This window comes from Cydia splendana, chromosome 12 (genome assembly GCF_910591565.1).
Source record: "Cydia splendana chromosome 12, ilCydSple1.2, whole genome shotgun sequence".
NCBI classification, from domain to species: Eukaryota; Metazoa; Arthropoda; class Insecta; order Lepidoptera; family Tortricidae; genus Cydia; species Cydia splendana.
Window position 1 is genome coordinate 13,570,317 of NC_085971.1, and position 218,375 is coordinate 13,788,691.

Sequence of the window (218,375 nt, forward strand, 5' to 3'; positions counted from 1 at the left end):
GGCCCCCTGTCAACTTTCAATCGAGATTTAATCGATAATTTATTCGATTAATATTCAGATTAATTCAATTTCAATCTATGTTAGGTCGACTAAACTAATCGCGATTAAAATTTGAGAATTAACTTTTTTTATTCCATTAATTAGTCGAATAAACAGTTAATCGATTAATGCCCATCTCTGACCACGGCATTTTTACACTTTGAGAATATCTGAAAACAAATCAACACAAGGAGCCATTTTGCAAATCCAGTAACATACCAGTAACTTTGTTATTACTTTTGACAGCGCGTGTCATGTGTCAACACAGAGTCGACACAAAGTCGAAACATTGCAACTACTTTGTGACTGCAATATTTCTCAACCATATTTATACATCATAATTAACAAGTTTCGTAGTATGTAAAGCGTTATTTCTGTTATTTAAGTATAGTATACGCATCGAAGTACTAAAAATGCTTCAAATAATATAGTTATGAACACAGGCACTGAGAAGTAAACAATTTCATTTCCGGCTAAACTAAAACAATGTGGTGGCGCGTTGATTATATTACACTTAGTTTATCAAATCACTCGAGCAGTTTAATTCCCCATAATAATTTAAGTCATATTGTAATATAAATGCAAACAATATATAATTACGTCTTGTAATCCGTTTTAGAGATGGCGTATTAATGTCACTTATTTTTATTTAAGTATTTTTCCATCTGACAGTTTCCATTTGACAGGAACAAAATGAACGAATGAACGAATGATTTTGGCATAAAGTAGTCGCAAACCCGAAACAATGTGTGCACACGGCGACCACACTTTATGTCACTTTGTGTCATGTGTCGACCCTTCCCCATTTCTGGTAACTGTGTCGACACGGCGACGACTCTGCGACTGGAATTGTGACCGAAACAGACGGTGTCGACACAAGATGTGTCAACACCGCGTCGTAACGGCGACTGGAAATGGTTGTATGGGCAATAAACAAGGGTTTTTAAGGGCCGTGGCATTGTCTAAAGAATGACTCACGCTAGACCGGGCCGGGCCCGGGCCGAGGCGTCCGACATGTCATTTTCTATGACGCTGACCGGCACGTGGTGCTTTCCATAGAAGTCTCGGTCTAGCGCGAGTCATCATTTAAGGGCATAAAATAAAGGTAGTCGCACTGCAAAAAAAGTTTGGAAACACTTGGCTTAGGGCATCACGTGTAGGAGGGCATAATAATCTCAAGAATCGGTGGAATCTGGTGGATGATCGCATTGAGAAAGGGGTTAAAATTTAAATAAATAAATAAAATAAAATTTGTTTATTTCAGACCATGAGATCCATATTTAGCGAACTGTGCTTACGTTAGCAGGTGGTTTGGTGCAACCCGCCCTTAGTATCCCGGACCGGATGGTGTTGTAAACTGGAATAGATAAGAAGATATCATCATAGGGTGACTGCTATAGTTATTGGCCAGTCTATAGCAGTCACCCTATGAGCCTATGACTCTATCATAAGGTTTCAATTGGCTTGTTTCTTTTAGATTTAGGTCACATATCTATTCTGAAGAATTATGCTACTTATAGTTATAACCCACCTCATAATTTAAAATATTTAATGTACCTAATTATCTAATTGTATTTGGCGTACAAACTAAGTTAGGTACAAAAACTAGGCATAAATTATTTCATATTTCGGTCGATGACTAAACGCAAAAACAACCTTGAAAGTACATACTTGGTAAGTACATACCAAATAAGTGGCTTCCTACACCTATTAATAAAGATTTGTGACTGATTAGTATGCATTGCGTGACAGGATATTGATGGTAGAAACAGTAGAAAGTATTCTTTATTTCCTTATTTATTCGAATAACGATAAGGAACGTCAAAAAAGTGTTCCGTAAGTCGTATACTTATATAAATATAAACCACGGTCTACAGTCACCTGCTATATAATATGTTACTCTTCGAAGGTAGCAAAAATTACAAAAATATACGTGTCACATATGTGACACGCTCTTATGGCTCTACAATTTCTACAAATAAGATCGTGTCAGATATTTTTGCGGACTTCGTTATGTAACATTCTTATTGCAGGCATAAAAACGAATAATAGGTACCGTCACTTGCTAATCAAAATTGACCCTTATCACAGAGCAAGACAGTTGCAATAGGAGACTAGAGAAAATGGTCCGAAAGAGTGGGTCAAAACTACTAGAAGAGGCTTTGGGCCCTCAGCTAGTGTTTGTCCTTGTCACAGTCTCGCAGTTTTTTTATCCCCCACCGTTAATTTAGTATGGTTAATGGTGGGCAACAAATAAACTCGACCAATCATAGTGTCGCATTGCGTATGTTTTGTCCCTCACGGACGCACGCGTATAGGTATAGCGCATCTATAGGATCCTACCATCTATGTTTGGTCTCCGTACGCAAGTACGCAATGACAGGTGGGAACGGGACGTTGCTCTACACATGCTATCTCGCCTGCACATGTCATTCCGTACGGAAAATTCCTTCGTGCACCGCTTAGTTAAAATAAAACTGAAAAATTATCTCACTTATATAATAAAACCCAAATAATATTTACACTTACTTAACGTATTGTAAACCACTTGTAAAGACGTTAAATATTTATAAAAGGTGGTTTTTATTATGACAGACCGCAATCAATACCTGCGTGGAACGGATTGTAGTTGACATAATAATGTTGCCAGCCTAAAACAAATATTTTCTACCATAGTCCATATTTTCAGGCAAGATACTTAGAAAAGAATTGGATAAAATCATAGACCTACCATCCGCTCGCGCTTGACAGACAGCTGAAGTGTGCGAAAGGGAAGCCATCACGTATATGAACATCCCATGAGTGCGAAAGAGTCAGACTACCAATGAGAAAACGTAACCACTTTTGAGTTTGACGACGGCCGCGGACGGCCAAGAGCGTATCACGGTAATTTTCAAATTGAAAAATATAGACGGATTAGGACGAAAAGTATTCAATAAAGTAATTCAGTGAAGATGGTGTCTTATAGTGTGCCGGATTGCAGTGTCACAGGGCCAAATAATCCAAGCAATTACTAATTTCAGAGGATTTATGATATTCCGAGCGAAATTTTCATAACGATATTTTGTCAAATTAACAGCGTAAAAAGTGTAAGAAGCCGGTTTATACACTTCATTATAAGTTTTTCTTTCGTTCCGTGCTAATATTTTATCATATTAGTCAATAATTTAGGATATTTTGTGTAAAAACATAAACTGTTAGTTTACGCTAGGCATTGACAAAATGTTCATATGACAGTATCGATAACTTGTCGGTATATTAATAGCTATGTAATTATTTCTTCACAAGACATCATTAAGATTATAGCTTTTATAACCGACTTCAAATAATAACGATTGTTATACTTTTTGAAGGTGTTCATGTTTAGCGTGTTATGATAACTTCATTTTGCAACACAGTGAGAGTTACATTAAGATAAGTCTGCAACGATTTTGATGGCAAACGCAGTCCAAGTGTTATTTATACGCCATAATGTCGTAGAATTTTAATGTTTAAAATAACACATTTGAAAAAGTAGTCGATAAAGCAATCAAACATCGACAGATTATTAATATGTTGTAACATGACATCACTATTTTTGATCTCACATAGACAATTTACGCACACACTTGCATTTCATTTTTGGTCACACTTTTGAAGATTGACAGTTGTTCTTTGTCATCTAATTCTATGGATAAAATATAGTGTCAAGCCGTTCCCGTCAGTAGGAAAATGCGGCAAATTTAAAAAATGTAGGCGCATAAGGTTATCGTCCGATAGAAAATATGAATTTCATGCCTTTTTCTACTGACAAAGTTGTTTGACCGGCTATAAATAAATTAGATATCAAATGTAAAACAAAATTTATAGGTTTTAGTACATGTTTATCATATGATTGATTTACACAAAATTAGAACATCATTGCATAGTTTTCTTTTTTCAAACACAACCAACTTGTCAATAGAATAAGGCGCGAATTTCTTATTTTCAATGGTAGATCAACTAGTCGCACCTAATTTTTTTTAAATTTGCCGCCTTTTTCCGACTTCCTATTGAAAATTTGAATTTCGCACCTTTTTCTACTGACAAGTTGGGTGGGTTTCAGTCAAGGCCCCAACGTTTTCTGTTCACTTTGACGGCGCAGCAACTAGTATCACTTGTCTCTCCTCGCTCTTTTAAAAATGCCATTTGTCAACAAAGGACAACCATACTGTTGACAAGATGAACTTGAAATCAAAGTGTTGCCTTTTTTGGTGCATCCAGGCTGTGTATGTGTGCGTAAAGACGTGTATGTTTGCTCTTTTAGGGATGTGAAAAGACGATTTTAATCATGTTATATATCGATAAACGCTACACAGCGGAACGAAATAGCTATTAATTGAAGCTTCAATATCTTCGTTAAACATAAACATAATTGAAATGCTAATGAATAATAAATATAAATATATTAGAATATAATAAAATAATTCAATTATTGCGGAACACATATTTTAGTAGGTATTTATGTATTTTAATTAAATATCTGAACTTTCCCTTGGTTCCCTGCTGGGGCGTGACGATAAAATTGTGATCTGATAACCACAATAAAGAATAAAAGCGTTTTTGTTCATTTTAGGTATCGTTAAACCTTTGAAGTAAAATTAAAATTGCAAGAAATGTCAATAGTTTATCGATATGACTTTATCGACATGGCTACAGCAAGGTGGTGTTACATTGTTAATCGTACACTAAACAAAAGTGGTAACAGTGACAGCTCGCTGAGACGGAATCTCTATATATTATAAATCTATGGTTTCAGTATAGTAGTTTTGCCTGCCAGTTCATCAGTAAAAACTACTAAAGCTTCAGGTTACTTGTTAAATGGCAACATTTAGGTTTCAGGGGTCTCATAACTCGTGCGTGACTTTCCACCACAATTTTTTTTTGTTTTGTTTAACTTGAACTAAAATTTTAAAATGTATACTGTCTCAAAAGGACCCAGCAAAATTGTAGCTAAAACAAGAAGAGGTAATAATTATCCTATACCATATCCCCGTATTCCCTTTGCGGCATTGCGGTATTCTCGTGACATACGGCGATATCATTTTGAATATTTTGATTTGCAGGTCTATCACAGAACTTGGAAAGACTAGATAGCCGCAAAGACAATAATAGGAAGTCTTCAGAATCTGATAATGGAGAGATTATGAGGTGCGTGAAAGTGTTTTTTTGACAGTGTATTTTAATGTTACCAAATATTTCATCAGTGTTTTTACATAACCTAATTGGAATCGCCGTGTTTATTTCCGTTTTTATAAGGAAACCTGTGTTATAATCACTGAAAACTTGTGGGAAACTCTCTTATAGCATTCTAATAAGACGATTTGGTCTTATAATTGTTTCACAATGTTTGTTTGCATTGATTTCAGTATGCCCAAACCAGTATTTCATTCCAATGGTAAAAAGACGATACACCAAAGAATACAACACCACGTGATAACTCCGCAGCACGAGGAGCTCATCAGATTTATTAGTGAAAGTAAGTTTTATTGAAAGTTGGTAGACAAATAGAAGTAGACTATAAATGAATATCTTGGGCAATATTTTTGAAAAGGAAGCTCATGGCTCATGGTGATTTCGAAATTACCTAATATCCTCTTTGCAATTTTATTAGTTTCTCAATGCTGATAATGAAATCATGCATAACAATTATGGATTATTCATTCAGCATTGAGACGGACGAAATTAATATTCTTATGATAATGAATTACACACTTTTATTTAGCTTCACTCCATATATTTGTATATGCGATTCAAATCTTGTAACTTAAATTTGAACCACATAGCATTCAAATAGTAGAAATTAGGCCTCCTACTGTAACCATCCATGCATGCATCAAACTGTAAAAACAGAAATGATTTTAACATTTCTGACCACATTTGAAGCTTACTACCTATTTTTAATAGGCTAATTGAGTCAGTTCACCATCTAATTTCGCTACTTAGTTTGGTAATTATTTTACAATTAACAATAAATACACAAGATCATTCCCGCACCCGTATTCCCAAAATATGTGTGCTGATGACAATTGTTAAATCAAGTTCATTTAATTCTACCAAGATTCTCCTCCATTCATATATTTTCTTTTTTTTTTAACATATCTTGTCCATTTCAGCTTGGACACAGTCAGCATATGGAGATAGTGAGCCATCAACACCTACAACCTCAATTGGTAATTAATTTTTATTGATATAATAGCAAAAAGAAGACAGTATAAATCGTTCGGCACTTCAATTTAGTATCAACTATAAGAAGAGTGTCACTACTAACACCAAATGTTTTAATTCAAATTTATGGAAAGTCATTAGAGTTTAGTTTAATTTGTTTAGTAAACTTTCCAGCTTATCCCTTCAACCCCATTTATAATTAATGTTAAAATAAGCTTGAAATTTAAAATAGAGTAACTCAAAAAAATTAAACCCACCTTAAATAAATATATCAACATTTTCAGCATCCGGCAGCTCATCTCCGGTGCCCCCCTCCAACCTGTACTACCAGGACGACCCCAGCCCCGTGCTGCAGGACTTCAAGCCCTTCGACCTGGAGACGTGGTGGGGCAAGCGGCTGTTCCAGAACATCACAAACTCCCTCTGAGCTGCGTGCGGATGGAACATCTTAGTATGTTAGCGTAAGTCACAATCATGTACAGTTTACTAAATTTTTCTACAATAATATTACAAGCTCATGCGGTGCTTGATGTATGTTGAGAAAGTCTATTTATAGATCTGCGGGCTCAGCACGGTTCCATTTTTATCGACTATCACTATGCGTGTCCCTTTCGCACTTACATACTTGTTAGAACGTGACAGGCATGGTGACAAGGGATAAAAACGCGACCGTGCTAAGCCGCCTGAAGTCATATCTTCTTGGCTAGGATGAAAACTTGTGACCATATCTAAACAAATGCTGCATCTCCTTTTCCCCAATATTTTTTTAGGATTTTTGTTCTAAATATTGGATATCATATTAAAGTTTGCCAAAACAATAATTTGGGTCTACTAAAGTGAATACATATAGATGTTCAATATATATTTTCACTACTATGGTGAAATATCTAAAGAGAATGATGTATTGTGACATAGACATGTTTAAAATAGACTTCCTCCATGTACATATTTCTGCATAGGGATATGTAGCATGTGCTACTTTGCTACAAGTAGCTTCATAAATACATTAAACTTGGTGTATGGCTGAGGCTTGTCTTAGTGTAAATAAAGTACAAATTTAACCACAAAATATCAAAAGGAAGATCGAATAATCATTATGACATTGTATGTATCATTAAATCATCACAAATATTAGTAAATCCGTAAGTTGTCATTGGAATTGTGCCATTTGGTTATGTGTGTATTTTCCCCAATATTTTTGTTTGCCAAGACTTCACAAGAAGCGGTAACATAAAGAATAAAAAGGAATTCTATCAATAGTGTGCTGTTTATTCAATACCAGTGTTAAATTTAGTAACCTATACTTGATTGTGGATCTCATTTCATTATCGTAAGTGAAAATTTCCACAAGCTCAAATCGTTTGCGACTAGCATTGTTTTACGAACCAATATTTTGTAAGATTGTTGTATTGTGTATTACGTTCTTAATGTCTATGCTAAGTCTGCAAGCCAAAAGCAATGTCATTCCGAGTCCACATATTGGGCCAACTTAGGCCAATCTGAGAGATGCACCTAATCATCCATGTTGGAATGAGGTTATAGGTTATAGGTTTTTGCGGGCTTGGTTTCCGCAAGTCGACGTCATATTATTGCGCCTAGTTTGCGTGGTGGGTTGGCGGCACATGCTGGAATGAGTTAGCAATATCACTTGCTCCCTCTAACGCATAAATGCGTCCCTTAGTAGACTCGGCATCAAGTATGGCACGGTCATACATTGTCATTGTCAGTCTTACCATAGACAGACTTTGTTGACTTGGAAAACTGTTATTGTTTTTACAAAAGGCTAGTTTTCACTAGCCAAATTAAAACTTAATAAAAAAATGGAAAAATAATATAATTTTATTTGTATAATATTAAATGAATCTGAAATTGGCATGAGATTTAACCAGGCTTGGAAACAGAGTGGGTGGGAAATTAGCGATTTTATGTTCAGTAAAACATTTATACTCTTTATGAAGAAATTTTTCTGTTTCTAACCCATTTGGAAACTAGTCTATTGCAAAATAAACAAAGACATATTTTATTTCCAAAATAGATGTTTTATGCCAAAGTTTTAATTGCAGTTTTAGCTGCTAGCCTCATTCTGTGGCGATTTAAATATAAAATATAAAGCAAAACTTAGTAAACTACATATACCTATACATTGTTTATTTACGAAAAGTGTTTAATCAAATTGTTTTTAAAAATAACAAAATCCAACTTACAAACATCTCATTCTTACAAATTAATTATACGCAAATTTTGGGGGGTACCAAAATCGATATTGGAAGGAAATCTAATGTGCATCATTTTCGCTCTTGAAATACTCAAGTGACATAGACGCAGATCAATAATTTTAGAATTTCGAAATAGCTCCTCATTATCGAATAAAAACAGTAAAATAATTTCAAATACAAGTTTTGTAGAGTAAAAATTGGTTATTTAGAGAGTTTTTGCTGTTGCCAATCAACTTGAAGTTGCATATGTGTCCATTATAATAATCAGTGATATATTTTTAAAAAGACAAATTTTCTTACATAATTATTAATAATGATATATTAAGTGCCTCCACACAGCAATAGATCGAATAGATTGATCTTGGTTCTGAGCGGATCAATATTTTCTTGTCAACTTGTCACCCTTTGTCATGGTTATGTATCCTGGGTCACTTTAATACAAATGTTTTTATGATTAAATTCACCAAAAGTTGTCTACTAAGCATGTTCGTAGGATGTTTTAATTTTCAGGGTTCCATACTGAAAAGGAATTTTATAAGCAAACTGTTACTGTTGTCCCCTGGCTAACGGCACAGAATAACAACAAGAAAAAGTTGATCCACTTTTTATTTACTCTTCAGATTTTTTTGTTAAGATTTGTCATTAGTAGGCATAATTTTTATTTATATATATATGTATTCTCCATGTCCTATAATTCCTATATAGATGTTTCTATTCTTTATTATCTCCTAGATACGTTAAAATTATTTTTGTTCAAAATAGATAATGGTTATGAGAAGGATTTTAATTTACATATAGTTATTGTTATAGATCAGTATTCATGTTATGGTGATCATGTTAGCTGTTATACAATACACCAAAGATTGAACATAATTCATATTGTTACTGTTGTCAAAGATGAGTTAGTGAATAAAGATTGCTTACCTCCGTACAAAGATGCGATCCTTCGGAACAAAAAACGTTTATTTGTAAAACATTATTACATTACACTATCTATGTTAAATAAAAAAACATAGATAGTGTAATAGTTGCTTGAATTAAATATCATGATTAGGTACATTAAAAAAGTACTCTTAGTTATTGAAGTTCGCTAATTAATGTTTGTGTATATCTAAAGATACCTTAGTTACAACGTCATTCAAATAACTTGGGCTATATGAATAAACCCTCGCTAAATTCACACCATTTATTTTGTTTCGGAGCTACGTAACTTAGATAGGTTAGTCTACAATGTTAACTCGTCTCTGCTGTTTGAACCTACATGGCGCCAGGGCAAGAAATATTTTTATTTTATGTTTCTTATACTTAAGTATGGATAAAAATGTCTTCCAGAATGTCAAAAGGTCTATACTGTGGCTGGCTTTCACATTGGGGCCTGTTTACACGGTGATTAGAGTTTATTGCGAGTTAGTACATTTACTTCTTGCTAGCTTGCTACTTGCGTTTAGTGACAAATATATGCACTTCCAATAAACACTAATCCAGGAGTTCCCAAACTGCGCCGCGGCACCCTGGGGCGCCGTAGACAGTAGAGAGGGGCGCCGTGAGGCAATCCTTCTCACCATGTTACCTACCTATTTCGAATAGCCTAGCTAGGTTAGAGTCCCGCCGCCGAAATTTTAAACTTGCAAGTGGCCGCGGACTAACAAAGATTGGGAACCCCTGCACTAATCAATGTGTAAACAGGCCCCAATGTGTAGGGCAGCCACACTTAGCCGTATTGGCCTTATTTGCTTTAGGATGTGTGCTGTGTCTTAAACATACAGTTTTACTAAGCTATTTTGTGATCAGAACACATACTTTTTATGGAGCATCGATTGCACAGTCGCCATCGGAGCGGCCAAAGTGATCACAAATATCTGAACACGCATCTATTGTCAAGGCGTTAGAGTGCGTGTTCAGATATTTTTGAGCACCTTGGCCGCTCCGATATATCTGATGGCGACTGTAATAGCGTAATGCAAGAGACATTCACACTCAGAGCCTTTTTTACAAGATTTTATTTAACTTTCAATGATTATCCAGGTTAAAATTTGCAACTTTTAAAAATATATTTTATTCGTGTTTTTATTCCTGTCAAATTTGAAAATTTATAAGTTATATTTTGACATGAAATTATGTGTATTGACTATATTTGAAGTTTTGCATGATTCCTAAGCCAATGAGTTAATCCTATAGTACTTGTTTGTTGTTTCTTATGAGAACAGGAAATTAATGTGATTTGTATACCTATATGTATTTAAAATATGTGATCTGATCGTTTTGATTTGCACGGCTGGCATCAAAGATACAGGTTGTCCAGACACAGATTTCCGTTTTCTAAATATTATTTCAAACAAACATCTTAACATTCTTAATCAAAACTATTTTCTATGAAAAGAAGATACATGCAGATTTCATATTTTGGATTTCTCCCTCGCACTTCGCGTTCGAAAATTATATGAATTTGAAATCGAAAATCTGCCGCTGGCCACCCTGTATTATGTTTACATTTTGCACCTTATGTCATTGTGATAAGGAGGTTATGAATGCTTTTGGTTTTATATGTGACGTTCCACGGAAAAAGGTACCTTATGGCGGCTGGCGCTTACGTCGCATAGCGCCGCAATAATATTGGATCAACGTTAATAATAGCGTAAACGCCAACCGCCATAAGGTACCTACCTTTACCCGTGGGACGTCACATATATTCAAGTAGACTATGTTCTGCTTAATGGTTAATTGATACTATTTTACAATACCTACATATATTGTTAACACAGGCAGGCCTTAAATAATTTTTATTGTTTATATATTTTATATCCTATTGGTTATGACAATCGAATGTGAATACTTGTTAAATATGCTAGAGTTAGACCAAGACAATACTGCAACGATTTTGACAGCACACGTAGTACAAGTGTTATTTTAAACGTCAAACTTCTATGAAATTTTGACGTATAAAATTTATATAGCTAGTGTTATTTAATAACACTTGCACTGCGTGTGCTATCAAAATCGTTGCAGACTTATCTTGGTCCACTCTAGGCGGCTCGCAATCATCCTCATTTGTAAATAAATCTGAATCATGTTTTATAAATTATATGTACAAAAATGTAAATATGCGAATCATATTCTGTAGTGTTATTATTGGGTTATGGAATTTTCAGAAAGAAATGTATGCTTTGTATCTAAGTAAACCAATAAAAAATGTAGTATTACCACTACGACAGACATAAAAAAATAAATACTATAAAAGATCCAGAGGGGCTACCGCAAAAACCGAAATTCACAAATTGCGGGGATTTTTCTCTTTTACTCTAATGAAGGCGTAATAAGACTGACAGAAAAATGCCCGCAATTTGCGAACTTCGATTTTCGCGGTTATAGCTCTGATACAATGTTGATTATCTTAAAATCGAGGCCCAAATGTGGAGAGCATTAACTGTCCATTACCTCTCGCGTCGTATGATGGTCCCTAAACAGTTCAATTTTATATGGAGTAACTAACACGTAAAATGTATGTAGACATTTTATGGAAGTTTAGCACATTAATTAATTTAGAAATGTTACATTTAAGTAATAAATAGTCAGTAAAAAATATACAATATTTTTTTTAACTAAGCCCAACCAAAAGAGATTGAAATAGAGAGAGAAAGAGAGAGAGAGAGAGGGACGGAATTGTCATAGGGACCATCATTCGACGCGAGAGGTTTAATCTACGTGCAGCTAAAAGCCACTAGCGTCTTGAGCATCGGTGTCTAGTCAGCGCTATGGAAAATGGCGTCGCTGCGCAGTTGCGCCAACGTAGCGTCGAGCAGCAGTCATAGAGTTGACTAGACGCCGACGCTCCTAAATACGGCAAGGATACAGTTTGAAAGACATCGCTGACTATTAATGATCAATAGATAAAGTGCCATAATGTAATATGAAGATATCAAATTCTAGTTAGATGAGATGACTGAAGTGTGGGTTATTCTATTCATTAATTGTATGGAGAGATACCTGACCCCCTTACATACTGACATACTTACATGCTGACTGTACTGTATGCGGTTATTTATGATTCAAGTTGCAGCTGTTGAAATGTATGACATTTATTTATATACTTTACTCAAATATGTTAATATTCTGTAGCTACATATGTATAGTAAGAATTTTCTCAAATGATTTTGACGCCTAAGACAAGAACCTTAATACTACCACGATACAGCCGCTTTTTAAACGACATTGTTACTTTGGCACGCGCTATACACAGGAGCTGACCGCTCGCACAAAATAAACAACGGCTTTTGTTTATCAGATTAGGGTCTTAGGTGTATAAAACATTATAGAAAATTCATACTATGTAAGTATACATATGTATACACGACGTATATATGACGGTAACAATTTTTAACATTCTTGTACCTATTCCTTTCCTCGCAGTAAACTTGTCTTATTGAAAAACCCTGCCCTGAATGAAAAACTTGGAATGTGACATTAAAAACTATGAGCAAATTTTGGAAAACTTAACCGTTACTTTACTTTCTGTAGATCTAAAGAAAATAACGTCTTAACTTCGTCAACTACAAGGTAAATGTCCTACTATTGGCCATGCTAATTTCAATAATAAGTAACTCTTTGGCTTGAATTAAATGTGTCCATTACTGGGGTAACATAAATGTACCTACAAAATAACGAAGTTAAGTCGAGCAAAGATTGAAAATTACCCTGTTGTGTTTGGTTTAGTAAATAGTTTCATCATTATTATAAGACAAGTTTTATGCGTTTTTCGGCCTAATACAAGTACTTTCGTAATATTGTGTTTCGTATAGAAATTGCTGTCCAAAGATTATTTGAGCCAATGATACAGTTATCGATATGGTAACACACTGTAGGTTGTAGCTGAATTTTTGTTTCTACGTGATATTTTTGAACCGTAGTTGCAGAAGATAGAATATTTTTAGACTGATTTAGTTATAAAAAGTTATGCTTTTTGTTGTAGTTGAATAAATTGTTTTAAATTGAGTTTTGTTTTCATTTGACGAAAATCTGGATAAATTACCTATATAAATATTATAAATAGTAGATATATTTTCTGCTTTTTAAACAAGGAACGGAAAGTGTAGAGCTGATCTGAGCGGTGAGAGAAAACTGTTTACATGGGTGCCATGCCGACGTGTCGGAAGCCGGTGTTGCTCGAAGGTGCCAAGTCCTTTGATGTTAATGTTATGGGGCGCAAAAATCCGATACTCATCGCATCGCTTTGATATCCAATGTTGGTCAAAACTAGCTCGCTACTTATTGGCCCTTCAATGCTCACCTGATGACCTAGGATGACTTGACCATAGCATTTGCCCGACACATTTGGTTCAATGTGCACAGAAGGTATATGCCCTTTTTGCTGTATCTGCTCTCGACCAAAATCTCCACCTTCAGAGCTCTTGACACCAACTTGACACATTTCGTGACAACTTGACACGTGCCCTTGTCACGTTTGTAAATAACCCAAAGAATTATATGACAAAGAACAACTGTCAATCTTCGAAAGTGTAACCAAAAATGAAATGCAAGTGTGTGCGTAAATTGTCTATGTGGGATCAAAAATAGTGATGTCATGTTACAACATATTAATAATCTGTCGATGTTTGATTGCTTTATCGACTACTTTTTCAAATGTGTTATTTTAAACGTTAAAATTCTACGACATTATGACGTATAAATAACACTTGCACTGCGTTTGCCATCAAAATCGTTGCAGACTTATCTTAATGTAACTCTTACTGTGTTGGAAAGTGAAGTTTAAGTTTACCGCTATACATGAACACCTTCAAAAAGGTATAACAATCGTTATTATTTGAAGTCGGTTATAAAAGCTAATATCTTAATGATGTCTTGTGAAGAAATAATTACATAGCTATTAATATACCGACAAGTTATCGATACTGTCATGTGAACATTTTGTCAAGCCCTAGCGTAAAGTAACAGATTATGTTTTTACACAAAATATTTTAAATTATAGACTAATATGATAAAATATTAGCACACAAAGGAAGAAAAACTTATAATGAACTGTATAAACCGGCTTCTTACACTTTTTACGCTGTTAATTTGACAAAATATCGTTATGAAAATTTCGCTCGGAATATCATAAATCCTCTGAAATGAGTATTTGCTTGGACTATTTGGCCCTGTGACACTGCAATCCGGCACACTACAAGACACCATCTTCACTGAATTACTTTATTTAATACTTTTCGTCCTAACCCGTGTATATTTTTCAATTTGAAAATTACCGTGATAAGCTCTTGGCCGTCCGCGGCCGTCGTCAAACTCAAAAGTGGTTACGTTTTGTCTTTGGTAGTCTGACTCTTTCGCACTCGTGGGATGTTCATATACGTGATGGCTTCCCTTTCGCACACTTCAGCTGTCTGTCAAGCGCAAGCGAATCCTAGGTCTATGAAATAACCTTATGAATTTGCTACGAAAAGTATACTTGGTTTCTAAAAATGCAAGACTATCAAATAAAGAATAATCTAATCACTGCAGATAGCATAAAAAACATGACAGTCAATAACTACCCTGTAAGTTTTAGAGTTTTAATGAGGGCTTGGTCTAGAACAGGGGCGTTCAAACTACAGCTTACAAGCCAAATACAAACCTAAGGAGGTCAATGTGGGGATTTAATTGATGAGAAGCCCGGCATAGGGCAAGACCTCTCGTATTTGTTTACGTACGTCGCTCAGAAACAGTCAGCCGGCCCAGCCAAGGTGAAAATCGCTTCGACAACGAAGCACTTTGTGTCTCTCAATCACTCTTCCATATTAGTGCGAAAGTTACAGTTGCGTTTTGATCGCTACGGAGCGTAAGCGATTCGCATGTTGGCTTCGCGGCCAGCTCCTTTAGCTTCACTCCTGCTCTACACACCTACTCTTCTAGGTATAGGAACCTAGGAAGGTACGCAAGAGTTAAAAGCGATTAAAGAGCTTGTAGACGGTCTTAACCACATCCAATCTTACAACGAAGCGAGAGAGCTAAATGCCTGGCTGTGTCTTAAAAAGTTTGGAGACCCCCTGGTCTAAATAAAATTAACTATTCACGTTTGCAGCAAGATGTATTCCGCCAAAAGAACTTCATGAACGGCCTTAAGAATGCTCGGAACCTCTTGAAAGACCTACAAGAAAGCCTGGAAGAGACGAGGAAATGCGAGAATGAACTGATGCGATGTAGGAGCACGCATGTCCACGAACACAAAAACCACATAATAAATGAGTGGTTGAGCGATCATGAACATGAAGAAACCCATAAGACATGGCAATCATCAGGTTCTAATTTAATTATAAGTTTTGATAGTCATTTTAGCTGTAGCCAATAAGCAAACAGGGTGTTCCGGGGAGACCGCGTCGATTTATCTGGATATATCGACGCGCATTCGGCAAAAGCCCATAAGAAAAAGCTTTATGTCCGCGCAATAAGAGTTAAGAAGCCGTCGATGCGTCGGCAGGCGCCGGCCGATCGGGCCGATGCGAGCCGAGCCGAACGACGACTTTTTGGCTCTTATTGCGCAGACGAAGCTTTTTCCTATCGGATTTTGCCGATTCCGCGTCGACATATGTGGGGGAACCCATAGTCGTATGTCTACTACCTACTATAACACCGTTTTAGTATTTTTGTTAAGGATCTTCTCTAAATTGAAATACCAATCTTCTATTAAGTAATTAATTATATTTTGCACGGTTAACAAACACATATTACAACATCTTATAAATGGACGCCACCAATCTATCAAATCAAACGTAGACAATAGACCTCTTCTTACTTTTTTTTTTTCAATGAGTACAGTAGTGTTGCCAACTCAACACAGTTTTCATAACAATTTTACTGTTTTACGATTTTCACGTCTTCCATTCAAGGTTCTGAAACGCAAGACCATGGAGCCATAGAATCTTGGTCGACCATGAGCATTGTCTGTCTACAATATCAGTAAGTCCACCATTTACCAGTAAGTAACATTGTGTAGAGTACCTACCAATCTCAGAAATATGTTATAAGTTTTTCAGAAATTTGTAGTGTTTCATTATAATGCTGGCGCCGTAGGGCTTGCAAATATTCGAAACTTTCAGGTATTCGAATATTCGACTTTTTCTGACGAGATATTCGAATATTCGAATAATTATTCGAATATTTTAAAAAAATAAGAAAAGGAACGAAAAATCGGTTTATTATCGTTTTATTCAAAAGCTTTTTCCACATATTGCTAAAATTAATGATATTTTGCAGAAATCCACTTATTGACTAGATTTTATCATCCTACTCTGAAATACCCACGTTTATAAAAGCAAGTAAGTACCTAAAACGCAAAAATTAGTCATTTTCAATATTTCTTGATAAAACTTTTTATTATAAATGCGTCGTTGCGTGAATTAATATAACTTTAACCATCCAAACACGTATGTAAGAGAGAAAACATTTTAGTAGGTAATCAACTAATCACTAATCATTTTCTGATTTAAATTAACTTCTTGTCGTTAAGAAGCCTGTAAAATGGCCTTTAATTCCATTGTATTTTGAATCTTTATTGACTTTATTAGTCTTGGCAAGTTTAGTTTTGATTCCTAATGGTCGGCTGTTATATAATAAGTTATATAATTGGTATTGGAATATTTAAGGGAAAAAGTTGGCTGACTACGGGGTGGATTATTCGTTAGCTAAAGGTGCATGGTTAGAACTAGTTCGGTAGGTTTGGTATGATCAAATTTGTGAATTGCGATAAAGGACAAGGTTTAGACTTCGAATATTCGCTTAAGGTACGATTTTACTCAATAAACAAAATGACCCTTTATCTTAAAACTTACGTAAAGTTACTTGTACCTAGAAAAAGCATTAGCCGCACCGTAATAAAACATACTTTTTGATTTCGTTTCCTTTGAAATTGAGTTAGGTTTAACTGTATTCACGAAGCCTATTGAGAGGAATACAGTAAAAACATTATTTCCTTCGCATTTGGGTACCTACGGTTCCTCATTCACTGTTAATACCCGGCAAAATACACAGAAACTGTAACTATAACGGATGAAAATAGATTTTACCTAGTAATAAAAAATATTCGAATATTCGAAACCTGAGCGGCCGAATATTCGAATATCAAAACAGGTCGAATATTCGACATATTCGAATATTCGAATTGCAAGCCCTAGCTGGCGGTAAGTACACACTCGTTGAGAGACCCCGAGACAGGCCGAGAACGACATGCTGCTCCTTTCTCGTCTCGCTCTTCCTTGTCTCATCTCCTTCTCCGATTGGATCGGAGCGGTGCCGAGACTCTCTGCGAGTGTGTGTGTGTGTGTGGCTACAGCCGACATTATAGGTAGGTACTAAACCTATCACTAGACTTATAGCGTACCAACTTAAGCTGTATTTTTTCCCGGGCCCCGACGTCAGCTAGTCATTCCCCAGGGCCAAGAACACGCAGTCATGAAACGTCAGCGCTATTTTCAACCTTATACTAGTTATACTATGCGCAATTAAGTCGACTTGTTAATAATATTCCCACCAGATACGAAGAACTAGCAAAGCGCTACAAATCCCTGCTCTGCCAATATTCGTCTTGCTGCGAGGCCGACAATGCTAAGAATACGGAGGTAGCACGACTACAGGCGCTTGCCAACTCCACTCATGCGCAACTCATGGACGCTCATACGATGCTTTTAGCTGTTGGGGAGAAATACATGTCGCTGAGGGAAAGGAAGCTTGCTATGGTGACGTACATTCTTAACTTTTGTTGTATAAAAGCTCGCTAGCTTCAGCAGATGCGAAGAATACAAGCGCTACAAATCCGACCGCCAACGCTAAGAACACTGAACGGAAGTAAGTAGCACATACGATGCTGTTAGAGCGAAGTAGATAGGTACATGTTACTGAGGCCGAGGAAGCTTGCCATGGTGACGTACGATGGAACGACTGAAGTGAAGTATGGAGGTTAGGTACAGTCAGCCAAGAAAGTGGTCTACCACTTTTCGACTCTATCAATCAGATGATAGAGTCGAAAAGTGGTAGACCACTTTCTTGGCTGACCGTACCTACTCTACCTAGAACTATCGAAATTACAAAAGTCGGGACCATCATAAATCATTGGACAATCATAAAGTTAGATGGAACTTAACATTTGAAAGGCGCGCACGCTAGCACTGGAGGGGCGCGACAGTATCTCGCCCGCGAGATAGACTACCCGTCTTTTTCTCTGTATTAATTAAAAAGGGACGGGTAGTCTATCTCGCAAGCGAGATACTGTCGCGCCAATCATGTGCTAGCCCGGCTGCAGAGAAGTAACTCCGGATCGTGTTTACAGCGAGGATTAGGATCAGGTAGACATGTAGTAGACCTCAGCACTTCTATTATGCGGATGAAGTCACGGGCAAAGGCAAGTATTGATTACAATCGAATGTTATGTCAGTCTTACACGCGGAGTAAGAACACATGCTAAATCGCCTCTACCTTGATAAGGGTTAACTTAAGTACTTAGATTCAGAAAACTGTTCAATAATTCCGATTGTTTTTAGCAGAAACACGCATACTCCATAAAAGTACACCAACTGAAGAGAACAGTGAAGGGGTTGATAGCAGCAGCGGACCGAGCGAGACGCGAACTCGACTCAAGTCTGAAGAAAGCGATGAAGACTGAACGGCATGGGGCAGCTGCCATGTTGCTTGTTGAGGTGACTCTAATCCAATCCCTAATTAGATACTAATTAGCCGGGTCCACACAGAGCGAGCATAGGCAATTTCCTTGCGCACAAAACGGCCAGTGTGTGTAGACTAGGGCTTCCAAATACCGGACTTCTTTCAATACCGGTATTAATACCGAAACTGTCTTCATCAATACCGGGATCCTGGGATCCCGGTATTGACTATGAATCGCTTAATTTTTTTGAGTTTTATTAAAAAAAGGCTCACTGTAACACCAGATATAGCTTCCTTAGCTTAGGATATTAAACAATAATCGCCATCTGCAATAATAGGGAATATTACGCCAAACGCTGCATAGAGGGCGTCACTAACTCAATCACATGGCTTACCGTGAAACACGACAGTCGAAAGTTCGGTTTCTACCTCTCAATCACTCTTGCTTATTCGATCGATAGAGAAACAGATAACGAAATTTCGATTTTCGCGTTTCGCGGTAAGCCACCTGTAAACAAACCGCCTTGAAGCATCAATGTCATTGTAAAACTTGTCAAAAAACTGGTTAAGGTGTAGTATGTAAAGTTACTCTATGGTTTACTAAACAAATTAGTGCTGCACTCTGGCGGCAGAACAGTGCAGCAATACTCCCTATTATAATTTCACCCTCCAGGTTGGCAATCATTTTATCCGCCTTGTTGACTTTACCACTTTCACTAGTCACATTTTTAGTTCAACCTAATAAACCAGCCGACTATATTCAAATTTGCCACCAAAAGTTCGTTTGCTATAATACAATTCCTTGCTCATTTCTTTCCACTCTTTGATATACAGTGAAACCTGGTTAAGTGAGACTTCAAGGGACGAGCAGATTTGTCTCACTTAAAGAGGTATTCCACTTACCCAGGCTCTCAGTTAGCCAGGTACAAACAAAATTTCCGTCTCATTTACAGAGGATCCCATTAATAGAGGTGATAATAGAGGATTTCAGTTATAGAGGTGGTTAATAAGGTATTTTGTAATTATCTTTAAAAATAAATAAGGTAAATTCTTGTCCCTAAAAATCAGTATTATGAAAGCAAAAGAATGAAAATAATCATAAGTAGGTATATGATTTGGCAACGTAAATAGGTACAGAAATTTACAAACTTATGACTAGGTAAAAATAAAAATTAAGGGTATTTTATGCTATTCGGCCATAGGTACCCGGCTAAATGTACCTAGCACGCTAAATATTTTTTAAGTCAGTATATAATTTATTTTGAATGATTGTATCTTCAAATGATAGTTATTTCAAATGATTTATTTCAAATGATACGGATTTCATTGCCTCTTAGAAAATTATTAAATGAAAATGTGTTTATTCGTGTTACTTATCAAGATTTCAGCTTTCGTTTCGATAGTTTCAACTACATAAAGTAACTAAATGAAACCTGAAGTCGTTTAGATACAATTAAGCAAATGCGGAATTTGTGGATAGACTAAGAGTTAGTAAGAATACGGAAATTGATCAATAAAGTCCAAGTTAGAGAGGTCATAGACTGACTTTATCTCAGATACAGAGGCCAAGTCCTATAAAATTCTAAAAAAACAATTAGGAAAATGTAATCTTATAAATATAGTCTCAGTAAAAGAGGTAAAATACACTCTCTGTCTCAATTATAGAGGTAAATCTGACTATAAAATCACAACAACTAATCCCAGTTATAGAGGTTCGTTTTATCTCACTAACAGAGGTAATTCAGTGCTAAAGTGTCGGGACCGCACCATGAGTCCCAGCTATAGAGGTTTCTCACTTATCCAGGTCCCACTTAACCAGGTTTCACTGTAATTTTAAGAACTAACTATATTAATAAACACCAAATATTTATGTATGCATATGCACCGATCTTGTTTCAATTAAATGATCTTCTTTAATTATTATGACGACCGGTCTGGCCTAGTGGATAGCGACCCTGCCTGCGAAGCCGATGGTCCTGGATTCGAATCCCGGTAAGAGCATTTATTTGTGTGATAACACAGATATTTGTTTCTGAGTCATGGTTGTAATCTATGTACATATGTATGTATTTATCTCTATAAGTATGTATATCGCCTAGCACCCATAGTACAAGCTTTGCTTAGTTTGGGGCTAGGTTGATCTGTGTAAGATGTCCCCTAATATTTATTATACTTTTAACGGGCAAGTAATATTCTTGATACAGCCGAATTTAATCATTTTAATGGAATTTAAACGGTATAATCGGCATATTTTCCTTGTTTTTTCAATACCGGGATCCCGGTATTGCATTAAAAAATACCGGTATTGAAAAATGCGTTTTCACAGACGGGATTCCGGTATTTCGGGATCCCGGGATCCCGGTATTGGAAGCCCTAGTGTAGACGTGCCTCGCGCACGCCGCCTCGGCCGAGGCACGTCAACACTGGCCGTTTTGTGCGCGAGTAAATTGCCTCGCTCGTATGCTCGCTCTGTGTGTACCCGGCTATTAAAAATTGTCTTAATTTTACATGACCCACTGCTGGGCACGATCCTGAGTTTCACACAAATTTTCACGAGAATCGGTTGAGAAATGCGACTTGTAGATGTAGAGGAGAATAGTTATTTGTTTTACAAGGGAGCAAAGTTGTTGTTTAACCGCTCGTGCTAATATTGATACCCGAGCAAGCGAAAGATTCCAAAATTGGTTCGAAAAATGGAATCTTGAGCCTTGGTTTCAAAGCACGAGGGTTAAACAAAATTTGCCCTACGAGTGAAACACAAATTTTTCCAACCCGATGCAAATATTAAATGTAAAATATCAAACAAAATCAAACCAAATCGAATCCAAATGAATGTTATTAAATATTTATCATCCAAAATCATCATTTAAAAGTCAATTCTACCAGCAAACATAAGAAAACAACTCAAAATTTGCATTTGATTACTTTGCCTCACATGTGAATAAAATGCAACTTTGCTATCAGTTTTTGAAGTGCAAAGTAAGCCTTTCCGAGCTGGTGTGGTGAAAAGCATTTTTCCCAAGCTGATACGGAGGCCTTCACTCTCGTTCGTTCAATAAACATGTCCCTTGACATAGAACTTAAATTCGACTTATTAACTGATTATTAACGTAGTTATACCAATTAACATATTTCAGATTCAAAAATGCAACAATCTAAGCTTAGAAAATCTTCGCTTAAAGGCTCAAGCTCAAGATCTAATACCACGAAAGGATACTTTTTATTAGAATTTTATTTAGTAGCCACCTATTATTTATAATACGAATATACCTAATTTTTAAGAATTAAACAAGGTTTGTTATCGTTGATTAAAATATATCTTTTTACAAATTTCACAAATAAAACTAGAAAGTTTTTAAATATATTATTGGATGTTTCATTGGACATAGAAAAATGTTTTGTCTGGTTCCAAAAAAAAGAATCAACTCTTCGTATGCCCTTTTGTCAAAATATGCCACTGAATTAATAACCTCGAATCTGTAAATTTCAGTCCTAATTGTCTGGGACAACTCGTACGAAAGATTAATTCCTAATTATGAAAATTTACGTTTACGTTAAATTTTTCAATTTAAAACCATCATTAATGCTACACTAAACTCGAGGTAGATCCACAACGGCCAGTTGACTGTCTCCACCCTGCAACAAAGTGCAGTATCACTACCAGCAATGCAGTTTACATTCGACACGCACGGCCCACTGACCTAAAAGCTAATGGTTTCTGGTTACTAGATAGTTTCGTAATATATTCGTTTCAGATCTAATGTGTACGTTTCTGGCCAATCGAAATCCCACCACTCCCTAACTTTTGACATGTACCTAATTAGTTAATACCAGAAAAAAACATACCTTGTACTGAGTAGCCACAAAGGCGTTAAACCCGCTCTCCCGCCTCTAACGCACCGTTCGGTGCATCATCTGTATCTCCTCCACCATGCCGTCCAGGATGACGGCCAGCTGGTCGGGGTTGGAGACCAGCGCCGTATCACTCTTAGACCTGTGAAATGTGCTCGTACCAAAGAACAACATACCTTGTACTGAGAAGCCACAGCAAGCCGTTAAACCCCCTCTCCCCCCTTTACCGCACCGTCCGGTGCATCCTCTGTATCTTCTCCACTATGTCGTCCAGGATGATGGCCAACTGGTCGGGGCTGGAGACCAGCGCCGTATCACTCGTAGACCTGTGAAATGGTCTCGTACCAAAGAACAACATACCTTTTACTGAGAAGCCACAGCAAGCCGTTAAACCCCCCTGCCCCTCTCCTCCTCTACCGCACCGTCTGGTGCATCCTCTGTATCTCCTCCACCATGCCATCCAGTATGATGGCCAGCTGGTCGGGGCTGGAGACGAGCGCCCTGTCAGCCACGGCGCCGAATCGGAGAACGCCGCCGTAGCAAAGCGCAGTCACTCCTAAACCTGTAAAATGTGAAAAAAAACAGTCAATCAATCTAATCTCCTAGTCTAGTCGGTAGTGGCCCTGCCTACGAAGTAGGAGGTCACGGGTTCGAGTCCTGGTAAGGGCATTTATTTGTGTGTTTATCGCAGGTATTTGTACCTGAGTTATGGATGTTTTAACTATTATATCGTCGTCTAGTAGCCATAAGCATTATTGAGCTTACTGTGGGAGTAGGTAGATTTGTGTAATATGGTCCCATAGTATTTTTTTATTTTATTTTATCTAACTTTATTAGATAGAACAGCTAAGATTTGCAAATCAAGCGTGGCAAGTTCTCCTAACCGACGATCGGGCAAAGTTACATTTAACTATCCTGCCCCGTTGATAATCGGCCGCAGTGGCGTAGCTAGGCGTGGGCGAAGTGGGCCGTCGCCCACGGCCTCGCGCCCCAAGGGAGGCCTCGCGCGAGGCCCCATCGGGCACAGTGAAAGAAAAGGGCCTTGCAGATGCGACTTCGCCCACAGCTAGATTACTTCACGCTACGCCACTGTCCGGCCGGAACCTTACCAGTATTCCCTTTTAATGGTACAAAGAACACCAGTTTCTTGAGGGTATTGCCTCCGCAAATGTTTAGGCGTCGCGGCCCAGGCAGGTTGCTGAACACCATGGTTGCTTGGCTGCTGTTGAAAACGGGCAGCAGGACTTGTTTGGGCAGGACGCTGTTGAAGACTTTGAGGAGGTAATAGTTAGTCTGAAAGAAAAAGAAATGTACTTCAATAAGTTATTTTTGCTACCTACTTATACTGCATTTGTCTAGTCTGAAAAGGTTATTTTCTGGTCTGAACATTTTTTCAATGAGAACAACGATGAATTGCAAAAAAACTGGCTATAGAAAAAACCAAGGAGCTCACACTAGAACAAGGTATTTGGTTTCTCGATGCTCTTATTCATCCAATGAAAAAAGTTGTCCTGTTTGATCAACATTTGCCACACCCACTACACCCAGTCACCCAGTACCAGTACTATTACCTGGGTACTCACTTGTTTTACCATCTTCATTAACGTCGTTTTCAACTATTAATAAAAACTTTTTACTAAAAAAATTAAACCGACTTCAAAAAGGATGAAATAAAATATTATCCTTTTTTATGTCTATGCGTTACCAACTGATATGTTTGAAGTCGGTGCCAAGCCAAATTTTGAAGCATACCATGACTTTGGTGCGATTCGATAAGGATTTACCTACGTTGGATTGCCTTACACGACGACAATGAACGTACTTTCTGTAGGTACAGTCGACGTTAAAAATATGTTTACACTTTTCGCCTTATTACAAAGGAGTAAGGTGCAATAGTGTAAACATATCATTGACGTCGACTGGACCTAAGAACACACCTCAGAACACACGATCAAACCTTCTTGGCGCAGTCCGTACCATGTTAGTCGGCACATTAGTGTAAATATAAATGCATTTTTTTGCCGTCGTATTTTTTAAAGAGTATTTCTTACTAATGCTCGAACAGTCTATAGCACGCAAGTGTGGGATTGGGACTGAGTTATTTCCCGTCCCTTATCCAGAGGACTACATTTAAAAATATAAAACAATTCAAGGAATTTACCATCTTGCCAAATTTCACCTAAAGGGGTTCAGTTGTTTAGCCATGAAAAGGCGACAAAGAGGCAGACAGAATTCTTTACACATTTATAATAGTTATTAGTACAGTTCTAATGGGATTTATAGCCATAAAGCTGATTATTTTTGTCTGGTATTGTTACTACTTGGATTGGCACCGACTTCAAACATATCAGTTGGTAACGCATAGACATAAAAAAGGATAATATTTTATTTCATCCTTTTTGAAGTCGGTTTAATTTTTTTAGTAAAAAGTTTTTATTTTACCATTTTTAGTTTTAACGCATTGTTAAGAGCGCGACGCATGAATGAAAAACAAGATCATGTTTAACACTAAATTCGTGTACCTATTACTTTAGTAAATATGTAATCAGGAATTTTCTCGAGTCCGTCTGGGAAATTATAATTCCTGTCAACTAAATCCATCCGCCCGCCCCGCCACTGACGCAATCCCTCAGCCCCCCGATCACTCAACCTCACAGCACATCAACCCCTGATCCAGGAACCCCTCGATCCCGAACCAGCAACCCTTCAACCGCCATTCCCCGACCCCTTAATCCCTGACCCCTTAACTCCTAACCCCAACCCCCGATCAGTAGCCTTACCAGCTTACCACGAGTTTGACATCGATATATTCGCTAGCATGTGTGTAACTTACTTCCTATGCATCTCGCTCGTACTAACCTTAGTGTGAGCGAGATGCATAAAAAGTTACATTTAGATGCATACGACGTTAGCGAATATGTCAATGTCAAACTTGTGGTAAGGCTACAGTTGCGGTACATCTAATTGGTGGTTTTCGGAAGCAAATGCTCGAGTTACTTTAGAAAACCCCGAAATCACTTAACACGTGCCTTTAAAAATTGAGGAGTTCCCTCAATTCCTCATGGATTCCATCATCAGACCAGAACCAAAAATAATACGGAAACACCTTGGAGGTAACTTCTTCCAAATAAAAAAAGAATTACTCAAATCGGATCACAGGTGCCGGAGTAATCGCTGAACATACTTACATTTAAATAAATCATCATCATTATCATCAAAATAATCATCATCATCAGGTCTACTTCATCATATTGGTGGTTTTCGGAAGAAAATGCTCGAGTTGCTTAAGAAAACGCCCAAAACACCATGCATGTGCCTTTAAAAATTGAGGAGTTCCCTCAATTCCTCATGGATCCCATCATCAGAACAGAACCAAATTAAAATGGGACCAACTCGGAGGTAGCTCCTTTCAAACAAAAAAAGAATTACTGAAATCGGACTACGGATGTCGGAGTAATCGGTGAACGTACATAGAAAAAAAAAAAAAAAAAATAGCCACAACCGAATACAGAACCTCCTCCTTCTATGAAATTGAAATCGGTTAAAAAACAGCATGCCAGCTAGAGTTGACGTGCAAACTTACTCCTGGGTTTGCCAGTTTAGCATCGCTTCTCTTTGGAATAACACTTACCAAAGGGTCAGCACTTCTGCGCAGCTCATCCCAACGTTCTTGAACTTCTTCCCTTTTGCACGCTTTCACCGGTAAATCCAGTACAGTCACGCTAAAATCGTTTTCCAATACCAGACTATTGTCAACTATCGTAGCTGGAGGAAATCTAACTGGCAACACAACTGCTACGTCCCTTGGAATGTGGGCCATCGTCTGTTAGAAGTATAAAAAATATTATGAATCGAGGTTCAAGAAATTACAAGGAAAATTTACTTTAAGTAACTTACCTACGAGCACAATTTACCTTTGAAAAGTATTTGTGCAAGCCACTTGATAAAGCTGATGCTAAAACATCAGTAAATTTCATGTTATCTACACTGTCCTTAATTTCTTTTACCATTGTCAACAAATTTTCATCAGATTCAGTCCACTTAAATATTTTTTCACCGAACAATACTGGCCCGTGTAGGGAATTATCATCTGGTTTCCGAATAATCCCATCTACAAAGCAAATTGGCATTTCTAATAATTTCTCCATCATATCTATTAAATTATTTGGAGACTCTTGGATTCTAGTGTTATACATTTCAGCATTCGAAAACATGCTAACCGCGCAATCTTTTTTATCATCAGCTAAAGTTTTGCATAGAAACTCAATCAAAGCAACTCCGTCACCAACTGAATGATGGATTCTGAACACAATACCGTATTCACCTCTTTCTTGACCGTAATTACTGACTTTCTGCTTTGTAACCAATATTTTAAATAACGCCTCATCATTGTATGGCAGCGATTGATTTGATATTTCAGTCATTAAGGTTTCTAAGTCTTCGGTACTGAGCGTGTCAGATTTTTTTGGAAAATCAATCATTTCAACATACTGATTTATATCAATACTGCTGTATCGTCTCCAATAGTAGAATCCATATCCTTCACTTCTTCTGAAGAATAGTTTATCAGTGGCTTGATTGGGGAAAATATTCAGTAGCTTGTGTTTGATATTTAGAACGAGAGCTGTAGGTGAATCAGACTCTATGACTCCCAGAACAGTTATGACACTCTTCGTGGTATCGTCTTCCAAACTCCAGAAGACATCGAAGCTGTCGAGGAAACTAACGAAATATTTGTCCTTGTTCTTGATAATCACAGCACACGCAAGTTTGTACACTAATGCTAAGAGCAGAAACGCTATTATTAATGGCAGCATTGTCGCTAAGACAATTAGTGTTATAGCTCTGGGTAGAGTTTTTGCGTTTAAGTTTCCGAAATTTTTATCATTCTTCCACGAGGGTGCAGAAAAAATGGCACGAAACTGAAAAATATAAGTGTTTAGTCAGCATCAGAACTCTCTCACTCATAATAACCGGAATTATGGAACCGATAATACTATAATAGTGTTATTGTACCAACTAGATACCTTTTGATTAAATATGAAATTAGCCACTGTAACCAACACCAAACCGACAATGGCACCAAGTCCAACTGTTTTGGAAACTTGCAGGGGTACACTAGGAATACTTAAAGATAGATTAGTCAACAACTGTGTCCTGTTTAAATGCGATTGTTCATTCACTGAGCACTTTAACAAATAACTTATTTCCTCCATTTTTAAAAAGATATGTGCTTACACTTTGGAAATATGAATGGATATATATATAATGTGATACTCTTATCAATGTAGATTGCGATTCTTCAAGACACCGCAGACAACTGAAAGAGGGCTGTTGATTCGCAAACATGTAAACTATGTGAAGCCATACTTGCTTAAGAAATTATTACTCACCCTGTTGATTTAATTATGCGAATTATGTTCGAGTAATACCTATAGTGCAAAATGATATACTGTTGTGTAATCGTTCTAAGGTAGAAACCTCGGGTAGAAACTATATCTCTGTTAAATTGAGTCTTTTGCACCGGAAGCGTCTAGGAGCGGCAGCAATGTTTAGTTAGTAACTTGTGTGTGTTTAGTTTGTAAGTATGACTAACTGTATGTATGTTGTAAAATATATAATAAATTGAAAGAGAAGAAATTGTCATGCTATAAAAAAAAGCGAACGGCAAACAAACACTTTTGTAATTTACTTACGTCTAATTTTATATTATCTAAAATATACAATTTAAATACAAATTAACATGTGCATTTATTAACGAGTATTTATTCATTACGCACTGTATATAGGATTACGTACTTACAATACTTTCAGTATACAAATAGGACCTGCTATTTAAACTAATTAATAGAAACGTACTTAACCAGGTACCTACCTAATATGAATACTATATATAACATCAAAAATACAAATGCCCGTCAATCGAATGTTCTTGAAAGTCCACGTGGGTGGCTAATTCCTTTGTAGGTATACTTTACTAATTAATAATTCATTAGACATGCAATACAGCAAACAGGCGAGAAACATTTTCCATATTAAACTAATTATACCTAAAGACTTTTATCCCATCAAATTATCCCGCTAAATTCTTTCTCATAGATCCTTTTCACTGCCGGTGGTCATCTTCTGTCTCTTGATGAAGCAAAGCACGTTTATCCAAATGAAAGAAACGGATGAGATGTAGACGACCCGCAGCTGGGGAGGCATGAAGTAGAAGTTGATGGTCTGACCAGGGATCCAGAAGCACTGGTTGGCGATGAAAGTCTTCCAGTACTTTTCTTTTAGCTCTTCGAAGATGTTGGCTCTGCCTTCTAGGTATCCGAGTACTGAAATAAAGAACGGATGCAATTAATTACATTCTTGTATAGAAAAGGTTAACTTCTGCTGATGTTTGAGGTTTGCACATAGGTATTTTTTTACACTTAAATCGGATACAAGTTCGACTTTTTTCGCCGTGGTTACTTTTCAGAAGTTTCACAACAATCTTAGAACACCTTTTGATAAAACAGAAGGACCATTTTCATTCACGGTTACATGCAAATACCTACTCTCTATTTAATACCTATTTACCTACTTCAAACAATTAATTGATGTGCAGAATCTTTCTATGCTTTGTTAAGTCCAAATGTTAAGACCCAAGAGTCATGAAAGCCGGTCACTGAGATAAACAATTAATTCCTATACATATTTCCCCATTATTTCACAGTGAGTGCAACTCATAAGTCATAACACTTACTGACATAAAAGCTGGCTAGCAGGACCGGGGTCATTGTGAACTGGTCGATCACCACCTTCGTGGCCACCGTCTTCATCGCTTTACCTACGAACTTCGAGTCTAGGAACTTATACCTGTGAAACATATAGAATAAAAGGGTAAAAAAATAGGACTACCTATACACGGTGGCCAGAAAATAAGTGCATTCCCGTTGCTAGGGAGGTTTTGGGATTATACTGAGCAACTTTTACTATGGTACCAACCACGAAATCGTGACAAAGTTTTTGCTGTTTCATACATTTTGGCTGGTCCATTTTCTATGGGAGGGTAATTTTTTTTTCGTGATTACGTGTTTGTTCCCATAGTACAAGTTGCTCAGTATAATCCCAAAACCTCTCTGGCAACGGAAATGCACTTATTTTTTGACCATCCTGTATAAATAGATACGCTTAGCGAGTGCTTCGGTTCCCTTCAGAATCTAGGGGAACCGAAGCAGGGGGAAACCAAGCTGACAATCGTTCGCAGAGAAACGAAGCGCTATCTGTCTCTGTCGCACTATCTGGAAGAGTGATAGAGAGACAATCGCGTTTTGTTTCGTTTTCTGCAAACGATTGTTATCTTGGCTATGCCCCCTTGTTGACCTTAAATAAGTAACAACAATCGTTTCCAAATTAAAATTAAAATTAAAAATTTACACATTATATTTGGAATTAAGACGAATGACTTGTAATAAAAAAAACGGAGGTAGTCAACTCATTATGAATTGGAAAATACTTGCCAATAATACAAGGTAGGAGCGTAGACGCAGCTGCCGACTGCCACGATGCGCGCCGCCGCTGCTAAGTCTATCTCCGGCTTTTCAGGCTGAAAATACATGAAAAGTATAAAGGTTTTAGAAACGAAAGTAGAAGTACGAGTATATATAATCCATACTATCCATACTAATGCATACATATAAATTATGAGAAAGTGTGTCTTGTCTGTACCTCTTCACGCTTAAAGCGCTGTACCGATTTAGATAAAATTTGGTATGGAGATAGTTTGAGGCCCAAGGAAGGACGTAGGATAGTTTTTATCCTATGTCCTTCCTCATCATCCATCATCATCATCATCAACACACGCAGACCAAGCCGCAGGCAGAAACTAGTATTATATAACACGTAAGCAATAAATAGGAATATATACTGATAAAGTAATATTTAAATTGATCACTTCATGTCGCTAATATATCGTTCATACACAGATAATTAGCTATATTTATCTTCCCTCATACGTTACGCATTATCATGAATATGATGACGTAACCGGCGACAGTAAGTTTTGTCAACATTCGCCAGCCACGTCAACGGTAGCGTGGCCGAGCGGTCTAAGGCGCTGGTTTAAGGCACCAGTCTCTTCGGAGGCGTGGGTTCGAATCCCACCGCTGCCATGATGTTTTTGTTTAGTTATTTTTAATTATAATTTCATTTTTGTGTAAATTTGAAATGGGTTACTATACATATGAAAGATTTTTTTAGTCGCTCTACATAAATAGTTCATCACACTCCTATGATAACCAACCCTAAAAGCTTTTAATAACCATAACGTAATACGAGTAAGTATGTAAATCTAACCAACGGTAACGATAAAAGTCCGAGAAATTATTAAAATTAGTTTAGATATGTGTAATAATACATGTATATATACCTAGATAGAGTAAAAAATCTATTTTTATTAGAGATTTGCACACACACATTGATTTGCTTATATAAATTAACTCTACCACGCAGGGACTCTGGTGCTGCCCCCCTACCAGTTCATGCTGTATGAGATCATTACCGTATTATATTTGTTGAAGGTCTGTTGCGACAGTTCCGCCGCCGTGTAGAAGGTGGCGTACACAGCCGTGTTGGTCAGCAGGGGGTATTTGCGTAGCGCCGTTTTGCCCAGCCCTATGACTCTTGACATGGTGCTTGCTTCCTGAAAATATTTACATCATAAAATAAAAACATACATAATAAAAGCCTATTATTATAGGACAATCTTTTACACAAATCGACCTAGCCCCACAGTAGGTCAAGCTGCAAAAGTACATGACCACTTTTTGAGTAAATTTCTCATAATGCAGGTGCATGTCAATATCCAATAAGATTTTTTTAGATATTATTATTCTTAATCGAATGTTACATTGGTGAATAGCCGAGTAAAATTACTAGACAGGCCACTTTCAAACCAGCGATCGTGAGTTCAAACCCTGATTCATACACAATAAGTTACCAAGTACTTTTATGTAGATACAGTCAGCAGCAGAAGTTGCTAAGCGGGCGAGGTGTTCAAAATTACCTCGACGCGCTCTTATTCTCGTAACAGTAAAGTCGCGTCAAGATCATTTTGAACACCTCGCCCGCTTAGCAACTTCTGCTGCTGACTGTATGTGGAATCTATAACTGGTTGTTAGATGAAGACACTTAGAATCGGTAAATATAAGTGTAAGTATATAACTCAAAAATAATTCGCTGACATAAGAGCTATGCGACACATATTGAGTATGAAGTTGATGTGTGCACCCATACTCTTACACTTGATTGTGCAGCTAACTAGGTATATATGCAGTACCGTCTTTACAATAAGCTCCTCAGGGGGCCCCGAAGTACAGACAGTAACAGTAGGTACTTATATTTGATTGCCCATATTAAATAGAAGATCATAGTAGAAAAATGTTTGTTTAATTAACTTTCTTTACTTTCCAAAAGCGCCCCAAATTTTTATGTGCCCGAGGGCCCCAACATAGTTTAAGACGGCCATGTAGGTATATACCTATGCATGTAAATATCTGACTACTACAATTGTAAAACAGACCCTTTTTCGTCGCTTTACAACTGCAAGCATCATGGTTAGCCAGTTCCTCATAGCCCGTGAAATTTCATACGTAACTATTTTCCAATTTTATGTATATAAAGCTCTGAAATGAAAGGTTTTAGGGGTTCTTTCAAGCCGGTTCCTGTTTTCGCAGACATCTTGTAATTGACATTAATTTGTCTTGTTTGACAACTTAGAAGTCAAGTAAAAAAGAAAGCTATTTGTAAGTAGTTTAGTTTTATTGACAAATCTTTTGTCTCTATGATTATAATACCTTACATTTACCTATCCGTCAAAGAGTTCTGTCATGTTTGGCGTGTATTTCAATAATAGATCCAATGACCTCAATTTACTTACATCTATGAATAGATCTATGATTTTAATATTTTAGTACGCATTTATTAGTAAACATAGTGAATATACTGATTATTTATGCTCTTTGTATGAGATTATACTTTCTTAAAATCCAATCACGCACGACTCGCACGAGTCTGCGATGCGTAACATATGGGTTTCGTTTATTATACAAAAAAAGAGTCAAGTTATTCTCAAAGTGCCAAGATAACACTGCAGAATAATTCGTATGTTCAAACAAGATAACCGTGGCTTTGGGTAGGAAGCGAAAAATGGAGACAAGGCAAGCAGGAGTTAATTTTTTTATGGAGATTCATGGTAAGCCAGCCACTACTATGATTATGTAGATATTGTAGATACCTATGTTTGGTTTTGAAAAATGAATTGTGCAAGGCAACGTTACAGGAATATTTCTCCAAATTAAGATTTGGTACTTATCTAAGCATTCGAAATAAACAATCTACTTGATCTGAAGGCCGAAAAAATATTTTTTCCGAAATCAGCCCCGCTTTGTTACACCATCAACCAAATACATTTGAGCGGCTTTCCATATTCCACTTCTTTTTAATTTCTTCCTTCTAACCTTCTAACCTTAGACCTGATATTTGTCTAAATAGTTAGTAGGTACAGTCGAGGACATAAATATGTATACATTTCTTCACCTTAACCCATTGAAATAAGGTGAAAAAATGTATACCTACATATTTATGTCATGTATTATGCGATGCGCCATTACCTACTACATTTCATTGCTTATTGTTACACAGCAATTTCCGCACTTTACATAGTTTATGCTAAATAATTCAGTTTGCACATACGTTGGTATAACTTACAAATTAATATAGAATAGAAAGAAGTTAGCAGTTAAAAATATGTATAGTAGCGTCTTTTTAGGGTTCCGTACCCAAAGGGTAAAACGGGACCCTATTACTAAGACTCCGTTGTCCGTCCGTCCGTCCGTCCGTCCGTCCGTCTGTCACCAAGCTGTATCTCACGAACCGTCATAGCTAGACAGTTGAAATTTTCACAGATGATGTATTTCTGTTGCCGCTATAACAATAAATACTAAAAACAGAATAAAATAAAGATTTAAGTGGGGCTCCCATACAACTAACGTGATTTTTTACCGAAGTTAAGCAACGTCGGGCGGGGTCATTACTTGGATGCGTTTTTTTTTTGCCGTTTTTTGCATTATGGTACGGAACCCTTCGTGCGCGAGTCCGACTCGCACTTGCCCGGTTTTTTTCTCATTTTAAGGACAATCGTAAGTCGTAACATGAGCTTTACAATTAGATATCTGACTACATGACTCCAACTCAGAAACCAATAACTATAAGTATAAGTAAGTACCTACCTAAATAAATATGTAGGTATACGTACCTATTACCTATAGGCATTTTTTCAGCAACATATTTTTTATCTGTGTAACAACTATAACAAGTTTGAAATGCGTTAGCAACATCATATTCCCTTTGTGACAGAAAACCTATTATACACCTCTCTCGACTTCTAAAGTCAGTCATTAATTATTGGCTCTGAATCTGAATAAACCGATTGGATCTGAATAAAAAATACGTTTCAAAAACCAAACGGATGCTCGTAACTCGTAAATACACCCGCCATCGCCATGATTGCCATCAGTGTTGGCCGAACGTTAATGCAATTGACCATTAAAAATTAACCATTGAAAAGGTTAATTGCCATTAACCATTAACCATTGAAGGGAAATTAATTATCAATTGCATTGATCATCAATTTGCATTAATATTAATTTATTTCGAACCACTAACAATTAAAAAGAATTAATGGTTATTGCTTTACAAACCATTGAAAATTAAATCAATTTTGAATAAAAATTAAAAATGTGATTGATAATTAACAATTAACAAGAATAAACATCGTAATTTTTGTCTCTGTATTTTTATGCAGGGTTTTCCCATATGTTCCCCGCGAAGACAAATGGGAATTCACCCATTATTGGTAATTATTGGTAATAATGGGTGCTTATTGGTGTATTCCCATTTGTCCCCGATTCGCGTGACCTACGCCATGCATGAAGCTGGGACAAATGGGAATGTTTTATGTGAATGAATATGAACGGCGGGGAACAAAAGGGATACACCCGATATTAGTGTTCCCATTTGTCTCCGCTCCAATGAGATGGGGAAAAATGGAAATATTTCTGTGCAGCTTCTTTTCCCATATGTTTCTATACACTCATTATAGGTGTATTCCTATTTGTCCCTGCCATATGTGAGTTGGAGACAAATGGGAAACGGGGACAAATGGGATTTATATGCAGAGCCTATTCCATCTGTTCCAGGTGGGAACAAATGAGAAAACATCGGAAAATGAAGTGTTCCCATTTGTCCCCACCTTATTGGTGTGGAGACAAATGGGAAACGGGGACAAATGGGATTTATATACAGAGCCTATTCCATCTGTTCCAGGTGGGAACAAATGGGAAAACATCAGAAAATGATGTGTTCCTATTTGTTCCCACCTTATTGGTGTGGAGACAAATGGGAAACGGGGTAAATGGGATTTATTTGCAGCGTCTATTCCATCTGTTCCAGGTGGGAAAAAATGGGAAAACATGGGAAAATGATGTGTTCACATTTGTCTCCACACCAATAAGGTGGGGATAAATGGGAATGTTTTATGTGAATGAATATGAACGGCGGGGAACAAAAGGGATACACCCGATATTAGTGTTCCCATTTGTCTCCGCTCCAATGAGATGGGGAAAAATGGAAATATTTCTGTGCAGCTTCTTTTCCCATATGTTTCTATACACTCATTATAGGTGTATTCCTATTTGTCCCTGCCATATGTGAGTTGGAGACAAATGGGAAACGGGGACAAATGGGATTTATATGCAGAGCCTATTCCATCTGTTCCAGGTAGATATGAGCGCCGATAGGCATTTAGCCGGCGGCGGCGCGCCGGTCAAAATCGGTCGGCGGCGGCGGCGAATCGGCGGCGTGGCCTTGATTAATGAAAAAATAATTAAAACCAAAATTTTACCGAATTTACACGTTTTTACTGTAAGAAAGTTATAAAATAAGTGCATTTTTGAATTGCAAGCAAAATTTATTGAATAAAGGTACGAAAAAAGTTTTATATAGTATAAACGGTATCGAGCGGCATCAGAGGCGGTCTTAATCTTGGCGAGGCCCTGGCCGGAAGATCTTTGCGAGGCCCTTATCTATTGTGCTAAGGGGTCATCCATTAATTACGTCACACGAATTTCTAGGTTTTTTTACCCCTCCCCCCTCCTTGTCACACTTGGTCACATTTGGCAAGCCCCTCCCCCCTGGTGTGACGTCACATTTCTTCAACGAAATCGGCAAATATTTATTTAATATTTTATCAAAATATTTTTGACAAAAGAAATATTAGTAATTTTATAACCCAAACTGATTAAGAAATAAAATTAAACGAATAAAAACGATTCTCGTTTCAAAAACTTGTTATTTAAATGTATATTAGCGTATAAAATAATTTAAATATATTTTCGATTACTGATGAAGTTAAAGTGACGTCACAAAGTTTGTGACTCCTCCTCCCCCTTGTCACACATGTCACATTTTCTTGACCCCCTCCCTCCCCCTAAACGTGTGATGTAATAAATGGATGACCCCTAAGTAAAAAGTAGCGGATTGACTGTATCAGGAAACATCTGGTCGACTGTCCAAAGAGCCGAAGTGAGGAAAATCAAGCTCCGTTATTAACCAATATCGACCCAACAAACCGGTTTATGTCAAAAAGTGAGGCCCAAGGCCGAGCTCCACCTAACACCGAAGACCAGATTCGGACGCCTTCCCATCCGAGGCCAGAGGCTGAGCTGCAGGTAAGCATACAGCTTAGAATCGAACGCCAAGTGTGAGCTTGGCTGACGGCCGAATGCGCGGAGTGCCGATTACGGCGCGCTTCTGTGCGAGGACGAAGGCCAAGCTGCAAGAGGGCAGAGCTTGGAATTGGCCCAGTGTAAGCAAGACCGAAGGCCGATAAAGACCGTGGCCACAGTGTTAAAGACCTCTGGGGCTCTCCTGTAGCTGCATTCGTGGGAGGCCAAAGGCCGTGCTGCAGTGGAGCTAAGATTGGAGAAGAACCAAGCATTTTAAAGGCGAGGCCAAAAGTTACGCTCCAAACAGGGCCGAAAACTTAGAGGTTCAGATAGCGGCTTACTTCTATGCGAGCGATGCGAGGCCAAAGATTGGTCTGCGAGAGAGAAAAGCTTGAAATTTGAACAATGGCCAAGCTTAAAATGAGACCTGATTCCGTTTCCGATGCCTTCCGTGCAAAGCCAACGGCCGGACCTTTGGGCGTGAAAACGCTTAATATCTGAAATTAACCCCCTTTTACACCTTTTTAAGACATTTAAACCATGCTTGCAATAATTGAATTCGCGGTAAATGACGGATGAGCTAGCCAGCGGGCAAAATTAGTCATTTCGTTGCTCTAACACTAGTAGCGCGGTTACCAAACAGAAAAGTTTGAATTTACCATCGATATTTTAGAATTATATGGTCCTAAAATACCTTTTGAATGTCTATAAGCTATTCAGACTGGCGCCGTTAAAGATCTAAACTAGATAAAATATATATTATATGATTCTGAAAGTAGTAGTATCTAACAAGGTCACGCCGATGCCACGCCGATAGCGCAGCGTCGGCGGCGGCGGCGCGTAAATTTTGTCGGCGGCGGCGGCGCGCCGGCGCGGCGCTCATATCTAGTTCCAGGTGGGAACAAATGAGAAAACATCGGAAAATGAAATGTTCCCATTTGTCCCCAACGTATTGGTGTGGAGACAAATGGGAAACGGGGACAAATGGGATTTATATGCAGAGCCTATTCCATCTGTTCCAGGTGGGAACAAATGGGAAAACATCAGAAAATGATGTGTTCCTATTTGTTCCCACCTTATTGGTGTGGAGACAAATGGGAAACGGAGTAAATGGGATTTATATGCAGCGTCTATTCCATCTGTTCCAGGTGGGAAAAAATGGGAAAACATGGGAAAATGATGTGTTCACATTTGTCTCCACACCAATAAGGTGGGGATAAATGGGAATGTTTTATATGAATGAATATGAACGGCGGGGAACAAAAGGGATACACCCGATATTAGTGTTCCCATTTGGCTCCGCTCCAATGAGATGGGGAAAAATGAAAATATTTCTATGCAGCGTCTTTTCCCATATGTTTATATACACTCATTTTAGGTGTATTCCTATTTGACCCTGCCATATGTGAGTTGGAGACAAATGGGAAACGGGGACAAATGGGATTTCTTATGCAGAGCCTATTCCATCTGTTCCAGTTGGGAACAAATGGGAAAACATCAGAAAATGATGTGTTCCCATTTGTCCCCACCTTATTGGTGTAGAGACAAATGGGAAACGGGGACAAATGGGATTTATATGCAGCGTCTATTCCATCTGTTCCAGGTGGGAACAAATGGGAAAACATCGGAAAATGATGTGTTCCCATTTGTCTCCACACCAATAAGGTGGGAACACACGGGAAATATTTATATGCAGTCTTTTCCTATATGTTCCCCGAGGGGACAAATGGGAATACACTCATTATTGGTTATAATGGGTGCATTGTTGGTGTATTCCCACTTATCCCCTATCCACGTGTCCTACGCGATACATGAGAGAAAGGACAAATGGGAACACATCATTTTCCCATTTTTTCCCACCTGGAACAGATGGAATAGACGCTGCATATAAATCCCATTTGTCCCCGTTTCCCATTTGTCTCCACACTAATAAGGTGGGGACAAATGGGAACACTTCGTTTTGCGATGTTTTCTCATTTGTTCCCACCTGGAACAGATGGAATAGGCTCTGCATATAAATCCCATTTGTCCCCGTTTCCCATTTATCTCCAACTCACATATAGCAGGGACAAATAGGAATACACCTATAATGAGTGTATAGAAACATATGGGAAAAGAAGCTGCACATAAATATTTCCATTTTTCCCCATCTCATTGGAGCGGAGACAAATGGGAACACTAATATCGGGTGTATCCCTTTTTTTCCCCGCCGTTCATATTCATTCATATAAAACATTCCCATTTGTCCCAGCTTCATGCATGGCGTAGGTCACGCGAATCGGGAACAAATGGGAAAACATCGGAAAATGATGTATTCCCATTTGTCCCTTCTCATGTATGGCGTAGGACACATGCATAGGGGACAAGTGGGAATACACCAATAATGCACCCATTATAACCAATAATGGGTGTATTCCCATTTGTCCCCGCGGGGAACATGTAAGAAAAGACTGCATATAAATATTTCCCATTTGTCCCCACCTTATTGGTGTGGAGACAAATGGGAACACATCATTTTCCGATGTTTTCCCATTTGTTCCCACCTAGAACAGATGGAATAGACGCCTCATATTAATCCCATTTGTTCCCGTTTAGGATTTGTCTCCACACCAATAAGGGGGGGACAAATGGGAACACATAATTTTCTGACGTATGTCCATTTGTTCCCACCTGGAACAGATGGAATAGGCTCTGCATATAAATCCCATTTGTCCCCGTTTCCCATTTGTCTCCAACTCACATATGGCAGGGACAAATAGGAATACACCTATAATGAGTGTATAGAAACATGGGAAAAGACGCTGCATAGAAATATTTTCATTTTTCCCCATCTCATTGGAGCGGAGACAAATGGGAACACTAATATCGGGCGTATCCCTTTTGTTTCCCGCCGTTCATATTCATTCGTATAAAACATTCCCATTTGTCCCCACCTTATTGGTGTGGAGACAAATGTGAACACATCATTTTCCCATGTTTTCCCATTTTTTCCCACCTGGAACAGATGGAATAGACGCTGCATATAAATCCCATTTGTCCCCGTTTCCCATTTGTCTCCACACCAATAAGGTGGGGACAAATGGGAACACATCATTTTCTGATGTTTTCCCGTTTGTTCCCACCTGGAACAGATGGAATAGGTTCTGCATATAAATCCCATTTGTCCCCGTTTCCCATTTGTCTCCAACTCACATATGGCAGCGACAAATAGGAATACACCTATAATGAGTGTATAGAAACATATAGTGTAGAGTCTCATGTTAAAATATGTATCACGATCTGATAATTCACTGAAGCTTGTATTAATGGTTATTTTTATTTATAATTTTAATAGTTCCAACAGTTCCAAGCAAAAGTAACATTAATTATTAGTTTATGAAATAAATTATTTAATTCCATTAAACGTTAATGCAGATTGACAATCAATGTAATTAAACGTCTCAAACTTCAATTCTAACTAATTTTAATTATATTGATGCGTAATGCAATTGATTAATTGCGGAATTAATGGTTAATGCAATTGATTAATTGTTAATTAGAATTAACCATTACGGCCAACACTGATTGCCATGAATGAATATTGAACCATTTATTATAATAGACACCACAATATTACTCACGTGAATTTAAATATACAGCTAGCCGCGTCCGGTCTATCCAATCCAATGTTTCTATAACTAGTTCTTATTCAAATAATAAGTAACTAGTATTTATTCAAATGATAACACTTGAAACACAGCCTCTTTTAACAAGCTCCAATTGTTATGTGCTTGAGATATTTTTATCTAAAGATATCGCGTTTAATCGTGATAACACTTTTAATAACTGTCAAGATTGTTCAGTAATAGATTCTCTGTTTTTATCAACATTAGCACAAACTAATGGTTTTATTCGACGTGCACATGCTAGTAGCCGAGGGTGTCACTGCGCACTGTCCGTTTGCTAGTTATTCAATTGACTTCAATACAATAGGTAATTTAGAGTAACCTATTTTTATATGGTTTGTTTTACTTTTCAATTGTGACACTGTTTTAAGGTCGAACGTGTATTTATTTACCATTCTTGTTACATGTAATTAATCAATAGTAGGCACCTATTTATAAACCGGTTAAGGAAATATGAACATGCAAAATAGATTTATATACCTACATATGTAATATTGTATAGGTATTAAAAGACTGACCTGGTAAAGTAGCGAATGGGCTAGTGATCCAGTGTCGTGAGTTCAAGTATCACCCAAGACAGTATTCCGCTTTTAAATTTATTCTAAGCTGGTAAAATTTGCTTAATGAAATGGATGTTTACTTAATCCAAATTAAATAAACTATCTTTCAGTTTGCTAAGTTTTTGTTTTACCTATACTCGTAACTAGGTATATTTGTGTCGTTTTCAAGTAAAAGGTACCATAAGGACCAAATTTACTTGTATCTTTATATTATACGAATAACTTGTCAAAGCGTCCTTTTGCTTGAAAATGACACATCTTATAAAATACCTATTTGCTCCATAATTGAAGTTACGTGAAAATTATTTAAATTAAATTAATTTTAATATTATTTTAGCAAAACTAAACTCTAACAAATTAAATTAATTATTCAAATATTTGGTCGGCTACAACAAAATGGGTATATTTTAGAAGGAACTTATTGTACAACAGATGCATAGAGTTAGACCAAGAAAAGTCTGCAGAGATCTTGACAGCACACGCAGTGCCAGTGTTATTTACTTATACGTCATAATTTCATAGAAGTTTGACGTTTAAAATAACACCTGCACTGCGTGTGCTGTCAAAACCTCTGCAGACTTTTCTTGGTCTAACTCTACGTCCGTCCACAATATTATATTACATTACTTCTATGTGATATTATACAATAGGTTAGAGATAAGATAAGTATTACTTCCTTGCATGACAAATCTATTGTGTAGGCGATTGTAAACTGCATAGAAACACCTGATAAGAGATAAAGAAAGCATGTTGATAAATTGATAATCTGTTGACCCACTCTACTAAGTTACGTTACGACCCTTGCGCGTTGGAGGGTCTGCCATTTTGTGGCCTGAATCGGAAATATATGTGCACATCCCAAGTAGCATTGCAAGCTGTATATAAGCTGTATATTAAAGTTTATTTGTATACTATAAGCTGTACAGTTAGGCTGTACAAAGGCTGTATAAGCGCTTATACAGCCCTTATAAGTAAAAAAAGGGCCCAAATTATACAGCCTTTGGCGTTATTAGAGCTGTAGAGTAGCTGTATAAGCAATACATAAGCTGCATGTGCATAATAGTTGCATTACAGCTATATTTCGGTGTAACAGGAAACCTTAACACTACAGATAATCTCTTATAAGTACGATATAAGAATATAAGTTTTAAATGAGTTATAAGAAAGAATTACAAGAGAATAATAATCATTTAAGAAACTAAAATGTCTTAATCTTGTTCATTCGTAATATAGTAATGGCGACAATAAAGTATTACAGTGGATGGTAAAAGTAAAAGTAAATATTATACAGGACTTGAATGGAATATTACATTATTCGTAAGTGCGGATTATTATTTATTGTGAACCTGTGTATCTTTTCTGGCAAAATATTTACGTGCCTGCAAAATAACAAAGAGAAACCATAAGGAAAATATCAAAAATCGGTAAAGTTACTGTTTGTTTTTAAGGTTAGAGTATCAAAAATATTTATAAATATTAATTCTAAGGCTAAACAATTTATTTTAGCTGGTAATCATAACACGGCGTTAGTCTGCTAAATATTTGCAAGTATTTCTTTAATTATATTTACAAATACGTTTTTTTTTATTGTTAAATGGCGACAATTTTTAAACAGCCTACAGGATAGTTGGAGAGCATTATAATCTTAGTAGCTGTGCTGTGTAATAAATGGAGTGTCTTTTACAGCTTTTGTAATTAAAACAGCTTTATAATAGAATATTTGTATTCGTTTGGCTGTATTTCGGTTCTCCGTACATAAGTTATAATTCTCTTTAGAAATCCGTATAACAAATAAAAAACCTGTACCTACGTAACTGTCATATATTCCTTTAGTTTTATAATACACTTATTTTCAGAAATCATTACACTACTATACTTATACGAGTGTAACATTACGCCAAAAGATTGTTATAAGCAACTCTATCAGTAATACAGAAAAAAGCTGTACTATAGCTGCCATTTATTAATTTGGTTTTATAATACCCTTACAGACAGAAGTTATACAACTACTATTCTTATAGGAGAGTAAGATTACGCCATAAGAAATAGCTTTAAAACGGGGTTGACAGATACTTTTGTACAGCTACAAGTGCCAAGTGATACTACAATACAGCCTGTATACAGCTTTTACGATAAAATTTGCTTGTAGTGTTTCACAACACTTAATGTTTTAAAACGGAGTTGACAGATACTTTTGTACAGCTAAAAGTGCCAAGTGTTACTACAATACAGCCTGTATACAGCTTTTACGATAGAATTAGCTTGTAGTCTCTCACAACACTTTTAGTTTTATAGTAGATTTTTTATATTCTGATAAAGCACCAGAATCCTTTATAATGATGTTATACAGCTTGAGCTGTATAATGTCTGTAAAGTACCTTTTATACAGCTTAAATCTTTTCTGACACTCTTATACGTCCCTTAAATCACTCTAAGTTCTTAATTGGCTGCTATATTGATGTTGCCGACACTTCCATGCTACTTGGGATGTATAGGTACATTGCCAAAGCAATAATAGTGCTACCATCTACCGTTCTCGTCGGTACGTTTCCTTGTGCATAGTAGGTTCTGTCATCTTGTGGGCTACATCGGAAGCATAAACGACATTTACGCCTCGCGCCAAAAATATGACGGCTCCTATGCTGCCCCCTATAGTTCATGCTAGAGATGCAACGGATAGTTGTTTGGCCGGATACCGGATACCGGATATTCGGCCTGACCATCGGCCGAATATCCGGTATCCATTCCATTCCATTCGGCCAGCGGAATTATACCTACATTTCGGTTTTTCAGGTGCGCATTCTGCAGGTTTGACCTGTTTCGTAATGCAGGTTCACGCGGACTCATTTCTAGGTTCGAAATAAGTGCGCGTGCAAGTCAGTGGAATGTTTAAATTGTTTTTCACCTCAGCAGCTCGAACAAGGGTACTTTGCTTCTTAAAAACAGTGAGCAAAATGCGATTTTGCTCACAGAGTGAGACAAAATGACATTCAAGTTACCTTTGTAATCAAATGTCATTTCAACATGCGGGGTCTAATACAAGTTCGATATACTTGGGTTCTATTATCTTTGTCCCTCTAGGTATGTTCTCACTGCTTAGGGTGAAAAATTTTGTGTACTACACGAGATCAAAGTTATTTACATCTCGTGCGCTTTTGAATCCCTTACTACGCTCAAGATTCTAAATTAGATTTACTCGCTACGCTCGTGAATCTATTATAGAATCTTTCGCTTGCACGGGACTCAAAATAAGCACTCGAAGAAATATCAAACTTTGATCTCTTGTTGTACAAATAACTATTAAAATAATAAACAAGTACGATTATGACCGTGTCTGTTTCTTAAATCCAATTTGTTTACTCCAAAATCAAGCATTGTTACTATCCGGTATCCGGCCGGATATTATGTCACTATTCTGTATCCGGCCGGATACTAAAATATTGGCCGAATATCCGGTGCATCTCTAGTTCATGCACGGGGCCTATTGATCAACACCTATCGATATCGCTTAGGCATTCGCTCCTTTTGCCCTTACATCTTATAAACAAAGATTGGATTATTAATAAAACATAAATAAAATGAAATATTAATCTCGAATCTTCATTATTTTAGGTACTATTTTAGTATTTTAGCGCAGATATTTGGTCATGAGCGGCGAAACGTGAGCGGTCACATGTTTAATTCTCAATAAATAATGAATTAATCAAAACCACACGTGCTGAACTTCGTCGTATTTTATTTATCGATAGGTTTGAATCGTTTTTCAATAGGCGAGCTTATTGTAGGCAAATTCTTTGTTTAACAGCCGTCATAAAATCTGTTTATTCCATATTCCATGTAAATAACCGCAGTTTCGGTTTCGGCAAAAAAAATGTGTTTGGGGCGAAGGTTCGTTTTCAGCTGAAAAGCGAACGTTCAGTTTCGGTCCGACACTAATGAAAATATGATTTATTGAAATAACATACCTATGCGAACTAAAATCACTTGGAGCATTAGCATTTCTATACAAATATCTGGGAGACCGAGCTTGGCTCGGAAAACACAAAAACACAAAAATGCGCGTTTTCCCAGAGATAAGACCTAGCTAGATCGATTTTTCGCCCCCGAAAACCTCCATATAGCAAATTTTAACGAAATCGTTAGAGCCGTTTCCGAGATCCCCGAAATATAATACAATTACATAGGTATATAAATAAACAAGAATTGCTCGTTTAAAGGTATTAGATAGATATTTATATATGTATATTTTATATAAGCCTATACGGTGTCCCACTGCTGGGCAAAGGCCTCCCCCCTCGATTTCCATTCGTCTCGGTTTTGAGCAATCTCCGGCCATTATGTATATTATTACTTATAAATTTTAAGTGGTGATTTATATAAACGATTTTCATTTGGCTAGGGCCCTATTTGCATTGAAACTGTCTGAGTGGTGACAGCCCCCTTAAATTGCCTTGCAACCTGTTGCTTCTAACCCTGACCTGAGCTAACATTAACTTTGCTTATTATCACTATACTATAGATTGTTATGTTCAAAGCTTATAAATAACGGGCTAGAGTCCGTCCAAGCTGACTAGGCACCCACTTGGACAGAGCAAAGTGAGGAAGTGTCATTATGAAAGTCATACTTTAATAGAAATATATCTAATACCTTTAAACGAGCAATTCTTGTTTATTTATATTGGAGATCTCGGAAACGGCTCTAATGATTTCGATGAAATTTGCTATATGGGGGTTTTCGGGGGCGATAAATCGATCTAGCTAGGTTTTATCTCTGGGAAAACGCGCATTGTTGAGTTTTTATATGTTTTCCGAGCAAAGCTCGGTCCCCCAGATATTTTGACACTAATGTTAACATTGCTGCATTTTGTCATTGCACATGCAATGCAGAGTTAGCTTGGTCCGACTTTAATTATTTTAGATTTTGACGAAAACAAAGGCTCAAGTTACTTGATCCACCTTAATTCTAGAAAAAATCAAAACCAAATGTTTGGGCATGTCAATAAATCTCGCAAGCACGCTAATAAGCTTACCAACAAAAAAAATTATAATAACCCTACCTATAAGTGGTCCAGCGCAGATAAGATAAGATAACTTCTTAGGATTTCTCATAAGTTGTGCATTCTGTAAAGTTGTAAAATGGAGACGCGCGGGGCCGTGAGCGCCGGTGCCAGGTAACAGGAGGTACGGTCGCACGGTGGTTCCAACGTCCGACCCGTGCTGGGCAAAAAATCAAAGTTAGTTGTTGTGTTAGTTTAGTTTAAAAAGGTAAACCCAATAAAATAGAATAACCTTAGTCGAAGTATACGTTTGAAATACCTATTAGAATATAACAAAGAGAGGGATTACATTTAATAGCAAAAATTTTGTAATTTAGGTATTTCATTACAGCACGACAATATAAGTAGGTAATGTATACAGAGATTTTTTAAATATTATATTTCAAAAATTGGATATATTTATAAGTATGTAATTGTTAAGATAAACCTACAAATTGGAATATATTTTTTCTTAAACATTTGCCTATCGATTAAATACTCTTAATGCAAAAAAAGTAGACAAGATTTTCTTTGCATTTTCATCTACGTTTAATAATACGGTATAAAAATACACAAAAACGAGTCTGATGGTAAAACTGATTGATTAAATGCTAACAGTAATCATACATCAGTCAATACATCAGTGATTCACGTTCTCCGAGTAATCACACTCGGGTCTAACCATTAACAAATTCTTTGCGATAATTGCGCCCATTATTCAATATTTAATTAGATTTCTAATAAACGATACTTACAGCCGCTACTTTAGTTATTGCTTGTCTCATTATTGCATTTTCGCATTAAAGTCAATCGTTAGCACAAATGTCTCGCATATCATGAATCTAAACAATTCTGGTATTTTGATGAAAGCAGCCCAGTGGGCGCTCTTGATCCGTCCCTCCCACGTCACCGTGTATCTCTCTCTCGCATCATCGCGCTGTCCCTGTCCCGCAGCAGTCAGTCACCGCGGAGCGCTATAGTGTAAACAACGTTATTTACGGTATTTGACGTCTGTCACTCACTACAGCAACACTACGTAAAATGTCTTGCACATTGAAATCACAAAGGAAAACAACTGCACTGCGAACGTTTACGTTCTACGTCTTTTTTTTTTTAATTTTAGTGTTGTCCGGACACCACCGTTATGAATCGGTAGTCGTCTAAGTAAATCGATATGAATATTTCATTTTAGGTCGCAACAAAGCATTATTAAATTTATTATATTTACTTTCGAATAGATAGTGTATCGATTTCTGAACGATCCGGTATTGACGTTTGAAAGTAAAGTTTTTGTATTGGTGCAGTTCGTCGTAGTTATATTATAGAAAGCTATAAATGTTTTGTTCTGTTTGTTTGTTTTGTTCGAAATAAAAATATTTCATTTCATTTCATTTCATATGTGTCTGTCCCACTACTGGGCAAAAGCCTCCTCTCTCCCTTATCCGAATTATCTATTAATAAATTTAAGAATTATGTAAAGCGCAAACTTATTTCAGGGGCCCACTGATTAACAATCCGCAGGACGGTATCGGCCTGTCAGTTGTTAGGAACTGTCAAAATTTTGTTCTAACTGACAGGCCCGACTAAAGCTTATTATACCACACAAGATTACATAATACTACAACGTGGGATTAATTGTTATTCGAAATGATTATTTATTTATTAGGTATATTTGATTATTGATGAGGAAATGGATATTCCGATAGTTTCAATTTTGACGATAGGTGCGACCTACTAGGTCGATGTATTAAATGCATTTACCTTGCGGGAAAAACATATAATTTTAGCTTTATTTAAATCTCAAATAAAAAATCATTATACGTCACAATTCGATACCTCAGTCTATGTGCCATCCAATCGTAATCGCTTGCTGTGACAATCGATTTGCGTTAGTTACATCTCTATATACGTCAGTCATAATGTGTCAAATACCGTAAATAAAGTTGTTTACACTATAGCGATATACAGGTGTACCGCTCCGCGATATGATAAATATTCACGTAAACGAAAACCGGTTTTTTCAGCAAGTTTAACTGAAACTTATTTGATAACTGCAAGGAAGAATTGTGATTTGTAAAAGTGGTTCCTGGTTTGTTGTTGCGAGTGTTTTAAGTGGTGTTTCGAAACAGTGACAACAAGTTTTCTTGTGTTGTGTGTACGGTCCTTGAATCGGAGGCTTCGTCGGTGCCGTTTCTTTTACGTTTTGGAGACGATTAGTGCCGAAGGTATGCGCTTTGTCTTTTTTCTATGCCATTTCTCTTAAATGCCCATAGAGTGTCCATGGATTAGGCACTTAAATATTTCTTTTATTGTTATGACCCATAAAGTTACCAAATGGAAGTGACATCAATAAATATAACGCATTAAATTTTATAGTGGTCCTTCGAACCGGATATTTACCAATTGGTGACCAAAATAAACACATAAAACATGTTGTTTATTATTATGTTATTATTAAACAAATTTGTTTTTCATCAGAGATGAAAAAACAACAGCTTATTTAATCAAATGCCAACTTTAATAACGGCAAGGCAATTTATTCGTGCACGAAACATCTTATTTTCATCTGTATTCCATAGAGTCGATAACGCTATAATAAGGTTATACAAAATGTATTGAGCAACCAAAACATTGCCAAACTACGGGCCCTAAATTATGGTTTCAACCGTAACTTGTATGAAATAAGATTCAATTTTGTAGAAAATGTAAAAAAAAAGTATCAGGTGCGTCAATTGTGGGAACGCAGTCAAGTGCAACGGGAATGCCTACCTAAAAATAGGGTGCATCGTTTTTTTAACTAAATAGAATTAAGTACACGTTTGGGTACATTCTAAATACAATCATAATTTAACGCTCCTAAAGCTGATGATAGATCGTTGTTTAATTAGGTTTGATGACTTTTTAAATATCTGAAAATATTGACTCTACCTGTTATACTACATATACTCGTTTCTACTTTACGACGGTTTTTCTTGTAGTTTTATGTTGTTACCATGTGTTATTATTTACATTGAAAATCTACTTACCAAAGATTCTATGTCGGCTATTGTCAGCGACGTGGTTAACTTTAGCTGTTAAGGGTTACCATGATTGCTAGTGCAATTTATACTTTATTACACAACTAAACTGATTTTTTTATTGTTTTTTATTGTAGGTACTTGCAATTCGTTGTTTTTTTTTGTTGGTAATTAAATATCTTTTTTTTCAACGGGTGTCTCTATATTCTCTATAACTTTACATACACAAGTACAATTGTAGAAATGTTTCATTTATATGTATGGTAATGTAGTGGTAGATTTAATAAAGTGCTGTTACTTAATTGGTTTGAATGCTATTACTTATAAACGAGTTTTAGAAACCATCTAATATCCTTACAAATGGAAATCCATATGTAGTAAAAAATATGTTTCATTTTGGTAAAAAAACGTAAGTACGGTATAGTTAGGTATTATCGGCGTCACTAATCCATGTTTACCTCTTTTTTGTAGAAGCCAGGTGATATAACGGTCCTTTCACTGTCTTTCCTTAAATAATATAAAAGGCTGTGTTATGTGTACACGTATGTAAATGCTGGTTATGTTATTTCCTTTCAGTATCCGTTTTAATTAAAATTTGAAAGTATGGTTCTCTGACAATTAGTGCATGTCCACCCGAAAAGCCAGTGGCTGATTTTGTAAGTCATTGTGACTGTTACAAGCAGAGTTGTAGCACGACAATTTAATTTACTTTAAAGGTACATGTCTAGACTTAAAGTTGATTTTCTTATTTTACAGAGTTACCTAATAAAGGCGAATATTTTCCACTGTATTACAAATAAACAGCTGGAAATTGTAAAAATCCTGTGTTACCTGTAGCGTGACATCACGTACAAATAACCGGCCATTTCCGATATCTGTGTGCGGTAAAACAGATCTCTGACTCACCGGGTGATACAGTAAAAAAAGTACTCAATGATTGGTACTGTAAACGTCAACAATCGTTAAATTGTATATAATTATAAACTGTGATTGTCAAGTATTTTTTCATCGAAGGTGCAGGTAACTAGAGTGCCATAATTATATGTTCAGATAGCGAAAAGGATGTGTTGTGTGTGACTCTAGTTAATAATGTAAAACATGGAAGATATTTCGATTACCTAGTTGACATTTCCCCGCAGTCGAAATTGTCCCACTGCACCTATTAACTTATTTTTTAAATGAAGCAGAATGGGATAAATTAGATCAATTTAAAAAAATTGTGAGTCGTGCCTATGAGCTATGCTTAATTGTATCACAATAGAAGAAAATTAAAATTATCAAATACTGTTTTGAAATAAATACTATTACAAATTTGCTTAATTAATAATGATTGATGAGATTCTAACATTTGGAGGTTTAAAAATATCCTGAAATAATTAAAGTGAAACTTACCGGATCTGAACTGATCATAAACCTAATTGAACAATACAATACAATACTCTTCATTGCACACCTCACTCACTCGTAGTATACAATAAATGTACAGTAACATAAACAAAGACAATAGAGGTAGCAACAGGCGGTCTTATCGCTTAAGAACGATCTCTTCCAGACAACCTTTGGGTATCGGAGACGATAAAATTTAATATACGGTAGGTGGCGCCCGTGGGTGGCGCAAAGAAAAAATATGAAAATTAGATTAATTTTTGATTTATTTATATTAAAGTGTCATTCTATGGAACTTGCTAACTATGTAAACAAACCGCCGTTGAAATCATCTTTCAGTGACAATTTCAATATGGCGGTTTGTTTACATAGTTAGCAAGTTCCATAGAATGACACTTTATAATATATAATTGTGAATAGGTACCTAATGTACCTATGCATTGTTTTCAGTTATAACAACCAATTTAGAATTCCAATTTGCAGGTTATACGACCAAGATCGTTCGTAACCGGCCGTTCGTTTTGTTTTTGTTGCTAAACGAACCAATTGTTAGTTGCGATTACGTAAAGAATGACGATTTCTTCGACAGAAAAAACGGCATTTAGGAACAATTGTGCTAACTCGATTCTGTGAAATACGTGGAAAAAACAAAGATGTGGTTCAATAAATCTATTTACTAATAGACATTTAAGACATTACAATGAGTTGTCTCTGCCAGCGTTGTTTTTATTACCTAGTGGAAAAAGTTGGCCTATGTGCATATCTGGTTCTTTTTAAAGGGACCCACTGATTACCAGTCCGCCGGACGATAACGGCCTGTCAGTTAAAAGCATAATTTGACAGCTCCGAATAACTGACAGGCTGATGTTGTCCGGCGAACTGGTAATCTGTGGGCCCCTTTAAAGTTAGTTCGGTAAGTAATAGTTTTGCCTATATGTCAAGCAGGCTTTAAAAACAAATCGATTGACACCACGACCTCTTTAAATATTGGTACCAAATCCAAAAGAACATAAACCACCATAGAAACATAAACAACGGTTCCATTTGAAACTATTAAATTATCTGTGGGATTTTTTGAAACCTCTATGTGTATAGTTTCGACCTTAAGTTGGAATACTTGACACACACATAAGCAGAATGCTAAACTTACTAATGTGGCGTCGGAAATTTTCCAAAATGGAATAATTTGGACTTAGAAATTATTCGGACACTTCTCATATTTTTGTATAGGTATCAAAATTTATTTTTTCTGAAATTTCCGTTTTTTTTTTTTAACAATTTGGAAACTTGCACATTCTGTAGCTAAAATCATAACCGACTACGTAATTTTTTTCTAAAAAATCCAAGATTTTTTTTACATTTTGGAAACTTGTACTTTCTGTAGCTAAAATCATAAGCGTATATGGGAAGGGTTACCCGAGTAAATATAGATTAATATAAATTGTAAATGTCATTTGCTGTCCTCAAACATTCCTAAATCACTTTCTTAATCCACATCACGAGGCAAGCGGCGTGTGCGCTCGACGTAGATTTACCTCCCATAGACGGTGCATACGGGCATTTCTATTTAAAATTGTACTCCCAACTTGAATTTTTTTTATTTTGGAATTTTTATATTTTTTCCACTCCGAATCACGAGCTCTTTCGATCCTAATACGAGAAAAAAGTGTCCCCAAAATTTCATACAATTTTTTTTTTCCCTTTTTGTTACGATCATAGAAGGTATTGTATTGAAAATCGTAATCAAACGGACCAAAAATTGTGGGGACACTTTTTTCTCAGTAAAAATGGAAAGAGCTCGAGATTCTGAATAGAAATAATATAAAAACTTTAAATAGAAATGCCCATACGTAACAAACCTTTTATGAAAGACGAACTCACCACACATTGGTGCTTTTCAAATTACATCTTATACCGGTCCATGTTCACTCCTTGATCTGTTTGTTAATTTTATTTATAATTTTACATGAGGATAGGTCGTAATCATAACTATCGTAAGGTACCTATTGGGAACAGGATATGCCAATCGAAATGTTAAATAAATGAACACAAAATCTGACAAAAACATACATTTTATTGATATTTTTTTTGTTTACATTTTTTACCTTAAATTCCATACAATCGACCTTTAATCTTTGCAATAAGTATTACGAATCGTTAGCTAACAGTGTGGATGATGCTCTATCTCAGCGTTCGGCAACCTTTTTGCAGCCAAGGGCCACATAGTACCTAGTTAACGAAGTTGACGCAGGCCGCACTTTGTTAATATGTATGACTTTATCATGGCTCCTCTACACGATGGGCCAGCGCCGGCCACTCCAAGGGACGCAGCCATGCGGTAGAATAAGATAGCAATATCACTTGCTCCCTCTAACGCATAAATGCGTCCCTTGGAGTGGCCGGCGCTGGCCCATCGTGTAGAGGAGCCATCAGACATTGTCGTTTGACAATATTGGCTTACGGCCCGCCTGTTGCCGACCGCTGCTCTATCTAGTATGGGAGTGATCTCTATCGCTCAGCCGGTGGTTTGTAAAACAGCCACCATGTTAGTAAACACACAGCTATTCTGGCCCGAGATGGGCCCGTGTTTTTCAACATCCATTCAACTATTGTTGAAGAGGTGTATTCATTGGAATCTCGCGGTTATCGTACTGATGTGGACCTGCCGCCGCTCCGGTGTGTGAGAGAGACAGCGCTAATATACTGACCCCATCATATATAACAACTGAAATTACTGACTTAAATTATAAATTTAATAAAATGAATAAATATATATCGGACCAGCCGAGGTGCTCAAAAACGCGCACTCAAACGCCTGGACAATAGAGGTGTGTTCAGATATTTGTGAGTACCTTGGCAGCTCCAATATATCTGATGGTGACTGTACGATATAGCGATGCGATTTGCATGCAATTTGAAGACCGCCTAATTAAACTGCCAAGTTGATTTATTTTTGTTAATTGAACTGCCAAGTTTTTAGAAGAGTAGACGGTCCGTGACGTTTTAATACTTGTACAATGTTGACGACTCTATTTCGAGGAAGACGTTCATCCGAAGAATTGACGCGAAGGCTTTGTGGTGATAGTTTTTAGTATGTTTACGGTTTGCCACAGTCAAACCACGTGGAAAACATCTATGTAAATAATTAGAGATTTCAACATAAAAATACATAAAGATAAGATTAAAAATTAAAAAACCGGGCAAGTGCGAGTCGGACTCGCGCACGAAGGGTTCCGTACCATAATGCAAAAAACGGCAAAAAAAAACGGTCACCCATCCAAGTACTGACCTCGCCCGATGTTGCTTAACTTCGGTCAAAAATCACGTTTGTTGTATGGGAGCCCAACTTAAATCTTTATTTTATTCTGTTTTTAGTATTTGTTGTTATAGCGGCAACAGAAATACATCATCTGTCAAAATTTCAACTGTCTAGCTATCACGGTTCGTGAGATACAGCCTGGTGACAGACAGACGGACGGACGGACAGCGGAGTCTTAGTAATAGAGTCCCGTTTTGCCCTTTGGGTACGGAATCCTAAAAAACCAGACAGTATAGATATTAGGTACTTTTTACTTCAACCCCGCTTTAGTTATAACACAATAAATGACATGACTAATTAATTAATTAACTTGGACTCGAAATAAAAGGCTACCCTATTTTTATTTTATTTATTTTATAAATGACATGACTTAAATCAAGTTCTAAACTATAAGTTCGCAAATAAATGACAATAATGTGAATTGTTATCATCAAAGATCCTAAAATGTGCGTGCCAACACCGATAACGATGGAAACCTAAATAGCTCTACTTTCCCACAATGTATCTAGTACTCGTGTTTTTAGGTCAAAGCGGTTTGTTTGCAGAATACCCGCGAACAGTCGATTACGATACTGATAAGGAAAACGAAAGCTAAACGTCGCAAATGGAAATGTAATAAAATACCTAACATATTTTTATTATCTTCGTCGGGCTAACTAATAGTAGGTGGAATAGTACTTAGATAAAGTGTACAAGTAAAATGTAACTTTCCAGATTAAATGTAGCAGTTACAAATTTTGCTAAAACCTTTTAGGTCTAAAATCTGCTTACAGTGCTATTTCCGGACTAGTCAAATCAGCTAACTATTCTCTACGAAACGTCAAAACGATTTATTTTTATTAAACCCCACCTATGGAGGTCATAATAAATTACTTTTTGTAGATTTTAAAATCATTATTAGCGCTATAAGTAGGTTTGAACATGTTTTTCAGTTTATTTTCATACATTTTATTCAATGACTGCTGTTAAACGATTACGTTTTTTTATAAAAACCTATCCTAATATGGAGGAATGGCTAAATACGATTTCTCCAGAGCCATAGACACCGGTTTGCGACCCTAGATGCTCATCACAGAGCTCAGCCCGTCCTATGAATAATAAATACCTTGTGTACAGTAAATACTCAAGACAATGGAACAAACAATAGACATTCCTCCAATCCAAACTAAATATACTAATATTTTTTCTTGATAATAACAATTCAAATAACGAATTTCTTTTAATAATTACCTACTTCTAAAAAAACACATTTAATTCAGTTTACAACATCATTTATTTTGTTTTGCCATAACGATTTAGAACTACACTACTTCCCTGAGATTTTCATTCCGTTAAAAAATATTCTTTAATTTTGTCACTCCCCAGGGTAAAATGTACCACTGTGGTTCTGTCCATAACTTCACTTTAGAGTCCCTACACGTAGCGCGCGCTCATTGCGATCCCTCGCCTCTTTTGCCGTCCCGCTGTCCTCGAGCCACGCTGGCGCTCGCGCACCTTTGCACCGTATTTGTGATGAGTACAATAAATTGTGGGTTTCAGTCGACATCTTTAATAATAGTAAACTGCAATTTAAGAAAAAGATACTGAAATTGGCAATGGATAGTTAATAAGAGATCTACCTTCTTACTTTAATGCATGAGTGAACATACGCATACTACATACTTATAGTACCTAGTTATTGTACAATAGTCGTGTTAGTCGTTACTGTTTTTTTTTTTTACTGTGTCTCTTCCTCTCTTAGTAACCATCATTCTGTTTGATAAGCTTAGCGTCTATGTAGTGTTAGTAAATTAACAATTGTATTTAGTACCTTAAGAGTAGTTAAGTGTAGTATATTTCTGTTATATATGTTTTAGTGAGAGCTGTTAAGGAAATAAGTGAATGTCCTTAGTGTGTCTCTGTAAACTTATCTCCTGCTCACTTATTTCTGTTTGCTTTCCAAATAAATAAATAAAATAAAATAAAATAAGACATTATAGTGGAATGAAACTGTCACTTTATATTGTGCCAATTGTTAACCGTCAATGGAATACCTGCAAAACGTCACATTTAAGCTAATTAAAGGAAACAAAGAGTTATACGAAGACTTTTTACTGCAGTAATCCTTATCCTATAATCCCATTTCGGCACGTGGTGTTCTAACGTTGTAATTCGGTAGACTGCGCGCTTAAGGTGGTCCATGTAAGGCTTCGTATTCTTCATGGCTTATGCTTATGCCATCAAAATGCTGACGTGCATACTTAGTTTCTTTTAATATTAAATACTTACGTTGTATCACTTGGCATTGTTTAATGTGTATTCGTACGACATTTTACCTACTTAAGCAAAGTTTCCTAAACTTGATATGCTAGGTTCCCAGACACGTTTTCTTGCTATAAAATTACTACGCAGTTTGTTACCGACGTGATTTTATTTTAGCTTCTTTTCAATACGGACCCGATCAAACCACCCCGAACCATTGAGCGGAGATTTCCAATATCAACCTATTGGACGTCATCAGTCTATTAGTTCGTTTTACAGATTTTATTGTCTGCAAAATGCATCATAATATCCAAATATCTATTTTTATAGACGCCTTTACTTTATCCGTTAGCTACTTTATAATTCTTTATTCAAACAGACACAAGTATAAGTTTACAGTTATGCCAAGCCACTTATACTGTTAATAGGTAGGTATTGTATACACTTTTTGACCTGTATCTTAGCAATATAGATGTTTCTGACGCTGCTCTGACATTAAATTAAATATATTGCTACGTTACATAGGTAGAGTTTAAAAAATGCCATCTTTCCATTCACACCTAACGGTTAGTTTGAAACTAATAGACCCATGTTCTAACATGAGAAGGTTATTTCTTGTGCGAGATTCCCATAGACAACAGGGGGATACAATGTGACATTGTGAGTAAATTGATTGGTTCTTAAAGCATCCGGGATGTAAGACAATACAAGTTTCGATGAGAAAAAAGTGTTTGATGCCTGTAAACCGTTTTACTATTGAGATGACATTTACATGTTATGTTTTTACAAGATAAATACAGTATCTAGTTGAGAGAGCTCTAACGAGCGACCATTCTAGTGGACAAAAAAATCGAGCAAATGTAAACAGGGGCCATATAAATATAACTTAAGCACACTTAAGTAAAAATCTTAAAACATGGGTCAACTGTTAAGATTTACTTAGGAGGTGGGATAGTATACAACCTTACCTGTTGTGTTCTTTTGCATAAATTCCGAATATTGTCTATAAAAGCTAATTAAGCATTAAGCATTAAGCATAATATATAAGCATAATATATTTTAGCATTAAGTATTAGGTAAATAAGTAGGTGGATAGATAATATATATATACCTAATCAAAGTGCTTTTGTATGAATAAACTAAGAACTATTAAAATAATATCTGCTTAGACCTATTTACATGCATTGTCCATTTATGTCCACTACAATAATATGGGAATTATGCCAACTTTAAAACAAAAACACCAAAATCACGTTGCCACAGACGGCCCGATTCGAACTTTAAGATACGTCAATGAATAGATCTAGAAACGATATGGATTACATATGTCAGTGTGAAAAGTGACGTTTTTGTTTGAAGAAATGTCACATTTGACACTGACATATTTAAGCCATATCGTTTCTAGATCTATTAATTGACGTATCTGGACTTCCGGTTCGAGCGCCATCTTGATGGTCACGCGTCGTGATCAATTGCTTTGTTTTGCTCATTAATATTGTTTAAAGTGTAATATCGATAGCCTATTATACAGTAAACTAATGTGGTAGTGTGCAGTGAATGGAGAATTAATCTTGAAGCACGTTTAACCATCATTTTGGAGTCAACGGCCGGTTGTCCACGTGTTTCTTGTAAAGTCCGCTATCGCTTTACAAGAGCTAAATCACCGTACACTGTCTTGTACTAACCGTACAATTTCAATCGTATTACCCTGCTACTACGACCTTGATACTGGCGAAATATCCCCACTGGGCTGAAGCCGTAATTTTAAAAGAATGATTGAATGAATGAATTGACGTATCTTAAAGTTCGAATCGGGCCGAAAATATCATTCATAAGATCACTCATCACAACCAATATCCATCGTAAAGTTAGTTCGTGAAGTTTGCCGTGACCAACGATAAAACCCAGGTGGGAGGTGGTTGGCCTCGCCTCGGGAACTACACACGAAGGTTTTTTTGGTAAATAAAAACTAATGAACCTGTTAAAGCTATGAATAGCTTGTAGTTTATTTTAATACCTAGTGCTGGCTAATTATAGGTGTTATTAACCTAACCCGAAAAGGAAGTCTCACAATTAACTTCAAATTACTATGAAAATAAGACGTTAATAATGCCATTTTAACACTTTGTCTGGTCAAAGTTGGTGCAAAGGCCTTTACACCTTGCTTTAACAATAACAAAACCACTTCTTCAAAATGTTAACATCATTAACTTAATACACCAAATTTAAATAGTCTAAATAGTTTCCCTCGGGAAGCCCTCTAGTCCCCTCTTTATTCCCACGCCTAAGTTGGAAGCCTCAGAACAAAAACTTGCGTTCCTTCCTACCCGTTCACACCGGACGTCGCGCGCCGATGCTCATCGTCGGGAGGGTGCAACAATCAAATGATATTGAAATGCTAATTTAACGGTATTGTAGTGCTTTCGCGTGCACCTATATGTGTTATCCTAAATTAGGTTCAAATGTTTGTGTAGACGTCTGAAGTTCATGTCATTGAAAATACAGGACTTTGGACATCTTATTAGGTATATTGGTTCCTTATGTTTAGTTAAACGTTATTAATCAATAGATACATCATTAAGTTCTCTAACTGTTGAATATGAATGGACCACAGGGCGGATTTCTCTCTCTCTCTATCTCTCTCTTTCTCTCGCTCTCTCTCTCTCTCTCTCTCTCTATCTCTCTCTCGCTCTCTCTCTCTCTCTCGCTCTCTCTCTCTCTCTCTCTCGCTCTCTCTCTCGCATAGTGTGGGAAGTGTCGAGAAAGTACAACTTAATTTAATTTTCGCAGTGAGAAAAGTAATCCCCAGGTAGATTGTGCATATCTTAGATAATAATGGCTACATTCTAACAATATCATATATCTTAACAAGTAACTAGAGATAATAAAGAGATGGAAAGCTTTTTCTTCACATTGTTATGTATTAAACCCGACAAAACATAAAGATGTGATGGGAGATAACATACAAACTGAATTACGTAATGTAGAATAATGCACATAAGTACGTACTTTTGTTTCTCTTTAAAACATAACGTAACGAGTTATGTTTGTTTTGAAATAGAAAATTTTGACACTGTCGGCCATCAAAAGTACTTTCTCGAGCTTTGTAAAATGATTCATTATGTGTTACTAACATAAGATTAAAGCGGTCAGTTCTTTAAAGAGAGAAAGCCGTTTAAGAAAACAAATGCAATTAACTTGCATTTTCTCCTATTTAAGTATACTGGCCATTCGATACACGGCTTACACAAACGTTTAAGATATTTAATTTGTTATTGTTGTAAAAAGTCGGAACTTTCATGCTACGTTCGCGATGTCAAATGATGGCATGCAAATTTTAGACACCTACGTAAAAGCAAATGAATTAAGTTATATTAAGAAGTAGCAGTAGCTTTACGTACCTATATGTATACGTACGTAAAGTCAAAAAGTATTAAGTTTAAGGACACATGGCATAAACATTATTTATCTTCTACATATATCTCAAACTTAACCGATGACACCGATGTCGTGCGTGACTGACGTAGCCAATATCTCACTGATCGCTGTCCTCATCACTTCATTGTATCAAAATTAGCTTAGAGATATATCTTGTGCTTGTGTTTAAAGAACGTTTGATCTCTAAATTAATCCTCTTTTAATTACGTCGCATTTTTCTTAGTATTGCAAATGATAAAAACGTTTCACACGATTCATCGCAGCACGCATAAGTTGATACGTGAGCGGTATGTGAGACATCAGATACTACGCTTTCTATGACTGATACTTGAACTTGAGACCGAAGTGACATTTGTATGGATGTAAGCCTTTCAATGGGGGCTTTCTTTGCGACAAAAGAATTGTTCCAGTGGTGAGGCACGAGGCATGACGCGAACAGCTTTCACGACTTTATCAAATATCACCTATTGTTTTACTGTTAGTTGATCTCACAGTTGTAAGAACAATTATTACTTTTATTTACTGGGTAATTATGCATATTATGTTGTAAATGAATTAACATGGTGATTTTGTCGTGAAATGCTGCAATGCTACATAAATTTTCATCTTCATATCGTGGGAAAAGGGTGATATAAAACTTCCTTGTAGAAGGTACGCTTTCTTCTATATTTTACCCAGACGACGGACAACTATACCTGTACATGGATATCAGAATGTCTACTTGTTTTCCACATTCAACATTCCGCAGCCTAAACGGCGTATCTAAATGGCATATATCATTGACGCCATGATGTAATTTATGATATCAATGATATATGATTCCAGCTAGGACAATCAAATCAATGGCGGGAGGTGACAGGAGTCATCTGCGAACGCAGAATACCGCTTAGACTCAAAGGGCTAGTGTATAAGTGCATTATCCATCCAGTCCTACTTTATGGCACCTAGACGTGGCCAGTTCTTGAAAGGCGCGTTCAACAGCTTCGCATTACAGAGATGAAGATGCTGCGGTGGATGTGCGGCGTCACGCGCGCATCCGTAACGAGTATAGGCACATCGCAGTCCGTGACGTAGCGGAGAAGCTCCAAGAATGTCGCCTGCGGTGGTTCGGCCACGTTTGTCGCAGGCCAGCTGACTATGTAGGAAACATATGCCTTATCCTAGCCCTTGACGGCCCCCGACCCCACGGCAGACCAGAAAAGCGATGACTCGATGTCGTGAAAGTAGATATGAGCGTAAACGGGCTCACACGAAAGGACGTCCAGGATCGCGTAAAGTGGAGAAAAGCAAGTAGGAAAGCGGACCCTGGCAAAGGTCGAAATAACGCAAGGTAGAAGAAGAGATGCCAGGATAATCAACAAGCTTTTACGATTACAAGCTTGTAGGTGTAGGTCCATATTTAAATATTGCAAAACTCTTGCTCAAGTATTTTGCTGGTAACCGATTACTTAAATTAGTTTTTAGTTAGTTAGCACCAAATCAGTCTGATAATGAAACATTTAAAATAAAATTATCCTGTTAGGAGAATTGACGTCTGCACAAAGTAAGGTAGAGGCAGTAATAGAATAGTTTGTCAGAAACCTATTATCATTTAAACACACAATACCCAGCACGTGGGCGCCTGCATTAATCATTGAATCATGAGAACGTTTGTATCGAGCCGCACATAAGACTAGTCAGCTCAACTTGACCTGGATCGTTCACCTTGTACCTAAACACTATGTTGGCTATTTAGCACGTAATACGGCCTCTGAATGCAGATAAACGTTTATTTATATAAACACTTATTTAAATCAATCAGTGTAGAAAGCAAAGCTAGAAAACGTAACGAAAACTAAAAGGTACGTTCGAGAGGAAACCCTGGACGCTAAGATTAACGTTAATAATGTATGGAAATGATAGTGTTTCGTTTTCTGCAATCGATTGTCATCTTGGCTAGGCCCCCATATAGTCATGCAATTAACCAACTCTATTCGCCAAGATAAGATCTCTTGGTCGAGAGACTTTGTTATGCCAGTTATTATGTTATGTATTATGTAAGTAATCCTTCTATACAGGGTGATTCATGAGACGTGAGCAGGACTAATCCTGCACACTCAGTAACTGATAATTGATCGATCACCGTCGTATTTATGTGAGATACGAGTTTTCAAAAGTAACCAGACCGTGATGACAGTGTTGACATTCAATTTGACACAGAATATCGGTAGTTTAGTATTTTAATTTTAGGGTGACCATGCATGTCGTAAATAAATCAATAACTTTTTTTTTAACACTAGAAAATTAACGTTAACCTCACTAATACTGATACGAAACAGTTGCTTATAGTTTACGAAACACGCAGTGTTAGTCCTGCTCACGTCTCCTGAATCATCCTGTATAAATTAAGGGATCCTAACTATATTCGGAAGGCCAAGGAAATTTGTAAATTCGTATTTTGAAATAAATATTTAATGAAATATGATCGTAAAGGGGCGTAGTGTGTCTGGTCTTTATCGATATAGAATTTCATTGATAATATAATTACCACTAGTTATCGATGATCGATGACTAACCAAATTAGCAGCATTTAGGTACACTTGTACTTAACTAGTGTCATTTTAGATCGCGCGTACAATTTTAGCACACATTATTCACATTAAGTATAACATTTTAACTAGGTTAGAAGTTAGAACTTAGGAACATTCCATTTAGCAATTGTTTATGAGTTTTATGTTATTTATAAAATCCTAAGAAAATATATTTACAAATTTCACTCCGATAGCTCATCGTGCTACAGCGCGTGTACAGTCGCCATCAGATATATCGGAGCGGCCAAGGTGCTCACAAATATCGGAACACGCCTCTATTGTCAGGGCGTTAGAGCGCGTGTTCAGATATTGTGAACACCTTGGCCGCTCCTATATATCTGATGGCGTCTGTACAGCGCAGATGTCGAACACATTAGTTGCACCCACAATAGGAAAGTTTACCTATTTATTTCCTTGCGAGGTATTCTCGAGGAATGTATGGGGTTCTTCAAAAAAGGACTGTACAGGTTTTTAAAGGGTCCATAGGCTACGGTGACCGCTTAACATCAGGAGGGCCGTAGGTTATCTCTTGTCGTTGTTTCGTGCGAGTTTTATCTTCTGCTGTTCTTGCTAACCTATCGTAACCAATAGCGGTATGTATTTATTATAAGTCTGTTAGGTATGTGATGTCTGGTATTACTCGCAGTGCATCTCGATCGACAAAATAAGATTAAATTGACGTCAATTTTATTAACGTTCGAATCAGCCACCAGATATATACCAGCCACTGAACATGAACTAGCCAGTATTGAAAAACCCCCTGATTTCCAACAAGCCTTCTTCGGGTGATTAAGCACAGGGCCGCTCTAACCGCCCACATCCGCAAACTCTCTAGGGACACCGTTCCGTATGGTAGATCACAGTCCCGTACCAATTGTAAGTAGGTATTGTACCTACGAGCGAAAGAATGTGAGATCAAATGACATTGACATCAACTTTTAATAAAATTTCGGTAACCAGATCCCAATGAACAACTGAACTTGAACTGGCCAGTTTTGAAGAATACCTAAAAGACAGAAAAGAAAAAAAAAATACTAATATAATATAAATAATATAATATATGTATTATTGGGCCCCATACATTACACGACTCATCTCTTTCCGCACAGATTCTACTTCAAAAATTTTCTCTAGATACGATATGGATCGGACACGTCAGTGTCAAAAATGACGTTTTTTTTGAAGAAATTTTTGACGTGTATATAAGTTCGAATGGCCGTAAGAGTGTTCATCAGTGTGATGGTCGTCAGGTAATTTTGAACACACCTCACCCACTTAGAGTTATAGACTGAGGTAAGTCTGCAACAATTTTGATAGCACACGCAGTGCAAGTGTTATTCTTTATTTTATTGTAGTCATGTTCATAATACAGTAAGGTGTTACCAGTATAAAACGCTACGTACATCACACCGTGTAAGGGCACACAATATTATTGTCTTTAAACTAAAAAAAAAATTTGTACGTTGGGTTAACTTATTTTATTTTTATTTTACATAGGTAGGTATATTGTTAGGTATTTATACGTCAAGTTTGAAAATAACACTTGCACTGCGTGTGCTATCAAAATCGTTGCAGATTTATCTTGGTCTAAATCTAGCTACTTTTCCTGCTGACTGTAACACGGTAGATCACGGTACGGTGCCGTCCTTCCGCAAGCTTGTTGAAATGGTCGTTAACCTTTTGCCTAATAGTTAAGTAAGTATCATCTTAAAGTTAAGTGATTTTATGTTGCAACCTAGGAATTTCATTAACTGTTACATTTGCTGATTGCGATTAGCTAGATTTTTTTACACTGACTGTAATGTAGGTTCTCAAACTGTAGTTAATTATTTAGCTACGTAGTTCATCAACAGGAAGATGTACCTATAGGTAAATAGTGTAATATTTTATGCTTACCTAATTGTGTACGGAGAGTTTCATCAGTGGTTATTCATAGAGTACGTCTGAATGTCTGTCAAGTTAAACCATTTGATAGCACTGGCTTCCCTCGAATGCGACTGACCCAAATAGTATTAGGTATATCTATACATAATAAATATAATAATTAAAATGTGTGTTCGACCTTTTGTAGGTTTTTTGAGACACACGGTACTGTATACCAAACTCGTGACAACAATGTGAAATAAATAAAGAAATAAAAAAATAACTCTGAAATTCCTTAAAATGTTATCCAGGATATACCTACACTTATCACAATTTTCCGAAGTTTTCCTAACTTTTTAGGAACTTTCTTGTCAATGTTATAGGTACTTTCATTTTCACATTATAACATTCGATTCAATTTCTGACTGTTCAAGGCTAACACTACAAAGCGTATTCATAACAGAATATCGTTTGGTATTATTGGTATTACAAGAATGAACACCTGAATCAACGGCGGTGTATTGTTCTCACAGGTGGCGTATTGATATGCTTCAAACAACATTTATAATGTTGAATGTGGCGGCAAAAGTGATGGTAGAGTTAGACCAAGAAAAGTTTGCAGCGATTTTGACAGCCCACGCAGTGCAAGTGTTATTTATACGTCATAATTTCATAGAAGTTTGACGTTTAAAATAACACTTGCACTGCGTGGGCTATCAAAATCGCTGTAGACTTTTCTTGGTCTAACTCTAGTGAAGTTAGAGACTTAGTTATTGGCGTAGTAACGATCAGCTGTATAATCTCTCTTCATGGCCATCTCCGAGCGCTATGGGCACCTTTGCACCGGAAGCGTCCAAAGTGATTTTTATTTTTTTGTTTTAAATGTAATGTTTCAGGATATTTTTGCGTGTTAATATGTTTTTGAAATAACTGTCATTCGTTGAGAAGTATGACGGTAAAAATGATGGCAAGAAAGCATGGATTCAGTAAGAAAAGTCTCAAAAACTAGTACCTAGACTTAGCGTCACTTGCACCACACCACTAACGCGGGATTAACCGGTTAAACCGTTAACTTAGTGTCAAATTGTACTGGCAACAATGGTAACTCCAGGTTTAACCGGTTAACCCCGGGTTAGTGTGATGGTGCAAGTGGCCCTTAGAGTACTTATTACCATGACTCATGACGATAAAGTAGGGAAACAAAGGCAACTGTTTTTGTACTTACGGTGAGTTGCGCACCATCGCTATCCTTGATTTACAAAAGGCTCAGGTAGAGCAATTTCTGTAAGTATATTACAGAGTAAAATTTCTTTAAAAAGTTGCCAGTCTGTAGAATACAGAAAAAAACTTATTTCAAGTATGAATATTCAAATTTTCGATATTAAACTTTCGTGAGACATATTTTAAATTGTTTATCTACACACATATCATAAACTGTCTATGATGCCTTCAAAATCCGTAAATAATGGCCCACATTACGATAAACTGTTTTGTTACGGCAAATTTCTTATCTGTGAAAATGTGGTAATAGCTTCATTACTATATCAAAATCGATTTGGTAATGCATTCAAATTTCGAACATCTCTGAAAAAAAAGCAATTTGATTTGACCCCTATTATTCTAATATCAGTCGAGATGACGTTTTATTCGAAATCAAATGACAATTGCATACAATATTGACAAATCTCGCATGTAAGTTGGTATCGGACGATATGGAAATCGACCCCGACTCTAGTTTGTCTCTGAATTAAAAAAAAAACATGGATGCGTGACGTGCGTGAAAAAAGTTTTCATTTGCCGCCATTTGACGTACAGTAAAGTTTATCTTTTAATTAGTTTGTAAGTAAAAAATAATTTGTTTTGTTGTTTTTAAAGTAACTATAACAAAAGTTTCGTGTAAAATGTGCGATAAAGATATTTCGGAGATGCCAACTCATATCCGCGAGTTCCGCCAGAGAGCAAAGTAGGCTATATGAGGTTAGTGAATATATCATAGAAAGTTTATAATATGTGTGTAGATAAAGCAGTGTATGTAACTGTACATAATTAGGCATTAAAACACTCGCGTGATACTATTATGAAACTCATTTCATTCGTTTCATAAACCCACACTCGTATTTTAATGCCTTTCATTATGTAGCAGTTACATAAACTACTATTATACGACAACGGTTTCACTCACTTGAATTTTTAGTCGCTATTGGCGACATGTTTTGGGCCCGTCGGGGGTCCTTCCTCAGGCTCGAGTGCGACTAAAAATTCAAGTGAGTGAAACCGTTGTCGTATAAACAATTATTCAAATTTTCTTCACAGCGTGCAAAGAAATCGGTGTTTTTTCTTGAGACATTCTACTGAAGTTTGCGTTTTCCATTATGCGTACATTTAAAATTGTATGCATACCTAACGATTGCTTAAAAAATCCATGATATGTGTTAGAATGGAACTAGAGCAGTAACGTCGGTGTGCAGCTATCGCAACGGATACGTCGAATCACATTTGAATAACGATTCACGCACTGACTTTACACGCCATTAAGCCGAGTAGTTTTTTATTGGCATATGTATTTTACATACTAACGCAACAGTGAAAGGATACGTATTCTGTAAAAAGTACATACATGTTAATATTGATGTTGTGGCTAAAAAGTAGTTGCCTGTGTACAAGTTTTTATGTGACATTTTTGTACATAGAGTACGTAAACATACGCTTAAGAGCTGTGAAATCGGTCACGTTGTATAGAAACACCGTGCTGTGTCTTGATTTTAAACTACCCACTTATACTGATTTGTAAACACAAACTACTACAAATAGATCCATAGCCAAAATACCCAATCCCATTCAGCATTTTATTAATGACAAAAAGTAATAAGTCTCAAACAAGTTCTATTAAGTTTCTTGGTTATTCTTTTAGCCTATAACATTAATATCTATCGCCACAGCTATTTCGGTCAAATTAATTAACTTACAGATCTTTCATCTTTCAGAGTAAGCATTCACCAACATTAGACTTTACCTTCATAGTAATAAGAGCTAGATTGCTCGCATTCTCAAAATGCAGCAAGATAAATGAAACACAAAGTAAATGGTGCTGAAAAACGCTGGGTGACGCGTGGTATCCCAAACATCTTGTGATTTATCTCCACTATACGTCTTTTCTGTACGTAAAATTGTCTAATATATCACACTGATAGTTTTTAAACTTATCTCATATCTGTAGCCGTATATCTAAGGCTACAAATATTCAAACGTAAACTATGTAATATTGACGTTTATAAGTATAAATAAAAGACAAATGTCTGCTACGAGATCCTGTTGATATAAGAAGCCTTTGTTACTACGTTAACAATGCCATTAGCTTGGTAATGAAGTTAAATACCTACGTAAATAGGTATTTAAGTTTTTAATCCATATTTGGATGCTGTTAAGCAATAATATGTCAACCCACATTAATTTTTCAATAAGATGTCAACTCTAAAAATGGACGCTTAAAGTTGACATTTTATTGCAAAATGGATGCGCGATGACTCATTTTTGCTAAACACCATCCATTTACACATTACGAGCCGTTGAAGATAACTCTGGCAAATGGCAGAAAACGTGTTAATATTTGACTAAAATGGCTCCTAATTTGTATTTATTTTAAACGTATAATAAACCATGTAGTTTATTAGTACTACCTACGCAAGTGGATATGTTTGCCACTGTTTATACACTTGTTAGTATATTCTCGCTAACTGAGTGGAAATGCTAACATCAAGGCACGGTAAAAGTTAAAGACTCAGTATCATGATTAAACTCGATTCATCTACTCCAGCCATTCTCTAAGTGTGTTCCGCGGAACCCTAAGGTTCCGCGACACCCCCGCAGGGGTTCCGCAAGAATTTAGAACACTATGCTTTAGTCGCCTCGAAAAGTTTTACTATGCAATTTACAATAAATAGGAACTTATTGGCTTAAAATACATATAAGTACCATTTAAGTATTGATCTGCTGGGTAGATTCGTTATTACTTACTATAGATTTATAAAGAAAAAACACAAAAGTGATATCCTCCTCCTTGCGTCGTAATCCTCAGTATTGAGGGTCGTGACCTCCCTTTTGAATCACTTTCTCTCTCACGATCTTTCTCCATCTGGTTCTGTCCTTGGCGGTGGCAATATTATAAAAAGTTATATACCTTACATAGTTATATATCTTGGGCGGGATTGTACGATGTCCTGTTTTACATTTGTATCACTACACCACACCTTATAAAACAAAGTCCCCCGCCGCGTCTGTCTCTTTGTATGTTTGTTCACTGTAAACTCAAAAACTACTGAACGGATTTTCATGCGGTTTTCACCTATCAATAGAGTGGTTCTTGAGGAAGGTTTAGGTGTATAATTTGTTAACCCGTGCGAAGCCGGGGCGGGTCGCTAGTATATAAATATGTACAAAATAATATTATGCTACTGCGTCAGATATTTTCACTGTATCCGTCGACCTTCGTCTCCGCTAAAACGTATGCTTTTGCAATGCTAATGTGCAACAGTTATTACGATTATTTTTTAGTCGCACGCAAAATGTCTGCTGCGAGCGGAAAGATTTTCCTTATCGTAGTGTTGCGAATTGAAATCCTTGGAACTAATGTGTATGACACATACATGCCCAAAACCGTAGTAAAAATACCGAAGTGTTGTTTTTTTAATGTTTAAAAGTAAATATATAGGTGTCATAATAATTAAATCTAGAAATAAAACTAAACAAAAACAACATTATAACTAAAATAAATTTAATAAAATCTGACAGCCTTCATAAAAATTTCGGTCTTCATAAAATCCACGGAGAGACCCAGAGCGTCAGAGGAACCCATGGCGTAAAGATTTTCAACGCCACGTGGAATAAAACTCGTGTAAAGTAAAAAGAGTAGAATCTGCGTATGCTGAATGAATACTGCAAAATGTAGAAACCACTATCTATAAGCAAAATACAACTACATAAATTATTTTGTTGACAAAACAGCGTGTACCTACATTCTAGCGGAGCATAAGTTTTTTACCTATAGGCATACAATGTTTAACGACCATAGGAACCTTGATCTTCAAGACGTGTCAGAATGACGTGTTCGTACGAACGTGCCAAATCTCCGTGCAACGTAACGCACATTCTATTATTATTTATTCTAAACAAAAGACGGTGCCATGACGTAGTCTGAACACAAATGTTGCCGACATTTTCCTAAACAGTGATCATCACCATCAGAGTAGAGGAGGCCGCGTAGCCAAGATGCCAATCGCTGACGCTCCGTAGCGATCGAAAGGCATCTGTCACTGTCACAATAATATGGAAGAGTCATAGAGAGACACAAAGCTATTCGATGGCGAAGTGCAAGCGATCGTCACCTTGGCTAGGCCGCTTGGTTTGGCATGCAAGTAGGTAGGTACATACCTATTTGATGTTCGACATACAAATTTAGTTTCTTACGTCAACCACTTGTTTTGCGTATGACGTGATGTCTTTAAAATTAGTGAAAGTGACCCTAGCTTGCGAAAGCCAAATGCATATGTTACTAAAAGTGATATGGTACGGTCGCTTATGTAGAAATATGTAGAGACATTAAGGAACCGCCCCATAATAGAGTATTTGCAGAGGTAAAAACTCTTTATTTCGAGGAAATAAATCATCTCTAACCATGTTCAAGCTAATTTCAATGTGGCTCATAGCGGTAGGTACTGTAGGTCGGTATTACCTATCTTGAACGGAGCTAAGTATGGGAGAGTCATTATAAAGGACATATTTTCATAGAAATTCGACATTCATGATGACATTGCCACATTTTGTCATTTCAAATGTCATGCAGAGTTATCATAGTCTGACTATAGTTTTAAGTCAAAACATACCACACCTTTCACATTCAAACGCATACCAAGTAAGCACTTAAAGTAACATGACTCATCTAACTATGCATCGGAATTCGGAACCGATGAACTTTAGAAACTTGACTCCGAATGACGTGATGCAAGCTACTCTGACGGGTTAAAACGAAATGGTGATCTCACTTTTCTTTATGCAAAACATTTTACTTTTTGAATATTACCATATTTATATACCTGCTTGGTAGGACTATTTAAAACCAGAAACTGACTTAGGTAGTTCCATAAAACCGACCTGTTAAATAACGGACATTTTCAGAAAGAGCTTTTTACTTTTTCGAAAAACCCACAAGATTTGTATTATTTCTACTCAGCATCACGAAGACTATTTACATATTAATAAATCTCTTTCGCTGTTACAATTAAAATTGCCTACAGTAATTGGGTGAAAATCTGAAAAAGTAAGAGAGATAGGCCAAGATAAGTCTGCAACGATCCGCAAGTGTTTAAATTACGGTAGGGTACGGAACCCTAAAAATGGTTGAATATTCCTGCACTAAGACAGTTGAAGATGGGTGTGACCTCGTACACATCGAGTTATGAATCGAGCCCAACCTTTGCTTGCCCTAGAATGGAGCAAAACAGCCGCAATTCGTTTCCGTCTGCCCTAGAAAACTAGCGCGCTAATCGATACTCGGTTCAACGGCCCTAAACAATCTTAAAAGCAAACTATGTTTGACTTATAATAACCCTCATCTGTATTCAGTAATAATTGAATTGGTAATAATTTAGCTTAGTCTACAGACTACGCAAAGGATATGCTCAAAATAAAATGATCTTCACCCGGTATTTTTTTAATTCTAAGGATTTTTTTATTCACGATCCTACTTAGGCTGTCTGTCCACTGAGGTGGAGCGGAGTGGAGAAGTGGAAAATCAACAAATAGCATTGGTTGTGATAAGATAAAATAATATTTTATATTCAAAATTGTATAAAAAGTATAACATGTTATAAATATAAAGGTATCAACAATTGTGCCCATTTCGACTCGGAGTAATTAACAATGGAGCCGCCATTAACAGGCGTTCCCCTCTGTCGAAAATAGGCGGCCAATGGTCAACAACTTGTCAACCATATGTATGGACTGACGTTTATCTGACATGACGTACCTATACATTTGATGTGCCCCTCCCCCGCAAAAAACGGCAGACTATTTTGTACCGAAAATTTTAGACATGGCGTCTCCGTTGGTTATATCCTCTAAGCATTTCGAGCGTACAAAATATATTTTATTACTAAATTCAATGTCTAAGAAATACTTAAACAAAGCTGCGGGCTCAGCACGGTTCCATTTTTATCGACTATCACTATGCGCGTCCCTTTCGCACTTACATACTTGTTAGAACGTGACAGGCATGGTGACAAGGGATAAAAACGCGACCGTGCTAAGCCGCCTGGTCTAAATTACAAAACATACTCAGTGGCCCTACGCCGGCCTCAGTGGTCAGTCAGCGTGATAGTCCTGCCCTGCAATAGCAGTAGATAGCTAATATACTCGTAGCTATCTACTCAATTCTACTCTACCTACTAGAACGAGGTGGTAATACTTTACTTCCGAGTACTTTTTCACTGATTTTGAGTGTGTCACTGCGTAGTAAATTGCACCTGGACGTTGCAAAGGTCACATTGTTTTAGGAAAATTACCAGCAAATTGGCACTGTGACGCCGTCATTCTCCTAATAGAGCATAGGTACCTACTTACCTATAGTTCGTGTCATTCACGATGACGCCCAGATTAGTCAAATCTAACTTTTAATAACATGACAATATGAGTCAAGGCACGTGTCTTCGTGAATCGATCTATTACTGTGTAACTATATATTAGTGGGTTCACAACTGTATTTTTTAATCGCTCTTACTCAATTGCACGTTTGCGATTGTCCATCAAAAATCAAATCATATAGAGAGCCAGCAAGGAAATGAAACCTAGAGTCATATTGTAAACAATTGCTTCAACAATGTCATCTAAATGGACTCATAGTAGGTATGTATGACACATAGGTACATTGAGTTGTTGTTATGTTACGATCGTGGCGATTATTTACACAGTCGGTTATGTTATGTACTTATGTAAGTTGTGGCATGGCGGCTCACGCAGCACAATATGGGTGCGGCAACGCTCGTTTTTAATCTTCCATCTACTTCCAGCAGCAGATGTAAGCAGGTCAGGGGGCCTAGCCATCATGACAATCGTACATAGACAGATGAAAAACGAAAAGAAAAAAATGTATCGGGATATCTGTCACAAAAAGTCACGGTTTAGGCCCATGTCTACAGATTCCCAACTGTACAGATTCTGAAATTTACAGATTCCCAATTTAACAGATAACCAATTATACAGGTTCCCAATTCTACAAATTCTCTAATCTACAGTTTCCCAATTTAACAGATGACCAATTATACAGGTTCCCAATTCTACAGATTCTCTAATCTACAGATTCCCAATTTAACAGATAACCAATTATACAGGTTCCCAATTCTACAGATTCTTAATTCCACAGATTCTCATCTCTACAGTATCCAAAAGAATAAGGATGAGTATAGTTTTCCTGGTTGTTACTGACTGACAAATTGGTTTGACCAACTATATCTTATCATATTTTTATCTTCCCAGAGAAAGGTGCTATTATAATAATATTTATTATACCGTTAAACGACCAATTCTTGTTTATTTATTTATTTATATGTTTATTTATATATACGGATTTCTATATTTAGGGATCTCAGAAACGGCTGTAACGATTTCGATGAGATTGATGTTTTCGGGGGCAATAAATTGATCTAGCTAGGTTTTCTGTGGGAAAACGCGCATTTATGAGTTTTAATAATCATGTTTTCCGAGCAAAGCTCGGTCTCCCATATATTAATATATATAAAAATTGAAAATTTTATACATGTTTTAAGATATGACCGTGCTAATGCTGTGTTACATTTATTATTGTAGTAGATACATTATTGTCTGAAGTGCTGACAATCTGTAAAATTGGGAATCTGTAGGACTGGAAATCTGTTTGACTGGGAATCTGTAGAATTGGGAGTTTGTGGAAATGAGAATCTGTAGAATTGAGAATATGTAGAGTTAAGATTCTGTAAAATTAAAATGACGTAGAATTGGGAATCTGTAGAATTGTGAATATGTGGAATTAAGATTCTGTAAAATTGAAATGATGTAGAATTGGGAATCTGTAGAATTGTGAATATGTAGAATTAAGATTCTGTAAAATTAAAATTATGTAGAATTGGGAATCTGTAAAATTTAAAATCTGTAGAACTGGGAATCTGTAATAGAAATCTGTAGAACTGGGCCTAAACCTTTTGAATGGCGGACAGAAGTTTTTGATAATACATATTTTGTTTACGACGGTCCCTAATATAAAGTTATTTTTCTTCCTAGTTTTCTCAGGGGGCATTCAAATACTACGTAACCACTTACATGCTTTTGGGAATTGTAGTTACCAGCTGTCACCCTTATTTTATTATAGAAATAGAGGTCACTGAAAAATATCAATCATGTGAGTGGGTAACGCAATTTTCAAAGATTATTGAATTTAAAAAACATTGTTACGTAACGCCTTGTTCCAAGACCTTTACATTATCTAAAAAGGTCTGTAATCGTTTACCCTGAAAAAGGCCACTGATGTCCACAGTTTGAATATGATATACCTACCTATGTACTGTGTAAATACTTTGTTCTGGCATTTGGATCAACTTTTTATCAAGCCTAGCTTCTTTAGTAAACCTTATTTATAATAAATAATCAATCAAACAACATGGCGTGGCTCAAATAGGCCGGCAAGCAGTACTATTTAATTTGTTTAGGCATACGTTGGCCGCTTGCATAATAAATAAATGGTACAGCTACATTAGCTACATTGTTGGATCCTGCTTGCATTACCGCATGCGTGATTCAAAAATGCATGTGTGTATCGGATCTATATCTGAATCCCTAAAGTATTTTCTCCTATCTTTGCATTCCCTAATATTGCTTGTCATAATGATCAGTTGTCCTAACACTAAAAACCCTAATTTTGGTTTCCCTAATTATTGATTACTTATCCTAATGTTATTAAGCATATTTTCTTTTTTGCGAGGGTCGCAGTTCTAACCCTAACCTAACCTACTTTTATGGCAGCAAGTTCTAAAACCTAACCGTTTTTCAGAACCTTACATTATGGAAAATAATCGTTATGACAATTGATCGTTAGGGCATGTATTGTGCCCATTAGGACAAACCAGTTAGGGCAAGTGACTTTAGGACAAACGTTGTTAGGGATTCAGAATGACACCCTGTGTATCAACCCGGTTCTGAAGTCTTGCTAGGTAAGTTGCTCTAAATATATCCGGGCTGTGTTAATTTTCACCTAAAGCCAGGTTCCTTATACGAAAATTCCTTCTTAAATGCCACAGTACAAGTTATTCCACTATCATAGCTATCTTCACTCTTTGTAGTCTTTGTGCGTCACTCCACACACCTCTAATTAGAGTTTCAGCGTAATCTTTTCGCATATCACTTAACATCGTAGTCGACGGCAAACATACGTTTACATATTGCACCTAATTCCTTGGTAATACGGCGTAAAATGAATACATATACCCGACGACGATCGCTAAAACCGTTCCTCGAACTCCAATAGGTACACAGGCGAGTAAAATTAGCTCCACTATGAGACTATGGGACGCCTCGCTCCAATTATAGCAAACATTAATAGTACACTTTATATCCTCACAACTATTTCGCTGTGAGTGAAATACGAGCGAATGACTCGGGTTCTGGAGAGCGGCCAAGTCCTTCCACGGAAATAAAGTATTAGGATTGAAGAGATAGCTAAAGGATTGACCTAGGACACGACTGGAATATTAATGGTATAGCGTTCAATTAAATCGCGAAGCGCCTATTTGTGTAAGATTTATATTAAAACCGTGACGTTTTTACTTTGTCAATTTGACCAAAATTTTGATTTTAAATTATCATCTTTTAATTACGCTCTGTCTACGTGCAATAAAATTACTAAGGAATTGCCCGCCAAAGTTGCCCAAACGTACGTATAGTAATATTCAAATTACAATTGGTAACATATAATAAATAATAATAAATAATAAATAAATAATATAATATACCTATCTCATTCTAAGGTATCAAAATATTTTTTGAAGCCTTATGTGGGAAAATGTTTCTGACTTCCAAATTACCTCGAGGTCACTTTCCTACACTAAAAAATAGCTGCGATTGTACAAACTGAATATGGACTTGTTGATTTGTTAAAAAGTAGCTGTGTTGATAGTTATCAGCCGCTAAATACTTAACCCTATAATGTAACGCCACAAACCTGTGGTTTCTTTCTAATAAACGGAAATGTCAAAATGACGGATATCGACAAATGGTTATTTATCAACGGTTTGTTAGATTTTACACACGTTTATGAATAACGCCATTAGTAATAAGTAGGTACCTCATACCTATGTCGTAGTTAGAATCGACAGTCGACACCACTAGTAGCCACCAATAGTACTAGCGGTTGACCAAAATCAGCTGCAAATGGTGTTAAAGGTATGAAAATCGGCACGATAAATCTTTAGGCCATTTGAATCAATTTGACCCGAAGCACCAAAAAAATAAAACAAACGGAAAGGAGTTATGACGTCATCTATTTTTTGTATGGATTAAAAAAAAAATTTGTTCAAAAGCCTATCGTGTGTGGTATTAAATGAAAGGGCATTTTGAGCCGGTTCTAAAAATATATCACATTATTATATTTCCGTCACTTGCATTCAATTAAAATAAAAATAATTTTCAAAACATACCAAGTTTGGGCTCCTCCAGATACGAAACCGTTGAATTATTTTTTGTAAAATATAAATCAAGTAGTTCGGGTACCGTATAGTTACTAATTACGTATAGTTAGGTAGATGTAATAGTAGTTAGTCTCTTGTCTAATTTATACCTATTGTATGGAATAAAATCTTACAAATTGACTGTCGCATAACGCATAGTTTCAGTAACCGTATTATTTTTAATTTACTAATCAAATCATTAGGTTCAATTTAACTGGTCTAGGGGCCTAGCCAAGATGCCAATCGTTTGCGCTCCGACAACGAAGCGCTTTGTCTCTATCACTCTTACATATTAGTGCGATAGAAAGACGGAGGTAGGGTTTCGTTGAAGTAGCGCAACCCATTGGCATGTTGGCTACGCACTCAAGGTGCCTAGCCAAGATGCCAATTTTTGTTTTTAATTTAATAATCAAATCATCAAGTAAATTTAACCGTTCTGGGGGCCTAGTCAACATGCCAATCGCTTGCGCTCCAACAACAAAGCGCTTTCTGTTTCTATCACTCTTACATATTAGTGCGATAGAGAGACAGAGATAGAGTTTTGTTGTCGTAGCGCAAACGATTGGCATATTGGCTACGAACCCAAGGAACCTAGCCAAGATGACAATTTTTGTTTTTAATTTAATAACCAAATCATTACGTCAATTTAGCTGTTCTGGAGACCTAGCCAACATGCCAATCGCTTGCGCTCCAACAACGAAGCGCTTTCTGTCTCTATCACTCTTACATATTAGTGCGATAGAGCGACAAAGATAGCATTTGTTGTCGTAGCGCAAACGTTTGGCATGTTGGCTACGCTCCCAATGTGCCTAGCTAAGATGCCAATTTTTTGTTTTTATTTTAATAACCATACATTAGGTATAGCTGTTCTGGGGGCCTAGCCAACATGCCAATCGCTTGCGCTCCAACAACGAAGCGCTTTCTGTCTCTATCACTCTTACATATTAGTGCGATAGAGAGACAGAGATAGCATTTCGTTGTCGTAGCGCAAACGATTGGCATGTTGGCTATGCACCCAAGATGCCTAGCCAAGATGTCAATTTTTGTTTTTAATTTAATAATCAAATCATCAGGTAAATTTAACCGTTCTGGGGGCCTAGTCAACATGCCAATCGCTTGCGCTCCAACAATGAAGCGCTTTCTGTCTATCACTCCTACATGTTAGTGCGATAGAGAGACAGAGATAGCGTTTAGTTGTCGTAGCGCAAACGATTGGCATACTGGCTACGAACCCAAAGTGCCTAGCCAAGATGACAATTTTTGTTTTTAATTTAATAACCAAATCTTTGGATACAATTTAGCTGTTCTGGGGGCCTAGCCATTATGCCAATAGTTTGCACTCCGACAACGAAGCGCTCTCTCTGTCTCTCTATCGCACTTATATATAAGAGTGACAGAGACAGAAAGCGCTTCGTTGTTGGAGCGATTGGCATGTTGGATAGGCCCCCAGAATAGCTAAATTTACCTAATTTGGTTATTAAATTAAAAACAAAAATTGGCATCTTGGCAAGGCACATGGAAGCGTAGCCAACATACCAAACGTTTGCGCCACGACAACAAAACGCTATATGTCTCTCTATCGCACTAATATGTAAGAGTGATAGAGACAGAAAGCGCTTCGTTGGCGGAGCGCAAGCGATTGGCATATTGGCTAGGCCCCCTGAACAGCTAAATTGTACCCAAAGATTTGGTTATTCAATTAAAAACAAAAATTGACATCTTGGCTAGGCACCTTGGGTGCGTAGCCAATATGCCAATCGTTTGCGCTACGAGAACGAAACGGTATCTATGTCCCTCTATCGCACTAATATGTAAGAGTGATAGAGACAGAAAGTGCTGCGTTGTCGGAGCACAAGCGATTGGTATCTTGGCTAGGCCCCCAGAAAAGCTAAATTTACTTAATGATTTGGTTATGAAATTAAAAACAAAAATTGTCATCTTTGCTTAGCACCTTGGGTGCGTAGCCAACATGCCAATCGTTTGCGCTACGACAACGAAACGCTATCTCTGTCTCTCTATTGCACTAATATGTAAGAGTGATAGAGACAGAAAGCGCTAAAAACAGCTAAATTGTACCTTATGATTTGGTTATTAAATTAAAAACAAAAATTGGCATCTTAGCTAGGCACCCAATCGTTTGCCCTACGAGTGCTACGACAACGAAACGCTATCTGTCTCTGTATCGCACTAATATGTAAGAGTGATAGAGAGAGACTATGCGCAACTCTACGGAGCGTCAACGTTTGGCATGTTGGCTAAGCACCCTGATCGGATGATAGAACTAGATAGCGTATAGCGGAACTCTTCAATGTGTACCTATACCTAAAGTAACTTAAGTAACAAATATCAAATCAATCCGACTTTTAAATAGAAGGGTGAAAATCAACTTACACAATTTAACCAATTGTACTACAAAAATTAACTTAATCCTAAATAACATTTTAATTGAATAAAACCTTAGTTAGAATAGCCTCACTTCTAGAATAATTATTCTGTTTTTTTATTCCGCATTTAAAATAAAAGTCACATGATTTCTAAAATAACTAGTGCAAGAATTATTCTAATTCAAATTGATTTGAATAAGAATAAAATTTCTGTTTTTATTCTTATTCTTATTCAAGTTAATTTTTGCCCAACTCTGCTCCTAGCCTAGTCGATAGTGAGCCTGCCTATGAAGCAGGAGTTCCCAGGTTCGAATCCTGGTAAGGGCATTTATTTGTGTGTTCATCATCATCATCACAGAAATGAATGCCCTTACCAGGGCTTGTATATATGTGTAGGCATATTATATATATCGTCGTTATATGGGAACCATGATGATGATGAACACATAAATAAATGCCCTTACCAGGATTCGAACCCGGGACCTCCTGCTTCATAGGCAAGGTCACTATCGACTAGGCTAGGAGGCCGTTTCATTGATAGATTGATAGATCACAGTTTGTAATAAGAAAAAAAAAAAATATTAAAGCTAAATATTTTCGAAATTAATTTCTTGGGGTTCGATATGAGGATATTGGGTATTACTTGAGGTATATTTTACAAAAAATAATGCAACGGTTTCGTATCTGGAGGAGCCCAAACTTGGTATGTTTTGAAAATTATTTTTATTTTAATTCAATGCAAGTGACGGAAATATAATAATGTGATATATTTTTAGAACCGGCTCAAAATTCCCTTTCATTGAACACTACACACGATAGGTTTCTGAACAAAAAATATTTTTTTTCCATACAAAAAAAAGATGACGTCATAACTCCTTTCCGTTTGTTTTTTTTTGGTGCTACGGGTGAAATTGATTCAAATGGCCTAAAGATTAATCGTGCCGATTTTCATACCTTTAACACCATTTGCAGCTGATTCCCGAATTTCAGGGTGTACCGCTATCGCTATAAGATGTTGTCACTTCTCTCTATTTCCACGTCCACGCAATCTGATTTTAACAAGATTTATGCATGAGATCTCGTTTCGTCGCTTCCAAATCGATCACGCAACTATTTAACAGCCAATCTTCTTCAAATGGCATCTTTCCCAGTAACCGTAAAAGTTTTAACAGTCTGATAGATCCAATGAAGGGACGATCAAAGTTGTGTCAGTTCAAAGCGTTTACGAGGTCGTATTTCCTTCGAAAACTAGTTTAACACCATTTTAGACGAAATCTGGGTTATCGGCTGACTTGGCTTGGACTATTGAGGACAGTTTCATGACGTGTCCGTCGTAAAATCGATGAGTTGCGGCTAAAATGTAGAAGTTAGGACTTGGAAACTATAACTCAAAAGGTTGTTAGGTTTTGTAACGATTAGCGTGAAAATAGACATATTTTAGCGGTCGTTAAAATTAATTGCCATCATAAACTGGTTTTAATGACTACAGAGACTAAATGAGCGCAATAAAAAAGTTTAACTGCAATTTTTAAACCCAATGTCAACGATACGAGTATTTTTGTTGCAATTTAAAAACAAACCCACGAAAGTATGGCCTTGACCGAAGTTGTAATGACGTGGCCTGAAAATTGTTATTTGTTTGACTCATATGCCCTTCTGATTGTATCTTTGGTCGGAATCACCTCGGCTTGTGGTAGTTGTGGTATATGCTAGCCGAATATGGTATGACGCAAAAACGTGGGCGCTGTAGAAGTATTGTAAAGGCTTTGAGAATGACTAATCGAACAACTGGTTTTGCATGGAGATGCACTCGGATATAACGCCCAAACTTGCCTAAGTTTTGCTAACAGAAAAGCATATTACCTATCTAATCTAATAAGGTGTATTCGGGTATTACCGAATGTCGGATAATTCCGAAATTCAGATGAAAATCACCCTTAATTCCATCATAATAAAAGTCTCTTTTTGGAATTATCCGACAGTTTTCGACATTCGGAATTACCCGAGTAAACCTTACCTTTAAAGAGCAATTTTTGTATATTTAATAAATAAATATATATATATATATATATATATATATATATATATATATATATATATATATATATATATATAAATATTATTTATTTATAGGTATATATATATCTGGGATCTCGGAAACGGCCCTAAAGATTTCGATGAAATTTGCTATATGGGGGTTTTCAGGGGCGATAGATCGATCTAAACTCTAAATCATAATTAGATTCCAAAAAAAGTAAAACAATTTTGCCACTTTTTACTAGCGCGTCTTGTATTTATGTAAAAATAAGTAAGTAAAAGTACTTTTTTAAATCGTAGGAGTAAAATTACCAATAAATAAATTATCTAAGCGCGTTTATTTATAAAAAGGAATTTACTATTTTACAAACAAATTATTGCAGTGGCAACATTTTTTGGAATCTAATTATGATTTAGAGTATAGCTAGGTCTTATTTCTGGGCAAATACGCATTTTTGAGTTTTTATAGTTTTTCGAGCAAAGCTCGGTCTCCATAATATAATAGTACAGTTTATGTCTTCATATACGAATGGGAGATGTGTGTATGTAATGTACAATAACCGGCAATAATATATTACACAACGAAGGTCGCATTAATATCTGACACGATCTTATTTGTAGAGCCATGGGAGCGTGTCACATCACATACTTTTGTGTGCTTTTGCGGCCTTTGAAGAGTAACATAATTATTGCAGGTGACTGTACATATTAATTTGGTAATCTTACATTGTCATACTTGCGAATAATAGCGAGTTAAAATCATAAACCAAAGATGATAAATCCCTCGTGGCGTGGAATGACTTTATTAATAAAGAAACAATGGTAAAAAGTAAAATGGCATTTCTAACAATAAGTCGGTTATCGTCACGACTGAGATATCGATTGGAGCCTACTCCTATAGTCTATATTATGCCTTTACAATCGACCGACCGCTGACCACTGTAGCTGTCGCTACGGACAGTTACTTTTAGAGGTCGCCATCGGCTTTCCCTTAAACAATCCAAATATAGAGATAATTAGTGAATTGTTTTTCTTCTTTTGTTAGCTGTAGATCTCCAATACAATAAGAACCTTTTAATGCACCCGCTGGAAAAAAAGAGCGTTAGGCGAACAGGCGGCATTATTGCTTAGTTGCGATTATTTCTAGATAAACTTTGGTGGCAGAGACATTGCGTCATTTTCGTTAAAATCATCAGCCGTCTTAAATAACGAGTTATGCGGTCAAAGAAATAAATTATGACAGATAGACAAGGGTATATCGATAAAAACTTACCCCCCTCCCCCCCCCCATAAGCTTTTAGGGGATGACTTCCAGAATAGAAAGAGTGCCTATCAAATTTCATTCAAGTCCGTTCCACAGTTGTTGAGCAATTAAATAACAAACATCCTCACAAATATATTATCAAATATAGGTACTATAGATTATCGAATTATTTATTTGTGAAAGTAATGTTGACAATGTCTTACAAATAGATAATGAAAAGAGTTGGTAATCAACTCAGCTTGTCACGTAAAATGGATTTCGATAACTTATCATTATCATTATTTGAAATAGTGAACTGTTCTTAAATTTATTGCATAAATAATTAGGCAATATGCAATTTATTTATGTCGTAATCACAAAATATACTTACCTATCTAACATTTTATGGTCCTTTAGCCTCTGATTATAGATGTCATGCAGTGTAATAAATTATAACGCGTGGCGATTACGTTGTAACGATTTACGAAAACAAAAAACTGATGAACATAACTAAGCCAAATTATTATATAGGGGCCCACTGATTAACAGTCCGCCGGACGGTATCGGCCTGTCAGTTGTTCAGAACTGTCAAAATTTTGTTCTAACTGACAGGCCGATACCGTCCGGCGGACTGTTAATCAGTGGGCCCCTTTAAGTCATCCAATACCTATAATCCAATTAGGTACGTTGTTATTCGACTCATTAGCAACCTAATATTTACGTAAAGCATACAAACAAGGGGATTGATACGTCAATAGATCATATTTCATAGTTCCATGAATGTCCTCTCTTCAAGACTGGATATAATCGGCCCGATTCGAACTTTAAGATACGTCAAATATTACGTCTAGATACGATATGGATTAGATAGGTATGTCAGTGTCAAAAATGACGTTTTGTTTGAAGAAACGTCATTATGAGCAACAACGCAAGGTATCATAAGCCCCCTTCAGACTATGTGCGTGAATCGCGGCGCGAGGTCGCGGAGCGAACATATCGCGAAGTTGACGTATGACTCCACACTCGCACACTTCACGGCGATTTCACAGTTTGGTTTGCGGCAATATGGCGGAAAAGCATCAGCTGATCGAGTTTAACTGTTAGTTATCTATGGCATCATACGTGATTTAGCTGTTTTTCCATTTTGTTTTATTGTAAAACCGTAAAATATAGCTGCTTAATATAATATAATCATAATATCATTATTATTTATCTTACCACAGAGGAGCCAAAATATTGTGTAATGTGGAGTCTTGCAAGATCGCGCTTCGCGTCTCCTTTGACGCGGACCGAAATACCGACAAAAAACGGAGAACAGTAAGGCACGAAGGCGTGAACAGTCTGCGAAATCGACGCCACACTCGCGTTCGCGGCTTCGCGCCGCGAATCGCGCATGAGTGTGGAGGGCACTTAAGGAATATTTTCCGTTTCTGAACGTACGCGATCTGAGTCAGTGAACGTAATTCCGTAGGTACCCTTATTAACGCGTTATGTACCCTAATGAATAGGCAGTGAGCATCAACCGTTTCTTCCCGAAAGGCCCGTTATGCGTACAATCGCCCACACTGTTAACTGTACATCGGTGGACCTTATGCCTTTTGTTATAAGGGTGTACAGTTAGGAGTGTAGCTGTTTGTACTAACTGCAACACGCTTAAGGTGCCGTGGGTTCAGATCAGAGAATAGAGTTTTTGAAAAATCGTATTTTATTTTAGATCACAATACGGTTGCCAAAAAACTAATTAGCAATGTTGAAGATTTTGTCTAGTGATTTCATCGATTCGAATCCTGATTTATTGGCCTTCGCTCGATAGAAAAAAAGGGACAGGAACATAATAGGTTTATAATGCACTTTAATTTGTAACATTGCTTCTAAAAATGCGCAATTTTATTTTTAGGGATCTCATTGATTTTTTTTTTGTAAAACTTACAACAAATTGAAATTCAATAACATGATATTCGCGGTCCCGAGCACGTACATCCATGTCGCTCACTCTTACGCTCAGTAGAGTGAGAGAAGAACACGAACCTACGGGGCCTTAACAGCATTGACGGTGGTACCATTGCCCGTTAATTGACTATTTCTAGTCCTTATTGCAACGAGATAGAGTCTACTTATGGTCATTGTTGCTGTTAGTGTAGCGTAGATAATGATAGCGTTGCGTGCATAGACTAGACTAGACTGGTTATACGGCAGCCCTAGGGCTGTAAATCCTGTTGGACATCCGTGCCTTTAGTAGAGGTCAGTTACCTATACTGGTTTTGTTTTAAATATCATTTTTAAACTGACCATTTAATATTTTAGAGATTTACTAGAGTTATTTTAGGCCTATGTCCAGCAGTGGACGTCTTTCGGCTGATATGGTGAGTGTTATTTTGTTCCGTAATATATCAAAAATCAGGCTAGAATTTATTTACTTACTCTTATTTACAAATAAGAACTTTTCAACTGTTCCTTATTTCCCGTTTAAAATTGTTTGCACACACACACATTATAAATACTTAAACAACGTAATTTTAATAAACATATATCTAGGGACACAGCAGCGCCCCGCCAAGTCAAGCAAAACAAATAGAAAAGGCACTTTTTTTTTAAATGTGCTTTTTTTGTTGATTTGGTGGGTAATACACCCAGTTATAAATAATTGTAGACCGCAAAGTGTTCAACTTGCCTGCCCAACTGTCATAAAAATGTTATGACGAATTTATGGAACAGTTCATGCATGTCACTAGGAAAAACCAATTGACATGCGGAACAAAAACCGGTACCGAATAGAAATCACATTAATTGAAGAAGAACAAACATGCATTGCCGCGTTTTAATCAAATTGCCGGATTTCGTAGACACTCCTACTTTGATATATGCGCACGCACCGATTTTGTTCTAAGCCTAGCCGCCGGTAGGCAGTAAGGTAAACGTACTAGTGCTCGACATGCTAATGCCCAATAGATGACACCTTGCTGTCACCTCTATTGACAATGACCTAAGTTTCAATAAGATGACATGAACTGGGACCGCGTCGAGCACCAGTAAGTTTACCTTACCTAATATGTAGCTTAAATATTGCATAACCGTCTAAAATTAAGCTTATTACGACAGGGGCAGTTAGATTTTTGTATTTACTTGAGTAAATACAAAAAATTTACTTAAGTAAAAATACTTGGTTTGGTACTTATTTGAGAAAAGTTACGAGATACAAAACAAAGGTATGATGAAATCCGTGTAATCTATTGGCTTCCATGTCACTTACATTTTCTTCGATCTTTTGGCTTAATCAAACGTGACCATAATTAGATAATTGCTGACCACAATGCGACTAAAGATTAGGGAACACGTGAAGTATGACGTCAAATACAGTGGATCTTTAGGGGAAGCCTTAAACAACAAGTATGTAGATACTTAAAAAAACTCACAGTTTAGGTGGTGAACTTGTGATACACAGTAGTGAAGCCCACAACTAAACAGAAAAGGCTTCAGTCTATAGATAACAATTGTATTTATTTTATGCTTAGTAAGTACTTACAGCAGTAGGTAGCTAAAAATAGTAAAAATACCAAAAATGTGTAAACAACACTAGCGACCTCTCTCCACTTCTCACGGGTCATTGTTTAAATTCTATTTTTAAACAATATAAGATCTACAATTTGAATAAAGCTGACCTTGCGCGGTTATTATTCAAATGGCACTGCCACAGACATTAACAAAGCTTGCCAAATATCACTATCATGGGTATCGAATCACCTTTATCCACCGCGGGTGTGTCTATGGGTAACGATGGGAATGCAGCCCAGAAGCGGTTCTTCCTGACCTTTCAACTGGCACGCTCCGCAGAAATTATATCGCTTTCTGATAGCTTTTTGCCATTCGCAAAAATGGTTTTGATTTGCTTTGTCCCACTTACACTCGTATTGATTTTTATCATGCTGAATATATTTGTTTATATTAATGAATGGATCAAAACAAAAGCGTCGTTTATTATTCGATATTTCGTATGAAAAATAATCTGGGGGCTCGGTAGTGCCCCCGCCAAGTCAAAACAAAGGGCACTTTCTACTGTTTCTCACAGTGATTTATAGTTATTTTCTAATTATCTTTATCGTTATAACTTATATTCTTTGCGAGTGTCGTGCCTTATAAATGTAATCAGTACACTTACATGATAAGTGTAATTATTGTCAAACTGAATTCTTCTTTCTCTTTTCAGATCTCGCTGTCTCCAAGGAAGGTGGATAATCGTTCGGTGAGCAAGTTTTTATAGTCATCACAATAATTGTTACGTCATTAAAGGAAATGGTGGCGGTATGCGATACACGTCCCCGCGTCCGTCCGGTTTGCTTCTTATTTCGGGGCATTGACAAACTGTTGTGACTAACATATCATTCCACCGTATCACCTACACATTATTAATCTGAATAATTTCCCATCATTTTGGTGACGGCGTATTAAAGTTAAAATGTTAATGTCAGAAATGATTCTAATAAGATCTATATAAACAGTACCTTTGCAACTCAAATTGGCTACACCGATAATAATGATGACATAATGATTATACCGATTTGTGCTAATCATAAGTTGTACCATTCATAAGTGCTTGTTGCTAGGCCTACATGAATAAAGTATATTTGAACATTGAATTGAATTCGGGAGACTACCGCTCTATGACAATAATTGTTCTGATGTTCTATATTGGCGGTTAAATTCCAAACTAAAATATTATGTAAGTACAAATAATAAAATGAGTTTTGTTATCAAATAATCATAACGATAACATGAACGCATAGGTACTCTCAACAGTCTCTTACAACTTACAACATTTTTCTTTTTAGAAAAATAATTCTATATAGCCATGCAGACTGATAGAAATGAATGTATCGGCATTTAGACGATCACAATAGATTACTCAACCAGTTAGTTTAGCGGTGAGGTTAATTTGGAGTTAAGACTGACTGTGGCGAATGGCATCACGTAAACTGCGCATCTAGCGGGAGTTTAAACTTTAAACGAACAGCCGTCACTGCTAAACTTAGTTAATGGTTTAGCTTTAGTGGAAGATCGGTGTGGCCAAATGGGGTTGGCCGGTCGAAGTTGCAGATGGCGCCAGCAAAGCTTGCCCTTCAATCCCTAGAAATGTGTCAATTTTTTGTTTTTTTCATGCCTTGGATCCCAGCCGTTTAAGCCAAATCACATAGAAAAAGGGGCAAGCTATTATGGCGCCATCCATGCAAGCCTTTGATAGTTGCACACCCCATTCATAGACGAGCGTATCTGTTAAAACACGCGGATACAATTAAAATACATTTTTTTGCCATAAAACATCCAGAAGCACCATATTTTTCAAAACCACAATTATAAATTTCTAATAAAAAACCTCTAAGTACATTATTAATTTAGATACTTATGTAATTTCTAAAACTAATATCGTATCAATAAACATAATATGTATGTTCTGATTATATTTTTACAAAAACGTTGTTATATTTCTAAAAAAATTATGTCTAAGGCCTATTGATATTTTAAGCAAAAATATAAAAGTATACCGACTAATAGAATACCCCCTATAGGTGCAACTCTTGCGCAACTCGCGCAGGTTGATGCCACCGCGACCACCGAGACTGCAGCTGCACTTTTTAACCACTATTAACCTTTACTTTTATGGTAACTGCTTTCAAACTATCTTACAAAATCAAAGCTGTAAATATATTTTTATGCAATTAAAGGCCATGCTGATTTTACGAGCGCGTGTAAGACATCAAGATTTACTGTCTTATTACGCACAGAATATACGAAGTACCTATTCTTTACATTTTTGTACCTAGACAGCTATTCTAAAATGGGCATGAATGAGCAATTAAATATTGACAATTGTCTGTGTTTATTTGTGACGTTCCACGGAAAAAGGTACCTTATGAGGGTTTCTAGTTTCGGAGATATGAAATGTTTTGTAAAGAGGTGAAAAAATGTTCAATTTTTTTTTATTGTGTGATCTGAAACCTTAATGCGTAACGTTTGTTTACCTGTTTTTATTTTTGTTATAAGTTAGTTATAAGCCTAGTAATGTCGTCTCAGAGTTTAGTAGAAAAGGTACCTTATGGAAAAAAGATTGAAAATTCCCAAAAAAACTAGTCAATACGGGAAAAGAAGTTTGGTAGAGAACTGTATTAGCATTCTGCAAAACTAATTTGATAATTTCAGTTCTGGTTGGGGCGCCTCGCAAATATTATAACCGTACATCGACCGACATTACAAATCCAAGTAGCCTGCTATTATACCAAAGTTACTCTCGTCAAGTCTTTCTTAACTAGAATAATCTTCATTTGGTTTGGTCGCATGCAGTAAATCAGCCATTGGTTTGCTGAAAAATGCCAATACCCGACGAATTACCTTATGGAATATCTGAGGTCATTGAACCTCAATGCCGCTTATCTTCAATAGCAACCGAAATATATTATTGATAAGAAATAGACGATTTATACCATCTTAACCCCAAAATATTATTAGTTTATCCTAACTGTTCCATCATCATCATGCCTCATCATGTAACTTAATCACAAGGTACCTTTTCATTACATACAAATTATTGGTCTTTTTTAAGATTATTATGACGAAGAACTAATTCAATTTGGGGCAGTTTAATGTAAATTAATATTTTCTATTCATAAAAGATAAACTGTAATATGATTGATATTTTGTAGTGATGTATTATTAGATTTATTTCCATAAGGTACCTTTTCGTAAATGTATGGAGCAAATACTGTTATTGTTATGTAAGTTTAAAGTGGCATAAGGGGTTAAATATAGTATTTAGTTGGGGTTTTCGGATTTATTTCATTTGAATGACAGAATTTCTTTCATATGTGCTCAGAAAAATTGATTGATTGACATTAAAAGTAAAAATATTCAATTTTGTGATTTTATATGAAAAAGTCAGAAAATACATTTTCACCTCTAAATCGGTATTGTTTTTTGCTTAAACTGTCTGTCAGTGTCGTTTTCTAATAGATAAAATTTAAATCTTGAGAGCTCATTGCAATCAATCGTGAAAATGAAATAAAACTTTATTTTCAAGAGATTGACTAGTATACACATAAATCAGTCGATATCAAAAGTTTCTATTTGCATTACAGAACAAGTCGCAATATTTTTTTAATCTCACATATATAAGGTATTATTATTTGTAGTCAACTATGTAACTTACTTCAGGAACATCGTTTTTTAGGCGGCTAAACTTAAAACTTCTCTATCGTAAAGTTGCTAATTTCACAACATTATTTTCAAAAAATCATATCTCTGTAACTACGCAACCTAGAAGGTTGATCTTTTGTGTTATCGATAGCTTATTTATTGTAGATTACTGGGGTATGCATAACTCCATACCCGCCATAAGGTACCTTTGACCGTGGGACGTCACATTTTATTGTCAGGGGTCACAGTAATTAGTTAGTGCTAAACTACGCGCGTTTTAGCTACCACTACTTTTTGCGTCTTAGAGAACTTGGCATATTTTTCACATTTATGTTTTGGGTGCATATAAATCTGTATATGAAATTAGTTTAGTTGTAAACCAAGAAAATTAAGTAATTATCAACTTTAGTATAGATAGATAGATTTTTATTTAGTATTAATCATACACTGTCCATTACACAATATAAATTGATTACAAAACTGTAATAATTTAAAATTCACATGTTAATAAAAATAAAATAAATATTTCAAATGGAAATCAAGTACTTAAACAATTAGATAAAATCTTTGTAACAAGAATGGCGTGTGTTCTCGCTTTGCTCTATTTGGTCAATATCGCATTTCTCAATAGTAGTACTGCTGGCCTAGCCAAGGTGACAATCGCTATCGCTACGACAGCGAAACGCTTTATATCTCTCTATCACTCTTCCATATTAGTGCGACAGTGACAGTTGCGTTTCGATCGCTACGGAGCGTAAGCGATTGGCATGTTGGCTATGCGGCCTGTTGGCTAAACGCGACTTGCCAGAGAAACTTTAACCGAACCGGCATGCTGGAGGAGGGTCATGGATTTTTTTGTACATTCTAACGACATTGCACATAACTGATTTATATGCAATACATTTTATGTGGTAAAATTTAAATATTTTGATTGGATTTGCGATATCTTTTTAGACCTGACAGAAAATATTTGTTTGCTATAATGCGATATACTTAGGTGTTGAGTAGATATATATGGTCAAGCAAATCTTGTCAGTAGAAAAAGGCGACAAATTTAAAAAATGTAGGCGCGAAGGGTTATCGTCCCATAGAATATTTGAATTTCGCGCCTTTTTCTACTGACAAGATTTGCTTGACCACCTATATATCTGAACACTAAAGGGGCCCACAGATTACCAGTCCGCCGGACGATATCGGCCTGTCAGTTAAACGCAAAATTTTACAGCTCCGAACAACTGACAGGCTGAAGGTATCGTCCCGCGAACTGATGGTAATCTGTGGGCCCCTTAACTAGGAACTTACATCTACGTCTATATTTAGTTGGATAAAGCACATAAAGTAATCAGAAAATCATGAGCAGGGAAATGACAATTTTCCTGCTTTTACCGGTTTGTTGGAATGAAGTTACACAACCAGATCGTGTGCAGCAAAATAATCATTTCCTAGCACTAATTTGCTCAATTTCTTTATTTCTTTTAATTTCCTTCCTGGCGACTTATTGTAAAATAGCTTCTGCCCGCGACTTCGTCATGATGATGATGAAAAATATCCTATGTCCTTTCTGGGGCCTCAAACTATCTCCATACCAAATTTCATCCAAATTCAGCGGTTTAAGCATGAAGAGGTATAGACAGACAGAGTTACTTAATTATATATATTAGTAGGTACCTAGTATAAAATGAAATAAGCAACTAGTTTATACAGTATCCGATACGATATCGGAGATCAAACCGATATTATAGTATCAAGTAAAAAAACCGTCGTATGTGCTTTTTGTAGTTATGTATTCGTCACATCTATCCGTCCGATCTGTCTGGCAGACTCAATTCGGCGACGTACTGAAACGTCGTACGGCGACGTACTGAATCGTCGTACGGTGACGTACCTACATTTTTCCCGCGCTAAGATAAAGGATGATGGAAAAACCTACTTAACGTATAGTAGACTATATCTAACGCTATTTTCTGTCAAAGCTTAATAAAATAACCCGTTAGAAAGAACAATCATGTCACACGGACATAACCGTCCGCACATAAGTGTTTTGACGCGTTATAAGAATGCCATTGGAAAATACATTCTTATTGGAAACGGAACACTGTCCGTTTACTTGATTGTCGTGACATTATGTTTACCGTTCTTTACGACATATTAGCCATTGTCACGTTGAAATAAGATTTAGTTTCCCGTGGCAGCTTTTTAACTTTGCCTATACTTTGATTATCATAACTTTCTCGTTTTGAGGCCGCTTGCGATAAGTTTAACAATAAATGCAGCAAGCGGTAAATGCGATCGTTAGATATAATACCTAAGTAAGTTGCATAAAGAAACTAGAACTGGTGAAGCGGTGCATGGCCAGTTTGAGCCGGCCGTCGGCTAGTCCGGTCCTTTGCCTTTAAAACGGGATTTAAAAAAATGAAGGCACCGGCTGTGTCGTTTATGTACAGCCTTTAATTAACGTCTTCGGATAGTGCGGAATAAGAAAAAGTTGAGATTCATATTTAAAATAAATGAATAAAAGTCGTAACAGTGGTGATGAAGTCATGATATTGGAATCTACTTCAAATAGTAATTTGATGAGTTTACCAGTTATACCTATCGTGAAACTACGTCTTAAGAAACATGGTGTTCTTAAACTACATATCCTTCCTAAATAACTATGTATTTAAAATACGAAAGTAATTATGAAATATTACAAGTGACAAAGAAGACGTTTCACTCAGATTTCATTGAATGATGTTTATGAGATACCTACTTATTATTTATTGTAGTGTAGATGTGTGTTCTGAAAGTTTACACAACTGATCTTGACATTCCTGGACGATGATAACAGCACTGCACGTTGACGTATATAAGAATTTCTTTTTAGAAAAACATATACCTACTTGAGACTTTTTTACTTACATATTTTTTTACATAGGTGAATGTGAATTTAGATACGAGTACTTTTCACAAAAATCGGTAGCTTTTACATGAAGTTTGATAAAATACATATTTATACCTACATACAAGATATATTCTCCTTCTAGGGGCATACCAAAACTGACAATCTTATTTGGCTTTTGTCGTTGTACGATTGTCACCTTAAGGATTTGGCATACGCAGACGAAGTCGTGGACAGAAGCAGAAAATATTACTGCATACTTGTAAAGAGATTCAACTCTTCAACTAAAATATGTACAGCGAGCTACAAAATTGCATGGACACATTAAATATGAATAAATTCGTTCAAAACGTAGCCATACAATTTTTACAGTAGGAGTCCATTATAAGGATAGAGTATAATCAAGAAAAAAGACCTTGTCAAACCTTATAATCTACTAGCCTCGATATGTTTGTCGGCATTTTCACTTGCGTGTCTTGTCTATTTACTAATAGCTATACCGAGTTCGCAACATATCAGATTGCTATCAGAACCAGTGAAGCGTGAATGTGACAAGGTACCACACCGTTCACGTATCAATGGATCTGCTCTCAGTTCTCTTTGCATGCAACTGTGTGCAATTAAATATTTCGAGATAGCTGGGTGCCTAGCCAAGGTGACAATCGTTTGCGCTATGATAACGAAACGCTTTGTGTTGCTAAATCACTCTTCCATATTAGTGCGACAGTGACACTGACAGTTGCGTTTCGTTCACTACGGAGCACTATTTTCTGTGCTACGGAGCGTACCTAAATGATTGGCATGTTGGCTACGCACCCTGGGCAGGTAGCGTGAAAGATTTTGTGTACGTGATTGATTACATAGGTGTAATATAAGCCGGGCTATGACAATTAATATCGAAGTTAATGATACCTATATGATTAACAAATTGCAGGCTGAGACGTTATTAGGTTTCGATATCATAAATACAAGTGTGATATGAAAATGTTTATTGAATAGTGAAATTCAACCGGCTATTAAAATCACCTAAGGAGAAACCACAGTTTACACTTTCATATCAAAATAAGTAGGTACTAGTTAACATTAAACGAGAAAAAGTTATAACTCACTGCAAAGCAAGAGTGTTAAAATAAGAGATTTCAGACGCGATCGCTGAGTGCGAGTCAATTTAATACAAATCTTGCTATGTTGTTATTAGAAAAATCCATCAAAAACATTATTAGTATCTTTACAAGTAGAGCCAATATTAAAAAGGACGAGAGATTATTGAGTTATTTAATCATTATTTATTACTTATCAATAGTGCCGTCGCAGATTCAAGTTATAAACAGTTTTGACTTTCCGTTTTCTGACGGATTCGACCTCTAAATAAATAACTATTCGTAAGTATGTCAATTATTTGCAAGATATATGGGAGTTAGAAGCAGTTTATATTATATTGAGCAACGGTACACGTGTACCGCTAGAACTATTAACATGTTTCTTGTCACATTTGCATAAACAGGAAACAATAATCAATGTAATATGCTAGATTACACCCACATTTGTGGAAATTATTTAAAAATTCACATTCGCATTTGAAAGTAGGTACGTAGGTACTCCGTTTTATAGTTATAATACCCGCATCCACTTGAAATGTGAAGTGAAATTTATATGAAACCGTTTTTGTGCACTTACATGCAAAATAACTGCAACTTAATAGGAATATTTTTTGGTATAAATTACCATTGTGCATTTATTATAACGTTATTTTGTGCAGAGAGTAAAGAAAGCAAAACAACAGAGAGTAAAGCAGTTTTTAACCAATCTTTCCAAAGAAGCTACAAGTGGCTGATGCATGATGTTCAGAAGTTAAGATTATCAGTATTTGTGGTGTTGTAAACCCACATAAAGAAAATTCCAAAGTTAAAGTACTTATCAATATTTAGAATGAAGCTATAAATGAATTTACTTAGAAATTAATATAGGTATATCCAGAAATTAAGAGAATTTGTGGCTACCTACTCACTACAAGTTCACTCTGCGGGAAACTAGAAATTCTAAATGAAGAAAATGCCAATATTTGATTGATATAATTTAGATTGATGCAAAAATGCCAGATATCCAGATGCTAAGATTAACAGTGTTTTATTTGCTGTCGAATACCTACAGTAAAACTCTGCGTTGCAACTAGAACTACAAAAGCCAAAATTAGACGTATATTATTAAGATATTGACGCAACAAATGCCAGATATCCAGAAGCTAAGATTATCAGTGGCTCTAGTGCTTCGGGGAGATGTGTTGGAGGCCCTCAGGCTGCTGGAGGTCTGGTGGCAAGGAGTCCTGGTCCTCGCGAGGCTGTTGATGTTATACTGTCAGCTGCTGCAATTTACTTTATATGGTGGGCTTTGTACTGTATACTTCACAAATTTATTTAATACTGACCTGCCGCCGACCCTACCTGCGTCCGCAATTATTTCCAATATAACTTGACCCCAAATATTGATAGCAAGTATACGTTATCGGAGATCAAACTTATACTGGTGCATGGTTAATTGTCATAGGTATATACATAGTTAAGGAAGCTGGAAACGTTATGAATGGCACGCCAGTAACGACCTCTGGCGAATTGTGCAGTCACGATGTCTGGTCACGATACAAGCTGTACTGGAATTCAAGCTTACAGACTAACCATCTAAATTCTAAACCATCAACGATATAATTAACTAGCCGTACGTAAACCTTACTCCAATGAGATAAAATGTTAGGTTTTTTAAATATATGAACACGTTATCTATCCTATAAAAAAAAACGAAGTCAAGTGAACAATATAAATGAGTAGTGCCAAAAGTCCTACTTTAGCAAAAAAGTACCTAATTATTTGAACCTAAGAATAATACTACATGCTTATCGGACGCTTATTTGATTGTTAAAGAAAGTATCACTATTATCACTAATCTCCGTCATTAATTAATAATAATGCCTAGGCTGACTCATGAAGTAGGTACCATTACATGACTGTTAATGGCTTAATCTCCCATTTCACGGCCTTGTTTTCAATTAATTGATTACTCGATTGTTGTCGCATAGTTACAATAAGATGACAAATCGGTAAACTAAGTATTTACTTTCGCAGCATACTTAAAATAATAAATATGAGTGGAGAAATTAACGAAAATCATATATTGTTTAAGTAGCGGACTCTGGCGCAATTAGGGCATGTTTCCCACCCTGGATTTGTACAAAATAATAGAGATATTAGCGAAACCAGACAAATCCTTACCTTGTTCTCAACAGGTGGTCCCTACTCGGCTCGGAGCACCTGAAGTAGTCTGCGAATTAAAAAAAAAACCTTTATTCAACCTAGGTGTTAACTTCTAAACAATTAAAAGTCCCTGGCAAAAAAATAAATTTGGTTGAAGAGTCCCATATTGCTGAAAGGTCAAGATTGGCTGCTAGGGTAATATAGGAAGACAAAAATAACCTAACCTAAATAACCTAAGAACTTATGTAAAAAGTAATGAAATAAACGCATTTGTATTTGTATTTGTAAAAATAAAAATACGCTATAATTGGACTTACGCTTGATTCCAGAACTGAAGGTGCCGACGGCCATGATGGCGCCAAGCGTGACGCAGCGCACCAAGTCGCCACGCTCGCCAGGAAACCTGCCCAGGAAACTACAGGTCGGTACTGATTTTTTTTAGTTTAGCTGTAAAAAATTGACCTCTTTCACTTTCATGTAGGAGGGTCACTTTTGCTACGGCCAAAGGTGCGTTCCACCAGAGTACAAATGTGCAAGTTGCGGAAAGTTTCCAAAAAGCGGTTAAATCAGGAAAATTCCACTAGAAACAAAGGAAACTTTCATTTTGGAAGTGGTCAATTTTAGAAAAAGGTTCCCATACAAAAATTTAAGAAGATTGCGCAATTTTGCGACGGCACATCAGTACACCAGAGTAGGTATGGCTTGCAAAAACAGCTGTTTGATACCAGTCTCAACTCAACATATACTAGGTGATATCCAGCGTTTCAGAATGATCCCTTTCGGTGTATTCGTAGAAGTCTCGATTATTCATCTACTAAAATTGAACCGATGGTTCCAGTTTAGCACAGGGCCTTAGTTCTTGAAATACTAAATGATAAAGTCATTCCGACGACTTATCTCTAAGTGCAGTTTGTGTGGATTGACGTGCACTATCTATTAGCTGTCGAGGTTACCGACGTTGTTAAATTCAGTTAGAGGGCCTAGCCTCGAAAAACTTGGCATTCAGTTAAACTGATAGATAACAGCTCTCTAGAAGGGCGGATAACATCTAAGGTACATTCACTCCGACAGTCGTCGAGCCTAGCTGAGTTTCTTGCTGGAACCCTCTCAGATAAGTATGCCAGGTTTAGCGAACCAGCAATAAACCCTTACTTGATCCAATAAGCTCTCTCACCCCAGATCAGCTAATCTCACTGGAGCGAAAACTCTATAGGATAGGAGTATGTAGTACATATTAAGTCTGGTCGAGGACGGATCCTGGAATTTCTCCAGGCTACCTTCCCACCACCCAGCCTAATAGGTAGCTCTAACACTGTATGAGCAAACATCCCAAGTCATGTTATAAAATGCTCTTGCCGAGAGCCTTCCATGAATTATAATCGATAACTAACCAGATTATTTGTCGTTTTCCAGAACGGGTCGGAAGCAGGCCAGTCGGAGCCGACGGCGGACTCCAGCCCAGGCAACTCCATCTCTGACGTGGAAAACTTCGAGTGCTACGGCGAGGCCGACGCCGATGTTCCCGCCAACGCGTTAGTATCGTGGTATATTATAATTATTTAAAAGCCGGGCAGGAGACAGAACTCAACGCAATGCGCGATGAGCTAAAGGGCATAATTTACAATTATGTCGGAGGGGTGCTGACCTGGAACGAGTTTGGTCACACAGAATTCGATTTAATGCAGGGTCGGGTACGAAAGTGCATATAAAAGTACTCACATATTTCTGCTACTATATAATGTACCTAACTATAATGCTAAGACACGGTATGCCCTAAGTTTATTTTTTCCGTTCCCCTAAGGTATACTATGCCCTAAAGAGTCACAAGTCATACGCAACCTAAAAAGTAAATTATAAAATCTATTAGAACGTGAACCAACCTTGTACCTATGTCAGGTATATACCAGTTTTGTAGTGTGAGATACGTCCAAGACTAGGTCATGCATGTCATGTTTGTCCTAACAATTATTTACTGACTATTCTTAGCCCTTGTTGCCTTGACATAAGGACTTTAGATAGTAAACTATAAACGTTACTGTTGGTTACTTGTATTTACGAGCAGAACCACATTTACAACATCACGAGTTGGTGTCACGTTTTTGTGTTTACGCCATGTTGCCCAAAACAAAGTGTCGTGACTGCTCCTATTTAACTTTAGTGTTTACCTTGTTTAACTTCAGACCTGGATATCTAGTATTCATAGGATTGCTAGACATCGGGTTTAAGAGTTACACGAACCTATAAAGTTACTCATTATACTGTATTATTTTTGCTGAATAAATTACCCCACATAAACCGCCGCCATACAAGTTTAGTTCTCATTATAAAACGACGTTCTAAAATGATTAGAAGGAATGTATATTTTTGAATGCGCATTTAAACCTTAATCATTCAGTATTTCAGTTGTTGGAGCATTCCATAGTACGAACACGATTTTCTGAAAATTTGCAGGTACATATTTATAAGAGTAGGTATCCTTTTCTATGACAAATGGTCAAAAAATGGACAGAAAAATAATCGCATGCTTTAAACGCCGAAAAAAAAGTCGCAACACAGGAAATAAAATGTTTTTGTACGGGACAGCCCGTGGAATGTTCCTGTTGTTGTTTTATTACATACACAACATAAATTACAACGTAAACGTTAGTAAACAACGACATACACGTACCATTCGTCAATGTAAAACAACGACATACACGTACCATTCGTCAATATAAAACAACGACATACACGTACCATTCGTCAATATAAAACAACGACATACACGTACCATTCGTCAATATAAAACAACGACATACACGTACCATTCATCAATATTATTATACAATAATGATCTTATTGATGATGCGATGACGACAGCTTTGCATAGTACTTAACGTACAGTCAGCAACAGAAGTTGCTAAGCGGGCGAGGTGTTCAGAATTACATTGACGCGCTCTTATTCTCTTAACAATAAAGTCGCGTCAAGATCATTTTGAACACCTCGCCCGCTTAGCAACTACTGCTGCTGACTGTACCATACTCGCGCACGAAGGGTTCCGTACCATTACGCAAAAAAATCACGTTTGTAGTCATGTTATATAGGAGGCAAACGAGCAGACGAATCGCCTGATGGTAAGCAATTACCGTCACCTATGGACACCTGCAACAGAGTGGTTGTAAGTGCGTTGCCGGCCTTTAAGATGGGAGTAAGATCTTTCATTGCAGGTTTAAAGTCGTATCGGCCCGGAAATACCGCGGGTGACAGTTCAATCCATATCATTCACACTGTTAATGACAATTCTAAACCTTATAGCATAGGGGAGACACTCCTGACTTCGGGCAAACTCGGCTCCGTTCGGCTCAACATTACTCCGAGCAATTATTAGGGTCGACACAACTTGTCGTCCCTTTGCGTGCACGACCACAGATAAGATAATTACTTGAATTTTGACAACCCTAAATAGCCGAAAGGGATAGTGCCATAAGTTAGAAGGGGATATCATGATTCGACCCTGAATCACTGTCAAACTTCCGTTTTGTAGGAAGTGTCCTTTCTGTACGGTAGTACAGCATGGCAAAAAAGAGTAGAAATTAAAAAGTGGCAACACTGTAGTGTCGTCCCGTTTTCTTATATAAATTTGTTTGAAAGGGACGACACTACAGTGTTGTTACTCTTACTACTACTCTTATTCTGTGCTTATAGCAAAGACTATAGTCGGTCTCTACGGTCTCCCATTGGTCAGCTAACTGTGTTAGCAGCAAAACGACATAGCTATTATCGTATACGTTTGATAGATTATGTCCACCGCGACTTATTTTTAGCGCCGGTCGATACCAACTACGATTGTTTCATCTAATACTTACGTATCAAAGGTACAATGTCAAGCTTATAGTAGAACGTAAACTAATGTAATAATACCTTTAGCCTTGTCTTGAACTCTTTCTAGGTGTGTCAATCGATTCGTTCGACATGCTATCTCTTTCAACAATTTGTTTACTTAGTGATGTGTTAATCCACATAGCTTTAGACATGAGTACAAGATTATTTAGCAAATACTGCTTTTAATGGATATTGGTAAATTTGAGTTTAAATATAATCGAGATAAAAGTGATAAAACATTTTCAAACCAATACCTACGGTAAAACCTTATATTGTCTAAGTACTAGGTACTTTATACATTCAAATTAATTTACCTTTAAGACAAAATAAATAGTAAAGTTTGTAAAGTTAAGTCGATAATTCTATTTCTGCAGAGATCAAAGCATAACACGTCTAAATACTCAATTGCGATGCGATTTAGTTTAAAATACATTTGCCTGACTTATTTACACATCAAACGCTGTTTAGATAATCCACATTTCCTCATCATAAAGCTAGCTTATAAAAGTTATAAACATACCTTTATGAATGATAGTTATGATCTTATGATGCATATTGCTAGGTCAATATACCCGCCGTAAACATTAAATCAAAATTCATGTCTTATTAGAGTTGTAATCGAAACCTCGGAAGTTGAGTAGTTTAGCGGTTAATTTCAAGTACCTATTGAGTAAGATTAGCTATATATAAACGTTAATAACTCTTTCAGTGGCTACTTATAAATAGAAGAAAAATGCTTCTCTTGTAGAGGTAGAAATAATAAAATAGAAGTCAAACGCTGACTATTTTCTTTAACAGAGGTATACAAAGAGTTAATATGTAGTAGAAGAGACTGAAGAGACATAAAATGTAGTGTAAGTATTTCCGAACCAAAGCAACCTTCAAGAAAAGAGCGTACTCCCATCTTAAAAGCCGGCATCTCACTTGCAACCTGTGTTGCAGGTGTCCCAACACCAGAGAGACACTAACCCGTAGTCTTGGTTTTAGATATATTTGTGCCTCTATAATAGTTTCCATGATTACGAAATTTCTACAAGGGAAAATTTCGGAAACGTCTCATATTTGTGTATGAAGATCTTTCCACTTCCAAAAATTGAAATGTCCATGAAATTATACATGAACATGATATTTTGACAGGTAAAACCTTTGCTAGCGCCGCACCATCTGTAATATACTTCGACCAACCAGCCCCATTCTGGACGTATAGCCGGTCAAACAAATTAGTCAGTAGAAAAAGGCGCGAAATTTAAATTTTCTATGGGACAATAACCCCTCGCGCCTACAGGTTTAAATTTGCCGCTGTTTTATACTGACGGAAATGGCTCGACAGACTATAGTTATCTATATTATGTGCTTAAGCTGAGAAAAACCTTCATACTCATTATTTTTTCGTTTCCACAGACTAGAAAACGGCAACCGCAGCCCCGGCAACCTGAACCGGCACTCTTGGACGCGGACGAGTCTCCGGCGGACGCAGCCGAGGTCAGTCAATAACTTTCTTCAGCCTTTCAGCACTAACGACATAAGTCAATCAACAATTATCGGAACTGTGAACTTCATTACAAAGATATTATAAAGTTTATAAATGGTTCAGTGTGCCGCTGCTAAATACTTGGCCTTCCTATTCACGCGAAATGCTTAGAACATGCGTCAGGTAGGATGCACTTTCATTATAATTAGCATTTGTAATTTTGACTTGCATTAAATAATAACATAAAAAAATTAAGTTCTTCTTCTACCATTAGCGTTATAAAAGAAATCGCTTAAATTAGGTACTGCTAAAACCATAGGGCAGTTTTAAACTATGCTAGGACCCTTGGGCACATAAATTTGGGGCCCTATTGAAAAGTAAAAGAAAGCGAATTAAACTAACATTTTTCTACTATGATCTATTATGAGTAATCAAATATAGTTACTGTTACTGTCTGTCCTTCGGGGCCCATTAAGCCTTGGGCCCTTATGGTAAAGACGGCACTGGCTAAAACATGCTAGTTATGTACGACTAAGTATATGTGTTGAAGTCTAGTCAAAGGTGCCATTTTGTCGCTTACCATAAGGACGAGATTTGCTTGTATATCTTTATACGAATAACCTGTCAAAGCGTCCTTATGGGAAGCGACTAATTGGGCTTTTCACATATAATTTGCTTGTTTTTATTTCTTCTGGTTTTTATGTTGCTCTTTTGTTTTAAGTACCTATTTAATTTATTATCGCCGGAGTTCACGAAAACTGCCATGAGATGTGTTTTGTGGGTGTGAATTTCATAGGTTACCTACTTTATTTCTAAAGCATGGGACACATATTAATCTAATATAGAACACAAACATTTCATTTTCACTGTCCTGGGTTCTTATACTTTTCTTTACTTTGGTTCCAAATAGCTCCATGGATTCTATTTATCCCCGGGATTAAATACTCTAAAAATCAAAGAATTGTTAACAGTAGAAGAGGTGCAAAGTCTAAAAAACTTCGTGCCTCAAATTTGACAGCTGTAGATGGCGCTGTACAACCCCGGACATCATACGTCAACTTTGGTTCTCAAAATTCAGTATTAACGACATCTATAGTTATAGTAATAGTTCAGCTGTCGAACTGGAGGCACGATTCTTTCTTAAACTACACTTCTAAAGCAGAGCCTGTTGCTATCTCTATTGCACGCGCATAATTATATTACTATCTCGCCCATGATGCCGGTTGCCAATGTCACTGTGCGAGCTTGACAGCAACATAATTATACGAGTGCAATAGAGATGATAGCAAAGCAACAGGCGGGTCTTTACAATAAATGTTTGCGGAAAACAGATTTTCCACTAATATCAAAACTTACCGACCGTCAAGGTCGTCTTAAGGGGCCCACAGATTACCAGTTCGCCTGACGATATCAGCCTGTCAGTTGTTCGGAACTGTCACCTTTTGCGTTTGACTGACAGGCGGATATCGTCCGGTGGACTGGTAATCAGTGGGCCCCTTATGCTGGGGCCCTTGTGGACGCATAAGATTTTGGGGCCCTTTTGGAAAGTAATAAAAGCGAATTAAACTAGCATTTTTCTACTATGATCTTCTATTTATTATGGGTAATCACTGTCTGCCTTTCGGGGCGCCCTGAGGATGGGGGCCCTGGGCACGGGCCCCGTGTGCCCTTGTAGTAAAGATGGTATTGCAAAACTTGGCGTGTTTTCGTGTGATTCCTTTTGGTGCACCGCTTGTTCGCTTACACTGTGTTTTGTCCGTAGCCACCAGGAGAACTTGCCGCATCGGCGATGGGGCTCCATGAGACAGTAAGCTATTTTTTTGTTGCTTTTTATGTAGTACTTATATTAATCAAGAGTATTTACTTCCATATAATGCCGCGTTCCTCGACATTGTTTTATGTACTATACAATATAGGTATAGTATGGAGCTGAAATGCCGTCGGAAAGTCTCTAAAATTGCAACTTAGAAAAAATTCGGGATCTTTCATATTTTTTATAGGAATCGAAATTTTCCATTTCCAAAATGAAAGTTTGGTTTGTTTCCTTGTGAAGTTTCGCTGAAATTTCCGAGAAATTTGAGAACTTTTTGGAACTTTTCGCAACTACGAGTAGGTGCATCTATAAGAATGGCTAACCTATTCGTCAGTAGAAATAGGTGCGAAATTCAAAACTATTATGAGATTTCAGACATTTAAGCCTTTTGCGTAAATGTAAACTTTACTGCACGTACGTGTAAGCGATCGCCTAGGCAAGTTATAAATAGCAGTCATGTGACATTTTCCATACCCACAATGCTAAAACGCAAAAAATTTAATTACTTATCGCCTACTATGATGGGGCACGCGGCGTTATATAGAAGTTGTCAATCTCCTAAATTTATTACTCCCTGCTTTTTCCATAGAACAAGAAAGCATAGAATGTTAACTTCATACATGTCTTCAAAGCCCGCTTAAAATTAACGTCGCCGTCGATTATACCTTATAGTTCCACATATTGTGACAGATGGCGTTAATTTCAACTTTCACTTAGTGACATCTATCGAGTTGGCAATCAAAATGCTGCTAGTATTTCATGAGTAGATAAATTGTCACTTTGTCACTATGAATTTACGAATGGCGAGTGGTTTTTTCCTATTACAATTTGTCAATATCGGAAATTAATTAGGTTAGAATCTGGCCAAGCTAACTTTGCACGAACTTTGCAATAACATGCTTTGCTATAGCTAGGTGTATAATATAATAATATGTAAATTTGCTATAAATATGATGTTTATAATAAAACTTTCAATCTTTGTTCTGTCAAAGTCGGTGCCGTTAGCTTAGATTAGACGGTTTCTTTGCCTAATGCTTCTTTGGACCTTTCTTATGAGGCTTTGAACATTTCTGAAACTGCAGATACCTATAAGTACTTAATTTTTTTTCCCATAAAATGTAGTATAAATATGTAGTTAGAATAAATGTTTAGTGCCTATGCGTACAGTTGACGTCAAAGATATGTTTACATTTTTCGCCGTATTATAAAAGAGTAAGGTGCAAAAGTGTTAAGATATTTTTGACGTCGACTGTACCTAAACCTTCGGTGAGTGCCAGGGTCTGTTGATCAATTTTAACATGGGTTCCTATTAAAGTAGTTTGAATTTTTGTTCTGTGTTTATATGTAAGAAAAAACATATCATTATCATGATCACTGGTCTCATACTTTTGTGAAGTATATATTATACAATCATTAGAATACATATAATACAACTTCATAAAACTCATAAAAGACACATGTTTACCACCAATTTAGTTTAAAAACAACATAACAATATGTAAGGACTGTATCGTTTATTATGGGTACAGATAAAACCTGGTCTAACTGTTGACGTGTGTATTATTTTGTATTACTATGTTCTTAAGATATAATCTGGGGGTATTTTTAAGCCATATCTGATATAAGAATGTTTTACATTTATTTTATTTTAGGGACTTTGTGATGATTTTAATACCGTCTAGCAAATATAATTTGGACAAGCCTATCGAGATTAATTTGAGACTATTTCACCGATTCCTTGGTACGATTTAAAGAAACAAAAGGTTAATATGCTGCCAAAATATGCCATCTAAGTGTCCTTTTCATGATTGCTCAATTGAACATCCACAGAATAAATGTGGTGAATTTTTATCTTTACATGAAAACGACTATTTATGCAACATTTTGGATTCCTGCCAATTTCTGACGTAAGCGAAATGAGGGAAACAGCTAAAAGAATCTACCGAAATCCAAAGCCTAACGGACATTCATGGCGTTGAACCATGGCTAGAACAGGTACGATATAAACGCTCCATGATGGTTATTTTGTATACTTACCAAAGTCGGGGTTGTCGTAAGTAACATGCCATATTCTCTAAAAGGCCACCATGCACAGATCCAAAACTTTTTTTCCAACTAAAAGAAATGATTAGACTATGCCCAGATGTTTCGCTTTACGAATCATATGTAATTGCTGTTTACAAAGTACGATTTTTTTTTGGGTAATATCTTGTCTTGTTCGCAAACCGCAAATGTTCTTGTAGTATTTGTCCAAAATCGTTGTAGTTACTCGGGAGGATTAGGTAAATATTGTCCAAACCATAATATGCTTTACGACCTTTACGTGATCTCCCAGGACGAAATGTTACTTATTATTAAAGCACTAATTAAACTATATGTGTATTTTTTTAATAAAAATATAATACCAGAAAAAAACGGCTAAGTAAAGTTGTACCCATAATAAACGATACAGTCCTTATGTATATTTAAAACCCTATTCGCTCTCATTTCAGTAGCGTATAACTCCTTGTTTATTCTGAAACGTAGGTAATTAAGTACAAATGTTTATATTTAAACACCATAGTTAACTGCCAAACTCATAACAATTCAACTCGTTAAAGTAAAAGTAAAACGGAATAGTTTATACAATAAACTTTCACGCCGTATTGAATAACGAAGGAAGCCAACACTATTGTTAGAATCAGAAGATAGATCACAAATAGACAACTGAAGTGCGTGTCAATCGGCAGACTAAAATACAGAGACTAGTTGTCGGTATGACTTCCACCACATTAAATTTGGCATTTAAAAAGCCATTGCTCTTCAATTTTATCCTCTAGAGCTCTCAAAATAAGTGCTAGCGCATATTCAGATAGATGCAAGAGCGTTTGTCGGCAGTACTATTGTGTACTGGAAACAATGCACCCACCACTATTTTGAGATTGTCAATGAGTCATCGGCACGTCGATTTAGATGTGATGTGAACGACAGACAGACAAATTGCGACAGGTTGGGCATTCATAAAACAATTAAGGGAAGAGGTTAAAACGATTATGGTTATTACTGTAATTAACATCTGCATTCTGATAAACACACATAAAAATGCCATTACCAGGATTCGAACCTGGGACCTGCTTCGTGAGCAGTTCACTACCACGGGTCACTGCCGACTAGGCTAGGAGGCCGTTAAAACGACGTATAAATATTTTTTCACTTCTCATGCTCAAAAAGTGCACCTTTATGTCGTGCGTAGACGACATAAAATCGCATTTTATGCTCTAGAGCATAAAAGTAAAATTTTCTTCTAAGACTAAGGTAATCGGCCTCAACAGCCAAACAGTTAAAACATATTGCACAATTTTACTGAGCAATAAAATTGTGTAGATGACAAAACTTGTTATATTATTTTATTTTTGCTACAATTTATTAGAAATCCATATTTTCTGTCATTAAATTTAGTAAATCACATAAAATAGGAGTCGATTATCGTTCAAAAATGATCCGAAATGTTTGACTTGGCAGAAAATCAAGCGTCTGAAACTCTGCTCACATGTTGAAATTTAAAAAAAAAAATTAAAAGTTAGTTGGCGGGAATTGGTTATCTATTATGTTCTTTCGCTTTACGACAATTTCGTGGTGTAAATTGCCGTGAAAAATATAATTTTATTTTCCTCGCAATCGAAGTGAAAAGCAGAGTGTACAACAAGGGCATAAATGTCCATTTTTACCCTCGTCTACTATTTTGCCTCGGGTAAAAATGGGTCACTTTATGCCCTTGTTGTACAATCTACTATTAAAACGTGTACGCCAGAGTCTTCCTTTAAACCCAGTTCAATATTCTAGATAACTGACAACTCTTTTTTTTTACTTAAAGGTCCAATCCTGAAATAACCATTAAGCGAACAGGCAAGGCAAGTTATTATGGGTTCCATAATAGCCATTAGTTTCATCCTGATAAAAGTGATGCCTAAGAATAAGAAAGGAACGAAGAGTGTCAGTCGGTTTCGATTTCACATTAGGTGTACCTATAGTTATTTAATTTTCTGCTTCAGTGATTACGATCACGAAGAGTAATATCTACTTTACTGCTAGACATGTGTTGACATCTTGACAGTAATAAACAGTATGTAGATTGAAGTTGAAATTGAAAATATATCTAGGTATTTTATAATGTAGGCAATGTAGTGGTTAGGTATAGGTACCTATTTACAGAATTAAAAATTAACAAAACCTGGCATAAATTAAATCACTATTTCGTTGAATTACCTTTCCATTAGGTTTGGGCTCAACTACGAGAGATTATTTAGTCCAAAAGTTTCTCCAATTTGAAATTTCAGCTCTCTGTATAAAGAAAAGCACTTCTGCAACATTGCATTTCTAGAAAAAGACACTAAATGGTTTATTTGGACTAAAAATGCGTTTACACAGATAGAAGTAAGATAATGTTTAAATACGCATAAAGATACCGATCATACTTAATTATAAGCGTAAGAAATAGAAAGTAACCCTTTTTAAATCATTAGTGTAATTACGATAAGTACTAACCAGTAACCACGATGCCAACAAAACGTCTACGACCTACGTAATAAAATTATAAGCATAATACTATAAAGAGTCAGTGCGGTTTTATGATAAGTAGTTAACATTGTAATATGGGGAACCTACACTGAGATAATTTTCTATAATAGGTAGAAGTCGGACAGGACACGTATGGTATTATATCTAAAATGTAAGATATCCGAAAAAATAATCCTAAATGCACAACTTGATTTTCAGGGTTCCGTACTTCGTCGTGGGATGATGTTTATAATTATAGTTGATAAAACCCGGGGTAGGTAATTATATACTATCCATACTATCACAATAAAACTAAATTTTAGTGGTTGATAAAATAAAACTACTTATCCTATGTCCTTCCTTGGGCCTCAAACTATCTCCATGACAAATTTGATCTAAAGCGGTCAGCGGTTTAAGCGTGGAGAGGTAACAAACTGATAGATAGACAGAGGTGCTTTCGCATTTATAAGATTAGTATGGATGGATTATTTTAATATACAGGGTGATTCAGGAGACGTGAGCAGGACTAATACTGCGCATTTCGTAAATTATAAGCAACACTTTCGTATCAGTATTAGACGCTTAACGTTAATTTTCTAGTCGAGTTGAAAAAAAAAGTAATTAATTTATTTACGACATGCGTGGTCACCCTAAAATTAGAATACTAAACTACCGATATTCTGTGTCAAATTGAATGTCACCACTGTCATCGCGGTCTCGTTACTTATGAAAACTCGTATCTCACTCAAGTTTGATAGTTTATTTTCTTCGTAATCAAAAATTAAAGAGGTTTTATGCTTATTAATTAGGTCTTGTAGGGTGACCATGATTGTAGAGGATTAAATTTGCCCTCACCAAAAAGTTAAAAAATAGGAAAAAGTGTGGTTGTTTCACCTAAATACGCCCGGTGATCGATCAATTATCAGTTACTGAGTGTGCAGGATTAGTCCTGCTCACGTCTCTTGATTCTCATGAATCACCCTTATTTAAATGAATATTTCTCAATAATTGTATATCAGTCGAAATCAGTGTAGTTTTTAACGCGTCTGTACACCGTAAAAATCCGCTGAAAATCTATCCGTGAGAAGAAAATGAGTTATCAAGACAAACTAATTTCCGAGCTGTCTTTTTATCTACTTACCTATTTAGTCTATCTATGGTACAGAATGTAGGTATTGCATAATTATTTTCCATCGTATTTTCACGGAAACGCACGAACGTGTCTTGCCAGAGGCGTATTTACAAATTTGGCGCCCCGGGCCATTTTGATTTGCCGCCCCCCTTCATCAGTGACGATAAAGTATTTTATTTAAGAAAAAAAAACCTGCAACAAGTACCTTTGGGGTGTGAAAAAAAAAAACTAAACATTTACTCACATAGGCATTTACATTGTTTTCCTATGTACAAATTGGTTGACAAAATCATCAATAACGCTGTCGTAATCTAAAACGTTTGTCAGCTCAGCTTCTATATTAAGAAGAGCTAAGCTATTCAGGCGCTCTTCGCTGATAGTGGAACGTAGATAATTTTTTATTCTTTTGAGTGCAGAAAGGTGACGTCACTAATGTCACTATTCTAGATACAGATTTATATGGGCCGTTTTTGTCACTCAATGACGATGCGACCTCGTTATATTTGCCTGATCTGATCGGTGACCGGTGGGTACTGCTGGGTTTTGGCCATTGAGAATCAAGGTGAGACATGGCAGTCAGGCTGGATATAGCTAAGGAGTTCGGTCGGGTCTGGCATCGAGTCTGCTCGAGGGACTATGTTATACAAATGGATCGCTAGCTTTTTTTCCGGTAGACGCACATGAGCCGTATAGTAGACGGAAGCTGCTCCGATAGTGTGGACATTACCGCTGGCGTTGCACTAGGTTCTGTGCTGTCATTGCTGCATATCAATGATAATCATTGCTATGCAGACGACAGTAGTAGGGATGCGTATTACACAGGCCGTACCATTATCCCTCATTCTGTGGTGCTGGAAAGTCATGAAGTATTGTATTTGTATCTGATATCGAGAGCACTCTATCTGTACTGAGTTTCGGCATGGGATCGGAACAATTTAGTGAGATTCAATGCCACGAAGACACAAGAACCGCCCGTATGTATATAGTCAGATGGGTCATAAATAATGTTAGGTACGTAAGTGAAAACGCGAGCGTAGCGAGCGCGAAATTTTTTCGAGAAAATAGTAGGTAAATTTTTAGGGTTCCGTACTTCAAAAGGAAAAAAACGGAACCCATATAAGATCACTTTGTTGTCCGTCCGGCCGTCTGTCTGTCTCAATATAAAGGGTCTTGACATGACAGAGGGCGGCAAAATCGACAAGGCTTGTTATTTAAATTTAACAAATAAATAGGGGAGCGACAAAATTCTCGTCGACCCTATCTGAACAGCTAATAAAATATTTTTATGACCCAAATTTGCCGCCCCCTAAAATCTGCCGCCATAGGCTTCAGCCTACTCAGCCTAGTGGTAAATCCGGCACTGCGCCGTACTAATACTTCTTGAACGAAAATGTTGCTTAATTTAGGTACTTGTTGGTAGATATTTTTAGCAATTGGTGGGGTTTGAAGCGTTCGTTTGTTTATTAATTTAAATGTCAATTAAAATATAATAAAAAAAATAGCTAAGTTTGATTATAAAAGGCGCCCAGAAAAAGCCGCAAGGGGGCGGCTTCGCCGCCCCCCTGCGGCCTGCCGCCCCGGGCCATGGCCCCCTTGGCCCTATGGTAAATACGCCCCTGTGTCTTGCTATTTCAGTCAGTATCGGTACAAAAAGTACTGAGGTTGACTGAAGTAGCATGACAAATACGAACGTTTCCGAGAAAATACGATGGAAAAACAATTAAGCACTATGTACTTACAACGTTATCCAATTCATCACAGTCTGCCCTACATCCCCTAATACCTTCCAATTATTTCTCGTGACACACGCTAGATTAAAACTTAAAATAATATATGTCAAACAACCGGCAAAACAATTATCACTCCATTCCATTCTAAAGCATGACCGACGAATGTTAAACGAAATGCGAAAATCATGACAACTTCATTAATGATTGCGGCACAGGCACACTAACGTATATTACCAATTGGAATACATTTGCATGTGATCGCGTTTAGCTAATTAGCTTTCTTCCTTTAAATATGCTGTGTGCATTTTATGAATGAAAAGCCAAGTTGTGTAATGTAGGAATGAGAAATTATGGTGTGTAGGTATAAAGCGTTTCAAATGATATATTCAGGAACTAGGTATACAACAAGTTCCTACAATATTATGCTTATGTAATACATACATAGTTACACACGTTTACCGATTGGAGTAATTGGATATGTAGAACTGGTAGGGTAAAGGTATCAGTTCAGCCAGTCTCTCGTCTTTTTGGCTACTTACTTACTCACTCTATTAAATGCTACATTTTTGTGTTTACCTTACGATCTCTACGTGCTATAGGTTAAATGTTATAATATCAATAAACCTTTAGGTCTTTACATAAGTATAAATTATAAGTTTGAAGTGTCTGGCGAGCTCGTGATATTCAGAACACCGCATCACTTTACATAACTGATCCACACCCCTGCTTTCGTTACGTCTTGTAAATTGAAAACTCACATTTTGCCGGTTCTACTTCTGCGTATTCAGAAACGAAAATTTAACACCGATCTAATACCAATTCAATATGAATAGAGTAATGAGTGCGCCGTCCGTGATCATGATCACAAACATAGGTATGGTAAGAGCGCAAGCGCACGCATCCAACACATTTTCAATATCATTTTGACACGTGAAATATGTACGTTTAAGAAAAATTCCTCAGATTACTCAGTTTACATTTTGAATTTAGCGTTGGTTTTGTTACGACACAACTCATGTAACTGTGGTTAGCGCTGGAAATCCGACTCTAACTGCAATAATTGCATAGAAGGTACCACGTGACGCAAAGAACTTGCAATTTCTTCTTTACTAAACGGATAATTCGCTAAAAACAAAAGACGTGCAACGATTTACAAAGAAAATACATTTAGCAACCAACTGAAATTACTTTTTTATTACTAATTAAACAACGTCTGGTCTTTGTTGCATTACCAAATCAAAAACGTAGGTAGCTCACTGTTGGAATAACCTATCCACTATTACTTTGAAGACCATAAATAAATAAATATTATAGGACATTCTTAAGTACAAAGATTGACTGTCCCTTGGTAAGCCCAAGGAGGCTTGTGTTATGGGTTCTCAGACAACGATATTATATAATATATAAATACTTAAAGACATAGAAAACACCCATGACTCAGGAACAAATATCTGTGCTCATCACACAAATAAATGCCCTTACCGGGATTCGGACCCAGGACCATCGGCTTCACAGGCAGGCTCACTAGTCACTACTCACTAGACCAGACCGATCGTCATAAATTAGTTAAGGAACATAGACGACAGGATCGTATTTTATTCCAAGTGATTCGAAGTCATTAACCCAAGTTTCGAAACCAACTGAAACATCTAACTGAAACATTTCCAAATCGCTATAAACCTCTTTACAAAAGATACGCATCACTGTTCGCAAAGGAATGCCCGATGCATACAATTGATAAGCGATTGCACTGCGCTCAAGAAAATGCATTCGGCCAATCAAGATGTAAATAGCCGTCTAAATTTTACCGATTAGTATGGATATGGAGCATTTTGCAGGCCGCGGATTCTCTTCAAGAAAGTGAATGTTCCAGCCCGCTGGCGCTGGCGCCGCGTTCCGACGTTGCCCAACACGCGTGCCTCTCGTTAAACTAAGTCTGGAGATACTGCAATTTATAAACGCATGATAACACTTACACATGATTGGTTGTTCCGGAGATGACCTATCAGGTAGAATACACTAGAAATATTTAGATGTAAGCAAATTTATCTGACCATTTCTAGATCGTATCTCGTAGTAAAGTTCAATGTCAACGATGTTCCCATCCGTCATCCGTCATCATTTAATTGAAAATTCACGACCGAACTTAGGACCAATAGGATTACAATACTTAAACCTTATAATTACCAGCTACAAAAATGGAGCCTCACTAATCCGATGGTCCCTGTAGTCCGGACGGTCTGGGCGCGGGCGCACCGACTTCGATAATCACGAAATTTTGTTTCTATATTACCTACCTTATTATAGGTTGATAAATCTAAAATACTTCGTGTGTGACAAATTATAATTACTGTTAGCAATCTCAGCATATCTTCGAGCGTTCTTTACACTGGACCCATTTATTGTAACGTAAAAAAACTTTATCATCGCATTAACTTTAAAAAACTACGACCAAAAAATGGCCAAACTCGATACATTGACTCGTAATAAAATTGAATCGTGGGAGCGCATCGAAATACTGTACCATTTTAAATTAACCCTTTTCAAAGCGTGTTTTTCTTGACATATTTGAAGTTTGGAGTAAAGTCAATGACCAGCATCGCTCGTGATGTTTTGGTCAACGTGATAAATAACAAAAATCGACTGGTAGTTTCTTTAAAAAGTTCTAGTCGTCATGGAAGAGTGACGGAAAATGACACACCGACGTCCACGCGTGCGGAGACGCATGCCCACTAATTACCTACATACTTTTTGTAGTCTTTGCTAGTGCATCAATCCGTTATGTCATATGTGACGTTCCACGGGAAAAGGTACCTTATGAGGGTTTCTAGTTTCGGAGATATGAAATGTTTTGTAAAGAGGTGAAAAAATGCTCAATTTTTTTTTATTGTGTGATCTGAAACCTTAATGCGTAACGTTTGTTTACCTGTTTTTAGTTTTGTTATAAGTTAGTTAATAGCCTAGTAATGTCGTCTCAGAGTTTAGTAGAAAAGGTACCTTATGGAAAAAAGATTGAAAATTCCCAAAAAAACTAGTCAATACGGGAAAAGAAGTTTGGTAGAGAACTGTATTAGCATTCTGCAAAACTAATTTGATAATTTCAGTTCTGGTTGGGGCGCCTCGCAAATATTATAACCGTACATAGACCGACATCACAAATCCAAGTAGCCTGCTATTATACCAAAGTTACTCTCGTCAAGTCTTTCTTAACTAGAATAATCTTCATTTGGTTTGGTCGCATGCAGTAAATCAGCCATTGGTTTGCTGAAAAATGCCAATACCCGACGCATTACCTTATGGAATATCTGAGGTCATTGAACCTCAATGCCGCTTATCTTCAATAGCAACCGAAATATATTATTGATAAGAAATAGACGATTTATACCATCTTAACCCCAAAATATTATTAGTTTATCCTAACTGTTCCATCATCATCATGCCTCATCATGTAACTTAATCACAAGGTACCTTTTCATTACATACAAATTATTGGTCTTTTTTAAGATTATTATGACGAAGAACTAATTAAATTTGGGGCAGTTTAATGTAAATTAATATTTTCTATTCATAAAAGATAAACTGTAATATGATTGATATTTTGTAGTGATGTATTATTAGATTTATTTCCATAAGGTACCTTTTCGTAAATGTATGGAGCAAATACTGTTATTGTTATGTAAGTTTAAAGTGGCATAAGGGGTTAAATATAGTATTTAGTTGGGGTTTTAGGATTTATTTCATTTGAATGACAGAATTTCTTTCATATGTGCTCAGAAAAATTGATTGTGTGTCACATTAAAAGTAAAAATATTCAATTTTGTGATTTTATATGAAAAAGTCAGAAAATACATTTTCACCTCTAAATCGGTATTGTTTTTTGCTTAAACTGTCTGTCAGTGTCGTTTTCTAATAGATAGAATTTAAATCTTGAGAGCTCATTGCAATCAATCGTGAAAATGAAATAAAACTTTATTTTCAAGATATTGGCTAGTATACACATAAATCAGTCGATATCAAAAGTTTCTATTTGCATTACAGAACAAGTCGCAATATTTTTTTAATCTCACATATATAAGGTATTATTATTTGTAGTCAACTATGTAACTTACTTCAGGAACATAGTTTTTTAGGCGGCTAAACTTAAAACTTCTCTATCGTAAAGTTGCTAATTTCACAACATTATTTTCAAAAAATCATATCTCTGTAACTACGCAACCTAGAAGGTTGATCTTTTGTGTTATCGATAGCTTATTTATTGTAGATTACTGGGGTATGCATAACTCCATACCCGCCATAAGGTACCTTTGACCGTGGGACGTCACATATAGGTATGTACTTATTTAAATTGCCTATGAAGCCTATGGTCCGTGGTTCAAATCCTGGTAAGGGCATTTATTTGTCTGATGAGCAGAGTCTGCTGCATATTTGCTCCTGAGTCATGGTTGTTTTCTATGAATTTAAGTATTTATATATTATATATGTCGTTGTCTGAGTACCGACAGCACAAGCCTTCATGAGCTTACCATGGGGCTTAGTCAATTTGTGTAAAACAATGTCCTATAATATTTATTTATACTAGTGTCACTATCTTCAGTATGAAGTATGACGAAGGGACGCGACTTTGATATGCATACCACATGAGTGTGGCCCAGTGTGGCCCATAATTGCGGAAAAGCATTTTTTCTTGGTGGCGATTTTTCCGTTCCCATATTTTTCCAGTGGAATTTCTTCGCTTTATTTTATTTTCCATTATTTTAATTTTCGAATAGCTTATATTCCTGTTCGGTTTTCTAACCATTCGCATATTTTCCCACTGTGTAAAATTTTTATACAATCACGGAATACAGAAAATAGATAGGTGCGACGACGAGCGAAGCGAGAAGGAGTGTGTTAGGTGAACTGCGAGCAAAACAGCGACCAGACCAGTTCTGGTCTTAATTTATTGTACGATATTGATTTACAAATGAAAGTTATTGGGTCTCGTTTATTATAACAAGAACAAATATCCAAATTATGTGAATGGTTCAGAAAACATATCAGGAAAATAAGCTATTGGAAAATAATGGGGAAAGGGAAAATTTAGTTTATGAAAAATGTCCACGTAAAATAAAATAAAGCGAAGAAGTTCCACTGGAAAAATATGGGAACGGAAAAATTGCCACCAAGAAAAAAATATTTTCGGAAATTATGGGCCACACTCTACCACGTTGACAATCTTTTTTACTTGTCTCTGATCAGAGAGACCAATGACGCAACGAGCAAACCTCGTGTCTCTCATTTGTCATGATTGCTGCGTGCTTAAGTACTGCTACACCTTATTATGTTGCCATTGACTTCGGCAAGCCGATGTTTATTGTTTTATCTCGTGTGTACTTGGAATTACAAATTGCGTATAAATCTGTAGTGCACTGCCTCCTGAGAATTGCGGATTAGTTTCTAATTCTGAATTTAACAGCTCTAGTAACCAAGCGATTATCCATCATGTACAGTCAGCATCAAAAGTAGCGGATCAGGCCCCGTAGACAACATGCCAATCGCTAACGCTCCGTAGCGAACAAAACGCAACTGTCACTGTCACACTAATATGGAAGAGTGATAGAGAGACACAAAGCGATTCGATGGCGTAGCGCAAGCGATTGTCACCTTGGCTAGGCCGACAGAATATTCCATTCTCTAACAGCTTAACAAAAAAGACATGTTTACATATGTAGAATAATTAGACTGTGACAGATATCGCGCCTCCTTTTATGTCAATACGGTTACGTTCTAATGGTAGCACTCGTCTACGTGATAATGAGAGTGGTTGTTTATTTACCCTTTACCAGGCTGACAGTTCAAAAATGACAATCAAATGTCAGTCTTACTCATCGAAAATAGAACACATGTTTGAAGTGCCGTATATGGGAAATATATATCCCTTAGCGCCACTTGCACCATCCCACTAACCCGGGGTTAACCGGTTAAACCTGGAGTTACCGTGGTTACCAGTACAATTTGACACTGGGTTAACGGTTTATCCGCTAACCCCGGGTTAGTGGGATGGTGCAAGTGGCGCCTGGTAAAGGGTTAAATAGTGCAGTGTTAAAAAGTGACGTTTTTTTTTATCACGTGGATCCATCCATCCATCATCTACTTGCTTCGTTAACTTAGGTATATACCTATCCTTATTAATACAGACCACACAGTTACACCATCATTGTTAATGAGAGTTTGAGCGCAAAATGACTTCAACCTTTGTACAATACTATTTATTATCTTTTCAAATCAATCAGTTTCCTGTATTATGTATTCAATCATTTACATAGGCATCCGCCATCCTTTTGTGTGTCCTTTTGTAATACCTTCCCAATGAAAATTTCAACGTCTGTTAGCTATGTGTGGAGTGCATGATGGGAAACTGCCGGCCTAGCCAAGGTTACAATCGCTCTCGCTTCGACAACGAAACGCTTTGTGTCTCTCTATCACTCTTCCATATTAGTGTGACAGTACGTAACAGTTGTATTTCGATCGCTACGGAGCGTATGCAAATGTAGGATTGGCATGTTAGCTACGCGGCCTGAAGATGATGGCTACGCACAAGGAAAATGAAAATTTTAGTGCGTCTACATTTTATAGGTACCCACGGCGAGTTCACAAATATATTTACAATATAATATTTTTAAACGTTGACTTATAAAGATGTTTGTGAACTCGACTGTACTATTTAGCAGCTTTCAAATAACTAATGCCTCGAATAGCCGAAGCAAATTAATTGATTCTATTGATAGGGTAATTCGCCAGTAACTGGCCACTTTTAGTAACTGGCCACCCCAAAACCAAAAACCGGACAAGTGCGAGTCGGACTCGCCCACCGAGGGTTCCGTACTTTTTAGTATTTGTTGTTATAGCGGCAACAGAAATACATCATCTGTGAAAATTTCAACTGTCTAGCTATCACGGTTCGTGAGATACAGCCTGGTGACAGACGGACGGACGGACGGACGGACGGACGGACGGACGGACGGACGGACGGACGGACTATACTATACTAAAATGAATTCTGTTTATAGGTGAATAGAATTTATTTTTAGTTTAGGGCGGCCAGTTACTAAAAGTGGCCAGTTACTGGCGAATTACCCTACTTGAAACACATAACTGTACGGTTACCATCAGTTTGTCACTGACATAAACGCCGTCGAGAACGTAATTTACTTTCTATACATCTCGCTCGCACTCGCATATTAGTGCAAACGGGATGTATAGAAAGTAAATTACGTTCTCGACGGCGTTTATGTCAGTGACAAACTGATGGTAACCGTACTGATATCAATACGTGGACTCGAAACGTACTCGTACGACTAATACGAGTGTCGTGATTGTTGGTGGCACGATTACTCGACCTAGATGCCATAATCGATGGCAGATACAGGATGCCAGGATAACGGGTCTGTGGCGGATGTAAAAACCACCTAAAATCGTCTTTACGAGTTACTTTATTGCGTCTAGACATAGCTTAATTTATTTTAATAACGCAAAATAATCTAATGATAGGTATTTTAATCCTGTCTTACTTCTTACTTAAAGTATGTAAGGATGGAGTTATATGGATGTTTGTTGTTCTTGCACATCAAGCAAAAACGGTTTAACAGATTCATATGAAGTTTGGCACACACATAGTTGATTTCTGTTAGTTCTGGTTGAACATAAATAAGCTTTGTCGTCTTTGTCTAAAGAGGAAGGTCTGTCCTCTGTCATTAATGAGTTCTACGCGGATAAATTCACAAAGCAAAAACTGAATTAAAATATATTGAGCCACAAAATACTATGTTCAAGACCGTTTGTATAAAAAGCGCGTAATGACGCCACATTTGTAGTATTCGTGCCTGGCCTTATGGGCATGGCAATTAACAATAGACCACAAAGTGTTTCGTAAACCCCATACAAAGTGCCCTCATTGTCACGGCGCTATCTGCGCTGATGCGCTAATTTGACAAAACCCACTACATTTTGACTTACATAATTTAATAAAGTCGGGGTTTCGCAGTTGCCCATTGTGAATAATGGTGCTTCGCGGCCACTGCCTGCTGCCCACTGGTCGTGTTTACATTGATTACCAAGCGGTTGCCAGTCGGAGGTTTAAATGAAACAGTGTAACTGTGGAGTAATGAAACTGCGTTTATAGGGAGTACATATTTTATACTGGTTCTACTATCCTACCGCTTCGTCTGTGTTCGCATGTGATTGGAACTACGCCGCTGGCCGGTGGTCTGCCGTTTGTTGATGCGTCAGTCCCACACAAACAACACTCGCGAACTGCCGTCCACGCGGTAAACAAATTCTAAATTCGAATTTCAAATTTGAAAAAGGAACATAGGTATCCGAAATAGTGATGTGCATCTGTTTTGCTTTTATGTTTCACGTTGTGGATTTTGTGTGATGACGCAAAACCAATTGTGTTCCTGTTCCATTGTGACCGGTGACGGATCACGGTGAAAAATTCATTGAGTGACATTAATTAGTAAAGCTGGAGCGAAACGGTGTTTACATGCATTACAGAAAGCGGCCTTACAGGTTAGAGAAATGTGCTCATTAAGCAATAATTGTACGAATCGTAATTAGAGCCAAGCTGATTGTAAGCAAGATACCTAATGCAATAAAATTGCAAGTTGGCTCGCTTACTTTTTACACATCGATGTAGGTAAATTCTTTTGTTCTTATTGCCAAGCAGAAGTAAACAAACTGAATTAAACTTGATAACGTCACTTGACATTGTGCAAACTGTCCGAAAGGCGCCAAACTCGACCAATCTAATTACCAAACTATTCATAACATCCTTGTAAACTGACCTTTCTTACTTTGTGAACGTTTTTAACAATTTCCTAAGTACACAAAGCCCTAGCTATTTTAGTTATTAGAGTGTTACCTAAGAAATAAATTACCGTGATTATGTCCGATTGTTTAGCCACGGTGTTATTTCATTGTCGCAGCACTGTGTAACAAATGACATACGCAACGTTGCTGGCCGGCGCGAAGGTATTTTTATTATTATATGGCCAGTATTGTTTGTTTACATCACTATGGTTGGTATGTGTGTGTTCCGTTTGTTGGGTAAATATAAATACGGGTCACTCGTAGTAGTTAAAGGTATGTATGTATTACCTTACTTACTTACTGCTGTAGCGCCGCGACCGGAACTGGTCCCTATTTCACCAAGGTGACAGGTGTGACAATTCGACAAATGTCACTGTTGCTGACGTCCCAGTCATCCATGGGCTACGGTTACCGCTTACCATCGGGCGGGCCGTATTCCTGTTTGTATCATTGTATTTATTGTATTATTTAAAAAAACTTTATTAAGTATATATATCGGCAAAACACAGATATTTCTCTTGCGAAGTTTATGATGACGATGATGATGATTGTCACAAGATTTAAAAGAACTTTCGGTAACTCTTGACAGGAAATGAGTTCTGTGTCGGAATTTCGTGACAATTGTCGTGTTTCTTGTGACAATTGTCTGTAGCTTCGCAAAATAAATACTTAATTTATTGACGATATAATGGAGTTTTTTTTATTAAAATGTTGGTGGCAAACAAGCACACCGCCCGTCCGATGGTAAGCGGTTAACCGTAGTCTATCGACAATTGTCGCACCTGTCACCGTGGTGAAATAGGGGCCTGGATCTTGGCCTCCGACACCAAAGACCGCCATGCTTCTCTGTCCAAAGCCGTTTCTGTCCAGTCGACGGCGCCACGTTCGGTATAAGGTATTTTTGCACTTCGTCTCTCCAGCGCTGATATTTGGCATGATAACGTTTGATAAGTTACCTTTAAATTCAGCGGTATGTATTTATATAATACAGACTTCTGTAGGTTATTAAAGTACCTGCCATCAAGTCACGCCCCCGACAAAGCCTTTTTTGTGGAATGCCCCTATTGTAAATTCTTCCGTATCAGACAGACAGAACCGATAGATTTCTGTCTGCGGTAAACGTGTAGGATTTTATGCATATATATCATATATGCATGCATAAAAGACTATAGAGAGGCTATAGAGGTAAATGACTGTATGTTTATAGGACTAAGAGCACTTTGCCTTTCTGTAGTACACATTTTGCTTACCTACTAAAATACATGCTCTTAAAACGCTAGAGATAAAGAAATAAACAACGTTTAAACTAATACGAACTCGTTGTTTAATAAATCGGACGGAGGTTTTAAAGATACGTACCCATAAATAAACATTTTTATTTATTTATTACTTTATTTAGAAATTTAAATCGGGCAACAAGTCCACCTTACAGACTAACAAACATATGTATTTTATATACCTACTAAAACTAAACACTATTTAGACGACAATACGGCGTGGCTCCGTTGCATCTTGTGTCGGATTAGGCAGTTTGCCCCGGAAACTCCGAAACACAACAACTTTCGAAACATTTTTGCTTTATATTGTCAGCTTACAATATAAAAGAATGAAACATACCTAGACTTTAATGGTGTGATTTATTTAAGTTTTAATTAGTGTATTCCTTAGTTTTGGTGATGCCCATGTTTGAAAATGAAAAGCACGTATGACGCACGCCTTTATGTTGTTGCTAAGTATCATACTTTAATTTAATTGGGTTTACATCGTATGTTATGTATTGAGCAAATGCTGAACTAACGAGTTCATCGAATTCTCGTCGCATGAAGCAATGCAACCAAATCGATTCGCAACCTGATCTAATGAGTGAAATAATCGTAGCCAGAAACTGTCATTAACCCAGATGTTACACGAAACTTACCAAAAACTACGCCTAACAAAACCAGTATCGTGCGATCCCCGAAGACATATGATTGTTACGGATCTGGAGACCAAGTTATATTAGGGATGAGCTCGCTTTTCGTAAAAGTAAGTAGCTTAGGTCTTTTATGTTCTTCGTTCATAGCAAATCAGCGACTTTTCGTCGGAAGTTGTGCAACGGTTACAACTGTTTCGCAGTAACTAACTGTGCTTGCTACTAATGAGCCATACATTCGTAAGTAACTCTTTTTTTGCGTCGTTCTTCCCCTGACGTGAAAAAATCTACGTATCGTAAATTAAAACAAGAAAATCCACCAATTTTCTTTATTTAGTTAACAGTTCGGCATTTCTGTTGCCTTTTGGGTTATCCTCTTTAGTTACAGCTATAGTTGGTAACTTGCTCTTTTGTTACTCAATTTTTTTTCTTAAATTTTGATTCATAGAACTCTGTAAATTAACTGAAAATATAAAGGATTATTCCATATCGATTATTTAGCCGCGTAAAAATTTTAAACGCACTCAAAAGGTCTAAAAAACGTTAACACTGTAAACAAATCGCTACCGCTCAAAAAGCTAAAAGCTATTTGTAAAATAAGGGTCGATAACATTCCCTACAATATTTCACAACTTCTACAATTAGAAGCAACAATATAAAAGAGTCTGCGGAAAGAGATGAGTCGTAGAATGTATTGGATCGCATACACCACACGACTCTTCTCTTTCCACACAGACTCTAAAGGAGCCCACAGATTACCAGTTCGCCGGACGATATCAGCCTGTCAGTTGTTCGGAACTGTCAAATTTTGCGTTTAACTGACAGGCCGATATCGTGCGGCGGACTGGTAATCAGTGGGCCCCTTAAGTATAATTGCCTTGCCTCTAGACATCAAGGTCTAAGACCTGAAAATTGCTCAGAATGACTGCACTGGCAGACTCAGACTTATTATAGTTAATGTGATGGATTAACAGCACACACGCCATTTTAATTGCTTTTAGGCGGGATCTCATGATATGTATCAATTCGTACGAAAATTATAGCTTACTATGTTTATTTTTCTAACTTTAATAATGTAGTGTAGTTTTTATTAATAATTATTGTTGAAAAAATGAATGATAAGAATGAAATTGAACTTTTCGTTGAACATTGAATAATTTTACGGTTTAGACTCACTTGTTTTTACAGTTTAAATCGATTATTGCAAACCTTTACGGTGAACTTTTCGTATAAGTAATTCAGATTTTTTTTAAACAATAAGCTCGTAGCTTAAACATGGTTTATCTCTTTATCTCTAGCTTTGTAAGAGCACGTATTTTAGTACTTACTCTAGCCGCCCAGAGGCCTATAAGAAGTCTGTGCGTTCCATTGTATGTTGAATCTTTATATTGACATATTAGACTTGCATTTGTTTGGACAAGTTTTGATATGTGGGCGGCTACAGGTGATGGTTAAAAACTTTTTAAACTATCTTTAGTCGATTTACCAAAAACACTAAATTTCAATTTAATTCGATCTGCACATCCCAGTGTATTAAATACAATATTTACCGTTACAGATACTAAAGTTCGCTTTCTTCCTACACCCATAACAAGGGGTCTGGCGCTTCAACAGTAACGCCCACCCGTCATCGCAAGCGCAACCCATCGACGACAGTAATAACTAGATTTCAATTAGAAACCGTTGCGTCGATCGTTGATACACCTAGTGTTTTGTAACGGTTGTGAGCAGTTCATTGTGGGCCTGTAATTTGTGACAGGACGTCCGTGGGGGCCAAATCATCATTTCAGCCTTTTTACAAGCTTTTTCTTTTTTTTTAATGAAGATCATTTATTTACATACAATATATATACAGTGGTACTACTAAACGAAGTTAATAACTAGCTTAAATCTAAAATAGGCCCCTGAGGCATTGTACCAAGGATGCTGGCGGCATTTCCTCCTTGTATCGCAATGCTGATACGTTGTGCGAGGTAGCCGCCAGCTCTTCGGTCACCAGTTACGTCAACCAGACGCTTCGCGATTTCTGCGAACAACTTATGCGCGCTGGGACCCCATGGACCTAGAGTTTCAACTCCAAAGCTTGAAAAAATCAACGATGATCAACTCTGACCAACGTGGGGTGCTTCTTCAAACAAAAACGTCACTTTTGTCACTGACACATCTAATCCATATCGTTTCTAGATCTATTAATTGACGTATCTTAAAGTTCGCATCGGGCAGTTAAAATCCATCGCCCACTGCTAGCACAGTCTTTCTTCGAGTAAATGCTTCACTTGTCCCGGTCCTGAGCCAGATAACTGGACTTTTACACCGTATAGGTTACAGTATAGATTTTTTTTTTTCTAGAAAATAATAACAATGTAACCGCAATAGCCTTGTGATCTGAGAAAGCGGCCACGACTGCGGTTTTATGTTACATTACAAGCCAATTTATGAAACTAGTAACCAAGACGATAAATTTCTACTAATGAGTTTAGCACCTTGAGCGATAAAATCCTCTCACCTTCAGTTTAGTTGATGTGGAAAACTTACGAGAAAAGTTGTTCTTATTTTGTCTTCTTTTCTAATTAGAATAATTCTAAACATAATTAGAGCTAGGCCAAGTCTAACTCTACCTACATACATTACTAGGCCAATGTGAAAACTTTATCTCATTCTCTTTTCCGAATAATCCATGGAATGTAGGCCTGTTTAACATTTCCGTGACATTCAGATATATTATATTATTGTACTCGCAACAAAGAAATAATATATCTATTTCCGTCTTTCTACAACAAAATGCTTAATTGATTGAAAATAACGAATTTATGCGGAGCAATAAAAATAATGAATCATGTTTTCGGAAGTAATTATGAGGATAGGTAATAAATGTAAGTTGCATTTTCACTGCGTCGATTGTATTTTAATAAATTAGGTAGACTTTATCTTTATAATAATAAGACCTAGAATTATTTTCGTAGCACTACGCTCGTGCCGATCCCAGCGTTATCCTGCTTTGTAGAGGAAAGCGACTACGAGGGTGGTTTGCACGGAAGAAAGAATGAGCGCGCCGCGCTGTGGTTTGAGAAGTAACTTGATTCGATACAAATAGATGGCGTTACAGTTAGCTACAGATTTAATCATGGAGTACAATTCCTTAGAAATAATTGGCATATGTGCAATTGTGCATGTGATCTTTATTCGAGGATACGAAGTAGAAAAATAAAGTACACAACATTCCTCAACACATTTGATTTCATGTCGAACCAAGTAACCAAATCAAACCGCCCTAGTACGAACAGAGAACCCGCCGTGCGGGTTCTCGGCCCTCAATGTGTTAACTATACGCACAATGAGATCCCAAACTGCTCAAAGTCGAATTGTTATAAGTGTTATAACTGTAGGTAGTCGAATTTTAGTAAGTGATGCGACGTACGCTATTTTAATTTAAGAACAGTAGTAACGGTCGGTCACGCGTTACTAATGTACATAATTGCAGAGTTATACGACTGTTCGAGTATTCCATTTATTAGGCTATGTACTTTCCTCGCACTAATCCAGATCATTAGAATTATTACCTTATCTAGATCTGATAAGAGCTATATTTGCCTAACACCTAGCTAGAATTAACAAGGTATCGTTCTGATTACCATGCGGTGATCGTATTGTCTATAAACATGCTAAAACGGTACAATGTACTTAATACAATTTCAGTAAAGTCAGAAATAAATAAAATATACGGTCTGCTTCTTTTATACAGAGAGATAGAGAGAGAAGGAAAATGTTTCGATAAGTTAAATTTCTAGTAACGTCGCTAAGGTGACGTTGTGTTGTGTTGTATTTTAAGAGTTTGGTCATACACAACTTGTGTATGACCCAACTCTTAAAATATATTTTTTATTAAGAGAGATTTATATCTATTTTATTATATTTATACCTATCTATCGTAATAAAATAGTCTGTTCCACACTGAAACGTTTTAGGCCAACACACTTTAAAAGCATGATCAACATACTGTATGAAACTGACATCACTGATATTGTAATTTGCACGTTAATTCATATTGCATGATACAACTGTGTAAGTTTATGGAAACTTATTCCGTTTTTGTTTGTTTCAGCTCTGGGAAGCGGCAAATCGGATCCAATGTCTTAGCTAGGTAAATATTCACACGATTAACATAATAAGTACTTTTTTTATCTAATCTTTAGGTACGGTGTGTCCTACGGTGAAGTTTGTGTGGAGGATAAACTATTTCAAATAATCATAGTGACAGCGCCATCTATCGTATTATGCGTATTCTACTATGAGCGCCCGCGGCTTGCTCAACTTTGTAACTTTAATGTCTATTGCATCGCTTAGTAGTTACATATATTGTCACTAGATGGCGCTAGCAATTAGATTTCTTGTCTACGATAATTTTATTATTGCTCTGTACAAAGCTTTGTTCACGGAGAAGTAATGCTAACATTGCTAACACTTCGGTCTTATTATTTTTATAATTATAATTTGCTTTGTTTTAGCCAATTATATCGTTCGTCGTCGTTCAACTCTTCGGGCTGCGGCTCAGGAGGAGAGCCGGCGGATGATATGTACTCGGATGTATCGCTGGAAGAAGATGTCCAAGGACTTAATTATAAGGTCAGTCACTAATTGTAAGGTCACTAATTATTCGGTTAACAGCCAGTGCTTCTTTGAGTTCTGTAGGCACCCAACGGATTGGCACCAACTAACCCTCATTCATAAGATATTAGTATCCTGGTAAGTACCTATTTAATAGACTGCTGAAATTATCACAATATGTTTTAAGGACCAATTGCACCAACCACAATCGACGGACAATAAAATTAACGTCACTCATTGTGAAACTTCCCATACAATAAAATTTTGCGAATGTTTAACGGTGATAATAAACTGACAGACGATTTTGTGCAACTGACTCTGAATCAATTTTAGGTCATAGGCAGCAGTAATAAAAGTTTTTGGAAACTAGAAGAGTTGTACAATTTCATTCTCCAGCTCTTTTAAATTAGACTTAAGTTAGAACCAACAGTAATATTTAGCCTCCTAGGGCCCAAGGTCCTACTTATAGTACTTATTCAGTTCAATGAAATTAAATCATATTCGATTGGAACAGAGTTGCTTTTGTATTTCCTTGTAGATTCAAATTTCTGTGGCAAAATTTGCATTTTTCATTTGTATGGCTGGGCCTTATGATGATAGTGGTCCATCATTCCGTCTACAACGTAGCTTCAGAAGGTTTTGCGAGTGACCTCTTTCATCCAATTGATATCATGATCAGACTGATTATTAACAATAATAATATACGTACCTACCTACTGATTCATGCAAGAGACGAATGTTATGATTATGACATTCCTTAGTCATTACTTAACGTCAAAGCGATAAACATAATTCCGAGAAAATGAAACAAACTTTTAAGAAAAACTTCTTACGTTCGTTTTTCACACCCAGTACTCGTAAGTGTATCACTCATTGTTTGTCTTTATTATTAATTTGTCATCATCCACTTCGTACTGAAGTATTTCATCGATTCTCGCCCTGCCGGGCTAGGACATATTGGCGCGGCGCGACAGTATCTCGCGTCGAGATAGACTACCCGTCCCTTTTTAATTAACATAGAAAAAATTGATAGAAAAAATTGATACAGGTAAGTAGTCTATCTCGCCGCGAGATACTGCCGCGCCAATCATATGCTAGGCTAGGCCTACGGCCGGAGCGCGAATTTACAAAAGCTATACTATTTCAGTCACGACTCAGATTTTAATAGGTGAGCTTTTGTTTATGCATATTACTTGACAATATCTATACCGTTTCGGTAAAAAGTAGTCACTGAAATGGATTAGCTTTTTGCATACATATTTTCAAATATTATTCACGCCAAAACCTAGTCGAGTTTAGTAAGTTCAGGGCTTCAGGCACGTTTGAATGTGATATCTAAATTTTAATAATACTTATTTACTCAAATGGTTTAGATTTTGTTGCGATATATTTAAACATTAATGCTCTCACAATACCTAGTCGAGCGGAGTCTCGCCGTCATTATTCAATATTATTCATCGAGTATTATTTGTACGACACTTAAGTTCACTGAATATTGATTTCAACAATTATATTTTTACTAAATTACTTTTCACCTAGTATTCATGTAAATTGCCAAAAAAGTAGTTTAGGTTAGTTTGATCTGCAACCTCCAAGAAAACGAAATGTTGCTGGAAAAGTGGGTTAGGTTAGGTTAGAACTGCGATCCCCAAGAAAACGAACTGTTACCAAAAATGTGGGTTAGGTTAAGTTAGAACTGCGACCCTCAAGAAAATGAACTGTTGCCAGAAAAGTGGCTTAGGTTAGGTTAGAACTGCAACCCCCAGGAAAATGAACTGTTGCCAGAAAAGTCGTTCTATGTAAAAAAAAGTCGGTTCGCTGTTTGGTCGCAGTTCACCTAACACGTTCTTCCTCGCTTCGTTCGTCGTCGCACCTATATTGACTCAGTGAACTCTGTCAAATGACTAGACGATATCGTATTAATAAATATCTAGCAAGTTGAATGATTTGACCAAAGAAATGTACTCCAAACGTTGTACACATAGTAATAATCTACATAACAATAATTCTATAAAGTAAAACGTTGTCATGATGAAAATTTGGTGAATGTTGGTTGCCAAAGTAAATCATCTGCGAAAAGTTGTCTGGCAAGTGAAATTCGGACAATAAAACTTCGGAGAAAAGGCAGAACACCGTAGTAAATCTTGGTCCTTAAATAAATCATCTACTTCGTTATGTACCAATGTATTATAAAATACAGTCGACTTATAATTGTATTACGATTTCACATTAAACATGTCCTAATAAGAAATCTCAACTGATATAGTTCTTAAATGAAAAAAAAAAATAGGCATTTTTAAGTAATTAGCACGAACGGTAATTAATACAATACAATCGGAGTCATTACTAAAATATTATTCAAGTTTAGATCGCAACAAGATAGCATTTGTAGCAACAATATCCATATTAATTTAGCCAACAAAGTCTATACGATTTCAGTAAATTTCTGTACTGTAATGGATTAGGGTTTGGTTAAGTTTTGTCCAAACAAAAGCTAATCCAGTTCAGTTCGCATCTGGACCTTATCAGTATAGGCTTTGTAAATTCGCGGCCGGAGCCCCACTGCTGCGCACGCTATGTACACGACCCACGTTCCTATACAAAATTTCGTGGGCTTGCCCACGGTTTGTATTAAAACGTAGGCCGTGGATGTAGCGTGCGCAGCAGTGGGGCTCCGGCCTTAATACAAACCGTGGGCAAGCCCACGAAATTTTGTATAGGAACGTGGGTCGTGTACATAGCGTGCGCAGCAGTGGGGCGCCGGCATACTGCTGTCCGAAATTTTTATTTCAACGGCAATTAACTTATTTTATACTTATTAATTTATTTTACCTACTTATTAATTTATTTTATACCTTCAGCAGTAGGTAATATAGGCTACACGGCCTAGATGTGAACTGTGAACAATCTCTCAAAAATTATAAGATACCCGTGATCAGAGAGAGTCTGTGCGGAAAGAGAAGAGTCGTAGAATGTATATATGGGCTCCCTTACATTCCACGACTCTACTGTTTGCGCACAGACTCTAGTAGAGATTAATGGCCAATAGCAGTGGAGAGACACTCCTCACTTCGGTCGTACTCGGCTCCGTTCGGCTCAGCATTGCTCCGAGCAATTATTAGGGTTGGCACCGCTTCTTGACTTCCTTTTGCGTGCGCGACCACTGATATACTGTACCCGTTCTTGTGGTACGTGGGCCATACTGAAAGTTTCTGGATTCTGATATAACTACTTCGTGTATTTTACAGCGGCCAGTTCCAGGAATTTTCAGTATGCCCTAAGTATTAACAGTGGGGAGACACTCCTGACTTCGGGCAAACTCGGCTGCTTTCGGCTCAGCATTGCTCCGAGCAATTATTAGGGTTGACACAACTTGACGTCCCTTTGCGTGCACGACCACAAATAAGATAATTACTTGAATTTTGACAACCCTAAATAGCCGAAAGGGATAGTGTCATATATTAGAAAGGGATAGCATGATTCGACACTGAACCGCTGTCTAACTTCGGGTTTGTAGGAAGTGTCCTTTCTGTACGGAGTACCTTATTATTATTTATTCTGTGACAATAGGTAGGTACCTACTTTTATGCATGCCCACTATATGCTATGCCGGGATCTAGTGAAGATGAAAAGGGTAGCCAACATTTAGGTAGGTACCATTGGTTTTATGTAGGTACACGTAATAAATCTCCAGTTTTCGTAACACAAGACACGCAACATTTGCTTGTTTCGCTCAATCACGGGCTTTGCTTTGTGGCTAAATAACTAATCAATCGTTAATCGATTGACTTACCTATTTTCGTATCCCACTTAATCTACGAAGTGTCCTGATCAGTACTTTCTCATCAAACGAAGGCCAATATAGAGAGGACCCTGTGTACCAATACCAATTTGACCCCATGTACGTTTAGCGAGTAATAGGTAGTTCTAGCGAGAAATATGTGGGGTCTGGGCGTGTCGAATCGAATCGGTAGCTCCTGCTTCTTCATAATTATTCTTGTATATGCGTTTTCCGCGAAGCATTATTCTATAAATACTTTAAAGTCACCATGACTTCACCCGGCAAGTGGCCAATATTGCTTTTATCTTATTCAAACAAGATCAGTTCAGTACTACGCGAAATATTGCTCATGCGTTCCGAAATAAGTATGAGTGTATACGCTGAAGCAAAACAATCGGGGCCTTGCTGAAATTGATCATATTTGCTTAGTGTATCGAAATAGATCTTAAGCCAATATCTGATGTCGAAATGTTGTATGTGCGGTTTGGATTATTTATGCCGTAAGTCTAAGCGCTCTTCTCGTCGAAGCCAAGAAGTAAGTAGCAAATTTGAATAAACAATTGTACAGATGTAGTGCATAATTGTTTTCCATCGTATTTTCTCGGAAACGTTCGTATTTGTCATGCTACTTCAGTCAACCTCAGTGCTTCTTGTACCGAAGCTGACTGAAATGGATATACGATGGAAAATAATTAAGCACTACATCTGTATATAAATGTATAAATAACTTTATGTTCAAATTACTACGATGGTGGTGATATTTTATAATGGCAAAACAATTCTTTGTAAGCGTAGGTACTTATAAGTGTAATCTCGCGTACCTATCGGAACGAAATTGGTGATATTTTGTTTTCAAGCTACTCATAGGCAGATTGATGTCGTTAATGTTTATATTTCTATACCTAATATGTCCACAGTACTTAGAGTATTTTGATCCTAAATCCTTTTCGTAGGTATCAGTTACCTCAATGTCAAGCTGTAACTAAACCTTGCGAGAAGCTAAGAATGTAACCTGATAATTTTCATGTGTTTCTTATCATTGTTAGCAAGGTCGTGTTGGCACTCAACCAAGTGCACATAAAAACGGCTATTTATAAACATCGGAACATAAGTTTATCACAATTTAGTCAATGCATAGCTGCATAGCCGCCATCATAATATTCATGATCATGGAGTTCTGCAAACAATTGAATTCCCAGTCAAATGGGAAACTAAGTATGGTTCACACTCGCACAAATTATCTACTTCTACTTTGTTTTAATTAAGTCTTTGGATTGTGCACTATGGTATGAATTACCAGAAAATTTTACCCGTAATTAGTAGGTACAGGTACAGTCATCACTAAACAGATAGTGATGGCCAAAGTGGCCAAATATATCGGAACACATCCTTATTTCTATGGTAACAGAAGTGTATTGCGATATTTGTGGCCACTTTAGCTGTTTATATATATTTGATGCTGACTGTACGAGTGATCAGTCTACGTATCGATAATATACATCTATCCATCAAAACCTTATCTTTCCTCCTTCTTGCATAGCGATTTCTTGCTTGCATCCTCGAAAATCTAACCAGAACAATGCATTTTTATGCGGAATATTCTGTGATCTGACCAATCTTGAGGACAAAGCCAGCCTATTCTCTAGAATAACTGTTAGATACATACCTATTACAAATTTATTCCTGTCCAATGACCCTGGGAAGGGTACGAACAATAGAATCGTGCCGCGTCATTTATTGCTCGTCCTCAGCGGAAACGCCTTGCGTCCGGTACTGGCCCTCCACCTATTCCAATCCCTTACCAGACACTAGCTTGGAATAAGCCAGTATAATGTATGATCTCTGGTTATATTTATACAGATGTTAGTGGTCTCGAGACTGGAGTTTAACTGGTTCCCTTGAAGCTATTTGCTTTGTAAGTTTATAAATGAAGGGACAGCCCATATGATAACTGGGTAAGTCAGTTTGAAAACGACACAAGTGCAATAATTTCTACATGCAAGTTGTACTTTTTTAATCAGAGACATGTTTCTAGTCTGACTATGCGATATGCGGCGTTTTTGAAATGACCGTTTAAAGTGCATCTGTATTCAATTAGGCAATTACGTATAGTGGGACGTGACTGTGTTATGATTGAGTGAATCTGTATATCGGCCATTGTGTTTTTCCTAAGTTATTAATACGTACGTAGTATAGTGGTAGTATACGAGAACAATCAACAAAGTACTTACTTGACTAATATTAGTATGAGTAGATCAATTCAACCGGTAATTTTGTTAACCTACCTATTCTATTGTGATGTATGGAACGTCTTATGGTTGTACCATTAAGTTCCACTATGAGTATTTAACTATGTAAGTATCTTGCACGCAAAACATACCATCCATATGTACCATCCTACCATCTTGATTCGAAGAAGCACTAATGACAAGGGTTTTATTGATCGGTAAACAAACGTCCATGTTAACTGTCCTTTAAGCCGACCACTGACTAATAGGCCGCCGGACGATATAGGCCTGTCAGTTAGAACAAAAACTTTGACAGTTCCGAACAACTGACCGGCCGATATCGTCCGGCGGACTGTTAGTCAGTGGTCGGCTTTAGATACACGTACTTACTTTAAATAGGCAATCTTTGGAACTACAAATATACTTATCAAAGTTATCAATAACTTCGTATACAATATCCAACGCGGTCACTCCCGATTAGCCTCGACTTCCGTCCCAATTTGAATTCATTCACGCCAACCAGCTAGTTTAACACATGGACACCAGCGTAGGCGGACACACCCAGCTATTGTAATCACACAAATTTGCACGTGCAGCTGATGCAACAAACATCTAATACCGCAAATGGAAGAATGCACCTCTTGGAAATGCACAGTTTAATTTGTAACTGGGGCTGTTATTCCGATTGGGTCTTGCCATAATTTTGTTATCTATTACATAGGTAGGATTATTCCAAATCTAGTGCCTTTAGTGACTTTCATACGTATAATGTATACTTTGGCATTGTGGCATAATGATAATGATTTTGAGGTCTGGAGTAAGACGCGACTTCCAAACCGTGGTGGGTTCGAATTCGAAGTGTCATTTGCAAAACACTTGTTTATCAATGAAGGAAAATATCACAATACAATACAATTGAAATCACAATACAATTGAGATTGGGAAGTCAGAATGGCAACCGCATTCGTAAAAGCACTAATTCTTGGGTTTAAGTTGCCAAGCGAAGGTCCCACACCCCTGAGGGATGCAACCGTAAAAACGCTAAGACAAGGAGTGAAATCTGGAGTAGGGCAGGACATGTTGCCAGGCACAGCTAGTGATGGCAGCTTAGGTGGACCAAAATGTTAACGGAATGGTGGCCGCTTTCAGGTGAAAGAGCGTCTGTTAGCTCGTTGGGTGGACGTCATTCAGAAGGTTGGGACTCACTTTCTGGATGAGATTAGCTCAGGGCCGGGGCAAGTGGCGTACTCGAAGAGAGCCATTATATGAAAATGATTGCCAGCAGGTTTGACTGCGCATATGTGAACCATTGTTGCATGGCCCAGCATAATAATAAGGTTGTACATGACATTTATTGATTAAAGTATCTGGACAAATTGTGTGGTAGTAATGGGAATGGGGCAAATAGTGTAAATAATAGTTAGTAGGTAATAATTTGTATTTTATTTTTAATTGAATTTCTATTTTATTTTAGGTAATTTTAATTCTAATTTTAATGGTATGTTGCAATGGACTTAGTCTGAAATCAAAGTTATTAACTATGATGATGAACAATAAATTTGGAGGCTACAACTAAAGCGGTTCTTCTGATTTGACTACTCTGTAAACCAAGATAACAGTGCAGATAATGCACAATGCACCGGAGAAACCGAGTGCCAATCGCATTGACAGCAGGAAGGGAATACACTTCTATACAGAATCGGTGATTCTAGGGACAATAGAGAAAGTTAATTAGAAACCACTGTTAAGTGCTACGGTTATATAAGCATCTCTTGTAGTATAGGACGTACATATGTTCCGTGTACCATATAGGTGTGGACAGAGAAAGTATTAGCATTACTCCAGAGTCCAGTGCTGTATTTTTTCCCTACACAGATTAGAAATATTGTCCTTTTATTCCTTAACGTTAAGGACCTATGCAATTAAACAGGAAGAACCAAGAGACCATTTCTATTTTCTCATTTTACTTGAAGACATATTACATGCAGCTAAACCAAGATGAAGTGTAGGTAAATACTCTGTAAATACTCCTTAATTTCAATGTAGGTAGAGATTTCCATTTACTTCTTAATTAGAAAGAAGAATCACGAGATACTAATGAAAATTTCAGAATTTCCTTGATGACGCAAGTTTTTACTCCGGTATTCGGAATAAAGTTGAGGCCGTACCCTTGTAACTAATCACTTCATTAACAAACACTAAACACCCTTCCCTCATTCCGTCAATGAATAAATAATGCATGTTACTAATTTGATAGTCCGCCTGTCGAACAATGGTATCTCGCGTGTTGGTGGCATCGCGTGGGCCAAGTGTGCCAAGGATCGTCGGGAGCTGGCATCTCCTCTATTAGTGAATAACTTTATTATCACTTGTTGACTCTGTTTCCTTTGCGTCAATGTGGTAATGATGATGTTTTGTTGGATGAGTGTGCCTATACCGCGTAAGTACGTCATGAATACTTCAATTAAATATTAATAAATTAATACCTAATATTTGTCACGTTGATGTTGATAAAATTATACAGTAGAATTACTTTTTTTTACGGGGAGGAACTCATTTTTATCACTCGTTTTATCGATTAAGATTCTAAGTTTGATAAAAAAATTTACCCCCTTATTCATAAATGCGCTACAAACCTCAATTAGCTAATAATCGGTTGTCCTTATCTGTCGTTTTGACTTATGTAAGGGATAAAACATAATTTAACTAAATCAGGCCCGTAAAGTTTTATGAATCCTTATTCATAGGGTAGGGTTAGTAGGTAAATAAGTATCTTATTAGCCGTAAAATACCTTTAAGATAGAGCAATTTAAGACTGAAAACCCCAAAACTATTCTTGTTTTTTGTATGTTACATATTACGTAAACCTCATGGTAAAGTTATCCAGAAGCAGATTGCCCAAATCGATCAGTGATAATGATAAGCCACTATCAAACGTCACATTACACATCATACAGCTCATACAATGATGGATGACCTAAATAAACAGTTCTATCGTTGCGTAAACCGAAGCGGGTTAGACGTCTGTCTTAATCACGGTTATCTTTTATCATCTCTATAGGTGTTATAACTTATAAGAACGTCAACATAGTTATCTAACGTGTTATTACACTATGAAAATGATGGCGTATAGGGCTACCCATTTGTAAAGTTTGGCATATTAATATTACCCATTCTTAAACATGACATTTACTTTGAAAAGACACTTGTTTTTATAAAATTTGTTATGTTCAAAAAAAGTGTCAAGTGAACTGCATGTGTTTCATTCTAATTAACTATACAGAACCTACTGACATTTCAGTCATTTGAGTAGGTAGGTATGCCATTTGCAGTTCTGAATGACAAAAATTCTTAAGATGTCATGAAAAATCTTGACTTCTGGTGACCCTAGCAGCGTGAAACGGAAAGTGCGAGCCGCGTGCGAAATTAACATTGTGTGCAGATGAATGCAACACACACAGTAGACGACAATCTTCGAGTTGATTGCATATATGTTTAAATATTCTTGTCCTTACTACATTGGAAAAGGGACTATAATGACTTGCATAAATGTGGTATCGACATTTTGCCTTACGCACTTTTAGTTTCCGCGCAACATCATTCAATGTTTTTCGCAAGGCATCATTTTCTTTTCGCATTATGTGTAAGAATAGCTAATCTAGATATCTGTTCTTCTTTCCCATGAGTTAAAACACCTGCTTAGTTATTTTTACGCTTTATTACTGACACGAAACTTTTCAGGGTTTTTTTTTTGTTTTCATTTTCTTCTCTTGTTTGTCGGTCTTAGTTTTAACGCCAAAATTTTACTATGTTTGGCCTCATTAGCGTTTTAATTTTCAGATCGTACCAAAAATAATATTGGCACAATGGTGAAAAATCACGGAAGTTAGGGCGATGGCATCAATCGGGGGCAAACATTAGGAAGGCGGTATAAGGCATTGTCCTAACTAAGACGGGGAGTGAGACAGATTATAATAAATTACAGTCATTGTCACTTGTTTGTATTTGCATTTGTCAAACTAAATGTGTCGCGGTTTTTGACGTGTGATCGCGTCACGTTGTCGCATACCGCTTTAGTTAGTTGCAAATGGCAAATGGATAAGAGAAGAAAGTTATTCTAGAAGAAATAACTTATCCTTATTTTACTTGCTATTATTTCTCTAAACTCTTTAATGTCAGCAATTTAGCTGCTTCGCTTCTACTTTAGAAGTCATCTTTCACCCATTTGCCACCAGGTAACTATTTTCCCATACACTGTACTGCCCAAAAACAATTAAATGGGACATTTTAGCAACCATTCGACTATTGTCTAACAATTTTTGAAACTCCGTTTTAACTAGAAGTGAATTGTAGGTAATGTATCAAATTGTAATTATAGGGAATGCAAATCTCCGTCTTCGTCGTGTGCCATGCTGTCATGGCTCTAAAATACTCGTTGATAAAACACTTCTAATCTTACCGTTTTTAGGGCGCGAAGATCTCCGCGTTGGGAACACGCTATATCTGGAGATCTAGACCAGATAGATTTAATTATAACCATAACGAATACTGTAATTAAGAGATGACACCGCGGGAAACCGAAGCGCCGTAAAAAGACTTAGATGGCCTAGATAAAGAGCACAACGCTCTATACTTAAGTTCAGGTTTTATATCTAATTTGTTTTTGATTTATACATCTGCCTCCTTTTGGGGGTAATAAATAGAAATGCCCAATTTGTCCCAATAAAAATGTTTGTAATTTTCCGTTGGGTTACGAAAATGCCATACGTTTTAGTAACTCAGAAGAAGAGTTTTTGGGTCATATGGTGAAATTACATTATACATATTATTATACAGAACAGAATTTTGATAAAAATTTGAATAAAAAAAGCCACAAAATAAAATATCGGGCTCTAATATTTAATCTTTCTTAGTTTTGTTGACTTCACGATGAGAATCATTTGGCTTTTATAGAAAATGCTGATAATAATCGTGATTCATCCATAACATATAGATAAGCATATATATTTGTTTTTTTTACCAGATGAAATAGATAAGTTTTTAAGAGCTCCATTAAAGAAGGATTTATTGAAATTTGGACTCTTAGAGCAGCGGTCGGCAACAAGCGGCCCGCGGGCCGCATGCGGCCCGCGAACCTATCACTTGTGGCCCGCGACCCCCCTGGCTATTTTGTATGTAATATTGTCAAACGACAATGTCTGACAAAGTCACACATATTAACAAAGTGCGGCCCGCGTCAACTTCGTTAACTACTATGTGGCCCTTGGCTGCTAAAAGGTTGCCGACCGCTGTCTTAGAGGATGAAAATATTAAGGTTGAAAGTTTTTAACGACTTTTACACAAATGAATTCGCTAGCGGAGACCATCAGCGCTGTATATATGATTGCCTTGACCCTGGATGATGTCTTCACTATGGTTGAATGCGGACTCTTATGTGGGCCGCTTATCATCATCAAGTCATCAATGTGCCCACCGTGCATGAACCCGAACGCATTTACTACATACCGACAAAAACACGGCTAATATCAATTATATACCTTATACCTATGAAATAAAGTCTACTTATGATTGTGAATATGACATCTTTAAGTACATGTCTTTCTCAAGCGAATTGATTGTGATTTAAACATGATCAATTTGAAACTGCCACCGTTGCATAAGAAGATCATCAGTTGTAATAAAATGTGTCATAAAGTCATAACGTGACTTTCAACCATTCTTAAAATAACAAAGCTCTGTTAGAGATCTACACACTCATAATCTAAATAATTTAACCGACAGAAATGACCACCGTATAGGTAACATTATCTTTTTTGTATTTTTAGGGTTCCGTACCCAAAGGGTAAAACGGGACCCTATTACTAAGACTTCGCTGTCCGTCCGTCCGTCCGTCCGTCCGTCCGTCCGTCCGTCTGTCACCAGGCTGTATCTCACGAACCGTGATAGCTAGACAGTTGAAATTTTCACAGATGATGTATTTCTGTTGCCGCTATAACAACAAATACTAAAAACAGAATAAAATAAAGATTTAAATGGGGCTCCCATACAACAAACGTGATTTTTGACCAAAGTTAAGCAACGTCGGGAGTGGTCAGTACTTGGATGGGTGACCGTTTTTTTTTTTGCTTTTTTTTTTGTTTTTTTTATATGGTACGGAACCCTTCGTGCGCGAGTCCGACTCGCACTTGCCCGATTTTTTTTTCTTGTGTAGAATTTTTAGGACTATGAAATAACAATAAGTCTTGAATTGTAGATTTTTTCAATCTAGCCCGTTAGTGAAGTTAAAGTTCCAGAGTTCAGATTCAGCAGTAGAAAAGTTGAGAATTATTTAAAGGCTTTCTTGACGGTTTTTTCTTCATGTTTATCCTTTCGATCTAGTTGCAGTTTCTGTATCAATAATGCTCTTATTTGATTTTTTCATATTAAACAAAAATCTGAAGAGGTAAATGTCTTACATGTTTCTCCAGCGCATTGTATGAGTCATTTATGTGAACACGTGTACTCGTACATCCCATATGGCTGTCACCAGTTGCTATAATTACTAATGTGGGAAGGCTAATCGAAGCTAGCTAAGGCAACTACTTGCGGTTCAAGGCGAATCTCTAGATATCTGATACACCGTGTATAGCTCTAAAGATAATCTATTAATCTATCATCCGTCGGTCATGATAAGACTGTATAGAAATAAGATTTATTGAGTCGCTATAAAATTCAATTTCCTCACTTTTCGAGCACCAGCTAAAGAGAATCTGTCATTTTTCACTTGAGTCAGTTAAGATGAGAATGTAAAGACACAAGTCCCAATATCTAAGGCACTTTTATCCTTATCTTATGAATCATAAGATCTTATCCTACGCGCCGGATTACAAGCGTTTCAAACTCAATAGACTATTTGAGACTATCAAACACGTGTAAGTAAATAAATGACGTCACAACAGTCATGACATGAACACATCCACATTGAATACGAGTCTCTGGACACACCCTCTCCGATCCTATTATCCTTCCCCTCGGATGACTAATCTCTTAATAAACGACGAGGGGAATACTAAACAGAAGCAACTGTGTATTACCATTAGTTGCGTTGCACGAGTGCGTCCGAGTCGAAGTATTCGGGCGCCACTGTAACGTGACCTCAAGATTCGACAACTTCTTTTCTTTTAAACTTCTTAGATACTTGAGGCTTCAGCAGATCGCGAGTCCTTTTTAGAGAAGATGCAATCCTATTCACGGTGTCCAAGCATGCCTTTGGCGACGCTCCTGACGGTGTCGGTTTCGCTTTCGGATGAAACGAATGCCAACAGTAGAAACTAAAAGCTACCGATTTAACCCCCATGTGTGTTCAGCAAAAAATAAAAGTTTCGAAAAAATCAGATTTTTCTAATGCCTGTTAGGTACAGCTGATCTGCGTGACTCGTGGGTAGAGCACTTGAAAAGCATTATACATAAAAATCGAGTCTTTATGAACAGAGTATTAATAAGTCTCGTAAACTACTTAACCTGATTTTCTATTAAGATTGCACCAACTTTTAATGTTTCTGTTTGGCCCTATGATTACTGGTAGAGATAAAGAATGTCTTTTGGCATTAAGTCGACCGCCACCACATTTGTACATAACTTTATATATTTGTGCAATACATTTTAAATACATATATAAAATAAATAAATAACATGAACGCTCGCACAAGTTCGGACCAAGTCTATCAAATGCGTAATAGTAATCAGAGACCGCAATTATACTGTACGGTTACCATCAGTTTGTCACTGACATAAACGCCGTCGAGAACGTAATTTACTTTCTATACATCTCGCTCGCACTCGCATATTAGTGCAAACGGGATGTATAGAAAGTAAATTACGTTCTCGACGGCGTTTATGTCAGTGAGAAACTGATGGTAACCGTACTGGTCCCTTGTGCCTTTGACTTGCCCCTGCTTGGCAGCGATTTGAACTCTCCCCACAGAGGCCGAGCATTGCGTGTCCAAGTCTGATAAACCTCTAGTAGAACGCTATCTTGAAAATTTATTTGTAGGGTGTTTCACTAGTACCTACTGCCCTATTTTCTTTGTACTTTTCGTCTTCATTTTTTAATGCGTATAATTTCTATTTTTTCTAAATCAAGTTGGAAATGGTTCTACAACCATCTACAGATTGCAGTCCAAATCTAGGAAAATCTGTTTTAATACTTTTGATTTAGCACTTACATATTAGGTACTTACCTACATAATATGTAGTCATAGTAGCTTAGCAGTTTTTCTTTTACTTATTTATTGTAAAAAAAACATGTTTGCCATGAGTAAATGGTTTCTATTCTATTTTATTATTTATTTATGAGCAGAAAGATTGTGTTGAAAAATACACTATACTTACAGCCTACTTATACCATTTTCTACATACTAGATCCATTAGTAGGTACGGTAACATATTTTATTAAATTTAGTGCCCTATTATACAAATGACCATAAGGCCGTCTGTTTCTAACTAAAACAGACTCAGCCTATAAATGTAAGATCAAAGCGCCGAAAGATTCAAAAAGATACTGTTATATTAGATTAGATTAGATGATGATTGATGTTGCATGATTAGACAACTACCATTGCAATATTTTATGTTTATTTAATACACAAATAACACAATTTGTAGGTAAGGTATACTCGGGTAATTCCGAATGTCGAAAACTGTCGGATAATTCCGAAAAGAGACTTTTATTATGATGGAATTAAGGGTGATTTTCATCTGAATTTCGGAATTATCCGACATTCGGTAATACCCGAATACACCTTACCTACATTTAAGTTACCTACAACAAATTTTACCTAAATGCGTTTAGCTTTCTCGAATTTTGAATGACTTCAAAGGCATGTAACAGACTAAGTATGTTAATGTCTTGTTTTCAAACCTGTCAAAGTCTAGACTTGCCTAAATACATAAAATTAAACATAAAGCATTTGGACACTTAATTTACCCGTTGTCGCAAAACATACTAATTATCCTTTTTATACGGATTCCGTAAATATTGAATGGCACTTGTTTGCCAGCGATTTAGCACTTTTCCACGGCTGTTGGTCTCACAAAAACAGTATTAAAATGTATGAGATCGCATTGTTTCGTTCATTCGCTATTGTTTGTCTGCGAGTTGTATAACACTGTAACACCTATTTGATTCTAACGACAATAGGTACGTTTTTCAGGAGGACGATTGAATAATGAAAAGTCGTATTTGGTATTAAATTAAAATTGTATTGATTTTCATCCCAGCGAAGCGTAATGCACTATGTTGAATTGGAATTAGATTTAGACAGTCAGAGTGTAGTCCAAGTACCACAACAAACTCTTATGGCTATCCTCTACAGTCTACAAGATGGGCCAGCGCCGGCCACTCCAAGGGACGCATTTATGCGTTACAGGGAGCAAGTGATATTGCTATTTCATTCTACCGCATGGCTGCGTCCCTTGGAGTGGCCGGCGCTGGCCCATCCCATCGTGTAGAGGAGCCATTAATAATTTTGATTTGTTTTAACTTATTTAAGTGTAAATATCATTTTTCTTTTGGCACATGTTTATTGCCATTGCATTACCAATTACACTTATTATTATTAAAATGTCTTCATAATTAACATCTAATTTGTTATTACGTAAATTTGAATAATATTAGTCTGTAATGTCGGTATCAAACGCAATTTAATCTAAATTAATAAAGGCTTACTGCAATATACTTTTTAAAAAGGCATTTCATAGGGCACGAACCCATTGGTCATTTCATTGTGAAAGCATCTATGTACAATATGTACTGTATACTTCTTGTTCTACTTCGTTTTGTGTTTCTTATGTACTTATTATATCGTTAAACTTAAAATAAAGTAAATATGCATCATCATAGATACCTAATTTCTAAAAAACTTGGTTGATTCTATTTCGGTCCTCATTCAAGATAAGGTGAACGTCTGGTTGTTTACAAGAGGCCATATGGGCAGCATCTCTTTACGTAATTAAGGTTAAGATGCAGACGTTATTTAAGAATGCAACACGGAGAAACTTGATGTTTGATGAAGATTAGCTAAACTCTCGGTTTCCTGAACTCAGTAATGTTGTAATACCTAGGTATTTTATTTTATTAAAAGTTTATTAGACTTTAACCATCCAATGGATAAAAAACCGGCCGTGCGAGTCGGACTCGCCCTCCGAGGGTTCCGTACAAATTTAACAAATTGCATATATTTTTTTTTACAAATTTACAGTTTTCAGATTTTTCCCTGTATATTTGTAGTGTTGGGCGATATTATTTGCTAAATTTCATAGTTCTAAGTCAACGGGAAGTACCCTATCAATTTTGATTCCCTTGAGAGTGTCGAAATAGGTAGGTATAATTTTTTTGCGGCATAAACGGCCGTATCTCTTTTGGATGGCTATATATTATTTGATTTGTTTTGTTTAGGAAATTTTGTACCTAAGCACAAAATTCCAATGCACCTTTTCTCCTTTCATTGTTCCTAAAAAAAGTACGTGAAAGTAATTTACCCTTGGTTGGATTTTATTTATCAGGGCGCCTTTTTACAGACATTTTAGAATGCAAATAAAATCTCCAAAGTGTTTGCAAGGTCCCCCATCTGTCGACCAACGCAATAATGATGGGCCCTCGCCCGTAAAATTACGAGATGCACCCAGCGGGTTGGGGGAGCTAGGGGTTATTGCCTCTGCATATCAGACATTGGTGCATATGCGCACAGAGCGAATAAACTTTATTTGTATTTGTATGTATGTTGTGTGGCGGCCGAACGCTGATAGTGTCGTAGTCACAGCGGGAGGGGCGCGCCGCCGGTTAGTGCCGATCGCGATTCTCCGCCCGACTCACGCGTTACGCTACATCGTCCAAACTGTTCTAATTTCGAAATTAAAATCGTAACATTCCACCTGGATATTTAGTTTTCTGACGCCCATAGACAATACGATGTCAACGCGACCGTTGAAAAATTTAAATCGGCGGCGTTTTGTCTTACGCGATATAATCTTAATTCTACTTTATGATAACAATTAGGGAGTTCAGACATTGTTTTGAAGTTAACAGATACCGGTCAAGTGACTGTGCAAGAGATTTTCTAAAGCCTCTTATGTGAGCTGTGACAGTGCGTTACGTGTATGCAGTGCAAATTTAATAATAGTCATACATTACGTGGTCATTGGTGTCCATCAATACCGCTTTAAGTCTAGTGTGCCATTAAGTTAAGCTTTAAAATTTAAACGTAACGTAAGTATCATAGACAAGTGTGTGGGTAGATGAAAAACTAATTTGCGCACACGTTTCGGAGGGTAGTGCAGTGTTGATGTTTAAATCGGGATTGTTCAACCGCTCTGGCGGCGCGATGGAGCCGGTGGAAGTGGAAGACAGCTTGGAGCTAGAATATGATATGTGGGACGGGCAGTTCGACTTCGTGGGGCCTCAGGGTCCGCCTCCGGAGACCAGGAGTCGGATATTCTCCGACTCCAGTGTGACGGAGGACCTGTTCACTGGGTCTCCGCTGACGCCGCATCTAACGAATGGATTGAATGGTGGAAAGAAGACTGCGGCACATCAGTGGTGCGACAATCTGTCTGATCAAGTGAGATTCGTCATTTTCTTATTATTATTATTAACTTTTACGAGCTGGTGACCAAAAGTGACCCTTTGACCTAATCTATTTGACTTAATGAACTCAATACCTACAAGCTACCTACTTGGAGAAGTGCACGTCTCTTCAAAAGCGTATTTAGGTGTGTGGTTACTGCCCAAGTAACATTTTAGTCCTATAATTTTGGTTTCTATCACTAAAAGCTTGTATAGACGTGGTATTAAGGTTTCAGAGGTGACCACCTGTCGTATAAAAGCGTTTGGCAACACCTTTTTGCTCTATAGGCTTATACAGCTAATATATTTTATAAGAAATTGATGTAAAGGTTTACTTCACCATTTTATAGAGCCGTTATAGGCGTGTACTATAACAGGTTCAAATATAAACACTATAGAGCAATATTACTGTATAATAGTATTTGGAATCACTTTTATGTAACAAATTTGCGCTATTAAGGCTCCCTGCAAGCCACTATAGTTTTGTGTTTTAACAGTGACAAAAACCCAACTATACAACGATTTTAGGATATAGTGGCTTTAGAGATCACTGCTATAGTACATAATACTTTAGTAGTTTGCGCTATTAAGGTTCCCTGCAAGCCGCTATAGTTTTGTGTTTTTACAGTGACAAAAACCCAACTATACAACGATTTTAGGATATAGTGGCTTTAGAGATCACTGCTATAGTACATAATACTTTAGTAGTTTGCGCTATTAAGGTTCCCTGCAAGCCGCTATAGTTTTGTGTTTTAACAGTGACAAAAATCCAACTATACAATGATTTTAGGATATAGTGGCTTTAGAGATCACTGCTATAGTACATAATATTTTAGTAGTCATATGAACACTATTATAAAACTGTTTTGCTCTATAATAGTACCTAGCGTTTTTGGGACATATTTATAGCGTTAAAAAGCGCTTTAGTAGTTTTTAAATCCCTATTATATCTCATCGCTGTAAACGTCACAATTACTCTTTTATATCACATAACTGTTGTATAGTGGTTTTGTTTTTTCTTTTAATAGACAACAGCGTTATAGCTGAGTTTTTATGTCTTTTATAAACCGAGTTAGATACATAAAGGTAGAAGACGACTACTTGTAAATGATAAATTTGATCTGTAATGGCTACTTATATCTTGCTTATATAAGTTTAAGCCTAAGCCACATAATGTGGTTCCGTACAAAATATTTTTATATTTTGAATTGATAAAAAAGACCCCAGTGATATTAGTGATTGTAGTTCAGATTTATCATCAATGATTTAATACAAGCATAAAATCGTGACGGTTTAGATATTTATCGACATCCATAATTAGCACATTTTTTTACCAATCACACTGAAAAAGAGAACAACAGTAATGACTAGGTACATCTAAATTTAAAAAAATCCTATGTCTTCCTAAAGAGTTTATAGGTGTAACTGGGTCACAGCAAAATTCTTTTGGAACCCTAATTTTAATCATGATGGCGGTGAATATTTCGTCGTAAGTTCTATAGTTAGCCTATAAAAGCGTCGGATTTACTTCTTGGCTGTATAGTAGTAACTATGGTGAATATCATAATATTTTATTGAAAACATAAATAAATCGAGGGGGCATTTAAAATTCCTCATTAACCTAATACTATTCTAACGGTAAAACTTCCGTCCCATATACTTTTTGCACTAAGGACCGAATTAATCGACATCTAAATGACGCATATTAATAGTGTTTACTTATCACCATTTTACTTAGTACCGTTTTTGTGAAGTAAACTCACAACAAAACCACTCACAACAGTTGATGGAAAACTTGATAGCAAATTGCGTAGTAAAGGAACTATGAATTCTACAATAGTATAAAAAAGCACTATAATAGAATTTCAAATACTACTATAGTATAAAACAAGCACTATAATGGAATCTCAAATGCTACTATAGTGTAAATTAACACTATAATGGCGTTACTGACAACAAATTAGCACAAAAGTGATCATCACATCACTTTTATAGACCTAAAACGTCACGACTGACACTGCTACAGGTCTACTATATCACTGAATGGCACATAAGATGCGCCATTTCGGCTTTATACAATCTTCTTTGGTCTTTTATAGGACCTTAGGTGGTATTTGGGAAACGTTCTATCGACTACTATAGAACCACAAATTGCTACTTGGGTGGTTACGGTTACGTTGGAATTTTGAATTAAATCATCGTCTCCTTGGGATATTTACTTACTATTAAGTAAATGTTAGTCTATCCCACACATTTAGTGCCTTAAACATTTATGTAATAGTTCATTGTTTAGACAACCATCGAAGGTTGCTTCGATAAAAAGACTATTGCAAGCAAGACAAGATCTAACGTTACCTACGCGCTCTAAGTATCTACCAGATAATGTTACTTAGGCTAAAGCGCGTTGACCTAGAGGTGAACCCTATTAACCTTAAGGTTCAGACATAGATATACCTACTTACCTCTCGTTTTCTATTCCCAGTTTATTACTGGTGTTACTAACCACTAACCCAGTATCAATATGAAACGTATACCTATACCTTACCTACTTACATCTAGGTAAGAAAATGTCTAGCGCCTGTATAAACTGGGCGTTACCAGACGCTCGCAAAATGCCCATTCATAGCTGATTGGAATTCGTCCACAATGCTCTACATTACGAGTATCATCGTCGACACAGTTAACCATTCGTAAACCTTACCACACCGAGACAAGGTCGATCAATGGTCAGCTATTGTTGCTGTTAGTACAGTAGCCACTATTATACCAGCCGGTGCGTAACCGGCAACGGAACTCGATCCAAATCAAGTGTTTTTTACTCGGTCGATCAGGCGCGTCCGCGGACCTGGCCGTACCGTCGCCGGCGAATTTGTATACCAACTTAACCTGGTAGCTTTCGTCACTCTTACACCATGGTTATAAAGCCTATTGTTCCCTGATACATGTACGTTTTTATTCTAGTGGTTCTATTCGCGGCTGTCACGCGATCATACTATACTTATTTGTCGGTATTTCATCGACCAAACTCCCCTCAAATCCATATTTACAAAGGCTCCCACTTGTACACTATCTATATCTTCTGTATCGTCAAAGTTTCTTATCCAATTTCAAATTGACTTAAGAGACTTGTGTAATGTAGGCAAACTTAATTTAAAAATACTAATTAGCGAGTGCCATATATAAATCTCTGTTACAACTTCATCAGATAAAGTATTAAGTACCTCTAAAACACGCTGTTTCTCACATTACGAGCGTTTGTTTCCGTGCTTGGATTGGTGCTGTAACAATAGTATAATTTAATTTATTCCTAACAATTGTTTAGAAAGATACAACGCGGTTACTTGCTCTTACGCGTGCAGTGAAAGCTTACGTGTTCCTAGAATATTCTAGGAATTTACAATCTATTTGAAGCTGATTTGTTGACTAAAGATCCCCTTGGGACTAAACGCCAGTTTCCAATTAAAATCGCTATGCCCCTCTTTGGCCACCCCTAGGAAGTAATTACATTATATGACGCTATCGTATTCGCATCCCTACTAGGTATGTAGTACTTAATGCCCTGAGGCCTAAAAAGTAAAGGCCAGTCCAGACGATAGATCAGAAAAGTAATTGGCGTCAATCTCCCATTTAATCACCAATTTTAGATTTATGGCGATATTTGAGCGCTCTAATTAAAAAAAATGCCTCCAAACGCGAATACTAGCGGCACAAATTGGTATTTTTACGTCCGCACCTCCATTTTATCTATAATATCGTTCATAATCGGCGTGATTTGAATCGGCGGCACGGCCTGATTTGATCAGACAAATTAATCAGAATGGCGAAAAATTGTTCCTGTCTGGACCGGGCTTAGATATAATGGATCTGTAGAATGGAACCAATGCTTTTTATGCCGTTTAAACCTGGTTTAAAGTTGAATTACCATCCTTCTGCTTCACTGCATCATTCAAGAAGCCCTTACGCGTCAAGAACATCCAATAGGCTTGCTGTAGGCAAAATAGGTCCTAAGATTTTTCGCCTTCCAAAAGGTAAAAGACCTCAGGGCTCCCGGCCAACTAGATGGTCTGACCAAGTTACAAAGGCCACCTTCGTCAAGCGGTGAGGGCTACGAGAAACCGAGACCGATGGAGACAAATTACAGAAGCTGCAAAACCAAGTGGTCAGGGTCCTCAGTAATGAAGGACCGACGAAGAAGAAGGCAATATGCATGATGCTCCACGTTCGATCCACTTCGTTCAAATGTGTAGTCGTTGACTGTCGTTGTGTTAGGTATAGTCTGTCGATTCGTAGCAGGCCCCGAACTGCTAATCTTTTGTGTATTGTTAAATAAAACCGCACGTGCTACTTACCTGCAAAAAAGGGTCTTAATTATTCTAATTGGCACCTGAGCGCGGGCTAGTCCAACCATGAGTATTATATTCTTTGAGTCCAACGCTCAAAAAACCAGTGTAGGTGCGCTCTCCGATAACGCGCCTTTGTTACGCATCTGGATAACACATTTTAGACTGGTTCGATTCGCCAGCACTCAGTAACCGAAGATAATTACACGACCCTTTTTTTACAGGTAGAGGCACGTGCGGTTTTACTTAACAATAGACAAAGGATTAGCGGCTCGGGGCCAGTTACAAATCGACAGACTATATCTGCAATGACTAAAGCGAAGCCAATTTCATACTTATTTAATGAAGCTATCTGTCGGCGTAACTAAACATCCGATTGATTACGATTAATTTCCATCTTACTTTTGTAATGCCTGTAAAATTTGTTTAAGCCACGTAAAATACGGGGTGGGCCCTGTAACACGAGCAAACATTATATATGTCGCAGTCGGATCGTATAATCCGCCGTATTACATTACGGCTAGCCGTTTTCAAAAACAGGGGCGTTTTGAAATGCGGCGGTTTAACGATTAGCCGGATTGAATGCGGCTGAATGAGAATCCGCCGGAATGTATTCGGCGCCATACGTTCTTCAACACGGCTAGCCGTAATGTAATACAGCGAGTCATTAGCCGCCGCTTTGACAGTTTTTAGTTCCCATTTTTAACACCCGTGGCGCTGCCTGACAAACGCTGGGGTGTCCATCAAAAATGGAGTTCGTCGGACTGTTTCTTTTCAAAAAACATTTCTTTCGCAACTTAACTAGACGGAGCCCCGCTTCGCGGGGCTCCTATTTCTGAGCGGTTTGCCCTTCGGGCATCTGAAGCTACCTAACGAACCTAACCTACCTACCTATTGATTTAGTGAGACGTCCGTGAAAACATTACACTTTGGGGAAAAAAGCGTAGGTAGGTAAGTAGGTTAGGTTCGTTAGGTAGCTTCAGATGCCCGAAGGGCAAACCGCCCAGAAATAGGAGCCCCGCTTGCGGGGCTCCGTCTATTTAAGTTGTGAAGGAAATGTTTTGGAAAAGAAACACATGTAGTGCGGTGGGACCATGGTAAAAATAAATTAAATTGCAAACATTGTCAAACTCCGGTTACGTGGGCGACCGAAAGAACTGGCCCCAATTTCACCACGGTGACAGGCGCAACAATTGTAAAATCACTGTTGCTGACGTCACAGGCATCCATGGGCTACGGTTACCACTTACCATCGGGCGGGCCGTATTCCTGTTTGCCACCATCATTGTATTATTTAAAAAAAACTTTATTATACCGGAATAAAACAGATATTTAGATATAATAAAGTTTTTTTTAAATAGTTTCTGACAATTGTCAAGATTTAGAAGAATTGTAGGTAATTCTTGACAGGTAATGAGTTATATGTCGGAAATTCGTGACAATTGTAGTGTTTCTTGTGACAATTGTCATAAACTTAGCAAGAGAAATATCTGTTTTTTTCCGATATAATAAAGTTTTTTTTAATAAAACAATGATGGTGGCAAACAGGAATACGGCCCGCCCGATGGTAAGCGGTAACCGTAGCCCATGGATGCCTGTGACGTCAGCAACAGTGATGTTTTACAATTGTCGCACCTGTCACCGTGGTGAAATTGGAGCCTGGTCACTCTACAATCTAAAATAGTAGTACGATGCGGCTAAACGTTGGCCGCCTTATTGAAGAACGTATCGCAATGACAATCCGGCTAATCGTCGAACCGCCGCATTTCAAAACGCCCCTGTTTTTGATAACGGCTAGCCGTAATGTAATACGGCGGATTATACGATCTGACTACGACATATAGATACTTACCCCTAATATACGAAACCTTACGTACGAAACCTAACCCTTATGTACGAAATATCATTTTATATTTACCGCTAGCTTTTCGGTGAAGGAAAACATCGTGAGGAAACCTGCATACATCTGCGAAGAAATTCAAAGGTGTATGTGAAGTCCCCAATCCGCATTGGACTAGCGTGGAGACTATAGCCCAAGCCCTCTCGCGCATGAGAGGAGGCCTGTGCCCAGCAGTGGGACGTATATAGGCTGAATTATTATTATTACCCCTAATAAATTTACATTCCCAATGCATTTATTTCTCGTATTTGCGAACCGTGCCAGGGCCAGCACACGCGTCACTGCAGTACTTAGGTTACCGCAACCACAGTACAAGAACAGTAGTGAATCTTCATAGAAATGTGGCGCTGCCGGCTTGAATGTGTGCGTGCGCGCCGGGCGCCGTGTACGCACGCGCTGCCACGCACACATTAGCATAATATACGGGGGAATACGGTGGCGGCAGTGTGGGCCGATTGTGATCGCGCGCATTCGAGTACGCTGCACGCCCGCTCGCATTTGACTGCTCTTACCGGCCTTAATTTTTTTGATCATGACTTCGAACAGAGGAAAAAAATATTGTAGTGTCTTTGGGTGTCACAATAACGACTCCTCAAACCCGGACTTGTCATTCTTCACAATACATTAATTACAGGAATTATGGTACAGATCGAAATTACTCATAGTCCCACCCGATGACTTCGTCGTGAATATAGGAAGGATGGAGAAGGTGTTTCGCAAAGCGTTTGAAAAGGACCACATCAACATTAAAATCGGCACGTCAATTTAGGAACAATTAAAAGACATAGAATACGATGCCCTGCCCATGCTTCCCTAAAACCTTTTTACTAATGTTATACGTAAGGATGAGAATTTACTTTCCTTTAACCGCTAACAGTAAAGCGTCCCGAACATGCAGAAACCGGAGGAACTTTTTTTCTGTATTGAATTTATAATTTTTTTAATAAATGCCATTTCCTAATGTAAATATTTAAAAAGCGTTTTATTTATACGTCATTTATGAATTGTTAGAACATTTCATTATATTATATAAATAGAAACCTAGTGTTACTCATAATACGCAAATAATATTTAACTAAAAATAAAAGTGACAACCCTAAGCACCAACGCAAGAGTAGGTAAATAACTTGCCGAGCGGCCTTAGATTCACTACTGTTCTTAGTGTACTGTGCCGCAACGTTGCACTTCCATCCTTCTCACTTCCTCCATTAGTATTTTTATATTTGTTTCCTGCTCCTTTACACGAGATCCTTGTTAATGTTTTAATGCTAGATTATTTTGTAACACCAGTAGTACAACCTATTTTTATTCCTACAAACAGATTAACTTCCTGGGTTTTGTTTTAGATGAAATTTAAATCTTAAGGCTCCTCTAACAATCATTCAATCATTCATCTTTGCCTGAAAGTATCGTCCTTTGGCAATAAGGTCGTTTGATGTCTGGTATTCACCTCGCACTGCAAGCTTTATCCTTTATCCTTTAGGTATTTGTGTTGGATTAAAATGACGTTTGCTTTGCGACTATATTTGATCGATCCCCCGTGCACCATTGTATTCAACCCGACAATTATTTAATTAGCCACCGAACGGACTCAAACTGACCGTTAGCAGTTATTATTGGAGCGAATGACAAGCAAATGTAAATCGTAAGCGTGACAAATGTCACATTATACCTTATTAATATTCGCACAGAGTTCAAAATTAAACATGGGTATGCGGTATTCCGCAAACCGACCTAATAACGTATGCTTATTGAAGTGAGACAAATGGGAATTTACAATGTTCGGTGACCCGTATGAAACACATTTGATGGAATGATAGAGAACTTTTATTTAATTTTGAAGCACGTGCAAATGGAGACTTACAATTGTAAAATAACTTGGTTGAGCGTTTACTAATTCATATCCATAATCCATAATGCATTAGTAAGAAGTTAATTGCAAAAAGATTTAACCGTAATTCATCCAAATTGATATTCTGTAACTCATTAGAATTTAATTATAACATCGGGACTGTAATTAGAGTTAACCATTTTTAATTCATAAAAGGATTTCTATTTTAAATTTTAACTTCCAAATTAGATGATCATCAAATCATCATCAACTTGCAGTTTTGTTTTCGACCACTGACACTTTGTTTTAACATCGTACAAACCTTATAAAATAAAGGCTTCATGTCCCATCTTCAACTACTACTGTTAAACTATAAAAATTGTAATAATTAAAGTTATAGTCAGTATGCAAGAATTAGGCTGTTATATAGTTTCCTACCAGTTACTTTTAATGAATCGTCACTTCAAAACTTCACACTCAAAAATCAACGTCAAGCATTTGTAAAGGGAAACAAACTAATTAAATATCATGACTTTACATAATGCAGGCATAATGCAGCGATCCAGCGAACTAGCTACCTTATTTACACGAGTTTTTTTCTAGTGTAATAATGCTAATTACCATGTATTTAATAAATAATTTAAAGTTTCGAATCTCACTGCCTACGTAGAAACACCAGGGTTGTCACAAATTTCGTAACTCCCTTGGATACTTTTGACTGTACTTGGCAAGGGCACTTAGGCATTATGTATCTAAGCAGTCGCTCACAATCCATCAGTACAGGTAAACGTACTGTTTACAAAAGCTGGAAAGTTGTAAGACAAGTCTGAGCCAAGAAAATGTTTCTCTAGGAAGTCACGCGGCCTCACTCTGCTATTCATTGATTGCTGATAGCAATCTTTTACTTACTCAACTACCGTGCAATTTTCGTCTGTCTACTTACTGTTTTGTTTTAGTCTTGATAGGTGCTTAAAGACGTAATTTCCAGTTACTGTTCTGTATCTTTTTTCTTGAATTCTTGTCGTTTCCAACTTTAGGTAACTGTAAAACTATGTTTAAGTTTTTATAGTAAGTTTTTTACACATTCAAAACACAATGGTGGATTATTTTTTTGCATAAAATCTTACGTTAACTTATTATTCTTCTGAATTAACTTAAATGCAAGTATCCAATACTTACCTACTAACTACCTACATCAACATTACTTATCTAGGAATTGCCTGACATTTTGTGACTACATTAAATTTTCATTCATTTCATAGTGAATGAATGACTTGAAGTTGTATGCTCGTTGTTTCTAAACCTTGTGTTTAGGACGAATAATTATTTCTTATGTTTGATATTTAAATCTTTTAAGTGTTGAAAGGTCACCGTGTGTTGGTTCAGTAAACACGTTGGGCGAGAATGATAATGAATGCTTCTAGTTCAAAGTTTACGTGGTGATATCGTGGTATTGAGGTGATGCCTATCATTATAATACTGTATGTATACAATGGTTGCTTTGACTATGTACACTCTCATACTTATTACTGGAGAATTACCAATTATTAAGGTTATCTTAGTTGACCTTTGAGAAAGAGCTCGTTAATTGAGCGACAATCAATTTGAAGATGGTTTTCTGCGATTTGGTTTGCCGATAGATGCTAAGACGTAGCTTGTGTAAAATGGTTTATAATTTAGAACCTCTGTATTAGTTGATTTTTAAATATAATTGTTTAAATAATAATATTTAGCTATAGTAGATAAATCTATATATGTGTACCTACCTACATAGAAACGTGTTTGGGTTCACGGCCAGCAAATCGTTTTTTTTATGAATCAACGGAAAAACGTTAAGTTAACTCATAATTCATAATCATTACTAATTAATTGCAACGTGCGTCAAAAACAGTAGAAAAAATACTGCAGTAATTCATACAAGTTCATCTATCGCATCATAGCCATATATTACTAAATTCCTCGCTTTTTCATTCACGCTCGTATTTTTACGGCTATCGATTTTTTATATTCGAGCAATATCGAATACGACTATTAAGAGAGATTCATTCAAGTTATCCATTTCACTTTCACCAGTGTTTTATTATAACTACATTGCCTCGCGCCATCAGTTATAGCATGCGTCTAAACCCGTCTTTGATACCATTTATCAAAGCTTACAATTATCAAGTTACTCAATTGCACACTGTAATCCATTACTTTGTGTATGTAATCCTTTTCTTTGTATATAATCTATTTTCCCGTGGACAATTTGTTTGGATATAAAACTGTTAGAAGCGTGTGCCAGTTGCATAATCTTGCCGTGAAAGCTGTAAGATGCTTTGATCTTGTATCAGGTGCTGTAACGTGGATGTAATAATATAATGCCTTTATCTAACCTATGTGCACGGTAGAATGGGTCTAATAGGTAGATCAGCTTGCTTAATAAACTTTGCAACTACTGAAGAATCGTTTTTCAAATCTACGAAGCATAAGAGATATGTTGGTCTGAATCTAACTAAATCCGAAATACCTACTTAAAACTTAGATAATACGATTTTGTTAAGTAGTATCCTGCCTGCTGAGTAGCCTGTGACTATCTTATTTTCATATTAGGTACTTATAAATCATACAATTTTGCTATTGAAACGTCCTGAAGTTAGGTACAGATGTCGATTACACTATTTCCAGAAAGTGATAAACTTCCTTCTTATCAAATTTGGCTTCGCCGCGTGACTATGATCAATAAACAACATTATATAAAACTATAAAACCACTCAAGTGTTTACGTCCTGTACATACAGAATTTGTGCCATTCTCAACAAAAAGGGTACTTATTGTCGGTTGTCAATAAGGCGTTATTGCCATATAGCTTCAATTTGAAATCAACCTTATCGACAACCGACAATGTGGTACCTTTTGGTTGAAAACGTCACATTTTATTTACAGCATTATAAACTGGCTTCAATAAGTAGCTTTAACACTTTAATACCTATACAATACACTGAAGCCACACTAATACTTTTATATCCATGAAAACATAATTGAGTTCAGGAGGAAGTGGTATCATGGTCGCATTTTTATCCAGGGCTCGGAATCGGTATTGAAATACCTATTAATATCGTTCCAAAACCGTTATATTATTTCGTTCATTAAAAAACCGGTTAATTGATGGAACGCGAACTAAAATTTTACGTTCTCTCTCCTAACCGGTAAGAAGAGGGAACTTTATACTTCGCAGGGAACGATATAATACCGGTTACTCTTGGCTTTCGGAGACTCTCGGTTAAACTCGTTGTCATACGTGAAAGATATAGCAATACTTACTCGTTCTAGCTCGCTTCGATAATTCCCATTTACCCGGTTAATTTCGTTCCACGAAAACGGAAGGCGAACGAATTAGGCATAAATCAGTTCTTAATAGAACAGTTCTTTAACCGGTAATCGCAAACAGAAACGAAATCCTTTTCGTTCCCGGGTGAGTGAACGAAACCGGTTTGAAAAATAAAACGGTTTCCGAGCCCTGCTTTTCATCACCTGTCATGCCATGCGTAACTTTCGCACTTACTTATTTGTTAGAACGTGACAGGCATGGTGACAAATGATAAAGAGCCGATCATCTTAGCCCTACAGGTTATTTACTGCATTAAATAGATGTAGAAAATGCAACGAGTAAATACAGCACAAGCGAAATTGATATTAAACGGACTTTGAACTTGAAGAAAATAATGGAAAGTCTTCTAAATAAGGAATTACAGCATTCCAACAAGTATACCCTTATACCTTTTCTGTTAGTTATACTCTCTCTTATAGTTAGACTCTGTTAGTTATAGGAAAGACATAAAATTATGAATGTTGTGTTTTCCGGATGTCAACAGACCGCACAGACGGGTAGGATATTTATTTAAAGATGATAATTTATGTAAGTACTTACTATATTAATCTTTAATGAGATTAACTCATAAATATTACATATATTATATACCCAGCTATTAGAAATGGTGGAGTCGAATTGAAAGGTGAAGTGATGATACCGATAGAAGATGTGAATATATCCGAGCCAAAGGCAGTGGGACAGTATCATATTAATTTCAAATAAAAAAACATGAAAATAAATAGTTAAGATATAAACTACCTAGTCATAACGAGCAGTGTCGCTGTTAAAAATGTACATAATATTTTAGTTTAAAGGTACATACGGAAGGGAAAACTTTACTCGCCAAAGTAAAATTAGGATTATTAGAATCTACGTTGGTCAGTTTTTATTGAAAAAATAACTTGTGAATTAATCAACCATACTGCTAATTATTCCTGGTTTAGAAACGGTGTCTACCAGTCATACGAGTGCATGGACACCGTTTCGCACGTAATTTTAAATGTTCGTGCTTGATTTGATTTAACAGCATGCAAATTTAATTGCTCGCAGAAATGTTTGCATGCCAGCCTACTCGAATGCATAACTTTACATGTTCACATTGCTTACCTGAAATAAGTGAGATTATTATTTTTCATCACACTCGCTCAGTAAACGTGGAATTGCACGCAGGTTTAGCGGGAGTAATAGAAAAAGCGTTCTCCCTAGGGAGTTATGAAGTTTCTAGTGCCATAATTAACAGTTTTTTGTCTTTATACTTAATTTTTGTATCGCAAGTGTGATGAAAAACATTGTGTGTAACTCGGGGCGTAATAATATTGCAAACTCGAGTCTATAAATCGCTCCGGCAAGCCGTCGCGATTTAACTTACTCTCGTTTGCAATATTCAACTTACGCCCCATGTTGCACAATGTACTATTAATTTAGTTTATTAATACCACAGAATAAGTAATAGTACAGTCAACAACAGAGCTATGAATACGGGCAAAGTGTCAAAAATATGTATACAGTACTTTATTGCCTGTACATTAAGGTCGTGTATACATATTTTTGGCACTTTGCCTGTATTCATAGCTCTGTTGTTGACTGTACTACAGAAAGGACGCTTCCTACAAAACCGAAGTTTGACAGCGATTCAGGGTCGAATCGTGATATCCTTTTCTAACTTATGGCACTATCCCTTTGGACTACCTACTTAGGGTTGTCAAAATTAAAGTAGATAATTATCTTATTTGTGGTCGTGCACGCAAAGGGACGTCAAGTTGTGTCAACCCTAATAATTGCTCGGAGCAATGCTGAGCCGAAAGCAGCCGAGTTTGCCCGAAGTCAGGAGTGTCTCCCCAATGGTGAAGACCGCCGACGTTCTCGAGTCCTCTCTTTACTGGTTTACCTGAAGCATAGATCGGTCAGCGATCACAATGACAGCTCAGGGCTAGGAGTGGGAATTGATACTATGTAGCGGCAACAACATTCCAAGAACCGAATATTATTAGGTACCTACTTACCTACTAGTCGCTTTAGTTAGTACAGTCGCCATCAGATAAGTACCTAATTGAAGCAGCCAAAGTGCACAACATACACTTTATCGTCTAGATATCTGAGTGACTCAACTGTACCAAACTTGTATACAGCCCAAATTTTACAGTTAGCATACAAAAGGTTACGGAACATAAGTACCTTCTACCTCTAAGATTTAAATTTGGATTAGGTGATATACTTATTAGGAGCATTCCACGAAATTATCTACCGTTGTCCCGTACAAACGTGAATTTTCTGAAGATTTGCAGGTATAGCAGTTCTTTTTCTGTAACAATGGATGTAAAAAAAATGCTCAGTAAAATAATCATGGACTTGAAAATTAAAAAAAAAATGTATCTAATAAGTATATGAAATGAAATGCGTTTGTCTTATTTCCGATCGATTTTATTAATATCTACCCTATCATTGAAAGCAATGTTATCTTATGATAAAACTTCAATTACTTTTAAGTGCTGCATATTATCATAAAACTAATTAAATAATATGACTCTACGGACTTTATTCCGATTTATAATACCGCAAAATCCTTCGTCTATAATTATAAAACATACCGACAATTATGTCAATTTGTTTTCTAAGTCCAATGGAAAACTTTCCCCGTTTTTTACAAACGTTATACTTAAACGTTACTTTGTAGAACATCATTTGCAAAAATTAATAAATGTAACCACTAACCAACACCCTGAACGATTTACCGACTGTTGCTATAGTTGCTGTGTCGATGATAATGATATTGATTTTAAGGTGGTTCGATTTTCATACAAAATTCAATCGCATTGCATTAAGTCACTACACACTATTAGTACATAAATATTTCCGCATTTATCTACTTTCGAATATTCGTTTGCGCGAAATTAATAGGAAAACAATGTTTCATACAGAAATCATGCAATAATCATACTTAAATTTTCATCAATTTTACCTATGTGTGTGTCACAAATGTCGTGTACAGATACATTTGCGACGTTGCCATACTATTTCCGACGTTGCCGGGCTGACCACGGCGCGAATTTGGAGTGCCGTCATGTTTAGTGCAATTTTGTTGACAGGTACTTAATCGACTGAAGCGAGAATAAGTACCCGAAATTCGTCAGCTTAGCTAAGAACTATCATGGCGTGTTTTGCAAACAGTCGCTTTTTTGCTTTCAATCGGAAAGTTCCCGGTTCGATCCCCAGCATTGTATGCTGGGATATAACTTTTTGTAATTTTTTTACACCTAAATTTCGTATTGTTTTTTTTTTATATGTTTATTTAATTTTTCTTATTTTCAAAAAGCGAATGACTACGCGTATTTGTTTATTTTTTACAAAGATAATTAGAAATTGTACTCTACCTAATCTCTTTGATTTTTACAATCAGGACATCCTCACTGCAATAAAAAAGAAATGTATAATATTTCCTGTGGTTGAAAATAATGGATTTTTTGTCCATGAATGAAGAACACAATTACAGTTACTACCAGGTAAGTAAATTATAACTCGATTATAACATTATTAGAATCCATATTGTTGCATCATCTTTCTTCCTATTACATCAGAGATTTTTTCCTATCATGATTCATGATATTATATTTCTTTCAGGTACAGGGACTACTACGGATAACAAATATGAAAAAAATGTACTTGTAATTGAATTCAAAATAAAAAAAATACTTAAATAAATGTTTTCATTTTATTTTAGGTAAAACCGGCCAAGTGCGAGTCGGACTCGCAAACGAAGGGTTCCGTACCATTATCTATAAAAAAGGGTCACCCATCCAAGTACTGACCCCGCCTGACGTTGCTTAACTTCGGTCAAAAATCACGTTTGTTGTATGGGAGCCCCACTTAAATCTTTATTTTATTCTGTTTTTAGTATTTGTTGTTATAGCGGCAACAGAAATACATCATCTGTGAAAATTTCAACTGTCTAGCTATCACGGTTCGTGAGATACAGCCTGGTGACATACAGACGGACGGACGGACGGACAGCGGAGTCTTAGTAATAGGGTCCCGTTTTACCCTTTAGGTACGGAACCCTAAAAGCTGTGAAAATCAGGTATTGAATATTTTTTTTGAAAACGTTGATAAAGTAATTTATTGATAGAGTCTGTGCGGAAAGAGAAGAGTCTTGAAATGTAGGGGAGCCCATACATTCTACGACTCTTCTCTTTCCGCACATACCCTAATACCAACTAATACTGAATATCTGGGGGAGCGGTGGTGGCCTAGCGGAAAGCGCGTGCGACTTGCAATCCGGAGGTCGCGGGTTCTAACCCCAGCTCGTACCAATGATATTTGGTACGAAATATCATTTGATACCTATTTACCAAAACCTATTTATATACCGATACCTATTTTTCGGTGAAAGAAAACAATGTGAGGAAACTGGACTAATCCCAATAAGTTAACTCTCTGGGTTGGAAGGTCAGGGCAGTCGCTTTCGTAAAAACTAGTGCCCATGCCAATTCTGGGATTAGATGCCAAGCGGACCCCACGCGAGGAAGAAGAGATTGAATATCTGGGAGACCGACCAAAGCTTATAAAACATATAAAAACTCAAAAATGCGCGTTTTCTCACAGATCAGACCTAGCTAAGAGATCCAACCCCTTATAGCAAATTTCATTGAAATCGTTAGAGCCGTTTCTGATATCATCCAAATATATAAATAATAAAAACTTTTTACAAAAAAAAGCAAACCGACTTCAAAAAGGATGAAATAAAATATTATCCTTTTTGAAGTCTATGCGTTACCAACTGATATGTTTGAAGTCGGTGCCAAGCCAATTTTTAAGCATACCATGACTTTGGTGCAATTCGATAAGGATTTACCTACGTTGGATTGCCTTACACGACGACAATGAACGTACTTTCTGTAGGTACAGTCGACGTTAAAAATATGTTTACACTTTTCGCCTTATTACAAAGGAGTAAGGTGCAAAAGTGTAAACATATCATTGACGTCGACTGGACCTAAGAACACACCTCAGAACACACGATCAAACCTTCTTGGCGCAGTCTGTACCATGTTTGTCGGCACATTAGTGTAAATATAAATGCATTTTTTTGCCGTCGTATTTTTTAAAGAGCATTTCTTACTAATGCTCGAACAGTCTATAGCACGCAAGTGTGGGATTGGGACTGAGTTATTTCCCGTCCCTTATCCAGAGGACTACATTTGAAAATATAAAAAAATTCAAGGAATTTACCTTCTTGCCAAATTTCACCTAAGGCGGTTCAGTTATTTAGCCATGAAAAGGCGACAAAGAGGCAGACAGAATTCTTTACACATTTATAATAGTTATTAGTACAGTTCTAATGGGATTTATAGCCATAAAGCTGATTATTTTTGTCTGGTATTGTTACTACTTGGCTTGGCACCGACTTCAAACATATCAGTTGGTAACGCATAGACTTCAAAAAGGATAATATTTTATTTCATCCTTTTTGAAGTCGGTTTGCTTTTTTTTGTAAAAAGTTTTTATTTTTCCATTTTTAGTTTTAACGCATTGTTAAGAGCGCGACGCATGAATGAAAAACAAGATCATGTTTAACACTAAATTCGTGTAAGTACCTATTACTTTAGTAAATAGAAATCAGGAATTTTCTCGAGTCCGTCTGGGAAATTATAATTCCTGTCAACTAAATCCATCCGCCCGCCCCGCCACTGACCCAATCCCTCAGCCCCCCGATCACTCAACCTCACAGCACATCAACCCCTGATCCAGGAATCCCTCGATCCTGAACTAGCAACCCTTCAACCGCCATTCCCCGACCCCTTAATCCCTGACCCCTTAAGAGCGCTATTACATTTCGGCGTTGAGCGAGTTTAGGTATTTTACGCGCTGCGGCAGGCCGTGCGAGCTCAGTACGCCGATCCCTTCTACCACACTCGCACTACAATGATGGATTAAACATTCTTGATCCTTCGCGAAGCATATTGAAATCAACCATAACAACACTAACTGTACTTAACTTTTAAAGTTCTAAAACTGTTATTTGGTAAGTACGAAAATACTAAATGCAGTGCAAATGTACATAGGGGCTGTTCATAAATTACGTCATCTATTTTTGACGATTTTTAAACCCCCTCCCCCCCCCCTCAAATCTACCAAAAATCAAGCTTCGGATGAATCTGTTTCCTCCTACGTCATGTTACCATCATCCGATGTCCAGACCCCTCCCCCCCCCCACTCCTCCCATTTGAAACGACGTAATTTATGAATAGCCCCATACTCGTACTTATGAAGGTATATTACTCGAAATAAATTATAGGTACCTACTCGCTTATTTACATGTTTCGTCATTGCATTTGGTACCTATAGGTTGTAAAGTTTGTATCAACGAGGGTTTAAAAACGAACTGGTACTGAGGATCTGATGATGATTGAGGTGGTCACGGATACCAATCAACCATGGAGTAACATGATTAGGCTCGTTTGATTCGTCTCAACAAGATCTTTGACACTGAAGATACACAGGGTCTGATGATGGAGCTGGAAGGTGGCCACGGGTACCAGTCTATCATGTAACTAAACAACTTCGTGTTTGGGCTCGTTTGATTCGTCTCAACAAGATCTTTGACACAAGACAGTACTCAGGGTCTGATGATGGAGCTGGAAGGTACCATTACCAATCAACCATGCAACTAAACCACATCGTGTTTAGGATCGTTTGATTTGTCTCAACAAGATCTTTGACACTAGGTGATACTCAGAGTCTGATGATGGAGCTGGAAGGTGGTCACCGGTACCAATCAACCATGCAACTAAACCTCTTCGTGTTTAGGCTCGTTTTATTCGTTTCAACAAGATCTTTGACACAAGATAGTACTCAGGGTCTGATGTTGGAGCCGGAAGGTGGTCACCGGTACCAATCAACCATGCAACTAAACCATTTCGTGTTTAGGCACGTTTTATTCATCTCAACAAGATCTTTGACACAAGGTAGTACTCAGGGTCTGATGATGGAGCGCGAAGGTGGCGACGGGTACCTGTCTATCATCATCAGCTCCATCATCAGACCCTGAGTAGTATCTTGTGTCAAACATCTTATTGCGACGAATCAAACGAGCCCAAACACGAAGTGGTTCAGTTACATGGTAGACTGGTACCCGTGGCCACAGTCCAGCTCTATCATCAGACCCTGAGTACTAACTTGTGTCAAAGATCTTGTTGCGACGAATCGAACGAAGCCAAACACGAAGTGCTTTAGTTGCATGGTTGATTGGTACCGGTGACCACCTTCCGGATCCATCATCAGACCCTCAGTACTACCTTGTGTCAAAGATCTTGTTGCGACAAATCAAACGAGCCCAAACACGAAGTGGTTCAGTTACACGGAAGACTGGTACCCGTGGCCACAGTCCAGCTCCATCATCAGACCCTGAGTAATAACTTGTGTCAAAGATCTTGTTGCGACGAATCGAACGAAGCCAAACACGAAGTGGTTTAGTTGCATGGTTGATTGGTACCGGTCACCACCTTCCGGATCCATCATCAGACCCTCAGTACTACCTTGTGTCAAAGATCTTGTTGCGACAAATCAAACGAGCCCAACCACGAAGTGGTTCAGTTACATGGTAGACTGGTACCCGTGGCCACCTTCCAGCTCCATCATCAGATCCTGAGTACTATCTTTTGTCTAAGGTCTTGTTGAGACGAATCAAACGAGCCTAAACACGAAGTGGTTTAGTTGCATGGTTGATTGGTACCGGTGACCACCTTCCGGCTCCAACATCAGACCCTGAGTACTATCTTGTGTCAAAGATCTTATAGAAACGAATAAAACGAGCCTAAACACGAAGTGGTTTAGTGGCATGGTTGATTGGTACCGGTGACCACCTGCCGGCTCCATCATCAGACCCTGAGTACTATCTTGTGTCAAAGATCTTGTTGAGACGAATCAAACGAGCCTAAACACGAAGTGGTTTAGTTGCATGGTTGATTGGTACCGGTGACCACCTTCCGGCTCCATCATCAGACCCTGAGTATTATCTTGTGCCAAAGATCTTGTTGAGACGAATCAAACGAGCCCAAACACGAAGTGGTTTAGTTGCATGGTTGATTGGTACCGGTGACCACCTTCCGGCTCCATCATCAGACCCTGAGTACTATCTTAAGTCAAAGATCTTGTTGAGACGAATAAAACGAGCCTAAACACGAAGTGGTTTAGTTGCATTGTTGATTGGTACTGGTGACCACCTTCCGGCTCCATCATCAGACCCTGAGTACTATCTTAAGTCAAAGATCTTGTTGAGCCGAATCAAACGAGCCCAAACACGAAGTGGTTTAGTTGCATGGTTGATTGGTACCGGTGACCACCTTCCGGCTCCATCATCAGACCCTGAGTACTATCTTGTGTCAAAGATCTTGTTGAGATGAATAAAACGAGCCTAAACACGAAGTGGTTTAGTTGCATGGTTGATTGGTACCGGTGACCACCTTCCGGCTCCATCATCAGACCCTGAGTACTATCTTGAGTCAAATAAATACATATAGAATGTCAGGTCGTTTCAAATATTTTTAATCCTGTCCGGTAGTTTATTAAACTGTACCATTATAAATTATAATACTATAAAAACAGTGCTAGGATCAAAGTCTCTCGTTACGGTTTACACGCACACAGTATAGCGTTTTACACGGCGCCCGCCGCACACAATGATAAAAAACCTCGTCGTCGCCGTTGAAAATGTGCGGAGCCGACCGACACACGTCCTGCCTCTACAAGCTCTGCCGCGGCACTGAGCTGGCGCAGCGCGCGTCATCGGTAATATAGAGTAGTTTTCAAAAAATTGCCAAAAAATTATAGTAGAAATTCATAAACACTAATGTATACCAACAGTATAAGCAAACGTTGCAGATTGCTTGAGTATGAAAATGACTTCGATATTAAGTAGATTTTCGTAGGAATTGACACTTGTTTCGGAGAGAAAATCGAGTTCGTTTTACTTTGATTTTCTCTTTCTCAAAGGTATGTAGGAAAAATATAGTTTGATATGCCTAAAGTACAGGGTATTAGTAATACAAAATAGCCAGGTTTAGCAGAGTAAAATTCTCAACATTTCCAAATAAGAGCTCGCCATTCAGTGCTTCACGGGGTTTTTCGGAAACGACCATCAGAAAAAAAATCATTACTAATTTAAGAAGTCCTTTTTCTAATATTCATAACGATATTTATAAAGATAAGAAGACGCTTTTACTGGAACAAGTACTCATTGTTTCTAATAATGAGCGCAAAGTCCTGAATTTCGTCGACTAGTATCATCAATTTTGCATTATTTCGACTTTTCTTGTAAGAGCGCTCTTAACTCCTAACCCCCGATCAGTAGCCTTACCAGCTTACCACGAGTTTGACATTGATATATTCGCTAGCATGTGTGTAACTTACTTCCTATGCATCTCGCTTGTACTAACCTTAATGTGAGCGAGATGCATAAAAAGTTACATTTAGATGCATAAGACGTTAGCGAATATGTCAATGTCAAACTCGTGGTAAGGCTACAGTTGCAGTACATCAAATTGGTGGTTTTCGGAAGCAAATGCTCGAGTTACTTTACAAAACCCCGAAATTACTTAACACGTGCCTTTAAAAATTGAGGAGTTCCCTCAATTCCTCATGGATTCCATCATCAGACCAGAACCAAAAATAATACGGAAACACCTTGGAGGTAACTTCTTCCAAACAAAAAAAGAATTACTCAAATCGGATCACAGGTGCCGGAGTAATCGCTTAACATACTTACATTTAAAGAAATCATCATCATTATCATCAAAATAATCATCATCATCAGGTCTACTTCATCAAATTGGTGGTTTTCGGGAGAAAATGCTCGAGTTGCTTAAGAAAACGCCCAAAACACCATGCATGTGCCTTTTAAAATTGAGGAGTTCCCTCAATTCCTCATGGATCCCATCATCAGAACAGAACCAAATTAAAATGGGACCAACTCGGAGGTAGCTCCTTTCAAACAAAAAAAGAATTACTCAAATCGGACTACGGATGTCGGAGTAATCGGTGAACGTACATAGAAAAAAAAAAAAAAAAAGATAGCCACAACCGAATACAGAACCTCCTCCTTCTATGAAATTGAAGTCGGTTAAAAATATATATATAATAATTGCTCGTTTAAAGGTAAGATAACACAAAAAGACTAAAATAAACAAAAAGAAATTACCTACTCGCACCAGTCTTGAACCCCAATCCTCTTGCACGTATTTCCACGAACATACCGTTACGCTATTGCAACATACTTACGTTGTGTGAAATTGTCTACTACAAGGATCACGGAAACACTGTTTGCATGTGTGAGTAATAGTAGGAAAAAGCGTGACAGCAACACTCCGTCGAATTAAAAAGGTGGTTTTTGCACAATGAAGTATTCAATGTTTATTTTAATAGTTCAATATTTATTTAAAGAGTGCGCGAAACATACTTTTAAGTATACAAATACCATGACCATTTCACAAAAAAATAAAACCTGAAATTTTGCAAAAGTGGTGCCATCTAGCGAGAGTTAAGTTTTGAGTAACCTAGGCGAACCACCTTAAGAGTCACGTAACGCCGCCAATTAGGTACGGTTTGTATGTAAACTTTTCTACTTGCACGAATTTAGAACAATCAAAATCAAATGAAAGGTAACCCAACAAAGTAATTGCTAATCTATCCTATAACATACCCATCTAAAGTTTTGTTAAATACCTAATAGCCTATAAACCTTGATAACCGCTAACTACCAATAGCTAAAAAACTGAGAGCAATCATCCACTTACGAGACGCGTGTACCTAACTCGGCGAGAAAGTGAATTCAAGCTTCGGAATTAAATTTTTTGCCGATCTGCAATTATTATGGGGTTAGAGCACTCGACGAACGAGTGCCCCAATAACTGGAGTAATGTTCTGACTTCTTAGTTCGCCGGTTTTTTTTCTAATATGCCGTATGAAAGTTTCCAAAATTGCGAAATTTCCAGATTGAAGAATATCGAAAACACATAAAATTCCACATTGAAAATTTCCACATTGAAGAATTTCGAAAACTTTTCTCTTTTTCGTTTAAGAAAAGAAGCCCCTCAAAAAGTTTTTCTACAGTTACAAAAGTAACCATAGTTACTTAGTTTTATTCAAGAAGGTATAACATTTTCTTGGTATTTGTGACACATTGTACCTAGTAGGAAATTCAGGCCCTGGAGAATCAATGGTTACGCACGTGCTCGGGAAAGTACAGTACTGCGATGCAGTGTAGGGCTGGCGAGAAACAAAACGAGTTGTACAGAATAAAAGAGCTATGCGTATAATAAATGCTTAAAAAATGACCTTTTCTAAAATTTTAAGACAGAGGTTGCGCTTATATTCTTATTTATTATTATAGAGTCTGTGTGGAAAGAAAAGAGTCGTGAGTCGTGGCGTTCCACGACTAATATGGGGCCCAATACATTCCACGACTCTTCTCTTTCCGAACACTCTATCCATTACCAATCCAGATCAAATTCATAACCTGTTACTACTACCAGAACAAGCCTCAAGTAGGTATGTAGAGAAGGTCAATAATCGAATGTCGGGTTTCGCGGTAGCCCCTCATTTCATAAAAAAAAACTTTTGTGAGATACTTAAGCCGACCACTGACTAACGCCGGCCGCCGGACGATATCGGCCTGTCAGTTAGAACAAAAATTTGACAGCTCCGAACAGTTAGTCAGTGGTCGGCTTTACGCAGCTTACGCTAGAAATTTTTACCACTAACCACCACCACTACCTTTTAGATATCCGTAGAAAAATTTGGTGAAGTTATATTTAATTATTTGTGCATTCATTTAGAACAGACGTTGCTCTTCTTGAACGTGAATCATTTATTGGCGTGCATTCAACTTTTGCTATATATATTTTTTCTTCTTTATTTTCAGCGGCCGTTTTACTCATTAGTTTTTATATAGTAGAGCCATTAAAATTTCTGAGCGGGTCTTGTGAATGAGGTTTTTAGAACTAGTCGTAAGTATTAGTATGTAACGAAGCTCAATGAAAACAATTGTAACTAAGACGAGTTTGACTTGTAGATTTTAAAAATATTAATTTCAGAATGAACTCGCACTCGTATTGTACGTAAGTATCGGTCCGAGGAACGAGATATATTACAAACCAATATTATAATTTAATTTATGAATACCCTAAAGTGTGAGTCTCTCACGCGTCATTGTTTTATTCGTCTTAGATTTGAATTAGCCTTTCCTGTGTGTCAGTTGACTCCTTCCTGTGGTGACGCCCGGCGAGCATTACTCACTTTAATATGCGTAACAGCTTTGCGGTGAATATGAAGCTAAGCTATCATTCTAATAGGGAATAAATACGCTGAGAATGTTTTTAAACAATTTGATAAATTATTACAGGCAGCCGTTGCAGTCCATTTATTTTTAAGTACCTACCTACAATTTTCGAATTCAGCAGACCTCCGACAGAGACGTTATCACAGACGAACCTAATTTAAAGAACTATTGCTAATCCAATCGAATGAACAAATAGCCAGGGGCAAGGCCCGCATTCAATGGTGCATAAACAATGCTACTAGTGAACTAGCATTAGAATGAACTTCCAGATAGCTATTGTAACGTTCAATTATTTCTTCGAATATTGGCTTTCTTTTTGGCGATGGACATTGAACTTGTTTGATACCTGACTATTCCAATAAAAACGGCACCTACCATGCACAATGCATGCATCAGTTGTCGAAATCGATAAGGCCAATGTCTAACATTAACGCCTTTTACTCGAAAACACAACAGTACCTAGGTATGTTCAGTCACGGTTATAATAATTGCAAGAAATATTGTTGTACCTTCGTGAGAATATGTCCACGTCCATATCCGTGATAATACCTAAAATTCCAAAATTCGTATAATTTCCTAAAATCCTCAAAGTTTTGTGGATTGCTTGGATTAGTAGATAGTAAAGTTCACATTTTAATTGTACAAGCACCATCATTCGCCACAGTAGACTTGCGAAACATCCTCAACGAAATTAGCACCGCGTCATCCATCTCAAGGTTAACCCAAAATAAACTGAATCCCACAAATCTAATCATGTAAAATGATTGCGATAATTCTACAAACAACGCCACATATGATACAGTGTTCCCTGTGTCCAGCTACGTGCACTACAGAAGACCTCATAAGAGCTACCCCCAAGGGGTTAGAGGTGGCAAGATATTAACAAAATATAATTTAGTTATGATCCGTTCACACGATAAGAAGAAGAAGATTAGGTGTTGTCAGAAACAATCACACTGTCTAGATGTTAGATTGACGATATCTATAATGAAATGGTTCGATGGTTAGGGAAAGTAAAAGTGGTCTGTCTGGAGCGCAACATGCTCTCTTCTTGGTTTATAATACTTGTAAAATTATCGAAGAAACTGAAAGGCATTGAGGCTCCACTTTTTGAGTTTAGATAGAAACACTTTATACCTAGTCACGATGCAATAAGCAAAAAAGCAGTAGGTAGGTACCAAAATAATATATGACTCCTATAGGTATAAGATATAAGCAAGACTTTGATGCAACCAAGAAATGAAGGCTGGAAGGAATGGTTGACCATAAGCCTGCATCTGAAGGTGTCGATGTTTGTAATGAGTTGACCTGTAACGTTTACGTTTCAATAAGCGTTTTAGAAAAGTGCAGCTATATCTTTCAAACAATCCTTCTTCCTCGCGTTATCCCGGCATTTTTGCCACGGCTCATGGGAGCCTGGGGTCCGCTTGACAACTAATCCCATGATTTGACATAGTCACTAGTTTTTACGAAAGCGACTGCCATCTGTCCTTTCAACCCAGAGGGTAAACTAGGCCTTATTGGGATTAGTCCGGTTTCCTCACGATGATTTCCTTCAACGAAAAGCGACTGGTAAATATCAAATGATATTTCGTACATAAGTCTATCGTTAGGATATAAGTATATCTTTCAAACAATGACTACGCGTAATGGTTCTTACATAATTAGGTACCTAAACCTAAATTGCATTTATATCAATGTTATCATATGTGCGATGGAGCTTAACGTCTTATTTAAATGACTGCCCTACTTTTTCGGTGTAATAGTTACGTTGACATTAGCGTATTGATAACAATTCAAGGATATTCACTGATAAAATTCATTCTTATAGTCCGTATCTTTAGGTACTTATTTAAATAAAAGTAAACAAACAATTTTTACATTTTCGGGTAGTTACAACATTTATTGGTTAACCATCAACCAAATACAAAACCGCCTGGATCAGTCACTGAACGACCAGGGGCCTATTGCATAACAAACTACAACTAATATTACAAGCGGAACTCCTTATTTAGTAAGTGAAATTAGAAAAGGAGTTCCGCTTGTAATATTAGTTGTAGTTTGTTATGCAATAGGCCCCAGGGGGCCGATTTTTGAATTTCCACCGCTCGATTTCGTGTATTTCGTTCAATAATATCTCCACTACTAGGCGTTTAAATTCTACTAACAGTATTGAAAACGAGTGGTCATTACCACTCGATTCCCAATTTTTATCGCTCATATTTCAAAAATTAGCATTTCTCCGTTTTCCACTGATTTTCGAGTGCCGAAATCGAGCGATCGGAATTCAAAAATCGGGCCCCAGACTTTAACCTACATTATTTGATCATGTAATGTTTTCATCTACCCTCAACTGGCTTAAGGAGCCATTTGAGGGTAGATTTTATTTAAATACCTAAAAATACAGAGTATAGGTATTGAACATGTTTTCTACACTTCTGAGATGTCTTTATCATGCCAGATGTCGGCAACTAAAGCTAAAGGAAACCGGATGCAAAGTCGAGATGCGCTCATGCGCTGGTTTGTTTTCTTTGCATTGCAGCGTTTCATTTAGGTGCGGATGCTATCATATATAAGCAGATAGCAAGAATCGAATAACGCGGAAATAACATGAACAAGCGTTATTACACTAGAAATATTCGTTAACTTCCTGGTCAACCAAAACATGTCATAGGTAATTCCCTGATATATTTTTTTCTTAAATCGAACATGGGTACCTATATGTATATAACCTATAAATACCTATTACAATTTCAAAACTTTTTGGTATGGTTGGTGGCTAAAACATTTGGAAATTATTTCAACGTAAACTCATCACAATTTTCTTTTGGTTACAGGTGCAACTGCTACAGCAACAGGTGACGTCACTGGCCGATACGCAGAGCACGGCGGACGACCGCTACGCGCGGGCGAAGGCAGACAACGCGGTGCTACAGGCGCGCGTACACATGCTCGACGAACAGATACGAGAGGTGAGTGCAACTGTTACAGCAACGTCACTAGAGCACGGAGCGCTACGGGCGAAGACAAGGCGGTGCTACAGGCGCGGATACATAAATACATATGCTCGCCGAACAGATATGAGAGGTGAGTGCAACTGTTACAGCAACGTCACTAGAGCACAGACGAGTGCTACTTATGTATTTGTAAGTATTAAATCAGTCTGTTACGGTCTTAGATCCAAAACCTGTCGAGTTTTATTTTAGGTGTTCATACTCGATTAGTCTTGATAAAGGTCAGATATTGTACTCTTGAGTCTTGATATCGGGTACCTACTTTAATAATATTTATTTTATGTGACGTCCCACGGGAAAAGGTATATACCTTATGAGGATTTCTAGTTTCGGAGACATTCAATGTTTTATAAAAAGGTGAAAAAATGCTCAATTTTTTTATTTATTGTGTAATCTCAAGCCTTAATTATAAGTAAATAAGTCTAGTAATGTCGTCTCAAAGTTTAGTAAAAAAGGTACCTTATGACGGAGTGATAGAAAATTCCCAAAAAGAACTAGTCAATACGATAAAAAAAGTCTCATGAAATTGCGTAATGACCAAATTTAACAATTTAATAGCTTGTTATTCTTCAGTTGAGTAGGTATAGGTAAAGAGCATCATTCAGAAAATACATAAGTTTTAAATGTTTTACTGTGTGTCAGTGAACATTAAGAAATTTTTCTAATGATCTGACTAATAAAACAAAATTGAATAGACAGAGCAGTTCATGCATTGTAGGTAGACTTTAATCAGAATCACAAACAGAATCACCGGCTCGGCTGTAGACTGTAGAGCTGAAAGTATTTGTTTTGTCTTTTCAAACTGTTCAAACTCTGAATGGATCGTTTATTGTTTTTAATTATGTTAAATTAGTACTATCTTTGGCAATTGAACCAATTGTAAATGGCTATTTTCAGTACGGTTGCCCAACGAGCCAATGACTGGAACTAGAATCACGACTTTATTTAAATACTTGTCCTTGCACTGTCGTTCCATTGCCTTTAACTCTAACTATCTTTTAAAGTTACTGTAGGCATCTATCTCAATTAGTTACATCAACTACCTAAAAAACTATTTATAGGTGTAGCTATATAAATCGGTACCGCAGTGGAGGTAGCTTGAACAGAATTTGTGATGCAACGGCAAGCACTACATACTTGATTCTAGACACATTAAAGTCAATTACAAGTCCTAATGTAGCTTAATTTCCTGCAAAGTAATGTGAAGCGGCAACCCATTTGTCAAACGCTGTACATACACGACGAAATACCTAAGGCTAATTTCTAGATACATTAGTGTCATAGATAACCTACTAAAACCTAAATTATTTACGTAAGGCACCGACGCAAATTACTGCAAACTAGAGTCTACCTAGAGCCTAGAGAGTATATCTACCTTATAAACCCTATTACTTCGCTTAAAAAAGTTACCGCCAACGGATCAGGCTACGCGTCTAAAGCATCTACCATTCTCTAATAGCTTAACAAAAAGATATGTCCCTGTATAAGCAAATAGACTATTATGTGAACTGTAGAGATATAGGTAGGCTCTATCTGGAAAAAATGCAGGATGGCAGATGCTTCCATCCGATACTAATTGATACTAACTGTAGGTACTAAAGTTTACAGTGTTTCTAAAGCTCTATTTTAATTGTTTCTTTTTATTTTGTTTCCAGATCGAAAGCCGATGCGAAGAGCGTATAGCGGAGGAACAGAAACGATGTCGGGAAGCGATATCACGTGTCGAGCGAGACAGGGACGCGCAGCTCGCTGCGTTCAGCGACAGGCTAGCTGCGGCTGAGACAGAAGCCTCCGATCTTAAACAAGAGGTAAGCATCTCATTATATCGAAGAATTCAGGCGATATCACGTGTCGAGCGAGACAGGAACGCGCAGCTCGCTGCGTTCAGTGACAGGCTAGCTGAGGCTGAGACAGAATCCTCCGATCTCAAGCAAGAGGTAAGCATCTCATTGTAGTGAACTAGCGATGTTGAGTGATATCACGTGTCGAGCGAGACGAGACAGGGACGCGCAGCTTGCTGCGTTCAGCGACAGGCTAGAAACAGAGGCCTCCGATCTCAAGAAAGAGGCAAGCAAGTTTGATAAGTAACCAATAATAGGATATAGTAAACTATCTTATTTATTGAGCATCAGTAAGTAGGTAGGTAGGTACTTATATCAAATTCAATTTCAAACATTTATTAAATGATTTATATTTCAGTATTAAATTAATTATAATGTCGAGGAAAACAGCCTGCCTATTTAACCCAAGGTTCCACTTATTGTTTCATTTGTTTCAGGATAAAGCCATTGTTACCTATAATAATATATTGACGTCGTTGTTGCGGTTTAAGTATCTATTATTGTCATGGTATAACTACCCGAGTTTAAGGATAATAAAATACTAACAAGCTCATTTACTTATATAGGTAATAATAAAAACCGAAGATTATGAAAATTATTTTATAGCCTACTAAAAATATATCCTCAATAGGTTGGAAGACTCCGAGGCGTAGCAGAGACGTTGCGCGCCAACGCCGACGCGGCCCAACGCGCGCACCGCGAGGCCCAAGAACAAGTTGGCGAACTTGTCGCCCAACTGAACGTAGCGAGAGAGAACGAGCGCAAAGAGAGGGAGGCCGCCGCCGCCGCGACGAATTTGTTGGCGTCGGCGAAGCTGGAGTTACAGAAGATGAAGGAAACGCCGCCGCCGCCGCCGGACCCGAGATTAGATGAGCTCAGGCAGGAACTGATGCTGCTAAGGACGCAGAATAAAAGTAAGTTACATTAACACCACAGGGATGACTTTGCACGAAGATAACGAAACAGTAGAACATTTTGGAGATGCAGAACATTAGATGACAAGGGAAGAGAATTTCCAAAAGAGTTTATAAATATCATATTTGTACCTACTGCTGTTGTGCTGCATGACAGTAAAACTTAAACCTACTTCAACATTCTTGTAAAATTTAACGCTTGTAACTCAACTCTGTTCAATGTAATCAACATCATGAGAACGCGCAACACGACAACTCGAGATACATACACTTACACTGCTGTCCATGCTGTCTTGTATATATTTTTTTGTAAATGGTGCAGTAAAATTGTATTCTCGCTTGCAGCTTTATCAGAAGCGCAAGAGGAGCTGCAGGCGCAGATCCTGACGCGCGGCGTGGAAGAGGGCCGCAGTCTGCTGGACGGCGTCAGCGGCCCCCTCGTCGCCAACTCACTAGCTCACGAACTCTCCCAGATGAGCGACGACCAGGTAATTAAATACAACATAATTATGCCCTTTTCTGTGACTATCAGGCCTCCGGCCTCACGGTGTGTCCAGATCTGGCAAACGCAGTACTAGCGCGCCATCCGTGAACCAAACGATCGCAAAGCAAATGGCGCATTGGCCAAATCTGGACGGACCTTCGGAGCTCGCTTCATGGACAAGAATGCTATGCTACAGGACTGTAGATCCCGAACAATGTGGAATGTGTTAAGATTAAGGGGCCGGTATATGACGTTTTCGATTTAGACCTCACTTTGTAACCATAATTTGTTCAATAAGTGTTTAATAATTGCATTAAATTACACGTAAATTTGTTCACGAAGAAACCGTGTACCGACTCTTTGTGCCATTATATTTTTAATTTGCTGTTATTCTCTACAAATCGACACTAAAAGTATCAAAAAATCAAAATATGGAGTTCCGTTTGAGACAGAAGCAAAACAATTTTGTCTTTGACAGTAATTGAATTATTGTATGATTCTGAAAGCTAGATAATTCAGCTACCAATTTATTATCGATTTATATTTTTACTCACAAAGACAACACAGAAATTCAATCTCAAATGTAAACTTTCGAACAATTTCCATACATTGACGACATCACTCAAAATTCTTCTTCAAGTCAGATGCCCGTTGGGGCTACACCGGAGCACACGTGTACTTCTTCAAATGAAAATGACAGCTTGATTTTCTTGCTTTTGACAATTATATTGACATTAAATCATATACGCACACGAGAAAGTATACCAGTAGATAAATTGTATTTCAAAAAATAGGGTACATAAATATCTGCCTTCGTCTCATTTAAATTTGATTTGCTGTTATAATGGTTGAAAACCGCAGTAAACTATCTTAAAACAATACGATTACAGTCGAATTTAAGTATTATGTTCCTTCAAAACTCGCTTAAAGTGAAAAAAGTTTAAAGACTCATCTTTACTGATTGGGATAAATTTTTATTATGCTGGTATCATTTTGCGTCAGTTTAAAAACGTATTTGACTTCTGTACGTCAATGAATTTTGATGACAATTGTAATCTTGTATTATATTATACAAGTTTTATCTTAAAATATTGCCTATTAACAGGAAGAGTTATGTAATTCGTATAAGTAATACCTGAAAGTCTTGTACCTAGATCTATAATACCATGGATTGCGACGAATAAATGATAATGATTATGCCGTTCGTTCCGTCTATATGTATAATGCGTGTACGTGCTGTTCTCTGAAAGTACTAGCGAGTTTTTGTGGCTTTGGAGACCGAGATGAAGCTTACAGGCCAATGGCGCTCTAGTTAATGTTATGTATACCTATGTATCGAATGTTTTATAAATTACCTATAAAAAGCAATGTTTTATTTCGATTAGGTCTACATTTTGTGCATATTGCATATCTGAAGTATTTTCGTACTAAACTTGAAACTTTCGTTGAAACTAAATAAAATAATTATTCCAAATGTACAGTCGCCTGCAATTTATGTTACACAACGAAGGCCGCAAAAATATCTGACACGATCTTATTTGTAGAACCATAAGAACATCTCACATATTTTTGCGGCGTTCGAAGAGTAGGTACCGTCATTATCACCAACTTTGCCCGCTTTTTTTTTTAAACGAATTTCTCAAAAAACATCACATATGACTTTTTTTGCTCAGCACGTCCATTGTAATCAAACGCATCAGATTATTTGAAAAAAATATATTTTTTACCCATTTTTTTGCGTTTTAGAGGGCGGGCAAAGATATCCGGGGTTTTCGCCAACATTGCACACGTCAATTTGGTATTCAAATACAGCTCGTATGATGATGATGTCTAAGGATCACTTAAAGGTTTTGGGCAATCCTACCATTCCCTGTTAATAACTTAGCGATAAGTGTAAAAACTTTAAAATAAATTTGCTGGGCAATGTTGCCTACCCGTTTTTGCCCATTTCCAAATAAGGCTCGCCTAAGCATTTTACAAAGGCTAGGGTTGTCACTTTTGAGAAAATCTGTTACAATAGTTTAATGGCCAAAAATATGATTTTTGTTGTGTTTTTCATTCGTTAACGGGATAAAACATCTAAATAAAGGATAATAAGACAAATTAAATACAGTATATATTTATAAACTTATTTTAGTGTACAAACATAACCTTCTTTTACTTGCGAAGTTGGGTAAATTAGATGAAAGTGACAACCCTAATCCGTTTTTGGTGGTGGGCAATGTTGGTATGGATGCCAAATTACCGGATTACTTTGCCCACCGCTAAAACTTTTGTGTATTTAGGCCTTTTTAGTTTAAATCTCAATAGACATAATCTATGCTTCATGTGTTATAACTCAAACCCGGAAATATTTGTCAAAGGGTTCTCAATTTTTTCTACTTGCATTTATTATTTATAAATTTTTTGCCCGCCGAAATATACCCTATATTAGACAACTCGCTCAAATCAAAATTCCCAAGTCAAGTTATGCACAAGTTTGGTATATAGTTTTGTCAGTAATATAACCTATATTCTACTAAAAATAGCAGGGTGGCCATAACTATTATATTTTTTCTACATTAACGAATTTGTTTAAAATTGTCGTTTTGGGCAAAGTTTCCCTGGAGGCAAAGTTGGCGCCAATGACGTAACATATTATTGCAGGTGACTGTACATAAATGTTTCGGTGATTTTGAGATTATTTTTCAGGTTAGTTTACTAACAATCAAGTTATGCAGATACCGATTTCGTGAACGTATAAGTAGTAAGGTACCGCTATTGTTTAGCGATACCGATTATTTTTGAAGGTAAAACTATACCGGTTGAAATATAAAGATATTAAAATTACAGCAGGGACAACCATTTTTTATAGGTGTACCTAAACCATCATTGGCCGAGCGTTAGCAAAGGTCTCCGTTTCAGCTTGGGCAAAAATGCTTTTGTATGTTCTCCTTTGCAGATCACATTTCTCAACTGATTCTCGTGAAAATTTGTAAGCAGGTTCGATAGAACTATTCTGTTTCGCTTTATCCGCCAAAATGGAATTGCCACCCTGCTGAAACTTTATTTATTTAAATTCCTATTGAATGGATTTTGCACCTTATGAAAAACCGTATAGAGTAGTAAATAACATTTTACATCTGACTTAATGACATCTTGTTTTATTCGCTTTAATTGTACAAAACGCGTATCTCGACAAAGCAATATTAGGTAGTAAAACAGTCAACAATCAAATGAATTAAATAGGTACGTCACGTGTGACATGAACAGACAAGGAAAGCAAGATTAAATGCATTGTTTCTCTTTCATCTTTCAATGGAACGCTTTTACCCTCAAAGGAGGCTAGTGGTCAATACTAAACTAAAAGTCCAATCTTAAAAAAACATGATGGGTCACTGACCTGTCCCAGTAAAGTGAGGTAGTGTGCGTGAAGTGAGCTTGTGTGTGAAATGGGGTAAATTGACAGAATCTGAAATTTTACCCACCGCTACCGTCGCCTTAAGAAGCTGGTGTTATGACAAATATGCGATGTAGTATGTATATTGATGTTTCTATAAGTTCTATAGAGCTGATATATTTATGTGACTACGTAGCGCTGATTGCATTTATGACCGATTATCTGCATATTTATTCGGATGCTTTTTTGCATGTAGGTTCATTAATGTGCAATTCATAAGATATCACATCATCTACGTAAAATAATGAATTAGGTACTCCCATGGACAAATAATAACTATTAAGAATGATAAGACCTAGTTTGGTAAAGGCAGCATCACAGCACAATCCTATCACATCATCACATGTGCCACGATTATTACGATTATGTCTTGATTGGCTATCATTATTATCATAAAGAAAGGTAGTCTGAGTACATAGTTAGAGTTATGAAAGAATATGATTGCGTGCCTATAGGTACCTACCTACTTTTGAACATACCATCATGTAATGCATCTTAAGTCATAGAAAAGTCTGCTCTTTAATATTGTTTTATGTGGTGCCTAAATCGTCTTCGTAACTATTTTGAGTACCTAAGCTACCGTTAAGCTTCTCAAAGCAAATGCTTTAATTGTAGTAGTTTGTCCATGTTTGTCCTTAGCTTTAACAACAGTCGATTTTTGTTTTTTTATGTTCGCTTTATCTTAACAGCCTCGTCCGAACGCCACCACGCTGTTTGTTTTGTGTATTCATTGCCATCTGCTATTTTGCTTCTTATTTTTAATTTGCCTTATACTTTACTAGCATAAGGACCAGATCATTGCGCAAAAAGACCAAAAGTTAGTAATTGGGCATTTCTACTTATTTAAAGTTGTACCCCCAACTTGCATTTTAGATTTTGGAATTTTATATTATTTCCACTCAGAATCACGAGCTCTTTCGATCCTAATACAAGAAAAAAAGTGTCCCCAAATTTCATACAAATGTTTGCTGTCCGTTTTGTTACCGTCATATTACATATAGAAGGTCGTATTGAAAACCGTAACCAAACGGACCAAAAATTTTGGGAGCACGTTTTTTCTCAGTAAAAATGGAAAAAGCTCGTAAGTAGAAATAATATAAAAAATCCCAATTCTAACACAAAAAAAAATTGGTACAACTTTAAATAGAAATGCTCAATAAATATTTTCACTTTTTTTTCATACGGATATTATATCATTTCATATGGTGAACATGCTAAATGTAAAAGCTCTTTTTGGTCTCTTTACGATGTGATCGTATCAGACATTGTTGGTCCTATGAGTAAACGCCTGATTTGCGATGCAATTTATTTTTATTTACATATATACGTTTTTGCAGCTCGATGGTAGCGATACACAAACTGATCACAGCATAGAGTTGGAAAAGGTACGCATTTTTACTAACTGTGTTGTCTCCTAGGCTTCACCATAGACCAAAGAGCTTTAGTATACGTATACTATTGAGGAATAATTATATCATGGACGTCGTCTATCACTCCATGATGTATAAATTATTCTTCAACTCTTTACGTCTATTTCAGTTCTATAGTCTATGCCCTACGGCTTCATGCATGCTTGATCATTAACCTTCATCTAACTGTATGCTTCTGGATTGGCATTGGTACCTTTTTCAAACTATGTTTCCATATCTAACCATATACTAATCAACACCTACTGTCATTTAAAAGCACGAATCAATATTGTACTGTTTGTGTTGCTATTTCGTCAAGGGGCTACCCCACGCCAATGGCCTTCGATCTGAATCCCTTAGTATTCTTATGTTTTTTGTAGCTTATCATATTAACAGCAACGGCTTTAAGCAATATAGTATCCCACATTTACTTCAAAGTTTATTATCTTCGAGATATTTGGCATCAAAGTTGAACAATTTTAGGCTAAAAAACTGGTTTTCTAGCCATAACTTTTGTGTTAATTAGTTTAAAATTAAAACCCTAGACGCATTTTTCGAGACGTCAAAGACGAATCCAAATATGTAGATTTCGTGCATGTAAGATGATAAGATCCTTCACAGCAAACTAGATACGAAAAAAGTGTTTTATTAAAAATATAAGTATTGATTTCTTTCGAAATCCGGTAGACAGAAACGGAGATAAAAGATTGAAGAACCGATAACCTTTTGTCTTATAATTCTATCTGTAGTGCAAAAAAAGGAGATACGATTCAAAACTTGTCAAAAATCGATGAAAACCTCGGGTAGCCCCTAATTTTTTAACTGAATAAGTGTAATTTTTATCTTACCGGCAATTTTAGCAAAAAACTGATGGTGAAAATAGTCTTGTTTAAATTAATAGAATATATTTCCTGAGAAAATATGGTCACGAAAGTAAACGGTATCTTTAAGACATTAATAAAGTCCTTTCTCTAAAAATATAATTATCTGAATTAGAACGTTATTATTTACTAACCATTGCTTTTATTACAGTTACAGAAAGCATTGAAGGAGCAGCAAGACGTCAACTGTCAGCTAAGGAATTACATCGACGGTATCCTGCTGTCGATCGTCGAAAACTACCCTCAACTACTCGAGGTTAAGCACTCGAAACCTATAGACATGAAGTCATAACGGCAAAACTCCGAACAAAGTTAAAGCCTGACCAGGTATATATGATCAGGCGCCATGTTGCGGAATTTCACTGGAACTATTTTTTTCATAGTACCTACCTATAGGCAAAGAGGATTTAAAGAAGAGAGTTACTGTCATGGTAAATTATGTAGCTACAGTTCATTTACTGCCATCTTTCGACAGAATATTAAACCTGTTTGAACGCCATTTGACTTTGATCCTTATTCTTTAACTGATATGTGTTAACTTTTTAAATATTAATATTCACGCCATCTACTCGAGCATAGGCTGAAGATTGTGGCGCCATCGCTCGAAAACATGGAACCATACCTTTGGCCTATAGTCGAGTAGATGGCGTGAATATTAATATTTAATAAGTTAACACATATCACTGAAAGAATAAGGAAAGTGAATAGAATCAGGCGTTACTTTGCGGAAATCCATACTAATTAAAACCAAAATATTACTTTGCTAATCCGCGAAAAGATAACGTGCTAGTCAATCAGTGCTAACCCGTTATACTTACTTGCGTATTTTTACATGCAATTAATATTCCCACCCTCCCACCGCAAAAATAAATACGCAAATAAATATAACAAACCACCACCAAAAGAATAAACCTCGACACGTGTTTCGCCTCTCTACGAGGCATCCTCAGGAGTTGTTGACGGTCTGACGCCCGGCAACGGAATGACCTGTCTAGAATGGTCGGCCATATTTATACCTTGACCACTCCCCCTACCGTGCAAGTGTGAGTGAGATGGAAAAATTCGTAATAACGGCGATGACGCAACATTCAATTGTTCGTTAAGAATCATGCCCCTATTGTTGTACCTAATTATTTCCAGTTGTTCCAGAACACCCAAACGCAATCCCTTTTCGCAAACATGTAAAATATCAAAAGAATGATTCTCAGATAAAGTGTGACCTGTATCTAATAAGTGCTTTGCAAAATTGGACTTCTCTGGATGGTTATGTCTATATGACGCAACATGCTCTTTATACCTAGTAGTGAAACTACGGCCCGTTTGCCCCACATACACTTTATTGCAATCGTCACAGGTAAGCTTATAAACTCCAGACTTTTTCCCATTCTCGATCTTATCTTTGCCATTGCAAAGCTTCGAGTGCAAAGTATTATTTGTCTTAAAGGCCACAGGAATGTCGTTAGACTTCAAAATTTTGTAAATTGCATCAGACAACTTGCCAACATAAGTTATGCTCGCTTTATATTTCTTAATCGGTTCAGAGGATCGTGCCGCATACAACATAGTGTTGACCATACTATTCCGCTTTTTCCTGATGATACCATCCACAACAGACTTATCGTAACCATTCGAAACTGCTAAGTGATAAATATTATTTAATTCAATCTGATAGTGTTCATCAGAAAGAGGCACAGTCAACATTCTATGCACATAACAATGAAAAGCAGCCAACTTATGCTGCCATGGATGCGTGGAAGAAACCGGGATAACTGTATCGGTATGTGTAGGCTTACGGTAAATTTTGAACTGATGCCTGTTGTTTACTTTAGTGATTGTTAAATCTAGAAAATTCAATGAGTTGTCTTGCTCTAGTTCCTTTTTAAACTTAATTTTTGGATGCTTACCATTAATTTCAGCAATAAATGCATCCAGCAGGCCCATACTACCCGTCCAACAAATAATCAAATCATCCACGTATCTAAAATAGTATAATATATTATTGTTGCCCACAATATGCTGGTTCTCAAAATGGTCCATAAAAATATCAGCCATTAAAGGACTTAGTGGTGAACCCATAGCCAAACCATCACTTTGCAAATAATACTGTCCCCCAAATCTGAAATAATTTTGTTTCATACAAATCGCTATTAGATCTATCAATTCATCTACTTCCCCTGGATGTAAACGTTGCCTTTCAAAAAGACCCTTAATAATCTCCAAAGTCTCTCCATATGGCACATTTGTAAACAAACTGTCTACATCCAATGAAAGAAGAACAGCATTATCTGGTATGTTAATGTCCTGGATCTTTTCTATTAACTGCAAGCTATTTTTCAAGCAATATTTCGGCTGGAACTGGGACTTGTCTCTTATAATGGAATTCAACCTTTTACAAGAGACAAGTCCCAGTTCCAGCCGAAATATTGCTTGAAAAATAGCTTGCAGTTAATAGAAAAGATCCAGGACATTAACATACCAGATAATGCTGTTCTTCTTTCATTGGATGTAGACAGTTTGTTTACAAATGTGCCATATGGAGAGACTTTGGAGATTATTAAGGGTCTTTTTGAAAGGCAACGTTTACATCCAGGGGAAGTAGATGAATTGATAGATCTAATAGCGATTTGTATGAAACAAAATTATTTCAGATTTGGGGGACAGTATTATTTGCAAAGTGATGGTTTGGCTATGGGTTCACCACTAAGTCCTTTAATGGCTGATATTTTTATGGACCATTTTGAGAACCAGCATATTGTGGGCAACAATAATATATTATACTATTTTAGATACGTGGATGATTTGATTATTTGTTGGACGGGTAGTATGGGCCTGCTGGATGCATTTATTGCTGAAATTAATGGTAAGCATCCAAAAATTAAGTTTAAAAAGGAACTAGAGCAAGACAACTCATTGAATTTTCTAGATTTAACAATCACTAAAGTAAACAACAGGCATCAGTTCAAAATTTACCGTAAGCCTACACATACCGATACAGTTATCCCGGTTTCTTCCACGCATCCATGGCAGCATAAGTTGGCTGCTTTTCATTGTTATGTGCATAGAATGTTGACTGTGCCTCTTTCTGATGAACACTATCAGATTGAATTAAATAATATTTATCACTTAGCAGTTTCGAATGGTTACGATAAGTCTGTTGTGGATGGTATCATCAGGAAAAAGCGGAATAGTATGGTCAACACTATGTTGTATGCGGCACGATCCTCTGAACCGATTAAGAAATATAAAGCGAGCATAACTTATGTTGGCAAGTTGTCTGATGCAATTTACAAAATTTTGAAGTCTAACGACATTCCTGTGGCCTTTAAGACAAATAATACTTTGCACTCGAAGCTTTGCAATGGCAAAGATAAGATCGAGAATGGGAAAAAGTCTGGAGTTTATAAGCTTACCTGTGACGATTGCAATAAAGTGTATGTGGGGCAAACGGGCCGTAGTTTCACTACTAGGTATAAAGAGCATGTTGCGTCATATAGACATAACCATCCAGAGAAGTCCAATTTTGCAAAGCACTTATTAGATACAGGTCACACTTTATCTGAGAATCATTCTTTTGATATTTTACATGTTTGCGAAAAGGGATTGCGTTTGGGTGTTCTGGAACAACTGGAAATAATTAGGTACAACAATAGGGGCATGATTCTTAACGAACAATTGAATGTTGCGTCATCGCCGTTATTACAAATTTTTCCATCTCACTCACACTTGCACGGTAGGGGGAGTGGTCAAGGTATAAATATGGCCGACCATTCTAGACAGGTCATTCCGTTGCCGGGCGTCAGACCGTCAACAACTCCTGAGGATGCCTCGTAGAGAGGCGAAACACGTGTCGAGGTTTATTCTTTTGGTGGTGGTTTGTTATATTTATTTGCGTATTTATTTTTGCGGTGGGAGGGTGGGAATATTAATTGCATGTAAAAATACGCAAGTAAGTATAACGGGTTAGCACTGATTGACTAGCACGTTATCTTTTCGCGGATTAGCAAAGTAATATTTTGGTTTTAATTTGAAAGAATAAGGATCAAAGTCAAATGGCGTTCTAACAGTTTTATGTTCTGTCGAAAGATGGCAGTAAATTTACAGTGGCTACATAATTTACTTTGACAATCCGTCTCTATAGACTTTATTCTCTTTGCTATAGGTATACTGAACTGTCACCCTATACATGAGAATAACAGCGCCCTCTTGACAATGGTCATATATTTAACTGGTCAGGCTCTATATTGAAGTGGTTAATTTTTTTAGAGAATTTCTACTAACAAAATAATCTTATTAGAATTTGATAATTATTCATTATTGAAATACCTACTGTGATAAACCAAAATTATATTGTCCACTTCTCCGTAAAGTTCAATGAAATTATTAAATATAAAGTACTTATTGTTTTTGAATTGAACTATGAATCCTGAAAGAGCTCTTCCAATTATCTCTTATTTGGTCATGCCATGAACGCAAGTAGAAATTATAGCGTAAAAATTGTAAATATTGTATAGAAATTACTTTAAGATAAGCATATAAAGTAGATATTTTGTCCCTTTGTCTCATCAAAATATAACTGTTTGTAATTATTAATTAACATGCAGATCTGTGTTAAATACCTTATTGTAAATGATATTTGAGCAAGGCCAGGCCGTCCATAAAGATTTTATAGATTCATATTATAAGTAGTTACGATTAAAAGCAATTTTATGAAAGACTGGAGTGTGTGAGTAAAAGTGCGATACGACTGGTTTCGTCGTCTGTAATTTTAAGAGATTGCTATATAGAACACGGATTATAACACTAATAGATGTGCAATGTAGAAAATAAGTACCTACCTAAATGAACTTACGACGCCAGAAAGTTATTTCAATATTTTCAATAAATGGCGTTTGACATGGATATGGTTAAATATCAAAACCAAAGTTAATTGTATTATTGCCTTATAGTAAATCTACTGTTATAGGCTTGAAAGGTTGAAATCCTGTTAGACGTTGCACATCTATTAGTACAATTTAAGACCTATGATATTTATACCTACTTAAAAGAATGTACCTATATTTTTACAATGATATATTTAAATTGTATGTAAATTAAGTAGTAGTAATTTAAGCATTTGTGTACATTTTGATAACATGGTTAATGTAAATCTAACAGATGTTCATGTAACAGTCATCGACTTAAATTAAATGAAAGGTATAAAATAAATTCAGTCTTTTATTTTCGCATTCATTAATTTCATAAGAAAAATTCTGCTTACATTAACTTATTCTTCTTGTTGGTCGTTTTCTGTGGGCCCAACTTGGTCAGTCTTATTTTGATCTAAATTACTTATTACTTGTTGGACATCTAAACGCAGCATCATAAATTTGGGGTCCACGTAGTCCTGAAAACAAGAATTGTAAGTGAGGCCTTACCTTACTAACGAGCGCTTTTTCAACGCGCGTTAAAAAAGCGCTTGAATCTATCTGCACTCTAAATTCGATTTAACGACCAAGGCTTAAAGTCGAAAATCCAACACCGCTTGATAAAAAGCGCCACCGCTGTCGTGTGAATAATCGAATCGAATTTGGGTAGTTTAAAAAAATAGAAATGGGTACTAAATTTAATAGTTTGGCAACAAAAACGGAGCCTTAATATATATCAATATGAGTTTTGTATTTTAATGCCGTTACAGCTTTTGATTATTTTTAGGCAGGTACCAAGTATTTATTTGGCAACTGAATTATTATATTGGAGCCCATTGAAGTTCTTTTAAAATATTTTGTTTGGTCATTACACGGTCAACCTAACACGCTCCTCCTCGCTTTGCTCGTCGTCGCACCTATCTGTTGACTCTAGCAGACGACAGTGGTAACTATTGAAATTAGAAATTAAAAATTTAAAGATCTAATGGTATAATGGCCATTAGGCGTTTCATGATCAGAAATTTCGACTATAAGTATACTGATCATTACGTATTGGTAAATTAATTTCAGGTGTTTTGTGTAAAAAGTGACCAATATTCATTAAATTTAACTGCTTTCGTGTTAAAATACTACCTAGCTGAAACGACATGCTCAGGTATGACTATAGTTGATCACTTAGGTGTGAACAACTAGATGACAACTAAATTTTATGATCGCTTTACAATATTAGTTGCCAATTTATTATTTTAGTCGCCAACCTATCACTAAGTTCCCTATAATTTTTTTGGGTGGCTTGATTTTGCTTCCAGTTTTTTTAATAATATGATGCTTATATTTGAGGCTAATATTTTTTTTGGCGCTAAAATATTAATGCACAGCCAAATTATATTATTATATGCCCAATGAAAGTTCCTGTTTAATATTTCAGTTGCCTGGTTAATAATAAGCCGTGAATAAATACGCATGTATCCATTTGTGTCATTCAAACGCTTTTTTAACGCGCGTTGTAAAAGCGCCCGTGGGAATGGGGCTAAGTCATAAACTGAATTAGATGTTATTTACAAAAGAAAAAGTGACTTGAGGCCTCCAGTGCCCAGTCGGGAATCGAATGAGGTTCTGCATCTTATCTGCATTCGCGGCAGTTGAAATCGATTGACAGATACGTAACAATTTTTACAAAAAGGAAAATAAATAGGGATACCATTTACCTTAAAAGTTCCTGGTTCAACTTCACCCGGCTGTATATTTTCATCAGCATTTCTAACATCGTTTGCATTAAGCCTCTCTTCACGATTTATATTTAAACCGGGAGTATGTCTGAGACTAAAACTTTGTCCCATTAAATGCGCCATTTCTTGTTCAATCGCTGTCATGGCCGAAGTCATCTGCGTATTTCCAAAATCTCTAGACACTGGCATTTGTAGAAACGTTTCTGGTAAATATGAAGAATCAAAATTATACTGAGGGGCACTTTGAACAGATTTACACAGAGAACACTGCTGTTTTCCCTCCATCTGCTTTCTTTCGTTGTGCAAGTTTAGTCTTTCTCTTGAGAGAGCTACTTTTTCTTTAGCTATTTGTTTTTCTCTATTATTTAAAGATACTACATGTTCTTGGATTCTACGTATCCTTTCTTCGTATTTTCTTTGAATAAATTCAGCTTCTGAATATTTTTTATCGGCTTGTGATTGTTTTTCTATCGCTGTCTTGGCTAGAAGATCTAAATCTCGACTCCTGAAATCAATAAGTTAAATTTTAACCAACTCCATTCGTATTGTCTCATTTTTCAATGATTGCTCTCTCTCTTTAATTTATTCTTATTCTGATGATTCGCAGAAATCATATGTTATTTTCAAACATTAATGTCTAATTAACCTACTTCGCCAATATCCTTTGCTCCTCCATGTGCATATGTTGTTTTTCTATATTCAACCTGGATCTTTCTTCAGTTACTTCTTCTAGTTGAGCTTGAAGATCAGTTTTCAATTTCTGAAAGATCATATCTTATACAAATTTTACCTACAATATTTACAGATTTCTGTTATTTTGAATAAAAAACGTAATTTTTATAAAATTAATCTTATTTACCTCTATTTCTTGTTTAAGACTTTGCGTCGAAGCCTTTTCCTTGGCAACAAGAGCAACATCCTTCAGAGCTTTTTGTTTATCTTCTTCAATTTTAGCTATCTTCTCTTTGTATTCCTTTTGGATATCTTCTTTTAGCATCTGAAAAAATTCAATTTCATTCATTATTTAAGTTGCAATTTCTCAGTGATCTGTGGTCTCGTTATATTGTTTTACATTTTACCTTCATTTCTTCGTCCTGCCGTTTAAGAACATTCTTAGCAAATTCTGTTTGCTTGCTAAAAGTTGCCTTTTCAAATTCGAACTCCATTTTCTTTTGTTTTAATGATGCAGTTTCATCCTCTATCATCTGTAACCACAAACACATGTTTATTAGGTTTTGTTATTAAACTACTTAGTTACCGTTTACATCACTAGTTCGATCTATATTTTACTTCTTACCGATGTCATTTGCTTTAATCTTGTTTCCAACATTTTCACAATGTCTCTACTCTCTGACTTTTCAGCATCGAAGTTTTCCCTTTCCTTTTTTAACTGCTGTATCATTTCTAGAAATAAAAAAATAAATCGATTCATTCGATAACAAACAAAAATAAATGACATCGCAAAACTTCGCAATTAAGGGGTCCATTTTCTCATAAAGCGACAAAATTGAACAATTATCTACCATTAATCTGTGTTTCTCTGATCTGTAAGCTCTTTTCATTATCATGTTTAGAGCTTTCCGCTAAAGCTTGTACTTTTTCGACAAGGGCAATACATTGGGTTTTGCTTTCCTTAACGTCTGTTACCAACTCCTGCAAATTCGACGAAAACCCAGCTGAATCCTGAATTAACAACTGTTCTTGTTTTACTGCGATTCTGAAAAAAATATGGTGATGGTAATTTTTCGCTATCCCAGAGTTTTCTCGTATAATGTACGAGATGACTAACACTAAACTCCAGCAAATGATGAGGAAAGAAATAAAGAAAATTCATGTATTTAACGCCACAACAGTACAGTCGGCATAACTAGGTATTAGCTAAAAAGTACATAAAGAATATGAAAACATACAAACAATAAAAACTGAACACTAGAATTGGATTCCCAGGGTTATTCCCACTAGTTACCACCAAGTTCTTACCAGTGGTAACTACTGGGAATTTTTTTCCCACATTTTACCACTGGTAAATTTGGTACTGGTCTGGTATATCTGGTAAAACTGGGAATTTTTTTTCCCAGTTACCAGTGGTAAAAGGTGGGAAAAAAAATCCCAGCAGTTACCACTGGTAAGAACTTGGTGGTAACTAGTGGGAATAATCCGATTCCCACCATAATGATGCGGGAATCTATAGCGCTGATTTAAGGAATGCTTATACCTATGGTCCTTCGAGCCGGACATTATTATGACCGATATAAAATATCGCAATTTAGAGAGTGACGAATACAAATAATCACAAATGGAATCACAAGACCAGGAAAAATAATAATAGCAATAATAATTTTACATTTAAATTAAAATCTAATCTAATGTTATAAAAGTGAAGGAAGCTAAAGAGGTATGCCAGGATCGTAGCAAGTGGAAATCCATGGTCTCTGCCTACCCCTTCAGGATTCAGGAAATAGGCGTGATTGTATGTTTGTATGTAAACTAAAATCAATCACACTGGCAACTTCTGCGCTACCTACTGCACAATATCAACATCTCCACTTACTTAATATTCTCCATCAACGACGCATGATGTTCTTGCAACACACGAACATTGTCCACATGTTGTTGTCTCAGTATTTCAGTCTCAGCTCTATGTCTATCAGTTAAAGAATTTAAATTCTCTTCAACAAGTTTTTTGTAAAGCGCGTGATGTTCTTCCAGCCAATTGATTTTTTCTGAATAAAATTTTATTAGCTTGTCGCTTTCGTCTTTCATGCGTTCTTCGGATTGGCTGAGAGATATCTCTAGAAAAGCTAGTTGACGTCTGAAAAAATAAGTGTATACATATACATATTATTATGAACATATATATAGACAAGAACATAAATATACAAAACATATTAGGATTAAGACACGGATTAAGGTGTAGGCTAAGTGTAAAGCTGTAGGTACTGCATGTGCCCGTGGCATCGCATCGGAAAAGTATGAATGAGAATGGGTATCCAACTGTGTGTACCTATAGTGCCTCCGTCATCACCACTAATGAGTCCCTCAACGACCATCTGTTTTACGAACAATGTACTTATATAGTTAGTTAACACCACGACAAATGACTTCAATCTATTTCAAGGTTACCTGTAAGAAGTCTCCATAAGATCAATCTCCTTATCATGGTTCTCCTGCAACGACTGCACCAGCTGCAGCAGCTGCTTCTTTTCCTTAACATGCGGGCTCTCTTGGCGCTCTGTGGGGCCTTGTGGGTCATGTTCAGGCATATCAGCACCTTCAGGGTTGGTGTCACCCGTTCCTAGCATAGCCTGAAAATATTTTACTTACCGATCAAAACAATTAATGTGTATAGTATATTTAAAGCAATTATTACATTTATTATGCCACCGCGACGAACTTTTCAGAAAGGTTGGTGCATAGAACGCGGAATGATAAATTGAATAGGTACCTCTCCTTTTTAGAGTTCCGTACCCAAAAGGTAAAACGGGACCCTATTACTAAGACTTCGCTGTCCGTCCGTCCGTCCGTCTGTCTGTCACCAGGCTGTATCTCACGAACCGTGATAGCTAGACAGTTGAAATTTTCACAGATGATGTATTTCTGTTGCTGCTATAACAACAAATACTAAAAACAGAATAAAATAAAGATTTAAATGGGGCTCCCATACAACAAACGTGATTTTTGACCAAAGTTAAGCAACGTCGGGCGTGGTCAGTACTTGGATAACCGTTTTTGTTTTCTTTTGTTTCCGTTTTTTTTTTCATTATGGTACGGAACCCTTCGTGCGCGAGTCCGACTCGCACTTGCCCGGTTTTTATTACTGTGGCCGGATTTAGCTAGATAGTGTCCGGCAATAAGTAGTTACCTGACTGACTGCCGGTGAGCTTACGATCCGGCCACGACTTTAGCAGCGGCAGCAGTCGGATAGTCGCCATGAGTTGGATCAAAAAGTCGTGTCGCTGTATCTTACTCCAACACATGGACACTTCCCGCTCGCCGCTGCCGCTTTAGCACTATGTCGTGGTCGACTGCTGTTTGATTTCTGTAGCACCTATCCACCAGCACCAATTTTCTACAGACCTGTATTCGTTGCGTGATGCGATCCTGGTGCGCAGCGATCACAGCCTGCATCTGCCGGCGATGCTCCGCTTGACGTGCTAACATGGCGTCGAATTGAGCATGGTGCGCAAGCGCCGCCTCGCGTTGTATGCGTTGCGTTTCTTGCTGACGCACTGTATAATGTTCAATAAAATGTCGTTGTCAGTTGTTGATGTTCTCAACATCATCCGGAATGAATAAGAAGTATATCCTGAATGAGTAAGAAGTGTACTGGTTTTGACAATTAGAAATTTGAAGTAATTAGAAAAAGAATAAGAATCTTACTCTGCATGGCAGCCAGTTTTTCTTCTTGCGCTTTAAGCTGCAAAGCAACCATTAACTGTGCCTCTTGTTGCTGCATATATAACGCCGCTCCTTCCGCCGTTATATCTTCATTGCTGCCCTGCATTACGCTGTTACTCGTCGCCATCTTAGACAACTGTTCCAATTTTGAATCAAATTGAGGGTACTGTTCAGTTTCTTTACCAATAACAGGTGCGTTTTCGGGTTTCTCTTCAACGGTTTGTTTCGTTTTAGGTGCAGGTTTGTCTTCTATTTTCGCAGATTTCTTTTTAGTATCCCCACCCGCCAGCCAGGATGGCATATCAGTATCATCTTCCACTTCATCTTCCTCTTTCTGAAAAATACCCAACCAGTCTTCGCTGCCTTTTGATTTCTTCTGCGGTTCTTTCTTAATTTCTTTTACAACTGGCTTTTGAATAGTAGTTTTAGTAGACGATACAGTCTGCTTAGATTCGCTCTTTCCCAGAAACGATTCAAAATCAAATTCTTGGCTTTTCGCGGCAGTGACTGGCCGGGCTGCCTGGCTAGAGCTACCCGTTTTAGTTGAGGACCCTCCGAGGATATCGTCTAACAGAGACTGTGAACTTTTACCTCTCTCTAAAGATTTGCCTGGTTCTTTTTTCGTCTCTGGGATAAGGTCACCCAGTATGTCCTGCGACCCCCCGCTAGTCCTAGGTCTAGTTTTTGCTGGCGATTTTCCAAGGGCAGTTTTATCAAAGTCAGTTTTACTTTTAGAATCGGATGGTTGCAGTTTAATTGAGTCTTTGGACGCCGTTCTGGTAAACGTAGCAGGAGACTGGGGTTTTGGCTTGTCCGCTTTAAAATCAGAAGAAGGAAATTCTGTTTTGTCTTCCGTTGTTGGCTTTGGTTTGTCGCTAGTACCCAAATCGAACAATGCGCTTTTCTTTTCAGCTAAGGGTGTCGTTTTCTTCTTGGCAGGTTTTTTCTTTCCCAGAATATCATCATCAAAGAAACTATCATCACTGCCATCACTAAGAATACCCGCTAAAGGATCGTCTAAACTAAAACTCATTGTAAGGTTACATAAATGCAGAACATAACATTTTCAACTTTAGATTACACTCTAAATTCGTAAAGTTCGTAAACCACGCTCGTTTGTTTACAAATTAGCCGCCATAGAAACAATGACAGAGGGCAACAGAAAAGAATCGAAGGCACGGTCAATCAGCCTTGTGCCAATAATTATTTACTTTAAATGGTGGAGTAATATAATTTTTATAAGCAATAAATTCAATTGAATTAAGAGTATAAGATTTGCTAATTTCTTCAATATTTAAATAGATTGTTCTTGTTCACAATTAATTTTTAGATGTTTATTTTTGTTTGCACCCAAAACAAAATAATTGATTTCTGAACGCAACGCAATGGTGACGAAAAATTTGTTGCTTCATGTCACTCGGTCGGCTCTATTTTAATTATTTTTCAAAACAACTCTAATATACTGGTGATTCTTATTCATTTACACAATCTATTATAAATTATGGATTATATCGGTAAGTCTTTAGAAGTGTCGTTCATTTAAAAACTGTTGATTTCTTTGTTACTGAACTGCATTGAGAGCTTTTGTTCTAGAAATTATGCAAACTCACGTTATGTTATTATTTACCAGCTTCCGAAAAGGGAGACTCTACAGAAAATTGTGATCCCAACTCTTTAATATCGAATGGCACAAAGACTGCGTTAGAATGTAGACCAAGCACAGAGAAACCACACACGGAAGCTCCCGCCGAGAGCAGCGCATGCACGTCGGAGTCCGTCGAGGAGGCCGAGGAATGCGAGATCCCTGAACAGATCGAATTTACCGTAGTCTTTAACAAAGTTAAACATGACATTACCTTTGCATATGATGCGCCCGTGTTAGATTTAAAAGCACACTTGGAAAGAATATGTCAAGTGCCACAACACGCACAAAAGTTAATAATAAAAGGCATGGCGCGCAACGATCAGACACTAAGGCAAGCTGGAGTTGTCAAAGGAGGAAAGGTCATGCTTGTTGGATCTAAAATGGATGATATTTTAGCTGTAAAGAGTGTGCCAAAGGTGGGTAACAACGCAATAACATTCTTATTAGAATAATCAGCTGTAGTTCAGAACTAACTATTCTATCGTTTATAGGAAATACTGGAAGAAAAAGCTAGTAGTGGCCAGTCAAGTAAGGAGCCTCTGTGTGCACAGAAAATACACAGGAAAGTGTTGGACAAAGGAATTCCACCTGATGCTATGCCAGGACTCAAGGGTGTTAAGGTGAGACTTTAAAAAAAGTGTTCTTCTGCTTCAGTCATTCCCTCAATGCTGAGCATCGTTTCATCATGTCCTTTGAAGACCATGGGCTTCTATTCCTCGCCAAGCACATGGCCTCATGCAGTTTTATTTGCATAGGTGTAGCGATTTGAACACACCATCTTATAGGGGGAGGGCCGTGAGGTCTGGTGCCTTCAACTTAGCCCATAAACAAGTATAGTTATAAATAAGTGTATTACAGAATATTAAATTATTTTTTATAGGCATATTCTTTGCTTGTTTCTGCCCAATGGGTATGGTAATTGTGGTCATAATATAATACATTTTCAGGAGCCACTGCCACCGGTGCCTTTGAGCGGAATGTTAAACAAACATGGTGGCAAAGTGCGGTTGACCTTCAAACCAGAGCAGGACCAGCTTTGGCTGGGGACAAAGGAGCGCACGGAGAAACTTGCCATGACTTCCATTAAAAGTAAGTAATCAACTAAAGTTATTTATAGATGAAAAAGTATAAAAAATACACATTTAACCTTCTGAATGCCACAGAAGGCAATTGACGTCAACCCAATTCGTGACAACGACGCCAAAGACGTCATTTGACGTCGATCGTTTGAATATCTACTGAAAAACATCCCACTTTTAGGTTGGCATTATTTATTCACAAAACTAAATTTTACCCCCATGGTGTCAGTGGCACGGCAAATGGATGCGCCGATTGGCGTTCAAAAGGTTAACTACTTAGATGGAACTTCAGCTTTTGCCTTGAATGCTGTGAGTTCATATATAATGCTACTATGTTGTTTGAACACTAATACTTAGGTCATACTGAAAATTCCTGGACTGGCCACTTAGAAAAAATAAGTCGTCTCATATGGGCATTTTCATTCTAACTTGCACTTTAAAGCGCAACTTAAGTCGTGTTTCAGTAACGTCTAACCGTTACATTCCTGACAAAATGTATGGGATTTGACATTGACCGTCAGTTTTGTAACGATTGCTAACTGGCCGTTAAAGGTGCACAGTTAAGTGAAAATGTCCATATATCAAAATCCAGAAACTTTCACGTAATATATTTATGATGATAAAAGACAAGAGAATAGTTACCTGTTTTTGTTCACGGCTGCTTTGCCTAGGTAATGTAATGTTTTACACAAAGCTTACTGTTAGGCAAAATCTATTTATAAATATTTAAAGTAAAGGTTATTTTTTATTGTTTCAGGCATCACATCTGAACCTATCAAAGATCATGAAGAATATCACATTATGGTATGTCAATTACAATATTATTTCACACTGTAAAATAAAAACATGTGTCAATTTTCTATTTTTCCTTAATTATATTCTATTCCAGGGTCTGCAACTAGGGCCCACTGAAGCTTCCAGATATTGGGTGTACTGGGTACCAGCGCAGTATATAGAGGCAATAAAGGACGCTGTGCTTGGTGTGTGGCAGTTCTTCTAATTACCTGTAAATGTCAAACTCTCTGTCCAGTCGCTGTGTCTATCTTCCCATGCCACTTGGGCAGTTGCAATATTTTAAAAATATATATGTCCAACTCGGTACTGTGGTACCATTTCTTTTGTGATATTACAATGCCAAGTCAATTAAAATTGTCCATTCAGTCTGGCATTTATCTGGTCAAATGAGATATTATTTATTGCTATTGTAAGTTTGCATTTCATGCATTTGGGTTCAGTGAGCTGTACAGTGATGCCAGTAGATAAATTCTTATGATGTGCCACTCAGTGAGCGTGCAGCGTGAGCTTAATGTGCCCTCGAGTTTCAAACATGATCTCTTTACGTGAACTTTACAATAATCAGTCACTTTAGTGAAGGATTGGACGGGATAACTGCAACCTTTCAACTACTGTTGTTTTTTATCGTATTGATGTTTAGTGTTTGTATCTAGTAATTGTTAGTGGCTCATGATATGAAATTATGCAGATTACAAGCCAATCCTTCACTGAAAATTTTTTGAAACTAGAATTTAGAAATTACAATGTTTTAAACTATTAATGTTTTTAATTTTTAACATCATACCAAGACAACCCCAATTTTTTGCCGGTTAAAACCAGATTCCAGTTTGGTATAAATTAAATAAAAAGATAAAGTTTATAAAAGTTTATTCAGAGTATAAAGACAAGTGTAAATTGCACTTCAACAAAATATTGCAAATACCTAAAGCTAATTTGGCAGATGATAGTAGTTGTACTACTTAATGGCACCTTACAATAGAGTAAACATTCGAAGAGTAATAAATAGTGTAAATAAAAAAACAATGTAAAATTTTGGCATGTTGATATGTAGAAAAGAATGCTTATTTTGTACTTAGAAGTGACTTAAATAAATTGGTCCTTATTTTACCCATACTCAGACTGTACAGTCAGTGAGAATTGGCCCTTGGGGATGCTCGTGGCATGGTACCACAATCTGGTGTCCAAAAAAACTGTAAAAGGTAAAAAAAAACTAATAATTCAGTGTCTTATATCAAATATTTCATTCTATTTCAAATTGTGATGAAACAAGGAAAATTAACTCTAATAGGATGATGACGGCACCAGTAATGGACAAGGACCAAATGATGAACATGAATGCATATTTTATACAGAAACTCAGGGTTGTGCGTCACAGCATCTACATAAATTCTTCAATGTTTCTGGTCTTACCAATGTCTCCTGGTTCAACATAATACTGAAGTTTATGGCAAACATCATCACATTCAGGCACTGGGGCAATAGACCACCACTTGACACCTTTTACTTGCCCCTGCCACATCAGTCTTGAAATATAGTCCAGCTGAAAGTTGAAATCTTTAATATTTTGTAATAACTTGCAAACAAGAGTCATTCAACCCAAAATTCCGGTTGAATTTTTTAATGCTATAAGATGCCGTGGTGCTATGCCAAAATGGTCTTTGAAGACCTTTCCTAACTTTTTAATGATTGGCATTTACGGATTTTGATAAAAAAATAGAGGTTCAACAATATTTATATTTAACTTACATGCATAACAGCTCCCATTTCATATCCAAAGAATATATTTTCAGTTGCTGGGAACTCTGCGTCTTCAGGTAGGAATTCTGGCATGTCATAATATTGTCTGACGTTGGCTAAAATATCTGGATGACAATTTCCCCTGAAAAAAAAATCCATTCATCTATTCATTCACCTAGTTGAAGTGCCTTGTCATGCAAAAATTACTCTACTTACGTTACATTATGAAAATATCTCATTATGTGTGCAAGTCACGATTTTGCGTTGACGTCAATTGGCGTCTGTGGCGTTCAAAAGGTTAATAGACAAATTTAGCGTTCCACTGCTGGGCAAGGCCTCCTCTTGTTTCCTTTGCTCAACTCTGTCATTTGTATTCTTTCTAATTAAAAAAATAGTAGTTTGTTATATACTTACCAACCAACATACCAGGGTTTCTGCCCCGGCTCATTCCTAGCCCTGGCATCAGGCATATTAAATACCTCCTTCAAAGTAAACAGATCTGTTTTAAAATTAAGAAATTGACATCCTTCGTCAACACTCTCATAGCTACCCACAGTATTCTCATATAGCCTCTTGAATTTGTAGAAGTCTAGGTCTGTAGCTCTCCAGTGGCTTATGGCATTTTTTACTATGATAGGTCTAGATAAATATGCATAGTTCTGAAACACAAAGTTGAATAATATGAGCAGAAGCTAACTAGGTGAGATAGCAGTTACTTTTGTAAAAACTAGTGCCTACACCAATTCTTGGGATTAGTTGACAAGCGGACTCCAGGCTCCCATGAGGTTTGGTTCATGATTTTTCTCCCATTTAGTTCATGAGGCATAGAAAAATACATACTAGCATTTTGAAGTGACACTGGTGGAATGCTCTGAATATGATCATTAGGGATATGAATAGTTTTCTTACAGCAAAGTCTCGCCGGGAGACGTTCCGCAGTATAATGGGTTTCGTGACGTTAGCGCAATATGCGCAATCTGCCAGTGGCCGGGTCGCTTCCCACACAAGGTAATTATTAGGTAATAAACATCTCACACTTAACACGCTATTTCCTACACTCACGCTTATCACTACCGATAGAAAAACTACAACTATCGCCACCACCAATTTCCTGTTGTAAGCTTTGTTTGCTGTTTCATTATTATAATTGCAAACGTAATTATACTGTCTCAGCAAAACCCCGTTTAATCCACCGTCGATGGCACTTTTTTGTATGTTGCGTATAGCTTTTCTTATAAGTCTAGTTCTGGGGGGCGCTTTTAGCATTATTACTAATGCAAATAAATATTTCTCTCACATTTTAAAGGATAGTTATTAAGTGTATAAAATACTAAAAATAGTTTTGAAATTGCCTTTTGCGACTTTAATTTGACAGTTTTGACATTTCTATAAAAGTACAATACAATAGACTCGGTTTCATTATACGCTTAAAAATGAAAAAAACACCTTGACATATTCACTTAAAACCAATAATTTATTACAACCAGGGCCATACGTAATTATTTATTCACGAGGCTTTTTGTGCAATTAAAAGATATAATAATTATATTTTTACATACATATATTAAACCATTTTTTTTTCAATAATCCGTATAGTCTTGATGTCTTTCGTCGATTCCAAAGAGAAAAAAGTATATGAAATTCTCTATGCTCGCACTGACGCTGCTCACCCGCGATGTCGACCACCTCCACCTGTCAAATGTCATGTTAGGCAAGTCAACGAACCGATAACCGATGAACTTGGCGGTTTAGTTGATAATTAATCAAACTAAGCAGAAATGCCCCCTAAAAAGCGCGATAAAGACAATGAAACAACAAAAAACTCTAAAATCGACCATCTCCAGGCCGATCATGAGCTGTTTTTGCAAGCATTTGAAAGTAAGTTCCAGTGTTAGATAGTAAGCTTTCAGTGATGAATAATAATTTGTGCTAGATAATGCTTTTTTGTGTTTTACAGAGCCAACACAAATATACAGATTTCTGCGAACTCGTAACATGCTATCGGTAAGTTTTATTTAATTCTAAAAACAAAACGCGCTATTAGGTTGCACGCTTTTTTCTACAACTGTACTTTCTTTGTTTGCAGCCGATTTTCCTGAATAGAACGTTGTCGTATATGAAGCGGCGGATGTCTAGGAGTAATAAAAGTCGCGTGGGGTTCAAGGTCAGCTCTTTGCTGGAGAAAATCACCTTGAAGAAGAGTACAGAACTGCAACCTAACAGTTTGGGGGGGTACATGACTCTAACTTTCCTGGGCTTTTATGACAAGAGCTTGGTGGATCCCAGAGACTACCAAGTGAAAGTAGAGACCTTGCTGCTCAAGATATGCCATAAAAAGAGGAAAGAGAGCTCATCTGATGTGATGGAAGTTTCAGTAAGTGTTCTGTTCTGAGTTAATTTAATGACACTCTCCAGTCTGGACCCTTATTTATTATCATTGCTCCATGACTATTTATGCATATTGTAAGTCTGTTTACTGAGTATGAGTTTATGAATAAGGAACTTAAGATATCATAATGTTCTAGCTAGAACTATTGATTATTTATAGTCTGTTTAATCCTCTGTATCATTTTTTCCTTTAGCCTTATGGCCTTTAAAAAAAGGAGAAGTTCTTGCTACCTACCCTACAGCTGGCCATAGGTAGTATAATACAAATAGGAGCATTTCACAAGCTTATCCCATACAAGCATATGCATTTGTTTATCTATTAATGTTTTTTCTGCATATATTGATAGATCAAGCATGTTTAGAGTACATTTGTCTCAGAAAAAGAAATTCTTACACCTAAAATCTCCACAAAATATGAAACATGTGAGACAATTCAGCGGAAATCACAATTGTTTGTATTAGAATACCATAGAAACAACTTGACTTTTACTATTTTCTAGATTGGCACCTGCTCACTGCCACTTAACCCCTCCACTTCGGAGCCTCCCACCATGGCTTCAGCTGTTAGCATCTCCAGCGTCACCTTCAGTCCCTCGCAAGGGCCTAATGTCAAGTCCTACATGCTTATGCTCAAAGTCACGGTCACAAGGAACTCGGGGAACGCTACCAATGGCAGCAGTAGCTCTACGGAAATTATGAATGGAGATAGTGAAGGTAATGTTTAACTTCTAGCATCCTAGTGTCCTAATACTAGTACAAACTAGTGGCTCTGTGAGCTGTTACAGCCCTCCTAAGCCCAATAGCGGTATCTCAAAAATAAATTATGTTGAAAATGGAAAACTGGTCTTTCATTTAAAAAAAAATTCCAAAAACTAAATAGATAAAAAAAAAATTTAATCATAGAACTTGCTCACAAAATTTCACGAGAATCGGTTGAGATTTGCGACCTGTAGAGGAGAACATCTGGACATACGAAACCATTTTTGGCCGAGCTGAAACATAGGTGTGGCGTAGTATGACAATTCGCAGATTTATGACATATTTTGGGAAGCTTTGGGAAATTATCAAACATTTATTTATATTTTAATCTTTTTTTAATGCAGAACCAGCCACAAAACGCCTGAAATCATCAGAGCATGTCAACAATTCGTCTCCCGACAGCAAATGGAGCAAGCTCTACGGCAGTGAGCTAATAGTGTACGACAAGCACAACCGCTGTCTGCTCACTAACGGAGAGTATGATCTTGTGCTGCATGATGTGACGCCGGGTGGACGGAGCACAACCCTGGCCAGGTCTCCGCATAAGGCCCTGATGGCTCAATGGGAGACTATTCCTAATGTAAGTTCTAGTCTTAACTTTGTATACTTAATAGCCGCTTTGTTAAATTAGGTATCCATTATATTTCAAAAGATACAGCAAATTCGTAGTGTATATAAATAAGCTTAGAATGCTTACTCCGTACATGGATAAATACCCATTTATAATAAGGTTTAATTGAGCTTAGCGAAAGCTATTATTATAAATAGTTATTTTGTGCGTGTTTGTGTTTGATCCAGGTACTCAGTAAAGGAGTGCGCATTTTAAAAATGGTTCATCTGTTGTACTGAACTTTGCTGTTCAAACTAAGCTCGGCCATTATTCTCCTCGCCTATTATAGAATATAATATTATATTTTTAACGTCGCGCTATTCATTTTATTATTCTGCTTTTTAATTATTCCCAAAAGAAGTACATTTTACCATTGACTTATTTGTCGCCTGACTTATAAGACGCCTTACAGGCACTAGGAAGTGGGTCAGGTCGTTGGTGCGCAAATCGCATTTGTGCACATGTCCGTTGGTGCGCATGTTCGCTCGGCATTATATAAACGGGCCTATCTTTACTTTTGAAATCTTTGCCTTTTACCACAGAATAAATAATAGTACTAGGTACAGAAGACTCACTCTCTAACAAAACGCGTCTGTTACGATCAGGACAGGTATGGCCGCTAGGTGGCGACAGCACTACGCGCGACTTATGGCTAACCACCAAAATTGGTGTGGAACGGATGTACTTTTAGCTACCTGTAGCAAAGCGACGAAATCGCGGAGTGAGCCACGCCTGCTTTTCCATAGTCTGTTTTGTCGAACAATAATTGACATTATTTTCCGATATTGGACGTATACGCACGCTCTGTGTACTTACACTGAAACAATGCTAATAAAATTCGCCTGGCTAATAATAAATACATAAGTTACTAAACCGTTCATTACTTGTACCTAATTTTTATTATGGCGACGAAACCATAAATAAAACATAAAAGTGAGACGTCATAAATTATGTTGAGAATAACAACATTTTTCCCACGTTCGCCCAATGCAGATTGGGCAATGAAGAACAATTTAGATTTCTTTATTTTATGACAAGAACAAGCGACCCGCCCTGGCTTCGCACGGGTTACACAAAACCTTACTAATAATACACCTAAACCTCCCTCAAGAATCACTCAATTGATAGGTGAAAACCGCATGATAATCTGTTCAGTAGTTTTTGAGTTTATCGCGAACTTACGTACCTACAATATCTGGGAGATCGAGCTTTGCTCGGAAAACATATGAAAACTCAAAACTGCACGTTTTCCCAGAGATAAGACCCAGCTAGATCGATTTTTCGCCCCCGAAAACCCCCATATAGCAGATTTCATCGAAATCGTTAGAACCGTTTCCGAGATCCCCGAAATATATAAATAAACATGAATTGCTCGTTTAAAGGTGAGAATTTACAGAGATATTGAGAATTTGCACACCTTGCCAATCGTCTACCAGTGCTTTTCAAAATCATCATAATTATTCTATAAAGATACTTGAACCCCCTAGAGTTTGTGAGTGTAAAGAGTGAAGGTGGGTGGGGGTGGGACACGCGTTAAAAAAATATTGCTTTAAAAAGAGGTACCGAGTCGTCCGAGCGAACTTGTGTGCACCAACGAACATGTGCAAACGCGATTTGTGCACCAACGAACATGTGCAAACGCGATTTGTGCACCAACGAGCTAGCCCACTTCGTAGTGTTCGTAAGTCTTGAGAACTACAAGCTCACCAAAATATTACTGAAAACACTTAGACAACTACTACGTAAAATAGTAGGATTAATCACAGGACAACACACTAAACAAACACCTACACAATATGGGTAAAACAGACAGCCCCATGTGCACAGCGTGCATGGAAGAAGAGGAAACAACAAAACACATACTCCTAGACTGCAAACAGGTAGAAGTATAGAGGAGCAAATACCTAGGGACTCCGAACACACTAAAAGAGGCAGTCAGCAACCTGAAAACATTGCTAGGCTTCATTGAGGAGCTGGGGTGGTTAGAGTAGCGCTACCTCGTTTCACGCAAAATAGGCACAATGGTTGTCGATTTGCGGAAAATGTCCAGAAGCACTAACTAACTAACTAACTAAGCCTTTACGAAGTAATATATAAGTCAATGCTGACAAACCAAAAAGGGATATATGCCATTTTAATTTCGATAAACCCTCAGCTACATAATTGTTACAGGAAAATGAAATGCAAACCGACATAAATCCGTTCGACATCTTCAAAGTGAGACCGCTCCTCAAACTGAAGCTCAGCTGGAGCCAAGAGCCGACCAACGGGCTGGTGAACCGACCCAAGCTGTACCAGCAGGAGGCCAATGCTAAAAAGGATACTGTCACTGCCAAGGAGAGACCTTCGGGGAGCCAGCAGAAGAATGGAAATGAGGCGAAAAATAGTAAGTTGAATGTATGAACTCCCTGCCGAGGTACTCTCAAGGGATTATGGCTTTAAGGGCTAACATGCAAGCCACTACATAATTTTGCCCCCCCCCCCCTTTATATTATACATTTTCCGTAATTATTAAAAATAAAATAATTACACTTCCAATGTGTTTGGGTTAGCGTTGTTCATAACTATTCCTAATTTCAAATCGATTGCTCCAGTAGTTCTCGAGATATTTTGCGATGTGATAGACGGACAGAGTCGCATCATAAGGGTTCCTTTTGTACCTTTTTGGTACGAAACCCTAAAAAACAAGAATTTGACACTATTCGTAGGATTGACATTGCAAAAGGCAAGCAAAAGAGCTTCTAGCTATGATGAATTTTTAACATGCATAATTACGAAATATTCACAAATTTCATAATGACGAATTCAGATCTCTAATTTTATCTATAAATCATTTTCATTGTTACAGGCAAATCCAAATCAGACACAAGCGAAGAGAACAAACGCCAACAAATCATCTACCAATTCCTATACAACAACAACTCGCGGCAACAGACGGAGGCCTGTGACGACCTGCACTGTCCTTGGTGTTCCCTCGACTGCGGCACGCTCTACTCTCTACTGAAGCATTTGAAGCTCTGCCATTCGAGATTCAATTTCACGTATTTCGTAAGTATACAACATCCAAGTACAGTCAGCAGCAGAAGTTGCCAAGCTGGCGAGGTGTTCAAAATGATCTTGACGCGACTTTATTATTAAGAGAATATAAGAGCGTGTCCAGGTAAATTTGAATACCTCGCCTGGTTAGCAACTTCTGCTGCAGACTGTACCATCGCCCACACTGTTAACCGACATTTTTTTTGGCTAATATGTATTTATTTTAACGCTATTGCACAAAATATCAACTTGATGTACAAAAGGCGAATTTAATGCCATGAGACATTATCTACCAGTCAACCTTAAGGCAAAGCAGAAGATTGTAGGCGCACATAAGTATGTTAAACAATCTCAACATTCTAAGATTTATTTCTTTTCTTGTACCTTAATACATATTCTAATACTTTTAAGTTGTCAGGACGTATTGTCCGGTCGTTTTTCACAAATATCTTCATTGTCTGATATTCGTGAATTTTTTTATATGTATACTATTTATTGACAGGTACTTACCTATTTTCTTTACTTATTTTTTTTTGATGATGATGCCAAACTATGCCATATCAGGCACAAAACCTGCGCGGTGACTAGAATATTGACTGGACACTGTAAGTTGAACAAACACATTTTTCAAATTGGCAAGAAACAAGATGCGACATGCAGGTACTGCCAGGAGTCAGAGGAGACTGCAATGCACATTCTCTGTTCCTTTGGACCACTAATGTCAAAAAGAAGTGTACCTACTTAGGGCGGCACGTATTGCAACCCTATGAGGTACAGAACATTACGGCCCAAAGAATCCGTAATTTTCTGGATGTAACGGGCATCAGTAATGAACTTTAAAGGGCCGTCACAATAGATCAATGCTCGGTCGATGCGGTATTCAAAGGCCTATAACACCCCAATAATAAATAATAATAATGCCATATCGGACTGTTTCGTGAAGTCGGTTCGTTTTTGTTAATAATGTAATTTGTCTCCAGCCAATCCCCGGCGGCGCTCGCATCGACGTGTCCATCAACGAGCTGTACGACGGGTCGTACACGGGGTCCCCGCACGACCTGATCGCGGCGCAGGGCCGCTCGGCCGCCGCCGGCCCGCGCGCCGGGCCCACGCGCCGCACCAGCCTCACCCGAGTGCTCATCTGGAGGCCGAGGGCCCGCCGACGCCCGCAGAGGCATAGTTTAGCCGAGTTTTTGGAGCTGGACGATAGCGAATTGGTCGAAGCTCAGCGGCCGTATCTCACTGGACATAATCGGTAAGTGTTTTTATATCTAAAGTTACATTGAGGGTCCCCACCTGGAATTCTCACTAGAGTACTAATATGGGGAACTAGTTTAGTTTTTAGAACTCGATGCTAGCGGATTGGTTTAATCGCAACGCCCGTATCTCGCGATACGCGAAAGTCTCACAATCATGAAGTTTTCATGTCATGACTAAAGTTATTCAATAATGGCCCCCACGCCCTATACTTACCTCGGACGTGTCTTACTAAAGTACAGTATAGCAGACGTTGTCTAGAAGAGATGGCTTTGTAGCTTTAAGGCCGCCTGTTGTCTGACTCTATCTTTAATCGATTGATTGAAGCTGTATCTTTTACTGAGGTGTTCAATAAAAAGCATTCTATCTATCTAGAGTACTCATCTGGAGGTCTAGAGCAAAGCGACGACGCCCGCGACTGCATAGCTTGACTACTTAACTACTGCCAAATAAGTGCAGACTTTGACCGACATTTATAATGCGTATTAAGCTTTGTGATTCACTTATGCTGTCAAAACTCAATTATGCTGATACAGTAATTGGAGAGTGCCTATTATCGCGTACAAAAATGCAAATACAAAGACTACAAAATGCCTGCGCCAGATTTTGCTTCCTATACCAAAGCGCGCTCATGTATCACCATTCATAAATCACAGTAGACTGCTATAGTTTGTAGGTTTCTAATAGAGCCCGAGCTAATCCTATTGTCTATTGTTAAGTAAAACCGCTCGTGCCACGTGCCACAACCACCTGCATAAAAACCTGCGTACTTCGGTTACTGAGTGCCGGCGAGTCGAACACTACAGAACCAGTCTAAAAGTGTCATCGAGATGCGTAACAAAGGCGCGTTATCGGAGAGCGCACCTACACTGATTTTTTGAGCGTTGGACTAGCCCGCGCTCAGGTGCCAAATAGAATAAGTATGACCCTTTTTTGCATTAGCCGCCGGGCTCTGTTACAAAGCTACGAACTATACCTTATTATTTGGAATAATAGATAGCAAAACACCCTCGTATCTTTTTAACAAACTTACATTTTCTCAAATGCTCGAAAGACATGCCTCCCGCCTTATCTGCCCGAGACACAGTTCGGCTAGCTTTCGTGGTAGCTTCCGGTACGCTGCCACGCGATGCTGGAATAATATTCCTCCGCCAATAAGAAACGCAGCATCACTTTATTCATTTAAAAACAAGTTAAAACATCATCTTATTACACATCAAATTTCTCACTCCTAGTCGCCTGTGTATCTTTATTTATCATTTAATTTTTTTAAGTTGCATATACTCATTCATCTCTGTTTCCATACTAAGTACCTGTTTTTGAAAGAATTCTGATTCTGTTTTTATGCCGGCCATTGTAATTTTGTAATACTACCTGCTTTGCATTGTTTTTAGGGTTCCGTACCCAAAGGGTAAAACGGGACCCTATTACTAAGACTCCGCTGTCCGTCCGTCCGTCCGTCTGTCACCAGGCTGTATCTCGTGATCTGTGATAGCTAGACAGCTGAAATTTTCACAGATGATGTATTTCTGTTGCCGCTATAACAACAAATACGGAATAAAATAAAGATTTAAGTGGGGCTCCCATACAACAAACGTGATTTTTGACCGAAGTTAAACAACGTCGGGCGGGGTCAGTACTTGGATGGGTGACCGTTTTTATAGATAATGGTACGGAACCCTTCGTGTGCGAGTCCGACTCGCACTTGGCCGGTTTTTTATATGTTTCAGTATGTTTAAGTTAGTAATGTTTTATTTCTTATTTTATAAGTTTAAGGGTCCACTGAAAATCAGCGTCGTTGCACTAAGTGCTCCGACATATGCTGAGTGGTATCATCTTTGAGACAACCAATTGCATAACTATATCACATGCTTGTCATCTATTAGATGATAGATAGATGATTTAAGATTGTGTTGTTTCAAATCAAACAAAATAAATATATAATTAGTTAAATAGGTTAAGTGTATAAAAACTGAGCGCATCTCGCCATCAAACGTAATAGTTTGGCGAGAATATAAATGTTTAGTTTGTAAGTTGTAAATTTAAATGGCTACAAATATAATGACCACCAAAAAATACTTTGGTACCCTAAATAAAAAAATCATGCTTACCAAAAAAAATTACTGAACACCAAAAAAATAAGGCCTAAAAATACAAAAGTACCACCACTTTAATTACGACTGCACTTCAAATTGTATTCAAATACCAAATATATTGAATGATCACCAAAAATCATTAATGATCACCAAATCTTGAAGACCAAATTAATGCGATATTTTCACCTAAATAAACCACTATGATTACCAAAAAATTTATACATATTACCAAATAAAGTAAACTGATGCCAAAATTACTAGCCCCTCCCGCTCAACCCCCCGTAGCCCGCACCGCATACCTACCTAACCTAATCTACTTTTCTAGTAGCATTTCGTTATGCTACTAGAAAAGTAAGTTAAACTGCTATCAGTTAAGTGGGTTAGGTTAGGTTAGCACTGCGACCCTTACAGAAACGAAATGGTACTAGAAAAGTAGGTTAGGTTAAGTTTCAACTGCTACCCATACAGATACGAAACGCTACTTGAAAAGTGGGTTAGGTTAGGTTTGAACTGCGACCCTTACAGAAAAGAAATGCTACTAGAAAAGTGGGTTAGGTTAGGTTTGAACTGCGACCCATACAGAAACGAAATGCTACTAGAAAAGTGGGTTAGGTTAGGTTTGAACTGCGACCCTTGCAGAAAAGAAATGCTACTAGAAAAGTGGGTTAGGTTAGGTTTGAACTGCGACCCTTACAGAAACAAAATGCTACTAGAAAAGTGGGTTAGGTTAGGTTAGAACTGCGACTGTTACAGAAATAAAATGCTACTAGAAAAAGGTGACGAAGTGGATTAATTAATTTAATAGGATAACGATATATTAAATGATTGCACATTTTTAATTAAAATGTGGTTACAATTTTGTGATCATTTACTATTTTTGCGTTTACAATGATTATTTTGGAGCCATTTGCTTTAATAGGATAGCAAGATTTAAAAATTTGGTTATCATTTTACATTAAAATGGAGTTCTAATTTTGGTGGTCATTTACTATTTTTGGGTTTACAATGATTATTTTGGTGTCATTTTCTTTAATAGGATAGCAAGATGTAAAAATTTGGTTATCATTTCACATTAAAATGGGGATTGAAATTTGGTAATCATTGACTATTTTTGGGTTAATAATGATTATTTTGGTGTCATTTCCTTTAAAAGGATAGTAAAATGTAATAAAATTGGTAATCATTTCACGTTAAAATGGTGTTATAATTTTGGTGATCATTCATGATTTTAGGGTGGTAAAATAGATTTTTTTGGTATTAAATTTTACTAAATCTGGTGATCAGTTAAATAGCAGCCAATTTAAATATATAAATAAATTAAAAAAAAAATAATAATATTTTCATTTCATTTCAATTATTTCATAATATCTGTCTGTCTATACCATTGTGGTATCTTATTTATTGTTTTAAGATGTACAAAACATTATTTTTTCTTTCAGCCTCTATCATCACACGATCAGCTGCCTCCCAGTATACCCTAACGAGCTGGACATAGACTCGGAAAACGAGACGGACCCGCTCTGGCTACAACAGAAAACCATGATGATGATAGACGAGTTCACCGACGTCAACGAGGGCGAGAAGGAGCTCATGAAGATGTGGAACCTCCACGTGATGAAGTACAACTACGTCGGCGACTGCCAGATACCGCTAGCTTGCCAAATGTTCCTCCAAATGAAGGGGAAAGAACTCCTCGAGAAAAACCTGTACAGAAACTTTATACTCCACATGTGTTCGCTTCATGATTTCGGACTACTAAGTCCTGTGGCCCTCTACCAAACTGTGCAAATGCTTAATCAAATGCTAGCCGACAACGCTGAAGCCAAAGAAAAAATGAGAGAATCTCTCAAAGCGCAACGCGAGCACTGGAACGCAGTGGGCAAATACCAGCAACCGGTAGTGATCGAACAAAAACCACAGAACAACACAGCTAAATTAAACAATGTCGAAGCCTCTCCATCCGTTAGAAGAAAGACTTCCAATCTTAATAATAGGATCAATACACCGAGCACCACTAGTTATAAAAACGCTCCGAGCACGTCCAACGGTGACACCAAGAGGAAAATGTCTTCGGGTAGTATTCAGAGTCGCAAGCGGTCGTCGATATCAGAGCGGAAGCGATCTGTATAGCGAATACTGACGCGCTCGGGGATGCGGTGACGCGTCGAGTCGAGGCTAAGTACATTGTGAAGGCTCTAGCGGGGCATTTCTGCGAGAAGTCACAAGTGTACATTTGTACAAACTTATTTCATTATAAAGTATAAAGCCGACCACTGACTAACAGTCCGCCGGACGATATCGGCCAGTCAGTTGTTCGGAACTGTCAAATTTTTGTTCTAACTGACAGGCCCATATCGTCCGGCGGCCTGTTAGTCAGTGGTCGGCTTTAGTTATGTTATATAGGTTTCTGATTCTGACGCTAGGTATAAACCGTTAAATGATTTATCTGTTGTTTTTCACCTGACAAGTGTCACTTGCGTTGCGTTTTTCGCTTATATTTCTTTGCCTAAACGGTGTGTTATAAATATAATACGTTATCTTCGGTATCCGTGTTTAATCGATTCCTAATAAGTTGTCTTGTCGCAAAACGTAAATAATACACTCTAGCTGTCCATAATTTTTGATTTATATGAAAAAAAAAAACATTTAATTACCTACAATGGAATGGGCGGCTATACAATTAAATTTGATATTTTTCTCATACCACTTTGTGACCTTGGTGACATCTTGCAGAAATGCCTACAAGACTTATTAAAAAGTGGATTGTCATCAAAATGTATTCTATTATACGTAGATAAATTTTCAAGACTGGATGATAGATTCACTTTGATGATTTACACTTTTTAATGACTTTTTTTTCAAGTGTTTAATGATGATTTTACAATAATGACGGAGATAGTATAGAAAAAAATTGATCTTGCATGTTCCTCTCGTCTCTTAAAATTGGCCATATCCAATTGTGAATCAAATAATGTGATGTTCCCGAGCAAAGGGTGCTACTTTACGTTTTCAATTGTGATTTATTATTTCGTCTTTTTGTCAATATCTTATTGATATTCGAAAAAAGGTACCTTTTGCTTGAAAACGACACCAATGTTGTCAAAATTATTCGCTAGTATTCTGAATAGGATAGTCTTGTTACTGCCAGGAGAATTTAAATGTTAGTCAATGTCCATATAATGGATGACATTGTAGTCTTAAGATTTTGCACGTTTTCGTTTTATGAGAGAATATTGGTATTATGAATGATTGTATAAGATGTGTAACGTATGAGAAAAAATTGTGTACCTTAGTATAGCTGGAATAGATGGCACTGTAGTACCGTCATAAATTTTATGGCCACTGGTTGGCGTGGCTCACTCGATTTCGTCGCGTCGCTACAAGTACATGCGGCCAACACCAATTTTGGTGTCTGGCAGTAGTAATTGCTCGCTTGCTCGCGCTTGCGCGACCTGGCGGTCATATCTGTGGCAATAGACGCGTTTTGTTAGAGAGTGAACCTTCTGTACCTAATACTATTATTTATTCTGTGGCACTGGATTTTAACTTCCTACGTTCCAAAGTCATTTTTGCAGTTTTGAATTTGGAACCTTATATTGTTCCATTTAAGTTCAGAATACGATTTTAATTTGTCATTTTAAAAGGACAACAGGACTTGGGAGGACAAATAGTCAAATTTTCACAACCAGCATTACCGTATTATGGTATTAGTCTGTTCGAGAAACGGAAAACGGAGAAAAATAGAGATACATTTTTCTAGACATCATTACGAATTTAATGAGGTAAGTATCACACGTATTTTTAGGAGTATTATCTCTATTTTTCACCGTTTTCCGTTTCTCGAACAGACTATATAGGTAATGTACGAAGTTGCGTAGCCACATCAGTTATCAAATCAAAGAACGAAATTTGTCTTAAAGATAAAGATGTGACGTTCCTCGGCAAAAGGCACCTTATGGCGGCTGGCGCTTACGTCGCATAGCGCCACAATAATATTGGAGCGGCGTTAATAATAGCCTAAGTGCCAACCGCCATAAGGTACCTTTACCCGTGGGACGTCACAGATAAGTAGGTAGTTTATTTTTTCAAGTAGACATATTACAATGCGCTTATGAACGTCAAAAAGCTACACCGGTTCTAACCCTACAGCTCTGCCCGAGAAGATTTAAATCCTTCCTAAATTGGAGGAGGGTATCCCAATACGGGACCGGCAAGAAACTCGGCTTAAACTTTACACATCTGATACAATCAATGAATCTTAGATATTGGTATTATAGATTCCCAATAAAATGTTCATCACAAACAAAATGAGACTTTATACCGTTTTATTTTTTATGCGGGACGATTGCGAGTTTTTTTTACTAATCATGTTGATTGTTACGATTATATGCAATAATAGCACTTGTATTTAGAGATGTAAGCAATCTTTCTTGTTCTCTTTTTACCATAGACAAAAAACTAATCTAGACAGCATTGTACTACGTTTTTTGGTAATTCATTTTTTTTTTCATTTGATATTCTACCTTAAGCACACCGCCAGACCACACCGGCTGCTGTGCGTAGACGTGCAAGTGTGCGTGCGCTAAGATGTTTGAGCCGCGCACGCACACGTCACGCAAGCGGTGTGCTATCTCATAAGGATCTGTATATTACATTACAACGCGGACGTGCGTCTCTTACGCCCGCACACGGATCTAAAGGGTCTAGCAGGCTAAGCGAACAAAAAGTGCCCCCAACGACGGATTTGGTCATTCTTTCAGGTGGTGTACTGGCAGGTCCTAAGAACTCTCTATGCTTAATATCAGTCCTCGATCTTCTTTTGTTTTCGAGTTATTCAGGATAATGTAAAATCATCAGTGTATCATTAAAAGTGTCATATTTTGTAAACCGTTCAAGTTACACGGATCTAAAGGGTCTAGCAGGCTAAGCGAACAAGAAGTGCCCCCAACGACGGATTTGGTCATTCTTTCAGGTGGTGTACTGGCAGGTCCTAAGAACTCTCTATGCTTATTAATATCAGTCCTCGATCTTCTTTTGTTTTCGAGTTATTCAGGATGATGTAAAATCATCAGTGTATCATTGAAAGTGTCATGTTTTGTAAACCGTTCAAGTTAGATTAACCAAACAAAATTATATTTGACAACAATAAAATAGACTACAAAATGAATATGTTTAACCTGCATCATGTCCTTATACTTCATTATAAAAAAAAAAAAAAAAAAACATTTTATTTTTCTTCTCATTATTTTTTATACTATTCGCGGAGGTACACCTACAAAAAAAATATGCATGAGTAGCCACTAATACCCACTATATACACATATAAAAATATTTGCATAAATCTTCGTGCGTCATGTCAAAAAAAAAACATTAGTTATCTAACGATTTCGATGAAATTTGCTATATGGGTGTTTTCGGGGGCGCTAAATTGATTTAGCTAGGTCTTATCTCTGGGAAAACGCGCATTTTTGAGTTTTTTTTATGTTTAGAGCCGTTTCCGAGATCCTTGTTCGATAATGTTTTTTTTTTTGACATGACGCACGAAGATTTATGCAAATATTTTTATATGTGTATATAGTGGGTATTAGTGGCTACTCATGCATATTTTTTTTGTAGGTGTACCTCCGCCAATAGTATAAAAAATAATGAGAAGAAAAAAAAAATGTTTTTTTTTTATAATGAAGTATAAGGACATGATGCAGGTTAAACATATTCATTTTGTAGTCTATTTTATTGTTGTCAAATATAATTTTGTTTGGTTAATCTAACTTGAACGGTTTACAAAATATGACTCTTACAATGATACACTGATGATTTTACATTATCCTGAATAACTCGAAAACAAAAGAAGATCGAGGACTGATATTAAGCATAGAGAGTTCTTAGGACCTGCCAGTACACCACCTGAAAGAATGACCAAATCCGTCGTTGGGGGCACTTCTTGTTCGCTTAGCCTGCTAGACCCTTTGTTAGCTAAAAACGCTACCGTGGGTCTCAAGGAATTAAATGCGAACTTTATTCTGTTTGTGCTAAGGTAGAAAATCAAATGCAATATAATTATATATCTCAAACAAACAACTATCAAATCATTTATTTTTCACCAGACCAGCTCGGAAAGGCTTACTTTGCACTTAAAAACTGATAGCAAAGTTGCATTTTATTCACATGTGAGGCAAAGTAATCAAATGTTTGCTGGTAGAATTGACGTTTAAATGATGATTTTGGATGATAAATATTTAATATAAATAATTTGGATTTGATTTTGTTTGATATTTTACATTTCATATTTGCTTCGGGTTGGTGTGGTGAAATTTATTTTACCCGTAAGAAAGGCTGTAAAATTCAGACTATGCACGTTTACTACATATAGGTAGTTCTTTTGAATATGCTTTGCACAGTCAGTAACAAATAGTTGGTGACAGGCAAAGTGGCTAAATATATCGAGACACCTTTGTCACCATAGAAATTAGGGATGTTGCGGATATTCGCATCCGCATCCGCGGAACATCCGCATGATTTTCAACATCCGCATCCGCATGAAATCGATTCCGAGCATCCGCATAATGCGGATGTCGACCCAAGTCGGTAACAGGAACGTATTAGCGGCGGCGCCGGCGGCGTAAGTGCTTGGTAATTTCGTCATTATATATAACGTAATAGTCTAGATCCCGAAAAGTCGGCCAAGTTACTGTTTATTAAATAAAACGCACCTATATTCTTGCTCAAATACTAAACGTTTCGTTTTTTTTAGGGTTCCGTACCTCAAAAGGAAAAAACGGAACCCTTATAGGATCACTCGTGCGTCTGTCTGTCTGTCTGTCTGTCTGTCTGTCTGTCTGTCTGTCTGTCCGTCTGTCACAGCCGATTTTCTCCGGAACTACTGGACCAATCAAGTTGAAATTTGGTACACATATGTAAGTTTGTGACCCAAATACGGACATGTAACGTAAACAAATGAATTTTAAACATGGGGGCCACTTTTGGGGGGTAAAAGAAAAAATGAAAAAAAATAATTTTTCAAACTATATCATGTTACATATCAAATGAAAGAGCTTATTATAAGGATATCAAATACTTTTTTTTTATAATTTTCGAGTAAACAGTTTAGAAGTTATTCAAGAAAATAGGCAAAAAATGACCATTCCCCCCCCCTTATCCCCGAAACTACTAAGTCTTAAATTTTTAAAAAAATACATAAAATAGGTCTATACCTATAGATGACAGGAAAACCTATTAGAAATGTACAGTCAAGCGTGAGTCGGACTTAATTACAGTTTTTGATCCGACCCCTACGGATTTTTTAAAGAGATTTCACTCACGTTTCACATAAAAAATACATTGTTAACAGTGCCGGATTACTTAGAGTAGTAGTTTTCTTAGAGTAATTGGTGATAATTTTCTGATAAGATAATCATTTTAAATATTTAACGGTCTTACCTACTTACGAGTAATTGTAAGGTCAAATTAAAAATAATGTTTAAAAAAATATGTTAAATTGAGAGCTAGCTCAAAGTTTTTTGTACTCGTCGACTTTAATGGTTGAATTAATAAAGACTTTGTAACCAATAAGCAAAACAAGCACGTGCTTACGGCACCACGTTCAGGGAGGGCACCAAAATGCCAGGTTGAAAAAGGTGAACAAATTTTAAAATTAGGGATAGACACATCGTTTTTACCACACGATTTTTTTAGCTGTCTAAAAGCTAATTTGCAAAAATAATGGCGCGTAATTCTTTGGGAAACAATCGGTAGCAGTAGAAGAGTCGTGATTACATGCATAGATTCGATTTCAACCCACTCTTTTGCGGTTCGGCGTTAGGTCTTATGCGAGGCCTTCTGCCTTACGGCAAAGTTGATCTTCTGCCTTAATTACACTTGGGCGTGGATCCAAATCCAAGCTTTCCTCTTTCGCAGCTGGGCCTACTGCCTTTCTCACACTTCGCCAATTCAATTCCAAGCTCTCTGCTTTCTTGCATATTTTATGCATCAAAACAACCTCGCTGAGACCCTTAAATATCGAGCCCTATGCGAAGCTAGGCTGATAGAAAACTGTCCCATCCCTTCTCTGTATGAAATCCTGGATTCGCGCCTGGTTGGGACTAAAACTAAAATTGCGTTTTTATATCGAAAAATTTTCGCGCTCGCTTCGCTCGCGTTTTCAATTACTTTATAAGGTATGATAAAGGTGACATTCGGGTGGCGACTGCAGCAACATTACTCTGTTGCAACGTTACTGCTGCAGTACTGTCAACTTCCGTGATAAAATGATGTGACTGATTTCCATACTAAAAGTAAAAATGTACAACTGTCTATCATATTGCGTTTTTATATCGAAAAATTTCCGCGCTCGCTTCGCTCGCGTTTCTATTACTTTCTACGCTATGATAAAGGTGACATTCGGGTGGCGACTGCAACAGCATTAGGTACTCTGTTGCAACATTACTGCTGCGGCACTGTCAATTTTCGTGATAAAATGATGTGACTGATTTCCATTCTCAGCTGTAATGCGGCAATGAACTTCTCTCAATTTACCAAAAAAACAATGTAATCTTGATGACCCTAGGGAGAGGGGGCACCTAGAAATGCTTAGGGCATCAAAATATCTTAATCCGGCACTGATTGTTAAAAATTGTGTAATATACGGAACCCTTGGAACGCGAGTCCGACTCGCACTTGGCCGGTTTTTTAATAAAAATTGCTAAAAATGTAATATTTGACGTTTTTGAAGTACCAAATCTTGACATCCGCATCCGCGGATGTGATACTTTAAATATCCGCATCCGCGGATGTCAAAAAATCTGCATCCGCAACATCCCTAATAGAAATATAGTTATTTCAAAGCTAGTTTGTTATTAGATGTAAGAGAGAATCCATTAATTTTCTACCTTGAGAAAACCGAAATAACTTCTATGTTTAAATCATGCCACCTAGACGATTAGGTATTATTATCGATTTAAGTACTTACCTACTGTTGAAATTGTGAATGTTGCGTGTCGGACTATTGACAATAATTAACATTATGTGTAGTGGGTGGTTTGAAAATGTGATGTCTAATTGTCTACCCCAAACTTTTTCATACACTTTTCGTCGGATGGTGCACAAATCTCTGTTTTGACATTTTGCTGGGACATCAGTTAGCCGCGACCATGACCGTGTAACCTGTGTCGAAACGTCGGTAAATAAAGGTAATAAAATGTAAAAGCATTGTAAAGCATGTGTTGCGATATATTTGGCCACTGGTTACTGTCACTGTTGTTGACTGTACCTACTCAGCCGATTAATGGATTGATAATGATAAATTGATAAAATAACAGACTAGAAACTTTAAGGGGCCCACTGATTAACAGTCCGCCGGACGGTATCGGCCTGTCAGTTGTTCGGAACTGTCAAAATTTTGTTCTAACTGACAGGCCGATACCGTCCGGCGGACTGGTAATCAGTGGGCCCCTTTACACGAAGTACCTAACACTAAGTATGTTGTATCATCGCTCACACTGTTAACTGTCCATCGGCGGACCTTATTACCAGAGCCCGGAATTCTGGTAGCATTTTTGAGCCGTCATAGGGACTTCTCGTTTATCGACTTCCGATTAGGTATACATATGTATATCGATAAATACAGAATACAATATGTAAAATATGATTACGAGTAGAAGTAAACGACATGCAGTCTTATCGCGAATGAGCGATCTCATCGAGATAACCTTTGACTACCAACTTTTAAGAAATTATAAATAGAAATTAAAATAATAATAAATATTAGTGATGTACCGACTATTGATTTGGCCGACTAGCCGACTAATCGGCGCTCGAATGGCCGATTAGTCGGCCGACTAGTCGGCTAGTCGGCCAGATTATTAGTTTCGTATAAGTTCAGGTGAAAAACAGTAGTTTTGCTCCTTTGGTTGCGCTATTCATCATAATTTAGCTTGGCTAAAAGGTGTTCTCTACAGGTTCAAAGACCTATCACAAGAATCCTTGTTCAATTTCTGTCTTTAGTTCTTTTATTTTGCGTTCCTGAGCAGACCGTCAGTACAGCTTGTAAGAGATATTTCCAAGGCTCTATTTCCCGTAGGTAGTCGCCACCTGTCCCCTGTACTCAGCGTCTTTACGAGCAACGTGCCCTGACTAAGTCTCTAAATTTTCAAATAACATTAATAGTTCCCGCCGACTACAAATGTGGCCGGATAGTCGGCTTTCCCGACTAGTCGGTACATCCCTAATAAATATGTATAATCGGAAGTCGATAAACGAGAAGTCCCTATGACAGCTCAAAAATGCTACAAGAATTCCGGGCTCTGCATATTACAAAAGCCATAAGATCTACCGATGGACAGAAGGGTGTTGCTGTTTGTAATAGTGAACCAGTACGCTAGGACGTGTTTTTGCTTGTTGATAGGACATTAGAAGCTCATTTTACGAATGGTTATAACTGAAATTGTAATAGGTACTAATAGGTAATAGTGTATCGATACGGACAAAGTATCCACAGATATGTATAATTGTATACACTACCTTAACATATGGGATGGGTGATAGGCTTGTGCCTGCTCGGTCACTACAGAGAGCGCTCCGCTCTCGGTCAATTGGTCAAACGAACGGTCTTTTAGTTCCTTTAGTTCAGTTCGATCTTTGAGAGCTGGGAATGTATGAATCGATTTTACCTTAGTTTTTTTTCTAAATTTTTGGCAACTGAATAACGATTCAAGTTGTACGATACTATATGACGGTTATTATTAATAAAATAAAATAAAAAATATAAAAAAATATTTGAATTTTTTTCATACTTTTCAGGTTTAGGACTGTTTGTCACTCTTTTATCTCGTTCGCACTCATGCCAACGTCATTGTGAACCATTTCGTTCAGTCTATTTTCTGTTTCACTCATGTCAAGCGCCCATCAATCCCACTGAACTAAAGGACCTAAAAACCGATTAAGAGCGTGCAAAAAGATTTAGTTCCTTTCGGTCCTTGACGGGATTTCATTATTAACAGTTCTTAGTTCATGACCGACACAAGCCTATGGGTGATATGGGCATTAAGGTAGTGTAAGTATATGTCGTAGTCAGATCGTATAATCCGCCGTATTACATTACGGCTAGCCGTTTTCAAAAACAGGGGCGTTTTGAAATGCGGCGGTTCGACGATTAGCCGGATTGTCATTGCGATAAGTTCTTCAATAAGGCGGCCTACGTTTAGCCGCATCGTACTACTATTTTAGATTGTAGAGTGACCAGTTCTTTCGGTCGCCTACGTAACCGGAGTTTGACAATGTTTGCAATTTAATTTATTTTTACCATGGTCCCACCGCACTACATGTGTTTCTTTTCCAAAACATTTCCTTCACAACTTAAATAGACGGAGCCCCGCAAGCGGAGCTCCTATTTCTGGGCGGTTTATTGCCCTTCGGGCATCTGAAGCTACCTAACGAACCTAACCTACTTACCTACCTACGTTTTTTTGCCCAAAGTGTAATGTTTTCACGGACGTCTCACTAAATCAATAGGTAGGTAGGTTAGGTTCGTTAGGTAGCTTCAGATGCCCGAAAGGGCAAACCGGTCAGAAATAGGCGGGGCTCCGTCTAGTTAAGTTACGAAGGAAATGTTTTTTGAAAAGAAACAGTCTGACGAACTCCAGATTTGTTGGACACCCCAGCGTTTGTCAGGCAGCGCCACGGGTGTTAAAATGGGAACTAAAAACTGTCAAAGCGGCGGCTAATGACTCGCTGTATTACATTGCGGCTAGCCGTGTTGAAGAACGTATGGCGCCGAATACATTCCGGCGGATTCTCATTCAGCCGCATTCAATCCGGCTAATCGTTAAACCGCCGCATTTCAAAACGCCCCTGTTTTGAAAACGGCTAGCCGTAATGTAATACGGCGGATTATACGATCCGACTGCGATATATACATATTTTTTGCAGTTTGTCCGTATCGATATTTTTAGACGTGATTGTACCTCGATCGTGGAAATCCCCGCGCGGACATAATGGCCTCGGGCGAGGCACATTTACAAAGACCGAGCTGCTTCGCGCGGCAATTTCCTCGAAGCTCATTCTGTGTGATCCTGCCTAATCGTTAAAAAACCTCCATCAATATTACTTACTAAAGCTCTTTTTCCTAGGATTGCGGTGCCGTCATATAGCGGCCGTCTCCATACAAAATAATACGGCTAAATATGGATGTCGTAGTATTTTGTATGGAGACGGCACCGCTATCCTAGGAAACCAGAGCTTCAGCTGTTTAACGCGAATCATTTGTTTTAGTCGATAAAACTTGTATTTGTAAGTAATGGGTTGACCATTGTAACGATCATTGCCAATTTAGGGTTGTATCCGTATCATAAGACAGCTTTCCTCGAGTAAAAGTTTTCAATCTCTACTGTGATGTTTCTAGAAGCACCTCATTCGTCATAAGACTAAAATTAACTTTATGTCGTCTACTTTAAGGCTTTAATGTCTTGCATGTCTGCTTAGTGTGGTCTTGTGGTCGGTAAATGTAGTAGAAGGTAGTAATAATTGAGTAAACGATGGAATAAAAAAGGGCGTCTGTATGTCTTGTCAATAAAATAGCTGTTTGTGAGAACAAAGACTTAAAACGGCCATGGACAACTGGGGTATAAACTGCGAAGTCCGATTTTCGAAGTTCGTCTATCGCGCACCATACACGAGCTGAATTTATCAGAAGTTCAGAACCGGAATCTCTATCGTCACGGAATACAGATAATATATTCTCTATGGGATCTGTTTTTGTATGAAAAAAAATTACATAAATTCAGCACCAAAATATCTGATTCCAGCGCTAAATTTCTGATAATTTAAGCTCGCATGTAATGCGCCTATGTCCATCTTTCGCGGTAGAACTACGAAGTCGAAGATTTTGTTTTTTAGCTGGACTGTTGAACTATATAGCGCTGTACTGAGGCTTAAGAGTAGCAGGTGTGGATTCTCAAACGTTAATGGTTTTAAATCTAGTCAAGGAACAAAATGTACGGCGTGCAGCGCCATCTTGTTTAACTGTCCGAGTGACATACGATAATATTATTTGATTCCGTACGTCCGTAACTCCGTTGTCTGTGGCCTGACTAAATGCATCAATGACTAGTTATTTAAATAGTTAATGTACTATGTACTAGATTCTTGCTCAGGCAGGATTGCTGGTAGGTTTCATAATATCAACGACTCATAGTTTGATTGTTAAAAATAAATGCAAACGTTCAACCAAAGTGCCTACATATACAAATACACCATAAATAAAACCATGCAATTAGAAAGGTCTTTTAGGACATTTTGTTCTCCAATTTTACCTGCCAGCTCCTACTGAACAAACAACAAAAAGTGTTACTGCAATGTGCTGGCGCCAGAGTGCAGCACTAGCACAAACCGTAAACCATGAAGTAACTTATACATATGCCGTTAACAGTTCTTTGACAAGTTTTCAGAGATTTACAAATGAATATGACTTTGGCTTTGGCTTCAAGGCGATTTGTTTACTATTTGTGCTAGTGGCGCCCCCTGCGCAGAGTTTTGTCTAATATTCCCTATTTCAAAATGATGAGATTTTTAGCATAAATTCAAGTGAAGACTGCAGGGTGTCCCGTTGCCTTATCACTCAGAGCCGCGATTAAATTAAATAATTATTCGTAATACAACTAGAACAATAGAATGTACATCTAGAAGTTATATGTACATACATAATAAATACTGTGAATAAAATTGTGCGCCAACAATGTTTGTCTATACAGTCTCACACCCTGTATATTTCCTCGTCTTTGGCTATATGAGAAGCATTATCAGTGCCGAGATCACCAAAACCATAAACAAAATATATAGTAGACATATTCAGTTGAAATAGCAGCGAAGACAGGTCGCTACTCTCAAACTAGATGGCGCTGCAGGGCTTCTACATATTTGCGTAACTAGATTGTGATGCGCTCATCATCTTCACTCGCGTTGTCCCGGCATTTTGCCACGGCTTATGGGAGCCTGGGGTCCGCTTGTCAACTAATCCCAAGAATTGACGTAGGCAATAGTTTTACGAAAGCGACTGTCATCTGACCTTCCAACCCAGAGGGGAAACTAGGCTTATTGGGATTAGTCCGGGTTTCTCACGATGTTTTCCTTTACCGAAAATGGCTAGTAAATATTAAATTAAATGAGATTGTAATGCGCTATTACCGTTTG

At 37.2% G+C, this 218,375-nt stretch overlaps 9 protein-coding genes and 1 non-coding gene across 16 annotated transcripts; 6 read left to right on the forward strand and 4 right to left on the reverse strand.

The window, feature by feature from the left end:
• The first annotated feature begins 4,884 nt into the window (after positions 1-4,884).
• Positions 4,885-6,652, forward strand: LOC134795592 (MAPK regulated corepressor interacting protein 2). The gene is made up of 5 exons (XM_063767490.1): positions 4,885-5,025; positions 5,124-5,208; positions 5,427-5,536; positions 6,174-6,230; positions 6,510-6,652. Exons 1-5 carry the CDS (start codon positions 4,974-4,976, stop codon positions 6,650-6,652), a joined length of 447 nt encoding a protein of 148 aa, XP_063623560.1. The 5' UTR covers positions 4,885-4,973.
• LOC134795591 (uncharacterized) lies at positions 6,573-22,688 on the forward strand. Of its 3 annotated transcripts, none has more exons than XM_063767489.1 (6): positions 6,573-6,686; positions 15,511-15,727; positions 16,316-16,385; positions 17,959-18,160; positions 18,962-19,117; positions 22,220-22,687. In XM_063767489.1, the coding sequence occupies exons 2-6, from the start codon at positions 15,538-15,540 to the stop codon at positions 22,307-22,309; spliced, it is 708 nt and encodes a 235-aa protein (XP_063623559.1). In that variant the 5' UTR covers positions 6,573-6,686; positions 15,511-15,537; the 3' UTR covers positions 22,310-22,687. The 3 variants fall into 3 exon arrangements, with proteins under 3 accessions (XP_063623559.1, XP_063623556.1, XP_063623558.1); XM_063767486.1 differs by lacking the exon at positions 6,573-6,686 and adding an exon at positions 14,871-14,986 and having other exon boundaries at positions 22,220-22,688; XM_063767488.1 differs by lacking the exon at positions 6,573-6,686 and adding an exon at positions 14,871-14,986 and having other exon boundaries at positions 18,965-19,117; positions 22,220-22,688.
• A 629-nt stretch (positions 22,689-23,317) lies between these two features.
• On the reverse strand, positions 23,318-28,179 carry LOC134795586 (uncharacterized). Its single transcript, XM_063767479.1, has 5 exons — positions 27,962-28,179; positions 26,849-27,856; positions 26,566-26,757; positions 24,044-24,227; positions 23,318-23,496 (listed from the first exon to the last, which is right to left on the reverse strand). Exons 1-5 carry the CDS (start codon positions 28,148-28,150, stop codon positions 23,348-23,350), a joined length of 1,722 nt encoding a protein of 573 aa, XP_063623549.1. The 5' UTR covers positions 28,151-28,179; the 3' UTR covers positions 23,318-23,347.
• A 572-nt stretch (positions 28,180-28,751) lies between these two features.
• Positions 28,752-40,404, reverse strand: LOC134795815 (mpv17-like protein). The gene is made up of 5 exons (XM_063767750.1): positions 40,312-40,404; positions 31,468-31,608; positions 30,428-30,513; positions 29,671-29,783; positions 28,752-29,260 (listed from the first exon to the last, which is right to left on the reverse strand). The coding sequence occupies exons 2-5, from the start codon at positions 31,594-31,596 to the stop codon at positions 29,028-29,030; spliced, it is 561 nt and encodes a 186-aa protein (XP_063623820.1). The 5' UTR covers positions 31,597-31,608; positions 40,312-40,404; the 3' UTR covers positions 28,752-29,027.
• Positions 30,997-31,078, forward strand: Trnal-aag (transfer RNA leucine (anticodon AAG)). Its single transcript has one exon. It is a non-coding gene; the product is annotated as a tRNA-Leu (tRNA).
• Positions 40,405-47,913: 7,509 nt separating the features above from the next.
• On the forward strand, positions 47,914-182,965 carry LOC134795587 (rab11 family-interacting protein 4). 5 transcript variants are annotated; one of them, XR_010144827.1, is made up of 15 exons: positions 47,914-48,177; positions 85,399-85,434; positions 94,832-94,923; positions 95,916-96,034; positions 99,766-99,846; positions 101,598-101,642; positions 123,911-123,949; positions 124,314-124,431; positions 168,616-168,750; positions 170,448-170,600; positions 171,265-171,547; positions 171,893-172,035; positions 176,808-176,855; positions 177,912-178,142; positions 181,920-182,965. XR_010144827.1 is itself a non-coding variant. In XM_063767480.1 (14 exons), the coding sequence occupies exons 3-14, from the start codon at positions 94,852-94,854 to the stop codon at positions 178,050-178,052; spliced, it is 1,377 nt and encodes a 458-aa protein (XP_063623550.1). In that variant the 5' UTR covers positions 47,914-48,177; positions 85,399-85,434; positions 94,832-94,851; the 3' UTR covers positions 178,053-178,199. The 5 variants fall into 5 exon arrangements, 4 of the variants coding, with proteins under 4 accessions (XP_063623550.1, XP_063623552.1, XP_063623551.1 ...); XM_063767480.1 differs by lacking the exon at positions 181,920-182,965 and having other exon boundaries at positions 177,912-178,199; XM_063767482.1 differs by lacking the exons at positions 176,808-176,855; positions 181,920-182,965 and having other exon boundaries at positions 177,912-178,222.
• On the reverse strand, positions 182,962-189,951 carry LOC134795583 (fas-binding factor 1 homolog). Its single transcript, XM_063767471.1, has 11 exons — positions 188,775-189,951; positions 188,472-188,623; positions 187,518-187,699; positions 186,946-187,206; positions 185,918-186,111; positions 185,692-185,798; positions 185,474-185,599; positions 185,254-185,391; positions 185,045-185,154; positions 184,374-184,899; positions 182,962-183,143 (listed from the first exon to the last, which is right to left on the reverse strand). Exons 1-11 carry the CDS (start codon positions 189,823-189,825, stop codon positions 183,024-183,026), a joined length of 2,967 nt encoding a protein of 988 aa, XP_063623541.1. The 5' UTR covers positions 189,826-189,951; the 3' UTR covers positions 182,962-183,023.
• A 195-nt stretch (positions 189,952-190,146) lies between these two features.
• On the forward strand, positions 190,147-193,067 carry LOC134795597 (ubiquitin domain-containing protein UBFD1-like). Its single transcript, XM_063767494.1, has 6 exons — positions 190,147-190,306; positions 190,423-190,853; positions 190,929-191,057; positions 191,385-191,526; positions 192,274-192,320; positions 192,406-193,067. Exons 1-6 carry the CDS (start codon positions 190,294-190,296, stop codon positions 192,514-192,516), a joined length of 873 nt encoding a protein of 290 aa, XP_063623564.1. The 5' UTR covers positions 190,147-190,293; the 3' UTR covers positions 192,517-193,067.
• A 96-nt stretch (positions 193,068-193,163) lies between these two features.
• LOC134795596 (uncharacterized) lies at positions 193,164-195,422 on the reverse strand. The gene is made up of 5 exons (XM_063767493.1): positions 194,958-195,422; positions 194,463-194,707; positions 194,058-194,190; positions 193,722-193,851; positions 193,164-193,501 (listed from the first exon to the last, which is right to left on the reverse strand). The coding sequence occupies exons 1-5, from the start codon at positions 195,312-195,314 to the stop codon at positions 193,416-193,418; spliced, it is 951 nt and encodes a 316-aa protein (XP_063623563.1). The 5' UTR covers positions 195,315-195,422; the 3' UTR covers positions 193,164-193,415.
• Positions 195,423-195,658: 236 nt separating this feature from the next.
• On the forward strand, positions 195,659-206,438 carry LOC134795655 (polycomb protein suz12-B). The gene is made up of 9 exons (XM_063767568.1): positions 195,659-195,926; positions 196,006-196,052; positions 196,135-196,422; positions 196,937-197,150; positions 197,540-197,775; positions 199,978-200,191; positions 200,654-200,853; positions 201,822-202,096; positions 205,634-206,438. Exons 1-9 carry the CDS (start codon positions 195,827-195,829, stop codon positions 206,322-206,324), a joined length of 2,265 nt encoding a protein of 754 aa, XP_063623638.1. The 5' UTR covers positions 195,659-195,826; the 3' UTR covers positions 206,325-206,438.
• Positions 206,439-218,375: the final 11,937 nt, after the last annotated feature.

Bases quoted from the DNA above. Each gene is read 5' to 3' on its own strand.
- LOC134795592 (XM_063767490.1), top strand. From the start codon at position 4,974: ATGTATACTGTCTCAAAAGGACCCAGCAAAATTGTAGCTAAAACAAGA. The intron at 5,026-5,123 runs GTAATAATTATC...TTTGATTTGCAG, and splicing joins TGTAGCTAAAACAAGAAGAG to GTCTATCACAGAACTTGGAA. The intron at 5,209-5,426 runs GTGCGTGAAAGT...CATTGATTTCAG, and splicing joins GATAATGGAGAGATTATGAG to TATGCCCAAACCAGTATTTC.
- LOC134795591 (XM_063767486.1), top strand. From the start codon at position 14,912: ATGCAAGACTATCAAATAAAGAATAATCTAATCACTGCAGATAGCATA. The intron at 15,728-16,315 runs GTTCTAATTTAA...CTTCCATTCAAG, and splicing joins TAAGACATGGCAATCATCAG to GTTCTGAAACGCAAGACCAT. The intron at 19,118-22,219 runs GTGACTCTAATC...AACATATTTCAG, and splicing joins CTGCCATGTTGCTTGTTGAG to ATTCAAAAATGCAACAATCT.
- LOC134795586 (XM_063767479.1), bottom strand. From the start codon at position 28,150: ATGGAGGAAATAAGTTATTTGTTAAAGTGCTCAGTGAATGAACAATCG. The intron at 27,857-27,961 runs GTATCTAGTTGG...TATATTTTTCAG, and splicing joins ATTTCATATTTAATCAAAAG to TTTCGTGCCATTTTTTCTGC. The intron at 24,228-26,565 runs GTAAGTGTTATT...TTTTTCTTTCAG, and splicing joins GCAGAAGTGCTGACCCTTTG to ACTAACTATTACCTCCTCAA.
- LOC134795815 (XM_063767750.1), bottom strand. From the start codon at position 31,596: ATGTCAAGAGTCATAGGGCTGGGCAAAACGGCGCTACGCAAATACCCC. The intron at 30,514-31,467 runs GTAATGATCTCA...ATGTATTTTCAG, and splicing joins CCTTCAACAAATATAATACG to CCTGAAAAGCCGGAGATAGA. The intron at 29,261-29,670 runs GTAAGTGTTATG...TCTTTATTTCAG, and splicing joins GCTAGCCAGCTTTTATGTCA to TACTCGGATACCTAGAAGGC.
- LOC134795587 (XM_063767480.1), top strand. From the start codon at position 94,852: ATGATGGCGCCAAGCGTGACGCAGCGCACCAAGTCGCCACGCTCGCCA. The intron at 99,847-101,597 runs GTCAGTCAATAA...TTTTGTCCGTAG, and splicing joins CTCCGGCGGACGCAGCCGAG to CCACCAGGAGAACTTGCCGC. The intron at 123,950-124,313 runs GTAAATATTCAC...GCTTTGTTTTAG, and splicing joins GGATCCAATGTCTTAGCTAG to CCAATTATATCGTTCGTCGT.
- LOC134795583 (XM_063767471.1), bottom strand. From the start codon at position 189,825: ATGAGTTTTAGTTTAGACGATCCTTTAGCGGGTATTCTTAGTGATGGC. The intron at 187,700-188,471 runs GTCTGTAGAAAA...AAATATTTTCAG, and splicing joins GCATCACGCAACGAATACAG to GCTATGCTAGGAACGGGTGA. The intron at 184,900-185,044 runs GTAGGTTAATTA...TATTGATTTCAG, and splicing joins GAGCAAAGGATATTGGCGAA to GAGTCGAGATTTAGATCTTC.
- LOC134795597 (XM_063767494.1), top strand. The intron at 190,854-190,928 runs GTGGGTAACAAC...TATCGTTTATAG, and splicing joins CTGTAAAGAGTGTGCCAAAG to GAAATACTGGAAGAAAAAGC. The intron at 192,321-192,405 runs GTATGTCAATTA...ATTCTATTCCAG, and splicing joins ATGAAGAATATCACATTATG to GGTCTGCAACTAGGGCCCAC.
- LOC134795596 (XM_063767493.1), bottom strand. From the start codon at position 195,314: ATGCTAAAAGCGCCCCCCAGAACTAGACTTATAAGAAAAGCTATACGC. The intron at 194,191-194,462 runs GTAAGTATATAA...TTTTTTTTTCAG, and splicing joins AAACCCTGGTATGTTGGTTG to GGGAAATTGTCATCCAGATA. The intron at 193,502-193,721 runs GTAAGACCAGAA...TACCTTTTACAG, and splicing joins TGTTGAACCAGGAGACATTG to TTTTTTTGGACACCAGATTG.
- LOC134795655 (XM_063767568.1), top strand. From the start codon at position 195,827: ATGCCCCCTAAAAAGCGCGATAAAGACAATGAAACAACAAAAAACTCT. The intron at 195,927-196,005 runs GTAAGTTCCAGT...TGTGTTTTACAG, and splicing joins GTTTTTGCAAGCATTTGAAA to AGCCAACACAAATATACAGA. The intron at 200,854-201,821 runs GTAAGTATACAA...ATTTGTCTCCAG, and splicing joins GATTCAATTTCACGTATTTC to CCAATCCCCGGCGGCGCTCG.